The sequence below is a fragment of the Phoenix dactylifera genome, chromosome 16, assembly GCF_051530095.1.
Source record: "Phoenix dactylifera cultivar Ajwa chromosome 16, Ajwa_hap1_PhDact_Kaust_v1.1, whole genome shotgun sequence".
Lineage (NCBI taxonomy): Eukaryota > Viridiplantae > Streptophyta > Magnoliopsida > Arecales > Arecaceae > Phoenix > Phoenix dactylifera.
The window spans coordinates 20,334,238-20,546,390 of NC_143205.1; the positions used below are offsets into that span (position 1 = coordinate 20,334,238).

The following is a 212,153-nucleotide window of genomic DNA, read 5'->3' on the forward strand; positions in this document are numbered from 1 at the left end:
TGAGGGTCATCTGCACTTTTAGCATTAAAGTTATTGCTTCTTGTGGACCTTGCATATCACAAATTGACAAAAAAAAAAATAAAAATTTGTATAACTTTAGCTGTTTGATATCTCATTTCCTTTTCCCTTGATTGCGCGTGATAAGATCAGTGGTGGTCTGACTTTGGAATTATTGTAGGGAAAATGATATGGCCTATTGAATTCTACAAAACCTAAAGCGAGACCGAACTCGGCCGGCAATGGATCATCTGCCTATGTGGTAGCCCCTTTGTAGGTTGATCTTTCCATCATCCTTTTATGGATCCTTGCAAAGATCTGGTGATGATTGCGATCATTATATATGATTATGCATATCATGACCGTTGCGTATATGTCATTGTATTTCTATCAACGAATGTATTTAACTTGGAAGTATGTTAAGTGTGGAGATCATGAATACTGATACTGATTTGCACTATAAATGACCGCCACGTACATTTTATGATTAGATTTCCTGTTCATACTCAAAGACCACATGTATCAAATATTTCCTTAGTGTTAGGATATTCTCATCAAAATCAAAGACTGCACGTACTGCTAAAGTTTAGTTTGTGTATTGCAAATCATGCGTAGGAGATTGCTGGGATCATTGCAAACCTAGTTTTATAATAGCATCACATAGCATTAAAATAAATTTCATAATTCTGTATTTGAAATACTAATTCGACTTTTATTCTTACAGCAAGGAGATCGTAGAAAAGTAAATCGATGATTTAATTAGGTGTGCTTTTTAAGTGTGTTTGGTAGACAGAACAAGTAGGGGTTTATTCCATCAAATGTTCCAAAACACCACGAAATAGCCTTATTCGAATAAAGTCACTTATTCAGATAATTCTATTCCACGGAATAGGGGGAACTTATCTCTCTTAATTACAATTTTATGCCTGCCAACTCTTTAACCACACCAAAAAATGGGAGGACAAGTTTCCCTCTCTGATAAAATCCAAACAATCATGAAAAGAAGCTTGTTCCATGGAATAGACTACTCATCTACATTATTGAGGATAACCCTCCAAAAATTATCCCTTCTACCAAACACAGCCTCAGGGAAGAAAACTTCCAGGTCATAAATCTTTGGGGAGAGACATCATTTTTCGCAATGCTTGCTTACCTTTTCTATGTTTCAGATATTCTGTTTCCCTTATCAGAATACTCATAAACATCACAATCCTATGTGATCTAAAATCACATGTAGGCTTCAAACTATAAACTTAAAATGTTTAATTAACAGATCGATACTCCATTAGCCGTCACGAGTGTAGGAGTTTAAGAGTTGTAGAATAAATTGAATAAAAGAAGCGTGGTCAGAAGATGAAAGCCAGTAGCTATATACACAAAGCTCACTTGTCTGGCAATTTAGCTTTTGCAATTAACGATGAGGATTGAGATAATTCACTTCCAGGTACTGCACATCTTTTGCCTTGTTTCAAAGTCGAACAAGATCATATCTTGTGAAGGATACTAAAACCACACTTAGAAAAAAAATATATGAAAAAATGAGGAAGATAGAACTAATATGTCAAGTTCAAAACTAATATTAGCTGGTTTGAAGTTCTTTTTTTGCCCTCTTTTCTTGAGGATTGAAGAAGACAGGATAACAGCCTGCCCAATTTATTAAGAGAATCGAATGGTCTTGAAGGTGCAATTGCCAAACATGTCAGTTTGATACTCAAAAAGCACAGAAACAAATGATTGATAACATGGATATCTTCAGGATAAAGCAAAGTCAGATGGTATGAGCCCCCCAAATCTGGGGTTTCATTTGCATAAGATTTCATTGCACAACAGACTTGTCAAAGATTTTTTTTTGAAAAAAAAAACAGGAACACAAATATTGTATTGTGAGCTCCTAAGGCTAAAGAACAGTCCAATGAGAAAGATGAACTGGTTGGATCTTTAGGCATTGTCCTTGCGAGGAAGCTGTAGCAGGTGGTAGTTATGGGGAACCACTTTGATGAACATCTGAGATGTCTGAAAGTTGATGTCGAATTGGATGCCGCTTCAACCTCACAAGTCAAGATGTCTTTTTCTTCACTTCATTGGTTTCTATTCCGATGCCTCATCAACGGGATTCATCGACAATCGCCGAGTCTGCTGCTGCAGTATCATAGCCTGTGCATCTTCCACCACAGAAGGATCATCATCTGTGGCATACAGTATCTTATGAATTGCACCTACAATCTGCAAAAATTATAGTCAATAATACAAGTTAACAATAAGTCCAGCTTCTGCAAGTATGCAGAGAACCTTGTAAGCATCTTCTAAAGGACTTTTCGTCTTGTAAAATATTATGGACTGCTTCTTTATTCTAGTGATTATTGAAAATTGAGAAAGAAATGCATAGCACAAAACTTGGAGAGGATGTTGCTCCATACATGTGGACGCTCCATTCCAGGACTCAGGCACAAAATCTCGATCTCTCTCAATTTGGCGAAGTAGAAGTCCCTTTCCTTCTCGAGGCTATCAACCAAAAGCTTCAACTCAGCCATCTGCATCTGCTAAAGACTTGTTAGGCTCTACATGATCTTGGAAAAGTAAGGTTTTTGGCGTTGCTTTGAGGTTACCTGCTCATCATAAGCTTGTCTTCCTCTGGTGGAAGCAGGTTTTGTGATCTTGGGCGAAGCATTTCCAGCAACCGTGTCGTTCTTGGTCCGAGTGTTTTGAGAAGATTGGGATTGTGTTTTGGAAACAGTAGAAGAAGATTTGGTTGAAGCTTGTGCAAGTGCTGCTCTCCTGTTAGCTTCCCTTCCTCCTTTGCAAGCCTCTCTTCTCTCCAAGGGATTATAACTAAAAGGAAAAAAAGTTGAGCAAGCAAAGGCTTGAAAACATCAGCAACTAATAACAAGAGAAAGCTCACATGAACATAAATACAAACACACACACACAAAAAAAAGCACAAATGCACATGAACTGTGGAGATATTCCAATGATTAGAGTGATTTGACTATCTAATTGCAATTCTGTTGAAAAAAAACAAACCTATTCTACAGTAACATTAAAGAAAAAGAAGAAAGAGTCATGAAACTTCACTAGGATGCTGGATACTTCAGATCAGTAATGAGTAGTCATAAAAATATCTGAAAATTTAAGTATCATCAAGTATGACGAGATGTTCTTAATTTGACCTGACACATCAAAATGTGCTGCCAAATATTGAAATTTCCAGCTAAAGTGCTGTGCAGAGACATGCTCAACATCCCAAGTGTCCGAGAGTGCTTGGCACTCCAAAATTCAAAAAAAAAAAAATTGTGTCCACGTAACATGGCTTATTCAATGTGGAGAAATGAAGATAAGAAATGCCAGTCGTTTTTAACTCGGTGTGTCTTACAAGTTGGCCAACATATGCTTCTTGTAAACTTTAGTTTGCAATGCAAGAGAAAAGAGGTTGGAAGTATAAGACTATATTCTTCGGCAAGCAATCTCCAGCAGCCATTTGGTCGACAAAGATTTGAATTTATTGTGGCATTTTCTGTATGGAATATTAATTGGAGAGGATGTTCTTGTTGTGGATCTCCAAACATGAGATGAGCAAATAATGCACCATAACTTTTCATTAGAAAAGCTAAATATTTGGTCATTATAATAGGTTTAAAGAAATAAATTATTAACACTATAGCAGTTTATGCACCAAGCACATCTTGTAACCTACCAAGCATAAAAATAGACATGGGAATGAATAGACTGAAGAAAAAAGAAAACAGAGAATTGGGCAGGAATTACTTGTTGATAACGCCACCGTTAGTAGAATCACAATATCGCTTCATCCACTGCATGAATTCCAAATTATCAAGTGGCCGTCCTTTCACAAGCTTGTTCACTTCAATATGCTGGAAACAGGAACAATTTAAAAGCAAATGAGCACTGCTGTCTGTCCTTTCTATAACCCTCTCTTTTCATTTGTTTTTGCAGACCCCAACCATCAAATTATAAGCGAAATAAGTCTTCAAACTTTACAATGTTATGTGGCACGCTGTTACCATAATTAAATTAAGTGATATGCGTCGGCTGGCTATAAAAGCTCTACATTTACGGATTCCCGCATGTAATGGTCAAGCTTTTGAAGGTTCACAAGTATATATGTATATGGTAACTAAATTACATCCACATGAAATAAAACCAACCCATTGAGCGCTATCCATGCAAAGAAGACCCAAGAAGCAAAACTCTCGAAGAAATTCTCATTCGCTGGAGCCAATGTAAGCATTTACAGCAAATCATAATGCACATCAATAATTAACCATCCTTCATCTTTTCCATCCAGTTCCTCCAGTTTAATGTTTAAGCGTAAACACGCGTGTTGAGTGAGTTTAAATTATAAGGAAAACAAAAAATTATAAAGGAGAAGTGGAGGGAGAGACCTTGGTGATGTTGAGCTTGTTGAAGACGTCCTGGAGGACCTTGTAGTTCTGGATCATCTCATACTCGTTCCTGGCATCAAAGTTCACCTTGTGCATCGGCACCATCCCCTGGTGCACGGCGTCCATTAGTTGGCACTGCACCGCCCCCGGTGCCACCTTAAATCCATCAATCCAATAACAACCATTAACACAAATTCAGGACGATCTTTTTTTGACAAGAAAATGCCAATCCAATGAACATATTCCAACAGCTTTCATGACCGATAAATGAAGAAGAAGAAGAAGGAGAAGGAGGAGGAGGGAATTAATTTGGTCCAAAAACCTCTTCGACTTTGGCGAGGTTGAGTTGGAGAGTGGAATTGATCCACGAGACAATCTCGTTCCGCCCCACGAAGTAGGCCGAGTCCATCGTTCCGATGTTCGTCGCCATTTCCTTCTTCTTCTCTTTTCTTTTGTCGATGGGTAGGAGATGGGAGATCAAAAGTCCTAAAGGTATTCTAGTTTATAAAATGGAGGCTTTCTTCGCATTCTTGTGAAGGGACGGAGAAGGGGAAGGACAAAGGCGGGATTATATGATGAGTTGGCTTCGGTTTGAAAACGGGTGAGTACGTTGGACGGCAGTTGTGCAAAGGAACGGAGTCGTGGCCAAGCTTCTTTCCGAACTCTTCGAGTTTCAACCCTTGTTCTAAGCAACGATGGTGGTTTCTGGACGTGTATGACGGTCCATGAGTAACAGCTGTTTGTGTATGCATTCGTCATGGCTGCGAAAAATGGCACTTTGCGAAGCGTGGATATAGGAGCACGTGCTGTCACGCCTCTATTTTCACAGGGCACATGTGGTACCCAGTGCCTACGTGGGGGCCATATGAGGAGGGAATAGAGGCTCCCTTGCCAGATACTGTCCGATTTTGGGGCCCGCGCATGGGCGTGATACATGCGGCTTGTGATCCCCTGCCACACGAGTGCCAGCCATTGCATGGATGGCGTTGGCCACAGAAAAATAATAATCTTGGCGTATTTGGTTTGCGGACGAAATTGGGATGGATTGGAATGGTCATATTTGGTTCGTGGCTGGAGTTGGAATTGAAATTATAATAGAATTTAAATATTAAGAAATAGTAGAGATTGGATTTTGAAAGATTGAAGCATTCTTATTTCTTTCAAAAATCAGAATGAAAATAAAATTCCCCCCAACACTCATTTCCATTCTCATTCCAATGTCTAACACCTTCCAACCAAATATGTTATATGTTCCATGGCAACATGTTTTTGGATTGTCAACATTTTGTCATTCTGTTTACACATTCATTGAACTAGCATTTCAATTTTTAATTTTCTTGTATTATTTTTTTTTGAATATATTACAATTATTGTTTAAATATTAGGTAGTATTGTTCGAAAGAATCAATTACGATATCCTAGAATATATATATCCCAAGACTTGTATCTTTGTACGAACCTAAAGGCGAATACCTAGCAAACTACATAATAGACATGTTTACGCTTACCACTCTTTTGCCACAGTTTTAGCATTGTCGTCATATTGTTATCTGCTATCGAAACAGTTATATGATCATTTGTAACATAATAACAATGTGGCAACAATTCTATAATCCATATGGACAAAATTGAAACTTTTAATTCTGTAACAATTCATTGTGTGAATACAAAAACAACAAAAAAGAAAAAATATTGACAGGTTATAGTAACAACAATAGCAAGTGCTGGTCTTCGTGTAGCTATCAGGCAACTTTATCAAATCCATGCCCTTTCCGTACCAGATTCGATGTACAAAGCCATCAAGAATCAAGGGCATTTCTCTTAGCTTGATTAATTTTTAACCTAAATTATTCTAAGTTTATGATTTAGGCAATTTGGACAAATCCTTTGTTAAATAAGGTTTGGGTCCCAACTTTAGTGGGCTAGAGGTCAATTTTGAGATATGTTTCTAAAGACCAATCAGTTCTATTTCAGTTTCACCAAATCCAGCCTTATTCTTCTACATTATAGATCCGCCATTAGTATCTATATCAATCCACTGGCAGCTGGTGGCTCAAGTTTGATTCAGATCTAAGTCCTCTTCAACTTTGTTCCTTCCTTCCGATATCTAATGTTTGCTAAGGATCATCATTCACTTGTAGTCCAGAACCATACTCATTTGCAAAGCAACTAAAGTTAACAAAAAATTTTCTTCAGTATGTATTGTTGAATGACTATTCCGTGTTATTTATGAAAAGAAGCATCATTCATAAATCAAATGATTCTTTGTTATTTATCAGAACTTTCGATAAAAGGAATCTATATACGAAGATTGATCCAATTCTAGCCCAGGTCTGTGTTCTATATATGGAAGCAGGAAAAGAGAAAATTTATCTCCCCAAAGAGCCTGACATTCCTACAAATCTCACTCATCCTGACACCCTGAATCAAGGATGGTGTAGGTAACCATATTTGAGGCAAAAGATTTGAAGCGTACTGATTTGCATGCATAAGAAAAACATAATATTGAAATTATCATTTATCCTAAAAGCTTAAGCTGATAGGATATGAAATTTTTAATAATGGAGTTAAAGAATGCGGAGACAGAATTCGAACTCAAGACATCGGCTCTGATACTATGTTGAAATTACCACTTGTTCTAAAAACTTAAGTTAATAAAATGAGATAGATTTATTTATATATTTTATATTTTCTTACACATAACAAAGGTCGCTTAAATTAGTAAATATAATTTTGAAGAATAATAAAAAAGAATAAGATGATTGGTCTGTGTATGCCAACCGAGCATCTGAGCCCTAAATTATGTGGAAAACAACCTCTTAATCATCTTTATCCAGTTCAGCCCAAGAAGATTTGTCCGACTAAAACAAGCTGTCCTTTTTTTCTCAATACCATATGTCAGCTCGTGATTGTCGGGCCAGATTAATTTAAGCCACATGAGGAGCCAAAAAATTTTATCCAACTTTTCGGTCAAATTAACCCCAGCCTCTTGTTCTAGAACCGTATCCGAAGACACTTCACACAGCGAGTTGGCGACCCTTCTACCGGTTTCGAAACTCGGAAACAACGAAAAATGCCTTCCATTATGCCATACCCTTGGCGACCCGGTCCTTTACGAACCACTAAGAATAAGATGGATGATGAAACTTTTCATGAATCGCCTCTGCAAAGCACAAAAGCCCGGAATTTTATGCGACATAACGTACCGCATTTCATGCGCCGCCGAGGCATTGTTGATACGCCGAGGCATCAACACCTGCTCTCTGTCAATCAAGTGCAGCCACATTAACAACGCCAAGCCACGCATGCAGTCGATCGCATCAGTGGCTCGGTTATCATCTAAAATTAATAATAATTATTGTTTACATGAACCGGGAGAGGAGGGGAAGGGGAAGAGAGAGAGAGAGAGAGAGAGAGAGAGCATGACCAGGAATGAGTCAGATTCTTATGTACAAGGATGGACACCAAGTATACAGTCAGACTTCCAAACACCATTATTCACGAGCACCATGGTACACATCTTCCAAGGAACTCGAAATCCATTTGAACAAGGAGGAAGATGAGATGAGACATGAAATTCCAAGGCAGAAAGCCAGAAAGAGATGCAGACTGAGATGGCATATATGCAATGGCCTGCTGTTGTCGCCAGGAGCGAGCGAGCAGCGAGCTATAGAACTGATTCATCCCAGAAGGTCCAGTTGGTGGAGCTGCCGACTCGCGGCATGCTGTTAATCCTGGAATAGACGTCGACCTTGAAGTTGGCACCGCACATCACCCCCTCGCTGTCCACCCTTGGCATTGGCCTCAACTTGTTCATGGGATACTCGAAGCTCTTCAGACCTCCCTCGCTATGGAACATGCACCCTGCATCCAATATTATATTTTACTGTCATCTTCAATTTGAGGCCAACACGAATTAACAAATTCATGGAAACTCTCATAGTTTGCCTTTGATCGCCAAATCTCTTTTGTTTATTTTTATCTAGGCCACATTAATTACCAATTTAAATTCTCTTTAGATTACGTTTTAAGGTACTTTACCCTCTTTAATCCGAATAAAACTATGCGATCAAAGTAGTCTAATGAATGGTTCAACTTGGAATTACTCAGCAGTCTCAGCTAGACCCAAACTTATTCCTCCCATTCAAATAAACTGAACAAGACTATGCTGGAAACAAATAAGGCATAAATCCCAATCAAGCAATAGCATATTCGATATATATGGGGTAATGATTCAAGATTAGTTTGGCTTTAATTTCTTGATCTTCCTTTCCTGCGTATCGAAACATATATACTTCGAATAAACAATCTTATTAGATTAACTGGAGGACAAACACGGACACATGCAAAAGCTTAACAAAAGACTTAAAAAGAACATACCAGTAGGGAAAGCAGCGTATGATTTGCCGCAACCCGCTTTTATTATCCCCACATCATCGCAAATCACGACCGATCCATCCGCCGCTATCCCCCAGTACAGCGGTATCTTCCCATCCGGGCTCTGCACGCCGAATTCCAGACAATGAGATAAGAAGAATCGGAACCAAGTACCAACCAAGCACGAAGATAAGAAGAATTGGAATAAGCAAAGGATATATATATATTTGTACCAGAGCCGCGAAGACGGTGCCGGCCTCGTTATCATAAAGCACAAAGGCAAAAGAGCCACCGAAGTCCTTGAGGACCTGGTCGGCCGGGTAGGGCCCGCGGTCGCGCAGCGTCCGGTAGGCCTCGATTACCAGCAGCGCCTCGTTCGCGTTCTTGCTCAGCCCGTACTGCCTGATCAGAGAGCACAAGTTGTCGAGGCCCCCCACGAACATACAGTATATGTCATCAAGGCTACAGAACAGCCTGCATCGATCCCAAAGAAGAGAGTTTTGAGTTCTAAGATTAATTAGATATATAAGGTCATGATCTACTTGCGACACTTGATTTGTAGTTAGGATCAAAGTCGTGCATGCCTTTGCTTAGGGGAGTAGTGGGACTGGGAGGGGACGCAGGCGAGGGCGGCGCCGACGCTGAAGGTGGCGGAGAAGGAGTCGTCGGGGTGGAGGGTGTGGAACTCCCGGAGAATCTCCTCCGGGTTCTTGGGGGCACGCCGGCCGCCGCTGGGGCTGTTGAGCTCCTGGGGCGGATGAGCCAGCGAGTTGTGGAATGAGGCCAGCATCATCTCTTTTCCTTTCTCTCTGTTTCCAAAACTGAGAAAACGAAAAGTATGTAGAAGGAAAGGGAGTGGGGATTGGAATGGAGCTTTGAACGGGGAGGAGGCGGGTGTTTATATAGCTGCAACAGCACAAGTTTTCACATTTATTAACATGGATAAAAAAAAACTTGGAAAGGAGAATGGATAGAAGGATAAGGATACCCCAAAACTGGCTGTTGCTCCTGACGTCGAGATCTGAGCACCGTCATGGTATGGTTACCATAAACATTGCTAGTTGTTACTTTCAAGTGGCTTGGTAAGTTGTCACACCAGCCAAGTACATTATTCTCACCGATGGTGGAGTTTTCCCCCGAATGGTAAGTAGGCTGGCACGGCGCTGAGACCTTATCCGTTGACGGAGATCACGTCCCAGCCCGCTGGTTATTTAAAGGAGGAAATATTTCTGTGTGCGAGGTGCCACGTCAGACATCTGACAAGCTGGATCGGGTAAGGCCGTGAAACCTCTGTCATGGATGGGGCTGCTTTGTCTTCTACACGTCAGCATGTCGCGGGGGTTGGTGGGCGGGTGGTTTCCCTTCGGGCATCTTACCCTGTTCCGAGGATAACCATACGTGGTTGCCTTGTCGTCGTCGTCGTCGTCGTCTTGTTATCTTGGGTCTCCCCTCCCTGTTACCAAAAAGAGCAAGAAGCCATGAATTCTAATCTAAGTGATATATTTATATATTCCCAAAATCATCGAGAAACAGAAATTAAACTGAGGAGGTTCGAAACGGACGTGCTTCTTCTCCAACCTAATTGGGCCAAAAAGATAGAAATATTTCTCAGAATCTATCGATGGACATTCAAACTTCCTTCAAGCGTATGTGCCACTGTAATCTAGTTCAAGAACGATGCATATATAGTCTATCTTGATGAATCAACTTCATCCATCTCATTTTTCCTACTTAATTATCTATATATGTTCTTAGCAAATCGATTGCATCTCGATCAAATTTTTTAAGACCACAAAAGGTCTACTGATCAGATCTCTCAGTGCTTGACATGGAGGCTCAAAACTTTCTGAAACCTGTATATCTTTTACAATCACCAGGTGATATCTCCATTACTGTGTCATGGTCTGAACTCTGAAGATAGTTTTCGATGGAAACCAGGGATGGTAGGAGGCAGCGAAACCCGGAGATTAGAGTGAATATTTGGGGAGAAGGTGAAAGAGAAGAGAGGAATGGGGGAAAGAAACATGGATAGAGGAGTGTCCCACTAAAAACAAAATAAAAGAAAGAAATCACAGAAAATTATTTTTTACTCGATAGACTAGGTTAATCGGTTCGTGGTAGTTATTCTCCTCATCATTTCTTACTCAAAACACAAGCCCCGATGTAAAGGTCGCGTATTACTACATAATGATTTCCTCCACAATCGTAAGGAAAAAACTGGCTTTTGCATGATTTTTTTTTCCGAGGGGAAGTGGGGGCCAAGGCCTACCTTGCCAAACTAGTATCTCCAGCCGCGGCTTGAGTAAATACCAGGGCCCAGTCGTGTTAGAAGAGAAAAGGAGAGGGGAAAAAGAAATCTAAAACCGATCTTTCACGTGCCTGTGGTTTTTTTTTTTTTTTTGATACGATTATTTCAGGAGCGCAGTGCTACCGTGGTTGCTTCTCCATGCAGCGTGTGCACGATTAATATTGTACCAAAGAATATCGATGTTAATTTCAACTTTACCATAATATATTGAGATTAGAAGAGGCTAATTTTTTTTTTCCTTTTATACCCTAATCCATTCTATCCAGAGTATGGCTAATCCTCTTCTTTTCTTCTTTTTAATGTAAACGGAAAGTATAAATCACCCGGTAATTTATTGATACTTCCTTTTCTATTATGTATCCACTCTATTTAGGATCCAACTCTAACCGAAATTGAACCTCTAATCCCATACCTAAGTCGCAAGAAATGATAGCATCCGAGCATATAATCAGCATTTCACCATAATATTATATCAACAACATGTAATAGAGGAGCACATAAAATATTTTCTAAGCTAACAACCACAGAGAGATTATTTAAATTACCAATGAAGAAAGAGATTTAAATCAAGATGGGTGCATTTATTTGCAAAAATGGTCTAAAATGGATGACCTTTGTTCCAACATTCAATCCCAAGATTGAATTATAACATTGTAGAGATAATTGAAAGATAGGACCGTCTTGACCTAACCAGCATAACCAGTATTCCTCAATAAAAAACAGAAAAAGTAAATAATCGACCCCTCATTACAAACTTATCAGGAGGCGCATGGCAAATAAGTGCTATACCCCAACACCCTTAAATCGTGACTAAAATCGGAATCATTGAAATGAAATTTGAATATTAGATATAGAGCTAGAATTGGATTTTAAAAAATTCGGGTACTCCCATTAGCCCCCAAAAAAAAAAAAATTCTTAACCAAACGGCTCGAGCAATGTCAAGTCTTGAAAACCAAGGTTGTCCTTTAAAAGTTGATTAGGTTTGTTAAGAAAATTAAAACTGAGTCAATTGATGGATCTTCTCTCCTGCATCAATAAGCCAGAAGCAAAGTGTAGAGATCTCATACAACGACGAGCATTTTTAATCACAATACAATGTTTTGAGCATCGCACAGATTGTTGCAGTAAAAATATACCATGTTTGTATGATAGTAGTACTCAATGAACCAGACCATATATTGGGATCAGATCAAGGTCCCCTTATCAGATCCTCTTCCAACAGTTTATTAGCGTACATAGACCTTGCCATCCAGTTCAATGAATAACTGATGGATTGATATAAAATTACCAAGCATGACTAAAGTCACGTACCAACAGGATCCCTACTCAACAAGATTTGTATACAAAAGATCAGGCCACCCTCTACATCCTGATGCAAATCAAAGCCTGACATAAATCTTCCAGAACTCAAGAAAATATGACCACCTGTAAAATGGGAACGTTAAAAGCAATGATAGTGCAGGCGTATAGGCTCCTGCTCAACCCACTGCTGCTGCCCCATAATCGCCCATAGTAAATTTGTCCTCAGGGTAATATGAAGCAGTGACAATGTTCCCTGAAAATTTTCTTCCATGGAGAGCAACCTTTGCCCTAGTCGAGCCTGTGACATCCGTGTACTCCAAAAACACCTGAATATGTATAATCATGGACCACTTTCAGTCACATAGAGTAAATATTAGGCGTCCTTGTAAACAGAAATATGCATGATGGCATTGATATGGAAAATTTAGATAACATATTTCTGTTAAAAGCTGAATGTTCTGAAGCTCAAGCAAAAATTCTGGAGTAGAAAGTTTCTTTAAATTGCAGAATCTGATACTAAGAACAAAGTAAGAGCCAAAATTGAATACTAAAGAGTCATCATGCTTTTGATAATACTATGTGGTAAATAAAAATCTAAATTCTTATATGGATTGTGCCAAGGACTCATCGTCCACAGCATTACTAATGAATGCAAAATTGTCCTTAAAACATAGCAAGGAGTGGGTTGCCTCTTTAACTAAATAAAGGGCAGCCTAATGCACGAGGCTCCCGCAATTGCGGGATATGGGAAGAGTCAAATGTGCGCAGCCTTACCCTTGCATGCAGAAAGGCAATTTTCATATTTCAAACCTATAATCTCCATGTCACAATTGAGCAACCTTACCCTTGCATCGAGGCTCACCCTTGATTGTCTCAATAACTCCAAGTTTGAAGTATAATTTATTATAATACCTAGCTGACATTATAAACACATGAGAAGAGAGTAATGGAGCACCATAGTTCTAGAAATTTTAAATACGAGAAAACACTAAATAAAAAAGATTAATAAATTGAAAAACAAAAGCTTCTGAAACAAAGGATGTCATGTCCTAACAGTTTGGATTTCAGATGGCTATGAGGTGGAATCATCAATTCCTCCAGCAAACTCACTAGATACTCAGTACCAAAAAGCCATCAATTCCTCATTAACAAGGTTAACACTACATGCAGCAGGAGCAGAGCTAAACAGCCAGTTCCCGTGGCTGTCACTCAATTTATTGTAAGGAGGAATATTCTTACTATTGTTTGGATATTTTACAAAGGACATTCTTATCATCATTTAGCTTTGATGGAGATTGTTGTCTAATGTCCTAGAAGTTTTAGCAGCTCCAAGAAGCCAAACTGAGTGGGGCAAGATTTATGATCAGATCAAATAAAAAGGGTCAATGAAGCCTAGACCATCTAATATAAGAAAGAACAAGGGTGAGAAGTGAGAACTAGACACTTCTACATAACTCAGCACAATACAATTCCATCCTAGCACTAATGCCCCATTCAATTTTTTGCAAAGCTACACCATCTCAATTGCGTCTGTTAGCATAAACTGCCTCTGCATCTAACAAGCTTCAAAAAGAATTGAAAAATGCTGAAGGTCAGGACTCCATTCGCTGCGCTGATGGCAAAACCACACATGGACCCCACCTAACACCACCACCAACCCCCCTCTCTCTCCCCCAAAACCCAGTTGTATCCTACCAATCGACTAACTGCCACATAAGACAGGTGAATCGAACAGCGATTGGTATCAGTAATCAAAAATATTCTGTTAAGCTGTTGTGCTTACATGTCTAATGTAAATGGAATTATATAAAACCATAATGTCGTATGAGTTCCATGTATAGATATCATGTGTATCAACTTGATACCTAAAATCAAAAGGACAAAAAGTTCCCTGGTTATGTTTAGAACATTGTGAGCTGCACTGACCACAGCTTGTGAGCTCAGGATATGGAAAAGACAACTGGCACATTTAGAGCGGGGAATATTGAGCACCAATTGAATGTCAAGGGACCACCACACATAAAATAAGACAGTGAGAGAAATCAAGCTTACCTTTCCAACTCCAGGAATCAATTCCCCAGTTGAAGTTGGGCGTGGTATGATCACATTTACCAATGAACCTGAAAATTTCAACAAAGAAACAAAAAAGAGCCCATTCAAAAATGACATGTTTCAGGCACTAAAATTAATGACCCAGAACTTTTACACATCCATGTCAGCAAACTAAGTGAAATTTACACTCTGATTTCAACAGTAATAAAGTATTTATATGCATATAGTTCGACATGTGCTTACCAAATTTTCCACTTTCTTCTCTCATATCCTCTAATATTTCTGAATATTCCTCATCATCCCTCAGCTCATCGATGGACGCCACCTTACAACACCCATTTTGATGAAGATATAAAATGCATAATGACAAATTCTCTAAATATTTACTAATAACAGCTCAAGCAATATGCTGCAGACGACAAAATCAAGATTAAAAAAATAGCAATATTTATATCACATACATGTACTTGTTAAGTTCATTAAAATAAATCTGGATATTTATGCGTTAATAAGTTGCAGGTGATAACATCTATGTCAAGGTTCGCTGTCTGGATACCGGACCTCGTGCTGGTGCCATATTAGCACTGTGTTGGTACAGTATAGTATAGGATCTTTTCAGTATACCGAGTATTGGTACACCATCCATACTGATATAAGGTACCGAACTGGTACGGTACGGTATATCCTGTACCATCCGGTTCGGGTTGGTACGACGAACCATAATCCATGTAATTTCTTAGAATAATGACAGACTGATAGGGTTGCTTACTGCTCATTGTAACATCACTCTACTTATCTCACTTATAACCCTTTTCTAAATTGAGATAAAATGTGCATTTAAATCATATCCACCTAAAAAATAAGAAGAATAATTTGAAATTGACTTGATATGCCAAATCCACACTCCATTACTAGTTTTGATATTGCTCAAAATTGAACATGATTGACTATATCAGTAGAAAGCTGCATCTGTTGAGGATACCTCAGTCAAGCATAGAACTTTAGTTGGAAATGCTACAGGGGCAGCAAGTGCCAACCCTGCTCCAGGAAAAGGTGGGGCATTTCCAGCCTGTAGAGCCATTTTCTACATCCATCAATTGTTAATTAGTAGATGAAATACAAGAAAAGGAGAAGTAATGGATATATTTGACATTAGGTAATTTATATTACCTGCATAGCTATATGTTGTTGTGCCTGCTGTAAAATCAACTCCTGCTCTGGTTTAATTTGCCCAGTACTGCATATGCAAATGGCATGACATGTCATACTCAGAAGATATCATAGTCTCTAAATACATAAAAACAGGACACAAAAGCAAATTGAAAATGCACCACTACTCATTAAGCATGGAATGTAAACCTGGCAGAAGCACGGCGTACGGTTAGTGTCTTGTCACCCATTTTCAGACCATTAAGTGCAGCACAAGCCACATCTGTGACTGATGGATCCTGAAATGCCAAGTAGGCTCAGGCAACAATCAAGCTGGATAATGACAGGGAGAAGACAACCATTATCAGTCATTTAGATACATTATACCTGATAGGCACAAAAACCATAACCTTTTGAGTTTCCCGTGTCCTTATCTTTAACAAGGTCAAATCCACGCAGAGGTCTGTAACAATCATTATTCACCAACAATAACTATTATACTGGATGAAGATGAAACAGTATTACGACAAAATCTTGAATTGCACTCTCAGGTATCTTTGAGAATTGCAGAAGAGAGTTTTTCTACAAAAATTATAAAGTTCATGTTCAACATAATCAAAAGAAGGAAAGAAAGAAAGAAAGTTCGCTTTCAACTAAATCTGGATACATTTTAAAAAATTGAATAAAGAGCAAATACACAAAAATGAATTAGTCAGAGTAAATGTTTGTATTCAATATGCATACCCAAAGGACTCAAGTAGCTCCTTTATTTGTGCATCTGTGAAGTAGTAGGGGAGACCACCTACAAAGATACGGTCAGGTCCCTCAGCTCCACCAATTGTGCTGTCAACAAAAGACACAATAAGCTTAATATTAGGAAACTTGCTTGGAAACAGTAAAATTTTTGATTTGATTCTGTAATCACATGATATTTCCAGTACACGAGTACAAAGAAATATAACAAGTGATCCTACTTCTGATACTGAAACCATAATTATAATACCATAACCATCAAATCAATAGCATTGCAACTTTTCCAAAACTTATGATAGTGAAACATTGAACATAAAATGCCACAACTTTTGAGTTATGCTCACATACCCAAGAGTGAGACCGGCTGCAGCTAGGTTAAGATGAGGATTGGGGTGGCTAGGTCCGAGTGCTGCGGCCAATGAAGGATTATAGTCGGTAGGTCTTCGAACTCTCACTGAGACTCCCTATCAAGTTTTCAAGAGGCATCACATGAGATATCAACCATTGTGTTACAGTTGAAATTAATCAAAGCAAAGATTCACCGACATTATATGCTACAGGAGAGTTCTCATATTTATCCCCCCCCCCTCTTCAAGTTCAGAAAAGAGCGGACAAACAAGAGTCAGGAGGCAACGGTTACACGAGAAAAGTTAACTTGTACCAAGGATATGATCTTTAGACAACATAATAATGACTGGTTTCCATTTCAAATGACGATCACAAGTGATAAAGCTGATCTCATAAACCAGGACATGATATATTAGATACTAAAGTACAGCATGATAATTTTCATATATCTGCTAGAGATTTTGTACTTTGAAGCAGATGATTATCTTAAACCTCATTATAAGCCCAAATAATGTGCAGGACTAGCTAGCATACCATGTCAAAAGGAGGGAAAATGAGTATACCAATACACAGTCCATTCTAGGAGAGAAGACAACATTGGCAAGAAGACAGGTGATACCTCAAAAATGATACCATCTAATGCCATCGCATTACTTGCTTCTTCAACTGTTCGCATCTCAACAAAAGCAAATTTCTTTTCGTGATTTATGTAGACATTGACAACAGCATCACCTAAATAACCAAAAAGTATTAAACTTAACTTTCTTTTTATTTTAAGAAACAAAATAACAAAGAGAGCAAAGTCATGGAGTTTGAATAAAGATCAAAACTAATTAGAGATTAGCCCACCTTCAAAACAGTTAGATAAAGATAAAGAGAAATAATTAGGCCAGATCCATATAGTGGAAGTAAATACAAAACATCAGCACAATACGCAAGGTCCTGCCCCCCCCCCCCCCCCCCCCCCCCCCCCCAAAAAAAAAAACCACCCCAACTGCTGCAATCGAAAGAAGGAAGGGGAGAGGTGTTTGGGTAAAGAAGCCTCCCCTTGACCCCACTAATTTTTGTTTCCAGCCAGCCTCTGCTCAACTGGCTCAATCTCCCATCCACCTTGTGTACATGGCCACTCCTAAAATTGAGTTAAAGACACTTAGAGGATTTCCTTCAAAAATCCATTTCTGGTCCTACAACACCCAGCGCACCATCCTATGAGATTGCTTATCTATTCAAGCAACACTTTACAACCCACTTGAGAAGACACAAACATGGGAAATCCACATCTGGTGGTGTACATGCGTTAGGTAAAGGTTGCTTAGTTCAACTTTGAAAAGCACACATAGTTGTTAATGTAAAAGATAAATGTGTAACTAGTTTCCTTATGCAATTTCTTTGTTTTAACATGTCAATGCAGGTCGGAAAGCACAACTGCTCCTCAAGATAAGAGGAGAGTAATAGGAGTCTGTCTAATATTCACGGAATTAGATAGCACCATAGAGCAATGTAAACACATATTCAATGGAGCAGCAATCTTCCAACCTCACTCCATTACATATGGTTTTTCTCATTCTTCATGGCCAAGGCTAAGGACGTTTTTCTAGTCTCATGGACTCATACTGTCTACAAAGCCAAGAGCATCCTCTCACTCCCTATATAGTGAAACAGAATTTTCACCAAGAACAGAACTGTTATGCCAACTTTAAAAGATTGTCTCCCAAAGACTGAGGCCCTTGTCCCACTCTAATACCATAAATCACAAGCCAATGTTACCTAGACCCTTCTGTTTACACTGAAGTGCACACAGACAACACTTAGAACAATGTATGGGTGTGATACGTGCTTATAGGTCCGCAAGAAGTTTTCAAAGACTAGAAACATCCCACAATTAAAAAGTGTCATGCTGCAACTTGGGCTTGGCACAGCCTGTACCAGGTCCACTCAGCCCACTCATTGGACAGGACTACGGTTGGGTTCGGGCTCAAGAATCTCAACCCCACCCTCCTAAAAAAAATAAAAAAAAAACAAGCTAGATTGGGTTAGCATTGATCTTTAAACCCAACCCACATGAATTCAACAGAAACTAATAAATAAATTAATAAATAATTCATATATATATATATATATATATATATATATATATATATAGATAGATAAAGAGAGAGAGAGAGAGACCGCATTTTTTTCCATAAAAGTATGTCTTTAGTCATTCTAAATTATAAAATTGAGTAAGTACACCATAAAAATGGATTGATGGTTTAGGTCTTGATCCAACAAATACACATCCAACAAAAAAATACCAAAATTTTTCCTTATCTCAGAATTTCCATTCAACACAATCTAACCTGACTAACATGGGTCAACAAGACCCAACCTGACACTAACCCGAATTTAGCTTCTGATGGTGATGGATTGGGTTGGGTTAGATAAATCCTAACCTGGGGCCAATTGAGTTGGGTTAGGGTTGGGAGATATAGGGGTTGGGTTGGGTTAGGTTAGCCCTCAACATGGCCCAACCCACTCAGGTTGTAGCCCTACTTATCACGCTCATGCTCAAGCCCATGCCACTCATATTCTTGGTTCTGCCTGGCAACAAACCAATCACATATACAGCCTACAAGAAAAAAATTAAAATATGTTTTATGGGTTGCCAGAAAGATACATAGATTTGGTTGCTAAATAGGAGCAAAGATAAAGCGTCTGTAATGCATTCTTTTATTGAAAAGGTCCTTACAACCAAAGAAAGATGGAGTTTGAATCTAAGTCTAACAGAAATTACTTAAGGAGGAACACATAACAAAACTAAAATGGAGCGGTAAAATAAGCTACACGGAGGCTCATTGTGTTAAGGTTTAGCCTTGATCCTACCAAAATATATTGTGCAGGATAACTGAAATAAGTCAAGGGCTTTTTGGATAAAGCAGCAGTGAGCAATGCTTCAGAAAGGATTTTTGGCTATGCTTACCGAGAGTGTGATTACATGAAAAAACACCAGCAAACTCGAGCAAGTAAAATGCCACAAGAGTTTGCTCTTTCAACACATTCACAACTTTTATTCCATGTTTCTTTGTTCCCCTCCACTGATACACTTGTTGTACATGAACTTTTATCATCTCTTCTTACATATTCTTTGCGCAAAGCTTATACCAAATAATGCTACCTTTGTAGCTTCTTTACTTGTTATACTCACATGTACTGCCCATTGCATTTACAATAGCCAAAGCCAGAAAGGCAATTGTGCCTACAGACAACTCAAAAGAAGCTGACTCACTTATTCACTAAAGAAGATAATGACGAAATCAAAAAGGGAAAAAGAACTTGAAAATTCACCTGGACCAGCAGCATTTCCTCCTATAGCAGTCATGATGTTGCTAAAAAATGTAGCAATTGTCTGTTTTAAGAAGGCCAAGAAATACAGAGTTAGCACTTGCATTGAGATCAATAGGTAATAGAAAATGTTAGTATCAGGCCCCTTATCACTTATTTGCAAACACATTTTCCAATAGATAATGAAGCATAAAGATTTGATTATGAAACTTTAGAGCATACTGTTGCCCATTCCATTCATCTGCTGACTTCAATTTAAATATGGAACTACACCCACTCTGATTAGCAGGCTTAGAGAACTTCCAAGTCACAACTTGGTATCATTTTCTTCAAGGGAAGGAATCGGGGGATACAGTTCTGGGCAAGACCGTTTGGTTCTATTGGAAGGAAAGGAATGCCCTCAAGGAAGAAAGAGGAAAGTAGCATAGCAGAGAAAAGATGCTCCTAGAGTGCATGGCTCATCAGTAAATTGTTTGTTTTCAATAAACTCAACTTGCACATGTTGAAACAGATAGGAATGGATCAAAAAGAGGTAGATGACTCCTATTCAGGTTTTCAGTTATGGAGATTTCAACTCTTGATTTGGACTTAAAAAAGTAACAAATGAGTGCAGCTTGAGAACAGATATTGTTGTTGCTGACAGATAATGATATGCAAGAGCATTCGGGGCAAAATCATGATGAAATTTTAACTTAAATGTCTCCTAAGTTATAAATTAAATGAATAAATAAATAAAGGACTTGATATAAGAGTTGTATATGGTCCCTTAGGGTTCTAATGGGAAAAAAATTTATAGATAATAGCAAATACATGCACGGAAAATTAGCTTGATTATATTTTACTCCTTTAATAAAACCTTCTTTGAACTCTGTTTAAAAAAGTTACAAGTTAAAAATAAAAAAAAAAAAGATAAAGAGGCCGGAATTTGCTTCTAAAGGGTTTACTGCATATAAATAATAATAATGATACATGTATAAAGATATTTAAATTCCAAGGTTGGAAAAGTTATTACTCAAACATATGCAAGAGGAGCTGCAAAGCAATTATCATACATGCTGATGAAGTACCTAGAAAGCAATTAAAGGCAGAAAATCAAATATGTTTTAGCTATCTGCATGTGAACTATATCAACTTCTGAACGAGAAGGCAACTTAAACCAGAGATGCAATACACATAGGGTAGATAAGCACTTGTCATAGTTCAAATATTTAGTGGCAACGTGCAGGGTCTTCAAGATAAAGCAGAGGGCAAAGAAGTTAGGATTCCTAGAGGGGCTGCTAGTAGGATGGGACAATCCAAACTTTGTTGGCTCGATTCAAAACATTATAAAAAAATCTGGTGCAAGGGCTAGTCTATTAGCAGCCCTATATACAGAAGTTAGGAAGCAAAAATAATTCTATATATTTCCATTTAAGGACATCTTAAAAGGTCTTATTCCTGATCTGATAGTTTGTCCAAGAAGTATGGACAAGTCCGTTTAGACAGGCTTCGTAGATGAAGTGCCAACAGAATAGTATCCACAATAAAGCCTGCAAGTTTATGTTGAATAACAAGTTACTATAGAACATGAAAAAAAATTAGTAATCTATAATAGAAATATGGAATTTGCATAATTATATCTATAGTGTTTGGTTGTAGGTAATTAGGATTGTATTGATGCACTAATGGATAGATATCATGAAGTGACAAATAAGTCTACGATGGAGTTAGCAGAGACAGGCAACCTGCTTTAGCCATGTGTATTTGCCTTCCACACACAATGTATGATTACTCAAGATACAGGATATGATTCAGATTATACAATTAATCATGACACTGGTTGATAATTAAGAAAGTTCCGTAGATTCAAGGCTTATGCTTTATATTTTGCAGAAATTCATCTATAACTCTAGAAGTAAAAAAGAATATACAAGTAAAAGTAGCAGATGCTAAACTCAATCATCCAGTTCAGCAAAACACATAATGTAATCTCATCAACTGGATCAGAGACATGAGTAATATCTAAATATGTGGGCCAAGACGCTGATAAGATACTCTTGCCATTTTCGCATGATATTTTCGAGTTAGTGTTTTTGAGAAAAATATTTCCAATGCACTAACCAACAACTTCTGCTCAATGGATTAAAAATGAAGGTGCATGACATTTTGTACAAGATTAAGATAGAAGATAGGTAACCATGCAAAATAACTGTAACTAGAATACACCTGTTCATTTGCCATGGGAGGAAGGCCTCCAACATATACACGGCGTGCATGCCTTGTTGCCTGATTGTTGGAGGGAAGCAAAACTTTACTATTTGTGCATGCCATATAAAGTGGTCAATCAAAACAAATGCATCAAGACATACCTGTTGAGTCATTGCTGGAGCTGGCATCACTGACATTGATCCTAGCTATGAGAGAGAATACAGGATAGTCTGGTAAGTCAAGCATAATAAAAAATGATAGATTAACAAAAGGCATCTGAACACTGCAGAGAAATTTTCTGAAGTACCGGTAGGGTTGGAAGAGGAAACATGGTTGGGAGTATTCCTGTCAGCGGTTGAGGAATGCCAGGCAGCTGCCCTATACAAGTAACAGATAAGAAACAGTAAATATGAAAACAAGCAACAGCCAAGAGGTGTTGCTACCAGGACATGAGCAACACCGGTGAAACTATTGAACTCTTGTTTTAAGGTGGACGGTAGATGTTATGCCTTCCTGCTTGATATGACTTGCATAAATGGCAGCAAAATATAAATAAGAAACAAATCCATTACTGTTGTTGCTGAAGATACATCTGTAAGTCTACCAAAAGGCAATAGTTTCCGTTTGAAGGCGAACATGATCCAGCAAACCAGTGCACTGGTTCCTCGTTGAACATAGTATCTACACTTGTCACACCATTGGGTAGCACCATGGCACATGAAGCCCAACATTGCCTTCTTACCCAATCGAAAACACAATCACAAACAGAAAACCACACACAACAGCCAACAACACAACAATGATCTTCAGTTTCCATATGAAACCATTAAGTAAATAAAATCTTCGATAAGAGAAAATGGAAAAGGCATACTAGTTTACAGATGTGCATTTTCAGATAGTACATATGGTAAAATAACATTACTCTTATAAGGCAAAAAAAACTAGAAGCAACTACAAGAGTGCATCCTAACCTGTACCAGCAGCACCAGGCAGAAGAGGAGCGCCAGGAGGGGCCATGTCAAAACCACTTACGCGCTTGCTGCAAAAGAAAATGATACAGTAAGAAACAGCATAATGACATATGCCTCTTTATTTGATGCGTACATGTCACTTGTATAACCTCACCAATGAGCTTCAATAATGTTAATTAGGAATCCAATCTTAAGGCATGATGCAAGATGAGCCTCAAGCCATCCTTAAAAATGGATTGGATAAAATCTAATATGCAACATAACATTTCCAATGTCAGGATGAATATTAAAGATACCTAGAGGATTAGTGGACGAAACAAAAAGAGGTAGATGCTCAAATTTTTCAACAAAAAAAAAAAGGAACAAATGGCATTCGACACCATATGTAATATACCAAGAAAATTAGTAGCTCACAATTACTTAATTAAATTTGAAAGAACAGTTATCATTCAAACTCAGCCTGTCTCATAGAATATTAATGGGTGGGACAAAATCATATCCCTATCCCTCTAAAGCATCTTATTTCAAATAACACATGAAGTTTGATACAAAATTTCATAGGAAGATGTTTAAAAGGAAAAAGAGTAATTACTGTGCCAAAATAGCTCATCAACATATTGAATTTAGTGTAGTTTACTGTTGCTTTTAATTGACCAAAAGAAGCAGGAGACCATGAACCCCACCCATATATTAGCATGGAATATAATGCCAATGCACAACTCAGCAAGACTACGTAGTGTATTGTAAAACCTAACGCATCACACTATGAATATTCAACAAACTAGAGCCTTCATATGTAATATTGCTTGAAAGTTTACACAGGTCAATAGATGGAAAGATTTTCTGGTCAAACCTTGTATACAGAAAACAATGTATATGTAACTTGACTGTACACAATACAGAAGAAATGAAAACAAAGGATGGAATATGGAAGGGAAGCTTCCACATAGTATGATGCAGTATACAGTGCCCATATCTACAAAAAAGTGTTAAAATACAGTTTCTCAAGCTAATTGATGGCCTCAAGGCATTCAGAAAATATATTATGAATTATGAGTTAGCATCTGATAAACCTAACCAAGTTATTTTTAATATCTTAGTATGCAGGATGGTAGAGGAGGTTAAGGCTCAAAGAGAGAAGAAAAAACAAATTAAAAAAAGTTCCAACAAAGTAGATCAGCTACTAGGATCAAATTATAATTGGTTCTATAAAAAAGAATTGAAGATTTCTTTGCACCATTTCTCATTGCCATCATTTACACCAACTTCATGTCTCCTCATTTTTTAACACTTCAAAACATACTCTAGAACCCCAGCACACTGGAGTTGTATTTTACACATGCTTCACATGTTCAAACCATCTTCAGTGATTCTTGCTCATTATATCCTCCAGATTCGATGCTTAACCACTATGTTTAAAGTACTTTATAACTGCATAGCCTTTAATTTAACGGACTACACAACAGGTGCATAGCCCTCCTTGGATCACCATGCCGTATGAGCCACTTAAATGAGGCGGCAAACCAGCCCAACTAGCCTCCAGAATCTCCATTACTGGGAGAAGAACCCGTAACATCCACAAGCAAGCAAGCATCTTTTACCAAGTATATGCCGATGCACTACATTATTCCTGACATTACATCATTGAAAATAATATGATGTTTTGATTGTTAATAAATGAGTTAAAAATGTGACAAAATTAAGTCCTACACCATGCACATTATAGAAGTTTGGATGGTCAGACTTTTGATAAACAAGTTTGGAGTCAAATTCCAAGCTTTAGGTGTTGTCATACAGTACAGGCCAAGAAATTAATTCTGAATAAAAATGCAAGACTTAAAACATCTAAAAAATAAAGAAAATGCCATGTACCTTTTAGATGGAGAACGAGAGCATGATACATGTCTATTTCTCCTACTCCCATCTCGGTCATATTCTCGGTAGCTTACAAAAATGATAAAAAAAAAATGCAGCATAGTCACGTAATACTGTGGAGCAACAATGATGTAATCATGAATGCTTGCACTAAAGCAATGTATATAGGAAAACTATGTTTCATTTTCTTCTTCGACATATTTCACTTCTCTGAAGTGCAGAAGAAAGATTTGCCTTAAAATTTCAGCATATATTACAAATTTTCTATTAGTAGTAAGTTAATATGATCACGACGAAAACAAGAGGAAAACATCAAGTGAACTGTATCATACTTCAAAAGGTGTTAAACTGAATGCATGAAATTAAAAAATGAAATAGCAGAAGCATATAACAAGAGCAGTGTGATTCTAAATATTGGATGATAACTAGATAGTAAAATTGTGGCATGCATCATACTTCCACTAACTCTAGTCCAGCTTACCGGTCATTATCATGATTGCCATGGCAATCAGATTCATCTGATCTGTCCTTTCCCCCATCATCCTTTGTGTTCGTATTTCTGTGATGGTCTCGGCGATGATAATTCTGATCTCTTTCCCTACCATGATCCCGTTCTCTTTCCCCATATTGATTTCTTTCCCTGCCTCGATCCTGATCTCTTTTGTTATCACGATACCAATCTCCGTCTCTATCTCCATCTCTCACCCTCATCCTCGTCTTCCCTTGCATAAAATCACGAGAATTGTGCTGCAACCAGTAGTCAATCATTTCCCGGTGAGAAACTCAAATAACCAAAATTTATACATCAAGTCCATACAATGTGTATATGGCTGTTTAAATTGAATATGTTCTCTGTATAAAATATCCCGTGTATAGTAGTATTAGCTTGACCTAATAGTTGTTACATATATAATATTTTTGGACCACAAAAGGATGTCCAAGACAGGGTAAGCAACACATGTTTGACAACCAAATCTTGAAAGCATCAATTATGTCCAAGTGCACATGTCCATAACTGATCAAAGTTTTTGCTTGAGAAAGGAACTGAAATTCCCGTTAGGATCTTGCATAAATGTCTTCTTGGTTTTTTCCCTAAAAAAAGGAAAGAATGAAAAAGAAAGAAGAAAAGAAGAAGAAGAAGAAGCTATTAGACATTTGTTCAGTGTTTCTGTTTTCTAATTCTACCATTACGAAATGATGACTTTAGAGCAAGTTGAGAGGTGCATCACAATCAAGTGAACCTATGACCAAACTAAGCCTTGCCTAATTGGAATCAACACGGGCATGAAACTCAGATTGCTGGGTCAAGTTGGGGGTCCAAAATCTCAATTCAATGTTCATGCCAGCTACGACATGTATGGGTCTAGAAAAATTAGTTTAAAATACTAGTTTAGATCATAAGTTTCCAATCAATTCCGAACGTAACACTAAACTCATTCAGTCATTCCAAAAAAAGGTGGGTTTGGGGCCATCTCATACCAAACCATTATATGTCACAGTTTGGTCATGCTGAACCTGGACTACGTGTAATGATATTTTGGTAGCCAAAAAAAAAGAATATATGATGATATCTCTATTATATTCATATATAAATTTATACCCACCTGAACATATAACAGCTCATCAAGTATAGTACTATTAGCTATTAAAAGTGGAGAATATGGGATATTAAGTAGTTTAAGTTTATTACACAACCATCCAGGTCAAGCAATCAAAACATGATAATCGAATCAAATGTGTCTAGGGGCTCATGTCTGCTGATTTATTCTTCATGTTCGGTCTGTGATGCTAAAGTGGAAAGAAAAGCAAAAAGACACAACCTTAATTCTCTGAAAATTAGGGCTAGTGTTAAGATTTTTTGGGGGATTTTATGAAAAAACCTGACTTTTAATTTTTTAAAAAAAGAAAAAAAATAATTTAGTGGTTTTCTGCACCAAGAAAACATGATTAGGAAAGTGTATAATGATGCATGGAAAAGACACTAAAACCGTTAAATTATACATAAGGCAGAAAATTAGCTTCAAGAAGGTCCATGATCACGATAAAAACCGGCTTAAACGGCCTAGGTTTTCTGAACTAAACAGCCAATAACTTCCAAGATTCCACGAATGATTCTAAAAACCTGGATTTCTTGATCAAAGAAACCAATAAAACTACATGCATCCACGCCGTTTATGTTGCTAATAAACCTTATACAACTCATCTTGACCTAATAATTTATCAACATCTGACTGTTTCTTGATGTTCTTGTGATCAATTAACTTCAATATATCCATATCTATTGATAATTTGTTTAAAGATTACACGTCAAGATCAATCTCAGGGTTAAAGAAGCATTATAACAAAGAAAACATCTTCTAATGGAAGAGAGAGAGAGAGAGAGAGGAAGGGAGGGAGGGAGGGAGGAGGAGGAGTGATCGACCTGACGATGAGAGTCTCTCACCTCGAGGCCGCGATCGCCTCGTCCTCCTTCCCTTTTGGTACGAGAAGAGCGGCTGCGAATGCTGGAGCCCTCGCCGCTGCCTTCCCGGCGGCTGCCGGAGCCGGACATCTCTTCGTCTCCCCCCGAAAACCTAACCCTAAGCTCGTTCTTGCGAGCCGATAAGCCCTTCGTAGACGAGAAGTCGGTGGGCGGATCACCTAATCGGAGCTAAAAGGAAACGACCGAGCCCGAGGCAGTTGGATGACTACATATAACAGCCGGGAGTCATGAGTTGAACCGGACGGGTTAGCCCGGAAGACTCGGACGAGTTTCACGCGCTTCGTCGTCCGTGCCGAGCTCGATCTTGGGCTCTAGTGGCCACTACCCTTTTCTTCTCTCGGATTTCTTAAGAACAACTTGTCCTGACCCTCTAGCTTGAGTTTGAGCTGATTTTTGTAAGAAGTAACCTGATAACTTGATCAAATCCAACTACCAAAATCCTAGCACAGCATAGTATCAAAAATCCTAGCAGATTGATTAATAAGGTCAATGGATCAACATGATGCATGAACATATATTGTTTATCTAATCTTTACTGCCATTTCTTGAAAAGGAAATAATAATATAGATCAGAGAAGCAATATTTGTACTATCTATTAAATTACAATAGAGGGCCAGATGGTTTCTTCCAATTATCCCAGGAGATAGCCACCTATTAATGTTCTATCAGGCGAGATCACGATCAAACTAGCCGAGCCAGCCACAAGGTAATGCACATTATTGCATTCAAACAAGCCAAAAGCATCCACAACGGTCATATGCTTAATAAAGAAACTTGCATTCGTTGGGCTTCATTCATGCAGAAAGCGTAATATTGATACTAGTTTGATCTTGATTAAACCTTGCTATCCATTCTAACATGAGCATATAAACGCTTTAGGAGCTGGTGTTGCCTGGCTATGCAGTTCAAGAGAGGGGTAAATTGGGCATTTTAAGAAATTAAGTATAATGCGGCGGAGTTAAAAGCTTAACATATGAATATTTATTTTAACAAAAGAATAATAAGTAGATATGCAAGAAATAACTGCAAGCAACACAAGCAATGCAAACACACAAGATTTATAGTGGTTCGGTGCTAATCCTGCACCTACGTCCACTCTCCAAATTTTTTTAGGAATTTCACTATAATATTTTCGGAATTATAGTTCGATTATTTTACATGGGCACACAATCAACCCAGATGATTTTTTCAGGCAATCAACCAAAACCTACACCAATTGTTTTACTCGAGCTCACAATCAACTGTTGATTTTTCGAGACAATTAACCGAAACCTTCTCCGAGTTTATTCCAGGCTCAACACAATCTAATTCAAAATTTAGATGAACTTTTTCTCAAGTTTCAGTCCTTGAAACTTGTTACATAAAAGTATACAAAGAATTAAGTGCAGGCATAATAAAATACAGCTCCTAAACAATAAATATAAAAAAAAAATAAATGGACATCGACTCTATTGGTTGGCTTTGATTGATTTTGAATATACTTCACAAACTCTCAACCGTAGAAGATATGATTGTTCAGCTCACTATGAAAGCTCTTAAATGATTTTCTTTTTGAAGCCCTCTTTCTTTTTCTTTCTCTTTCTTGCTATGATGGATTTTTCTCTGTAGTGATTGAGCCCTCTTCTTTTTTGGTATTCCATATATTTATATCCTTTAGAAGAAGTTGTAACTCACTCCTAGCCGTTAGATATATAGAAGAGCCGTTGTGAGATGAAAAACAGTCGTTATGACACACAGAAAAACTAGTCGTTACTATGGTCAGGCGCAGAGGAGCCGTCTCGATATCTTCAAGGGTCGATTCATTATTTTCAGGGATCGACTCGAGCTTATTTCTGTTTTTGCTGCGCTCTGTCTTTCTTCTATATTTATTGTGGAGTCATCTCTCTTAGTTCAAGGGTCAACTCGTTTAGTAACAAGAGTCCATTTGTTGTTTTCAAGGATCGACTCTTCAATGGACTAAGTTTTATTGTTCTCTGTCTTTCTACTATGGTCGTTCAAGGGTCGATTCATTATTTTTTGTAGTCGACTCTTATTTGACTACAGTCGGTTCGTGATTGTCATAAGTTGACTCACCAATGCGATGTATTTTATAGCTCTCGGTCTTTCTTTATGGCCATTTCAGAGGTCGACTCACTTATCTCTGTGGTCGACTCTTGTTAGACTGGAGTCGGCTCGTGAACTTCTTGGGTCGACTCACCACTACGTCGAATTCTACAGTTTTCTATTTATCTAGACTGTTCTGGGGTCAACTCGCGCTTTGCTTAAGTCAGCTCGTGAAGGTATATCAGTCAGCGATAATGTGCTAGGGTCGACTCGTTACAAACTTGGAGTCGACTCTTGAGATAGCTCAGGATAAAATTTTTTATATCTGCATGTGAGCTTCCAAATATTATTTTCATGGCTCTTTTGGAGTTATGCTTCTTCATATGGAGCTTCAGATAAATGATCTTTATTTGAGTGTAACTGAATGCTTTCTGAAAATAAATCAATTAAACTCAAAGCAATAGATTGGTCATCTTTTTACTCAATTGTTTTGTATCATTAAAATCAGTCCTATAGAGTCAACAGCTAGCTTATGTATTATCAAAATTTGTAGATATGGAAAGATTTATCGGTGACCATTTAACCAAGATAAACCAAAGAGAGTCCATTAATTATCCAGTTAGTAATATATTTGATTCTGTAGTCATAAAGTTTAATTATCCAATTTATATCCGTATTTATATCTATACTTCGAATTCGATTTGTATCCATATTCCTTTAAAGCAAATATAAATATGAAGTTGTGCATCCGACTACCATCCATATTCGTATAGGTATTTGTCAAATAAAACAAATACAAATATAAATATGCTAGCATCAGATCTGATTTGATGGTGTAACACAACTTATTGTAGCGCTATGTTTCTGTTGGTAAAAGGGGAAATTTTAGAAATCGGTGCGGGACCAACATAGACCCATCACTAACTCATAATTTTGATAACGGAATAAAATTTGAAAATTGGGAAATATTCTGGAATCTTACCATCTGACCTTTTTGACCTCCAGTGCTGTTTGCAAGACATAGCTGCCTAAGGGATGTGTCTAAATATCTTCTAATGCTTCCTTACTAAAGTTCACAAGCTTTAGAAGCAGGACTACACCTTCTGATGATTCAAGACATCTCTGCACAACATAGCTGCCAGTTTTGAGCTGCGATAGTTCTGCGAGATGTTCTGCCACTACGGAGCAGATCACTTTGGTAAAATTTGAGTCTTCGAAGTTTCAACAAACTGGATAACATAGTTACTACAGAAAAAGACCAAATAGTCAATCAGCATAATTCATTAAATAATATATCTATATATTTTTGTTAAAGAAGCCGTTAAGGTACATGAGCAGCACCAATACGAGCGTTGTGCAAGTCTAAAGCGTCCTTTACCACCATATCTGCTCCATGAAGTTTTCCTAACTTCTCAATGCGTATAGCTTCAGGGTGGAAATTACTTGCTAGCTGAAGACAGTTATCTAAAGCTGCTTGGAATTAGACTACTGACATAACGCGCACGGCACTGTAATTGTTTTAAGTGGAAGAGAGGTGCTTCAAGGAATACACGACATCAACTGGTTAGGTGGCGAATTTTTTTAAGTTGGTGTTGGATGAGTTCGCTAGCTTTGGACACCATGACACCTACAATGCTAATGCTCGGACTCATCCTAACACGAACTTTGACGATGCGCAAGAATGAGAGCTGGGCCGCAGCCGGACCTGCCTGTCCAGTGATTCAATGGGGACATCATAATTGATGATGAAAACTATTGGATTGTACTTACTAATTGCAAGACATGCTGCAGCTACCTGCAACCTCGACCACTTCCATTCTGAAAGGTTTCCTAGAGAGCTAGAACAATATGAACAATGGTGAAGCGAAAAGCAGAACCGAAATCTAACATCTCAGCTCGACAGGCAATTTTGAGACCAAAGGGTTGAGCTGGTTGCCATGTCACAAAGTTGAGAAGTTTAAGAGAATTTCGTCTTACAACTGCCACATAATGTTTACCGTCGGTCCAACCAAAGTAAGCATCCTGCAAAGAAGTATGGGAGTTGCCTCTCAACAGCATTTCGCATTTCCGAAGCCGCTCGAACCCACCTGTTCCATTCCGATGATCGTTTCATTCAGATTGCTCCCAAACCCTGCTGTTCCCACCTCAAAGACTCCTTGCTCCTCCAGCTGGGTTAATCCATCTGTAAACAAAAATCCGTGGCTCTGCCAAGAGCAAGCACGTATCCGCGGTCTCACGCATCCGACCCCTGCAACATCACAGCACGTAGCTTCAAACTTTTTAGCAACCATCCATCGCAACAACATTAACAACAAAGACTCGCAAAACCCGGGGTGCTGCTTTTCTGGCTTCGGGTTCCTCCCCTCACGTGAAGGAGAAGATAAAGCGACCGATAAGACAGGTGAAATATTCACAAGCGCACAAAAATGCAGTACTACAGATACTACTCTCTCTCTCTCTCTCTCTCTCTCTCTCTATCTGACCGCTTCCACAACGAACTACTGTGTCTCAAAAGGCTGCTGCAACTGTTCCCGAAAGACACCGAGTATGTCCGGTAACGCGACGATGCCGACGAGGCTGTAGTCGTCGTCGACCACCCAGACGTAGCTGACACGGTGGGCCAGCGCCTGGATCATGACCGCCATCAGCGAGCTCCCCGGGTGGCACACGATCGCCTCCTCAGACCGCCGCCCCATCCTCGCCGAGTAGCTCCCTGCGGACCGAAGCCTCCGCGGCCGCCGCACCGTCGCCGCGCCGGACTCCTCGTCGGAGGAAGACGAGGACGAAGAAGCGGAGGAGGAGGATGAGAAGGGTGGCGAGAGGTCGGCCTCGAGGAGCTCGACCATCCCCGCCATGCCTTTGTCCCTCAGCCGGGCCTTGACGGCCCGGACGGCGGCCTCCGGCGGGGCGCCGGCGAAGTCGATCCAGGCCATGAGGTCAGCGGCGGAGAGAGCCGCCAGCGCGGCGGCAGCGCCCTCGTCGCAGTGGGCGAGTGTGGAGGGGGAGATCTCGCCTATGAGTTTGCCGTCGTCGGTGACGACGGCGACGGAGGTCTGGTCGGCGAGGGCGCGGCGGATGAGGGGAAGCGCGGCGAGGGCGGGGTCGTGGGGGCGGATGGCGAGTGCGGCCGGGCGGACGATGTCGAGGTCGGAGACGGAGAGTGCCGGTGCCGGGGAGAAGAGGGCGATCGAGTTGAGGAAGAAGCGCACGAAGTCCTCCTGTGTCAGCCAGCAGAAGTCCGCCGCTCCGCCGCCGCCGGGGAGCTTCTTCCTCCCGGCGCCGGAGCGGATGGGGACCGCCAGGTTCTGCGCCCCGTCCAAGATCACGTCTAGCGCTTCCAATACGCTGCCGATCCCAAAGAAAAGCTCGAATTAAATAACCAAAACAACAGCACGTACACAAATCAGCTGAATCGAAGCAGAAAATGGTTCAAAAGGCGAACAATTCCGAAAAAAGAGGGAAAACCAAACAATCCAGAACTATTAAAGAACTAATAAGTATTTACCAAAAAGAACTAATAAGTAACAAACTTGCCAAAAAGGAAACCTTTTTCAAGAAAAGAAGAAAATTTGGGGAAGAAACCAAGATCGGGGAGATGAAGAACGCAGAAAAGATCGGAGAGGGACACATCGCGTGGCGGGTTAGTTCGTACTTTACCTGGAATGCGGCTCGACGCGGCGGACGAGGGAGGAGTCCTTTGGGGGGAGGAGGGCAGAGAGAGGGGCGCCGAGGGCGACCGCGGGGGAAGAGATGTTCTCCTCGGAGCAGAGGTAGCAGAGGACATCCACCATGCAGACCTTGCCGGCGCACGCCTTCTTCTCCGGCGACGCCCGGTCAGCGACCCACACGCTGACAAAAGTCTCTCCGCCTCTCTTAAGGGCGAGGAGAGCCTCTCTGATGGTGTCGGACGGCGGCAGAGACTTCACCGCCGGCTTCCCGATGCAGAGGTCAGACACCTCATGAAACTGCAGAAGGCTCACTGCCATGCACTCGCAGCGAAACCCTAGAAAACTCTCGCCGGAACCCTACAAAAAGCTAGCCGAAGGACGAGAAGAAGGGCTTTTTTTTTAACTTTTGGGGGGGAAGGGAAGAAGATGAGGTCAAGAGGCAGAGGCAGAGACAGAGGGAAAGAGGGGGTATTTATAGAATTAGCAGGGGTTAACCGGGAGTGGCCGGTGGGAGGGGAACCAGCGAGGGGAGCGTGAGCGGGGAATGGAGACGTGGAAGGGAAATAGGAGGTGACTCGGCGGGCGAGGATAGGGAAGGGAAACGGTCGTGCTGGAAAGCCACTCTCCGTCCGCTGAAAGCCAAGAAACTCAGCTGGTTAGGCGGAAGAAACTAGCAGCTAACGCGCCTAACGATTTATTGCCAGGTGGACTTTGAGGTCGAGTTTGAGAGAGCGTAAACTTTGCCCCTCTCAAATTTTAGCGAGAAAATTTTAGTCATCAACACTTTAAAACTACCAATTAGGACATTAATTAGCTATATGCACAGTCCCATATCTGCCCCTCGATGTCATTAATGGATAGACATAAAAGACTAAAATAACTTTCTATCTATTAATAATTTATAAAAAATTAATAAAAAGAATCTTTACCGTATCCTCTTCCTTCTTTTCATCATCTTTTTCGTCCATTTTTTGAATCCCCTTCCTTCTCTTCATTATAATCCTATTTCCTCATACATTGCATCTAATTTTTGCCATTGACTGGTTATACTTAAGGATTGATGAGGACGGAGAAACCTTGTCCATCAAGAAGCTTGTTAAGTGCATTCCAATCATCTTTTGTGAATAGGACTGGATATTTCTCACAGAAATTTGAGGGTTCAAACTATATTTTTCTTTTTTCTTAAGAGTGTATTTATCAAATAAAAAAATATATAAAAATTTAATCATGTTGAAAGATGATGGCCATCTATACGACAATATACATGTTAGACTCCAGCTTGCTAACACTTCAGTCATTAACTCAGTACTAGTGTTGGACAATATATGTGTACACATACATACATACATATATACATAGATATGTATATATGAGACATAATATATATACATGCAGATGTATGTACATACATACATATATATTTGTGTAAGTAAAGCATGAACGAATTTGAACCATAATCTAATAAAAGTTTTCTAATAATTTATGTAGCTTGGTTTGTTCTCGACTTTGCATGTGCGCTTGTGTCTTTGCTTTCTCTCGACAGAACAAAATTTAATTCAAGAAGATATATATAATGAGTACAGGCATTTAGATACGTCTAGCGCTATGAATAAGAGATACCACCATTGACTACGGGGAGGGAGAGAGAGAGAGAGCAGAGGTGGATGTTTTTTTTTCTCTTTTTCAAAAGAAGGAAAAAGAGTTCAAGTTTATTGAGATTACTCGTGTTTAATGGAAGTGAGATTACTTTGAGGATATTATAATTCCATTTGTAGAAATAAACAAGATAAAAGTTTTTGGCAAAGGCAAGTCTGCAGACTGAGATATCATTAGCACCAAAGTTGTTTGTAAATGAAAATATCAAAAGAGTTAATGATTAAAGTCAGGTATTGTGCTTTATCTTTCTTTAGTGCTTTGGTTTCTTGTGAAAAGTAAAAATTGTCCTACTCGTGTTTGAATTCGTGTAGATAATCTCAACTATCTCCTTCCCTACTCATTCGCTAAATGTCACCAAGATTCTTATTTTCCATCCCATGATCGCAGCACAGTGTAAGGCTTGATTGCACTCCATTTAAATCCATGACCAGAACCATCACAAATGCCATTCTCTCCTCTAATACAATTCATGTAGATAATCTATAATGTTTTTTAGAAATTGTGCAAGAGTCTAAATAAATGTAAGCTAGGAATTAGTTTAATTTGTAGGGCAAAGTGCTTAGGCCTACATCGTAATTGCCCGCAGATTAATCTGTTGGTTGAATTGAAAGATTGTCCATAGAGTGCATATCTATTTTTTCATACATCTTTGTAGTATTTTCAAAAGTCAAATTTAGAGAGCGAGCAAAAGAAATCTTAAAGAAAATAACTATCAATATGAGCAAGCAATTAAGTTTCAATATTAAATTATTCAAGATACACATGAACTCCAAAACCTTCTAACTTCTAGCTGCCAATTGGCATAAACTATCTAGAACAAGAGAACATCCTACTACCAAGCAAGTACCCTCCATACCCATTGTTTCGTGCCAAGGTCTATCGGATAGATGGGTCCATGAAGAGTGCTGAATGCCGTTTAGATTAACTATCAACATCGTCCATGTCTGCACCACCCTCTACAATAGATGGGATAGGATGGATGGCTATTCTAGAAACAAGTAGATGAATATTAATAATGCATGCCTAAATATTGTCCTCACTCGAAAACAACCTAGGCTGGTAGATGTCGAGCATACTATGATCAATAAGAAGAGAGGTGAGTTCCTTTCCATGCCTCAAGGATGAGGATTTATAAACTATCGTACAAACTTAGAAATAGATTTCTTGCAAAGCATTAGAGATGCATCAAAATAGTTTCTCCAGTAACTTCCGCAACTTATCTAATACCTTATTGTAGTTATCGTTCGCATACCCACAATCATTACTCTGATAAAAGTAGCTATAACTCAAATAAGAATAGTCATCATCTAAGATCAGAAACACAATCATCATCATATTCATAATTATCATAAGGAAGGAAGGCAAAATAATCATAATATAAAATAATTGATACACTGAGACAAATATTTTGGAGCATCAAGAAATGATCTAGAGTAGGTACACCATCCGCTCTAGAGTCTTAATCCAAATCCTTGGACATATGAGTGTGATAGCCGAGCTTCATGACTGGATATGGTGTTATTGGTATTATTGAAAGTGAGAGAGCTCTTAAATAAGCCCTCTTTTCCAACAATAACTACCATTTTTTTGGATGGCTTCCTGCACTTGTAATTTCTCGTGTAGTTACCAAGTCGTTTCTCCTATACAGGTAACCATTCTTGTCCAAATAACTCTCTCTAGGTATAAGCTATCCATGTACAGTCTTATGTGTGAGTATTGACAAGTGACTAATTATAATCCTTCCAAGTATCATGACATGACTGATTAATTAAAGTTTGGTTGATGTAATATTATCAACCACTTCATTAATTATAGTTAATCAATGATTAATTATTTTTTGGATGTGAATAAACACCCAAGGTTAGACACGTTAGCTGCCATATTATGTGACAATAATGCATAGAATAATAGTTGTCATAGAGTCACGGGGTTGTTCTAATAGTTTTGGAACTTGCAAACCTTCCATTACATTATATGTTCATATGAATAACCGGAGGTTTCATCAGTCAAACTTGCTTGAATTTTGGAGTGGTTTTCATAAATTCATATCCTCCAGTTACTCTTATATGCTTCTCTTTTTCATTTTTCTTTATTATTTTTAGTCAAATATAGATGTTGACTCATAATTAACCTAAAATTAATATGTTAACTGACCAGTCGATCCTGAAACTTAAATTGATATAAAAAGAGTGAAGGATGTATATAAAACTCATTAATAGAAAACATACTCATTTTAAAATAATGTAAATAAAAAATATTTAAAATAGCAGATGTCGAAAAAATCTGCTTGATAACTCATACATGAAAAAAAAAATGAGGCATAGATCAAGAATTATGTGTCACGATAGTATAAATATAATTACCATAATGCAAAATTATTATTTTTCGGTAAAGTATAAACTTTTAAGGTAACCAATATGGTGATTTTTTTTTTCAAAATGTCCAATAATGTATAAAGGTTCAAAAAATAGCAGCACATGAATTACAATGTAAATTAATAGCATTATTGTCTATTTTGATTTCACCTTCAAATAATGGCTATTATAAAGTTAATATATTTTATTTTCATATAAATTTAACCACAGCTAAGCTTGCAAATAATTGTGACCGTCCTGCCGGAGGAGCTCCTTCTTGCGGGCAACGAGTGTCAAAGAAAAATGAAAAAAAAATGACGTGTCAGATTTGGATTAACATGTAGTCTTTTTTTGGGTCCACCCAGTTGTTGGGTGGTCCCCATTCTGCGATTCAAAAAATGGGTTAAACGATCGGGCCCACGGTTTCCCCATTCTATGGGTTCAAGGATCGGGCCCACGTTTCCAAGAATCCGGCTGCTGCTGTTTTTGTTCGCGTGGGCCAACCAACCGAGCATGAGGTAGAAAACGGCTTTCATATAGCTTTTACATGGTACAACCTGCTAAGCTAGAAACAATAAAATGATACAAAGGAGAAAAAATCTTAGTGGCAGTAGTCCAAAAAAACTCTCCGAAGTACCGAGCAACATAGAAGACGACCAAGTCTGTAACTTTGTTTGCCTCCCGATACAAGTGTGCTGCCTGAAAGGAGGCTAACCTCCTGATCAATTTGCAAGTCTCACGAATCAGTGGATGACCATCCCCATATCGATCACCTCTCCGTATCCAATCGATCGCCGTGGAGGAATCTCCCTCAAGGTATATCCTGTCTGCATCAAGTACCCTCCTCGCATAGTAGATACCCTCCCATGTTGTCTGAAGCTCTGCCTCAATGACAATCAAGCAAGAGAAGCACTGACCTTCTGCCCCAACCAAACTACCACGGTGGTTTTTGATCACAAATCCTACTCCTCCATATGCTCCATCCGCCGACATACTTAAACACAGAGCTTTAAGTTTGGCGGGGCGCAGAAAAGTCATCTCCGTCATATAAGCATCATACACAGAGTTTTTTTTCTTTTTCTTTTTTTTTATAAAAACAGTTTTTTCTTCTAATTTTTCTATATATTGCTATTACTTAGATTATTTTTTGCATTTTCTGAGTATTTATAATATTTGATGAATTGACGAACAGCGACTATGCCTCATGATTGATATGAACAGCCGCACTATTTACCAACTAAACTACACCTCCATGAAACTAAAGATAAATTAGGATTTTTGTCAAATAGTGTCCTGTCTGATTGTTGGTTAATTATTAGAACGCAATAAAATCCTGTGCTGCACCTATTTTTATCTAAAGGGTAATATGTTTAAGAGTCTCTGAATATTCTGAGTGAAGTGCGTCAAATAACATAAAATTATTTTAGTGAAATTATTAGAAAAATAAATAAACTTATAGATGCCTAACCTCCGTAGATGTCGAGAGTGCAGCTTAAACAACTGCACTAATAACAATATAAGAAATCTTCAGCTGAGCTAATTTCTCCTCCTTTTTTTAAAAAAATTCTTGATTTCAATGTTATTTCCCTGTAAAATTTGTCCATGAGGATTGTTGCTCTTGATATTATTTAGCTTTTTTTAAAAAATTACATGATTAGAAAGGATGCAGCATGATTGCAAACCTTGTTTATCAAGAGCAGAGCTATAATTAATGTATAACCCTTGATTACTCCCAAACCAGACTCATTAACATGATAGACCCATTAAACTCTAGCTCAAATCTTATCTTCGCAGAGAAAGAGAGAGAAAGAGGTTCCAATTGATCACCGATCAAAGGTTGGTTGGTAATTGAGTCTGTGATTCAAGAAATCAAGACTGCACTTTAGAGCCATATTTAGATGCCTTATTTTAAGACACCTTGCATTACTTAAAACTTCAATGAGAAACCAACAAGATAAGGTACAGATTAGATTAACCATTTATATCTGTATCATGCCTTATTAATAGCATGTTTCTGCACCCACTTAAACTTATAGCATCGACACTTCATATGAATTAGGTGGTAGACGCATCTCAATATGAACAAGTTGGAGCTGTGGGAGGAGAGTTTACTCTTTTTTTTTTTTTGTTTGGTAGTAACTAATCGGACGACAACCACAGTAGCTTGCAAAAGAACGGAATAACCTTGATATAAAAAAAGGGAATAGGATGACCACATGACAATGTGCAAGTGAAAATAAGGGAAAATTTCCTTAGATTTCCTGTAAGGGGGAAAGAACTACACTCAGTACGTAGTTTTCCTAGGACATTGCGACTAATGTTTTCAATGCCTTCATAACATTCGAGTTCAAGATCTTAACTCTATAAAAAGGCATGTCTGTGGTGATTTATCAACCATGGCTTTCCAATCTGCCTCGGAATTCCAACTCTGAAGTGGTTGGCAGACTGGCAGTTGTTATCCATCCGTCTCTCTCTCACCCACAAGAAATAGAAAAGTATTTGTAGTTACCCTAAAGTTAGATCCTCGTTTTCCCAATTTCTTTTGTTTCTCTATGAGCTGGTATGCAATCACATATCATGATACCAGAGGCTTGTTTGTTTTTTCTGTCAAAAAAAGACACTGATGTTTGATTGTTTGCAGGTAAGGCCAAGAGGGAGAAAGGTGGTCGAGACCCTGCGCAAATGATAGATTTTGATCCTTTTGAAAGAGCATTGTTGCCACCAAGATGGTAGCCTAATAGTATTGGGCATATTTTTTATTCTCATGATTTTAAGTTCGAATCACTGCGGTGTCGATTAAAAAGTAGCTTCGGCTACTGCTTAGATATGGGATCTAGAAATGCTTATTGGACCTCTAGTAGTTTTGGTGGTGCTAAGATTCGAACAGGAGCCAAGAGGGATAGCCGTGCCGGGCCCATGGGTGAAAAAGTATGAGTAAAATCGGTCGGGATGCCTAACGCACGGCCATTTTTGCCCGCATCAAACACTCTTCTGGTGGGGCAAGGGTCCAGTGGGAGCTGCTATGTAGGGATGGGCTTGTCCCTTCCTCCTCTCTTCCTTTTTTTAGTCTCGCAAAAAAAAAAAAAAAAAAAAAAAAAAGAGCGTTGTTGGATGAAAAGCAAGCGTGGTGAATCCCCAAGCATGAATGGATGTCCATCACTTGAAATATATGGAGGCTACTATTTGAGATGGTCCCAAGATAGAAAATGCCGTACTCCTCAAGAGGTAAATTACTTTTGGAGGCCAACTTCAATGCCCGAAAGTATCCACCAGATCGTCCTAGAGGGTGATTCAGCTACCGTTATTAGTTGGATCCGAGAGGGTCCTAGAGGTGACGACAGTGACCACCTATTGCTCCGTAACATTTGGGCTATGGCGAGGGATGGATGAACCTTTCAGGCCAAGCATATCTACCGTGAAGCCAATCGTGCTGCGGATTGGGTGGCTGCGTATGTAGCTCGCCATTCCGGAGACACCTTGTGGACTGGAGATGGGAAGCTGCCTTTGGCACTCCGAGGTATCCTATTTTTTGACTTTATTAGGTGTATCCGTACCCGTCAGGTATGATCCACCCGTATTAGCGAAAAAAAAGCATCCACCAGATCGTCCTTCGCTGAAAAAGAAGCTGCCCTCTATTTATTTATTTTTTTTTGATAAGATGGACATGATTGGTCATACACATTCCATACAAACACAACCAACAAAATTAGAAAATAAAATATTGCAGAGAACTGCGATAACTGACAATTCAGTCTGCAGTATCCCTCCAAGATGCTTCGCTAAATAAGAGGCAATTCGGGGTGCAATCTTGTTCCTACTTAAGAGACAATCCAGCTCACAATTCTATTTATCTCTCGGTAGATGAATAAGCTGGCTCTTGTTATAGAGAAGTGGCCCCTCCTCTTGTTGCATCGATCGATAGTCAGCACTACTGCTAGCTTGTCATTTTTTAGGTGACCCTCTATGTTTCTCCATTTGGTTGGAAAAAAAAAAAAAAGAAACTACTATTTGGCCGCTAGTTCTTGATAGGATTTTGTCCAACGGGACGGCTCCGAGCCTTGGATTGAGTCTGATTGGTAGCATGATTAGAACCCAGAGAAACTAAGCCTTTGAGGGGATGAGTGGGGAACTCTTGATCTTTACATGTGAGTGGAGATTAGGCTTGCAAGTAGATCGGATTGATCCGCTTTCGGTTTGGAACCGATTGAAAATTAAACTAGTTCAATCCATATCAAAGTTACTTAGATTAGTTTTGGATTCAAAAATATACTCCATTTCAATTATGGATTGATTTTGAATTGCAAAATTTTTAGGTGGAACCTAAACCAACCATATCTGATCCCAAACTAGTATGTTATATACTTTAGATTCCTCTTTCAATACAAAAAAAATCTTTTATTTTCATATTATTAGTCATAAAAATAATGAATCCTTATATAGAATATATTTTTGATAATGCATATGTTGTATGCTAGTATTTTAGTGTATAATGCATTATGATATAACTAGGTAATCAATTTATTTAGTTTATTATAGTTTGTGCTATGTTTTTTATTGATCCAAGTTTAATGGATCGTCAAAATTAATATTATGTTCAATATGAATCAACCCAAATAGAATTGGATTAGGTTTGAAATTAATTTTTTGATCTAATTCGGATATAGATAGGATTTGAGTTGTATCGATCCTCCCTCTAACCTGACATGCTTGCAGTCTTAATAGAGATCATTGCGAAAACCTTAATATGATTAAAAATAAAAAATAAAAAAGATATTATATTTTGATTTTGAAGAGAAAGTAAAAAAAAAAAATACAAAATCGATGAAGCAGAAGCTAGCAAATGATTTTTGCTGCAAGAGTCGCTTCGTCAAGCATACACGCGACTCAATCATTTGAGTCACCCTCCCTTTTATCGATGGGATTAATAATAGAAGCAAGACTTATAGATTCCTCTAAAATTTGAAAGAAATCTTTTTACAAAAATGGTTAAGGATCGCTATGCCAGAGGAATTTGAATATTGACATGAAACTCAAGTTGCTCCTTCTTTTTTTTTCCTTATTTTATCAATTTTCTTCTTATTTTAATCATCATAAATCATCTGGGACTCAAAAAGGTATGGGAGCCACAAAAAAGTACACTCAGCTTTCACCCAAACCAAAGAGATAGACCAAGTCACGGGTGGGGCCATCACGTGGGATGCACAGGCTGTCAAATGTGACTTCACCTTCGCCGTGCTGCGTTCTTTTTTGCGAAAGCCATCTCTCTCTCTCTCTCTCTCTCTCTCTCTCTCTCTCTCTCTATATATATATATATATATATATTTGATGTATATATAGAATTCCGAAAAATGTAAAAAGCTCAACAAAAATTCAAAAAAAACGAGTAACAGCGGATTGAAAAATAAAAATGGTTAAAAAAGCTTTCTAAGATATTTATAAGTTTACTTATTGAAAAATAGATGTAGGAGAGATAAAAGTAACAAAAAATAATAAAAACTAGCAATTATATATTGGCACTATTAATTTGTAATACACATTTTTTTTAAAAAAAAATTAGTCATGAATAATTCATGAATAAATCTTAATTTATGCATAACTTAAAAATCATTAAATAGTTCTAATCAATTCGTTTTAGGAGAATAATTCATAGAATTATTCAGTCAAGCTAAAAGATGAGAATAATTTAAGAATTTTTAAATAATTCAAAGAATATTGTAACTATGTGAGTAAATACTCCCTTTCCCTCCCCTCCTTTTTTTTTAATAAAAAAAATAGGAGAGATCATTTCCTATCTTCTATCTTATATCTGTCTCGCACCCACTGCCTTATCAAGGTCACAGTCACATTTCTTACGCAGACCAAGCTTTTCCTTGTGGAGGTTTTAACAATTGTACCCATTGGCTTGTGAGAGAATTACCTCTCATTGCTTATGAATCTTTGCACCGAAAAGAAACTATTTAGTTTACCATTTGCATCATTGTACTTTAAGGACCAAGCTCTTCCTTTTAAAGGATGCTCCAGTCGATGATATCTTTCTATTAAAGAGAAGGGCATCGACTAGTTGTGATAAATCCATTTAGCATGCTAATTTCAATGCCATGCTGCGCATCGGTCCGACAATTTCTTTACCCAATCTTGCAGAAGCCAAATGAGTTCTACATAGTTTTGTGTTCTTTTCCTTGATTCAATATTTTGTTGGATTTTGATTTTTTTTTTTTCTGAAAACGATTTTTAATAGTTTTCGATAAAATATATATATGTCAAAACACAAAAAGTATTAACTAGTATGAAAACTGGACCCACAAGCATCATCATATTGAATTCGAGATTCAAATTCAATCATTTCAAATGGTCTGGCTCAAATCATCAGATTGAAATACGTTATTAGTCCTGTACTGAATGGTAAATTTAATGACAGTATGCTATCATCAGTCCTAATGAAGAAATGGAGATCAATAGTTTGTTTGTGGGATGCTGCCTGCTGTCTGCAAGTTGGGCTGCTGGTAGACTAATAATGGGGCAAGATAGTCATCAGTTGGGACCTACCAACTTCCAGAATTTGGCTCTCTCTTAGAAAAACAGAAGATGAGAGAAAAAAAAAGGCTCAAATAAATGGAAACAAAATTAATTTAGCAGGACAAGTTAAGGATTCTTAGCATCGCAATCAACAAGTGCTCGAGTATCTCATGTCGTGTATTCAAACAGAAGAAAACAAACTTATGTACCTATCATGCATCTTTTCTCAATATCTTGTAATGATTTGACCGTTAACTTCCCTTTCAGCGGCCTAATTTTTGGAAATTTTGTCTTTTGACAGTCTGTCTGAAAAGAATGTCTTTGGATTCTCTCTCTCTCTCTAGAGATTTAATAATTTTCCTTGACTAAACTGTTTTCACACCGTGAAGAAAAATTCTTGAGGAGCATGATAAATGATCCATTAGAATGAAAAACACTATAGGAGTACGTATTTCGGATCTACGAGATCTATTTATCTTTGACTTGCAACCTAAATTCTGAAACATTTGTGCCTTGACATGTAGTTTGATATGAGGCTGAGATGAAGATACTATCAACAATCCGAATCAACTTTTCAGGATCACAAGGACGTTTAAGAGGTACCAACAGCAGATCCAGCCATGTCTACCTTACTTGGTTTTCAGTCAACCTTGGCTAGAGCTTTGTATCTCCATCACAAAGAAACCATCGACTGCCAAGGGATAATACCTGGTAGCCCCACTTAGCCCTATCATTCCCGTAAACTATAGTCAGGCTTTAATGCCTTCCTTTCAGAGATCAAATGCTATCACATTCTCTGATACTGAACTGACGAATTGACCATCTTGGAATAAGCAAGCATCCCTGAATATGACTCCATATGGAGCACAAATATACAGAGAGAGGAGGACAAACGCAAGTTGCCCTCCAAGACCTTCGTTGGACTTTTTCGGCCACAAGTACCAGCCCAAACCATTTCTTCTTTTCTCTACCTTTCCAAACATCATTACCATCCATTGAATTCTGCTGAATTTTATTTGGATGAGGCTTTATTCACAACTATCCACTGCCACAATGCTTTGCATCTGGTCCACCAGAGAGCAAGCTTCTAAAGTTCCTTTATTGTTGGAAATCTCAACATTCTTACCTCAATCACCTCAGTTGCTCGCCTTTTCCATGCTTATAGGTGTTCGGTGGCACCCCGACCAACTCTTTCGACTATATAATAATGCAAAGCTTTTAAGCACCGAGATGCCACTTTTTGAGCAGATTTGCATGCAACCTCATGCATGTTAACTCTAATCTTAAGGACAAACATGAGGCTGTTAAGTTCATAATGTGGAAGACCATCTGTAGGTGCCTGTTGCCTTTGTAGTAAAATTGCTTCTCCAGCATCGCTTTTGTATTGATGTTTTACTGATCAAATCTTAGGTGATGTTAACATGAGCGTTCTTATCTGTAAGAATAGGTGGGATGTCAATGTCCATGTAGAAGTTGCTTGTTCTACTATAAGAAATTTGATGAAAGATGACAAAAAAATGAAGTTATCGAGGTGTAGCACGGATAAAGAACGATTGCCAATTTTGAACTTAGACACAAAGTTTCCATGAATACAACAATTGCAAGCTTGAGTCTCAAGAGCCAAATATTTTTTTTCCAATTAACAAAACGTTACATCTTTTTTTCCTCTAAAACCTTACTTGAAACTCATAGGAAGTGTCCACCTATTCTGATTCACATATAAAGCAAAACAAGAGAACACAAGATCTGATGATGAATCGCAACTTGTAATAATATCACCTCTTTCATTTTTATGATTGTTTTGAAACATTAGTAGAGGTTCAGTAATATTAAGAATCAGCTCACCATACTGAGAAAAAGAAAAGGGAAAAAAAAAGTTATATATCGGGAGATATCTACATATATTTTCATGCAGATTCATTCATTTATCTATTTATCCATTTTGATTTGCGTCTGTAATGCTATAGACATGGAGTGCATAAGTTCCACAACTCTGGCAATCTGGAATGTTTGTAGGTATTAAAGATCATTAAATTTCGAATTTCTTTCCTTGTTCTCCTAGCTTTTGACGCTGACAAGGTGTACATGGAAGCAATTGATAAGTTTGGTGCTATGATGTTCAGAAGCAATGCTTATGCACCAGTATGACTCGATAATCCACTATATCTTATCTGGTACTCGTAGAGTTGCTGGACATAGGTCACTCCGTCAGTCAAGAATCAGGCCGTTGGACTATTGAGGACATGCTAATGTATTGAAGCTTAATCCTTCTATTTATACTTGCAACATATAAAAAAATAATGAAAACTTTTCTAGGAAACCATCTTACTGATTGTTGAAATTTTGGGTTTTACATATATGTGAATGACAACAACATCACCTCTTTCATTTTTATGATTGTTTTGAAACATTAGTACAGGTTCAGTAATATCAAGAATCACCTCACCATACTGAGAAAAAGAAAAGGAAAAAAAACGAAGAATATATCGAGAGCCATCTACATATATTTTCATGCAGATTCATTCATTCATCATCATTTATCTATTTATCCACTTTGGTTTGTGTCTGCAATGCTATAGACTTGGAGTGCATAAGTTTCATAACTATGGCAATATGGAACATTTATAGGTATTAAAGATCATTAAATTTCGAATTTCTTTCCTTATTTGCCTAGATTTTCTTTAATATTTTGTCTGTGTTCCAAGTCCCAGTTTAACGTATTCTAAAGTTGACCACCAAAAAATATAATCTTACTAACAAAAGCTCTGTTAGGAGAAAGAAAGAAGAGAGAGAGAGAAGGGAATTTGTATTTCTATCTGGTTACATTCGATGCATTTCAGGGATTATATATACTAGCGTACAGATTCTATAAAGAAGAGTAATACAAGCTGATACAGAATTATGCTAACGAAAAAAAAATATTATGACCTGATACGGTTTGTTATGTGATCCCTAATATCACTCTAACAAGATCATGCTAACAAAAAAAATAATACGAGTCAAAACAGAATCATGCTAATAAAGAAAAATATTATGGTCTCATACGGGTTGTTATGTGATCTCTAACTGAAGGTGGTAATGCAGGTGCCAGCTTGAGTTTGAAAACACCAATTGATCACTGCCACTGGTCTATTTCATCACTGCAACTGAAGGTGCCTGTTATACCAAACTCACAATCTGGAATCGCTGCATGAATTTGGATCACCATCTTCATAACTTGTCCCACTGGATACTGGAGGCACACGTGAGCTGCAGTCCACACCAAATATCAGCTCAATCCTTCAATCAGTCTGGTCATAGCAGACTTGTGCATTTCACCCTTCAGATTCACTACACCCCTACCATTATCTTCGAAGGACATGTAGAACTCATCCCTTCATCTGCTCAAAAGAAAGCATGACCACCTTCAGATGCCTGGCTAGCCTGCTCGATGGTGCTCATCACCCAAGACAGATGGAAATCATTCGGCGCAGCCCTTCCCATAACCATGATTTATCCAGTTCACTGGCAGAACCACTGGAATAGACCCACGGACATATGGTTCCTGTTTCCATAACCATAGTTCCTAAAAGAGCTGGCCTTCGAGGCTACATTTTCATTTAATAGCCTGTCAATGCAAGTGATGGAATCAGATCTCACAAAAAAAATGCAACTTAGTTGAAGTATCCATTTGTTATACAATTATTAACAAACTCTTATTAATGATCCATGGTGACTTCATCACTTTGGGTGCCCGGTAAAATCTGGAAGCAACTTCAGATAATCATGATATTGTCCATCCTTTGATAACACCTCAAATATCTGAGAAGCAGTTGATGCCTCAAAAGAAAAGCTTTTCTCCTTCATTTTTCTAATAATTTCCAATGCTTTTTCTATCTCATCTTTCTCCAGCAAACAACGAACCATGACATTGAGCATGACAGAATCTGCAGGACAACCAGATTTCTCCATGTGCAAGAGCAAATAATCAACCTCATCAAACAACCCTTCCTTTATTAGTCCTTTCACCATTATGGTATATGTAACAATAGTCGGCTTCAAATCTTTGGTAGGGATAGTATTGAAAAGATTTTTGGCTTCATTGATCTTACCACCATTAAACAATCCATCAATTAGGGTGTTGAAAGAGATAATGTCTAGGTTAACATCAGATGATAACGCATCTTGAAATAGCTTCATAGATTTATCAATACACTGGTTTCTGCAAAGCCCATCCAAGATTATGTTGTATGTGTAAAGGTCTGGACATACTCTAGCAGCAAGCATCTTGTCAAACAAATTTTCAGCATCAGCAACCCTACCAACACGGTACATTCCAGCTAATATGGTATTGTATACAATTGTTGTATGCTGCACTCCATTGCGAGGCATTGCATTAAAGAGATTCAGAGCCTTATCAATCCTCCACCTTTTGCAATATCCATCAATTAATATATTGTATGTTACAGCATTGGGCTTATGGCTTTTTGAAACCATTGAATCATAAATTCTCACTGCATCATTCATTTGCCCCACCATACAGTAACCGTCGATTAGTGTATTATAAGTAAAAACATCAGGCTCCATGCCCCCACTAATCATCTTTTCCAATAATCTATGTGCCTCTTGAACCTTTCCTTCTTTACAAATGAAATCAATCAATGCATTGAGTGTCATGATGTTAGGATGGATTCCTCGCTCTCTCATTTCGTTAAGCAACTGAAAAGCTTCTTTCCACTTCCCAAGTCTACCAAACCCACATATTATAGAGTTGTAAGTGATTACATTTGGGTGGATCCCTTGTGCCACCATCTCATCAAGAAGGCTTCCAGCATCCTCCACTCTTCCAAGGTGGCATAGTCCATCTAGTACAGTACTATAGGTAACAACATCAGGCTTCAAACCTTGTTGTTGCATCTTCTTGAATAGCTCCACAGCCTCATCCATTTTTTGATTCTTGACGAATCCATTAATCAAGGCAGAGTATGTATGACAATTAGGAGATAGACCTTTACCTGACATGGAGTCAAAGACTTTAATTGCATCTACAAGACGGCTCTCCTGACAATATCCTTGCACCAATATAGTATATGAGATTACGTTAGGTTTTTCACCTCTTTCATTCATCAAATCAAGCAGTTTATGAGCTTCTGCAGTCTTTTTATGCTTGCAAAGTGAATCCATCAGCATGCTATATGTCACCACATTTGGCGAAAGGCCTCGATCGACCATGTTCTTGAAAATATTGACTGCCTCTTTCCAGTGGCCTAAAGTCGAATGCCCATGAATAATGCTGTTGTAAGTGCGAACATCCGGGGCAACACCGGCATTAGTCATTTCATCGATCAGTTTGAGAGCCTTGCTTACAGCTCCCTCTTTGCAAAGGTTGTCGATAATTGTGTTATACGTAACCACATCAGGCTTGCAACAACTTCCCAAGGTGGCCATTTTCTGATGCAGCTCCAGTGCCAAGCCCATGCTCCCAGCACTGCACAGCCCCTTGATGAGAGCATTGTATGTGGAAACATCAGGTTGGCATCCCATCAGAGACATTCTATCGAACACCATGGCTGCTTCGCTTATCCTATTCTCGGAGCAGAGGCCATGGACAAGAGCTCTGAAGATTATGGCGTCGGGGAAATGGCCACGTTTCAGGAGGTCCCCGAATACGCCGAAGCCCAAATCCACCCAATTCATGCGACAACAGCATTTGATAAGGATTCCATAGGTGTGGACGCCGGGCGAGATTCCTTGCATTTGATTTAGTTTGTTATATAGAGAGAGAACAGTTGGGTAATGCTTCATTCGAAGGACGGCGTTGAGGACGGCGTTGATGACAGAGAAGGAGGGCTTCGGGCGAGCACTCGCTGCAGTGTCGAACAAATCGAGCGCGTCTTCGATCGTAAGAGCCTCGGATCGACATCGTTCGATCGCCAGGCTTTCCAACCGAGAGTTTCCACCCCGGATGTTATTATCGGGGGCGGTTTCACGAGAAGATGATGCACCTTTCCTTCGAAAGGTAGCAGCATCTCTCGCTGAAGATGAGACGGGTAAGGAGGCGAGCAATGGAGAAGTCCTCCGCATCCCAGCATCACGCAAATCTACCAGGTGTTTGTGTTTTTGTCCTCTCTATTTGAACTTTAGAGATCACAAAACTCCGCACGGATAACAGTCTCCACGAGGCCTAACAAGGTGGCTCCGGCTTCGTTTACGGTGAGCTAACCGCTGGCATCCGGCAAGGACTTATCAAGTATAGCCTGAGAATTGGCAGTCTGACCAAGGAGTTATTTGGGGTATAAGTCACCTTAGCTGCCTGCTAAGGCGTGCGGGGATCCGAACTCGGCCGCGGTTAAAAAGATCGGAAAAACTCCTCCAAGACTAGCGGGCGGTTCGAGGGAAAGAATCGGGGATTACAAGTGCGCATGGAAAGCAGAGAATGAAGGAGAGAAAGGAGTGTGATGGATTGGATACTGAAATCGGCTTCATGCAGCAGCAACTGTCATCTGGTAAAATATTCGTACCTTCCAGCGGCTATGTTTTTCTAATTTCCAATTCTTTCGTTCCTTGTTCATCAGGGCTTGCATTGTTAAAATCACTGGATGTTTCATTTAACTTAATAACCAGTATCCCCTAAGAGATCAGCTCGGCAACTTTGTTGTAATTAGGAGCAACACCACCGCTACAAACACAGGATGTAAGTAAAGGACTGCTGAAGTACAAACACTTGACAGTTTATTTCAGTATCAAAACCAGGATGTAAATAAAAGACTGCTAAATAACCCCAAAAAAAATAAAACACTTAAGCCTTACAAATACAAATACTTGACCGCGATATAAAATTTTTTTAGCGTATCAACCCATATCGGATATTAGCACCAAACCAACACGGTATTATATACTCTGTACCATCCAATTCACTCGGTATACCGCCTATATCAAATAACAGTATCAAACTGATACAATACATCCTGTACCATCTTGTTTGGATCGGTATGACATACCATAATTTACTTCGATATCCAAACTAGAATGTTAAAGGCTGATTATTTGCGATATACCATTTCATTTAATTATTTCTAGCAGGGAGGGAAAGAGGAACATGATCTGGAAAAAGAGCCACAAGAGTGTAACAGGAAATTTGCAAGAACGAGGTCCATCAGAAAGGGAATAGTTGAACAGGACCAATTCATTCACCATACCAATAGCATTATAGGGACAACTTCAAACACAGGAGACAGTCCAATTTGACTCCTATATCACTAGACACATTTTGTTTGATGTTAGATGCTAATTAATGCCAAACAAGCTGGGAGGTCATCAATCCAAAACAAGCGACTTCCCCACTCCCATCTAAATTAATGCCAGAAGAAACAACCACAAACATTTTTTTTTCATCTTATGCGTTTCCTTCTCCCGTCTCTCTCCCTCGTGCTGTGCTCGACATTAGCTACAGTCTCAGGTCGCCTACATGACATACTTTAATAACCTGAGATTTGCATATCGAGTTGTTAGTCATCCTCGGGAGGATCAAAATCTTTGACCTTCACATCAGCATCCTCTCCATACTGGATGCAGTTGTCGATGTATGACAAAACATATTGTATGCTGCACAAGTTAAGAAAAGGAAAAGATGAATAAGTGTAGTCTGAAATGCCCGTTTTAGCAGCAAAAAAAAAAAAAAAGGATGAATAAGTGGAACTATATAAATCTTCAACTGTGACAGTGGAATTACATGTTCATAGAAGCAATAGAAATGGCAGCTAATAGCATCACAATTGAAATTAAAAGGGATCAGAGATGGAATAAGATATGCCATATAAAAGGTTGGTGCTACTAGAGAAAAATTTATCTGCTTGGAGACAGATTCAGTATCGAATTTTGTACAGAGTCGAATAATACTTCAGTTAAATTTACACAGAGTCAAATAATATTTCAATTAGCCGGGCGATAACTATCATCATTGCTATAATATGTCCAGAGTGAGTATACTCTGAAAATTATACACGATCACTTTAAAAAGATCATTTCTCATAGCAATCCAGATCAAACAGAAAAAAAAATATATTATGTAGGATGTTAACAACACAACTAGCTGAAATAGCTTCTATGAAGCTACAGAAAATAACCTAATTTTCATAATATTATATAACTATAACTAAAACATTTTTCTTTAGCTTCTTAGGAAACTTTTAGCACTGCAAAATTAAGCCCATATGCTATCAATAGAAAATATATGAACACTCATCTAAATTTTACATTAATTTATGTTTTAACTACCTATACTCTATCAAAGTTTGGTTACTTTTTCAAGATCTGCATGATCAGCAAACCAATTCTCAATCTAAATGCACCATAACATATCTTGCCACTTAAGCTTTATCAGCACTGTCATTTTGTTTCCTCTACACGCAAGCATTTGAAGCATTAAAAATCGGAAAAGTGTAAATACATACTAATCTTAATCTTTTGAGTCACAAATCAAAAGATTTCATTAGCAATAGGTGTATACCTGCTCTCTTTTCTCAAGTCAAGGGGCACAAAATTCACCATACTGAAGTCATCAACCTACACAAAACCCAGACAAAAACACATAAACTATATAAGATTGGCATTGAAAAAATACACATATAAAGAACACAGTTTATGCTACAGGCTTGACTGCTTCCATTCTGAAAGAGCAGAAGTCAGTCATATGAAATAAATGATGAGGAGCATTTTGCAATCACCCAGATTAAGACAACTCATAGACACACTAGCAAAGATGAACTGCTTTCATTTAATAAAGAGACCAATTCAGTTTATCCAGCAAGATGAAAAAGAAATTATTGTACCCATTATGGAGAAGAATTCTATATTCTAAAAAAACAATTATAACAAGGTTTCTTGCAATATTACCAACAACAATTCCTCGACTGAGAACAAAAAGATGACGTAGATTTCTCTTCAATATTAGTACCATGAGGTGCTCCTATTGGTAAGCTACATGAAATTCCTTTGCCTTCAACCAGGTCGAGATCCATAGATTCTTATCCTACTGGCTATTTTTAATATCAAACTATGAATATATTGAAATTCAATGGTAGAAAGGCTGTTCCATGTGAAACTTACCATGTGGAGCACATCATGTTATAATCATCTGTTCCCCTTCCATCCATGAGTAATAAATATGTCCGAACAAGTTTGAATCCCAATTTCTAAAATAATTCAGAAGATATTATAACTGCAGGTTTCATACAACAATGATATCCACGATTTTACAGGAGGGAAATTTCTGGCTATAAGCTTTGATAGAACCTTGCTACTACCATAATTAAACAGAAGATATGAGGAATGCATTTTCAACTTGAGGGAGCAGTTGGACTAATTACCATATATATGGTAGTTTGATTGTAATATAGGAGCCATGACAGAAACCCTATGCTTTGCAAATGATTTGTCGAAGGTTGTGCAATATAATATTTGCAGATTATTATAAATTACAGTTCTAATTCGATTAAAAATTTGAGATACTTCATGACATAAGAAGAAAATAAAGAATAAGCACAATGAGAAGAACATATATGCAAATTCTTATATAAATTCTTTCAGTTCCTGTTCTTGAGCATACCAATCCTGCCAAAGCTTTATTCAGCTTTGCAAACTGAGGTGCCATATGCTGATTCAACTCTGACAGTAAAATCCGTGCCTCTGGATTGAGGTAACTAAAAATCGAAACAAAAAAATTAAGAGGTGCAACAAGCAATAGAAATAAGACAAAAGAACATGGAGATCGAACTCACTCCTCAAGATCCTTCTTGTTTGTTACTAGGTCCATTTTTGAAAGAATGTTGACATGGGGTAGTTCAAGCTGAACCATTGCAGAAAGAGATGCCATGCAACCACTTATATACTTTGTCACATCCGTCATGAACTGCAAACATGGAGAACTCCAAGTATTCAATAATGTTCAATGGTTCTGAGAAAGAAAATGTTAACTTTCAATCAAGATTACTTAACACAAACCTGTGAATCAAGCAAGTATACAACACAGACGTTGAAATTTTTACGTTTTAGATGGTCCACAAAGTTTCGCAGAACTGGAACATGTGTAAAAAGCTCGATTTGACCTGTACAACAATAAGGAAATAATGAATACCTCCTAAATGCATACTAATGTGTACTATTTCCTAAAACAGTATAACACATTTTACTGAACAAGGCGAAAAAGACTGTAAAATAGTTGAAAAGTCATAACACTAAAATGCCGGAAGTGATCACAACAAGTCAGTGAATAGCTATTTGAGAATATTTAGAAAGAAAAATGCACTAATTTGAAGCAAACATAGTATTCCTTGAATGAGTCGAATGAAACACAAACTTTGAACATACTTATAAAGTTTCTCAAGTTCAAAATAAAACTGTATCATTTAATATCATCTTGTTTCTCTATGGTATATTGGTATCCGTAATATATCTATATATATATATATATATATATATATATATATATATATATCCCTCTTTCTTTTTATTGGTAAGCAATATCTGAAAACTCACTTAAAAAGGTTTTGTATATGGAATGGACAGATAAAAACATTAGAACATTAGAAAACATTTACCTGGACAGTCAAAAACAAGATAATCATCATCCAAATAGTTCTCCAGTTCATCTGCCAGCCAGTCATCCAAATTCTCTTCAAGGTGCCTGTAAATGCTTTAAGGAAATTTAAACTGAAACATGAACTTGTCATTCTATGTTCAACATAACTGCATCACAACAGGACTGCAGAAGAGAAGATGATTCTGCAAAGCAATTAACTGAATTTATGAAGAATCTAGACTGCTGTTAAAAATTTTAAGTTTCCAAATGTGATTCTTTTCTTGTTTAATGTTTATATGGTTACAAACAGAGATGTTCTAGGAGGTCTTTGGTTGTTAAAAGGGAAATTATAAGATAGAGTGATGGAAGACAATCATGAACTTGAAGAACTCAATTCAATTTTTTTTATAAAAAAAAAAAACCAAGATTCAAGGGATTTTGTGAAAACTCACTTCCCAACAAAACAGTCGACTGTGTGAAATCATAACACTGGTATCCAGTAGTAGTTGAATCACAAAATATTATGATTTATGTACATTGAAATCATAACAGTGATATCCTTTTCATCAAATGGATGAAAAGGATTCATGTGCAGACCCAAGTAGTTTGGAATTAAGGCTTACTTGAATTCAATTGCATAGTATATTCAATTAAAATCTTGGCATGGCTTTCTTGAGCTAAATAATTTTTTGAGCTCTTAATCCCTTTACAATAAATAAACGCCTCATTTCATGCCAGGAATTGGTTGAAGACATCCACATTTCACAACCAAGAACCTCAAAAGAAAAAAAGAATAGCAGCAAGATGATTAACAAGGGCAAACACAAGTCATGCTAAAGGATACTCCATGCAATATATAAGTGCCCCATTTGGGCCTAAGCCGAGTTCCTCCATAACATCATCCAAAGATATAAGCTCTCTGATATCTGCCATGACACAACAGTGCAAAAAAAAAAAAACTGGTCACTCAAATCAAACAACCAAAGAAAAAGGTCACTAATTAGAAATCCGTAGGCAGCACGAGTACCCATAGCCACAGGATAGCCAAAACTCTCCGCAGCAGGATCCAGGTTCACTATATGCACAGTCCTCCGCATAGACTCGCAATGCTGATATAAGCTCGAGCAATAAGTAGACTAGACGGCAAGAAAACGTGCAAAAATTAGTACAAATCCCAACCATTCCCCAGGCGAGGGCATTTTTTGTTCTTCATTCCATTTATCAAAAAAAAAAAAATCCAACAGCTTGATTCAAGCATCAAGAAAAAGAAACCATCACCTTGCCACTGCCGGCGGGACCGATTACGAGCTGTGCGTAACCCATAGTGAATGATCCAATTCCTTTTCCCTTTCTCACTAATTCACAACCGAGTCGGTTAAATTAGAAGAATCGAAAGGATATAACAATTGCGACAGCCTAGGCAGAGAGAGCCATACCAGATGGTAAAGCAAACAAAATCGAACCTGTTCCTGAAACGATCGAAAGATTTTTTTTCAAGCCGGCGAAGTTATTGTGTTCAAGATCATGCTGTGAGGAACACCTCGTTAAGTACAACAACAACGAAACCCTACTGCTTCAAAGATGATGATGATAAGGGAGAAACATGGAGAAAGAGGGGAGGACAAAACTCACCAGTTAAAAGCTAAAAAGCCTCCCTCTCTCTTCACTGATTATATCTTTCTTTCCTCTTCTCGCCCTCCTCTCTTTTGATCGATCTCTCCGGTGGCTCCTAGGGCTCGAAGACGAGAGTCGGAAAAGAGGAAGCACCGGGGGGTTTGATACCGCGGAGCCGCCTCACCCGAACCGATGCTTCGGATCCTCTTAAGTTAGGTAAATATACTTTTTTTTTTCGTATTGGTTAACATGCTCCTCTTGTGAGGACCCGGTCCACTGACCGTCCCGCACTCAGTATTGGGCCTGTGGGCGGCCCGAAAAGGCCAGCTTAGCCCCGATGAATCGGGAGAGGAAGACTCCGACTGGGAGTCTCCCTCCTCCCCGTTATTGCGATCGGGAAAGGATGAAGCCCAAGCTTAATCAAACACTAAAAGCTTGGATTTACGCCTATATAGGATCCCCCATCCTCCCTTTTGAGATCCTTCAAAGAAAAAAGGGTTCTTTTGTTCTCGATCTCAAGCCGTCTTCCTGAGAGTTTTCCTCTGTATTCCGCCAGGAAAGGTCGCAGGCGAGCCTCGCCGGACTGAGGTACGAGTTTTCCATTCTCTCCTCTTTCTTCCTTTTTTTTTTGGGCTTTTGATTCTATTGTTTTGAGCCGGCAATCGCCGGAGTTCCTTCCGAAACAGAGCATCTCTGTTTCTATGATTCCCACCGGTTTTGGCCGCCGCCGGCCACTGGTTTGGCCGGGGCTGTGCCCGCTTGTGACTGCCGACGTGTGGGGTCCGGGCCGCCATGGCTGCCCCCCTCGGACTTGCGGGGGGAACGGGGGAAGGAAAGGAGAAGGGGAGGACGAGCCTCCCTGTTCGTGAACAGCGAGAGAGAGTTTCTCTCTCTTCTCCCCTCTCCTCAATCTCTCTCTTCTCTCTACTTCCTCTCTCCACATTCTCTCTCTTCTCTCCACTTTCTCTCTCTACTTCATCTCTCCACATTCTCTCTCTTCTCTCCACTTTATCTCTTCTCGCCGCTTCCTCTTTCTACTTTCTCTCTCCGGAAGATCCAAAGAATCCAGTATTGTGTCCTATCGACCTGATCTACGAATTCAAGTTAATCCTATAAAGGCCTTAGTTCTGCCCTGGTGTCCGGATTGCATGCTGAACCGATCATTCTGGCCCTTAAAATCTTTATTAACAAGAGACATTCTATCGAACACCATGGTTCCGCCCTGGTGCCCGGCATGAGAACACTTCAGGTTGGCATCCCATCAGAGACATTCTATCGAACACCATGGCTGCTTCGCTTACCCTCTTCTCGGAGCAGAGGCCATTGACAAGAGGGCTGAAGATTATGGCGTTGGGGACATGGCCACGTTTCACGAGGTCCCCGTACGTAACATTCTTCCCGTTAGTATGATTAGTATTGTGGCTCCAGTAGGTAATTTAGTCGTGCCCCAGCCATCCTCTTTTCCTTTATTCTTTTAGTTCTTGTTAAAATGCTTTGTTGACCTTCCATTTTATATAAACCAACAACCTTATAATTGGTGGTGACTATTATTATGAGTTAGGATCGATCAAATCTTTCATCATCCAATTCAAGAAAGGTAATGGCCTTCTAAGTTTCCTTCTGTTTAAAGTTTGTTCCTGTCACTTGCTTCATATAAATGCTATTGATCACTGATCTAAGTTGGAATATCCAGTCATGAGATGCTGCTTATGTATTGTATTCTTGCTAATTTAGAGCTCTTTCAGGGTCATTGTCGTACAAAAACTTGCATTGTCCTCAAGCCACTTTTAGCAGCTAACTTGGCCATTATTACCTTCATGCAGGATGGAAATTCAAAGAGAAAACTCGCTTTATGAATACCTAATACTTGAAGGAAAAAGGTTCTTGTTGTCCATGCTATGTATAACTTCACTGTCGCTCATCAAAATTTCCATAGCATCATTAGGAATGAAAGTCCTGCCACAGCCAGCAAGATATTGACTCCAAAGACATAAATAAGCAAAAAATGAACTAGGAATCAAATTAGCACTGGAAGATATTGTCTGAAGCAGATGAGTAATATTTTATTCTTTGACTGATCTTTGGTTTTGTGTGCTTATGAGAGAAAGGAGGTCAAATTTGCTGAAAGTGGTATGGGAAAGTGAATCCGACCGGGCTTTCATCTCGAAAAAGGATGGGATTCATTTCCCTTTAATTCCTTTTCCTTTAATAGGTAACATCAATAATCGAAGTTGGATGGCTTCGTACCTTCATAGGTTTTTGTAGGGCTGTAATATAGCGATCTTGATTCTGGAGTGTGCCAAAGTGGTTCATGGTTCTTAAACAACACAGCAAAAGAAAAGGCGCAGCTTGCCAAATTACATGATATCATTAACCTCTTCCTGTCAATAAATCTTGTGCCTGCATCAAAAGTCTACCCTGTGCTATTCTTTCAACGGTTGTATCCACCAAATCTATGGGGACATAGTTGCATCTCAGTGACCCCAACTGTTTTTCATGACCACCCTGACATCACTGTGTAAGGATGGATGAAGACTCCTTAAACCACATTCACCAACACGAAATGTCAAATCTGATGAGGCACAAACTTTAGCATTGCAAAATTGGCAAATATCACACGAGAAACATCACCGCTCCAGATCCTTGTGAGGTCCAGTAATACAAACCAAAAACAGACCCATTCGTTGTTGATGAAAAAATTATTTGCAACAATTACAAGCTTTTGTTCACTCAGATTTTCTAAGGGAGACTCGCGTCATTCGAATTTAAAATAAGAAGCCCGCTCAAATTAAGGTTTCAATTGATTGAACCTCATGTCTACAGAATTATTGGTCTGGAAGCTTGTCCTTCAGATACTTGAGAATAGCTTTTGTTCCTCGATCCAAAATAGTGCGCCTTATGCTGCAAAAGCAGTGAAATTTTTCAGAAAGGTAAATGTTGATTCAAGTACTTCATGCTTTGACATTTCTAATGGTTTGACCAGAGTTTTCTAGATTGAAACCTACAAAACATATGCAGCAACTCTGAAAAGCAAATACTAGTGCTCATAAAACCAGGTTGAATTTCATCAAATTGAGGGCCTGTTTGCGAACTCCATGCCTGATCCGGCAGGATCGGCAGGAGAAAGGCCATGCAGGGAAAGGAAGAGAGCGAATGGGAGAACGGGGATAGGTCTTTTTTTTTTTTTCCTTCCTGCAGGGATCAGGCCTGCGACTCCTGCATTCTCGGTCTCCCGCTCTACAGTTCCCTTCCTTTCCCAATGTGGATGTCTCTCCAGCCAATCCTGCCACATCTGGCAGGTACTTCCCAATGATGCCTTTAGTATCACAAGACCAGGCTCTTATTCACCTTCAGACCCCCTTTTTCTTTCTAGATGGAGCAATTCTTTTTCATGCATGCAACTGAGTCGAGAGCCAAAAATTGAATCAAATGCATGGGCAATATTGATCAGAATAAACAGCAAACCAGAAAAGGAGCATTTGCAATAATACCTCCTCAACGGATTCCCATCCAGCTTCAAGACTTGTAGGCTGGGTTCAAGCAAACCCTGTTCAATAAATCTCCATCTTAGAACTTCACAAATGTAATTTCTGAAACATAATCATCTATTAACTAACAAACTTGCAAAAAAATGCTTAAAAACAGAGAGGATGTAACATCTTCTGCGGATTACCATTATCTAATTTTTGTTGATTCAGTAGGAAAGGCACCAACAAGAGGGCAATAAAGAAGGGTCAAGAAATGCTTAGGGGCTTAAAGATATTGCGATTAGTCTTCAGTTGCTAATGTTAATGTTTTTGTGTTGTATTTTTTTGATACCAATATCATAATCATTTTCTTTTTGGTAGAAAGTAGCATTGTATACATTGCCAAGGCAATGCAGCGTTGATGATGGATGTGTCATTAGAGCAACATGCACATTATAATGGACTGATGCTACTACATAATCATGAAATGAACTACAAACATGATGAATCAGGCTACCTCTGTTTGAGCTACTTAGTATTTACAAAGTTTATTCAGGCTGAAAGACATGGCTTTCTATTTTGAGGTAATAAAACCAGTGATAGACATGACAACAATGATACAAGTTTGACTAAAAGTAAAGGTAAGAGATATAAGCTAAGCAATCAGACCAGCTCTGGTGGAAGTGCAGTAATGTTGTTGTCAGACAGGTCAAGCTCTGTAAGATAAGCCAACTCCTTGATTTCCTGTTTCCATTATCACAAACATGTCAGCCTTTAAACAGAACTGGATGCTGACATGTACTTAAAAGAAAAACATAAAACGAGACAGAATAGCATTAGCAGACATAATTTTATGTTAACACAGTCTTTATTTAAAATTAAGCTCAAATGAAATTCAAACTTTAAAATTAAGAAAAAAGTCAATGTACTAAGACATTGATTTCTTAAAGGTTCACCTAGTTCATCATTAGAAGATCCTGTGATTACCAAAAAAATGATTTAAGTGAAATATCTGAATTTGCTACTTAATAGAGTTTAGACCATGAGTTTTTGCATACTGCTAGGAGTCAAACAGTTGACTACCTGAGGAATTGATACAATAGAGTTCTGGCTTAAGTTGAGAATCCTTAGTCGCCGTAAGCACAGTAAGCCCGAAGGGAATTGGCCCAACTGCATTCGTCTGTGAAATAGAAGTCAGTATAACTTAACAAGCTTGCATATGAAAGGAGTTATTTCAAATATTCACTGGTTGCTTCTGACCTCAGGTACAGTTCCTGCAATTGTGACAAGCTTGAAAGAATAGAAGGTTCTGGCAATGAGGACGTATTGCAACTTAGATCAAGTATCTCAAGCTTGTTGAGGGCTTCAAGGCCAGTAGATGGAATCTGCAAGCATATACAGATGAGATAATAAATGCTTTACCATGAAACAATACAGGAGCACCGCATATGAGCCAGTTTTGCCCAGTGCATCAAAGCCTGCAATGACCATGGCTTATAAAGATCATGGCTCAAGTGAGAAATAAGTAGCTAGTCCATTATATTCTATGTTTATTTCATCTTTCCAAGAAGTTTTATGTAATTCTTTCAAAGGTTAAAGATTTTTTGATGCAGTATTTCTTCAAAAACCAGGTCAAAATTTAGCTCTAGGATAACCTGAAGCCAGACCAAGGCTCAAATTGAGGATCAATAGAACTCCTAAATAAAGGGTGAGACAACCATGAGTGGAATGCCATGGGAGAAGCCGACCTTTGCCTTGGTAATTGTCTTAATCTGATATGACAGTCATATTAAAACAATAATTTGAAACCAGTTTACCGATCTTGACATTTGTTCCTATTTTTTTCAAGACGTGTCTTTTTAAATATCCTCTCACCAAAAACTCAACAGTTGCACACCTCTCTCCCAGTATTTTGCCTCTGCCATATTTCAAGTACATGGGTCGGATCATCCATATAGACAAATATGTTATGAGGGTCATAATTAGTTCCACTGGCTGAGTACATTTGTAAATTCAATAATTAAACAATGCACATATTATCTCCATTATATTTTGAGAGAAATAATACTATAAAAGATTTTGGTAATTAGAGCTGATGACTACAAGCCAGGCCTTTAAAGTTGAGCAGTTTAGGACACTGTTCGAGCTCCTCTCTTGTTCGCCCTACTAGTAAAGCCATTAGTATTCAGCAGTATTTCTCTATGAAGACAGAAGTTTCTGAGAAAATAAGCAATGGCTTAACTATTTTGCGCATATAGTACAATGACAGAAAAAATGGGGCATTTCTGATTAAGCAAAAGATTGTCGAAATCCATCTCAAACAGGACCAGTATACATCTCTCTCGATACTTGCATCCTCACATGCAGCAACCAGCAGAGATCTTACATTTGAACAAGTCCCGGTGCTTGGGCTGCAAGGATTGGCACAGATCTACCGTGTCACATATGAACTAGTCTCAGCAGCCAACATGCGGAGACTACAACATATCTGGTGTGTCACATTTAAACTGAGATGTTTGGTGGCCTGTGAAGTGGAAGTCATAGGAGGCATTGGTACAAAAGGGGCATATTTATTTGCAAAGGATACAACTAGGAGACCAGGAGACATGAAAAAACTGCATGAAACTTGTGAGGAAGGATTTGCAGAAGTTTATGCTGACCAAGGATACAATCCTTGATAGAATCAAATGAAACAGATAAATCTGAAGCCATATCCTATTAGATGATACAAGGCTCACTGGGTATGGTTAGATAAAAGACCAGTCAAAAATCAAAATTCATAATCAACTTACCGGCGCCAAGGGATTATTGTCCAGCTTCAAACAGAAAAGATTGGGAAGAGAAGACAGTACTGCCCCTGGCCATTCTTTTATCTTGTTCCCGGACAAAACCAAAACCTGCATATGTTGGTTTGGAATTAATCAGAATATGAATCTTTATAAGACAAGGTAATACAATGATATGGCAATTAGACATCTGCAGTACTGTGGTTAAATGGAACCTTCACAAGAGGACATGGTGTTAAACCTTATTGCTGGTGAACTACCAGTATTCTGGATCATCCTAAAATGACTTCAGCAGTAAGCACACAAAGGCTATTACCATTTTATAGATGAGAAATCATAAAATTATCTTTGTTCAAGATTCAAGATAACTTAGTACATCTATAAAATAGAATTCTTAGAAGAAGCTATTTCAAACATCCAGGATTCAAGCAGGATTTGCAATAATAAACTTACTCCAATTTGAGGGGGAGCGCAAGAACATGTGTTGGCTTGGTTCAATAGCAATTAACTGTAACCCATGTTGATTCAAGTCATATAGTATTTGACTGTATGGTTCACTCTAAGGAGACATCGAAGTCACAGTTATGGAGATAGTGGGGACTGGGGCGTGGTTCTTGATAATGATTCAAAACAATCTTAAATAGGCCACAAAAATTATGGAAGGTCCACCAAGGAATATTCATAAGTAAATTCCTGCTACAATGTGCTACATGAGGAAATTCCCACAATGGAAAGCAATCTCTTGTTGGTTATATCCCATTATGCCCATCTAAAAGGTAAAGAAATCAAAAGCCCTACTCTGAGAGCACTAGGACTCTTCAAAACCTTAGAAAACATAACCAAGATATAATTTACTTGCGCCTGTTCAGTAGAATAACTGCTAATCCCAAGTACCAAATAAAGCTGAATCTAGTCACACCATGACCAGTGATGACAATAAAAAGCTGTTAAGACAAATATTTTAAGGACTGACTGAACCTAATGGCATACCCTGTAGGCTCTCAATTGTAGGACCTATTAGCCAGGACTACTCCAATTGTAGGACCTATTTTAGGAATAAAGTGTAATGTGCTATCATACCCAAGAAAAGAAGTGTGACATGTTTAAAAAATCCAGGTTGTCTGGTGAAGATAATGCAAATTCCTGCCCGATCATGAGTTTGATAAACAAAATAGAAAGAGAAGTACCAGGAAGTGGTATGCAAAAATAAAAGTCCACTATGATGATTCAGATATATTAAGTCAAGAATGTCAACTGGTAGAATGATATTATGTTCATAGGGTCCCAACTCCCAAGTATCCGTAAACTATGCACCCAAAGGAGTATTAGACTTATTGTACATTACCTGAATTGAGGAACAGGTTGATAGTTCATTTGGTAGCTCTTCAATTGAATTTCTAGAAAGATTAACTTTCACCACCTCATCTGTCTCCCAAACTGCAGGTGGTACACAGGTCAATCCTAGACCATTTAAATTTAACTCCTGAGAAAATAATATACAAAATGTAAGAGTCCAGAGAAAGGGTCAATTAAATAATCATTAATCTTTTCCTCATTGACCATTAAATCTTTAGTTCAACTCAAAAAATTCATTTCCGTAACAGGATAAATTACCAAAAAATCCATTTTTTTTCAATAATGGCTACCCTTTCTTTAATTTAACTGAATGGAAGCAGTGGAGTTCCTCAAGTTAGACAACTTATACATTGATAAATCAAGTATTATGACTGAGTTGAACAGCAAATTTGAATTGAAATAATCTAAGCAGAAACAACAAACAAAAATGAACACATTTAGAAGAACTACCTTCGAAGACAAAGAAACCCGAGTTGCCATAGCAATTTGATCATCTTTTGTGGGAGTGGTGGTAGATTCTGACAATGCATAAGAGATATTATGTTTACCATACAAGATTCATTTATTGGTAAAATTAAGAAAAAACATTTAGAAAAAATAGACTGGAATGAATGCTTACATATACAGTGAAGGAATCTGTGACAGTAACTATTAGAAAAGAATAAAGCTTCAGAAGTACAAGTTGCTGAAAGTGCAAGTTTATCACAATATATACGAAAATCAATATTACCTTCTTCATTGGAAGAGAGACGACTTCGCAGATACTTTAACAATGTTGGTGTAGGTCCACATACTAATGAGCTGGCAGAAAAATGACCTCAAATTTGAAACACTGAAACTTCAATTACAATTACTTGATCAAGTCGTAAAAGGAAATTTTAGGTTCACACCTTCGAAGACTTCTTAGGGGATTGCCAGTAAGCAAAAGCTTTCTTAGGGTTGTCATAGTACCTAAGACATAATGTATAAGTAAATTTAGAAAAGTTTCGCTTAACAAAATATATCTGATCAAACATAAGCAATTGACCAACTGGTAACGAAGCGACACATAATTGAGAAGGTTTCGCCAATTCATTCATCAGGCAAAAAGTGGACACACAAACACACTACTCATTATTATTTTAAACATGAAACAAAAATTTTCCCCTCTTTACATAATAAAGGAAAAATACATGCAAGACAGTAAGAGCATGAGAAGAAGGAAGGTATCAGCAAAAGCATAAAACAAATGCAGCTAGTGATCTTTGAAATGTTCTACAATTTAGTATATGATAAACTGTGGATTCCTGTGAAGAGATGGAAATAAACACGTGGCAATGGAGTAGAAACGAATTGTCATATGCTGGTGGTGATGCGAAAGTGGCAGACCAATGCTACTAACAGCATATAGTAAATCCTAAAATAACTGCAATTGGCTATTCAAATATGTAGATCTTAAGAAGTTCATGTGTTCCATCAGATTTCAGAATTAATATATAAATTTCTAATTGAAAGGAATAACTGTTGGTGAGCTATTTAGTTTCTCTTGCTTCTACCAGCCAGAGCATAAATAATCTCCAGATATCCCGGAAGCCATATAGTTTTCACGAGATTAAGATATAAATCCATTGATATTTCATGCTCTTTCTAGTGATATCAAACCTTCACTAGCAATAGATCTGAAGAGTGGAAGATTATATTATCTGATTCTTGTAGTACTTGTAGACATGCTACTGCCAATTACATATGACCAGCACAGCTTCATATATTGCTATTAGATTATATGATCTCCATTCTCTCAATCAGGTTTCTGGGTCAAATGCTGAAAGTTGCAGGACCCTGACAGTTATGGATGACAATCATCATTTTGGAGAACATGGATGACAGTCACCTCGAAAACCCAACTCAGGCATGTAAGCTTGACGAGTGATTAACTATTTCAGAAGGTGGATGAGAAACCAGCATATGTTCTAGGTTAAACATTTAAGACATGATGGATTCTGATCATATATTCAGAAAATCCAATATCATGCTAGAAAATGCTCTGAACACATAATATTTATTTTTAAGTTGTTCCACAAAAAGTCCTCTGCCTCAAGCAATTATAGAAGACATTGCATTCAGTAACAAAACATATGAAGACCAATTGCAGCTGGCATATGCTAACCTTACCAATCTCAGGAGGCAAGCCAGACAACGAGTTATTTGACAAATTCAGGACGGAGAGTTGCAGTTTGCAGGCTTCCACAGGATACTCCTTCAGCTATAAACAATATATCTATCAGCATTCAAATAAATAAAGTACTTACAAATTCTAAGAAAATTTGTGATGCCGTGTCCTATGGAAGAGAGGAAGATGAATACATAGAACTGTCCTAACATATTACAATCTCCTATGAAATTCCAAGCAAGTTTAATAAAATTGACGAGCAACTCAGTGTATCTTTTTGAATGATCAATACCGAGAGATACCTGTTTTGAAACATTTATAATAATAAATAAAACTTTGAACTCATATTAGCTACTTAGCACTTTTGTTCTTAAAAGCTGAAAATTAAAGGAAATGTTATCTAAGATTTTAAGCCAAACTAGGATAGGTAAGATGATGGTTGGTGATTGTGGTTTTGTGGGATTCACTATGCCTAATAATTGAAACACTCTTGAAACATTTGTTTGTTTGGCAATTGTAAGGAAATTCAGTTATTTGAGGGGGAAATCAACAACCAAAATAAAAGTCATCTATCAAAATAGACCATTTTCATGAGACTGAACAGTCAAAAGAGTTTCATTAAAAATGAAAAAATAAAGAAAAAGCTTTTTCAAAAAAAATGAGACAGGATAGATTTGATCAATAATTATTTAATCATTTTGTTTATTTATTGCTACATCGAACTAGCAGAAAATTAATCACAGGTTAATTAGTACAAATGAGCATATAAAAGAATTAAAAAAAGAAGAAAACCAATTACTGAGCATACCTGATTTGAGTGAAGATCTAAAGTTCCTAAACGAGAAAGTGAACCTATCTCTGCTGGCAGTGATGATAGTAAATTGGTCCTGAAACGTAAAACAATGAATAAGAATGAAATCAGAGCAGCCAGGAGTAAACTCTTGTAGCAAACAAGAATATACTGCATGATATAATCTTGAACTATTGAACCTACCCCATATAAAACTCAGCAAGTGAAGAGCAACCCATGATTGAAGGTGGAATGGATGAAATTTCTGGACTCAGAAAAAAATAGAGATACGCCACCAAGAAGTCCAGATGCGACAAGTTATAACATGAGATAATAAAAATGCAGTATTTCATGACTTTGTGCATCTAGTAGTATGGTAATAAATATGATAACAAATTGACTGATTTCACTCACTATTTTGATGGAAGTCCAGGCGGATCAGTTGTGAAAGAGCTCCTATGCTATCTGGAATGCTAGTGAGCAGGTTTCTTGCTGTAAGAAGACCAAAACAAAATATCTTTATCATATCAAATCGAATAACGTACAGCAAGGAATGGATTGGCAAATTGGATGACAATATTAAAAAAAATTATGAAACTATCAAGAATGTAAAAATTATGCATTGTTTACAGATTTACTATACCAGCATTGAGTTCTGTAAGCCTGGTCCATGACATGAGCATATTCTCGGAGAGCATTATAAGCTTGTTTCCCTGAGATCATAAAACATCAGATTGTTTAAATAGGAAGAGTTGATTAACATTCTGACATATAGATATCAAAGAATTTGGCAGTACCTCAACATCAAATTTAATCAACTTGGTACAACTGACAAGTTCATCTGGAAGTTTAGTTATGCAGTTGTTTGATGCCTAAGGAGCAACGATCAATTGTAATCAGACAACAGAAAACAGATAAAGTCTAAAAGATTTCTGGCAACTATGTAAAGCTACAATTGTAACCAGGCAATAAAGCTATACAGTTTCAACTAGTGAAACGAGTAGCTAAATGTATTTAGTACTTTGACAACCATAAGCTAGTAAAATTTCTAATGAATGCTGTCCCAATGAAATTAAAGGGAGAAGAAAAGGAACCTAGAAGCATAAAATCTGTCCACTGCGATGTTACCTTTAGTTCTGACAAATCTACGCACTTTCCGAGGCTGCATGGCAGTTCTTTAAGTAGGTTTTTTGAACAGTCAAGCCTGCAATTATTTTAGTAAACCTGAATTAATTTTGTGCCAGCAGCACGCCTACATAACTTAATGATCTATTGGATGTCCAAATAGAACAGCGGTGTTAGCATATATCTGATTTATTAATAAAAGAAGTCATTGAGAAAAGGCAAGGACATCTTGATGTTCATAAAGCCCAGCAGCTAAGCCATAACATGTTAAGACTTGGGTAGACGACGAATGAATTCCAGATAGAAAATTGAAAGGCCCCTAAGTCAATACAATTTAGGCTCTTTTAAGTCACTCGTTGCCTTGCCATTTTAGCGAATCACTCATCTCCTTTTTCAATTTTTGTTTTCATTAAAGTTCAATGATCATTGGTTATGGAATGGTGCATTATTTTATTTTAATGCCAGAATATGCATTATAATCTATTGAACAATTCTTCAAAACCAAATGCACAATGATTCTAGTGTCTAGTCATATAAACAAGGAAAGAAAGAAAAGACCTACTTAACCAATGAAGTTGCTGAGCCGATCTCTTCAGGGATATTTGTTATTGAGTTAAATGAAACATCCAGTGATTTTAACAAAGCAAGCCTGATGAACAAGGAACAGAACTGTAAGAAATTTGAAAATATAGCTACTGGGAGGTACGAATTTTTTACCAGATGACAGCTAATGCATGAAGTATTTGTCAAGTAGGCGGAAATACTTACTCTCCAATAGCTGCTGGAAGGCAGGATAATTTATTGTGACTGACATTTAGAACAGTCAACATAGATAAATTTCTCATGTCTTCTTTCAGTATTTCGAGATTGTTATGAGCCAAAATAAGCTTTTGTAACTCCACAGCCTGCAAAAGATTTATGTTTTAAGAAACTTTACATGTTTCTCAGACCCAAATGCCACATAACAATTGCAAGGAGGTGGAGAAGAATAGTACCTCCCACCATTTTTCGTCATCACCAACACCATCCAAATTTTGGTAAACTTCATTTGGCAACTCCCTAATGAAGACCAGAACCATAGAGAATGATGATGAGATGCTATCAGAATACACAGCAATGCCACTAATGGCCAATCACGATATAAAGTTTATGCCTAGCATCTTATATCACAAGTTTGTACGTAGGACAGTTCAGCTACGATACAAAGGGATTTAATGTGAAACCTGGAAAAAAGACAATACTTGCACATAAATCTGAGGAGTTGAAAATGTAGCATCTATCTACTAAAACATTGCCATTGCCTTCATGTAGCTTTTCCTCTACCCATCTTCTGTACCTGTGGCCCTGTTCTCAGCACCATCGAAAACACTAGCATCACCGTCACCATGCTTTGCCGCCGCCAAGAAAGCAAAAGTGAAAACTTCCATTTCTCTTTGGTTTTTTTCTCCGATGTAACCAAAATTACCTTTTATGAGCAACTAGATGTATTATCGGTGAAAAGATCTGAAACTTCTAGTTACTATTTCTTGTTTTAATTCACGCCTCCCACAACATTCTCTTGCTCGCCATGCTCAATTTATGAGATTGAACCCTCCATATTGCCTAACGCATCTATCCATAAAAAATTCAAACTTTACAACAAAATTATGCATCTGTTATTCTAATTCTTCCTGATTATATTAGATATCAACCACAACACCCTGAGAACAATATATAACTGTATTATTCATGACCGAACTAACATTTATTCCAAAACAATGACTTCATCCAGTAATCCATCGTTACCAACAGAAGTGCGTTTGTAGGAACGATTTCACCCAAGAAAACGGAAAAGATTCCCACAAAACCCGACCATAATCCAAAGAACAACAAGAACTTAACTAGAAGGCGCTGACCTGAGAGATCGGTTGGAGAGGTTGAGTGATCCCGACGATCTAGCCGATTTCAGTACCCGATCCATCACTCTCCCTCCTCTCCTTAATTCACTTCCTCAGCTTTCCATCAGATCGTGGGCATTTATTGATCCCTGATACTTTCCTTGGAACAGCCTATGAGTCTCAGGGGAGACTCCAAACCTCCCGGCGATCACGCCACCTGGCTATTCTCCGTCCGACTTCCGACCATTTTAACCGTGGCCGAGTGCGGATCCCGACACCCCAAGGGTAAGAATAAGCTTTCAGCTAAGGTTACCTATCCCAGCTAATTCCTTGGTGGAATAGCCAATTCTCGGGTTATCCTAGATAAGTCATGGGCCGAATACTAACGGTCAACTCACCGAATAGGGAGCCGAGCCCCACTTCGCAGGCCTGATGGAGACTGCTACCTGGCTTCGTCCTCCGATCTCTCGAGTCCAAATAGAGAGGAACAAAATCACAAACATCTGGTGGATTTGTGTTAATCTTTGGTTTGGGCGAAAGAGATTCTGGGATGCGGAGGTCTTCTTCATTGCTCGCCTCCTTATCCGTCTCTTCTCCCGCGAGAGATGCTGCTACCTTCCAAACTGACCTCAGTGTCATCCATCCGCCCTCTCCTAGAAGGAAAGCTGCATCATCTCCTCGTGAAACCGCCCCCGATAATAACATCCGGGGTGGAAACTCTCAGTTGGAAAGCCTGCTGATCGAACGATGTCGATCAGAGGCTCTTACGATCGAAGACGCGCTCGATTTGTTTGACACTGCAGCGGGTGCTAGCCCGAAACCCTCCATCTCTGTCATCAACGTCGTCCTCAATGCCATCCTTCGAAGGAAGCATTACCCAACTGTTCTCTCTCTATATAACAAGCTAAATCAAATGCAAGGAATCACGCCCACCATCCACACATATGGAGTCCTTATCAACTGTTGCTGTCGCATGAATTGGGTGGATTTGGGCTTTGGCGTCTTCGGGGAGCTCCTGAAACGTGGCCATGTCCCTAACGCCATAATCTTCAACACTCTTGTTAATGGCCTCTGCTCCGAGAAGAGGGTAAGCGAAGCAGCCATGATGTTTGATAGAATGTCTCTGATGGGATGCCAACCTGATGTTTTCTCATACAATGCTCTCATCAAGGGGCTCTGCAGTACTGGGAGCTTGGGCTTGGCACTGGAGCTGCATCAGAAAATGGCCACATTGGAAGGTCGTTGCAAGCCTGACATGGTTACGTATAACACAATCATCCACCACCTTTGCAAAGAGGGAGCTGTAGGCAAGGCTCTCGAACCACTCGGTGAAATGACTCATGCTGGTGTTGCCCCGGATGTTCGCAGTTACAACAGCATCATTCATGGGCATTCGACTTTAGGCCACTGGAAAGAGGCTGCCAATTTTTTCAAGGAAATGGTCGATCGAGGTCTTTCGCCGGATGTAGTGACATTCAACATGCTGATGGATTCACTTTGCAAGCATGGGAAGACTGCAGAAGCCCATAAGCTACTTGATTTTATGAATGAAATAGGGGAAAAGCCTAATGAATTGTCATGTACTATATTGGTGCAAGGATATTCTCGAGAGAGCCGTCTTATAGATGCAATGGAAGTCCTTGATTCCATGTTGGGTAAAGGTCTTTCTCCAAATTGTCATACTTACTCTGCTTTGATTGATGGATTCGTCAAGAATCGAAGAATGGATGAGGCTATGGAGCTATTCAAGCAGATGCAACAACAAGGAGTGAAGCCCAATGTTGTTACCTATAGTATTGTACTAAATGGACTATGCCACCTTGGAAGAGTGGAGGATGTCAGAGGCCTCCTTGATGAGATGGTGGATCATGGAATGCATCCAAATGTCATCACCTATAGCTCTATAATATGTGGGTTTTGTACATTGGGGAAGTGGAAAGAAGCTTTTCAGTTGCTTAATGAAATGATAGAGCGAGGAACTTATCCTAATGCTGTGACACTCAATGCATTTATTGATTTCATGTGTAAAGAAGGAAAGGTTCGAGAGGCACATGGATTATCGGAAAGGATGATTAGTGGAGGCATAGAGCCTAATGTTGTTACTTATAGTACAATAATGGATGGTTACTGTTTGGTAGGGCGAATGAATGATGCAGTGAGAGTTTATGATTTGATGGTTTCAAAAGGCCATAAGCCCAATGTTGTAACATACAATATATTGATTGATGGATATTGCAAAAGGTGGATGATTGATGAGGCTCTGAGCCTCTTTAATGCAATGCCTCATAAAGGAGTGCAGCATACAACCATTGTATGCAACACCATATTAGCTGGGATGTATCGAGTACGTAGAGTTGCTGATGCAGAAAAATTGTTTGAAAAGATGCTTGCAGCTGGGGTACGCCCAGACCTTTACACATATAACATAATCTTGGATGCACTTTGCAAAAACCAACGTATTGATGAAGCTATGAAGCTATTTCAAGATACATTGTCTTTCAATGTTAACCTTGACATTGTCTGTTTCAACACCTTAATTGATGGTTTGTTCAAAGCTGGTAAGGTTGAAGCAGCCAAAAATCTCTTCAATGCTATTCCTACCAAAGATTTGAAGCCTAATGTTGTTACATATAGCATAATGGTGAATGGCCTTATTATAGAAGGGCTGTTTGATGAGGCGGATGGCTTGCTTTTGCAAATGGACAAATCTGATTGCTCTCCAAATTCCATAATGTTCAATACCATTGTCCGGAGCTTGCTTCAGAAAGATGAGATAATGAAAGCTATAGATTTTCTTTATAAAATGGATGAGCGACGCTTTCCTCTCGAGTCATCCACTGCATCTCATATATTAGTTTTGTTCTCAGAGGATGGAAAATATCATGAATATCTGAAGTTGCTTCCAAATTTCTCTCAGCATTGTGTGAAGTGATAAGGTTATATTAAATCATGAACAGAGGTTTATGAATGCTTATATCTTAAGTGCACATTGCAATCAATTCATCAATTTTTTGTATGACATGTTTCTTTCCCTGTCATGATGAATTGAGAAGACTATCCACTAAATGGAGGCTTGACCTCCAAATGTCAGATCAAGCTCTCGTGAGAACTTGAATAGGAGTTTTTCAGGAACAAGTTTTCGATATCGGTGGGTCTGCTCTGGTGGTGGGGTTGATGAACCAATGAAGGTCATGGTGATGGAGATCGATGGCCACCTCAGGTAAGTACCTTCTACTTGCCTTAAATGACTTTGCGATGACTACAGATCATCAGTAGGGGTCCCTTATCTGTCTCAGAGGGTGGTTATGCATGCTTCTGAGCAGCAGAAAGGATGAGTTGTACTAAGAATATAATGCTAGAGTTCTTCTTGGTGAGATGCACAATTTCTGGATGATGCTATTAGTCATGGATTGCAACTCAGCAGTATATCTAATGTGGTGATGTTGATCCAGACTCACAGCAGACAGCGCAACCTCTGATATTTGGAACGAAATGGGCCAGTAGATGAGTACTATTACAAGAAGGAAATGTGCCAGTAGTTAAGTGACTAATTGGTTTTTGGCATGATTTATAGATTTTTAGTTTGTTGATTCAAATTCTGCTGCAAAGACTGCTTGGACTGCACTTTTTGTTTTTGTTCTTGTGCATTTTACCACTACTGCTTCAAAGGGTGGAAGAGAAGTTAGTCCAAGATAATACGGAATTTCTCATTGATGGCTCCAGCTATTTACTCCGCTATTCTATAAACTGTGAATCATGTGTCGGACTTTACTAATATTGTACTTGAAGTTCTTACTTGTAAATGACTAAGGATAATGCTTTTACTTCTTTTTCATTTTTGCCTTTTCAGAATTTAGCATGTGGAAGTATTAGATGGTGCTTATGCACATTGAGTCTGTAAATCAAAAGACAGGCTCCAATGCATTATCTTTCTTCCTGTTGTTTCCATGTAGCCATAGAAAGCCTTGAGTGCATAAGAAAACTTACTTGTTTGACATTATATGACTTTCACTGAATTGAAAACAATGCACCAATTTGTAACAGTCAGCTTTTATGAAGCAGGGTATGATGACTGAGACCTAGACTTTACCGCGGCATAAATTAGCAAGAGATAGCAATGCCCTGTATAAAAGTTACTCACTGTGATAGTGGTATGATGACTTAGACCTAGATCTTTACCATGACATAAACTAGCAAAAGATTAGCAATGCCCTGGATAAAAGTTACTCATTGTGATGGTACAGCACCACCCAAGGCCATCAAGATTTGACTTTGACAGTTCCCTAAACCAAAACTCGGGCAAAGGTGGAAGCAGATCTGTTATTAAAAATCATGTATTAGCATGTACTAGCTCTGTGGTCTATCTACTTCAGATGTAAGTCCATTCCTACTGTTGAACTAAACTTGGCATATGATGGCGCCATCTGTCACTGGCAGGCGAAATGTAGACAGAGTTTGGCTTATGCATGGCTCTAAAATCTCTTAAATTGAAGCTTATCACCATCTTCACATGACTTGAAGTTCATGACAAGCAAGTTAGCTTGGTGGAAAGTGGCTTCTCAGCACATTTAGCACTCATATAAGAAAGCATAGCCAATGTTAATGGTTATATTTACATTTCTGAAAGTGTGACTAGGCGGAGGTCTTCCTTGCACCCAAATGAGAAGTCAAAATCTATATGTAACCAAGGAATGATGGTCAAAGCATTTTTCAGGGAAGCTATTCAAATCTAACACTGCAATGCAGAGTAGTTATTCTGTATTTTGCTGTGCTTGCAATGTGGGGGAAGACACAGATAATTCTTGTGTATAAGAACAACTTTCATGTTCTGAAATAATTAATCTAATCTACACCAACCAGAAGCGATCTGGTCTCACGTTGAGCAATGAAGATAGCAATGCAGGCTTTTTCTCCTCTTTCTTTTATAGCTTTTAATGGTAGAGAAGAGTGGAGAGAGAAAAGAAGGGGAAAAGAACATGAATAAGCGACTGTACTTGGTCATTGCTGCGTAACCACGGAAATCATTCGGTCATATTGTTGTCACGTACTTCTGGGTTAACGAAGACACCATTTTTATAGAAATTTCAACCGTTAATGAAGACACCATCCTGATTCACTTGTTACTGCAGAGGTATACCACTAAAATGAATATGCTGAATGTGATCATGTTAATCAAGTTATGAATTTAATACAAAGAGTTGAATCAACTGCGACCATGTTGCTTTTTTTTCTTATATTTCTTTTTTTGCATCGTAATAGAAACATGAGAGTCTGGATGACCCAAGGTTACGAGAGATGATTTATTGCTTAGAATTTGATTCATGAAAGGGAAAAAAGAAGAAGCATCATAGCGAATTAATGTTCTAGCTCACTGTACTAGCATATTATTAGTGTATGCGAGTCAAAAATCTAAAGAAGTGTTAGTTTATATTAGCTAAGATAATAATATATACCATGGATGCCACTGCAAAGACTATAAAAGCTCAATCACCCTTTTGAGAAGGGTCCCACATCTTTGCATATCTACTGAGAGGGTTCCCTTCTTGGTTCAACCATCGGGTGCATCATTTCCACGTCTTTCATACAAGCGGCCAGACCTCAAACTTCTTTTATTACCACGGCGACGAAACCGTGTCCATGAAATGGGCTTGGCTTTCTCCTATCAATCTCTTCCTCTTTTACTACTCTTAACGATTGGATTTGAAGCAACAGCGATAAAGAGCGCAAAGAGTTGCAAGGTGTATATTCTATTATTATATCTCACTCCCCAACTTTTTATCTTTGTGATGTTACAGCAACAAACGACTCGAAAATTTCTTCTCTAATTTATATCAAAGATGTTCCTCTGAGGGGATTGTCACCAAAACAGTTCAACCTACATGATTCAATCTAGTAGATGATCATCTCCTCGTGGTTACTGCATTTGCTGGTCTCTAGTGTTATCTTGCAACATGCTCTACTTTATGATCTTCAGTATTTAGAAAAAAAAAATGAAAGACAGGAAGGAAGATTCACCCTATAACTTCATATCATTGAGTAGATAATAATAGATCCATGGAATTCTTGATTATATCCAAGATATCAGCTAAAAATTTTGCAGTTTGCATGGTTTAAATTCTACAGGTAGAAATGGACTTGAAAAGCCAAAGACTCCACACTTACCAAAGAGAAAGAACAGAAAAAGAAAAAAAAAAAAAATCTAAGCCACATGAAAACTCAAATATGTCTTTTAAAATATATCATGGTTATCTTCCTTGCTTCAAAACTTCTTTCGAAAGGGCACCAAGTGTAGTCACGGTACTACTGGAAAAGAAAAAAAGAAAACTTCACCACAAGGTGGTCGATTGGCCTCTATATGTTCAGCTCGGAAATTTGTACGTGTTGGGATGAAATCGCCTAAAAAAGACCGTTGAGAATGGCAAGTATGCCTATTACATTGGTGCCACTTGGATATATGCTAGCTTCCATATCTGGTATAAATTTTTTTTTTTTCTTCAAAGAACAAGGAAAAAGGAGTAATAGTTAACAACAAAATTTTAGAATCATGTGCCAAAGATTGAAACTATCTCAACCCAGGACTTCACCCAAAAAGGCTAGGCGGAAGGTATTATTTGAATTTTGTGGTCCTGTAATATCCAAAATTTATCCAGTAAATAACCGATGCGGGACTAAACGCATGCCTGCACGAGTCTTCACATACTTTCTCTATTTAAGCTTTGGCGTCCTCGTCAGGCTAAGGGTTCAAATCCTTTCAAATCTAATCACAAGCACCACAGTTGGCCCATGGTCAACCTTCATGAACCTGTGTTGTAGTGTTCTCTAATTCACATAGGTCATGAGCCGGGTTTGCTTTGATACCTTTTGTTACAATTTAGGACCTCACTCAAAAAAGCTAGCTGGAAGCTATTATTTGAATTTTTTTGGTCTTGTATAGGTATCCAAGATCTATCCAACGAACAATCGATGTAGGACTAAACACATATCTGTACGGTCCTCGTAGAAATCTCCTTGAGCAAAACAAATATATAATCTTTTGATTAGCGGCAGCAATGTTGAGATCGCAATGTCACATCTAAACCTCTCATGCAATTTTTTGGCAGGCCATATGGTCTAGCTAAAGGAAACTGGGCAGCTATACAGGGATTGGCGTCGCTTGGTAATAACACCACAACATCCTGCACTTGGAAGACTATTTGTAATAGAATCAGCTCCATGGCAAGTCCGTTTCATAGATGAAAGCTCTGATTTACTGTGATTCAAATTCGGACCCAGATTCAATGGAATTCTGCATCTTTGCACTCTTACCTTGATGCATTGTAGAGCCTTGGTTATGCATCAAGGAACTTCTGATTCATTGTCATTAATTCTACATCCAGAGAGAAGCCAAGTAACATAGAAATTGATCGATCGGCCATGCAATTAATTGGCTGTTAAGAGTCAAATGAGCCGATCTCCTTGCAGGGTTTGAGAGGTTGGGAGAATGTTGATGTTTTGATATAGGCAAAGATGAGATGACACTCATTTTGGTGGGCTAGCACGTAGCAGCACTTGGTATTACCATTTCGATTGTACCTAAATCATCCAGTCTATTTTTAGGTTTTAAAGACAATTAAAGATGACGGCATAAGGCGCTTTTATATTCCTTCATCTTAACGAAGTTTTTATTCAAGAAATTACTTCGTATCAAACATCAATACCAAATACTTGCTTATATGATGCAGGGAAAATGTATTATCCTGGTCAATATTAAATAATAAGATAATATATCCTAATCAATATTTTTAAAATTTTATTTTATTTTTAATTAAAATAAATATGGTTTTTATTAATGGTGTTAGAAGAATCGTTATATTAAGGGCATTTATGTAATAACAATGTTTTATGAGGGTACAGAAATAAATATAAATTTTAAGAGGGCATTCACGCAAATTTAAATTTTTAGAAAGGTATTTGATAGGGGGCAAAATGGATCGTCCTGCTCAGAACAAGGGACCACCCGGTTCCGGCCAAGCAGACCTTAGTGCCGACCAGGTCAGACCTCGGTCCCGCTGAGAGCCAGTCCTACTTTGGACCTCACCGAATGCCAAGCCGACCTCGGCCAGATCTCTCCACTACTATAACCTGCAGCAACCTTTTCTGGAGTCTACAACGACGACATGCCCTAGCCCGAGGTTAGGACGTCTTATAGTAACAATCAAGAGCCGAAGAGGCTCTGTCGACCATAGGTAATGGTGCCCCGACCCGAGCTCAGGGCATCCTACTGAGCAAACCTTAAAGTCAAGGAGACTAGGCTGAACTTAGAACTTGCCAAGCCGACCTCACCGAATATTTGTCGTAGCCCTCCGTGTCGGCCCAAATTTCATTCCCCTGCCAAGCGGACAAGGCCGACCTCGGCCCCATCGAAGGCCGAGCTGACCTCGATCCCCACCAAAGGCCGAGCTAATCTCGATCAGCACGTGCCGCGGCCATGCCCTGCGGCAAGCTCACCGCACCATGCTTTACTTGCTGGCCACTCCACAATATATCGACAGGGGTCATACCTTGCTGCCAAGGGCCATACCCTGCCACTTCTATCAACGCCATGACGTTCACAAAGACGGCCTACACCGTGTGCCTCAAGCAAGCTCTGGTTGCATGCCACCTGGCAAAACGCTATCTCCTTTCATGATGAAGACGGGTCATACCTCCGCAATCTAGACACTTCTGCAGGGACTATAAATAACCCACATCAAGTAACGCCTGTGGACCTTTGGCCAACAAAAACTTCAAGCTAACTTAAGCATCGGAGGACCCTCACCGGAATCACCGACGAAGCTTTGTGTAGGTACGCCAGCATACGGGAGGTGATGTCCTTTCTCCATCTCGACCGATAGCTCCCCGAACTCCTCCGGCGTGGTCATCCTCGGGTCAAATTTGAACCACAACAATATTTATACAAAAAATCTTATATAATTAGTACAACAATTCATGGCCCAATAAGTGTAGTGCTAGACTTGTAAATTGCAATGTTGATATATACGGTTGAGATGCATCCTAGGCTACCAGGAAGGCCAGCGGTTTGAAACTATACGTTTCAGGTATTACCCGAGTCTAGTAGTAGTATGTAAAAGATTGTGGTTTTTCTCTGCCACTGTGTAGTCATTTTTTTATGGATTCAGTTCGTTGTGCTCACCCGTGTGAGCAGGAGGTATAAAATAAATAAATAAATAAATAAAGAAGACTGTACTTCGTTTGCAGTATCTTGTCCCTATGCACGATGCCTTCCGTCCACGTGGCTTCGAAGAAACCTTCCTTCGTCAGTCGTGCCCCACTTCTCTCCTCTCCTCCAAAGCAACGAGCACGGAAAGAGGGAAAGGTGTGGAGTTTGGAAGATCGAAAGGTTAGGGTTTAGGGTGGAAGAGAAAGGAGAGATCGAGAGCGAGCGAGTGGGGAGAAATTAGGGTTTCCTCCACTGCTGGATGCTTTGTGCCGGAGATGTGCGTCGTTTCCATGCGGAAATCCTTCAAAGACTCCCTCAAAGTCCTCGAAGCTGACATCCAGCACGCCAATACACTGTAAGTGGAGTTCTCCAGCCCGATCTCCGGTTTCCACGCTCCATAACGGATCGTTTCCCCTTGTTCTTCTATTACAATTCGGAAAATCGGGGTTCTGCTCGATTTTGGCGGCTCTTTTGCGATCATTTCTACATTTTTGATGAATTTGGGGTTGAAACAGCTGTTCTTCACTCAAATTTGGTCTTTTTTGTTGCAATTGTGATGGATGCCTCTTTCTCCGTCTTATAATTTTTCTGGGAGTGATACTAATTACGTTTCTCTAATAGTTTGAAGAACTCTCGAAATCTTTTCAGCTAACCCGGCTCAAAAGTAGTAATTTTTATTCTCTCTGTGCTTTCATTTGTTTTGTCCTGTGTTAAATTTTGCTGGTCATTTGGAATTGTTTGGACTATTTTAAAGGATTTTCTAGTCCATGGTTATTGGTCTGAGAATATTTACTTTGGGCCATAATTATGATGATTGGATTTTTAAGCGTGTCCCAGACTGGTGTTTGACCATAAGAAAAAAATATTAAGTTATTCGGATTCCTCCTATAAAATGTTGTAACTCTGTTCTTTCATTTCACTTAGAAATTTTGATCTATAAAGCAGTAACTTGTTTTCTAGAAACAACGTAGTTGGTGTGGGCATATGTCCTGGTTGGTTCCTGGAGACATTTTAAATGGCTTAGTGATGATGATATTGGCAACTCAAATTTTTGTCAGTAATTGCTCTAGCATCGACCTTTGGATTGTGCAAGTGCTCATGGGATCGGATTAGAGAAAAAACTTTATATATATGATGACCATTCAACGTGCATTATCACACATAAGGCACACAGATCTTAGAGAAAAAAAAAGATTGTGCAATATAAAAGCAAGAGAATGAACATATTGGATTTCTATCCTTGCTCATGTTGTACAAAAATATTGGGAACATAGAAATGATTGAAGAGGAAGATAGAACAAAAAGGATCTTATTCATGTAGATTGAAAACACAAGAGAACAAAATGTTCTCATAAATGTGCTTTTTCCATCAATATATGCTGCAATGTAGGGACTACAGATGCACGTGCAACCAAAGAACTTAGTTTCTAATCGCTGAGGAAATACTTGTCATCTCACTTGGAGTTCTGGAACAGTTTTATGTCACAAGCAGAAAAAACCCAGTCTTTGAGATGCTTTATTCCATTGAGAATCCTCCAAAACTAGTAACTATTTTTACCAAAAAATAACATAGAGTTCCTTAAAGCAAGACAAACGAATGCTATTTAATTACCTAAATATTCTGATTTCTTTTGTTACATTGCTCTTAATGCTTGTAAAACTGTTAAGTTTAGCTCTTGTTTTCAAATTAGTGCATCAAAATGTGGCAAACAAAAAGGGTGCTTTGGTGTAGGTCATAAAAGCACAATGGAGAAGAACATTGATGAATATGGTATATAACTATATATCATTATTATGTAAGTTAAACTTCAAGGAAACTTACTGTTTAGCTAGTAGAATCATTCCTGAATTCATGGTTTTACATGCCCCATGATGGGTTTTTTTTAACATAATCCCAAGATTCCCTTCCCCCAGTTTTTTTTTAAAAAAAACTTTTTAGCATTTTTCACTTTTCAACTGCTGCTGCAAATGGAATAATTCTGCTGCACATAAGAATTTGCTTATGTGCGTGTGGGCTTTTCAACATACAGATCCTATACCCTTGGCTGCTGTCTCTCTTATGTTAATTTAAATAAGTTGACTTTTCATCAGTTGGTGTTGGACCATGAAAAGGGTGACAAAGTAAAAATCATGCTAGTTTTGCTTCTGGCTTCTGTTCTATTGCAATTTCTGATGCTTCATTGCAAGGTGCAGGGCTTCAGAATTCCAAAGGGAATATGACGGTGCCTGTATCCAAATGCGAGTGTCATATAGTCCAGCTGCACACTTATTTCTTTTCCTAGTGCAGTGGACAGATTGTAGCCTTGCAGGGGCTCTTGGTTTGCTGAGAATTCTAATATATAAGGTTGAGATTTTGTGATTTTCAATTTTGAATGCTGTATCATGTAGTTGTAGGCATCTTGCATGCTTCTTTCATGATAATGATTCCATTCTTCCTTAAGGAACTTCTCACTTTGTAGGTTTATGTAGATGGAACAACAACCATGTCAACCCATGAAAGGAAAGCAAGTATTAGGGAATTCTATGGTATATCGATTGGCTTGCAGTAAATGAAGTTCTCTCTGCAAATCAGAATTTTGTTTTGCTCTTGATTCTTATGTGGTTGTTCATGGGCAGCTGTGATTTTTCCCTCTTTGATGCAACTGCACAAAGGCATCACTGAGATGGAAGTTAAAAAACAAAAGGCTATCTGTATGGAGAGGTACAGGAGAAGAGATGAAGATGAAAGGAGGCAATTCTCAGAGATAGATATTGAAAGAGAGGAAGAATGTGGGATATGCATGGAGACAAACAGCAAGGTTGTGTTGCCCAACTGCAGCCATGCTATGTGCATGAAATGCTACCGTGAATGGTATAGTCCTTCCCATCTTGCTCCTCCCTCCCTTAAATTTCAGTACATTGCATAATTTCAGTTTTCTGGGGTATAATATATATCAAAATGCAGTTACCTCAATGAAGGGTAAGGCATTCCAATCGACTTACAATCAGATATTTGCAAACAGTACTCTACACATACATTGCACGTATAGGAGTATCTGACTGTATGTGAATGGAAACAAACTCAAACACACATGTACACATGCACTATGTAATCAATCTCTCTATAATTGATTCATTGTGTTATTGCCTCATAGTCCCTAACTTATGTATTAGATAGAGTCAGGCTGGATCACTATGATTTATTTACTGTCAGCGCTTGTAAGTGACTTCTGGTCTAGCTCCTCCTGTTTACAGGGTTTGCCTGTAAGTCACATGATAACAAATGGAAGACCAAATGTTACTTGAATGCTCATCTCTCATCCTTCTATTTAGCAAATTTGTGGTCCTCTGCTCTTCTGTACTCCCATTGTTTGTATGGATCAAGTAAAGAAGGCAGAAAAGTAGCAGATACCTTTAGTTACACATGCGCACACTGCTGATAAGCATCAACATCTCCTTCAGGGTCTTCTCCTAAGCAATTTGGTCCCTCCTATGTGGAATTTCTCCTTTCCTTTCTTCCTCTGTAGGAGAAAATCGTAGAACCATGGAAGTCACGACTAGACCTTCACGGGCCGGACAGCCTGCCCATCTTGCTCAAGTCCAAAGTGTTTTGGACGGGCCTCGGCCTATATTTTAAGCCCGGCAGGCCAGGCCAAGCTTGAAATACGAGTCCTCCTGTTAAACGGGCTGAACTTGGATTTTGGTCAGCCCTACCTGAGCCAGGTCCTCCCTCCTCCTCCTCCATCCTCCGTCTTTCTTCCTCCTCGTCCTCCTCCTTCTCCTTTGTCCTCCTCCTCCTCTTCACTTCCCCTTCACCTCCTCCTCCTTGCTCTCCCTTCTCTCCTCTTTCCTTCCACATTCCATGTTTTTTTAAATAAGAAATACTAAGAAAACCTGAGGCCCAGCTCGAAGTCTGAAGCCTGAGTAAGTACCAGGCTTGAGCCCGGGAAATATGCCTGAAGGCCAAGCCTTAATAATTTTAGTTATATTTTGGGCTGAGCGCAGCCTGGCCTGCCCGATAAACAGGTTTAGTCATGATTGATACTAGAATGCATCTGCCTCCTACCTCCTGCAGTCCCATGTCTCCAATATTAATGTGAATAGTTATATAATCAAAATCAGATTGTTTTTTATCTTATTAAACACTTGAAGCTACAAAATTTTATACCATTAGGTAGAATAGCATGACACAAGTAGCAGATGAAATCAATAATTAACATATAAACCTGTCGGGCATGCTAATTGTTTCTATCACTGAAAAAGGGGGAGGAAAGAAAAAGAAAAGCTTTCAACTCCCTGAGGAACAGCATTATCAGATAGAAGGGTTTGAACAATTGTGTGTAATAGTGGTAGTTGTGACCTTGGTAAACATTGTTGCCAATCAGGGCCCCATTCGTATATGATTTTATTGGTCATGCAATTGCTTTCTGATCCCCAACTTTTTAAACCAAGGATCAAGTGATTCTATTAGCTTTGTTAACCTACAAGTTTGCCTTTTTCTTTCATGCAATATTATTTTCTTCAAAAATTCTATTTGCTTATTTTTTGCCCTTCAACTGGAAGAAAGAGGAATGCTAAAAATAGACCATATGGCTTCGTGAAATTATGCGCGCTCTTCACTAGAGTTCTTCCCACCTATAATGTTGTACTAGATTAGAATCTAATGAATGGTGACTGCAGGCGTTCAAGATCGCAGTCATGCCCCTTCTGCCGTGATAGTCTCAAGAGAGTAAACTCAGGTGATTTATGGGTATTTACTGATAGCAAAGATATTGTTGACATGGCAACAGTGTCAAGAGAGAATCTGAGGCGCCTATTCATGTACGTAGATAAGTTGCCTCTGGTTATCCCAGATTCTGTTTTCGATGCCTATGATTCCCATGTGAAGTGACATATCTGGCAATCTTACGACTCGCTGTTATAAACCCTGCAATTCTTTCAGCTAGTGCTTGTTAGCTGATTGATTTATCCACAGGATAATATTAATTCCTGCTTCAAAGCTGCTGCTACTTTTTAAGCAGCTTTTGAGGGAAGAAGGATCTGTAAATTGTGTTCAGGCTGATGTAAGTATCTGTACAGTTTGTAAGTTTCCTCTGTTTATGACCCAACCTTATCATGCTAAACAGATAGATTAGCATATAAAATTGAGTCATGGATTCATGTATTATAGGTGCCCTGAATTGGAATTTTATCTTTATACTATCTGCTTACTGGGGATGACTGTTGAGAACGGTGGTTGAACAACAAGGTATTCAAGCCATACTACCAATGACTGGCTATCAGGGAGTTGTGTTGCATGCATGAAAGGGAGTGGTGAGGGGGTACGGTTTTTCAATTGAATGGTTATATCTTGTGGATTAGAGTGTAATGCAGAAATATCACACAAGAAAGTCACACAACCGTCAATGTAACATTCCATTTGAGAAAACTTACCTATCAGCCATTGCTTTGACATGGTGCAAGCTCTCAGTGAAAGGGCGAATGTGAAAGCTCTCAGTGAAAGCTCTCAGTGCAATATGTTTGTAACTCTAGCAGTCAGTGTTTTGCCACCCTTATGTATGTATCTGTCTGAGAGATGGACTATTGAGATGCACTCAAGACTTGGCTGAAATGACAGGTCCTGAGGAATATTCTTTGCCTTTGGTCGGATTCAATGGGAAACTCTAAATGTTATTGTTTTATTAACTCCAAAGTCCGGATTTTTCAAGCTCATGCACTTTAATATTTTTAAATAAGACAAACGTTTTGGATTATTATGTTGACGCCACCTGCTAAATTATGTTTGATCTCGACTTGCGAGAGCGATCGTAAAGTCAACGGTTGGCATGGCTGTCCAAATTTGCATGAGACTCGCGTTCATGGCTTCGCATGTGTTGTCGCAAAAGGCTGGCATTGTTTTATTTCATGAATGCTATATTATTATTAGATTTTTTCTCGAGTTCTTCTAAATTCAGTACTGTGTATAAATAAAGATCCATAATAAAATAATCTATAAATATATGTGCCAGGTTGCCAACAGGCATTGATGTCGTTCTTCAATCTACCCAATCAGAGTGACCACGGATATCGTTCTTTAATCTCCACTCTCTTATTTTCCCGCGAAATCCAACCCCTCTTCTTCCTGTCGTCGTAGTCTTTCTCTCGTTCTTTCGCACGGCGATTTGGTCTCGGAGAGAGAGAGAGAGAGAGAGAGAGGAGGAGGAGAGATAAGTGGAGGAGGGGAGAAGAGAGGCGACGGGGAGAAAGGTGTAATGGCGACGGACTTCTTCTGGTCGTCCACCGACGAGCCGCGCGCTTCCCGTAGGAAGCAAATCCTCGCGGAGTAGCCCCAGATCGGAGAGCTCTTCGGCCCCGATGCCTGGGCTTTCCTCAAGGTATAAAAGCCTCCTATTGCCTCTCTCTCTCTCTCTCTCTTTCCCCTCCCATTGCTGTTTTAGTCGCCAAGATCTCTTTTCTTGCATAAGGTTTTGGTGTGCTGGTTCGTATTGGATGGATTGCTTCTTGGTTTTCTTTGGTTAGGCCTTATATCGTGAGAAAGATTTGATCTTGGTGAACATTTTTTTGTGGAATTTTGATTGATCTGATCGTTGGTTCTCGTTACATTGGTCGGATTCTATTGTATCGTTTCTTGAAGATGGGTAGGATCGTCTTCTTTGATGTGATTACGTGCTAGAGTGTCGGTTTTGGATGGAGTTACATATTAAGTTTAGCAGGTGCTTATTGTGATGTGAAATGAAGGGGGTTTTTTTTTGCCCTATTCTTCCACCAATATGGATCAGAAATTCAGAATGTTGAGTTGTAGACATGGACACAGGTATGTATGGTAAAGGTTAAAAAAGGATTGAGGTGAGAGTTAGGATGATGGTGTGAGTTTAAGCATCTGTCTAACAGGGAATATTACTGAAGTATCAAAAGTTTAAGATAGCTTTAGTCAGGAGGTGATCATAGTTTAGGTTGAAGGCAATGGAGGTAGTGAGAAGGGATTTACGACAGGTTATTTCGAAGATAGTTCTGTCTTTGACAAGAACAGTGGTGAAAAAGATCGATCCTGGATAATTAAGGATTGTTAATTATATTTCTGTTTTATGTTGGGCTTTCATTCTAGGAAAATTCTTTTGAAAAAAAAAATAGTAGTCAGTTAGGAAGGAATATTTTTCCATTTGATTTCATTGAGGATTTGAACTTAGCTGGTTGTAGTGCATTGATTTTTCATCCATTCGTGTGCATGCAAGACCTAATGTTTAGATTTCTCTTTTCTTCCATTTTGTTTCTCTTAGGTTCGATGCCAGTGCGGTAATTCTTTTAGAAATTTTTGCCAAGTAATTTGACTTTTAAGTCTTTCACCTCTTTCATTTTGGTAGTGTTCAGGTTACCATTGCTTAAACTAATATTAGGTCCAATGCTTAAATACCTGCAAAGGGTCTGTCTTGTCACACCCCTGTTGGATATGTTTTTGCAAATCACGGTTTGTTTGATTCAGTTACAGTTTCATCCACAACTTTCCTTTATACATATCTGCAGGAGATCTTGTTTTAGGGGCTTTTGGAATCCCATGGTTCATTTCGATCACTATCTTTGTAGCTCTGTCTCATATATTTCATATACTGCAATGCCCAATCCAGAAAAGCGATATCTACAAAATGGGTAATATATTTATGTGATATGTGATGCTTGGGAGCACATTTCCATTTCTATGTCATCTATGTGCATCTGAGTTTAATAATTTTCAGATTGTGAGCAGTCCATTGATTGCATCTTGCGATGCTGTCCGATAGTGTCAATTGTGTAATCAATCAGTTACCATGCTATTTCTCATGACATCTGATTGTTTGACTTTACTAAATTTACTCCATTAGGAGATTCAATCTATTATTCCCTTATGACCTGATAGCGGATTATCAGGTAGGGTAGCAGTCCCATTTTTTTACATTTGTATATATCATTTCTCTTGCACCTGTCTTGTGATCATAAACGTCCCATTGCCAACCGTCAGTTTTTGGATGAATTTGAAAAAAAAGGATTAATTGCATTCTTCATTGCACTCTGTGAAAGCTAAAATATTATTTCATGCTCAAGTTTGTCTTGTTGCCCAGTTTTAATTCACCTTTCTTATCATCTGTTTGTGGCACAGATTACTGAAGATTTTAACAGGTGCATACTTCTCTGGCTCCTTCCTCGACGATAACCTCTTTCTAGTCATCCATGAGCTCAGCCACAGCCTTGCCTTCTCAACTCCAGCCTATAATCTCTGGCTAGGAATCTTTGCCAACCTCTCCATCAGCATCGCTTCCAAGGTGTTGATGGCATTGACATGGACATCCCCAGTGATGTAGAGGCCCATGCTTTCACCAACACTCTCACCAATTCCATATGGGTCATCTTCCAGCTCTACTTCTATGCTCTGACGCCACTCTTTCTCAAGTCCAAGCGCCTTTGTTTGTGGGAATTTATCAATTTGGCAATCCAGCTTAGCGCATGGATGCCTCCCCTGGTGTATATCTGGGGTTGGAGGTCTCTTACTTACCTTATACTCTCGAATTCGTGGGTGGCAGCATGCATCCAATTGCAGGGAACGCCATCTCTGAGCACCATGTTTTCAGTCCAGACCAAGAGACCTATTCATATTACGGACCCTTAAATCTGATGACATGGAGTGTGGGATACCACAATGAGCACCATGATTTCCTGAGGATACCAGGGAGCAGGCTTTCCAAGTTGAAGGAAATAGCACTGGAGTATTCCAAGAAACTCAAGTCTCAGATCATGGAGCCAGGTGATTTACATGTCTAATGGATCGAAGCATAGGACCCTTCAGTCGGATGAAAAGGAAGCCATTCAAGAACCACGGGGTGGTCGAGAAAGATGATTAGAATGCTGCATTGATTCTTGTTGAAAGTTGCTGTATCATTTTGTATGATATGATATGAATTAGGATGGTGGAGATTCTTTTAAGCTTGCGATCAGCAAGGAATCTACTGATGAATTTCTTTGACATGAATGCAAATTTTTGAGCAGGCCTCTTCCAGGCTTCATTTGAAGAAGTGTAATGATGTTCCTTTATTTCATCCGTTTTTATTTTCTATCAATTGAAACATGTGGAGCACATATTTTGTACCCCAAATAATGATATAAGGGTTACAACAATCCACATCTAAGCTGGTTAGATGTGGAAATCAGTGTATTATTACCATATGTTGTACCTGGTCAAGTATTATTCAACAGGTGCTGGTTAGCGAAATCAGTGTATGTAACACAAATGTGAACAGCCAAGATGTCAGTAGGATTCACAAAGACAGATTACTTTGAAAACAAGATCAACACAAAAATATCATTTAATATAAAGTTCCACGAAATCGGCGCCATGAACTGGTTGCTGAGCATTTCCACCGGCCCCTGCACATGATTGCTGCAAGCCACAAAAAGGGATGCATGCATTGTGGAAATCAAAGGGCATGGTTTATGAAAGCCTGTCTGCAAGCTTGCTGCAAAGGCTGTTGTCATGCCTCCACAGCATTACCAAAAATGTTTTAACTAATTGATAGCTTCTGCAAATTGCTGTACCAATTGTAAAACAAGGCATGATGCCCTGATCTTGGTGTATAACTGTAATAAAGATTCATACAACTAGTACTGTGTAAGAATATATGTTGGGAATAAACATTTGTACATACTGCGGCAATTCTAATGCCATTTACATTATTATTTTTCACCTACATGTTATACACGTACAATACAACAGCACCAGACCCTCTCTGAATATGAATGAAGGTTACCAGTAAATATAATAAAATTATAGTTTCCGAAAAGGAGGCACTCTGGTTACCTGTTAAACTGCATGACAAATGAAGGGGGGAAAATCAAATAAGAGATGCAGATAAGTTCAAGAAATTAATTGGGCAGGCAACTACATATTTCAAGCAAATTTACCCTCTCGTGGATTCTAACATTCCAAGAATCATTCTTCGTTGATAAATTAGGTTCGGCAGTGTATGGAGTGCGGTGAGCCTGGTTTCTCAGTAGAGGTAACCTTGCAGGTACAGTATCATCATCGCTATCGTAGTAACTTCCATGATCTGGCCCAAGAGCCCTAAGCACTATGGCCAGGAATATGGACAATGCCTAGAAATTGAAGCCAAAATACTTTCATGTTAGCGAAATTAACGCAAGCACTTCCAGTTTAGACCAACTTTGTACGAAAAGATATTAAAAGCTACGAACTTCACATAAGTAGGTGGTGATGATTTGGAATGGCCAGTCATTACGTCTTATAGATGGCATTCCATTTTCATTTCAGGATTATTTTTTTTTTAAAAAAAAAAGAATAGGTAGACAAAGCAGGATAATAATTACTATCATCTTCAGAAAAAGAGAAGTAGCAACGAGCTACTGATGCTTCAGCTATGCAAGTCTTCATACAGTGGCATTTATATGCTGTAATATAATTAGGTTTGTCATGTGGAGATGCATCTATCTAAATGAAATACTTGCCTGAGCAGCTACAACCAACAATCCTATCCATTTGCACATCTCAAAATTTGATCTCACAAAATCCTTAAGCTCACCAAATTTCCCTGTTGGATCCGCTGGGAAGTCCTGATGCAGGATCAAAGCAGATCGAAACAAGAACAAAAAAAAAAAAGAGCATAGGACATACTTAAAGGGGAAAGAATGCTAAAAGTAAAACAGTCAAGGAGATTCATACCTCTTCCCAGTTTCTGTTAAGAAATATATCCGCAGTAATTGCCACCTCCAGCATAACAAGCAAAAACACAAACACCATGTACTATAGACCCATATAAGGTAATCAAAAAACAGCTCTTCTGTTAAAATAAAATCGTACTTGAGGAAATGAAAACAACAATTACAATGAAATTTTCACAACATATGGTTCCAAGTAAACTGAAATAATGCTATTTCTAGGTTCAAGAAATTGGGGAGATAAGAGGATCGTATTTCTGCTTGGCTTGGAATTATGCTCATGTTCCATATGCTAGGCATTATGCACATGTTATGTGAGAGCAGCGCATGTTATACTAGTAGCTGTCACCTGTATCCAGGGGACAGGAAATTGTATAGGGTATGTTCATAGGGGTAGATGCGGACATGATGAAATTCTGTTTCCTAACAACATTGATGAAGTGCTTTATTGAAAGCTTACCTGGCCTCAAATTAAGTGCATTAAGAGATTTCCTTCTCTGTTTCTACACGGAAACCAGCTGTGCTGTGGGATGGGAACTATTTTTCCTATCAATTACTCATTCTGATTCCACCTTTTCAATCCTTCCCAGTTACAGTTATCATAATTCAGTATGCCTTTTACGTATGTAGAGAATGGAAATAATTCAATAGGACTTCCATTAAAAAGCAAGCAATAGAACTAGGTATAAATGTGGGGACAATTAAAGGAGATCTCATCTGGTAAGGACAGGATGAAAAATAAACTACTGCTTCATAAATGGGGAAAGACCACGAAAATTTTTGGTGCCAGCAACAGTGTAATAAAAATATCAAAAGCCTCTACTATATCTGAGAAGGACCAATATTATGCTACATAAATGCATAGCACATGGGAATAGGTTTCAAAGTGGAAAGAAGATTAGAGACAAAGTTGAAAGGTCTCCAAATATGTTAACAATGTTACTTGTTCAAACATCTTCATGATGGAAGAGGAAATCCAGAATGAGATTTTTCAGATAAAAAGTGGGAAAAGGCTATAAAGCAGTCGCAAGGGCCTTCCTAAAACTCTGGAAGATGGGAATATATTAACAGGAAAAAGTGTGCATGCAGCCGAAGTAGATAAGAGTTATACCTATGTTATTGACTTTAATAGTCAAAAGTAAAAGCCACAGAACATCTTTGATTAGTCACCCTTCTTGTGTAGTTTGCGCCTTCCCATCAATTGGCATGGATTAACTGTATGAAATTTTAATAAATTCAGACTCTTTCCACTAATTTTTTTTTCAATTACCTTAGCAATTGGAGACTGGGGAATTGAGGAGTATCCTTGCATATGGAGCTGGTATGCTCCAATCAGGCATGTGCATGGATTAAATTACCGAATTCCATATTGAGCCTTTGTATGGATTATTGGTGTGATGTTTAGGATAAGGATGTTGACCTTAACACTAGTGGTAGTAGCCCTGTGAGAAATCCAAGACCAGCTGTAAATGCAGGAGCAGTGAGGGACAACTATCAGGAGGTCTAATTTAAGAATTTCAAATGTATTGAATTAACAGCTCGAATGAAGTGGAGGATGAAATGACAATGATGCCAGCAATGAACCGATTTCAAGAAGACAAAAAGAACCTACCATAATAACAGGAAAGAAAGAACAAAAAAGACTAAATTAAACTCTTGCAAAGGATACACATGAAAGGCAATGGCCACTGGCAGTTTCAGCAGCAATATGACCCGAGCAAGTTATCAAGCATAAGAAGATTCCTAGGCCAAGAAATGTGTAAATGAACCTGCAAGTCAAAATTAACTAATAAAAACAATTGCATCGGAACAGAATTTATCTCATCATCAAATATAAAAGGACTAATATATTTTCTAATCATAAACAAATCATTCTCTAAAATTTTCATGTTAGTGATCTGAAGGATGTAGAGTTTTATAAGAATATTGTTTTTATTTATTGTTTGAAAAGAAAAACGCTGAGAAACACCACCTTTTCAGGCATAAAATTTGATGAACCAGGATGAACATGTCTGCACTTCAAACAAAAGATAACATCCAGACATCATCCTCACATACAGCAAAGGAAACCGATGTATTCAGAAATGCAGTACTAGTGTTATCAAAACACCTAATAAGAATCTGATGATTTACATATATTAAAATTCGAAAAGAAGCTATATATGCTATTGAATATCCATTAAAAGCAAATCAAAACTAATCAACAGAATGCCATCGTGCTTTCATGAACAGTTGTCATGCGAAAGGAGATATGATATGATCTCAAGTTTTAGAACATCACTGAAATACAATGATATAAGACGGTTGAACTCGACTACTAATATCACAAAAGTAGCATCATTATTAAACCAAGTCTAGTCAAGAAAACGTCAATAAGGTTACTAAAAAACAGCACTTCCTCTCTTCTAATTAGGTTAAACCAAGGATAAATTACAACTCCAAACCGGAGGAAATCAAAGATCACAGCAAGGATAAACTACCCAGACTTCCAAGTAATTAAATAGGAAAATAAATGAAACAATAATTACTCCAAAGCAAAAAGGATTCATCTCCCCCATCCAACTCTACATACCATATCCAGCCCAAACAAGCATCCCATGAAGTATAATCAACTAAAAAATGATAAATACACAGAAAAATTAACGCCAAAATAGCCCCTTACAATCATAAAGGGCAAAAAAAAAAAAAAAACTCGGATTGCTTGAAGGAATTAAAAGATGAAATTTTTCGGCAAATAAGAAACAAAGGAAGGGAGGCGAGGTCACACAAACCATGGAGGAGCGGAACTGGCACCGGAGCCATCAATTTGCTTGGACCAAACCCGCATCATCCAGAGGGAGTAAAGAATCATTCCCATCCCCGCCATCCCAATCACCGAATTCACCAGCTTCAGCGCCGACTGCAGGCAACTCCTCAACATCCTTCCAATCCAATCTACCCCGTATAAGCTCTCCCCGACTCGAAGCAATCGCAGCAAAAGTGGACACCGCCCAGATCGCAAAAATCCGATTTTTAACACAAAAAAATGGCCCTTTTTTGGGCGGATTTTCCTCGGATTTTTGAGGAAAGAGGAGAGGGGTTGGAGAGACAGCAATCAGTTATCCGATCATTAAATGATGAGCGAGTTTTCTACGCGATATTTGCGAGGTTTTGGTCTGATTTGAGGCCAAAAATGGGAACTTCACTGGGAAAGAAGTTGGGAATTTTGGGGGTATGGCATGGACTCTACGCTGGCGGCCAGAGATCTCTAATTTCTTTTGGACTCGCGACGACCGCTCGCGGATTTGGGGGGTTGTCCGGGTGCCCGTTGGGTCGGTCCGGACTTTGAGATTGCTGCGGGATATTGGGAACCGTCACCTTACGACACGAATCTCAAAACTTTTCGTGCATGGAAGAGATAAGTGCACCCTGACGTGCGTGGAACCCAACTTGTACCTAATGACTTGGAAACTGGGGTTAGTGGGTAGGTGACACTGGTTTGTAACAAATTAAAAAAAAAGGGTGAGCAAGTACTTCCTCCTTTCCTCACCTCACGTGAAAGCCCTCCTCGACCTGGAAAACTTGGTCCGGATGTTGGAGAAATGACGTGTGCCTCCCCATCAAAGGTATACCATCAGTTTCTCAAGTTTGTGTGCCACCTATATTGCAATATATTGCAAGTGATGATTTAACTCTTTTCTTCCTACTTACACTGTTTCTTCTCTAAAAAAAAAATTGGTTGGATCATCAGATTGGATAGCCTACTATTTTGAAAATACTTTTTACAAGTGCACTCCAGAACCTGTTATCTTTTATTGTATTCGTATCCGTAATGTAAATACATCTATTTTAGTAAAAAAAAAAAAAATTGGAGATCATATAAAGCATAATGCTATTAATCTAGTTGAGGTAGCAGCACAGTAATGTCTTAGAGCAGTTGCGTGTAATTGTATTGGTTGACATGTCAAGGCTAATCGGGACTCTATAGGTTCTCAAATTGTGTTAGATATCGACCTAGGGCTGGACAAATATTTTATGCCTCGAGATAGCTTTGCACAAGGTTTGAGGCATTAAATTATTAAAAGGATATATATATATTGCTTAAGCAAGCAGCTAAATGTGGGAAGCTAGAAAAATAATGTTCTACTTTGGTAAAAATCGAATCTTTTGATGTGGGAGAAAAGACTATCAAGTAGTAACACTTCTAGTAAGGTATCTAAAAAGATGAAACGCCCCCATGCCTTTTCTTTTGCTCCCTCCCTTATTCCCTCCTTTGCCGACAAAGTTCTAATGGTGGTGTTACTATCCAATTCTCATAGTTGCTTTCATAGAAAAAGCAAATTTGAAACTTTACGAAAAACATTGCCCAACATTTATGGGATTAGTGCAGCAACCTAAGCTCTTGAAGATGGAACAACAGACAAGTTTTCTCGTATTTCCATTGACACATGTAATTGTGATCGAGCCATATATATTTTTCACGACTTTATTATAGAAATAATTAACCATTTAACTCTGTTTTTAACGAGGATCATGGATTTTTATTTTGATGCAGCGAGAAGGGTGAGGAGAAATTGATCGACAGGATTAAGTTTCGAAGATAAGCACACGAGTTGAAGCAAACTGTATTGAAGACTTTTTATTTGGTAAAAGTTCTTTACAAATAGTTTTATTAATATGTCAAATATTAAATCTAGTACAAAATTATACTCGAAATAGGATTCGATAATAAGAAAATATGTTAGAATTATTCTGCTATAAATATAAAAATCTAACTAAAATTCTATATTGTTTCTAATAAAAAAATTTATAAGAAGTCCGGCAAGAAGTCTCTAAATCCTGTTTGCTTGTATGGTTGCTCGCGAATTGAAAATAAAATCAAATATTTACTTATTAAAGTTTTTTGCTTGTGAATCCATTGGCTCCTATAAAACTTGGGATGGTTCAGTCGGTAATAGTATCTGTTGGCCGCACCATGCGCTACATCACATTTTCCTCAAATACATTGATATATAATATAGTCTATGACTTCAAAACAATAACTCATGACCCTCGGATGTCATTTGGCATCATTTTTATTTTCCTCTATTTTTATAAGCAGAAAGATTGATTTTTATTTTTTTTAATTTTAAAAATATAGATATATTTGGTCTAATTAATTATTTTTAAAAATAAATATGGTGATAATGGTGGAGGCAGCAGTAGTAATAGCGGAGATAGTAGAGGTGGCAGTATGGTAAAGGTGGTGACTATGGCAATAGTGATATGACTGAGGCAATGGTAATGGTGATGACAATGGCAGCGATGATGGTAGTAGAAATGGTGCCAATAATATGATAGAGGCAACAATGATCATATCGATAGCGATGGAGGCACTAGGTATGTACTAGAGGCAATAATTATAATATGATAGTATAGTGACTGTGGTAATAATGGTGATAGCGGAGACGACGACGAAAGTAGTGAAGGCAATGTTGATAGTGATAGTGAAAATATAGGTTTATTATTTTTAAAAATATTAAAAGAAAAAATTTTCTTAGTTTCATTTTTTAGAAATAATAAAACTCTTTTTTCAAAAATAAAATAAATACATATATAGTATTAAATATATTTTTACCTTGACTTTTATAATTTCTTTTTAAAAAATAGTAAATGGGAAATAAAAACAATGTAAAATAGGTCCTCGATTATATTCTTGTGGATGCTTTTCTTTTTGGTAGGGCTTATGGGTGCTTTTCATGGATCTGTTTCGATAATCCCATAGGATAGGATTAAATTTTTTGCTGGATTGATGGATTAAATAGGCCAGTTAAATATGGCCCATGTGAACTTAATACCGTCCAATTTGAATTTTGTTGGACGACGAATCTTTTGTTCTTCATGCAGGTCAACAAGTTCATAGGCTGGGATTTTGATGAGCTCTTAAAAGATATGGGCTAGATAGGCCAATAAACTGATTCCTTTAGGATATTGGAATATTCAATCATGCTCTTACTATTAATACATTGCTATCCTCTTCATGCAGTCCAATAAATCTGAGGGGATGGTCACCTAATGATGCTCTCCAAGTCCATTTCCTCTCGACGAACAAAGAAAGCAGAGTGGGAGATGAGAATTATGGTAGATGCGAACCAAAATCTTCACCACTCACAATTGATTGAAGAATGTTAAAATGCCCTTGGTGCGGATCTTGGCAAAGAATTTCATGGAAATGGTAGCAGCGCTGTCGGCCATGAAGCTCGATAAGCCTTACGATAGCACATTCATCTGCAAAACTATCCTCGGGTCTTTGTTTCCTTTATTGAATTGCTAAAATGTTTTGCTAGAAAGATTAGATCTTTAAGGGTTCTCGAAAAACGATTTGTTAATTTCTTGGTTTTCTTTACTAAAATCGTCTGTTGAGTATGTTTTGAGTTTCCATACTTTAGAAAGATAAAAATAGATCTTTTTTCTCAAAATGGGGTCGAATTTTCTCTCTCCTATCTGTTTAATAGGTATATAATCTACATACATAGATAGATGCATATATGTATACATACATACATATACATACACATATATATCTATATACATATACATACATACATACATACATACATACATATATATATATACATACATACATACACACATACACATATATATATCTATATATATATATATATATATATATATATATATATATATATATATACATATACATACATACATACATACATATATATATAATATGTGTGTGCACGCGCTAAAATAACTTTTGGGTGCTCTATGAGAAATCAATTAACAATGATAGACATCAACTTAGCTACAAGCAACATTAGGTAAACAACCACTTCATTCCAGTATAGTAATACAAACAGCCATAAATACGAGCATGGTCATAAAAGAAACACATGCGTTTCTCCAAGGCACTGCTCTGCTTTTTGTACCCATATGTCAATACAAAACAAGGATCGGATCTAAATCTTCCACAACAAATTTTATGCAGCATTCTCTTTAAAGCACACCTATCTTCTTTTCTTTTGCTGATATGAAGATTAGAACGCAAGTTTTCTGCTTTCAGTTCTAGCCTAATTGACACTAAATTCGGTATCGAATTGAAAATGGGTATTTTTTGTCTGGTTATGTCTTAGAGGATTTCTGAATTAAATAGCCTGAGTAATGCTCATTTCTAAAATCTAAGCTAAATAGTTTGCGAGTTTCACACTCCACATGGAATGACAATTTATTTTATACAATAATCCCTACCAAGTAAGAAGCAACATGACGTAACTTTCACAACAACCTTGCAAATATTTTTTTTCTTAAAGCAATCAACAGATAATGTAGTATTTCTTCTAACTGCACCATTACCAGCCATCAATCCGGATCTTGTGCGGCTGAAATGCCACAGCTGCACTGCATTGCCGGGCCAGCTGAATGGACCCAAACGATCCTTGCAGCCCAAGTACCAAAGTTTCTCTTCAGCATGGCCTTCTGTGCTGATTCACGAAAAAGGGATACCATGTTAACATATAACAATGTGCATTGAATGATCTGCAAGCATTCAAAAAAGATAGTAAATGACGTGCCTGCCTGCTTACATCCACTTCTTCTTCTTTTTTTTTTTTTTTTATAGACCGGCCTCTCATACTAGATGAGCATGAGTACACCCTTGAACAATCTGAAATGAGTATATGATGCAGATCGACCTCAATACTTTTTCAGAGAAAACTACCTGAATGGTGCGCAGCAAAGAATGCAACCCAATCAATAACCTTGTTCGTCTCCCAAAAATGCGCGTGGGTTGGAAGATGCTTGCGGTAAGAAAATATAAATATATAAATAAATCTATCTCATCCTATTAGCTTAAGTTTTTAGGATAAGTGGTGATTTCAACATGGTATCAGAGCAGAGGTCCTGAGTTCGAATCTTGTCGTCTCCACACTCTTTAACCTCATTATTAAAAAAAAAATTCACATGTTGGGCTCGCCCATTAAAAAAGAAAAGTCCGGCCCATATATGAGGGGGAGTGTAAGAATATATAAATAAATCTATCTCATCATATCAGCTTAAGCTTTTAGGATTTGTGGTGATTTCAACATGGTATCAGAGCAGAAATCCTGAGTTCGAACCCAGTCTCCGCACTCTTTAACCCCATTATTAAAAAAAAATTTCACATGTTGGGCTCGCCCAGTAAAAAAGAAAAGTCCGGCCCACATATGAGAGGGAGTGTAAGAAAATATAAATATATAAATAAATTTATCTCATCCTATCAGCTTAAGCTTTTAGGATAAGTGGTGATTTCAACACTTACATCTACTTCATTGACTCCACAAATACTGAAGAGGCACCTATTTTCTTCCATTCGATGTGCGATAGCCCAGTTTCTTTGGGCTAATGGGCCGATCTGAAGAGGCCGGGCCCGTTGGCGCTTAAGCGGCCCTGTTGCACGCGGGAGGAGGAGGAGAAGACTCCCTTCCTCAGTATCTCCGGATTTCGGAGTCCTAGGGCGAGCCAACTTCATCCAAAACCCTAGAATCCTATTATTTAAAGTTCCCCTCCTCCTCCTCCGTGGAGGACCATCCCGATAACTCGAGAAATAGCCGACGATCCCAAGCTCCTTCTCCGAGCCTCTTCTGCAGGAAAAGCCGCCAGGGTACGTCGCCGGACCGAGGTAAGTGTTCTACGTCTTCTTCTCTTTTCTAGCCACCGTTCTCCTTGATTTGCACCGGCGAATCGCCTGGATTTCATCCAAAACAGGGGTTCTCTGTTTCAACCCTTTTCTTCCGTGTTCACCGTTGCCGGCCGCCGGAATAGGCCGAGCTTTGCCGCCTCTGAGGACCTCTGAGATCATGTGGCCGTCGGCAAGAGAAATGGGCCATGATCTAGGCTGAGATTGATGTGGATTGGCCTTGATCTTCCTCTCCTATTTTCTATGTCGGCTGACCACCGTCGCCGGCGATGTTGCGGCGGAGGGTTCGCCCTGGGCCGCCGGCGCTGGGTCCGGGCCACCTTGGCCGCGGTCGGGAAGAAGAGAGAGATCTCTCCCCTATTAGAAGAAGAGAGTTTCTCTCTCTTCTCTCTCTTTTCCTCTTTCATCTCTCTCCGTCTTTCTCTTTCTCTCCAGGGATTTTAGTTCAAAGACCCGGCTTGTGGTGGAGGCCCTGAATAATACAATTCTACATAATGACAATTGCCCTATTATCTGTCTAAGAGTTTGACATACTGCATTTTCACTTTTGATTTTGCAGTTATTTCATCAAGCTATTTTTAGACAAGAAGTATGCCTTGCCATACCCAGTGCTCGATGCTGTTGTTGCACATTTTCTGAGGTTCCTTAAGGATGAAAGAATCATGCCTGTGATATGGCACCAATCACTTCTTGCATTTGTCCAAAGGTTATCAATATGAACTTGTGCATTGAGTTAACTGTATCAGTAGAATTGGTTTCATATTGTAGTTTCCCTTTCTTGAATTTATAGTCAATTATTTGGTGATGGTTTTTGTTATTAAATTTAATGCCTTGCATCTTCTGTTATAACTGTAGTTAATTAATCTTACTACAATAGTTACATGTCCTTTTTTGGTCCCAAGAAATGTTAATTTTAATAATCTTAAGGGACAAGATGGCCAGTACGGCCTAGTGCATACCTAATTGGTGAAGTAAACAAAATATTAAAGATGTGACCAACCAAAATCATGCAAGAGGAGTTCCTTTGCAGACTGTTAGGGCATATTCGTGGTCTTCTGTTCGCTTGTGTTGCTGCTTAAACAGCACAAATGATTCCATAAGCTAGTCCTTTCTTGTACCAAGTCAATATGCCAAGTCTAATTCCATTCATCTCCTTTCACTTAAAAAAGTGTCTATCCTTTTCTCTTTGGCAACTTTTAGGTCTTGGCATAGATTCAGTTCTAACCCAAAGGGCCAAATTGGACATGTAAGATCTCAGATTTAGGTCTTTGAGGGAAGCTAAACTTATCATGAAATCCTTATCCTGTTTCACACTATTAGGCAATCCTAATTGGTATTAATTGCATTAGCCTGCTAATAGTATAAGTCAATTTTTATCTTGTTGACACATTGTCTAACAATAATAAAAGAAAGATTCTTTTTTTTTTTAATGCATTGCTTTCACATTTAAACTCCTAGTGTTATTTGCTCTTTCAAAATTATTTTAGGATGAGATCTGATTTAATGTGAAATAGTACCCTTGTTAGTGTAGTATTAATAGAAAAGAAATTATTTTATGGCTGCTTGAGCTTTCTGTTTTAGAGTGATTATGGTCTGTATTGGTATAACCTGTTAATATTTATAAATCTTTTTACTAGTATATTCATTTATGCTTAAAATTTATCTTTTACAGGTATAAGAATGAACTGGAGAAGAAGGACAAGGATAATTTTGTTCGTCTAGTTCAATACCAGAAACATCATTTGGTATGATGCCAATACTTGGTTTCGATTGTTTAATTGTCTTGAATTGCTTTTGTAGGGCATACTGTAAGTAGCTGATGGTATGATTTTTATCTCTGCATAGGTTACTCCCGAAATCCATAGAGAGCTTAAAAATAGCCGAAATCGTGGTGAAAAGGAGGACGATATCATGTCAATATATATCCTTTTATGAAATTTTTAAAACAAAATCTCACCAGCACTCAAGTTTAAACAGATTGCTGTAGATTGTTTGATGTTTCCCATGTAGTTTCTGAATCTACCTTATTGAATTTATTTATTTTTGTCTCTATGTTTTGGTTCCTGGTTAAAGATTATTTTTCCTAACTAAATAAATATGATTCCTTATTGATAATGTAATTTTACCGGTTCTGATGCAGCAGGTTTTGACTTGTTATTTCTAAATTCACGGGCCTTCTGGCCCGCCCAGCCCGTCCGGCCCGGCTCGAAATTTTTCGGGCTTGGGCATTGAAAAAGGGCCCATTGGTCGGGCCTGGGCAGGAAAAGCGGCCCGACTAAAAAAATCGGGCCGGGCCTGGAAACGTTAAAAGTGGCCCGGCTCGGCCCGGCCCGGCTATAAATCCTGTTATAAATTATAATATATTAAATTTTTTTAACAAAAACCCTAACCTTTTGGGCGTTTCCCTTCCCTTCCCTTCCCTTCCCCTCCCCTCCCTCGCTGAGAGCCGCCGCCGCCCCCCCCCCCCCCCCACTCCCTCGCGCCCCCTCCCTCGCTGAGAGCCGCCGCCGCCCTCCCTCGCTGAGAGCCGCCGCCGCACCCCCCCTCCCTCGCTGAGAGCCGCCGCCGCCCCCCCTCCCTCGCTGAGAGCCGCCGCCGCCCCCGCCCCCCCTTTTCCCTCGCTGAGAGCCTGATAGCCGCCTCCTCTCGGTGTCGTCGCCTCTTCAACGACCGGCCGGCGGCTCTTCGCGTCCTTCTCCCCCGGACGGCAACCTCCGCGGCTCCGGTCACCGACTCACAGTCACCGGTAAGAGTTTTCTCCTCCTCCTCCTCCTCTTCGAGCTCGATCCCGGTAGATTTTGCCCAAGCCCGGAGAGAGAAAGAGAGAGAGAGAGGTGGTGGGGCAGCGAGAGAGCTCGGAACAGTGGGAGAGTGGGGAGTGGGGACAGTGGTTTTGTTTTGGGTGGAGACGGGAGACAGAGAAAGAGAGGAGGGATCTTTCATCCCTTCTCTTTTTTGGTTTTGGTCTTGGTTTTCCTTCCCTCACATTGCTCCAGTAACCCAGTTCCAGCTGGGCCATCAGGAAGAAAGATCGGGGGATTGGAGATGGACTTCTTGGAGGGTGGAGATTCTCTAACATTTTTTTGAGAAATCAGGATATCTTCTAACATTTTTTTGATAAAATATTATACAAGAGTACCATATAGGGTTTTGTTTATCGAGGGTTTAATGACCTCTCTTCTTTCCATCTGTGAAAGTCGGAATGGCGGGCAAGAAGAGAAAGGAACAGCGGCAAACCCTAAAGCACCGGGAGGCTCTCGATGCTGACGACTCCGTTGTCTCGAAGAAGCGCGCTCGCCCTTCAAAAGAACACCAACACCAGTGCCAAGACAAGGTTCGCAATCCCCTGCATCCTCTCTTTCCTCCTCTTTGTCGATATGTTTCTCTCTAACATCTCCCTTCTTCTTCTTCTGAAGTTGATCTCTTCGGATCTTAGCTCCAAGATCCTGAAAGAAGCCCTCCAACAGCAGAAGGAAATCCTTCAAGAAGACGAGGAGCGGAACCCCACTCCCTTCTCCGCTGTCTCAGTCGGCCCCTCCCCCGCATTCGACAGCGACTCGGAAGACGTTGATGGCTTTGATGGGTTCTCTGAGACCCAGAGTCAGTATGATGTCGGCGAGGTGAGTTGGATTTCTCCCTCTTTTCTCCCGTTATTAGCACAAGATTTGGATAAAGCTGAGGTTTTTCCCCTCTTTCTAGGTTGAAATTGATGAGGAGGATGAGAAGGTTTTGGCGGCATTCATGCCCGGTAGTGCTGGTTCCCAGCCAACCCTGGCAGATCTCATCATTCAAAAGATCAAAGAAAAGGATTCTGCGGTCACTGGTCTGTTCACTCTTCCAATTTTGGGATATTCTTTTAAAGCTGTGATGTTTTGAATTAATGAATCTTGTCAAAACCAAAACTTGGTGTGCCGTTTGAAAAAACTGGAAACTTGTGTGCCAATTTTACTTTACTTCTTCTTTCCCATGGCAAGCGTGGCTTGTAAAAGAAATTATTCTGGAATTTCTTTTAAAAGTGGCACTGTCTGCCTCCTGTGTAACTTATGGGAATTACTTCTTAGGAACTTTTGGTTTCTTTGTAGGAACTTTGAGAAATTGTTATTTAAAATTTTCATCTAGAAGAACCATTTTTAAATTGTTGCTGGTGCAAAACTTCCTGTAAGGGCTTGCTTACTCTGATAGCTATTCCTTGTTCATGCCATTTATTCTTCTATGCAGCTTAGGAGGACACAACAAAACCATCTTTTGTTGTTTATAAAGACTTTAGCTATTCCTTATTCATGCCATCTATTCTTCTAAAGACTTCAAATTACTATAATATTCAATTTTGCATTATGTTGGTTCGAAACCAGAAAGTTGCAAGAAGCACATTGGAAACTGTGACCTGCTATTTCTGACCAACAATTTGTAATGTCTGCTAAAGCAATAACCACGGTTCTATCATAGGCCCCTAAAACCTGTGAAATTATCCTGTAAATGCTTGTAAGATTTTTAACAATCTTGTTATCATCCTCCTTTTTATTTTTTCTTGTGCTTGTTATTAACTTGGTTAAATCACTTTTACCATTGAAACAACAATGGTAACAATTAGGTGGAAAACATCATTTATTTGAGTTGATCATAGTATTCTTGCATCGTCAGTCACTTGAATTGCTGTATACCTTTTGATGGATTAAAGGCCATAATGTGTTTTGTTTTTTATTATTCTCGATATCTTAAGTGGTTAAACTTGTTTTTATTGCCTTCTTTTCGGTCACAGAAGCACGGCCGCTCCCTAATTTGGACAGTGGTATCATAGACCTATATAGGGGGTATGTTGGCTGCCTTTGTTTTTATTATCAGTTCTTATATCATATGTCATGATACTCATATGGGTTTATGATATTCCATGTATTGCAGGGTTGGCAAGCTATTAAGCAGGTATACAAGTGGGAAAATTCCTAAGGCATTCAAACACATTCCAGCGCTAGAACTTTGGGAGGATATATTATATCTAACAGAGCCAGAAAATTGGTCCCCAAATGCAATGTATCAAGCAACAAGAATATTTGCTTCAAACTTGACTTTGAAGAAAGTCCAGCGTTTCTACAATCTTGTTCTACTCCCACGTGTAAGGGAGGACATCAAAAAGAACAAAAGACTTCATTTTGCTCTATATCAGTCGCTGAAAAAGGCCCTCTATAAGCCAGCTGCCTTTTTCAAGGGAATTCTATTGCCATTATGCCAGGTATGCAATCTTAGGTTTCACTGTTCTTTTACTTTATGGCATTATCTCAATCATTGTTCTTTATCATCTTTTCTATTTCATTTCCTTCTAGTGTTTTTAGCCTTTTTTTATGTGTTTCTTTTAGAATCTATGATTGTTCCAATCCTAGCAACTTGGCAGGACACTAGCTTCAGAATGCAAGACAAATTTCTTTAAAAAAATCCGGTGCTGTTTTTCTCATAAACTAAGAATTTTGTTTTTAAATTTGCAGTCAGGGACATGCACTCTTCGAGAAGCAGTTATAATTGGAAGCATAATTCAAAAAATTTCTATTCCTCCTCTTCATTCTAGGTAAGGTGCCTATTTGAATAAGGTGTTATCCCCCATCGTTTTAAGTTTGCAATATGCTAGGCAATCTTTGTTGATAGAATTTCTAAAATCTAAATACTGGTTGAGATATCTTATTATAACTATGTGGACCCACAGTGCAGCTTTGATGAATCTGGCAAAGATGGAGTATTGTGGCACAACTAGGTAACTTGATTCTGGCTTAATTTTTTCCCTCCTCCAGATCAATTCTGGTTACGTTTAGGAAAGTTTAGCTACCATCGTTATAAATTTAACATATTGGGGCTCAGTAATCAGATTATGATTTCCAAGTTTATGTTTCATTTTGCTAAACATGATGAATATATGACAGTCTCAAGGTTGTTTAACTCTTGAATTATAGGTGAAAAAGTGTTACTTACGCCTGCTAATAAAACATGAAAAGTTGAAAATTGATATTTGTAACTCTGAAAACAATAAATTTCAGCAATATATTATCAGCCATTTCTATCAGGATGAAATTGGTAACTAGAGTTTATCAAGGCATCTGAACATACCATTTTGTGGAATGCTATTGTGAGGCTAGATGAGTAGGCTGCATCAGTTGTCATTTCTCTTTAATATCTTGATTATAGAAAAAAGAGATGTAATTATAGAATAAAGAGCACTGAAGATATCTTGTAGAAAGAGATTTTAAATGCATGGAGACTTGTTATTTTGTAATAATATATCAAACTACTGCCATCTGTGGTCATGACAGTCTATGCTTCTGTGATGACATCTTTTTGCTTTGGTTCTCTTCTGAATGTTAATCAACATAATTTTTCAAAGTTTAATTAATTGATTCACCCCAATGGGGAAGCTATTGGAAATTAAACTGAGGCAGTTATATATGGTTGATGGTCAATGCCAATACAAAGGCTTGCTCATCATTTGCAAAGGGCCATTGCAAGGGCCAGTGGTTCCCTTTATTGATTTATATTCATCTTTGAAGATGCGCTTCAGAACTAGCGGTATATGATTAAGCAGACTATTTAGCTTTCTGTTTGTAGTCCTTAAGCCAAGAAGGCAAGAACTCTAGCTAAGTGATTCTCTCTAGAAAAGAATAAAAAAGCTGTAATGACATCTATAGTGTAGTCAAATTGAAGCACACAACAAACATTACATATGATGACCTTAAGAGACATCTATATTTAGTTTTGAGTTTGCTGTGTATCATCCTTTGGCTGCTTGTAAATTGTAATACAATTCTACATAATGACAATTGCCCTATTATCTGTCGTAGAGTTTGACATACTGCATTTTCACTTTTGATTTTGCAGTTATTTCATCAAGCTATTTTTAGACAAGAAGTATGCCTTGCCATACCGAGTGCTCGATGCTGTTGTTGCACATTTTCTGAGGTTCCTTGAGGATGAAAGAATCATGCCTGTGATATGGCACCAATCACTTCTTGCATTTGTCCAAAGGTTATCAATATGAACTTGTGCATTGAGTTAACTGTATCAGTAGAATTGGTTTCATATTGTAGTTTCGCTTTGTTGAATTTATAGTCAATTATTTGGTGATGGTTTTTGTTATTAAATTTAATGCCTTGCATCTTCTGTTATAACTGTAGTTAATTAATCTTACTACGATAGTTACATGTCCTTTTTTGGTCCCAAGAAATGTTAATTTTAATAATCTTGAGGGACAAGATGGCCAGTACGGCTTAGTGCATACCTAATTGGTGAAGTAAACAAAATATTAAAGATGCGATCAACCAAAACCATGCAAGAGGAGTTCCTTTGCAGACTGTTAGGGCATATTCGTGATCTTCTGTTCGCTTGTGTTGCTGCTTAAACTACATAAATGCTTCCATAAGCTAGTCCTTTCTTGTACCAAGTCAATGTGCGAAGACTAATTCCATTCATCTCCTTTCACTTAAAAAAGTGTCTATCCTTTTCTCTTTGGCAGCTTTTAGGTCTTGGCATAGATTCAGTTCTAACCCAAAGGGCCAAATTGGACATGTAAGATCTCAGATTTAGGTCTTTGAGGGAAGCTAAAATTATCATGAAATCCTTATCCTGTTTCACATTATTAGGCAATCCTAATTGGTATTAATTGCTTTAGCCTGCTAATAGTATAAGTCAATTTTTATCTTGTTGACACGTTGTCTAACAATAATAAAAGAAAGATTCTTTTTTTTAATGCATTGCTTCACATTTAAACTCCTAGTTTTAATTGCTCTTTCAAAATTATTTTAGAATGGGATCTGATTTAATATGAAATAGTACCTATGTTAGTGTAGTATTAATAGAAAAGAAATTATTTTATGGCTGCTTGAGCTTTCTGTTTTAGAGTAATCATGGTCTGTATTGGTATAACCTGTTAATATTTATAAATCTTTCTACCAGTAGATTCATTTATGCTTAAAATTTATCTTTAACAGGTATAAGAATGAACTGGAGAAGAAGGACAAGGATAATTTTGTTCGCCTAGTTCAATACCAGAAACATCATTTGGTATGATTGCAATACTTGGTTTCAATTGTTTAATTGTCTTGAATTGCTTTTGTAGGGCATACCGTAAGTAGCTGATGGTATGATTTTTGTCTCTGCATAGGTTACTCCCGAAATCCATAGAGAGCTTAAAAATAGCCGAAATCGTGGCGAAAAGGAAGATGATGTCATGTCAATATATATCCTTTTCTGAAAATTTTAAAACAAAATCTAACCAGCACTCAAGTTTAAACAGATTGCTGTAGATTGTATTGATGTTTCCCATGTAGTTTCTGAATTTACTTTATTGAATTTATTTAGTGTTGTCTCTACGTTTTGGTTTTTGGTTAAGATTATTTTTCCTAAATAAATAAATATGATTCCTTATTGATAATGTAATTTTACTGGTTCTGATGCAACAGGTTTTGACTTGTTATTTCTGATGACCCCCCCCCCCCCCCCCCCAAAAACAGAAAAAAAAGAAATTGAAAACATTTGAGAGAATGAAAAATAGGAAAATATTGGGAAGGAGATCAACCTGGCAGCCAATGAAACAGTTGTTGCATGCTGTTTAATATCTGATTTATCTATATACAGAATTTGTCTTATGATGTGCTGTACTTTCCTTGCTTTTGACTATGTAAAATTTCTAGAAGATTTTATCCGTTTTTCTTTGACATGTGTGAATATTGGCTGGCATCCAAAATTTCTTTTTGCTATTTGAATCCAGAATTAATTGTAATTTTTCTTTGAATTGTTTTATTATGTTTCCTTGACATGCCTTACCTTCTATTTCCATTATCAATAAACCAATTGAAGAAGATAGATGGGATTTCCCAGAAGTTCCTATGGAGGAGGATTAAATGGTTAGGTCTGCTCTTGGCTATCAGCTGAACATTTTGTCATTTGCTGCTTTTATTTTTTTTTTTGAAGCAATTCATGCTTGGCATTCATTAATACTCTTTATTCTTTCGTTGTTCAATGCAGCAGATGGTTCGCGTGTCCAATATTTTGAGCTCATTTGGGCTGCTGCAGTGTAGAATTCAACAGATGGTTAATTTACTGCTGAAATACTGCAAACAGATATTGTTCGATATCATGCGTTTACTGGGCCGTTGATGGTGCTTCTGTTTGCAGAGTTGCAAGAAACAGAAATATGCAAGTTAAAGCAAGTTTTCATTGGATCAGTGCTGTGACTAACCATGCTTTTTTTTGTTACCGTAATGATGTTCATTTTGTTTCCCTCTGGCATCTTAAATTAATTCTTGTTTTTATTTTTTTTATAATGAAGGGCTTATTGAGGGTGAAATTGCTGAGGGAGTTTACCTGGACCTTCAATTTTGGTGTCCATTCATTTGTGGGATTAGGAATGCCACATGTACTTATAAAGCCAATGCTATACTTAACTTCCATTATGCTTGGTTTTTGTAGTTTGGATTTTCTACTAGGTAACTCCAGCCCATTTGCATTCTTTACTTGTCAAGACTGCAAGAGTCTCCAACCTCGCGTCAGATACTATACTTCGATCCCTGGGTGGGAAATCGTGCAGTACCGTTCCAAAATTTGCCGACGAGACTGATGGTCACAATGTGTGATGGATTGTGAGCTGAATCTTGCTTGCGAATTGCATGCCCCAGATTTGTTGGAGAATTGGTTTTCTTAATAATTTGGAACAAGTTTGTGTTGGCCTATTTTTTCTATCTCATTAACTCAGAAAATTGTCATCATTATCATTGTCATTAGTATTTTTGCAAACACATTTTACCATAGTTTTGTGTTTGTTGAATACAGAATATGCTTTGCAGCGAAGCCATAAGATTTTGCATGTTCCGGTTTAATGTATGATAGTTAATTGCGTTCCCATTGCATTTCTTCGTATTTAGTCTACGGACAATTTCCATGGCGTTGATAAGAGGTCATTGACTTTTTGGGGAAGCTCTCCCTGATTTCAGTGACTCAAAACTAAAGTGGACTTTAGTAAGAGTAGGGCTTGATCGAAGTGTTGTGAGCCGCAGCTATAATAGCAAACATGTCCAAGTCAATCTTAAGTACAACCAAACTCGAACTCTCTCCATACGTGATGTAGATGGTGTGTTGATGAAGGGGTGGGGGGCCAGGTTGGGTGTAATAGAACTGATGCATCGAAGAATCTTTGCTTAGCCAACGAGCGATGCTAAATGTGAAGGAAGAAGGTGATGTCTATGGTGACTTCTGCGGGAAGAACATTGAGGAATTAGGTTGTTGGTGTCCAAACTAATATGCAATACTAGAGCTCGAGAATGGGATCTGAGGTCAATGATGCCTACGTGATTGGCAATGCATCTCGCTGTTGAGACGTGGGACCCGACCCGTGCTAATGGTATGCACTGTGGCTCTGATCCATCCTCTGCTGTGCCTCGCGAGTTGAGATAAGTGGAAAGCAACATGCATCGGAAATTAGAACCAGCAAGGCAGGGATGAAATGAGGCTTTTTATGGTCTACGAATGCAGTCGGACAGCAAAAAAATTCAGATGGCTGCTGGTTATGAGCCGGCAACTGTTCAAAAACCCGAGAAAGCTATCATCTCACGTGGATCCATACTGGAACAAAACGAGAAATGTGACAAGCGAAGTCAAGCTATAGAAGAAAGCTTCTTCCGGTTCAGCAACAGGGGCAAGTCCAGACTCGTCAACAAGCAATACCAGGCCAAAGAGAGAAAGCCGAAAGAACCTTTCTAAGAGGGGCGGCGAAGGAATACACGAAGGCAGGTTTCAGAGCTCGATAAAGCAGACGAAGACTTCCAACGCATATAGGTAACTAACAGGGGGCTGTGGCGTGTTCAAACTTGGCTATCATCATGCTTTTTAAGAGAAGTAACAAATCAGCAAACTTGGCTCAGAATATGCATAGGTTCCTCATCTGCTTATGAATGAACATAATAATGCAGGAAATCTCCTCACACGGGAGCCAAAATGGTTGCTCCTAAACTCGTTACACATGCCAGTATTTGTTGACAAAAATTATAAAAGTGCCGTGCAACCTACTAGACTTGTGAGCTGTATAATACCATAATACTAGGAATGTATAAGTACCAGTTGGAAAAATTTAACTGCATTGGTATAATGCAAGAAACATAGTTCAATAGATGGTTCACAATGGCCGTCAGCATACTCCTTTGTCCACTTACATTCTGGCATTCCATAATCGGCCACTGATGTAAGCTTCAGTTAGACAAGTTGTGAAAGCCCCAACTGAACAATAAAACAAGCCACTTGGGGATGCAGGCATGTTGCAGGTTGCTGGAAGATGGCACCCATATTACAAGCTTCCTGTAACTGGTATGAGACATTGGCTGAGAAAATATACTGGAATTTCTATGCTGATGTGCAAGGTAAATCATCAGTTGTTGGAGTAGGTTTCACATTTGATGCTGCAAGTCTAGGTTTGCTCGCAGTGGGTGGCTTTGGTGGCCTGTTTGGCTGAACTTGGTCGACCTTCTCAGGTGGAGTATCAAACTGCAAGATGATGAACAACTGAACAAAATTAGCAACATCTTTAAGGAAGATCAAAATAAAACTATAACAACGTAATCCAAAATCTATCATTTCCTGAAACATTATAAAAATACTTAATATTTTAATTTTTGCCCCATAAAATAATGGTCTAATAACATTCTAGCTTGAAGCAGCATAATCTAGGATATGTCCTGGACAAGCAAGAAAGCCAGTATATTAGCACAAGAGTTACAAGCTCAACCTGGTTTTTGTCAATACTTTTTCTTTCCATATTGGAATACTATCAAGAACTTTATCGATATGAATACAGGAACTAGCATATCCTGGAAGGGGGGAAAGAAGAAACATAGCCTATATAGAGTTTTATCACTTTTAGAACGTATAAACAAACTTCGAAACTTGCAGACAAATCCTTTCCACTGTAGTGGAGCTATACAAATCATTTCTCACTGCTGATCATGGAGTCATGGAGCCACCGACCTAAATATTAAATCAAAAGCCCTTATCAGCCAAGACTAGTTCTGATCATCTGTGCATGCAGCTTTATTATTGTCATCATGACAATCCATGAAAAGCATATCAGTTTTGCTATAATCATCTTTGAAAGCCTCACAAACATGATGCAACCACAGATTCATAAAGCACAGTCACCCTTGTTGATACTTATCTATCTGTTTATTTTGCATACAACTTAAATAAAGCTCTCACAAGCAAGAAGCAGGAACAAGAGCGGGTGGGGAAAAGTTGTTTAGGGGAATGATTATTTTTTTGTTTTTCTGTTTATGGTTCAAAGTGTCACAGGGAATAGGAGTAGGAGCGAGTGGTTTTGTCATGGTAATTTAACAAACCCTGCTTCTATGATCTGCACGATACATCAATCAGCATGCTGTCTCCTAGCCTGATGACCTTACCTGAGAAACACTGGTTACTTGGGCCCCTTGATTAGGGATCACTATTCAGCAGCAGAGTGAGAGAGAGACCCACCCATGCATAAATTACCCAGGTCCGGAATTTTGGGGATGAACCACCTAAGGACCACACCCAGAATCTCTGATTGCTAGCCAGAAGGGCAGACCTTTGGGGCAAACCCCAGTTCACCATCATCACATTTGAAAAGTTAACAACAATACCATCTGCTTCCAGACCACCATTTGCATAAAATGCATTATGCCCCTCGGAATTCATATAGCATTCTTTTTTTGCTAAACCAATTCATATAGCATTCTTCAATCATTCAAACACACCCACCATTTACCATCTGCATTTAGAAGGGATTTTGCCTCATCAGTGATATGCCTTTGTCAAGAACAATGTTCTCCTTACAATCTTCTTAGGTTGCCACACCTACCTAAAAGAGGGAAGAAAACTCCAAAATTTTGTCCCTCCAACAGCACTGGAGAAATTTATCAATCTTATTCCAGATTTACCATGAACATTTAAAACACATGTACAAGACCATGAACACTAAAACACATATACAAGACCATGAACACTAAAGCACATATACAACCTTAACATAAATAAAACCAAGATCATGCGGGCAAACACACACTCACACTGCATTGTAACCTCGCTCATCCTGTTTGCTTAAGCCATTGAACTTCTAAGTTCCTTTTTTGTCTCATCTTGTATGATAGTTGGATTCATATATGACTTCAAATTTGCCTTGATATCGTGAGATCATGAATGTTAGCCTATTTGGGCGGGTTATCATTTACAAGTATCAACAGGGATTGTTTCAACTCAACCTAGAGAAAAGAAAGAAAGAAAGAAAAGAAGGCTCAGGAAGCATATTAATATCAATTTCAAAATACTCAAAAATCTTTTCACTGATCGTCATAACCAGAAATCACATCTAACATATAAGAACAAAGTTTGCCATGAAACTTTGTCATAAAAGAGAATGTTAAATACTGAGTTTCACATATACTAACCTTGAAACCACAGCCAGAAACACAGGCATGGAAGCAGTCCTGCATGCATGCACAAGACAAGCTATTATACGGGATAAAAAGGACTAATAGGTGTCAAAATGACCTTCAAACTCCATAATATGATCATGCAAAACGAACATGCTGGTCATGCTCAGAACAGAGTTCAATTTGTTCAATTACAAAGTTCTACAGATACTTTCCTCACCTTAAATATGAATGAAAACAAAACACCCATTTCTTTTGTATAAAAAGCTGTGAAGGGCATCCTAGTTTTATCAGAATATCTAACATGCAAATCTTCTGAAACTAGGTTTTTCTAATATTGTACATTTCTGAAGAGATTCTGTGAGATTCCACCATCTAAAAGTAAATAAAGTCACCTTGATTAGGTCACTGACGTATGTATCATATCGCTTGACACCAAAAATTAAGTTTCCTTTTTGATTACCAAAAGAGTTTAGCTATTATAGAGGCCAAATTGAGGCCCTTTTGAACTAAAATAGCTTCCATCAAAACATCAATTCAATTCTCAAGGAGTGAGGTAAACCATACTATCATGTTAAGCAATGTCATCATGAATAGTATAAAATCCAGTATGCAAAGGGAGAGAGGGAGGCTCACCAAAGAATAATTGTCATGTCCCGGAGATCTATCAATATAGGCACTCCACTGGTGGTCCTTGAAAACTGGATCCTTATAGCATATCTCATTGCACTCTCCTATACCTGAATATGTGATAAGCGACCATAATAGGTCCCAAGAAATAGAAGATAGAAAAAAAATTAGAAAGATAAGAATATGTTTGGTCTAAGGTTAATCGATTGCAAATGGCATTTCTCCGTCGAATAAAAAACTAAATATTATTACTTGTTTTTGGTCATAACCTACATGGTTCACCGTATCGGTGCATACCGTCCTACACTGAGCATACCATATTGTCCCGGTGGTCCAACCCAAGACTTGGTACGAGAGGCATACCAAATCTCGATACGTCGAACAGACTCTCATATCAAGCATACCAACACTGTACCAGCATGGTAGTAGCATGATGGCAAACCTTGACTTAGACCAATTTGAAATATATGATAAGTAAATAAGAAGAAAATCCAAATACAAAGCTCTCTAGCTTTGAGGGTTAAATGTTAGTTCATGGGAATCAGTTAATAGAAGATGCTGACTTTGAGTAATAAAGTGAGAGGAAATTTACCCAACACATTGACGTTTTGATATTTAACCAAGACCTTTGACTAAATCTCCCAAAATTGCTAACGTCATTTAATTGGCTGGGTTTATGAATGTTGTGAAGTGTATGGATAGCATATTCCCTGTTAGGGACACTTTGTCCATAGACTCCTTATAGATTCATTTTGTTTTCCCTTATCAACCTGTCAAAGTTCATTATGACTTCTGTGATAAATAATGGATGATGAATTATGCTATGGTGAGATAAATTGTTTCCAAATGGTAGTCTCACGAAGGCTGTTCTTAACTCAGCCAACGTATCTACGGGTTTACTAGGCAAAATCAGTTGAAAGACATAAATCTCTTGTTCATTGAGTTAGCAAACTTTTCATTTAGCAGTAATGCCTCCGGTCCAAGATATGATAGGTAGGAAAGTCGCTGCCCATAAACAAAGTTAGGACAACAAATTTCCAGTGAAATGCGACATTTCCTTCTTCTTCTCTATAATATTTTTAACATGAAAGAAGTCTTTTCAGAAAATGTAATCTTGACTAGTTTCTGACTCGGAAATGATTTATCTCGCAACCTGTTGCGATCTCAATGGGAAGTGGGAGGACAGGAGAGTGGATGTGAGAGTTCAGATCTTTTATCCAATAATCTTGGTGAATGGCACTCGGTTCACACAGGGCACTTGATAAGATCCAGACCCTCCCATCCACCATCCCATGATCATAGTAGGTTGTGAAGTAAACCTGTTCGAACACTCAACATATTTATTCATGGATATGAATACATTCCAATTTTAAATATGGTATAATTAAAGCATTATCATTTTTTCTAAAAATTGAAGTACAGACACTTCAAGACAACTTAACACTTCCTGTCCACACCAGAGAAAATGAAGTTAGCCATAAATTGTCAGCAAAAGAGAATGAGAACTAAAATTGGCTGGCATTTTACACATAAACAAGAAACACTTGAGAGAAGGAAAGACAAATATATCCTACAGTTTGCTTTCTCGTAACAAGCAAAATACCTAAACCTACATGCACATGTAAGGGAAGACCGCATACACGCGGTGTGCGCCACACTCTGCACCTCATAATTTTGAATCACACATGAATCTGATAGCATGTGCAGCCAGCCTTCACCTGCATGCACAAATATATCCAGCAGCTCTCTATTTTGCGCTACCAAATTTGAAGATCTTCACTCAAGGCAAAGCCATCTCTTTATCTGCTATATAAGACATTACTAATGTCTATAAATCTAGAAAACCTTATTAAACCTGGTTTTTCAAGAATGAGTTCCATATGCAATAATGTGAATGAGAAATTTAAAAAAATCTTGTTGCCCCTAATACCAACATAAAGTAACAAAATTATTTAACATACAATCAATTACTGAGAACAAGATTATGAGAATGCAAAAGGGGGACTCTTACATTCTTCCCAGGTCTCACCATCTGCATCGCACCCCTTCTTGCAGAAAACTCTCCCTGCATAAGCAAGTCAAAGGTAATTTCAGAAAAAAAATAAATACACATAATCTTCTAAACAAGAATTGATTTTGTAAACAAAACCACACTTTTAGTTCCGTCTAATATACAGCAAAACCAACCAAATGGTGTTGCATAACAATAACCTCGGGATGAAATGAGTCACTCTAAATCTAGATCCCATTTCCTTCTTCTGCCTTCAATTAAGCTCGGGCATGCCTTTCAAATTTGCCCTTTCTTGCTCTAAATTTCACACCTTCGTAAAATTATCTCGATTCCAAGAGCTAGAAAGAGCGCAAACTATTCTCCCTGAGGATTTTTCCTATTCCGAGTCAATGTCGATATCCAATTTCTTCTTTAAATTCTTGCGATTTCGTTTACGAATTTCAAAAGTTGGTCGAAAGGTTTTTCTTTTAGCCAAGAAAAGCCTCCGTTTCTTTGATTAACCCAACAAGAATTTGATCAAAAGAAGAACAGGAGGAGAGAGAGGACAAGGACGAACATGGAATTTGGACGAGATTGGCGTATTTCTTTGTGCAGCAGCTCCCACAAGGCGGAGTCCATTCCTTCGGAAACATCCAGCCGTCGCCGTCTTTGTCACGTCCCGGATCCGAGCATGATTTTTTTGTGCCGTAGATCCGGTTCATGACACGGCCGTGCTATTGTAGGTTGCTGTCAACAATAACACGAAGCCCATGATAACAATTTTATTTCATAAAATAAGACCAAATCTGATCAAATCTATTTACTAATCACAAAGAAGCAAGTACAAAGCATCTAAATCAAACACTTGAGTTTGCAATATTACAATCCAAACTTATTAACATAGATACTTCTAAGAATCTCTGTAACTATGCTTCAACTCCAATTTTTATTTACTCTTTCCCGCTCCTAATCGCCTTAATTATCTGAAATAATAAAAAAAACAGCAGGAGGGATATGAGCTTGCGGCTCAGTAAGTAACCATGTACTATCTTATTAGATCAAGCATAATCTTTCTCAAGCCAATGCATCATTTGAAGAATATAACAGTTATAGCAAAATAAAACATTTCAGAGATGATATATTCAAATCGGGTCATAAAGCAATGTATGCTCCAACCATGCAAGTTCATAAACATGATAATGCAAGTCATATAAAAATGCTGCCATTCATCCATACTTTATAAATTCTGCTCTCAGACGGACGTGCTGCTATGGTCACTATAATCCCGTGACAGGGCTCATATTCGTAGTCGACGAGTTTTATAACTCATTCATATTCGTTACCAACTTTAACCCATTGGTAGAGGGCCACATTCGTTGGATGCTAGCTCCAAGGGGGGTCGACTGACCTCTATTTTTAGAGGTGGGCATAGCTATCTGAGAGTTCATAAATCATTATTCTTTTTCATAAATCATACTTTCATACATAGGTTGAAAAATGACAAATGGCATCGTAATGTATAAAATTCATGATCATGCCATAAATCTCATTTTCATGCAATTTATCATAACCATAATTCATCGTAATGTATAAAATTCATGATCATGCCACAAATCTCATTTTCATGCAATTTATCATAACCATAATTCATCGTAATATATAAAATTCATGATCATGCCACAAATATCATTTTCATGCAATTTATCGTAACCATAATTTATACTCAAATATTCATGAAGGATGCAATTTAATCAAACTTATGAATCACATGCAATCATATGCTTGATCATACTTTTAAGAAAATACATCATAACAAATATATTTTTCATTATTTTATTCTTATAATTAAATAGTGAGTTTTTTAAATTAATAAGATTAGTGCCAGGGTTACTTACCTCGGTTCGCTTGCAAATCCTAGATCCCGACGACAACTTCACCGCACCTATCAACATTATAGAGAACAGATTATTTGCCACTCGTTCATCATTTTTCATTTTAATTAATTAATTTATTTATCTATTTATTTTTATTATTTTATTATATTCATTTATTATCTTTTCTTTTTTTCTTCTTTTTCTTTTCTTTTTCTTCTCTTCTCCCTTCTCTTCGTTCCGAACCTTCTTCTTCTTCTCTTTTTTTTTTCTTTCTTTCTTCTCCTCATTTCCTCTTCTCCTCCCGCTAACCCAAGGACGATCCCCCCGTTGGTTCGCGCGGGAGGGGCCGACTGATGCTGGCGGCGCCCGCAAGACGCCCGCAGCCGAGGTGAGTCCGGTGGCTCCCACGACACCCACGGGACGCCCGCGGTCGCTCCCCGCGATGCCGGCGAAGCTCACAGCCAGGCTGCCCGTAGTGGGGGCCAGCGGCACCGGCGACGCTCACAGCCGCACACGGGTGAGTCCCCACTCTTTCTTCATCTTTTTTTTTTCTTCTTTTTCATCTGTCTCCCTTCTTCTCTTCACCGAAGGGAAGAGGCGAGAGCCGCCCCTCTGTCCCACCGGAGAGAGAAAATGGGACGAGACTCCGGCCGACTGCAGCCCCGGTCGAGGGCCGGCGGCGGCTGTGGCCGAGAGCCGTGAAGTCCTTCCTCTGTTTCATCTCAGAAATAGGGAAGAGGGAAAAGAGAAATTGTTGGCCTCCGGCCCCACGACAGCTGCGGCCGAAGCCCGGCGACGCCGACGACCACAGGTACTCCTCTCCCTCTTTCTCTCTCTCCTCTGTTTCTTCTTCTTCTTCCCCTCTATTTCTTCTTTTCTTTTCTTTTTGTCTGCAATCCCAAGTAGATCGGGAGGAGAGAAGGCAGGGACGAGGTCGGGAGGCTTACCTAGTTCCAGGAAGAAGCTGCGACCACCCACTCCGGCGGCATAGGTAAGGGCTCTGAAAACCCTAGCCGAGGAGGAAGGAGGGAGAAAAGAAGAGTGGAAGAGTTGGAAATGATCGGGATGGTGAGCGATCCGGGTTCTTTCTTCCTTTCCTCTTTTTTTTTATAGGCGCTATTCGAAATGGCTGAGGCTTGTTCACCGCCGTGATGCTCGCGGCGGTTGAGCGGGATCGGAGGCCATTCAAGAGGCCGCGATGTCCCCGCTCCTATCTCGCCTCCGTTACTCTGAGAAAGAAGACTATTGTGATCCTCTGTTTTAGTCTTTTCTTCGACCATAGGCTGAAGCCGGTTTGAGCTGCCGGCTTTGGCCCAATCGGCCCAAAATCCACTTTTGGGCTGGATATTACATTCTCCCATCCTTAATAAAAATTTCGTCCTCGAAATTTAAGGAATCTTGATCTTCCAAATTGAGGGATGCTCAGCTCATTATGTAACATAATTTAAGATCTCGTTCTTCTCGATCAAAATCAGTGTGATAGATAACTTTGGATCAACTGTCAAATACTTGCAAGATTAGCACTGGATAAGTGACTAACTTAAAATCTATGTTTGATGTAGGTTCACTCCAGATCGGATTGGGATCGATTCACAACAAGATCGATTAATTATATTTGGGGTAGAACCTGAAATAAAATGGAGTCGATACACTTATTATGGTAGGGTGTTGTTCCCTCAAAAGATAATGACCAACCTTAGAGTCAAGTCTTTATATGGCTAGGTATGTGATTCACCAATTGAACAGGTAATGATGGTCATTAGACAGCAACGGTCTATCTCGAAATTGATTGGCATCAAATCCCAAGAGCAAGTCCAAGAAGACAAGGTATTGATACCATAATTTAATATGTCATGAAGCTTAATTTATAACTCATAACGATGGAACAAATAACACATGGTTTATTTGGATACTTAAAATTTAGATCATATGCAATCAATGATTAACTCACCCTAGTCATGAAATGCTCAAGATTTTCCTTAGCATACCAACATTAGAAAATCTATCAGAGTGATAACGTAGCCATATCATGATTATCCTGAGAATCAACAGTATTCGCCTTCTCTTATTAACAAAAGTATTCTTTATTAAAAAAATCTAATCTTCAACATAACATGTTACCAAATACAGTCAATATTTCTTTTTCTTTTTTTTTATCAGTTTAAAATGACTCAGTCTATCATACTTTCACTGCGCAACTCTGATCAATATTCTCCAAAATTTCTTAAGAATCCTAGATCATCATCATTCTTATATATATATATATATATATATATATATATATATATATAAAATATCCAATCAGAATTTTTTTTTATCCTTACTTTTCAAGTATACTAGATCATGATTAACCCTCGAGATAATTGCCATATTTGTACCATTTTATGATCAAGTAATCACATTCTAAATCCAATTCGAGCTAAGCCAACTCTAGATTCCCTTGAAAATTCCATTCTACAATTTGATTTTGATTTTTCTTTTAAGAATATTATTTGTGTGCTCTGTTGAAAAATTCTAGATTGACTTACTCATTAGCATATAACCATCCCGAATCTTTTCTTTTTTTTGGTTAAACTCATTTAGGCCTCTCATGACATCACCTTAGCATTTCACCAATGGTGATACAAAATCCAAAATCAACTCATAGCCTTGACTTATAATATATATATATATATATATATATATATATATATATATATTCGTCTCACCAAAATCTAATAATATGGTTCAAGAATTTAGCTCTATGATTTTACATTGAGATCAAATTTTATGCAGCATTCTCTTTAAAGCACACCGATCTTCTTTTTCTTTTGCTGATATGAAGATTAGAACACAAGTTTTCTGCTTTCAGTTCTAGCCTAATTGACACTCAATTCGATATCGAATTGAAAATGGGACTTTTTTGTCTGGTTGTCATAGAGGATTTCTGAATTAAATAGCCTGAGTAATGCTTATTTCTAAAATCTAAGCTAAATAGTTTGCGAGTTTGACACTCCACATGGAATGACAATTTATTTTATACAATAATCCCTACCAAGTAAGAAGTAACATGACGTAACTTTAACAACAACCTTGCAAATATATTTTTTCTTAAAGCAATCAACAGATAATCTAGTATTTCTTCTAACTGCACCATTTCCAGCCATCAATCCGGATCTTGTGGGGCTGAAATGCACTGCATTGCCGGGCCAGCTGAATGGATCCAAACGATCCTTGCAGCCCAAGTACCAAAGTTTCTCTTCAGCATGGCCTTCTGTGCTGATTCACGAAAAAGGGATGGCATGTTAAAATATAACAATGTGCATGGAATGATCTGCAAGCATTCAAAAAAGTTAGTGAATGCCGTGCCTACCTGCTTACATCCACTTTTTTTTTTTTTATAGACCGGCGCCTCATACTAGACGAGCATGAGTACAACCTGAACAATCTGAAATGAGTATATGACGCAGATCAGGCGGGACGACCTCAATAATTTTCCAAAGAAAACCTCTTGAATGGTGCGCACACCGCAGTAAAGAATGCAACCCAATCGGCAGCTTTGTTCATCTCCCAAAAATGCACGTGGCTGGGAGGATGCTTGCATCCACTTCATTGACTCCACAAATACTAAAGAGGCACCTATTTTCTTCCATTCGATGTGCGATAGCCCAGTTTCTTTGGGCTAATGGGCCGATAGGCCGGGCCCGTTGGCGCTTAAGCGGGCCTTGTTGCACGCGGGAGGAGAAGGAGAAGACTCCCTTCCTCAATATCTCCGGATTCTGGAGTCCTATGGCGAGCCAACTTCATCCAAAACCCTAGAATCCTATTATTTAAAGTTCCCCTCCTCCTCCTCCCCTCCTCCTCCATTGAGGACCATCCCGATAACTCGAGAAATAGCCGACGATCCCAAGCTCCTTCTCCAAGCCTCTTCTGCAGGAAAAGCCGCCAGGGTACGTCGCCGGACCGAGGTAAGTGTTCTACGTCTTCTTCTCTTTTCTAGCCACCGTTCTCCTTGATTTGCACCGGCGAATCGTCGGGATTTCATCCAAAACAGGGGTTCTTTGTTTCAACCCTTTTCTTCCGTGTTCACCGTTGCCGGCCGCCGGAATAGGCCGAGCTTTGCCGCCTCTGAGGACCTCTGAGTTCATGTGGCCGTGGGTCAGAGAAATCGGCCATGATCTAGGCTGAGATTGATGTGGATTGGCCTTGATCTTCCTCTCCTATTTTCTATGTCGGCTGACCACCGTCGCCGGTGATGTTGCGGCGGAGGGTTCGTCCTTGGCCGCCGTCGCTGGGTCCGGGCCGCCTTGGCCGCAGCACCCCTGATCCGGGAAGAAGAGAGAGATCTCTACCCTATTAGAAGAAGAGAGTTTCTTTCTCTTCTTTCTGTCTCCTCTCTCTCTTCTCTCTCTTTTCCTCTTTCATCTCTCTCCGTCTTTCTCTTTAGGGATTTTAGTTCAAAGACCCGTCTTGTGGTGGAGGCCCTGAATAATAAAAACTAAGGAAGGTCGCGGAAGAAGAAGATGCAACTCGAAAGATAATAAAATACCTAAATAACTTGGATCCAAATTTAAATCTTAAAGTTTCATATAGAACCAAATATAGTTAATCTAAAACCAAATTAGAGGTGATCAAAACCCGGACCGGGCCGGGCTCGGGCCGGGCTCTACAGCAGAAATTAGGTCCGATGGCTATGCCCAAACCCGGCCCGGCCCGACTGTCGGGCTTAAATTTTTGTCCAGGCCCGACCCAACCTTATAAATCTGGTCCCAGGCCCGACCCGACCGGCCCGACCCGACAGGCCCGACTCGATAGGCTCGACACGACAGGCCCGACCCGACAGGCCCGATTTTTTTTTTTTGTTGTTTGGAATCTAGAAATGGGCAAAAATAACAATCCTCATGCTCATTATCCGCCACAATCCTCATGCTCATTATCCGCCACAAGAATAGGTGAACTTTCGCTTGCCATTGACATAAGCCTATCAAAAAATTATACAACTAATTATACAAAAAATTCAGTTCATAAGAATTATCATAATACAAATAAAGCACCATCCAACCGGAAAAAAAAAATCAGGGGAGAAGAAACTGAGAGGAGAAAATTCAGAGAATCTCCACCCTCCAAGAAGTCCATCTCCAATCCCCCGATCTTTCTTCCTGATGGCCCAGCTGGAACTGGGTTACTGGAGCAATGTGAGGGAAGGAAAACCAAGACCAAAACCAAAAAAGAGAAGGGATGAAAGATCCCTCCTCTCTTTCTCAGTCTCCCGTCTCCACCCAAAACAAAACCACTGTCCCCACTCCCCACTCTCCCACTGTTCCGAGCTCTCTCGCTGCCCCACCACCTCTCTCTCTCTCTCTTTCTCTCTCCGGGCTTGGGCAAAATCTACCGGGATCGAGCTCGAAGAGGAGGAGGAGGAGGAGAAAACTCTTACCGGTGACTGTGAGTCGGTGACCGGAGCCGCGGAGGTTGCCGTCCGGGGGAGAAGGACGCGAAGAGCCGCCGGCCGGTCGTTGAAGAGGCGACGACACCGAGAGGAGGCGGCTATCAGGCTCTCAGCGAGGGAAAAGGAGGGGCGTGGGCGGCGGCGGCGGCGGCTCTCAGCGAGGGAGGGGGGCCGGCGGCGGCGGCTCTCAGCGAGGGAGGGGGGCGGCGGCGGCTCTCAGCGAGGGAGGGGGGGTGCGGCGGCGGCTCTCAGCGAGGGAGGGCGGCGGCGGCTCTGAGCGAGGGAGGGGAAGGGAAGGGAAGGGAAAGGCCCAAAGGTCAGGGTTTTTGTTAAAATTTTTTAATATATTATAATTTATAACAGGATTTTTATAGCCGGGCCGGGCCGAACCGGGCCATTTTTAACGTTTCCAGACCCGGCCCGATTTTTTTGATCGGGCCGCTTTTCCTGCCCAGGCCCAACCAATGGGCCCTTTTTCAATGCCCAAGCCCGAAAAATTTCGGGCCGGGCCGGCCGGGCTGGGCGGGCCAGAAGGCCCGTGAATTTAGAAATAACAAGTCAAAACCTGCTGCATCAGAACCGGTAAAATTACATTATCAATAAAATAATCATATTTATTTAGTTAGGAAAAATAATCTTTAACCAGGAACCAAAACATAGAGACAAAAATAAATAAATTCAATAAGGTAGATTCAGAAACTACATGGGAAACATCAATACAATCTACAGCAATCTGTTTAAACTTGAGTGCTGGTGAGATTTTGTTTTAAAAATTTCATAAAAGGATATATATTGACATGATATCGTCCTCCTTTTCACCACGATTTCGGCTATTTTTAAGCTCTCTATGGATTTCGGGAGTAACCTATGCAGAGATAAAAATCATACCATCAGCTACTTACAGTATGCCCTACAAAAGCAATTCAAGACAATTAAACAATCGAAACCAAGTATTGGCATCATACCAAATGATGTTTCTGGTATTGAACTAGACGAACAAAATTATCCTTGTCCTTCTTATCCAGTTCATTCTTATAACTGTTAAAGATAAATTTTAAGCATAAATGAATATACTAGTAAAAAGATTTATAAGTATTAACAGGTTATACCAATACAGACCATAATCACTCTAAAACAGAAAGCTCAAGCAGCCATAAAATAATTTCTTTTCTATTAATACTACACTAACAAGGGTACTATTTCACATTAAATCAGATCTCATCCTAAAATAATTTTGAAAGAGCAAATAAAACTAGGAGTTTAAATGTGAAAGCAATGCATTAAAAAAAAAAAGAATCTTTCTTTTATTATTGTTAGACAATGTGTCAACAAGATAAAAATTGACTTATACTATTAGCAGGCTAAAGCAATTAATACCAATTAGGATTGCCTAATAGTGTGAAACAGGATAAGGATTTCATGATAAGTTTAGCTTCCCTCAAAGACCTAAATCTGAGATCTTACATGTCCAATTTGGCCCTTTGGGTTAGAACTGAATCTATGCCAAGACCTAAAAGTTGCCAAAGAGAAAAGGATAGACACTTTTTTAAGTGAAAGGAGATGAATGGAATTAGACTTGGCACATTGACTTGGTACAAGAAAGGACTAGCTTATGGAATCATTTGTGCTGTTTAAGCAGCAACACAAGCGAACAGAAGACCACGAATATGCCCTAACAGTCTGCAAAGGAACTCCTCTTGCATGATTTTGGTTGGTCACATCTTTAGTATTTTGTTTACTTCACCAATTAGGTATGCACTAGGCTGTACTGGCCATCTTGTCCCTTAAGATTATTAAAATTAACATTTCTTGGGACCAAAAAAGGACATGTAACTATCGTATTAAGATTAATTAACTACAGTTATAACAGAAGATGCAAGGCATTAAATTTAATAACAAAAACCATCACCAAATAATTGACTATAAATTCAAGAAAGGGAAACTACAATATGAAACCAATTCTACTGATACAGTTAACTCAATGCACAAGTTCATATTGATAACCTTTGGACAAATGCAAGAAGTGATTGGTGTCATTTCACAGGCATGATTCTTTCATCCTTAAGGAACCTCAGAAAATGTGCAACAACAGCATCGAGCACTCGGTATGGCAAGGCATACTTCTTGTCTAAAAATAGCTTGATGAAATAACTGCAAAATCAAAAGTGAAAATGCAGTATGTCAAACTCTACGACAGATAATAGGGCAATTGTCATTATGTAGAATTGTATTACAATTTACAAGCAGCCAAAGGATGATACACAGAAAACTCAAAACTAAATATAGATGTCTCTTAAGGTCATCATATGTAATGTTTGCTGTGTGCTTCAATTTGACTACACTATAGATGTCATTACAGCTCTTTTATTCTTTTCTAGAGAGGATCACTTAGCTAGAGTTCTTGCCTTCTTGGCTTAAGGCCTACAAACAGAAAGCTAAATAGTCTGCTTAATCATATACTGCTAGTTCTGAAGCGTGTCTTCAAAGATGAATATAAATCAATAAAGGGAACCACTGGCCCTTCCAATGGCCCTTTGCAAATGACGAGCAAGCCTTTGTATTGGCATTGACCATCAACCGTATATAACTGCCTCAGTTTAATTTCCAATAGCTTCCCCACTGGGGTGAATCAATTAATTAAACTTTGAAAAATTATGTTGATTAACATTCAGAAGAGAACCTAAGCAAAAAGATGTCATCACAGAAGCATAGACTGTCATGACCACAGATGGCAGTAGTTTGATATATTATTACAAAATAACAAGTCTCCATGCATTTAAAATCTCTTTCTACAGGATATCTTCAGTGCTCTTCATTCTATAATTACATCTCTTTTTTCTATAATCAAGATATTAAAGAGAAATGACAAGTGATGCAGCTTACACATCTAGCCTCACAATAACATTCCACAAAAAGGTATGTTCAGATGCCTTGATAAACTCTAGTTACCAATTTCCATCCTGATAGAAATGGCTGAAAATATATTGCTGAAATTTATTGTTTTCAGAGTTACAAATATCAATTTTCAACTTTTCATGTTTTATTAGCAGGCGTAAGTAACACTTTTTCACCTATAATTCAAGAGTTAAACAACATTAAGACTGTCATATATTCATCATGTTTAGCAAAATGAAACATAAACTTGGATATCATAATCTGATTACTGAGCCCCAATATGTTAAATTTACAACGATGGTAGCTAAACTTTCCCAAACGTAACCAGAATTGATCTGGATGAGGGAAAAAATTAAGCCAGAATCAAGTTACCTAGTTGTGCCACAATACTCCATCTTTGCCAGATTCATCAAAGCTGCACTGTGGGTCCACATAGTTATAATAAGATATCTCAACCAGTTTTTAGATTTTAGAAATTCTATCAACAAAGATTGCCTAGCATATTGCAAACTTAAAACGATGGGGGATAACACCTTATTCAAATAGGCACCTTACCTAGAATGAAGAGGAGGAATAGAAACTTTTTGAATTATGCTTCCAATTATAACTACTTCTCGAAGAGTGCATGTCCCTGACTGCAAATTGGAAAACAAAATTCTTAGTTTATGAGAAAAACAGCACCGGATTTTTTTAAAGAAATTTGTCTTGCATTCCGAAGCTAGTGTCCTGCCAAGTTGCTAGGATTGGAACAATCATAGATTCTAAAAGAAACACATAAAAAAAGGCTAAAAACACTAGAAGGAAATGAAATATAAAAGATGATAAAGAACAATGATTGAGATAATGCCATAACGTAAAAGAACTGTGAAACCTAAGATTGCATACCTGGCATAATGGCAATAGAATTCTCTTGAAAAAGGCAGCTGGCTTATAGAGGGCCTTTTTCAGCGACTGATATAGAGCAAAATGAAGTCTTTTGTTCTTTTTGATGTCCTCCCTTACACGTGGGAGTAGAACAAGATTGTAGAAACGCTGGACTTTCTTCAAAGTCAAGTTTGAAGCAAATATTCTTGTTGCTTGATACATTGCATTTGGGGACCAATTTTCTGGCTCTGTTAGATATAATATATCCTCCCAAAGTTCTAGCGCTGGAATGTGTTTGAATGCCTTAGGAATTTTCCCACTTGTATACCTGCTTAATAGCTTGCCAACCCTGCAATACATGGAATATCATAAACCCATATGAATATCATGACATATGATATAAGAACTGATAATAAAAACAAAGGCAGCCAACATACCCCCTATATAGGTCTATGATACCACTGTCCAAATTAGGGAGGGGTCGTGCTTCTATGCCCGAAAAGAAGGCAATAAAAACAAGTTTAACCACTTAAGATATCGAGAATAATAAAAAACAAAATACATTATGGCCTTTAATCCATCAAAAGGTATACAGCAATTCAAGTGATTGACGATGCAAGAATACTATGATCAACTCAAATAAATGATGTTTTCCCTAATTGTTCCCATTGTTGTTTCAATGGTAAATGTGATTTAACCAAGTTAATAACAAGCACAAGAAAAAATAAAAAGGAGGATGATAACAAGATTGTTAAAAATCTTACAAGCATTTACAGGATAATTTCACAGGTTTTAGGGGCCTATGATAGAACCGTGGTTATTGCTTTAGCAGACATTACAAATTGTTGGTCAGAAATAGCAGGTCACAGTTTCCAATGTGCTTCTTGCAACTTTCTGATTTCGAACCAACATAATGCAAAATTGAATATTATAGTAATTTGAAGTCTTTAGAAGAATAGATGGCATGAATAAGGAATAGCTAAAGTCTTTATAAACAACAAAAGATGGTTTTGTTGTGTCCTCCTAAGCTGCATAGAAGAATAAATGGCATGAACAAGGAATAGCTATCAGAGTAAGCAAGCCCTTACAGGAAGTTTTGCACCAGCAACAATTTAAAAAGGGTTCTTCTAGATGAAAATTTTAAATAACAATTTCTCAAAGTTCCTACAAAGAAACCAAAAGTTCCTAAGAAGTAATTCACATAAGTTACACAGGAGGCAGACAGTGCCACTTTTAAAAGAAATTCCAGAATAATTTCTTTGACAAGCCACGCTTGCCATGGGAAAGAAGAAGTAAAGTAAAATTGGCACACAAGTTTCCAGTTTTTTCAAACGGCACACCAAGTTTTGGTTTTGACAAGATTCATTAATTCAAAACATCACAGCTTTAAAAGAATATCCTAAAATTGGAAGAGTGAACAGACCAGTGACCGCAGAATCCTTTTCTTTGATCTTCTGAATGATGAGATCTGCCAGGGTTGGCTGGGAACCAGCACTACCGGGCATGAATGCCGCCAAAACCTTCTCATCCTCCTCATCAATTTCAACCTAGAAAGAGGGGAAAAACCTCAGCTTTATTCAAATCTTGTGCTGATAACGGGAGAAAAGAGGGAGAAATCCAACTCACCTCGCCGACATCATACTGACTCTGGGTCTCAGAGAACCCATCAAAGCCATCAACGTCTTCCGAGTCGCTGTCGAATGCGGGGGAGGGGCCGACTGAGACAGCGGAGAAGGGAGTGGGGTTCCGCTCCTCGTCTTCTTGAATGATTTCCTTCTGCTGTTGGAGGGCTTCTTTCCGGATCTTGGAGCTAAGATCCGAAGAGATCAACTGCAGAAGAAGGGAGATGTTAGAGAGAAACATATCGACAAAGAGGAGGAAAGAGAGGACGCAGGGGATTGCGAACCTTGTCTTGGCACTGGTGTTGGTGTTCTTTTGAAGGGCGAGCGCGCTTCTTCAAGACAACGGAGTCGTCAGCATCGAGAGCCTCCCGGTGCTTTAGGGTTTGCCGCTGTTCCTTTCTCTTCTTGCCCGCCATTCCGACTTTCACAGATGGAAAGAAGAGAGGTCATTAAACCCTCGATAAACAAAACCCTATATGGTACTCTTGTATAATATTTTATCAAAAAAATGTTAGAAGATATCCTGATTTCTGAATAATCTCATTCCTACAGAAAAATGAGCAGTTTAACTATATATTTGTCTCCAGGGATTTTAGTTTAAAGAACTGTTCATTTTTCTGTAGGAATGAGATTATTCAAAAATCAGGATATCTTCTAACATTTTTTTGATAAAATATTATACAAGAGTACCATATAGGGTTTTGTTTATCGAGGGTTTAATGACCTCTCTTCTTTCCATCTGTGAAAGTCGGAATGGCGGGCAAGAAGAGAAAGGAACAGCGGCAAACCCTAAAGCACCGGGAGGCTCTCGATGCTGACGACTCCGTTGTCTCGAAGAAGCGCGCTCGCCCTTCAAAAGAACACCAATACCAGTGCCAAGACAAGGTTCACAATCCCCTGCGTCCTCTCTTTCCTCCTCTTTGTCGATATGTTTCTCTCTAACATCTCCCTTCTTCTGCAGTTGATCTCTTCGGATCTTAGCTCCAAGATCCTGAAAGAAGCCCTCCAACAGCAGAAGGAAATCCTTCAAGAAGACGAGGAGCGGAACCCCACTCCCTTCTCCGCTGTCTCAGTCGGCCCCTCCCCCGCATTCGACAGCGACTCGGAAGACGTTGATGGCTTTGATGGGTTCTCTGAGACCCAGAGTCAGTATGATGTCGGCGAAGTGAGTTGGATTTCTCCCTCTTTTCTCCTGTTATCAGCACAAGATTTGGATAAAGCTGAGGTTTTTCCCCTCTTTCTAGGTTGAAATTGATGAGGAGGATGAGAATGTTTTGGCGGCATTCATGCCCGGTAGTGCTGGTTCCCAGCCAACCCTGGCAGATCTCATCATTCAGAAGATCAAAGAAAAGGATTCTGCGGTCACTAGTCTGTTCACTCTTCCAATTTTGGGATATTCTTTTAAAGCTGTGATGTTTTGAATTAATGAATCTTGTCAAAACCAAAACTTGGTGTGCCGTTTGAAAAAACTGAAAACTTGTGTGCCAATTTTACTTTACTTCTTCTTTCCCATGGCAAGCGTGGCTTGTCAAAGAAATTATTCTGGAATTTCTTTTAAAAGTGGCATTGTCTGCCTCCTGTGTAACTTATGGGAATTACTTCTTAGGAACTTTTGGTTTCTTTGTAGAAACTTTGAGAAATTGTTATTTAAAATTTTCATCTAGAAGAACCATTTTTAAATTGTTGCTGGTGCAAAACTTCCTGTAAGGGCTTGCTTACTCTGATAGCTATTCCTTGTTCATGCCATTTATTCTTCTATGCAGCTCAGGAGGACACAACAAAACCATCTTTTGTTGTTTATAAAGACTTTAGCTATTCCTTATTCATGCCATCTATTCTTCTAAAGACTTCAAATTACTATAATATTCAATTTTGCATTATGTTGGTTCGAAACCAGAAAGTTGCAAGAAGCACATTGGAAACTGTGACCTGCTATTTCTGACCAACAATTTGTAATGTCTGCTAAAGCAATAACCACGGTTCTATCATAGGCCCCTAAAACCTGTGAAATTATCCTGTAAATGCTTGTAAGATTTTTAACAATCTTGTTATCATCCACCTTTTTATTTTTTCTTGTGCTTGTTATTAACTTGGTTAAATCACATTTACCATTGAAACAACAATGGTAACAATTAGGTGGAAAACATCATTTATTTGAGTTGATCATAGTATTCTTGCATCGTCAGTCACTTGAATTGTTGTATACCTTTTGATGGATTAAAGGCCATAATGTATTTTGTTTTTTATTATTCTCGATATCTTGAGTGGTTAAACTTGTTTTTATTGCCTTGTTTTCGGTCACAGAAGCACGGCCCCTCCCTAATTTGGACAGTGGCATCATAGACCTATAAAGGGGGTATGTTGGCTGCCTTTGTTTTTATTATCAGTTCTTATATCATATGTCATGATACTCATATGGGTTTATGATATTCCATGTATTGCAGGGTTGGCAAGCTATTAAGCAGGTATACAAGTGGGAAAATTCCTAAGGCATTCAAACACATTCCAGCGCTAGAACTTTGGGAGGATATATTATATCTAACAGAGCCAGAAAATTGGTCCCCAAATGCAATGTATCAAGCAACAAGAATATTTGCTTCAAACTTGACTTTGAAGAAAGTCCAGCGTTTCTACAATCTTGTTCTACTCCCACGTGTAAGGGAGGACATCAAAAAGAACAAAAGACTTCATTTTGCTCTATATCAGTCGCTGAAAAAGGCCCTCTATAAGCCAGCTGCCTTTTTCAAGGGAATTCTATTGCCATTATGCCAGGTATGCAATCTTAGGTTTCACAGTCCTTTTACTTTATGGCATTATCTCAATTATTGTTCTTTATCATCTTTTCTATTTCATTTCCTTCTAGTGTTTTTAACCTTTTTTTATGTGTTTCTTTTAGAATCTATGATTGTTCCAATCCTAGCAACTTGGCAGGACACTAGCTTCGGAATGCAAGACAAATTTTTTTAAAAAAATCCGGTGCTGTTTTTCTCATAAACTAAGAATTTTGTTTTCCAATTTGCAGTCAGGGACATGCACTCTTCGAGAAGCAGTTATAATTGGAAGCATAATTCAAAAAGTTTCTATTCCTCCTCTTCATTCTAGGTAAGGTGCCTATTTGAATAAGGTGTTATCCCCCATCGTTTTAAGTTTGCAATATGCTAGGCAATCTTTGTTGATAGAATTTCTAAAATCTAAAAACTGGTTGAGATATCTTATTATAACTATGTGGACCCACAGTGCAGCTTTGATGAATCTGGCAAAGATGGAGTATTGTGGCACAACTAGGTAACTTGATTCTGGCTTAATTTTTTCCCTCCTCCATACCAATTCTGGTTACGTTTAGGAAAGTTTAGCTACCATCGTTATAAATTTAACATATTGGGGCTCAGTAATCAGATTATGATTTCCAAGTTTATGTTTCATTTTGCTAAACATGATGAATATATGACAGTCTCAAGGTTGTTTAACTCTTGAATTATAAGTGAAAAAGTGTTACTTACGCCTGCTAATAAAACATGAAAAGTTGAAAATTGATATTTGTAACTCTGAAAACAATAAATTTCAGCAATATATTTTCAGCCATTTCTATCAGGATGAAATTGGTAACTAGAGTTTATCAAGGCATCTGAACATACCATTTTGTGGAATGCTATTGTGAGGCTAGATGAGTAGGCTACATCAATTGTCATTTCTCTTTAATATCTTGATTATAGAAAAAAGAGATGTAATTATAGAATAAAGAGCACTGAAGATATCCTGTAGAAAGAGATTTTAAATGCATGGAGACTTGTTATTTTGTAATAATATATCAAACTACTGCCATCTGTGGTCATGACAGTCTATGCTTCTGTGATGACATCTTTTTGCTTAGGTTCTCTTCTGAATGTTAATCAACATAATTTTTCAAAGTTTAATTAATTGATTCACCCCAATGGGGAAGCTATTGGAAATTAAACTGAGGCAGTTATATATGGTTGATGGTCAATGCCAATACAAAGGCTTGCTCGTCATTTGCAAAGGGCCATTGCAAGGGCCAGTGGTTCCCTTTATTGATTTATATTCATCTTTGAAGACGCGCTTCAGAACTAGCAGTATATGATTAAGCAGACTATTTAGCTTTCTGTTTGTAGTCCTTAAGCCAAGAAGGCAAGAACTCTAGCTAAGTGATTCTCTCTAGAAAAGAATAAAAAAGCTGTAATGACATCTATAGTGTAGTCAAATTGAAGCACACAGCAAACATTACATATGATGACCTTAAGAGACATCTATATTTAGTTTTGAGTTTGCTGTGTATCATCCTTTGGCTGCTTGTAAATTGTAATACAATTCTACATAATGACAATTGCCCTATTATCTGTCATAGAGTTTGACATACTGCATTTTCACTTTTGATTTTGTAGTTATTTCATCAAACTATTTTTAGACAAGAAGTATGCCTTGCCATACCGAGTGCTCGATGCTGTTGTTGCACATTTTCTGAGGTTCCTTGAGGATGAAAGAATCATGCCTGTGATATGGCACCAATCACTTCTTGCATTTGTCCAAAGGTTATCAATATGAACTTGTGCATTGAGTTAACTGTATCAGTAGAATTGGTTTCATATTGTAGTTTCGCTTTGTTGAATTTATAGTCAATTATTTGGTGATGGTTTTTGTTATTAAATTTAATGCCTTGCATCTTCTGTTATAACTGTAGTTAATTAATCTTACTACGATAGTTACATGTCCTTTTTTGGTCCCAAGAAATGTTAATTTTAATAATCTTGAGGGACAAGATGGCCAGTACGGCTTAGTGCATACCTAATTGGTGAAGTAAACAAAATATTAAAGATGCGATCAACCAAAACCATGCAAGAGGAGTTCCTTTGCAGACTGTTAGGGCATATTGATCGTGATCTTCTGTTCGCTTGTGTTGCTGCTTAAACAGCATAAATGATTCCATAAGCTAGTCCTTTCTTGTGCCAAGTCAATGTGCGAAGACTAATTCCATTCATCTCCTTTCACTTAAAAAAGTGTCTATCCTTTTCTCTTTGGCAGCTTTTAGGTCTTGGCATAGATTCAGTTCTAACCCAAAGGGCCAAATTGGACATGTAAGATCTCAGATTTAGGTCTTTGAGGGAAGCTAAAATTATCATGAAATCCTTATCCTGTTTCACACTATTAGGCAATCCAAATTGGTATTAATTGCTTTAGCCTGCTAATAGTGTAAGTCAATTTTTATCTTGTTGACACATTGTCTAACAATAATAAAAGAAAGATTCTTTTTTTTAATGCATTGCTTCACATTTAAACTCCTAGTTTTAATTGCTCTTTCAAAATTATTTTAGAATGGGATCTGATTTAATATGAAATAGTACCTATGTTAGTGTAGTATTAATAGAAAAGAAATTATTTTATGGCTGCTTGAGCTTTCTGTTTTAGAGTAATCATGGTCTGTATTGGTATAACCTGTTAATATTTATAAATCTTTCTACCAGTAGATTCATTTATGCTTAAAATTTATCTTTAACAGGCATAAGAATGAACTGGAGAAGAAGGACAAGGATAATTTTGTTCGCCTAGTTCAATACCAGAAACATCATTTGGTATGATTGCAATACTTGGTTTCAATTGCTTAATTGTCTTGAATTGCTTTTGTAGGGCATACCGTAAGTAGCTGATGGTATGATTTTTGTCTCTGCATAGGTTACTCCCGAAATCCATAGAGAGCTTAAAAATAGCCGAAATCGTGGCGAAAAGGAGGATGATGTCATGTCAATATATACCCTTTTCTGAAATTTTTAAAACAAAATCTAACCAGCACTCAAGTTTAAACAGATTGCTGTAGATTGTATTGATGTTTCCCATGTAGTTTCTGAATTTACTTTATTGAATTTATTTAGTTTTGTCTCTACGTTTTGGTTTTTGGTTAAGATTATTTTTCCTAAATAAATAAATATGGTTCCTTATTGATAATGTAATTTTACTGGTTCTGATGCAACAGGTTTTGACTTGTTATTTCTGAATTCATCCACCTCCCCTCCCCCCCCCCCAGGTTTTGACTTGTTATTTCTGAATTCATCCACCTCCCCTCTCCCCCCCCCCCAACAAAAACAAAAAAAAAAGAAATTGAAAACATTTGAGAGAATGAAAAACAGAAAAAATTGGTAACGAGATCAACCCGGCAGCCAATGAAACAGTTGTTGCATGCTGTTTAATATCTGATTTATCTATATACAAAATTTGTCTTATGATGTGCTGTACTTTCCTTGCTTTTGACTATGTAAAATTTCTAGAAGATTTTATCCGTTTTGCTTTGACATGTGTGAATATTGGCTGGCATCCAAAATTTCTTTTTGCTATTTGAATCCAGAATTAATTGTAATTTTTCTTTGAATTGTTTTATTATGTTTCCTTGACATGCCTTACCTTCTATTTCCATTATCAATAAACCAATTGAAGAAGATAGATGGGATTTCCCAGAAGTTCCTATGGAGGAGGATTAAATGGTTAGGTCTGCTCTTGGCTATCAGCTGAACATTTTGTCATTTGCTGCTTTTTTTTTTTTGAAGCAATTCATGCTTGGCATTCATTAATACTCTTTATTCTTTCGTTGTTCAATGCAGCAGATGGTTCGCGTGTCCAATATTTTGAGCTCATTTGGGCTGCTGCAGTGTAGAATTCAACAGATGGTTAATTTACTGCTGAAATACTGCAAACAGATATTGTTCGATATCATGCGTTTACTGGGCCGTTGATGGTGCTTCTGTTTGCAGAGTTGCAAGAAACAGAAATATGCAAGTTAAAGCAAGTTTTCATTGGATCAGTGCTGTGACTAACCATGCTTTTTTTTGTTACCGTAATGATGTTCATTTTGTTTCCCTCTGGCATCTTAAATTAATTCTTGTTTTTATTTTTTTTATAATGAAGGGCTTATTGAGGGTGAAATTGCTGAGGGAGTTTACCTGGACCTTCAATTTTGGTGTCCATTCATTTGTGGGATTAGGAATGCCACATGTACTTATAAAGCCAATGCTATACTTAACTTCCATTATGCTTGGTTTTTGTAGTTTGGATTTTCTACTAGGTAACTCCAGCCCATTTGCATTCTTTACTTGTCAAGACTGCAAGAGTCTCCAACCTCGCGTCAGATACTATACTTCGATCCCTGGGTGGGAAATCGTGCAGTACCGTTCCAAAATTTGCCGACGAGACTGATGGTCACAATGTGTGATGGATTGTGAGCTGAATCTTGCTTGCGAATTGCATGCCCCAGATTTGTTGGAGAATTGGTTTTCTTAATAATTTGGAACAAGTTTGTGTTGGCCTATTTTTTCTATCTCATTAACTCAGAAAATTGTCATCATTATCATTGTCATTAGTATTTTTGCAAACACATTTTACCATAGTTTTGTGTTTGTTGAATACAGAATATGCTTTGCAGCGAAGCCATAAGATTTTGCATGTTCCGGTTTAATGTATGATAGTTAATTGCGTTCCCATTGCATTTCTTCGTATTTAGTCTACGGACAATTTCCATGGCGTTGATAAGAGGTCATTGACTTTTTGGGGAAGCTCTCCCTGATTTCAGTGACTCAAAACTAAAGTGGACTTTAGTAAGAGTAGGGCTTGATCGAAGTGTTGTGAGCCGCAGCTATAATAGCAAACATGTCCAAGTCAATCTTAAGTACAACCAAACTCGAACTCTCTCCATACGTGATGTAGATGGTGTGTTGATGAAGGGGTGGGGGGCCAGGTTGGGTGTAATAGAACTGATGCATCGAAGAATCTTTGCTTAGCCAACGAGCGATGCTAAATGTGAAGGAAGAAGGTGATGTCTATGGTGACTTCTGCGGGAAGAACATTGAGGAATTAGGTTGTTGGTGTCCAAACTAATATGCAATACTAGAGCTCGAGAATGGGATCTGAGGTCAATGATGCCTACGTGATTGGCAATGCATCTCGCTGTTGAGACGTGGGACCCGACCCGTGCTAATGGTATGCACTGTGGCTCTGATCCATCCTCTGCTGTGCCTCGCGAGTTGAGATAAGTGGAAAGCAACATGCATCGGAAATTAGAACCAGCAAGGCAGGGATGAAATGAGGCTTTTTATGGTCTACGAATGCAGTCGGACAGCAAAAAAATTCAGATGGCTGCTGGTTATGAGCATGATGACAACTCAAAATATCTGCCAAAGCTATTTCTTTCTATCATCATGCTTTTTAAAAGAAGTAACAAATCAGCAAACTTGGCTCAGAATATGCATAGGTTCCTCATCTGCTTATGAATGAACATAATAATGCAGGAAATCTCCTCACACGGGAGCCAAAATGGTTGCTCCTAAACTCGTTACACATGCCAGTATTTGTTGACAAAAATTATAAAAGTGCCGTGCAACCTACTAGACTTGTGAGCTGTATAATACCATAATACTAGGAATGTATAAGTACCAGTTGGAAAAATTTAACTGCATTGGTATAATGCAAGAAACATAGTTCAATAGATGGTTCACAATGGCCGTCAGCATACTCCTTTGTCCACTTACATTCTGGCATTCCATAATCGGCCACTGATGTAAGCTTCAGTTAGACAAGTTGTGAAAGCCCCAACTGAACAATAAAACAAGCCATTTGGGGATGCAGGCATGTTGCAGGTTGCTGGAAGATGGCACCCATATTACAAGCTTCCTGTAACTGGTATAAGACATTGGCTGAGAAAATATACTGGAATTTCTATGCTGATGTGCAAGGTAAATCATCAGTTGTTGGAGTAGGTTTCACATTTGATACTGCAAGTCTAGGTTTGCTCGCAGTGGGTGGCTTTGGTGGCCTGTTTGGCTGAACTTGGTCGACCTTCTCAGGTGGACTATCAAACTGCAAGATGATGAACAACTGAACAAAATTAGCCACATCTTTAAGGAAGATCAAAATAAAACTATAACAACGTAATCCAAAATCTATCATTTCCTGAAACATTATAAAAAAACTTAATATTTTAATTTTTGCCCCATAAAATAATGGTCTAATAACATTCTAGCTTGAAGCAGCATAATCTAGGATATGTCCTGGACAAAGCAAGAAAGCCAGTATGTTAGCACAAGAGTTACAAGCTCAACCTGGTTTTTGTCAATACTTTTTCTTTCCATATTGGAATACTATCAAGAACTTTATCGATATGAATACAGGAACTAGCATATCCTGGAAGGGGGAAAAGAAGAAACATAGCCTATATAGAGTTTTATCACTTTTAGAACGTATAAACAAACTTCGAAACTTGCAGACAAATCCTTTCCACTGTAGTGGAGCTATACAAATCATTTCTCACTGCTGATCATGGAGTCATGGAGCCACCGACCTAAATATTAAATCAAAAGCCCTTATCAGCCAAGACTAGTTCTGATCATCTGTGCATGCAGCTTTATTATTGTCATCATGACAATCCATGAAAAGCATATCGGTTTTGCTATAATCATCTTTGAAAGCCTCACAAACATGATGCAACCACAGATTCATAAAGCACAGTCACCCTTGTTGATACTTATCTATCTGTTTATTTTGCATACAACTTAAATAAAGCTCTCACAAGCAAGAAGCAGGAACAAGAGCGGGTGGGGAAAAGTTGTTTAGGGGAATGATTATTTTTTTGTTTTTCTGTTTATGGTTCAAAGTGTCACAGGGAATAGGAGTAGGAGCGAGTGGTTTTGTCATGGTAATTTAACAAACCCTGCTTCTATGATCTGCACGATACATCAATCAGCATGCTGTCTCCTAGCCTGATGACCTTACCTGAGAAACACTGGTTACTTGGGCCCCTTGATTAGGGATCACTATTCAGCAGCAGAGTGAGAGAGAGACCCACCCATGCATAAATTACCCAGGTCCGGAATTTTGGGGATGAACCACCTAAGGACCACACCCAGAATCTCTGATTGCTAGCCAGAAGGGCAGACCTTTGGGGCAAACCCCAGTTCACCATCATCACATTTGAAAAGTTAACAACAATACCATCTGCTTCCAGACCACCATTTGCATAAAATGCATTATGCCCCTCGGAATTCATATAGCATTCTTTTTTTGCTAAACCAATTCATATAGCATTCTTCAATCATTCAAACACACCCACCATTTACCATCTGCATTTAGAAGGGATTTTGCCTCATCAGTGATATGCCTTTGTCAAGAACAATGTTCTCCTTACAATCTTCTTAGGTTGCCACACCTACCTAAAAGAGGGAAGAAAACTTCAAAATTTTGTCCCTCCAACAGCACTGGAGAAATTTATCAATCTTATTCCAGATTTACCATGAACATTTAAAACACATATACAAGACCATGAACACTAAAACACATATACAAGACCATGAACACTAAAGCACATATACAACCTTAACATAAATAAAACCAAGATCATGCGGGCAAACACACACTCACACTGCACTGTAACCTCGCTCATCCTGTTTGCTTAAGCCATTGAACTTCTAAGTTCCTTTTTTGTCTCATCTTGTATGATAGTTGGATTCATATATGACTTCAAATTTGCCTTGATATCGTGAGATCATGAATGTTAGCCTATTTGGGCGGGTTATCATTTACAAGTATCAACAGGGATTGTTTTCAACTCAACCTAGAGAAAAGAAAGAAAGAAAGAAAAGAAGGCTCAGGAAGCATATTAATATCAATTTCAAAATACTCAAAAATCTTTTCACTGATCGTCATAACCAGAAATCACATCTAACATATAAGAACAAAGTTTGCCATGAAACTTTGTCATAAAAGAGAATGTTTAATACTGAGTTTCACATATACTAACCTTGAAACCACAGCCAGAAACACAGGCATGGAAGCAGTCCTGCATGCATGCACAAGACAAGCTATTATACGGGATAAAAAGGACTAATAGGTGTCAAAATGACCTTCAAACTCCATAATATGATCATGCAAAACGAACATGCTGGTCATGCTCAGAACAGAGTTCAATTTGTTCAATTACAAAGTTCTACAGATACTTTCCTCACCTTAAATATGAATGAAAACAAAACACCCATTTCTTTTGTATAAAAAGCTGTGAAGGGCATCCTAGTTTTATCAGAATATCTAACATGCAAATCTTCTGAAACTAGGTTTTTCTAATATTGTACATTTCTGAAGAGATTCTGTGAGATTCCACCATCTAAAAGTAAATAAAGTCACCTTGATTAGGTCACTGATGTATGTATCATATCGCTTGACACCAAAAATTAAGTTTCCTTTTTGATTACCAAAAGAGTTTAGCTATTATAGAGGCCAAATTGAGGCCCTTTTGAACTAAAATAGCTTCCATCAAAACATCAATTCAATTCTCAAGGAGTGAGGTAAACCATACTATCATGTTAAGCAATGTCATCATGAATAGTATAAAATCCAGTATGCAAAGGGAGAGAGGGAGGCTCACCAAAGAATAATTGTCATGTCCCGGAGATCTATCAATATAGGCACTCCACTGGTGGTCCTTGAAAACTGGATCCTTATAGCATATCTCATTGCACTCTCCTATACCTGAATATGTGATAAGCGACCATAATAGGTCCCAAGAAATAGAAGATAGAAAAAAAAAATAGAAAGATAAGAATATGTTTGGTCTAAGGTTAATCGATTGCAAATGGCATTTCTCTGTTGAATAAAAAACTAAATATTATTACTTGTTTTTGGTCATAACCTACATGGTTCACCGTATCGGTGCATACCGTCCTACACTGAGCATACCATATTGTCCCGGTACCAACCCAAGACTTGGTACGAGAGGCATACCAAATCTCGATACGTCGAACAGACTCTCATACCAAGCATACCAACCATGGAATGCCGTACCGGCCCGTACCGGCCGGTACGGGCCGGTACGTACCGGTCCGGCCGTGGACCGGTACCGGAACGGATAAAAAACCGGTATTTCCCGGTTTTTTATCCGAACCAGCCGGTTCGGAGCCCGTACCGGCCGGTACCGGCCTCGTACCGGTGCGAACCGGCCGGTTCGCACCGGTACAATTTTTTTTTTTTTAGAACCACAGCGCCGCGCGCTGTGGTTTTTGAAACCACCGCGTACCGGCCGGTACGGGACCGGTACCAGCCGGTACGTACCTGACCGGACCGGTACCGTACCGGTCCGGCCGGCCACCGGTACGCCGACCGGTACTGGTACGGCGGACCTTGATACCAACACTGTACCAGCATGGTAGTAGCATGATGGCAAACCTTGACTTAGACCAATTTGAAATATATGATAAGTAAATAAGAAGAAAATCCAAATACAAAGCTCTCTAGCTTAGAGGGTTAAATGTTAGTTCATGGGAATCAGTTAATAGAAGATGCTGACTTTGAGTAATAAAGTGAGAGGAAATTTACCCAACACATTGACGTTTTGATATTTAACCAAGACCTTTGACTAAATCTCCCAAAATTGCTAACGTCATTTAATTGGCTGGGTTTATGAATGTTGTGAAGTGTATGGATAGCATATTCCCTGTTAGGGACACTTTGTCCATAGACTCCTTATAGATTCATTTTGTTTTCCCTTATCAACCTGTCAAAGTTCATTATGACTTCTGTGATAAATAATGGATGATGAATTATGCTATGGTGAGATAAATTGTTTCCAAATGGTAGTCTCACGAAGGCTGTTCTTAACTCAGCCAACGTATCTACGGGTTTACTAGGCAAAATCAGTTGAAAGACATAAATCTCTTGTTCATTGAGTTAGCAAACTTTTCATTTAGCAGTAATGCCTCCGGTCCAAGATATGATAGGTAGGAAAGTCGCTGCCCATAAACAAAGTTAGGACAACAAATTTCCAGTGAAATGCGACATTTCCTTCTTCTTCTCTATAATATTTTTAACATGAAAGAAGTCTTTTCAGAAAATGTAATCTTGACTAGTTTCTGACTCGGAAATGATTTATCTCGCAACCTGTTGCGATCTCAATGGGAAGTGGGAGGACAGGAGAGTGGATGTGAGAGGTCAGATCTTTTATCCAATAATCTTGGTGAATGGCACTCGGTTCACACAGGGCACTTGATAAGATCCAGACCCTCCCATCCACCATCCCATGATCATAGTAGGTTGTGAAGTAAACCTGTTCGAACACTCAACATATTTATTCATGGATATGAATACATTCCAATTTTAAATATGGTATAATTAAAGCATTATCATTTTTTCTGAAAATTGAAGTACAGACACTTCAAGACAACTTAACACTTCCTGTCCACACCAGAGAAAATGAAGTTAGCCATAAATTGTCAACAAAAGAGAATGAGAACTAAAATTGGCTGGCATTTTACACATAAACAAGAAACACTTGAGAGAAGGAAAGACAAATATATCCTACAGTTTGCTTTCTCGTAACAAGCAAAATACCTAAACCTACATGCACATGTAAGGGAAGACCGCATACACGCGGTGTGCGCCACACTCTGCACCTCATAATTTTGAATCACACATGAATCTGATAGCATGTGCAGCCAGCCTTCACCTGCATGCACAAATATATCCAGCAGCTCTCTATTTTGCGCTACCAAATTTGAAGATCTTCACTCAAGGCAAAGCCATCTCTTTATCTGCTATATAAGACATTACTAATGTCTATAAATCTAGAAAACCTTTTTAAACCTGGTTTTTCAAGAATGAGTTCCATATGCAATAATGTGAATGAGAAATTTAAAAAAATCTTGTTGCCCGTAATACCAACATAAAGTAACAAAATTATTTAACATACAATCAATTACTGAGAACAAGATTATGAGAATGCAAAAGGGCGACTCTTACATTCTTCCCAGGTCTCACCATCTGTATCGCACCCCTTCTTGCAGAAAACTCTCCCTGCATAAGCAAGTCAAAGGTAATTTCAGAAAAAAATAAATACACATAATCTTCTAAACAAGAATTGATTTTGTAAACAAAACCACACTTTTAGTTCCGTCTAATATACAGCAAAACCAACCAAATGGTGTTGCATAACAATAACCTCGGGATGAAATGAGTCACTCTAAATCTAGATCCCATTTCCTTCTTCTGCCTTCAATTAAGCTCGGGCATGCCTTTCAAATTTGCCCTTTCTTGCTCTAAATTTCACACCTTCGTAAAATTATCTCGATTCCAAGAGCTAGAAAGAGCGCAAACTATTCTCCCTAAGGATTTTTCCTATTCCGAGTCAATGTCGATATCCAATTTCTTCTTTAAATTCTTGCGATTTCGTTTACGAATTTCAAAAGTTGGTCGAAAGGTTTTTCTTTTAGCCAAGAAAAGCCTCCGTTTCTTTGATTAACCCAACAAGAATTTGATCAAAAGAAGAACAAGAGGAGAGAGAGGACAAGGACGAACATGGAATTTGGACGAGATTAGCGTATTTCTTTGTGCAGTAGCTCCCACAAGGCGGAGTCCATTCCTTCGGAAACATCCAGCTGTCGCCGTCTTTGTCACGTCCTGGATCCGAGCATGATTTTTTTGTGCCGTAGATCCGGTTCATGACACGGCCGTGCTATTGTAGGTTGCTGTCAACAATAACACGAAGCCCATGATAACAATTTTATTTCATAAAATAAGACCAAATCTGATCAAATCTATTTACTAATCACAAAGAAGCAAGTACAAAGCATCTAAATCAAATACTTGAGTTTGTAATATTACAACCCAAACTTATTAACATAGATACTTCTAAGAATCTCTGTAACTATGCTTCAACTCCAATTTTTATTTACTCTTTCCCGCTCCTAATCGCCTTAATTATCTGAAATAATAAAAAAAACAGCAGGAGGGATATGAGCTTGCGGCTCAGTAAGTAACCATGTACTATCTTATTAGATCAAGCATAATCTTTCTCATGCCAATGCATCATTTGAAGAATATAACAGTTATAGCAAAATAAAGCATTTCAGAGATGATATATTTAAATCGGGTCATAAAGCAATGTATGCTCCAACCATGCAAGTTCATAAACATGATAATGCAAGTCATATAAAAATGCTGCCATTCATCCATACTTTATAAATTCTGCTCTCAGACGGACGTGCTGCTATGGTCACTATAATCCCGTGACAGGGCTCGTATTCGTAGTCGACGAGTTTTATAACTCATTCATATTCGTTACCAACTTTAACCCATTGGTAGAGGGCCACATTCGTTGGATGCTAGCTCCAAGGGGGGTCGACTGACCTCTATTTTTAGAGGTGGGCATAGCTATCTGAGAGTTCATAAATCATTATTCTTTTTTATAAATCATACTTTTATACATAGGTTGAAAAATGACAAATGGCATCGTAATGTATAAAATTCATGATCATGCCATAAATCTCATTTTCATGCAATTTATCATAACCATAATTCATCGTAATGTATAAAATTCATGATCATGCCACAAATCTCATTTTCATGCAATTTATCATAACCATAATTCATCGTAATATATAAAATTCATGATCATGCCACAAATATCATTTTCATGCAATTTATCGTAACCATAATTTATACTCAAATATTCATGAAGGATGCAATTTAATCAAACTTATGAATCACATGCAATCATATGCTTGATCATACTTTTAAGAAAATACATCATAACAAATATATTTTTCATTATTTTATTCTTACAATTAAATAGTGAGTTTTTTAAATTAATAAGATTAGTGCCAGGGTTACTTACCTCGGTTCGCTTGCAAATCCTAGATCCCGACGACAACTTCACCGCACCTATCAACATTATAGAGAACAGATTATTTGCCACTCGTTCATCATTTTTCATTTTAATTAATTAATTTATTTATCTATTTATTTTTATTATTTTATTATATTCATTTATTATCTTTTCTTTTTTTTCTTCTTTTTCTTTTCTTTTTCTTCTCTTCTCCCTTCTCTTCGTTCCGAACCTTCTTCTTCTTCTTCTCTTTTTTTTCTTTCTTTCTTCTCCTCATTTCCTCTTCTCCTCCCGCTAACCCAAGGACGATCCCCCCGTTGGTTCGCGCGGGAGGGGCCGACTGATGCTGGCGGCACCCGCAAGACGCCCGCAGCCGAGGTGAGTCCGGTGGCTCCCACGACACCCACGGGACGCCCGCGGTCGCTCCCCGCGATGCCGGCGAAGCTCACAGCCAGGCTGCCCGTAGGGGGGGCCAGCGGCACCGGCGACGCTCACAGCCGCACACGGGTGAGTCCCCACTCTTTCTTCATCTTTTTTTTTCTTCTTTTTCATCCGTCTCCCTTCTTCTCTTCACCGAAGGGAAGAGGCGAGAGCCGCCCCTCTGTCTCACCGGAGAGAGAAAATGGGACGAGACTCCGGCCGACTGCAGCCCCGGTCGAGGGCCGGCGGCGGCTGTGGCCGAGAGCCGTGAAGTCCTTCCTCTGTTTCATCTCAGAAGTAGGGAAGAGGGAAAAGAGAAATTGTTGGCCTCCGGCCCCACAACAGCTGCGGCCGAAGCCCGGCGACGCCGACGACCACAGGTACTCCTCTCCCTCTTTCTCTCTCTCCTCTGTTTCTTCTTCTTCTTCCCCTCTATTTCTTCTTTTCTTTTCTTTTTGTCTGCAATCCCAAGTAGATCGGGAGGAGAGAAGGCAGGGACGAGGTCGGGAGGCTTACCTAGTTCCAGGAAGAAGCTGCGACCACCCACTCCGGCGGCATAGGTAAGGGCTCTGAAAACCCTAGCCGAGGAGGAAGGAGGGAGAAAAGAAGAGTGGAAGAGTTGGAAATGATCGGGATGGTGAGCGATCCGGGTTCTTTCTTCCTAGAGGTGATCACGTGCCTTCTGGCCCGCCCAGCCCGTCCGGCCCGGCCCGAAATTTTTCGGACTTGGGCATTGAAAAGGGCCCATTGGTCGAGCCTGGGCAGGAAAAGCGTCCCGACCAAAAAAATTGGGCCGGGCCTGGAAACGTTAAAATGGCCCGGTTCGGCCCGGCCCGGCTATAAAATCCTGTTATAAATTATAATATATTAAAATTTTTTAACAAAAACCCTAACCTTTGGGCCTTTCTTTTCCCTTCCCTTCCCTTCCCCTCCCTCGCTGAGAGCCGCCGCCGCACCCGCCCTCCCTCGCTGAGAGCCGCCGCCGCCGGCCCCCCTCCCTCGCTGAGAGCCGCCGCCGCCGCCGCCCCCGCCCCCCCGTTTCCCTCGCTGAGAGCCTGATAGCCGCCTCCTCTCGGTGTCGTCGCCTCTTCAACGACCGGCCGGCGGCTCTTCGCGTCCTTCTCCCCCGGACGGCAACCTCCGCGGCTCCGGTCACCGACTCACAGTCACCGGTAAGAGTTTTCTCCTCCTCCTCCTCCTCTTCGAGCTCGATCCCGGTAGATTTTGCCCAAGCCCGGAGAGAGAAAGAGAGAGAGAGAGGTGGTGGGGCAGCGAGAGAGCTCGGAACAGTGGGAGAGTGGGGAGTGGGGACGGTGGTTTTGTTTTGGGTGGAGACGGGAGACAGAGAAAGAGAGGAGGGATCTTTCATCCCTTCTCTTTTTTGGTTTTGGTCTTGGTTTTCCTTCCCTCACATTGCTCCAGTAACCCAGTTCCAGCTGGGCCATCAGGAAGAAAGATCGGGGGATTAGAGATGGACTTCTTGGAGGGTGGAGATTCTCTAACATTTTTTTGAGAAATCAGGATATCTTCTAACATTTTTTTGATAAAATATTATACAAGAGTACCATATAGGGTTTTGTTTATCGAGGGTTTAATGACCTCTCTTCTTTCCATATGTGAAAGTCGGAATGGCAGGCAAGAAGAGAAAGGAACAGCGGCAAACCCTAAAGCACCGGGAGGCTCTCGATGCTGACGACTCCGTTGTCTCGAAGAAGCGCGCTCGCCCTTCAAAAGAACACCAACACCAGTGCCAAGACAAGGTTCGCAATCCCCTGCGTCCTCTCTTTCCTCCTCTTTGTCGATATGTTTCTCTCTAACATCTCCCTTCTTCTGCAGTTGATCTCTTCGGATCTTAGCTCCAAGATCCTGAAAGAAGCCCTCCAACAACAGAAGGAAATCCTTCAAGAAGACGAGGAGCGGAACCCCACTCCCTTCTCCGCTGTCTCAGTCGGCCCCTCCCCCGCATTCGACAGCGACTCGAAAGACGTTGATGGCTTTGATGGGTTCTCTGAGACCCAGAGTCAGTATGATGTCGGCGAGGTGAGTTGGATTTCTCCCTCTTTTCTCCCGTTATCAGCACAAGATTTGGATAAAGCTGAGGTTTTTCCCCTCTTTCTAGGTTGAAATTGATGAGGAGGATGAGAAGGTTTTGGCGGCATTCATGCCCGGTAGTGCTGGTTCCCAGCCAACCCTGGCAGATCTTATCATTCAAAAGATCAAAGAAAACGATTCTGCGGTCACTGGTCTGTTCACTCTTCCAATTTTGGGATATTCTTTTAAAGCTGTGATGTTTTGAATTAATGAATCTTGTCAAAACCAAAACTTGGTATGCCGTTTGAAAAAACTGGAAACTTGTGTGCCAATTTTACTTTACTTCTTCTTTCCCATGGCAAGCGTGGCTTGTCAAAGAAATTATTCTGGAATTTCTTTTAAAAGTGGCACTGTCTGCCTCCTGTGTAACTTATGGGAATTACTTCTTAGGAACTTTTGGTTTCTTTGTAGGAACTTTGAGAAATTGTTATTTAAAATTTTCATCTAGAAGAACCATTTTTAAATTGTTGCTGGTGCAAAACTTCCTGTAAGGGCTTGCTTACTCTGATAGCTATTCCTTGTTCATGCCATTTATTCTTCTATGCAGCTCAGGAGGACACAACAAAACCATCTTTTGTTGTTTATAAAGACTTTAGCTATTCCTTATTCATGCCATCTATTCTTCTAAAGACTTCAAATTACTATAATATTCAATTTTGCATTATGTTGGTTCGAAACCAGAAAGTTGCAAGAAGCACATTGGAAACTGTGACCTGCTATTTCTGACCAACAATTTGTAATGTCTGCTAAAGCAATAACCACGGTTCTATCATAGGCCCCTAAAACCTGTGAAATTATCCTGTAAATGCTTGTAAGATTTTTAACAATCTTGTTATCATCCTCCTTTTTATTTTTTCTTGTGCTTGTTATTAACTTGGTTAAATCACATTTACCATTGAAACAACAATGGTAACAATTAGGTGGAAAACATCATTTATTTGAGTTGATCATAGTATTCTTGCATCGTCAGTCACTTGAATTGCTGTATACCTTTTGATGGATTAAAGGCCATAATGTATTTTGTTTTTTATTATTCTCGATATCTTAAGTGGTTAAACTTGTTTTTATTGCCTTCTTTTCGGTCACAGAAGCACGGCCCCTCCCTAATTTGGACAGTGGTATTATAGACCTATATAGGTGGTATGTTGGCTGCCTTTGTTTTTATTATCAGTTCTTATATCATATGTCATGATACTCATATGGGTTTATGATATTCCATGTATTGCAGGGTTGGCAAGCTCTTAAGCAGGTATACAAGTGGGAAAATTCCTAAGGCATTCAAACACATTCCAGCGCTAGAACTTTGGGAGGATATATTATATCTAACAGAGCCAGAAAATTGGTCCCCAAATGCAATGTATCAAGCAACAAGAATATTTGCTTCAAACTTGACTTTGAAGAAAGTCCAGCGTTTCTACAATCTTGTTCTACTCCCACGTGTAAGGGAGGACATCAAAAAGAACAAAAGACTTCATTTTGCTCTATATCAGTCGCTGAAAAAGGCCCTCTATAAGCCAGCTGCCTTTTTCAAGGGAATTCTATTGCCATTATGCCAGGTATGCAATCTTAGGTTTCACAGTTCTTTTACTTTATGGCATTATCTCAATCATTGTTCTTTATCATCTTTTCTATTTCATTTCCTTCTAGTGTTTTTAGCCTTTTTTTATGTGTTTCTTTTAGAATCTATGATTGTTCCAATCCTAGCAACTTGGCAGGACACTAGCTTCGGAATGCAAGACAAATTTCTTTAAAAAAATCCGGTGCTGTTTTTCTCATAAACTAAGAATTTTGTTTTCCAATTTGCAGTCAGGGACATGCACTCTTCGAGAAGCAGTTATAATTGGAAGCATAATTCAAAAAGTTTCTATTCCTCCTCTTCATTCTAGGTAAGGTGCCTATTTGAATAAGGTGTTATCCCCCATCGTTTTAAGTTTGCAATATGCTAGGCAATCTTTGTTGATAGAATTTCTAAAATCTAAAAACTGGTTGAGATATCTTATTATAACTATGTGGACCCACAGTGCAGCTTTGATGAATCTGGCAAAGATGGAGTATTGTGGCACAACTAGGTAACTTGATTCTGGCTTAATTTTTTCCCTCCATATCAATTCTGGTTACGTTTAGGAAAGTTTAGCTACTATCGTTATAAATTTAACATATTGGGGCTCAGTAATCAGATTATGATTTCCAAGTTTATGTTTCATTTTGCTAAACATGATGAATATATGACAGTCTCAAGGTTGTTTAACTCTTGAATTATAAGTGAAAAAGTGTTACTTACGCCTGCTAATAAAACATGAAAAGTTGAAAATTGATATTTGTAACTCTGAAAACAATAAATTTCAGCAATATATTTTCAGCCATTTCTATCAGGATGAAATTGGTAACTAGAGTTTATCAAGGCATCTGAACATACCATTTTGTGGAATGCTATTGTGAGGCTAGATGAGTAGGCTGCATCAGTTGTCATTTCTCTTTAATATCTTGATTATAGAAAAAAGAGATGTAATTATAGAATAAATAGCACTGAAGATATCCTGTAGAAAGAGATTTTAAATGCATGGAGACTTGTTATTTTGTAATAATATATCAAACTACTGCCATCTGTGGTCATGACAGTCTATGCTTCTGTGATGACATCTTTTTGCTTTGGTTCTCTTCTGAATGTTAATCAACATAATTTTTCAAAGTTTAATTAATTGATTCACCCCAATGGGGAAGCTATTGGATATTAAACTGAGGCAGTTATATATGGTTGATGGTCAATGCCAATACAAAGGCTTGCTCGTCATCTGCAAAGGGCCATTGCAAGGGCCAGTGGTTCCCTTTATTGATTTATATTCATCTTTGAAGACGCGCTTCAGAACTAGCGGTATATGATTAAGCAGACTATTTAGCTTTCTGTTTGTAGTCCTTAAGCCAAGAAGGCAAGAACTCTAGCTAAGTGATTCTCTCTAGAAAAGAATAAAAAAGCTGTAATGACATCTATAGTGTAGTCAAATTGAAGCACACAACAAACATTACATATGATGACCTTAAGAGACATCTATATTTAGTTTTGAGTTTGCTGTGTATCATCCTTTGGCTGCTTGTAAATTGTAATACAATTCTACATAATGACAATTGCCCTATTATCTGTCGTAGAGTTTGACATACTGCATTTTCACTTTTGATTTTGTAGTTATTTCATCAAGCTATTTTTAGACAAGAAGTATGCCTTGCCATACCGAGTGCTCGATGCTGTTGTTGCACATTTTCTGAGGTTCCTTGAGGATGAAAGAATCATGCCTGTGATATGGCACCAATCACTTCTTGCATTTGTCCAAAGGTTATCAATATGAACTTGTGCATTGAGTTAACTGTATCAGTAGAATTGGTTTCATATTGTAGTTTCGCTTTGTTGAATTTATAGTCAATTATTTGGTGATGGTTTTTGTTATTAGATTTAATGCCTTGCATCTTCTGTTATAACTGTAGTTAATTAATCTTACTACGTTAGTTACATGTCCTTTTTTGGTCCCAAGAAATGTTAATTTTAATAATCTTGAGGGACAAGATGGCCAGTACGGCTTAGTGCATACCTAATTGGTGAAGTAAACAAAATATTAAAGATGCGATCAACCAAAACCATGCAAAAGGAGTTCCTTTGCAGACTGTTAGGGCATATTCGTGATCTTCTGTTCGCTTGTGTTGCTGCTTAAACAGCATAAATGATTCCATAAGCTAGTCCTTTCTTGTACCAAGTCAATGTGCGAAGACTAATTCCATTCATCTCCTTTCACTTAAAAAAGTGTCTATCCTTTTCTCTTTGGCAGCTTTTAGGTCTTGGCATAGATTCAGTTCTAACCCAAAGGGCCAAATTGGACATGTAAGATCTCAGATTTAGGTCTTTGAGGGAAGCTAGAATTATCATGAAATCCTTATCCTGTTTCACATTATTAGGCAATCCTAATTGGTATTAATTGCTTTAGCCTGCTAATAGTATAAGTCAATTTTTATCTTGTTGACACGTTGTCTAACAATAATAAAAGAAAGATTCTTTTTTTTAATGCATTGCTTCACATTTAAACTCCTAGTTTTAATTGCTCTCTCAAAATTATTTTAGAATGGGATCTGATTTAATATGAAATAGTACCTATGTTAGTGTAGTATTAATAGAAAAGAAATTATTTTATGGCTGCTTGAGCTTTCTGTTTTAGAGTAATCATGGTCTGTATTGGTATAACCTGTTAATATTTATAAATCTTTCTACCAGTAGATTCATTTATGCTTAAAATTTATCTTTAACAGGTATAAGAATGAACTGGAGAAGAAGGACAAGGATAATTTTGTTCGCCTAGTTCAATACCAGAAACATCATTTGGTATGATTGCAATACTTGGTTTCAATTGTTTAATTGTCTTGAATTGCTTTTGTAGGGCATACCGTAAGTAGCTGATGGTATGATTTTTGTCTCTGCATAGGTTACTCCCGAAATCCATAGAGAGCTTAAAAATAGCCGAAATCGTGGCGAAAAGGAGGATGATGTCATGTCCATATATATCCTTTTCTGAAAATTTTAAAACAAAATCTAACCAGCACTCAAGTTTAAACAGATTGCTGTAGATTGTATTGATGTTTCCCATGTAGTTTCTGAATTTACTTTATTGAATTTATTTAGTGTTGTCTCTACGTTTTGGTTTTTGGTTAAGATTATTTTTCCTAAATAAATAAATATGATTCCTTATTGATAATGTAATTTTACTGGTTCTGATGCAACAGGTTTTGACTTGTTATTTCTGAATTCATCCACCCCCCCCCCCCCCCCCCCCCAAAAACAAAAACAAAAAAAAAAAGAAATTGAAAACATTTGAGAGAATGAAAAACAGAAAAAATTGGTAACGAGATCAACCCAGCAGCCAATGAAACAGTTGTTGCATGCTGTTTAATATCTGATTTATCTATATACAAAATTTGTCTTATGACGTGCTGTACTTTCCTTGCTTTTGACTATGTAAAATTTCTAGAAGATTTTATCCGTTTTGCTTTGACATGTGTGAATATTGGCTGGCATCCAAAATTTCTTTTTGCTATTTGAATCCAGAATTAATTGTAATTTTTCTTTGAATTGTTTTATTATGTTTCCTTGACATGCCTTACCTTCTATTTCCATTATCAATAAACCAATTGAAGAAGATAGATGGGATTTCCCAGAAGTTCCTATGGAGGAGGATTAAATGGTTAGGTCTGCTCTTGGCTATCAGCTGAACATTTTGTCATTTGCTGCTTTTTTTTTTTTGAAGCAATTCATGCTTGGCATTCATTAATACTCTTTATTCTTTCGTTGTTCAATGCAGCAGATGGTTCGCGTGTCCAATATTTTGAGCTCATTTGGGCTGCTGCAGTGTAGAATTCAACAGATGGTTAATTTACTGCTGAAATACTGCAAACAGATATTGTTCGATATCATGCGTTTACTGGGCCGTTGATGGTGCTTCTGTTTGCAGAGTTGCAAGAAACAGAAATATGCAAGTTAAAGCAAGTTTTCATTGGATCAGTGCTGTGACTAACCATGCTTTTTTTTGTTACCGTAATGATGTTCATTTTGTTTCCCTCTGGCATCTTAAATTAATTCTTGTTTTTATTTTTTTTATAATGAAGGGCTTATTGAGGGTGAAATTGCTGAGGGAGTTTACCTGGACCTTCAATTTTGGTGTCCATTCATTTGTGGGATTAGGAATGCCACATGTACTTATAAAGCCAATGCTATACTTAACTTCCATTATGCTTGGTTTTTGTAGTTTGGATTTTCTACTAGGTAACTCCAGCCCATTTGCATTCTTTACTTGTCAAGACTGCAAGAGTCTCCAACCTCGCGTCAGATACTATACTTCGATCCCTGGGTGGGAAATCGTGCAGTACCGTTCCAAAATTTGCCGACGAGACTGATGGTCACAATGTGTGATGGATTGTGAGCTGAATCTTGCTTGCGAATTGCATGCCCCAGATTTGTTGGAGAATTGGTTTTCTTAATAATTTGGAACAAGTTTGTGTTGGCCTATTTTTTCTATCTCATTAACTCAGAAAATTGTCATCATTATCATTGTCATTAGTATTTTTGCAAACACATTTTACCATAGTTTTGTGTTTGTTGAATACAGAATATGCTTTGCAGCGAAGCCATAAGATTTTGCATGTTCCGGTTTAATGTATGATAGTTAATTGCGTTCCCATTGCATTTCTTCGTATTTAGTCTACGGACAATTTCCATGGCGTTGATAAGAGGTCATTGACTTTTTGGGGAAGCTCTCCCTGATTTCAGTGACTCAAAACTAAAGTGGACTTTAGTAAGAGTAGGGCTTGATCGAAGTGTTGTGAGCCGCAGCTATAATAGCAAACATGTCCAAGTCAATCTTAAGTACAACCAAACTCGAACTCTCTCCATACGTGATGTAGATGGTGTGTTGATGAAGGGGTGGGGGGCCAGGTTGGGTGTAATAGAACTGATGCATCGAAGAATCTTTGCTTAGCCAACGAGCGATGCTAAATGTGAAGGAAGAAGGTGATGTCTATGGTGACTTCTGCGGGAAGAACATTGAGGAATTAGGTTGTTGGTGTCCAAACTAATATGCAATACTAGAGCTCGAGAATGGGATCTGAGGTCAATGATGCCTACGTGATTGGCAATGCATCTCGCTGTTGAGACGTGGGACCCGACCCGTGCTAATGGTATGCACTGTGGCTCTGATCCATCCTCTGCTGTGCCTCGCGAGTTGAGATAAGTGGAAAGCAACATGCATCGGAAATTAGAACCAGCAAGGCAGGGATGAAATGAGGCTTTTTATGGTCTACGAATGCAGTCGGACAGCAAAAAAATTCAGATGGCTGCTGGTTATGAGCATGATGACAACTCAAAATATCTGCCAAAGCTATTTCTTTCTATCATCATGCTTTTTAAAAGAAGTAACAAATCAGCAAACTTGGCTCAGAATATGCATAGGTTCCTCATCTGCTTATGAATGAACATAATAATGCAGGAAATCTCCTCACACGGGAGCCAAAATGGTTGCTCCTAAACTCGTTACACATGCCAGTATTTGTTGACAAAAATTATAAAAGTGCCGTGCAACCTACTAGACTTGTGAGCTGTATAATACCATAATACTAGGAATGTATAAGTACCAGTTGGAAAAATTTAACTGCATTGGTATAATGCAAGAAACATAGTTCAATAGATGGTTCACAATGGCCGTCAGCATACTCCTTTGTCCACTTACATTCTGGCATTCCATAATCGGCCACTGATGTAAGCTTCAGTTAGACAAGTTGTGAAAGCCCCAACTGAACAATAAAACAAGCCACTTGGGGATGCAGGCATGTTGCAGGTTGCTGGAAGATGGCACCCATATTACAAGCTTCCTGTAACTGGTATGAGACATTGGCTGAGAAAATATACTGGAATTTCTATGCTGATGTGCAAGGTAAATCATCAGTTGTTGGAGTAGGTTTCACATTTGATACTGCAAGTCTAGGTTTGCTCGCAGTGGGTGGCTTTGGTGGCCTGTTTGGCTGAACTTGGTCGACCTTCTCAGGTGGACTATCAAACTGCAAGATGATGAACAACTGAACAAAATTAGCCACATCTTTAAGGAAGATCAAAATAAAACTATAACAACGTAATCCAAAATCTATCATTTCCTGAAACATTATAAAAAAACTTAATATTTTAATTTTTGCCCCATAAAATAATGGTCTAATAACATTCTAGCTTGAAGCAGCATAATCTAGGATATGTCCTGGACAAAGCAAGAAAGCCAGTATGTTAGCACAAGAGTTACAAGCTCAACCTGGTTTTTGTCAATACTTTTTCTTTCCATATTGGAATACTATCAAGAACTTTATCGATATGAATACAGGAACTAGCATATCCTGGAAGGGGGAAAAGAAGAAACATAGCCTATATAGAGTTTTATCACTTTTAGAACGTATAAACAAACTTCGAAACTTGCAGACAAATCCTTTCCACTGTAGTGGAGCTATACAAATCATTTCTCACTGCTGATCATGGAGTCATGGAGCCACCGACCTAAATATTAAATCAAAAGCCCTTATCAGCCAAGACTAGTTCTGATCATCTGTGCATGCAGCTTTATTATTGTCATCATGACAATCCATGAAAAGCATATCGGTTTTGCTATAATCATCTTTGAAAGCCTCACAAACATGATGCAACCACAGATTCATAAAGCACAGTCACCCTTGTTGATACTTATCTATCTGTTTATTTTGCATACAACTTAAATAAAGCTCTCACAAGCAAGAAGCAGGAACAAGAGCGGGTGGGGAAAAGTTGTTTAGGGGAATGATTATTTTTTTGTTTTTCTGTTTATGGTTCAAAGTGTCACAGGGAATAGGAGTAGGAGCGAGTGGTTTTGTCATGGTAATTTAACAAACCCTGCTTCTATGATCTGCACGTTACATCAATCAGCATGCTGTCTCCTAGCCTGATGACCTTACCTGAGAAACACTGGTTACTTGGGCCCCTTGATTAGGGATCACTATTCAGCAGCAGAGTGAGAGAGAGACCCACCCATGCATAAATTACCCAGGTCCGGAATTTTGGGGATGAACCACCTAAGGACCACACCCAGAATCTCTGATTGCTAGCCAGAAGGGCAGACCTTTGGGGCAAACCCCAGTTCACCATCATCACATTTGAAAAGTTAACAACAATACCATCTGCTTCCAGACCACCATTTGCATAAAATGCATTATGCCCCTCGGAATTCATATAGCATTCTTCAATCATTCAAACACACCCACCATTTACCATCTGCATTTAGAAGGGATTTTGCCTCATCAGTGATATGCCTTTGTCAAGAACAATGTTCTCCTTACAATCTTCTTAGGTTGCCACACCTACCTAAAAGAGGGAAGAAAACTCCAAAATTTTGTCCCTCCAACAGCACTGGAGAAATTTATCAATCTTATTCCAGATTTACCATGAACATTTAAAACACATATACAAGACCATGAACACTAAAACACATATACAAGACCATGAACACTAAAGCACATATACAACCTTAACATAAATAAAACCAAGATCATGCGGGCAAACACACACTCACACTGCACTGTAACCTCGCTCATCCTGTTTGCTTAAGCCATTGAACTTCTAAGTTCCTTTTTTGTCTCATCTTGTATGATAGTTGGATTCATATATGACTTCAAATTTGCCTTGATATCGTGAGATCATGAATGTTAGCCTATTTGGGCGGGTTATCATTTACAAGTATCAACAGGGATTGTTTTCAACTCAACCTAGAGAAAAGAAAGAAAGAAAGAAAAGAAGGCTCAGGAAGCATATTAATATCAATTTCAAAATACTCAAAAATCTTTTCACTGATCGTCATAACCAGAAATCACATCTAACATATAAGAACAAAGTTTGCCATGAAACTTTGTCATAAAAGAGAATGTTTAATACTGAGTTTCACATATACTAACCTTGAAACCACAGCCAGAAACACAGGCATGGAAGCAGTCCTGCATGCATGCACAAGACAAGCTATTATACGGGATAAAAAGGACTAATAGGTGTCAAAATGACCTTCAAACTCCATAATATGATCATGCAAAACGAACATGCTGGTCATGCTCAGAACAGAGTTCAATTTGTTCAATTACAAAGTTCTACAGATACTTTCCTCACCTTAAATATGAATGAAAACAAAACACCCATTTCTTTTGTATAAAAAGCTGTGAAGGGCATCCTAGTTTTATCAGAATATCTAACATGCAAATCTTCTGAAACTAGGTTTTTCTAATATTGTACATTTCTGAAGAGATTCTGTGAGATTCCACCATCTAAAAGTAAATAAAGTCACCTTGATTAGGTCACTGATGTATGTATCATATCGCTTGACACCAAAAATTAAGTTTCCTTTTTGATTACCAAAAGAGTTTAGCTATTATAGAGGCCAAATTGAGGCCCTTTTGAACTAAAATAGCTTCCATCAAAACATCAATTCAATTCTCAAGGAGTGAGGTAAACCATACTATCATGTTAAGCAATGTCATCATGAATAGTATAAAATCCAGTATGCAAAGGGAGAGAGGGAGGCTCACCAAAGAATAATTGTCATGTCCCGGAGATCTATCAATATAGGCACTCCACTGGTGGTCCTTGAAAACTGGATCCTTATAGCATATCTCATTGCACTCTCCTATACCTGAATATGTGATAAGCGACCATAATAGGTCCCAAGAAATAGAAGATAGAAAAAAAAAATAGAAAGATAAGAATATGTTTGGTCTAAGGTTAATCGATTGCAAATGGCATTTCTCTGTTAAATAAAAAACTAAATATTATTACTTGTTTTTGGTCATAACCTACATGGTTCACCGTATCGGTGCATACCGTCCTACACTGAGCATACCATATTGTCCCGGTACCAACCCAAGACTTGGTACGAGAGGCATACCAAATCTCGATACGTCGAACAGACTCTCATACCAAGCATACCAACCATGGAATGCCGTACCGGCCCGTACCGGCCGGTACGGGCCGGTACGTACCGGTCCGGCCGTGGACCGGTACCGGAACGGATAAAAAACCGGTATTTCCCGGTTTTTTATCCGAACCGGCCGGTTCGGAGCCCGTACCGGCCGGTTCGGAGCCCGTACCGGTGCGAACCGGCCGGTTCGCACCGGTACAATTTTTTTTTTTTAGAACCACAGCGCCGCGCGCTGTGGTTTTTGAAACCACCGCGTACCGGCCGGTACGGGACCGGTACCAGCCGGTACGTACCTGACCGGACCGGTACCGTACCGGTCCGGCCGGCCACCGGTACGCCGACCGGTACTGGTACGGCGGACCTTGATACCAACACTGTACCAGCATGGTAGTAGCATGATAGCAAACCTTGACTTAGACCAATTTGAAATATATGATAAGTAAATAAGAAGAAAATCCAAATACAAAGCTCTCTAGCTTAGAGGGTTAAATGTTAGTTCATGGGAATCAGTTAATAGAAGATGCTGACTTTGAGTAATAAAGTGAGAGGAAATTTACCCAACACATTGACGTTTTGATATTTAACCAAGACCTTTGACTAAATCTCCCAAAATTGCTAACGTCATTTAATTGGCTGGGTTTATGAATGTTGTGAAGTGTATGGATAGCATATTCCCTGTTAGGGACACTTTGTCCATAGACTCCTTATAGATTCATTTTGTTTTCCCTTATCAACCTGTCAAAGTTCATTATGACTTCTGTGATAAATAATGGATGATGAATTATGCTATGGTGAGATAAATTGTTTACAAATGGTAGTCTCACGAAGGCTGTTCTTAACTCAGCCAACGTATCTACGGGTTTACTAGGCAAAATCAGTTGAAAGACATAAATCTCTTGTTCATTGAGTTAGCAAACTTTTCATTTAGCAGTAATGCCTCCGGTCCAAGATATGATAGGTAGGAAAGTCGCTGCCCATAAACAAAGTTAGGACAACAAATTTCCAGTGAAATGCGACATTTCCTTCTTCTTCTCTATAATATTTTTAACATGAAAGAAGTCTTTTCAGAAAATGTAATCTTGACTAGTTTCTGACTCGGAAATGATTTATCTCGCAACCTGTTGCGATCTCAATGGGAAGTGGGAGGACAGGAGAGTGGATGTGAGAGGTCAGATCTTTTATCCAATAATCTTGGTGAATGGCACTCGGTTCACACAGGGCACTTGATAAGATCCAGACCCTCCCATCCACCATCCCATGATCATAGTAGGTTGTGAAGTAAACCTGTTCGAACACTCAACATATTTATTCATGGATATGAATACATTCCAATTTTAAATATGGTATAATTAAAGCATTATCATTTTTTCTGAAAATTGAAGTACAGACACTTCAAGACAACTTAACACTTCCTGTCCACACCAGAGAAAATGAAGTTAGCCATAAATTGTCAACAAAAGAGAATGAGAACTAAAATTGGCTGGCATTTTACACATAAACAAGAAACACTTGAGAGAAGGAAAGACAAATATATCCTACAGTTTGCTTTCTCGTAACAAGCAAAATACCTAAACCTACATGCACATGTAAGGGAAGACCGCATACACGCGGTGTGCGCCACACTCTGCACCTCATAATTTTGAATCACACATGAATCTGATAGCATGTGCAGCCAGCCTTCACCTGCATGCACAAATATATCCAGCAGCTCTCTATTTTGCGCTACCAAATTTGAAGATCTTCACTCAAGGCAAAGCCATCTCTTTATCTGCTATATAAGACATTACTAATGTCTATAAATCTAGAAAACCTTTTTAAACCTGGTTTTTCAAGAATGAGTTCCATATGCAATAATGTGAATGAGAAATTTAAAAAAATCTTGTTGCCCGTAATACCAACATAAAGTAACAAAATTATTTAACATACAATCAATTACTGAGAACAAGATTATGAGAATGCAAAAGGGCGACTCTTACATTCTTCCCAGGTCTCACCATCTGTATCGCACCCCTTCTTGCAGAAAACTCTCCCTGCATAAGCAAGTCAAAGGTAATTTCAGAAAAAAATAAATACACATAATCTTCTAAACAAGAATTGATTTTGTAAACAAAACCACACTTTTAGTTCCGTCTAATATACAGCAAAACCAACCAAATGGTGTTGCATAACAATAACCTCGGGATGAAATGAGTCACTCTAAATCTAGATCCCATTTCCTTCTTCTGCCTTCAATTAAGCTCGGGCATGCCTTTCAAATTTGCCCTTTCTTGCTCTAAATTTCACACCTTCGTAAAATTATCTCGATTCCAAGAGCTAGAAAGAGCGCAAACTATTCTCCCTGAGGATTTTTTCTATTCCGAGTCAATGTCGATATCCAATTTCTTCTTTAAATTCTTGCGATTTCGTTTACGAATTTCAAAAGTTGGTCGAAAGGTTTTTCTTTTAGCCAAGAAAAGCCTCCGTTTCTTTGACTAACCCAACAAGAATTTGATCAAAAGAAGAACAGGAGGAGAGAGAGGACAAAGACGAACATGGAATTTGGACGAGATTGGCGTATTTCTTTGTGCAGCAGCTCCCACAAGGCGGAGTCCATTCCTTCGGAAACATCCAGCCGTCGCCGTCTTTGTCACGTCCCGGATCCGAGCATGATTTTTTTGTGCCGTATATCCGGTTCATGACACGGCCGTGCTATTGTAGGTTGCTGTCAACAATAACACGAAGCCCCTGATAATAATTTTATTTCATAAAATAAGACCAAATCTGATCAAATCTATTTACTAATCACAAAGAAGCAAGTACAAAGCATCTAAATCAAATACTTGAGTTTGCAATATTACAACCCAAACTTATTAACATAGATACTTCTAAGAATCTCTGTAACTATACTTCAACTCCAATTTTTATTTACTCTTTCCCGCTCCTAATCGCCTTAATTATCTGAAATAATAAAAAAAACAGCAGGAGGGATATGAGCTTGCGGCTCAGTAAGTAACCATGTACTATCTTATTAGATCAAGCATAATCTTTCTCATGCCAATGCATCATTTGAAGAATATAACAGTTATAGCAAAATAAAGCATTTCAGAGATGATATATTCAAATCGGGTCATAAAGCAATGTATGCTCAAACCATGCAAGTTCATAAACATGATAATGCAAGTCATATAAAAATGCTGCCATTCATCCATACTTTATAAATTCTGCTCTCAGACGGACGTGCTGCTATGGTCACTATAATCCCGTGACAGGGCTCGTATTCGTAGTCGACGAGTTTTATAACTTCGTAGTCGAGTTTTATAACTCATTCATATTCGTTACCAACTTTAACCCATTGGTAGAGAGCCACATTCGTTGGATGGTAGCTCCAAGGGGGGTTCAACTGACCTCTATTTTTAGAGGTGGGCATAGCTATCTGAGAGTTCATAAATCATTATTCTTTTTCATAAATCATACTTTCATACATAGGTTGAAAAATGACATGGCATCGTAATGTATAAAATTCATGATCATGCCATAAATCTCATTTTCATGCAATTTATCATAACCATAATTCATCGTAATGTATAAAATTCATGATCATGCCACAAATCTCATTTTCATGCAATTTATCATAACCATAATTCATCGTAATATATAAAATTCATGATCATGCCACAAATCTCATTTTCATGCAATTTATCGTAACCATAATTTATACTCAAATATTCATGAAGGATGCAATTTAATCAAACTTATGAATCACATGCAATCATATGCTTGATCATACTTTTAAGAAAATACATCATAACAAATATATTTTTCATTATTTTATTCTTACAATTAAATAGTGAGTTTTTTAAATTAATAAGATTAGTGCCAGGGTTACTTACCTCGGTTCACTTGCAAATCCTAGATCGCGACGACAACTTCACCGCACCTATCAACATTATAGAGAACAGATTATTTGCCACTCGTTCATCATTTTTCATTTTAATTAATTAATTTATTTATCTATTTATTTTTATTATTTTATTATATTCATTTATTATCTTTTCTTTTTTTTCTTTTTTTTCTTTTCTTTTTCTTCTCTTCTCCCTTCTCTTCGTTCGGAACCTTCTTCTTCTTCTTCTCTTTTTTTTTTTCTTTCTTTCTTCTCCTCATTTCCTCTTCTCCTCCCGCTAACCCAAGGACGATCCCCCCGTTGGTTCGCGCGGGAGGGGCCGACTGATGCTGGCGGCGCCCGCAAGACGCCCGCAGCCGACGTGAGTCCGGTGGCTCCCACGACACCCACGGGACGCCCGCGGTCGCTCCCCGCGATGCCGGCGAAGCTCACAGCCAGGCTGCCCGTAGTGGGGGCCAGCGGCACCGGCGACGCTCACAGCCGCACACGGGTGAGTCCCCACTCTTTCTTCATCTTTTTTTTCTTCTTCTTTTTCATCCGTCTCCCTTCTTCTCTTCACCGAAGGGAAGAGGCGAGAGCCGCCCCTCTGTCCCACCGGAGAGAGAAAATGGGACGAGACTCCGGCCGACTGCAGCCCCGGTCGAGGGCCGGCGGCGGCTGTGGCCGAGAGCCGTGAAGTCCTTCCTCTGTTTCATCTCAGAAATAGGGAAGAGGGAAAAGAGAAATTGTTGGCCTCCGGCCCCACGGCAGCTGCGGCCGAAGCCCGGCGACGCCGACGACCACAGGTACTCCTCTCCCTCTTTCTCTCTCTCCTCTGTTTCTTCTTCTTCTTCCCCTCTATTTCTTCTTTTCTTTTCTTTTTGTCTGCAATCCCAAGTAGATCGGGAGGAGAGAAGGCAGGGACGAGGTCGGGAGGCTTACCTAGTTCCAGGAAGAAGCTGCGACCACCCACTCCGGCGGCATAGGTAAGGGCTCTGAAAACCCTAGCCGAGGAGGAAGGAGGGAGAAAAGAAGAGTGGAAGAGTTGGAAATGATCGGGATGGTGAGCGATCCGGGTTCTTTCTTCCTTTCCTCTTTTTTTTTATAGGCGCTATTCGAAATGGCTGAGGCTTGTTCACCGCCGTGATGCTCGCGGCGGTTGAGCGGGATCGGAGGCCATTCAAGAGGCCGCGATGTCCCCGCTCCTATCTCGCCTCCGTTACTCTTGAGAAAGAAGACTATTGTGATCCTCTGTTTTAGTCTTTTCTTCGACCATGGGCTGAAGCCGGTTTGACCCGCCGGCTTTGGCCCAATCGGCCCAAAATCCACTTTTGGGCTGGATATTACATTCTCCCATCCTTAATAAAAAATTTTGCCCTCGAAATTTAAGGAATCTTGATCTTCCAAATTGAGGGATGCTCAGCTCATTATGTAACATAATTTAAGATCTCGTTCTTCTCGATCAAAATCAGTGTGATAGATAACTTTGGATCAACTGTCAAATACTTGCAAGATTAGCACTGGATAAGTGACTAACTTAAAATCTATGTTTGATGTAGGTTCACTCCAGATCGGATTGGGATCGATTCACAACAAGATCGATTAATTATATTTGGGGTAGAACTTGAAATAAAATGGAGTCGATACACTTATTATGGTTGGGTGATGTTCCCTCAAAAGATAATGACCAACCTTAGAGTCAAGTCTTTATATGGCTAGGTATGTGATTCACGCCAGACATGGGCATGGGCACGAGCGGCAACCAGGGGCACCAGCCCGTGCGTGCGCACTTGGGCACACACGCACAAGGAAGCACAGCAAGCGCAAAGACCGACCAAGACTGCATTCGGCCGAGCGCGACCAAGCCAGACAAGCCCAAGGACAGCGCACGGGTCGAGCCCGACCAAAGACACAACAAGGTAACCGAGCCCGCATGCATTGGACTCGGATCAGCTAGCGCGCGCACGCCCGAGAGCGAAACAAGGAAAGCCACGGTCAGCCCGACCAAGAGCGCGCCTAAGGACAAGTGGCAACCATCCGCGCGCAAGGCCAAACAAGGAAAGCCGCGGTTAGCTCGACCGAGAGCGCGCCCAAGGACAAGTGGCAATCATCCGCGCGCAAGGCCAAACAAAGAAAACCATAAGCAGATTGCGCCCGGCCAAAGCCAACCAACAGGGACACATGGCAAGCGTCCCAGCATCAGCGCCGAGCCAAACATGGAAAACGCACGCGCAGAATCAAAGGAGGAGCCTGCGGGCTCTTCCATAGGGATTCGGCAGGAGAAGACACCAGCAGCCAGGATGTAACAGGCCAAAGGATGGACGCGCAAAGGTCAGCCACGCCAGCAATCCGTGGGAGCCAAGGCAACAGCGGCGCATCCCTGCAAATCAGGAAGCACAGCCCAACCAACCAAAACAACAGCCAAATCAGGCTCCGCCCGGACACATGGCAGCATCCACACAAGACTTGCGCCCGAGCCGACCATGCAGCCAATCCCGAGCGCCCACCTCAATGCAGCACATGGCCAAGAGAGAGCCAAGTATAGTCAGCCCTTGCGGCCGAATTAGAAGTCCTTTGTCATTTGAATTTAGTCCAAAATAAGCCAAGGCAATCGGCCTATAAGAGGAGCCATTAGGGCCCTTAGGCAATCATCTTCTAGTATTTGAATTTCCAGCATAGAGTCAAGGGTTGTACCCCTTTGTTTGTCGGCCGAAAGGCTTGGGCTAAGGAGGAGAACATCACTCCCCTTAGATTGTTTAGGCGTCGCAAGGTTCCTTCCGGATCTTGCCATGAGTCCTATGTAATCGTTGCTTGATTGGAATAGAGTCATTTGCTTGCAATTCAGCCCCGCATACATTGATTCTTTCCCTTTGCCGAGCGCCCATAGAGGTAGAGCATAGGCAAGGTTCCATCGGCAGCAAGAAGGAAGAAGGATACCCACATCAAGTCGGTCCCAACACACGGCAAATCCTCAACCTTGGCGCGGGGTTTGGGACCGCAAAGCTCCGCGGGCCAACACTCGAATACGAGCTCTGTCACGGAATTATAGTGACCATAGCAGCACGTCCGTCTGAGAGTAGAATTTATAAAGTATGGATGAATGGCAGCATTTTTATATGACTTGCATTATCATGTTTATGAACTTGCATGGATGGAGCATACATTGCTTTATGACCCGATTTGAATATATCATCTCTGAAATGCTTTATTTTGCTATAACTGTTATATTCTTCAAATGATGCATTGGCATGAGAAAGATTATGCTTGATCTAATAAGATAGTACATGGTTACTTACTGAGCCGCAAGCTCATATCCCTCCTGCTGTTTTTTTTTATTATTTCAGATAATTAAGGCGATTAGGAGCGGGAAAGAGTAAATAAAAATTGGAGTTGAAGCATAGTTACAGAGATTCTTAGAAGTATCTATATTAATAAGTTTGGGTTGTAATATTGCAAACTCAAGTATTTGATTTAGATGCTTTGTACTTGCTTCTTTGTGATTAATAAATAGATTTGATCAGATTTGGTCTTATTTTATGAAATAAAATTGTTATCATGGGCTTCGTGTTATTGTTGACAGCAACCTACAATAGCACGGCCGTGTCATGAACCGGATCTACGGCACAAAAAAATCATGCTCGGATCCGGGATGTGACATTTAATGGTATCAGAGCGGACCTGGCCCATAACCTATGTGGACTAGGGAACACTGCAGCACGGATCCATTGGAGCTGACCACGGGCCAATCGTGGTGTTTATGATTAGATTAAAATAGATTTGAACCCTTAGTCTGACGAGGACGTCAGGGCTTGAACAGGGGGAGTATGTGAGGACCCGTGCGGGCGTGTGTTTAGTCCCACATCGGTTATTCGCTGGGTAGATCTTGGGTACTTATACAGGATCAAGGAACCCAAATAATAACTTCCGGCTAGCCATTTTGGGTGAGATCCTGGGTTGAAACAATGAAAGCACCTCTAGGATTCAGAATGGGATGGGTCACATGAGACGCGTTTTGGGTGGAAAACAAAATCGGGGAGGGATGACAGACGCTTGCGTGAAGCTCCAGAACCGAACAATATCTGGCAGGGGAGCCCCGTGTTCCTCCCTCATGTGGCCCCCATGTGGGCACTGGGTGCCTCACGTGCCCCGCGCAGGCGGGGCGTGACATTTGGTATCAGAGCCGAGGACGGCTCTTGTCCGATGGTGGGAAGGGTGTGAGGCCCAATAGTCCCACATCGGAAAGACTCGTTCTAGAGCCTGAGCATATGAGGCGGGTGTCTCCTAATCCTGCAGACGCGTTTTGGGAGGAAAACAAAACCGGGGAGGGGTGAAGGACGCTTGCGTGAAGCCCTAGAACCGGATAATATCTGGCGGGGGAGCCCCGTGTTCCCCCCTCATGTGGCCCCTACGTGGGCACTGGGTGCCTCACGTGCCCTGCGCAGGCGGGGGCATGACAGTCTTCTTCGCCGCCGCCCCCGCCGCCGCCACCGTCTAGCCGTTTATTGGTCCAGATTCTCTAGCCCTGGTCTCTTCCTCCTCTTGTTTCTATGGGGGAACAAAGAAGAACTAGTAAGAGAGACAAGAAGCGGGGAATAATTTCAGTGTAGAGAGAAGAAGCGAGGAATAATTTCAGTGTGTGGATCTTAAGTTCGGTAGAGTCCTTCTCAGGACAAATGAAAAATATTTACAGATCCCTAATCGAGTTACTTATTTTTCCATCTTTAACCTCAACTAATCTCTGCAATTTTTTTCACTTTAGGGAGGCTGCAAACCTGAAAATTAAGCCTAAGTACTATGGACCTCAGCCCAAATTAGATGGGTTAACTGGGCCGGCAAACAAACAATTAAAGAGGCGCTGAAGCCACCCAATTAGCCACCTGATTACCTTCTCTATAGTAGCTTTTAAAGCCTAAACGATTTCTTGAGTTGCCGTGATCAGAGGGATAAATTGAACAATGAGGAAGTCTCTTCCCCTTAGCATAAATTAGATGACCAAAATGATCTCTGATTATAAAACTAGCTTCCGTCGTCAAGTCATTAGTAGAAAAATTCATCTTCAAAGTTCAAAGACACCAATAGGAGAGGATAACTAATTACGAAGATACCAAAATCCTCTCCAAAATTCAGAAAAAAATTATAGAAAATTCGAGTATGCCGCATTATGAATTGCAAATTAATTGGACTTTTCTTCCCTAATCCCACTGCAGAAGAAAAAACCTTTTCTAGAATTCTACCAAACTTTTTAATTTATTTTATTTAATCAAAAGTTTCACTTATTCAAAACCTTTTTGATTAGCAATATATATATATATATATATATATATATATATATATATATATATAAAATAAAAATTCGATGTAAAGATTCGACCAGTGCCTTTAAGTCTATATTTAATCGTTAATAGGTTCTTAAAGGCAAAACATTGCTCTGGAGTGGGCAATTAATTAGTGGGAAGAAATTAAGAAAGTAGTCGAGGCACGTGCTTTTCACGTGAGAATAGGCCTTTTTCATAAATCCTAGACTTTAGCAATACCGAAACGGATAAACCGGCCCACTTGGACCTTCGTGGAGGCCCGGTTCAAAACTGCGCCCATCGGCCGCTTTTTCACGTGAACGTCATGTGCTCATTCCAATAACGGGAGCCCTTTCCGCCACCCTCCTCTTTCCCCCCAAACCCTACTTTTCCTCTCCCGGCGTACCGCCTGTCCGAAACCCATAAAAGAAGAAGCTTTTTCTCCCGGATTTTTCTTAGTTTACTTTCTATTTGGGGAGGCTTTCGGGTGGCGGAGATGGCGAAGAAGAAGGAGAAGAAGGTTAACGTCTCAGGGAAGCCGAAGCACTCCCTGGACGTAAACGCAGCAATGGAGGGGATACCAAGGCCGTTCGGACGGCCGCCACGGTGCGGAGGATTAAGATGTACAACACCCGGCCCAAGCGGGACCGGAAGGGAAAGATCTTGAAGCACGAGCTCCAGTCCAAGGAGCTCCCCAGCACCCGCATCGAGCCCGACCGCCGATGGTTCGGTAAGTGCTCCTCGACCGCTCTTCAATCCTTCAACGCTTCTGTTGTTCTTTTTTTTTTTTTTTTGCCTGTTTTCTCTTTCAATCTTCTTAAAATTTTATGTAAAGAAGGGTCGAAACATCTTTCGTTAATCTGTTCCAATATAGGTTGATGTCGAGGGTTTTTTGTTATCATGCATTCTATTATCAAAACTTGTCTGACAAGCATTTTAGAAAGTTTTTGATGTTAAGGAAAAGAAATTCCGGACAAATTCCATCCGATGACATGCAATTTGATTATCAAGTTCGGAACTTTATGCAAATATTTCAGAGAAATGAGGTTTTTAGATGCAGCGAGTGAACTTCAGTTCTAATTCTTCAAAATTGGCTCGCAATCTTGCCAACAATTTGGAGGGTTTCATTATGTCTTGACTTAAGATCTACCAGTGCTGACTAAGTTTGTTTGCAGGCATTTTTTTCTTTGTTAGTATATACTTGTTTATCTATTTATTTAGTTTGTTTGGTGTCGAGGATGACGTAGGATAGCTTTTCATTGACATCTCATGATTAATTATAAGAAACATTCATGTTATATGTGATCGCTGTTTTGAATTTCAGGTAACACACGGGTTGTGAATCAGAAAGTACTTGAATTTTTCCGTTAGGAGCTTCAAAACCGATTTTCTAATAACTATAATGTCATACTAAAGGAGAGGAAATTACCGCTGTCCCTTTTAAATGACCATCAAAAGGTAAGAATTTATTTATAGTGCCTTTTTATGCACACACTTAAACTTTGACATAAACCACAACCTTATCTGTCTAATTTGGTTGATATTCTGCTTATATTTATGATCAATTTATCTGAAAGAAGAAATGTTCCCACTGCATATTGGTTTTTACCTATTTCAGTGATGAATATTTTGATGGTAGCTCTTAAAAGTTACTGTTTCACTTATGCCACAACTTATTAAATTTGCTTTTCAATCATTCATTATTCTATTAATCTGAATTGGTACATTTACAACTACATAGTGGTGCAAAATTAGGATTAGCTGAGAAGGGGAGTTATAGAATGAATATTAAGGCTATATCTGAATTGAAGCAAAGGTACTCTCTAAATTAATTTGTGTCAGTAGCTCATCTAGTTCAAACATGAAGAACCACGTCACTCACTTACATACTCTAAATCACGTGCTAATTCTGAAGTATAAGGAACTCCTGGTTTTCTCCTTTATGTTCATGAAAATACCTAGGGAAGCACAATTTAGTCTAAATTATTGATATGATGTCATTCATTTACTTGAACCGTCTATGCAGCAATCAAAGGCGCATCTGCTTGATACAGAGCCTTTTCAAGATGCATTTGGACCAAAGAGAAGAAGAAAACGCCCAAAGCTTTTAGCATGTGATTATGAATCTTTGGTTAAAAAGGCAGATGGATCTCAAGGTACTGAGTAATTTGTTAGCGTTCTGTGAAATCATATTTCTGTAAAATATGACTTTTCAGGCAATTTGTTGTTTGTTGATATGCTGCAAAATCATATTTCTGCAAAATCATATTTCTGTGATTATGAATCTTTGGTTAAAAAGGCAGATGGATCTCAAGGTACTGAGTAATTTGTTTGCCTTCTGCGAAATCATATTTCTGTAAAATATGACTTTTCAGGCAATTTGTTGTTTCTTTAAGGATATGCTGCAAAATCAACATTTTCTCATATTACTTCTTGTTGATTCCCTAGTTTTGGTTCTCATATGTCACCTCATAGTAAAGACTAGACCAAAACCTTTTAATTTTTGTATAATATCGAGTTCATTTAATTTTTTGCAGATGCCTTCGAACAGAAGTCTGCTGCCAGGCAATCCAGGGAGGAGGATGAAGAAGATGGCTTACGAGACTTGGTCAGGCACACAATGTTTGAAAAGGGGCAGAGCAAGCGTATCTGGGGTGAGCTCTACAAAGTTGTTGATTCCTCAGATGTAGTTGTCCAGGTTTGTTTCTGCTAATTTGTATTGTAATGCATATATGTGCTAGTAAAACTTGAGAGACTATCCAAGATTTGTGGCAGCATCTTGTGGGAGGCTGGAGTTATATTGAAGTGGTGCATGCAGTTTTAATGGTAGCTTCTGGGATATGATATATATTTAGGCAGCACTTAGGGTGATCGAGACACATCTAAGTACCGTTTCAATTGCTGGCTTAGCTTTCTATAATTTAATCTTGAATGGGCTTTTGTATATGATATATTAACTGGGGGTCCAGATGATGCCATCACAAATGGCTCAACATATTTTTGTGTTTGACATAAATTATCTTATTTGTTTGCTTAGTTGCACCATTCACCTTGATTACAGGTATTAGATGCTAGGGATCCACAAGGAACTAGGTGCTACCATTTAGAGAAACACTTGAAGGAGCACTGCAAGCACAAGCACATGATTCTTTTGCTGAACAAGGTTTGTTATCTCAACAAGTATGTGTTTGCAATATTATGTTGGCCGTTAAATTTTTTGTCAGTCTTTACTTAAAAATCATTTTTAAAAGCTGACTAATGGTCTGATTGGTTTATTTTCCTACCTATAAAGTGTGATTTAGTTCCTGCATGGGCAACAAAAGGATGGCTGCGGCTGCTATCAAAAGAATATCCTACACTAGCATTCCATGCTAGCATTAACAAATCTTTTGGCAAGGTTTAATATTTCATTTCTTTTGCTTGCGGCTCATTCTTTGGCTTTTATTCTGTCATTCTTGAATTACTTTTTACATGCCACAGGGTTCTCTTCTGTCAGTGCTAAGACAGTTTGCCCGTTTGAAGAGCGACAAGCAGGCCATATCAGTGGGATTTGTTGGATATCCTAATGTTGGGAAGTCATCAGTTATTAATACTTTACGCACAAAAAATGTAATCTTCGCTGTCACTTTGAATACCAAATGATAGTGCATTTTCCATTTTCAGTTCACTAGTTTTAAGCTCTTTCCATTATGCTGTATGGTCCATTTTTTTAGTACAGGAACGTAGTCTTTTTTGAGTGCAGAAAAGAAGTTATTTCACTAAATAACCGAGTCAAAGCTTTTGCTTTCCTGTACATAAGCAAATAGGCTTCCTTTTTAGCTTTCTTGGCCAGCATTAGGATTTCACTGAACGCATTAAACATCCAGTTATACAATGCATGAAGCTTATAATTTCTATTTGACCACTTTGTAAAATGATTTCCAGCTTCTTTTTTTTTCTTCAAATCTTTAAGCATTAGTGCTTAGAGGAGGAAACTCTTGCCCCTTCAATGATAGCATAATACACCAAATCACTGCCTTAATTGTTGCATTCACATCTCCTATCATCTTAAGTTGAAGTGTACTAATACTGAATTGCAGTTAAAAGTTGTAATACGCATTATGAAGTTGTTTGATGTTTGGTACAACTTTTTTAAGGATATTGTGGACTTAGATTCTCTACCACTCTTATTTTAATCAATTTTAAATCAACCTGCTGGTACTGATAAATCATGTGAAAGCTGAATAACATATGTGTTTCTGTATTTTCTTGCTTATATGACAATTATGAAAATGTTCTTATGTTTTCTCAAGTTGTTAAATGTTGTTTATCTGATTTGGATGAATTTTCGCTTTTTGTTTTCTGAAGGTCTGCAAAGTGGCTCCCATTCCTGGAGAGACTAAAGTTTGGCAGTATATTACTCTTACCAAGAGGATCTTTCTAATTGATTGTCCTGGAGTTGTATATCAAAACAAAGATTCCGAAACTGATATAGTCCTTAAGGGTGTGGTATGTATATCTTATTTGCCTTAATAACTATGAATATATGTTATTGCATATTATATATGATATTTATTCTTTGGTCAGCTATTGTAGTGTTACTTTATCATGATTAGCACTGTCTTCTTTTAAAGCGGTTTATTTGTTAGAAGTTGAAATAGTTAATTATCCTACTACTTCGATTATTATGCTTTGATGCAAAAGATGGTACAGAATTTGATCAATGAGGTGCCCCAGTCTACAATTCAATTGCTTTTTATAATTTGGATTAATGTCAGCAACTAAATATTGCTGATTATATTAGTATCAAACTAACAACTTAGGAAGCCTGCAGCTTTGGTTAGTACCTACATGCCAATGGTATGTGAATATTTAGTAGTCAGCATTAATATCACATGCATGTGTCAAACTCTAGCCTCTTCATTCTGATTATCTCAGTGATCAGAATTTGATGTGCACGACAGTTCTCCTTGTTTTGCTTTTAATTTTTTTTTTTAATTTTTATTTAGAATCTTGACCACAGAAAAAGTCCATTGGTCCATGTTATGGTGATATGTGCACCTGCAGAAGGTAAGTGAAAGCACATTACTACCAAATGATAGGACAACTATTGGTGAATAGGATCTCCTCACCAGATCCAACTGGTAGCCTTTGCAATTCCTTCATCAGGATAAACAATTGGATAGCCTTGTAATCATATCATTATACATCTTTTAATTCTCTCTACCCTTTTGTTTACATTATGCCAAACAATACAAGATTCAGGAGGTGGAGTAGGTATTTACACGTTATAAGCTATCATCAGATGCCCAATATATCATTCATAGTGTAGATATAGTACTGGAGTGTGCTAGGATATCGATTCAGAGCATCCAAAAAGCATATGTCATTATATTTGCTAATCTCAGTCCAAAATAAGCCAAATGCAGATTGGAGGCTAATTTGGGATTCTTTATCAGGTGCGCATTACAAACTTGGAAGATGCATCTGAACATATAGGAGAAGTCCTGAGGCGTGTAAAGAAGGAGCATCTGCAAAGAGCCTATAAGATTGAAGACTGGTACATCTATTTCTTTTTCCTCTTTATATTTTTTGTTAATTTCAGTTATACATTTATGGCATGGTTTATTTATTTTACCAATATTGTGCTGTTGTTACTTTTCCACCATGAGTTTGTCTGTCTTTTCAGAATTAACTCATGGCATTAGTATTATAATTTAGCTTTGCCTGTTAAGCATCTTATCTGAGTGGCGATTGCTCAACCCTAGAGGTTCATCAGGTGATAGCAATGGATTGCAAGAATAAGGCCGGTATGTGACTGGAAACAGTATGGAGTTTTACTTCTGGTAGAACTTCTGATTTAAAAGTTGTGAGACATTCTCAATGTAATCATAGACAGCTAACATATCAGTATAAGAAGTGTTCTTATTTCCTGGATCCATGCTTTGTGTAGATTCAAAATAGAAGGCTATGCCAAACTTCATACCATATAGTTTTTGTCTTTTATGGTTTTGAGGCATATTATTGCATTAAACCATGACAACCAAGCTTGTATCCCATCTTGTTGGCAACTGCCTTACATGCCCTTTTTTCTTATTAATCTATCAACTTGCTGAATGAACCTGTTTACACTTTGTTTTTCCCTTTTTTTTTTTGGGGGGGGGGGGGGGAGCATGGGGTGGTTGGATATATTGTGTTTGTTGGTCAGGACTGACTGCTTATACTCTTTTTCCAGGGTTGATGCGAATGACTTTCTTGTCCAGCTGTGCAGATCAACAGGAAAACTTCTAAAGGTATGACCTAGTTTTTTTTTTTTTTTTGATAATCATCAATATACAGATATATTATATAAGTCTTGATGGAACACCTCTACCTTCACCAATTTCATTTATCCTATATCTATGTGCATTTACTGCTGTGTATCATGCCATGCTTGTTCTTGACCACTGCACTATTGAATGAGGACAGTAATTCTGCTTTTTCCTCCCAATCACGCATGAAAATTGCCCATAGTGCTCTAGCCTTCGACCGTTTCCCAACACTCTGATCCAAATTCAAGCTCCTGTTGTCATTTGGGCATCTTCAGATACAATTGCATTTATGCGAACTCCAGCTAACTTGGTTCTTTTAACATTTTGTCCATGGTTAGCGCAACTCCTGTGCCAACACTCACTCCTTTTGCCTTCCTAGACTTATCATGTCATCTCCACATTCTCATCTTTTGTGGACTTGGCTTCTTTGGTAGGGCTCTCTTATTCTGCCGTATTCTAATCTTACGAAATTGTGTCTATTTGCAAAATTATAGAATTTGTTCTTAGGTCTCAAAGCATGCGTTGGTTAGATAACACCCCAGAAGCACTGATTTCATTATTCTATCTTGTGGACATCAATTTTGAAATATCTTGTTTTGATTTCCATTTTCCTATCTTTTCAGTTGACTGTGTTTTTTTATACTGTTGGCATGTGAAACCTGAGGTGGGACTTCATTTGTAGAGAGAGATTGCAGTTTCTAGCGCTGCTATAGATCCATGGTTGAGATCATATTGAATAATTAAGCCCTTGAAACTCGCTAAGTTATCATCTGCTTAGATCCATTACCATGTGCAATTTCCCATCTTTCACCAACAGCTGCTGTTGCCATGAGCAAGTTATTTATACTACGAGCTATGCTGGCCATGGCCTGGAGAACATAGGCAATCAAGCTCTTTCATGTTTGTAAGTGGCAACATCTCTAAATGATCAAGAAATAAAATTCTAATTAAGCAAAATGCATTTGGTTTTTAAAATTAAAATTCAAAAAACAATCTGCATGAACAGAAATAACGACTTGTACCCATCTCTTCCATTCGATTTTCAACATAAATCAACTTCCCCCTTCCATGCAAATACGAGCTGTAGTTTCGCCCTTTCTCAGAATTTTTTTTATTTTTTAACACAGCTATAAGCTATTAGCTACTGCTAATTTTATAGGTTGTCATCGGCAAGACCTGGTTGAATCTCCCATTCCTTAAGATGACAAATTTCACTTTAGACCTTTTGCATTTCAATGAATGAATTGTAGCAGGTGACGGGTGCTGAAGAGCTAAAACCTTTTCTGGATTATTTTCAGGGAGGCGAGCCTGATCTAATGACTGCAGCAAAGATGATCCTCCATGATTGGCAAAGAGGTAAAATACCATTCTTCGTGCCCCCACCACAACAGCAGGAGGGTGATCCATCAGAAAAATCTGATTCGCTTGATGGAAGCGGAGAACCGGCAATTAGCACAGATCGGACAGCAGCTGCTAAGAAAGCCATTGCTGGCATTATATCATCCCAGCAGCTAATGCATGTTCCTGCTCGCAAGGACTTCGGCGGTGTCGTTGAAACAGAGACCGAAAAGATGGAGCACCCTCAAGAAGATGACAGCCCAACGGAAGTCTAATCAAGCCCCCCTGCAGCTCCTCCATTCATTCTAGTGGGTTTTGGAGAATCATGGGAAGGAACATAGGCCTTCTGTTCCTTGTTCTTATTCTCTGGCTGTTTCCATGCAGGCTTGTTGGTTTTGGAACATTTGAAAGCATGTGGAAGGGGGGAAGGTTTTGCCGTTTCTGAATACTTGAACCAGTTCAGATTTTTTGGTACGTGGAGTCTAATGACCCACCAGAGAGGAAGAGTCTAGATTTTTTGCTTGTATCCTATTCATTTTTGCCTTGATGATTAATAAGATATTAACGGCAAAATCATGATGATTTAGTTATTGCTCCACATTGGGTTACTCCTTTTTTTTTTAATATATTTTTTGTTTAATTGTAGCAAACGACCGAACGTGCCACTTGTAGTATTTTTTTTTGAAAATTATGCTGGTGAATGAATCAAACAAATACTAACCGTCCTGATTGGAATCAGTGGCGAGATTATCTGTTATTACCACCATTAGCTTGTCCCGTACAACTTTCCTTGGCACATTTTGTAGGCCTATATCTTTAGGCGACATTTATTCTTTACCGGATTTTTTTCATCAATATTCTTCTAAAAATTTAAATTTGCATGAATATTTTTTAAAATTTATATTTATATTTATATTTTTTAAAATACTATTTTTTAACAAATGTTCTTCTTCTAAGCCATTAATAAAAATATATATTTATTTAATTAAAAATAAAATAAAATATTAAAATTATTTTTTTATGTTTTATAAATATATATTTTTATATCTATTAAGAATATTTTAGTTATTTTAATTTAAAATCATTAATTTTTTAACGGTGTGGGCACATATGTAAAAACAAGGATAAAAAAAATAAAATAGTAAAAATAAGTGTTTTGTAAATATTAATTTTGAAATAATATTTATGTAAAATTTGTTATTTAGAAAGGTTTTTTTTTAAAAAACTTTTCTTGGTTTTTTTTATATATAGTATTGTTTCTTTTAAGATTCCGTCATTGATTCGTTTCCACGAAGCAGTGGAGTGGGCGCCTGAATATTCTCGAGGGGAAAGAGGTGGAATCCGACTCACCTTCACGGCAGTCTAATCAGCGCTCTCCGCTTTTCTTGTACGCTCTATGTCACGCTTTCCTGATTGGACGGTAGGGATTAATTGAATCGAAGATGAGGTGCGGTGTATGTTTTGCATCGGATAGATCCGGACGGCTGCCACGTTATTCATTTCAGAAAAGGGTGGCTCCCGCTTATTTTGGAAGAGGATGTCTGTGTCGCTGTTTTAATTTACCGTATCTCATTTCATTAGCCATCTCAAGCACCAGCCAAGAGCCGAAGAACTCCCTATTCCCTCTTCAGATGAGAGAGAGAGAGAGAGAGAGAGAGAGAGAGAGAGAGAGCGTTGGAGCCCTAGGGGACGAGAGAGGATGGGGATCCTGGGATGGAGGGCGCTTTCGCTGCTGGCTTTGCTCGCCTCCATCCTCGTTCTTTACATTAAAACCCCTTCCGAGGTTCTTTTTCTCTCTTCTCTCTTCCTATAAACAAGAAGAAGAAATTAAAGAAAATCGAACAAAGGGTTGTTTCTTCGAACCAAGTTTTTTGTAAAATCTGGCATGATCGATGTGTATTTTCTTGGAGAATGATTATTTTTTATCATTTCTTTGTTTCATTTCAAGTTTTTTTTTTAAAAAAAATTCAAGAAGATCGGACAAACGGTTGTTTCTTGGAACCAAGATTTCTTTAAAATTCGGCATGATCGATGTGTATTTTCGTGAAGGATGATTATTTTTTTTTTATCATTGATTTGTTTTTTTTCAATTTTTTTTTTTTGGATCTTTCATATGTGACAATATCGCCGGTTTAAGTTTGAATGGACTTCGATGAGAAAGAACAGGGAAAGACTGATGATCGGATTACAAGAAGATAATAACCCTACAACTGTTTCTTTTTACCAGCAATCGGAGATTAATAGCGATTGCAGCCTTCTCCCCTACGATCACTATTGGATATCCAGCAAACGCATCGTTACACCACAAGGTGTCATCACGGGTGCAGGTATCTCTTGAAAGACAAGAAAATTGATGAAATCAAAGATTACGAATTGAATCGGTTAATTGCCACCCTGATGTGCTGCGATATTCTCCATTCTCTTTGCAATTTTTATGTTACTGGATTATGAAATTACTAGTAAATAAACTCTTTTAGTACAGAAAACCAAGTAGAATTGTGTAATCATAGAGCTAATCTTTATTCTTGGCTTTTCATTGACCTACTGATGATCAGTTGAGGTGAAAGGAGGAATAATTGTTTCGGTGGTCCAAGGAGATTACCTGCAAAGCTCATTCTCCAGGGCACGTGTGGTGGATTATGGAGATGCTGTTATTATGCCTGGTTTGATTGATGTGTAAGCTATCATGGATTTCCTTTCTTTCAATCATCTTTATTTTCTAATTTGTATTGGATGGCGCACCCTTACCCTCCAGTAAATAGTGCTGAGATAAAGATCTTGTTATGCTAAATTGGTTCATGGTTATCTGTCAGATTCCCCCTTTCATGAAAGGTTCTACATATTATTCTAAAGTAGCTTCAAAAAAATGCATCGGTGATCACACACAGATCGTTATTCTGGGATATATAGAGAATCATAATTGTCATAAGTTTTAGAGATGTTCAATCATCCATAGTAATTATGTTGCTTTATGTACAAGACTCACCTTCTTTTCCTGATTCTGAATAATGTTACTATGAGTGTCTCTAGGCCCTCAGTGACTTATTGTATACTGGTATAACTTTAAATCCTCTTAACATCATGGAATCTTTTGAGTCTTATTTACAATTAGTTGCTTCTAAGACTTGCAGTATCGCTCAGTTCATATTTTTTCATCAGTTTTCATATTGTTACGTGCAATTTTAGTATTTACTACATATTATATGATGGTTTATGCCTGTGTCATGTGTTATTACTATATTCGAGGTACTGATATTCCTCAGTGTATATAGTCTCTAGATTTATGACCTGTGTGGCAACCTTAACAGAAGCAAAAAATTACACCAACATTGATGTCAAGCTACAAACTTTGAAGGCTTAATTTTGTTAACCATGTAGTTTAACTTTGTTAGGGCGAAGGCCTTTTAGACAGTTGAAATTACAAGTGTTAAAAAAGGATTTGGGATAGAAAGTTATTTAGTAGAATAGGTGACTTGAAAGTTTGTGATGATGGATCTACAAGAGTTAGTGTCAAGAGTTTAAATATCAATTGTCCAACATTTTATATATCAAAGGACGGAGTGCTATATATGACTTATATTATTAATTTTCCTAGAATACATATGTTTTGAATTTAAGCTTTTTATACAACTTCTGCACTGATATGTTTCCATTTTTCAGCCATGCACACCTTGATGAGCCTGGAAGGGTTGAATGGGAAGGATTTTATTCAGGGACTAAAGCGGCTGCTGCTGGTATACTTGGAAATTTTCTCTTTACTTTAACATTTAATAATTAATATTCATATGATCATTATGCATGGTTCTTGTATTCATTATCTCCCTGTCAAATACTAGTTAGTATGGACACTGGGAACAGAGGTGGTATCAGCTATAAAATTATTTGAACCTAAAAAGCTGAAATTAGAGAGACAACTGAAAGTACATATGAATGTGTTTGGTGCCTGCAAACATACTACTGCAATGACTAAGACATGAAATATTACATGACAACATATAGAAATGACAATTAAGCTATATAATATAAAAAGTCAAAGCAAGACAATTTTGGATTTGAGATTTGGATTTTAAGATTGGCGGTACTTGAAATTTTCTGATATTTTGATACAAAACCAAGTACCAGTCACTGGTGCAACATAGGCTAGGTGTCTTTGGCTTTTTGAGTTTTTATAAACAAGTTTTCCTTCTTGAATTTCTGGAAATTGTTTATGATACATCATTAAACTTCAACGCATTCACTGATTTTCCCCAAAAATGAGAGATCTTCTGTACCTATTTGCAAACACTAAGCTTTTTAGCTGATCTAGTGAAGCTCATTTAACTACTATAAGAGGGTGTCCTGGTGCATGAGTCTCATCCCTCTATGGGATTTGGAGAGGGTCAATTTTTACCCTTATATGTGGAGAGACTGCTTCTGTGTTTTGAACCCGTGACACCTATTTCACAGTAGAGCAACATTCCTATTGTGCCAAGGCCCAACCTCTCATTTAAGTACTACACATACCTCAAAATATAGTATACATGCACAACCAATTCATTCCTCATATCCTAGGTATATTCAGTAGGAAAATGCTGAGAGTACCTCATCCTTCAATCAAGCACTGTCAACGAGTATGGTCAATCATATTATATCATGTAGCTGTTCTCCAAATCATGTTCATGTTCAAATTTTTGTTGTAGTAAGGCCAATATCATGGCTTGACATTTTTGCATCTATATGCAAATTATAGTCACTCAAAACGATCAATATCTTTATATCATTATATATTTACATATTATATTTGCAATTTCATTTACCAAAGAAAAGGGGATCTATTGCTTCACCATGTTCTTGAAAATGCTTAGGTTGATATGTCTTCATCTTTCGTACTTTTTATGGATTCTTCTATTATCATTTGCAAAATCCAGACATTTTTGCTGTGTAAGTTTGTGTTCAATCAAACACATGTCCCAGCATATCTTATGTTGTTACTTGCTTCCAAGAGGACCATTCACCTAATTACTTTCATTAGGTATATAACTTAATTCTATTTCTTGAAACTGAAACGTTTGAATTTTGTTACAATTTCAGATTTCTAATCATAATGACCAGTTCGTTTCTTTCCACACCTTCATTTCTAACTAAGAGTGTGCCAATACTCCTATTTCAGGTGGCATAACAACATTGATTGACATGCCACTCAACAGCTTTCCTTCTACAGTATCTGAGGAAACACTTAGACTCAAGGTTCAGTTACAAGCTTGTTGTTCATCTGAATATTCATTTATATATTTCTGGCAGCCCACAGTTTTATCATGCTAACTCATTTGATTTGATGTACTAGGTTGAGGCAGCAGAGAAGAAAATTTATGTTGATGTTGGTAATGTCTCAAAATACTGTTCTATATAAATTAGGAAAGTTTCCAATTCAAACCACAATGCCCTATCAAATATCCCTGTAAATTGTCTTGATTTTTTTATTTTTTATTTTTGATTCATTGGTGCTAAACATGCTGCCATTTTCTAATCTCTTCATTTTTCATGATATCATATATTTATGTTGAATTGTCATCTCTTATCAACTATTGCTAGGTGATTTCAACATTCTTCTTGCCATTTTCATCTTTAACAGTGCTAATATGGCTATGTTTTTTTGTACTCAGGTTTCTGGGGAGGTTTGGTTCCAGAAAATGCCTTTAATACAAGTGCATTGCAGGGTCTTCTAAATGCAGGTGCACTGGGTCTGAAGGTATTAAATAAATTACCATTTTATTGATTTAGAATTATGATATCTAGCATGATGCAACTTTTATCTAAGCAGGCTGTATAGATGCCCAACTATCATATGAATTATTATTTCCACAATGTATTTGAATTGGTTGAGCGCAGAGGAGTTAAAGAAGTTAAAGGGGTCGAAAAGGTCTTTAATCTTGCAATCCCATGACTTGGTATACTGCAAATCACTTCTTAGGGCCTGTTAGGCAAAACCCCAGGGGATCCAGTGGGATAGGTGGAGAGTGTGTGTGTGTGTGTTTGGAGGGTGGGGGGGGGGGGACAGAAGGGAGGGAGTGGGAGAGGGAGATGGAGAGCATGGGGGGTCATATGCCCGATCCTTGCAGGATTGGAAGAAAAAGACCAAAAGATTTTGCCAAACAGGCCCTCAGATGTTTTGCATCATTCAGAAATTATAAGATTGCAGGAGCGGCTTCCTTAACAGGTTCTACTTGTCAACACCTCTGCTTAGCTAATTTGAAGCTTTACACATGCATAAACCTAAACTAGGTTGAGAATCTTCAGAAAGGCTATTCTGTCACGGTACTTGGATACTTCTGCGGTATACCATGCTTCAATATCTAGGAACTTTATAAACTTGCAGAATCATAGATAGAAGATACATGGTTTGTTCGATTCAATAGGCAAAAAATCATATGAAATGTCTAAGTTATTTAGAATGTCCAATAAAGAACACTAGTTATTCTTAATTAAAAAATTATATAGTTGAGAATTTCCAGTTATCAATATTTTGACTGAACTCAGATTTTATGTGAAAAAAAGAACAGACAATTGACTCAAGATCTGACCTCATGACTTTCAACCATGTCCCTCTTGTTGAAAATAATTGTATCTATACAACAAACAAACTTATTCTTTTATTGACTTTGCACTGTCTCATTTCTAATTATTCTAAGGGTGTGGGAACTCTTTTATGCTTCTAGAGTAAATGTGGATGACATCACTAGATTCCACACTATGGGCATGCAATAATTGTTATATTTTTAAATGCATGAATTCTATAAAATCACAAATACTAGATATGATGATCCTTCACAGAAATAGTTAACTTAGCAAAATACATTCATGAGCTGAAATTTGGTAGCAGAACTATTGCAGCTTTGGTAGCAAGAATGGTGGATAAAAATGGTTGTTTATGAGTATATGAAATTTTGCATATTAGACTGGAGATCTGACTCCCTTTTTTTTTTTATGGAGTCTTTTATGTGTCCTTCAGGAATAAATGATTTTCCAATGACAAATTCAACCCATATCAAGGTGTGTTCACAGTCCTTTTCTTCTTCTAGTTCCTGAAGAAGTTTTTCATCTCATCCATTGCCTTGTTTCTCATGGAATTTCAAGTAGCATTAACATGCTCAAAATTTGAAGTTTGAATGACATGTATTTTGCTTCCTTATTATTTTACAATGTCTTAGTTAGATTGCATTAGTGTACATGAATGCTTGCATATTCTCTCAAAATTGTCTTTGTACTCTAAAAATTAGAAGTTTGCATAAAAGTATGTGTATTATACATGTTTTGTTAGTCAACCAAGTCTCATTATTTTCTTAAATGTACAGCTGAATTTTTGTTTTTCAAATTGGTTGAGTCTTGATAATTAAGTTGTCAAGGAGTTGGATCAGAAACATGCCCCTAGTCATTCATTAGTTCAATTACATAGTAATAAACACACACCTGACATATGATTCCTAAAAAATTCAGCTCTAGGCCCTCCATGATGCCCGACTACTCATTCTGATCAATTAGTGAATCGATGTTTGCTATTTGTGCATTCCTGTAAAAGAAGGTTTGCATGAATAAATCAGTAATTCAATTATTTCCTTTGCAATTGATAAGTTTAATATTTTATCCATATGATGAGTTGCAAAAGGAAATAATATCTACGTCGGTGCTGTTATTGTTGGAAAAATGGATTACTTTAGCAAAAACTAGTTTATTGATCAATGATATAATGTTAAATCGGTTAATCTGGATCTATAAACCTCTTCTTATAGGCAAAGCCAGATCTACAAACTGGTGAGAGAAGAATTTTAGTAAGATTTTCATAATTTTGATATAGTGACTACACCAAGGTACGCCTTCTCGGTACCGAGCCTTGTACCATTGCCATTTTATCACTGTGTCGGTACGGCAGGGGGCCGGTTCGGCTTGCTGAGTGTCGATACATCTCCGTACCATATACTAGTACCAAACTGGTACAGTACGGTATGCCCCATACTATCCGCATTGGTACAGTACATCGATTATAATTTTTAAAGCTGTTGGATACAACATATTCTTCACTTTCTTTTTATTTTCTTCGCTTTGTGCTCTCCACTTTTCATCCTTTGTCAAAATCCCATCCTTTTAATTTTCCTTTCATATGTTTAATTATGACTACTTTGAAAATGGAGGCTGCACTTATCACCATCACTTCATTCGAATATCTTTGGTATTTTGAAAAGGTTGCACCTATCATATTTCTTTTTATATCATCAGTTTTCCCAGGTGTCACCAAGGACCCCTGTTCCTTGGTCATGTTTAGAATGTCAATTCTTTTAGTCTAAAGCTGTGCCTAATTGCCTATAAACTGAAAAGAAATAATATTTTTTAAACTTTTTCCATCAAAGCATTCATTTTTCTTTTCCATTCCAAATGTGGTGTGGATGCTTTATTCGGTGCACTTTTTGATATTTTGACTAATTTTCATAGGAGGGGTTGTATGTATTGGCAAAGTACAGCAGGCCGTTGCTTATCCATGCAGAGATTGTTTTGGATTCTGAAACCAAGGTAGAAATGAATGATGGTGGTTCAGATGCTCGGTCCTATGCAACATACCTTAAGACCAGGCCACCATCATGGTAAGCTGTCTCTCATGATCTTGTTGAACTAAATGATATGCTTGGTCTGTCCTGGTTATTTTGAAAATTTGAAACACTTTTTTCGAAGTTCATGTTAGTGTTGGTGTCCTACCAGGTCATGCTAATGAATTCGCATGATTCTTTTCAAAGCATCAGCCAATTTTGAGCCGAAGTTTTTCTGCTCAACCCCAAGAGTAGACCTGCCTCATCTATTGTCATTTTAAGTAGCTCTCAGGCTGGCCTTCAGCAAGGTCAAGATTGCAGTCTTGCAAAGTTGATGGAAAGGTCAAGTAATTTTAAATAGAGACCATCAAAATCACTAATTAAGATTTGTAGAATTAGCAAATGAAGATTCATAAAGCTAAATATTAGTTGTTGGAACATTGTGATTATTATGTAACATAATTCAGTTTTCTTCGTTTAAAAAAAAAATAGTTTTCCAAGTATGAAATGCATCATAAAGGAAGTGATATGGGACCTTCAGATTGCTATGTAGGATTTTCAATATCTACGCATGCACAGAGGGGTAAGTGTTGAATTAACAATTTAAATCCATTAATATCAGAAAGAGGATCCACAGAATTCACCAACTATACGAACAGTTTAAACCGGTGTAGTTTGCATAACCAATTCGATTTGCTTTCATCAATCATCATCACCATTCGTTGTTTTTTCAAGATTCTAGAAGATATTGGTTTTAGTCTTATGATAAAACTTGAGTTTATGTCTTTGATAAGTAATCATTAAATTTGAAGATGTTAACTTGGTTCTTAAACTTGCATCACGAGCTAATAATGATATTTGTTTTCTGTGTTTTCATTTTTTAAAAATTAATTTTTTAAACTGAATTTCGAAGTCATGGTTCGAATAAGATTCCCACATAACATCCAACCTTCAAGATTGACTTCAATGCAATTATGGTTTTTGTGTAATTTAGCTAGGTAAATTCATATCTTGACACTAGACAAATGGTCTAGATAAGCAGTCGGAAGCCAAAATTCTATACTTCAGGTCTTACACAAACAATGCATAAAGATATTATGTGCTTTTGCTATATAGACTGCCTTGAGATGGGAGGGAATTTATGGATTCACAAGCTGGTTTGGCATGAGAGATACTATATATATTCTTAAAAAAAATGTAAAGCTCAGAATGGCAGTTCTCCTTGCTCAAAAGGATCGATAACCAACACAAGCAGCAAGCCTGGTCAGATCAGCTATGGTTAATCCTGCTCTTAGTTCATTCATACTTGAGGTCATATCACCATAGAGGCTCCATCACACTGTCTTGGAGTAATCTTACTGCCATGATCATCTAGAACATACTTTGGGAATGTCACTTTATATTTATAAAAAATTAACAAAAGAATTCCTTCTACAAGAAATGCCATCATTTTGTAAGTCCATCAGTCTATGCATTAGGGATGCTGGTTTAACGACAATCCAATTGGATGTTTCAGATGAAGAAAAGTATCTCATGCAATGCTATAATGAGCTGTGATAATATTTCTTTTTTTTTCTTGGTAGAAATAATATTTTCTTCATTGCACAGACCATGAAAACTATGATCTGATTTGGGCCCGGAATGTCGGTTTCATAAGCTTTCAAGTTGGTGATAATTGAAATTATCTTTTCACTATGACCTTCAACAGGATATTTCAATGCGAAAACATTGTCTTAATATGTTTGAGAGAGTCTAAAACTCAGAGAAGGTCTAACTGAAATTCAAAGAAGCAAATCTAGACCTTGAATTCGGGATTTTATGGTTGCTTTTGTTTTTTTTTTCTCTTTCATTCATGTTGTCTGATACCATATGCCATATGACAACTATACTGTTCTATTCTTGCTGTTTATCTATATAGAGAAGACCACAAGTGAAAGCTCTAAAATCTTATTAATAGTATGTAGAGAATAAACCATATGATTATGATTTTTGTTCGCCCTTCTCTGATGAGACTAGGGCTCAAATTTTGCCAAGTCACATTAGATTTAATTTAGGATACAAATCCAAGCTGCTTTCGTTGTAAGATTGTAGCTATATCAAGTAAAGTCCACCGAACCGGTACCAGGACCTATATCGATCGGCGGCCGGTTTAGTACGGTACCAATTCGGGACCATACTGACCCATAGTACTCACTAGCGTGCCGGTTCAGAAGCAGCACACCATTTTTTTAATATTTTTTAAGTTTGAATTAATGGTAATCGTTTTTTTAAAATTTTTCAATAATTTTAAGTATAATTTGATATTTTTTTGATGTCTCTATGTTGTTTCTTCTCCTCCTCCTCCTCCTCCTCTTTCTTCTCCTTCTCGTCCTCCTCCTCCCACCACTACTACTTCTTCTCTTTTTTTTTTTTTTTAAAGTTTGAATTGAAAGTAGTCAATTCTTTTTCAATTTTTTCAATGATTTTAAGTATAATTTAATGTTTCTTGATGTTTTTTGATGCTTATATGATATTTCATCTTCTTCTTCATCTGCATCTCCTTCTCCTTCTTCCTCTTCTCCTTCTTCTTCTTCTTCTTCTGCTTCCTCCTCCTCCTCCTCTTCCCCTTGCTCTTCTTCTTCTTCTTCTTCTTCCTCTTCCTCGTATTCCTCTTCCTCTTCGTTGTCGTCGTCCTCCTCTTCTTCTTCTTCTTCCTCTTCCTCCTCTTCCTCTTCCTCTTCTTCCTCTCCTCCTCCTCCTCCGCCTCCTCCTTTTCCTCTTCCTCTTCCTCCTCCTCCTTCTTCCTCTCTTCTTCTTCCTCTTCCTCTTCGTCTTCCTCTTCTTCGTCTTCTTCCTCTTCTTCTTCTTCCTCTTCTTCCTCTTCCTCCTCCTCTTCCTCCTTTTCCTCCTCCCTCCTCCTCCTCCTCCTACTACTACTACTTCTTCTCCTTCTCCTTCTCCTTCTTCTCTTCTTCTCCTTCTTCTTCTCCTTAAACTTCTTCTCCTTCTGCTTCCTCCTCCTCCTTCTCCTCCTCCTTCTTATTCTTCTTCTCCTCCTCCTCCTCCTCTTCTTCTTCCTCTTCTTCTTCTTCTCCTTTTCCTCCTCCTCCTACTACTACTTCTTCTCCTTCTCCTTCTCCCTCTCCCTCTTCTTTTTCTTCTCCTCCTCCTCCTCCTCTTCTCCTTCTTCTCCTTCTTCTACTTCTCCTTCTCCTTTTTCTCCTCCTCCTCCTTCTTCTCCCTCTCCTTCTTGTCTTTCTCCTCATCCTTCTCCTTCTTCTCCTTCTTCTCCTTTTTCTCCTCCTCCTCCTCCTCCGCCTTCTTCTTCTCCTCCTCCTCTTTCTCCTCCTTAACCTTCTTCTTCTGCCCCTCCTCCTCCTTCTTCTTCTTCTTCTTCTACTTCTCCTTCTTGCTCTTTCTTCTCCTCCTCCTCCTCCTCCTCCTCCTCCTTCTACTCCTCCTTCTTCTCCTGCTTCTCCTCCTCCTCCTCCTCCTTCTACTCCTCCTTCTTCTCCTGCTTCTCCTCCTTCTCCTTCTTCTTCTTCCTCTTCTCATTCTTCTTACTTCCTCCTCCTCCTCCTCCTTCTCCTTCTTCTCCTCCTCCTCCTCCTCCTCCTCCTCCTTCTTCTCCTCCTTCTCCTCCTCCTTCTCCTCTTCCTCCTCTTCTCCTTCTTCTACTTTTCCTTCTTCTCCACCTCCTTCTTCTCCTTCTTCTTCTTCTCCTTCTACTTCTCCTCCTCCTCCTTCTGTTTCTTCTTCTTCGTCTTCTTCTTCTTCTTGTTCCTCTTCTTCTTCTTCTATAATGATTATAAGTATAATTTGATGTTTTTTGATGTTTATATGATGTTTCTTCTTCTTCCTCCTCTCCTCCTCCTCCTCTTCTTTTGTTTCTTCTTCTTCATCTTCCTCTTCTTCTTCCTCTTCTTCCTCCACCTCTTCTTCTTCTTCTTCGTCGTCGTCCTCCTCCTCCTACTCTTCTTCTTCTGCTGCTGCTCCTCCTCTGAACCGGTCTTCATAGCCGAACCTGTTTGGCGGCTTATCAGATAGGTTCGGAAGCTTATCAAGAGACTCACCTAAACCCTTCCTCCTCTTCCTCTTCGTCCTCTTCTTCTAATTCTTTTTCTTCTGCTTCTCCTTCTCCTTCTCCTCCTCCTCCTCCTTCCTCTTATTCGTCTTCCTCCTCCTCCTCCTCTTCTTCTTTTTCTTCTTCTTCCTCTCCTTCTCCTCCTCCTCCTCCTCCTCCTTCTCCTGCTCCTCCTGCTCCTCCTTCCTCTCCTCCTCCAAGGCTCTTCCTTCTTCTCTTCCTCTTCCTTCTTCTCCTGCTCCTTCTCCTCCTTATCTTCCTTCTTCTCCTCCTTCTCCTCCTTCATCTCCTTCTTCTACTTCTTCTCTTTCTTCTACTTCGCCTTCTTTCCCTCCTCCTCCTTATCCTTCTTCTTCTCCTTATCCTTCTTCTACTTCTTCTTCTTCTTCTTCTTCTTCTTCTTCTTCTTCTTCTTCTTCACTTCCTCCTCCTCCTTCTCCTTCTCCTCCTCCTCCTCCTCCTCTTCCTTCTTCTTCTCCTCCTCCTCCTCCTCCTCTGCCTACTTCTCCTTCTGCGGCTGCTCCGAACCAGTTCGGCGGCTCATCAAGAGACTCACCTAAACCCTATTGTTAATAATCTTGTAATTTTGCTTTGACAAGTATTTCTATCCATCATTATTCTTTTTTCGCAATGAGGAAGCCTCTTTTGCTCAAATATAGAAACATCGGTACAAGGATTTGGATTTGTATATTTGTTTCTTACTTTGCTCACTTCCAGTACACAAAGTGGCAAACAACTTAATCATTTTTTTCTTTTTTTTTTAACCTGTAATGTTCTGATTAGGGAGGAAGCAGCCATCAGAGAGTTGCAAGAGGCAATGCAAGATACAAAGTTCGGTGGTCGTGCAGAAGGAGCTCATGTTCATATTGTCCATTTGTCAGATGCAGAAGCTTCACTAGATCTGATCAAGGTAGTGCTCATATCTTATTTGTTTAGAAAAGTCATGTGTCTTTGAATTACTGCATGAAGCATGTCCTAAAATCACAAACACAGTCAATATTATGTAGCTCGACACTATCACACTGTATGCTTTCCTTATCAACTAGATGAATTGTATGCTCATGATCCATTTAATTCTTCTTTCGCCGATGATGGCAAGGGGCATATAACCTTACTCAGCAATCCAATCTTATATGTGTATGGTCAACTTTATGGGGTGGCAGCTAGTTGCCTGCCAGTATTCGGTATGCTATCATGACGCTAGCATAGAACAGCATGGCACAACATGGGACAACATGGCACAGTACCTACAGTGCTAGTGCTGGGTCAGCATACCACTAGCACAAGATACTTCTATCCTTAATTATATATCCATTTCCTGTTCAACTCCCAAATGGAATTCTGGCTTCACTTTGGAATCACTTTCCACATATAATTGTTTATTCTTGATATAGCAACAGAGAACTTTAACAAGTCAGCAAAAGCAAATTGTTCTCCATATTTTCAGAAATTAAAATGCTATTCATATATTTTATCTAGTGAGGCCTGTTTTATATACTATAATTTGGCTTTACACAGTTAATTTGCTACTTTTTTTTTTTTGCTTGCAGGATGCCAAAAGAAGTGGTGCTAGTGTAAGTGTAGAAACTTGCCCCCATTACCTGGCATTTGCAGCTGAAGAAATTACTGATGGGGATACACGCTTTAAGTGTGCTCCACCTATACGTGATGCAGCCAATAGGCAAAAACTATGGGAGGCTCTGATGGTACTGAAATATTGCTAATGAAATTTATTTGCTAAATGAAGTCCTCTGTAACATGTTTTAGAATTGTATTTCAGGAGCAACATATAGATATGTTAAGTTCTGATCATTCACCATCAATACCAGATCTCAAACTCTTTGATGAAGGTGACTTTCTAAAAGCATGGGGTGGGATCTCATCTTTGCAGGTCTGTGCTCATTTCTTTTATTAGATGTCAGTCATCTTATGATGTAAATATTTAACTTTTATTTTTCATCCATTCACTTATTTTTAATTGTTTATGCTTGGTGTAACTATCATGCAGTAGATTTTATACCAAGTTTATTCAGTTATTCCTTCCGTTGTGTAGTCATCTCATCTCTACTAATTCAAGTGACAAACAAGAGTTGCTTAAAATAAAGATCCATGAAATCTCTCTGTTGGGAACTCTCTATCCCTGGCTTTTTTTTAAAAGGCACAATGGCAATGCCATTTATTGTCTCTTGGAGACATAGTTGGATAACAGAATTTTCTTTAAAACAAGTTGGAAAACTTTAATAAACAAAAATTATGATTTGCATGCAATTTTCTTTTGTTTATATTTTTTGAAGAATTCCATACCATAGTTGTCATGCTTGTGAATGGCAGCTTATCATTAAGGTTTTTCTCAACAGTGACAATGATATGTATTTTTTGAGATTCTTTAAAGAGGTTAGCAAGGCTGATGTGAATGACTGCAGTTTGTTCTTCCTGTGGCGTGGTCTTATGGACAAAAATACGGGATTACCTTCAGTCAGTTGGTTACCTGGTGGAGCGAGAGGCCAGCAAAGCTTTCAGGTCAAAACCATAAGGTAGTGCATTAATCATTAGTATTATTTTTCAAATATTTGGTGACTTTTACTGATTCCAAATTGAAAAACAAATGGTGTTAAAGAGCAACATGATACCTTTGAACTATATGAATGCCACTCATGCAGCTAAGAAATTTTCATCTGAATTTTTTTTTCTGAGATGATGACGTGTTAAAACATTGACGTGTACACAAGCCTTGGTGTTGAAAACTTGCTGATTAAAGAGGCATCCACGCTCTAACAATGACAGATTCTCCCATCATTTCTTTGTGGTGTATCCTTAACAGATTTTTATGTAATATATTGTAAGGCCCCTTTATATTAATATGCCATAAGGTATAGTGGCATGCTGAGTTTAATTATTAAATTGTTTTGAGTCTTCTTGTACAATCACACAATATGGTGATAATACAGGCTATTTTGGAACTAATCAACATCCATACTCCATGTGATACTTTAGGCTAAGCTTTTCTCGTTGTGTTTTACCATAATGATTCCATTGAAAAGAATATGGAAATGGCATGTATGAAAGGTCGAATTGATATGACCAACTACATCTGTAACAAGAGAGCCATATGCATAATATATTGGTGTAATCTTATGCTAACAAAAGCATTTGTATGCTTTAGGGGGCCCTTGTTGGAGGAAACCATGCAGATTTGGTTGTATGGGAGCCTGAAGCGGAGTTTGAACTCGATGAGAACCATAAAACATACCATAAGCATCCGGTATGTTTCCTCATAGCCTGAAGTATATTAAATTTTTGAAATTCATGTTCTACTTATCATACTTCCATGCACAGTGATCAGTTCTGGCTTACCAAATTATGCAGTTAGAATTTAACATCTATCTTTCTCTTCAAATTCATGCAGACTATTTCACCCTACATGGGCAAGAGACTATCTGGAAAGGTCTTGGCAACTTTTGTGAGAGGGAACCTTGTATACAGTACAGGAAAGCATGCTCCAGCAGCTTGTGGTGTTCCAATACTTGCAAAGTAGACGATGGTGATAAGTCACAGCCAACATCTCAAAAGTATAAACAGTTACTAATTTTTCCATTCAGAGGGAAGAGAGGAAGGGGAGTGGGAGTTAAAAGAGGTGAGTTCTCACGTTGGCTTATAAGGTCATGTTGTCTTATTTCTTACGATCCTTTCCAGACAGGGATGGATATCAACTATTTTCACTTTCATCGCCCGCTTATCCATTGTGAGCGAGTCTCTCCGGACTGTCTAGTCTCCTCTAATTTCCATACATTCTTCCTGTGGGAAGCAACTGTCCATACATTCTGCTTTTTCAAGAGTAAAAACCTACACACTGGAGATTCAACTCCAGCGTGGTTTTGGTAAGCACGTATGGCAGGAGTCTTGTCTTGTGTATCATTGAGCTAATGCTGCATTAATTATAAAATAATGAATTATCTGGCCACGCTCCTTTGGAGTTTCTCCTTTCTACTTTCCTTCATGGAAATCCAGCTTATATGTGGGATTGCCAAAAGTATGAAAAACCACCAAGCATTAATTCTTGCATTATCAAAAGGGCAGCATGATCAGATTTCTTGGCAACTGGTAAATTTTGTTGACGGATTATTGTCATTCTGTACTCTGGATCTAGTTCCCGGCATCAGTCCTGCTCAATGAGTACTTGAAAACAACTTTCATTTTTTGGGGAATTCATCAAATTACATAGGTGTCCATTGTCCTTAATATTGATGCAATAAAAGAAGCACATGTATGAAAAATTACAGCATCAGAAAAATTGTATTGCATGTGTAACGATTTTATGTCATGAATTGACCCTCAACTCTTATCTAAAAAGCAGCATGGTTTGTAAGTTTAGCCTGATTGGAAGTAATAGAGCAATACATGGACATGAACTGGAAATATTTGGTAAAGTGAAATGCAGCAACACAAAACATAAGCTGGGAATAGTGGAATACACAAGAAATAATTGAAAAGACAGTCTCTTTGAGTATGTTCAGTGATTTGCTCGTGTATTCAGTGGGACGGTAATAGTTGGCTTTTATTTTTAATTTACCCTAGCCTTCTGTCATGATCGCAACTACAGAGCATCTGTAGGAATGCAAAAGTAAACCATGGGTGCTCTAGTCATTTTCTTATAAATAGTTTTATCAAATCATTTTTCTTTTTTTAATACTGACTCTCATTAACTTTTTTCTCCATCCGTTTTGCTAGAAATGTAATGCTATATGACTTCCGCCCATGACAGGAGCTTGCCAACCAGCTAGCTGGTCGACATTCTGTTAACGGCTAAACCATTAATTTCCTGTTATATCTCTGTATTCTTTTTGCCTTTTCAATCTCCTTTTATCTTTTTTCTCCCCTTAAGACTTTCTTTGACATGGAATAGTGTTGTGCCAACCTTTTCTAGTCCTTCCTTTTCCTATATTCTTTCTTCTCCTAATATTCTATGCCTTTTATATTAGGGAAGTAGATAATAATATATAATGATAACATTGGCAGATGTAATAATGCTTGTAGGGAATGAAAGCAGAAAATGCAATATTAATGTTTAAAGCGCTAAAGAAATGGACGGCAAACATGATAGAGGCAATGACTATGACACAATAACAGAAATATAGTAGTTTTAAAAGCTCAATGCTAATGATCATTCAGATTACGTATTGTCAATCTTTGATTAGTTTTGGCTTGAGAGATTTTTAGCCATTTTGGTTATCAAGAGTGTGGCTCTCCTAAATGAAAAGCCCAAATGAGTGAATACAAGAATAGATTGCAATCTTTAGCTCAAAGAGTTTGTACATTTGAGGGCTCCAACAAAAGAGACCAAGATTTGTCGTACCAGTCAGTATCGCACCATACGGGACATACTATATCATACCGATATCAAATCGGTATGCAGTCTCGTACTGTATAGACACTTGGTATGTTTTGTCTTCTTGTACTGTACCGTATACCGATGTTGTAATAGGATAGGCTGGCACAGGATCTAGTACTAAGACAACGAATCTTGCAAGAAACTCTCCCACCATCCACTAGAAATAGATTTGAGGTTTATGACAACTACAAGTATGTTTTGATGTGAGAACATAAATTGTGCTCAAAGCAACCCAAGATTGCTGCAATAATTAAATAAATAATGTGTGTCTCTGTTCTCAATAGAAGCAAACATAAAGAAACTATTTGACTTTCAGCAACAAGGGAGCACAAGATCCATAGAGTAATGAACAAGTTAATCAGTGAATGTCTAATGGGCATCCAATTCTAACCTCAATTTGCAGGATGAATAGAAGGCCAGAAGCAGTGAATTAAGCAGAAACCATTATGGAAAGCAGTCTCAGGAACATTATGACAACAGTGTGAAGGCAAAAGTTCTGCCTATCTTTGTACTGTTTAGGATCTTGTCAGCTCACCTGATGACACCTAGATGTCAGCTATATGATAATCAAAATTGGCAAAAGGATGCTATAGATCACAATGTAACAACATGATAAGAAGGTAAATGCCATCTTGCCTTAGCGGTTAATTTAATGGCTATCATTCTACCATAAAGGATACTTGCATGCAGGAATCTTCACCTCTAATTGACAAGTATTAGGGCACCTTTTAGATCCTACAAAAGAACCAAATAGGTTATTAAAGGTGACCATTGCTCAACTCTTACCACAAAGGAGTGGTACAAGAATGATAGTGAACCAAAGGAGATAAGAGGTCTTTCTCTTGAACCTTAAATCTTTTTTTTTTTTTTTTTGTGGGTAAAAAGAACCTGGAATCAAATGATTGTGCTGTTCATAAGTGGCAGTATTCTGTTTCTGTGCTTGCCTGTCTCTTTAGCCCATCAGTGCGGAGCAGAAACTTACAGTTTGCACAAATCAGCAAAGAGAAGCCAATAGAGCAGAAAGGGAATGTGCTCACATTGAATTCCATACTATTAAGGAAAAGAAAATGAAAAAGGGGGAAAAAGGAAATAGCTACACCAAGACATGAGAAGGCTATGGTTCCAGAAGAATCCGAAGACCCTATTTTTTCATAACTGATTAATCAGGCATGGAGCGATCTGGCACTTCACAGTTCAACAAGGAAAACAGAAATGAAAAATAATAGAATAGAGTGGTTTGCCTTGTTCATGGCCTCACATACCGGCAGGAAGCCAATCAACATGCCAGTTGGGTGACAAAATATGGAGCTTTTAACCGAATAACTGTGGTCTGGTCCTCAAACTTCCCTCGACCTCTTCCCAACATTGCTGTGGAAGATGAAAGCCATTTGTATTAGAGTGATACTAAGGCCTCCTTTCCTTCATCAAAAATATACAAATAAATACATATATCAAACAAATACATAAAAAACCAGGTGGTAGATAGTTATACAAATGAAATTGAACTTCTAACTGGAAGCTTAACTTTATGGAGAGAATTTTAGACATTTCATCATGATTGACTCTAGCAGACCTCGTTTCATGGTGCATTCGTGCTCTTGTAACTATCATGGAGCCTTGTTCTTCATATTTTATGTTCAACTAGATTTTTTTCCTTCTTCCCCACCTCTTTTTTTTTTTTTTTTTTTCTGGTGATCAACTCTGGTAGACTGTAACATGGATCCTGCATTACTGGATCCTGGCTAGTTGAATATCACTGGTTTCATGTTTCTAAGAGATGGCAGCTTCCATTGCATGCACGTGAAAGATAGGGAAAAAAAAAAGAGAGGGGACGGGGGATAGCTTCTAAGTAATAGCCCATTCCAAAGAATGTAACAAGATTTTTTTAAAAAAAACATAGATGTCTATTTATAATCTATTGCAATATATCATAACTTGCAGAGCTCTGAATAATGTTATGGTGAAACCTCTATTAGTGCAGCAATGAATCTTTTTGCATTAAAAGAAAGAATATGAAGATTGATAAGTACAGCCTTTCTAAAGTAGATTTCTCTTTCTATTTCAAGCATCATTCTAGGAAGGGTAGGAAACAGAGAAAGTGGGATAGGTATGAGTAAATGCATCTTGAAGAGCGCAGCGAGTATCTATCTGTTCTTTAGAGGTTCAACACCATTTCTTGAAACAACCTAGATTTTAAATCTATTTACAATTACTCATAATTTAAGCATGTAGCAAACGTCCATGATGATATGGTTCTAGTGCACAAAGAGTTCAAAGGTACAGACCAAGATGTAACTTTCTTATGATCATCACATACTTGGAGAGCTTCCGAGTATATCCCATCTCAAACTGCATACACATTTATTGCAATCATGTCTCTAGTGACCATGCCTAAGAAGAAAGCAGAAAAAAAAGCCTGTTCATCATACAAGCAAAATATATTTCTATGTTCACAACCAAGAAAGAGTCTTCAAACAAATACTTTATTTAATAATAGTTAATAATTAAAAAAATTGACTTCCTGACAGCTCTGGAGTTGGTGAACTGGGGAATCTAATAAGTGGATTTTTTTTCTACCTGTATTATTGGGCACTCAAGTAAAACACAGATTCACAGAACATGCCAATGAGAATGGTGTCTGCGAAACCCCCAGCCAGATCTTTTTCCTTGGTCCCTTGGTTAGGAATTTGAATTATCAGTATCAGTGCTACCTGTTAAAGAAAAGCCTTCTTTAGAAATCAAGAGAGCTCAAAATGAGGGCAAAAATGTTACAATGTGAAATAGCATTACAAGGACAAGCAATTATAGTGATCAATGGAAGATGTGAATTATAAACAAGTATACAATTCATTGACTGATGGATGCTATTAAGACCAAGAATAATTAAGTAAAAATTGAATAAGAAAATCACTTTAAATTTTCACAAAGATATAAGAAACTAAGCAGGGGTTAAAAGAAGCAGAAACTAAAACTGATTGAGAGCAATTAAGCTCCCCCATCTGACAGTCTTACTCCACCAATAAGTAAAGCCAGACCGACCAATATGCTCCCAATCCTTGTCCTCCATATGTGTCCTTTTTCGGCTCCTGAATGACTGTATTATTGGATTTGTGAAATGAAGGTACCAACATATCCTTCCTCATGCTAATAGCATACTTAAGATTAGCGCTAACTTATTCCTATAAAAGAAAGAAGAAGTTTTATGCAAACTCCAGAGATTCATGTTACACAAGACAGCTTTTGCATTACAGTGTCAGGATAAGCACACAGAAACATATAAATTATATCAGCATTTATATTGTAATCTGAGGTGTGAATAAATACATATAAACTATGTAGCAATATCCCTCATATCACATCCACATAAAGTGCCTAACGGGCTCATAGATGCTATAGTCATGCACAAAATAAATGTGTCGTTGTTGTGTTTCTTGCTTCAATGCAACCAAAACTCGTTGAATCAGCTGGTTGGAGCCAAAGCCTCTTCCTCACTCCCCCTCCCCCACTCACTATGAAGAGAAAGCAGGTAAAATGGGAAGGGTGGAACCCTTTGGCTCCATTCTGACGGTACCAAGGGATGCTAGCTGGTGCTGATCAGTATTGCTTGATATAGAGTGGCACCCCTCAGTTCAGACTGGTTCACCAGGAGCAGGATACCGAGTGTCGGTCCTTCATTAGTCCCAGTTTGGTAATAGATTGGATCATGCTGGCACCCAAAATATTGATTATTAGTGTTTTATTACCAATAAAAATTCATAAATGATGTTAAATGTGCATGTTTTATGTTTACAAAGCTCCATTTCTTTGCTAACACATATTTAGACTAGTGGTGTACCAAAGACCATTTCCATCTTAAATATCAAATCTCTGATTGCATATCTATCTTCTACTCTTCCATATATAAATACAGCATCTCCTCCGATAAGAGTTAATACAGTGATCTAATATCTCCCCTTTGAATTGCTCTCAATCTTATTGCCTTATCTTATTTACGGTGGATATATCTTAAATCATTAATTATTTCTTATCCTGAAACTAACATAATAACTAGTAGAGCCTGTCATATCCTTTTTCTCTTTTCTTGGATACAGGCGGTATGGAGGATACCATACATAGGGCACTAGTACAAGGTCAGCCCTGACAAATGGTACTATTTGTTGTGGCGACACCAACAGTCTAACATGTGTTGATACAGGAATACAGCTCATTGTATTGGAATGAACTAAGACTTAAAACATTCATCACAATTCTATCCATTCCATCACTATCTCATTTCCATTTCTAAGAAAATTCTAGCCATATAAAATTATACATCAGTTATCAGTATAATCAATTCCATGAGTTTTTATTTCTTTCCATTTGAACTCTTGTGAGCATGGAGACCTTTAATATCCTTCCCATCATCATTCCCACTATCTTTGTTTCCCTTTTTGGTCTAACAAGATAATTTTTGGATTATTATTTCTAAAACTGAATAATATATGATGAGTCATTCAATAAAAAGGATGAAAATCATATTATTCATCTTAAGATCCATGCTTATCTGAAACTTATGAGATAAAATTTAGAATTCCGGTGCTTACAGGATAGGCAGGAAAGTAATTCTTTATCTTTTAGTGAAGATAAAAAGGAAGATGAAATGAAAAAGATAAGGAGGACAGCAGTTGAAAAAAATAAAGAAGATGAGGAAAAGATAGCAGAGAATAAAAGAAAAGGAAATACAAGGAAAGAAACAATTTATCCATTTTGCTGAGTTTAAACAAATTGTGACATTATTTGTGCCTCGTTAAATAGATTGCCAAAACTTTTGGTCAAGTTGCGAGAAAATAGACCAAAAGTCCTATCATTATATGATACTATTTCTTACCATATTTGGTTGTTTGGCAAGGATAACTTGACAACATCACAATTCTACTACATTTGTATATCTTTACATGTAACCAAAGTTTCACAGTATGGTATTTTTTGTTAACAATGTAATTTTTGCTTCTCCACTTATGGCTATTATTTTACACAATAACATTATTAGCATCATCTTCTTAAATTGTTCTTCCTTTGATTATTTATGAAAATAAGTCCTAACTTTTGACTAATTAGCTAACTTGGTTTGGAAAAGACTTTGTTTGCAGTGAATATGCTAAAGCTAAAATTTGGCATTTCTAAGCAATTACAATCGGAAAACGGGATACTTCATTTATTCATATAATGTCATCTTTACATTTAAAATAATACGAGTAATGACTGTCTCATTAAGTGTACAAAACCTTAGAATGTAGAATTTATTTACTACCATAATGGCTATGCTTGCTCCCTATCTTGGGTACAAGTAAATAGAATTTCTAATAAATAGTGTATTATGTTAAAGTTTATCGATATAAGTGCAGGTTATTGTGCTTGCATTGGTTCCAAGCACATGCCAAAGCTTCTAGAAACTAAAATGGGCACATGACAGCCCATATCGGTCTGTACCAGTTTGGATCAGATTGGCACACTCCAGCAAGCATGGTCGTTAGAATCTTCCTTTTCATTATCCAGATCTTAGGATCCGGATCCAAATGGCCTAAAATGATCCAGCTATCTATTCTTTGGATTAGGATCAATTAAGAAGATAAAATCTCGATATAGTCCCTTAGATTATAAGATCTGTCTAGATTATGTTACTTCGATACTAAATCAGGTATGGAGTATGCTCCATTTTCCATAGTTTATTTGATTATATGACTCCTAAATTACTTATTACGAATAAGCCTTGAATACTAAATTAGCAAGCTTGTTACTGGAGTTCATGAAAATTTTGTATTCATGCAATGATGCAATCATATATTAAAATCTTACCCTTGTTTCTTTTCTAAGGCATTCTATTAATTGAATTGATAGGTGGTATATAACTATCATGAATAACCAGCCACGATGTTTGTTTGATAGATTGAAATATTCATTATGAATTGTATACTCCCTTAGATTATAAGATCTATCTTGAATATACTATTTAGATATTAAATCAGGTATACTCCATTTTCCATAATTCATTTTGTCATATGACTTTTTAATTACTTATTACTAATAGGACTTGAATATTAAAATTGGTAAGCTTGTTATTGGAGTTTATGGAGTTCAAAATAAGAGGCAAATTTTTGCTTTCTTACAACCAATATATTAAAATCATATCCTTGTTTCTTACATAAGACATTCTAATTAATGTAATAATTGAATTGATAGGTGGTATATAAATATTGTGAATAGCTAGATACAATGTTTGTTTTGTTAGACATGCTATATAGGTTTAGGCTGGTGGAGGCTAGAGTTCTCCTATTAATGGCATTTTATTCTTTATTCATCTACTCTATTTTACTGATATTTTTTTTTATTTTGATATTTCTTATATTTTTTTAAAATTTTACTCCGCCCCTATTTTTGTGCGGTCGAAGGAGATGGGGACCTGAAAGCCATCTCTCTCCCTCTTTCGGTCTCCCTCTCCCTCCCTCCCTCTCTTTTCCTCTCTTTCCTTCTCCCTCTCTCCCTCCCTCACCAGATTTCTCGAGCTAAGGAGTGAAACCGTGCTGGTCCACCCCTGATACAATTCGATACTCCCGAGATGGTTCAAAATGGTACCGCCTTCTATACTAAAGTTATTTTGGGTATGTATATGCCACATTTGTCACAATTTAAGTGCAACATAAAGCCCAAATTATTACTTGCATAAGTGTACCAACTCAATTAAGATCCATGCTTAATTTTGGAACCTCTCTTAAAATATTTGTGCACATGTCTCAATCGTCGTCAATTCATTTGTTCAACTTGTTAGGTTTGTTCTTTGCCTCCATCAAGCATTATGGTTCTGCTTGCTTGCCCACTTGCTCATTTAAACCATCACAATTTGATTAGCATGTTTAGCCACTTATTTGCCTAGCTAGTTTCTATCACTATCCTACTTACCAGGGTCGGCGGAATCGGTATTGATTGCCCGATGGCACGAGTCGGTACGGACCCGCGTCTTGCCGTGTTGGGCCTGTACCAATATATTAGAAGAGGCGAGAGAGAAGGAGAACAAGAGAGAAAAAGAGAGAGAAAAGAGGGAGGCCGGTGGAGAGCTAGTGGAGGGCCGGAGAGCCGCCGCACGAAGCAGGCGGAGGCCAGAGAGCCGCCGCATGGAGGAGGCAGAGGCCGGAGAGCCGCTGGAAAGCCGTGGAAGAAAGGCTCCACTCCGGTCCCCTGTTTTGAATGAATCAAGGGACCGAAGTGAGCCCCTCTTCCACGTCTTCCTCCTCCGTGCGGCGGCATTCCGGCCCGCCTCCGCCTGCCGGCCTCGACCTTCCTCCCTCCCTCCTTTGCTCTCTCTCTCTCTCTTTCCTTCATCTTCTCCCCCTCCGGCGCCGGTCTCGTTTTCGTCGCTGGAACCGTTCCGGTCCGTGGCCGGCAAGGCTCAGGATGCCCTAAACAGGGCAGTTTGGGATGGTTCCGCCAACCTTGCTACTCGCTAATCAATTTGTCTTGTGCTTTGACTACAATGCACCTACCAATGAGGGAAATGAATGTTTGAAGCCTCGCAATCCCTTCTCAAGTATAGAAATTAGAAAGGGTTATTTTTATCCCCTTTCTTTTCTTGCTAGATCTAATCCGGTTCATAGCTCGAGCCTTCAATACTAGATATAGACCCAGCCTAAGCAAATCTCAGAATTTACTTTCAATTCGAGGCTAGATTGACAAATAATGCACCTAGCTAGTTAAGCTAGGTTCCCGCATTTTTCAAAAGGAAAAAAAATTCCTGAGAACATTCATCCCCTTCATACATTCACATGTGAAATTTTAACTTCAAATGTAAAATAAATTAATCATAGTATTATCCAGTAAATCTTCAAATAAATATTTTAACTTTCTCTTTTTTCTAACTTTCTCTTTTTTTGCATCACTAGTTAGCTGCTCAATCTTCCAAAATCTTGAGAAATAGTAGGATGATGGCTGCATGGGTATTTTAATTCCGCATCAAGATACTACTATATGTAGCATCCGCCAACTAAACGACAACTGTATTTGCTAGCAATTATTGTCAGCCATATCCACACATCTTCTATCAAAATGTTTCTCCAAATGCCACATATGACCCATAATAGTAAGTGGCCAAGAAGTCCATGATGAAAGAGAGTATGACCCATAACAGTAAGTGGCTAAGAAGGTCATGATGAAAGAGAGCATTGGTAGTACATAACTGAGGGAAGTTAAGATTTTGGAAGAATCTTCAGTGCAATGTTTACAGATCAAATTTAAGGGGTCAAGTGGATCCTCACCTCCAATAAGCTAACTCGTGAAAACACATCAGACCATCTAGCTTCCAGAAGAAGATTAGGCAAGCAGCTAGTTCACAGAACAGTTAAGAACAAAACGAGAAGAGAAACATGAAACCTGGAAGCTAGAGAGGGAATTAGTTGCTAACTGCATCCCATATTTGGGTTGTCGGAGAAGACCTTTTAAGTGTGACTATATATCAAGTACAAAAAGATAAAGATATAAATTTCACATTCCCTAAATGAATGTATGTATGTATGTATGTATGTATAACACCATCCAAACACCTCCCAGAGGAACCAGAACAGAGATGCATGTCTCTAAATTTTGCATAAATGATCATTTGCTCAGATCAGAACTGGAAGAGGTTGTCACACAGATGGTAGCAACTTGAATAAATAATACATGTAAAGGAAGGAAATCAGAACATTATACAAGTGCATGGCAAAGTAAGACTATGAAGCAACATAAGCATTAAATTAAAGTTTAAACATTACATTAAGATAACAAGGTCTCTCCTGCATGTCATTTTCCCACAGTAAGATAAATGCATATAATGTGATAATAACATGACCATAGTTTGGAGAGTTTCCTTTAACACCTATTTACTAAAACTATAAGCAAAAGCACACCACATATGCACTTTGCAGACTACAGGATTAAGACCTTACATGCGATAGGAAGACACCTGAAACCAGTAACTACATTGCTGGTCCTTCTACAAATACTTTCTATCATCCACGAAATGGACTTCAAGACGCGCACATCCACTTGCTCTATTATACATAAGCCAGAAGTATAAGAGAAAGCAGATAAATAAATCTTCAGAATTAGTGAGCCTAAAACTCATCAGGAAGAAAATCACGAAAGATCGCAAAAAAGGCGAGGAAAAAAATGCTAATCAGAATATTTAAGGATGAGAAATGCATACCTATGCAGAAGCATCCTGTGTTTGAGATGGTCCAGCAACAGTTTCTGGAGACCTGCAATCAATAAAGGTTTTGTTGGATATTAACTTTTCAATCCAGTCTGTGATTCATAAGAAACAATAGAATGACAAATATCTGCTAGTCTTTAAACCAGATAGAAATTGTGGAAATCTTAAGTTGTGTTTCAGCTGCTGATGATTCCTAGAAAGAGAATGTGAAAGAGGAGGAGATGTTTGATTTGGATATGAAAGTACGAAGACTGATATATACAACATCACAGCTCCATGAAGCCCTGAAACATAAAACTACTGGAAGTACCAAATTAAACCCTAACCAATTTACCAGTCTTGCAGGGTTATTAACTCCATTAATGATCTATAGAAAAACGAAGCAACTATGAAGAAGCAAAATTCAAAAGTGACTGAGGATTCACGTAATCCAATATATCAAAATACTGCTCAAAATAGCATCTGCAATGTTACACCTGCAACATTATATGATGAACATGACTATAGAACTATATCAATAAAAGTAAAGCAATTACATCGGCGATATCAACTCCATTTTTCCCCCTAAAGGAAAAGGTTGCAAAGCATTGGTGACGGGAGGTAAAGAAGGAGCAGCGGTCAACGGTAAGTATTATATGATTTAGCAGAACAAAGCATGGCCAGTATAGCAAGCTTTAAGTGAGATGTTAAACCATCATCATCATAAGAAAACCTGTGTTCTTCTATATTGTATTTAGGAAAAAAATTGCAATAACTTGAGCAATCAATCCATAATAGTACAGGGGAGAAGTATTGCGAGCTGCTTACCTAGCTTCTCCTCCAGGGTATAAAACAGGAGTCATAAAGATGGATGGCTCATACAGAGGGCTAAATAGTTCTTTCTGAGTGAAAGGATGGAGCATGCCATTTTCCAAATCAAACATCCCCGCTTCCTCAAACTTGCACATCGCATGATTATTGTAGTGAAGGTCTGTAAAATAGATGAAATTTTTCTTGCATCCAGGAAATTCCTCCTCCAAGATCGGCACAGCCTGATCGGGGGTCAAAAGCAACGCCATCTTCCCCAAATCCTTGGTCTCTACCCACGTTCCCGTCTCATTATCCAGCTTAAAAACTTCAATTTTGAACGTCCTGCAGATCTGTTCCCCATACTCCATCAAAGCAATGCACCGGAGCCGAGCGACAAATAGAAGGTCTCCATCGACTTCCACTAGATAATTCGGGTAGCCACTGCGCCCACCGGTGGAAACACAGATACTAGTTCTCGGGACTGGGCTCGCGAGGTCGCAGACCACGACGGCGGGATCGGCGGGGGCAGCGTAAAAGCGGCCGTTGTAGTGGATGAGATCGGAGTAGATGCCATAAGGATCATTGATGACGGTCCATCTGGCATCGCCAGGGCGGCAAAACGTGAGCTTGCCGGTCGCACCATTTATCGCCATGATGATGCAGCCAGTGGGATCAACGACGGGGTCGGCAGAGAGGACGGCCTTTAAGAGGGAGCGGCCGCGGAGGCACTGGGCAGCGTAAAGCCTTTCCATTCCGAGGGAAGGCGGGACAGGAAGGGGGATCTGGGTGTGGGCGAAAGGGTGGACGAGGTGCATGTGGAGCTGGCGGTCGACGGTGATGAACCAGCCGCGGGAGGCGCCGCAGATCCAGCGGTGGAAGAGCTCGGGGACGTAGAGACGGAGGGGGCGGCGGTTGGCGAGGGGGAGGAAGACGAGGTGGCCGTCCAAGGCGTGGTGGGGCTGGTTGAAGGGGAGCATCCAGGGGCGCTCGAGGGGGGGCCGGGCGGCGCGGCGGGCGGCGGCCCAGGGCTTGCAGACGATGGTGAAGCGGAGGTAGTCGGAGAGGAGGGGGAGGCGGGAGGCGATCTGGGAAAGGAGCTCCTTCGGGAGCTCCGACCAGTCGGGGGTGAAGGCGTCCATGGCGGCGGCGATGGAAGCGAGGGGGGGGGAGGGTGGGGAAGGGAACGTTTAAAGGGCGGTGGTGTGGGAATGGCGTGACACGGGGGGGCAGGCGTCGCGGTAGGGCATCACAAGTGGCGGGCGGAGGGGAGGGGAGTCATGGAACGGCGTGGGGGAGCGGTGGGCTTCTTTTCGAAGAGTAACGGCCATGGGAGGAAGAAGACACAGGCTCAGAGTGACAGATGGAGTCGTGCGCGGATACCCGGGTCTGGTGTGGCCCCAGGTGCGACTTCACGGTCGATGCGTGATTTAAATTCAAGTTTCCTATTTTATATAGTAATATGAAATTATTTTTGGATCTGTGTGAAGAAAAAAAAACATTCCATGGTTAATAAATAAAACATCAAATATTTATGTATATATTTATCCCACTATATTTAAAATATTGTATGATACTCCAAATTTTGTATTTTCATATAATAACCTAGGAATCATTTCAAGGTCACCATATAAAAATGGGTAGTGAAATTTATGGGTAAGACCTAAGTTTTACTTTTAGTGACCTAAGAACAACTCCAAGAACAGTCTAAGTCACTATATAAATTGTGAAAATAATATTACAAATAAATTCTAGAAAGAATAATTTTTTTGTTGCCATTTTACGACGCAATAACCATTTTCTAAGGTCATTACCTGAATTATTGGAAGTGAAAATTATAGTAAGTTCTGAATATCATTTGCTTAGCGAGCCAAGGATTTGAAATATTAAAAATAAAAAGTTTAATCATAGTATAATTAATGGACCATAGAAAGACTAGTTGTCATGTTTCATTTTCTGCATTCATAATATTGTTCCATGGACTTTGAATGGACTGTAGAAAGACTCATCATAATTTAACAAACCACGGGCCAAGCTTGAAACTATCTCGACTTGTCCAAATTTGTATTCAAACTCGACTTGTTTGGGTACAATATCAAATTCAATTTTTGTTTGAAGAAATCCATAGTTAAATCATGCTCAAAACTCTTCAGTATTTTAAGAAGCTGGAGATGTTTGGGCTGCTTTACTTTTCTTTTAGATTTTTTAAATAAAGTTTCTAGCTTAGCATGTTTCTAAATCAAACAAACTTAATTAAATCTATTATTAAGCCAAGCATCCTAAGATATTAGTACTATCACACACACACACACACATATGTACATACATGTATATCTACCAAAATAAAAGCTCTACCCATGCCGAGTTCTTCATTTGCCATGAACCCTCATATTAATAATAATATTGATAATACTTTCTTATTTAATACGGTGTTTTATCAAAATATAGTAACATGATTGATAAAAAGCTTATCAGCCTACTAAATTGTGTTAAATAAAGAACTCCTTATTAGTACTACTAAATTAATATAAAAATTAATGATATTATTAATAATCATATTTACTTAATATATATTGGTATTAATAAAAAAATATTTTTTATTAGTGCTATACCTGCTCCTATCGTATGTATGTGATTAAATTATACTATTGTTTCATTATTTCTATTTTATAATCATGATATTGCTTAAAAGTGGAAGTGCAACCGCCAATGATCCCGCTGTATTGTATTTAAATATTTTTTATATGCAATATTTTTTTATTTCTTATTATACATAGGTCGAACTGTGATCTTATTATTTTACAATATCAAGATACATACATATAATAGTATAATTTTGTATATTAATAGTATATCATAATAATATCAAAAATTTATATTTTTTCTCAAAAAAAAATATAGACTCTATGACTATTCTACCATATATGGTAGATAGATAGAAAACCATAGTAGATAAAATTGGGAGGGGAGACAGTAGTTGCCAGCTGATATCAACCATCCATCACACGCTTGTGCTATAGCATTCGTGCAGAATGTCCGCACATTATGATTTGTGCGTGTATATCCCCATGCATCGATGACGGCGCTGCAACCCACTCGGCCCCTCCGACAAAATCCAGTCATCTGGCTGGCATCTTCTGTAGCTGTTCCCTCCAAAACGAACCGGATAAGATTCCGCGCTTCCCCTCGGCATTCTTCCCGACCTCCATAAAAAATCGCAGAGAGTCTCCGACTTTTCGGATCCGTTTCGTCGTTCCCTCTAAATAATGTTCGATTGCTTCATACCCGTCAAAAAACTGTCAATTCTCTTTTTCCCTTCCGATTTCACTATCTCCGCTACTCACAACTCTAGGGTTTCAGTTCTCGCATCAATTAGAGCTTCCAATCTCCCTGGTAATAAGATCGGCTCAAGTTCCATCGGCACCGGAATTAGGGTTTCCAACGCCTCCCAGGAGAAAGCCGAGAGCTTTGGGCTCTCAAATGACTTCCAGAAGCCGAGAAATGAAGCTAGGGTTTCGGAGGTTCTACGCGAGGAGCTCCGGAAGGAGACGGAGAAAACCCTGGAGTGGAGCTTGATATGCTCACAAGTCTCTGCCTTTGTCTGTACGAGCGCTGGTAAAGCTCTGTGCCGGAGCGGGAGTCTTCCGATTGGTCGAGATCGTGAAGAGAGCCTGAAGCTCTTGGATCAGACGGCGGCGGCCGTGCTCCTTCCCCAGCCGTTGGATTTTTCTGGTATCGATGATGTGTCGGAGATTGTGAGGTCGGCAGTTGATGGACAGCTGCTCACCATTGGGGAGCTCTGTGCTGTGGAGCGGAGTCTCCGGTCTGCAAGAAGGGTGTTTGAACAGTTGGAGCAAATTTGGGCCGCCGGAGAGTCTCCTGATAGGTGACTAGCTCTACCTAATTCCTTTCCTCAAATAATTATTTTTTGAATCAAAACTGCAACTTAGTTTTTTTTTCACTAAACTTATATTTGACATGTAAGAAAATTTGCATCTTTTCTCTAAATCAATGCAAAGATCTTACTTAAAGGCTCGTTGATGTTATTTCTCGACGAATTTAAAGGCTTCACCTTTGAAAATTTCCAGTGGCAGCAATTTTTAACATTTTCTGCAGTGAAAGGCATCATTTTAACAATGCATGTTATATGCACACAATTTCTTTTTTGGTGTTACATTTATTAATCAGTATATCTGATTAGACTATGTGCGACATTTAGTTAGATTTTGGATGCTCTTAGATTTTCAGCTCAAACCCATTTTTCTGTTTTATTTATGTTCCTGATTTACAAGCAGCAGTTACATAATACTATCATTTGTTTATTCCTGAACAGGTTCTCTCCTCTTCTTGATATACTGCAAGATTGTGATTTCCTTACAGAAATAGCAAACAAGATCAGATTTTGTATTGACTGTACTCTCTCTATAGTTCTTGATCGGGCTAGTACGAAGTTGGAATCTCTTAGGTTGGAAAGGAAGCAGAACATGGAGAGACTAGAGTCTCTGTTAAGGAAAATATCTATGGAGGTTTTCCAGGTTGGCGGCATTGACAGACCTCTGATTACCAAGCGCAGGTCAAGAATGTGTATTGGTATTAGGGCTTCTCACAAGTCTCTACTTCCGGAAGGTATTGTTCTAAGTTCCAGTAGCTCTGGAGCAACATATTTTATGGAGCCAAGAGATGCCGTTGTGCTGAACAACATGGAAGTTAGGCTTTTGAATGATGAGAAAGATGAGGAGCTTGCTATTTTGAGCTACCTATCTTCAGAAATTGCACGCTCAGAAACAAAGTTCAGGCTTTTGATGGAGAAGATTCTGGAGTTGGATCTTGCTTCTGCTAGGGGTGCTTATGCCCTGTGGATGAATGGTGTGCACCCACTTTTCAGCGAAGGCCATCAAATTATCAACTCAAATATATCTGCGAACTCTCTGTCAATAGATATTCAAGGCATTCAGCATCCTTTGCTCCTTCAACCTTCACTTAGAAGTTTGTCATCTACTTCAATACCAGAAGCTGGGAGCTCAGAAATGTTGAGTAGGAGAGATAGGGCGATGGAGTCTGAAGATTTGCCCAAAGCTGAAACACCAGTACCCATTGACATCAGGATTGGATATACCACAAAGGTGCTTGTGATCTCTGGACCGAACACTGGAGGTAAAACTGCGACTATGAAAACTTTGGGTTTGGCAGCGCTAATGTCTAAGGCTGGTATGTTTTTGCCAGCTAGAGGCAGGCCAAGGCTTCCATGGTTTGATCAGATTCTTGCTGATATTGGTGATCACCAGGTAGTTTCTCTGCCTTTTTTTAAAGAGAAGATATATGCGTCTTTAGGTGATCAAATTTGGATTTATTTCTGAAAACCGTATTTTCTGGATTGAAGACACTGGAGCATAATCTCTCAACCTTTAGTGGGCATATATCACGCATCTGCAAGATAATAGAAGTTGTTTCAAAAGATTCACTTGTTCTCATTGATGAGATTGGTAGTGGTACCGACCCTTCAGAAGGTGTGGCTCTTTCCACCAGCATTTTGCAGCACCTTGCTGGTCGTGTTAATCTAGCCGTTGTGACTACCCATTATGCGGACTTAAGCCGTCTGAAGGATCACAATTCTCAATTTGAAAATGCTGCTATGGAGTTTTGTGTGGAAAGCTTGCAGCCTACATATCGCATATTGTGGGGAAGTACTGGTAATTCCAATGCTTTGAGTATTGCTAAGTCAATTGGCTTTGATCAGAAGGTGCTGGATCGTGCACAAGAATGGGTTGAGAAGCTAGTGCCTGACAAACAAAAGGAACGGCAGGGTTTGCTTTATCAGTCATTGTTGGAAGAAAGGAACCTGTTAGAGGCTCAATCAAAGGAAGCTGCATCCGTTCTTTCAGAAGCTAAGAAGTTACATCTTGAGGTATTTTCTTGTCATTTGCTAAGACAATAATTGATTAAACTCATGAATGATCATTTGGTAATGAAGCCATGTGGTAGTTAACCTATGTACGTCTCCAATGCTAGAGCAGGTTCCATCCCTTCTAATTGGTAAGTTTCCCAAAAGGTGGGTCATTGCTTCATTCCATCTGTTTTATATTTATTATCAGTGGATCTTCAATGTGCACAAGAGGTATCTTCATAAACATGATCATATCTATTCAATGGATGCGTTCACTTTCTCAGGTTTATTATGTCAACAAGATCAATTTGTTAGCTGGATGATCACCTTTGTCAAATTTAGCTATTTTAATTTTAGCTTATTCACCTTTTGTTTCTTTCAACTGTTAATTTTCTTACTCCCCCTCTTTTCTTTTTTCTTTCTTGCTCTCTTCTTATACCTTTTCTCATCAATAGATTGGGTGGGTTATGTTAAATCTTCTCCTTTAGCCTGTTGCTTTCAGCAGGAGGAGAGCTAATCACAAGAGTGAAACATGAGTTATGTGGATGAGCACAAAGAAATTATTAGAAAGAGGTCGCCTTGGGCCTACAAAAAATGCTGTCTCCTAATAAAACTTCGACTCTATATGAAGAATTTTTTACATGTAGTATTCCCAACACTAAAACTAATCGATCTTAAAGAAAATTCCTGCTGCATCACTATTGAGCTCTGACATCTGGTAAAATCTCACTGTAAGGAAACTGTAGTATTGTACCGATAAAGAACATATTCAGACAAACTCAACAAGGTGTTGGCAGCTATATTTCTTTAAGTTTGTCTTTACAATGCATGAAGTTCAAGTGTCACTTGGCTCAATTCTTGCATTCTAAGGGGATAGGAGTTTCCATATAAGGACTTTTTTGGATAATCCTCCCCAATCCGTGGGATTGGAAACAGGATTTCCAGTATATCAGGCCCGGCCTGGCCCACATCAACTAGAACTCCTCCAGCCCATTTATGGAGGGAGGGTAAAATAGACCTCTGCAAGTCCTGTTTTTCCCCTTCTCCCCCTGCCGACCCCTCCCCCTCTCCCTATCCCTCTCTATGATACCCCCCTCCTGTGTGCCTATGTCTTCTGTGCTAGAGGGCCATGGAGAGGCCCTATTCCTTCCCAACTTCTAAATACAAGACACCATTAGAACATTGTTATGAATAAGGACTAAAGAGCGACACCATGCATGCTTTGAATCTCATTCTTTTTTCTTTCCAGATGTTCGGTTCAAATTTTGCTGCTGTCTTGGTGTTGCTTTCAGTTGCAAAGTATCAACAAGATGCAATGCAATAAGCACAGATTTGCATCTTTCTCTAATATGCTGTAACTCTGAATCTTGATATTGCTTTCTTGGATCGTATAGATTCGCTCTGAGGCTGAAGATCTTGATAAGCATGTGGCTGCTCTGAAGGCAAAAGAATCCCAACGGGTACAACAGGAACTAAAGACTGTGAAGTCTCAAATGGATTCCATAATCAAGAACTTTGAAACTCAACTAAAAAATGCAAGTCCTTATCAGTTTAAATCAATGATGAGGGAAGCGGAGGCGGCTATTGCCTCCATTGTTGCAGCTCACCATCCAGGTGATGATGCTCTATTTGGAAAAACAGACAGTCACAGTTCATATATACCACAAATTGGAGATAAAGTATATGTTAAAGGGTTAGGAAATAAGTTGGCCACTGTTATTGAAGCACCAGCAGAAGATGACATTACTATGGTGCAGTATGGAAAAATAAAGGTACGTGTGAAGAAAACAGACGTGAAGTTGGTTGAAGGTAGCATGGATGATACAGAATATTCTGCTTCGCACTTAAAAGTGCAGGTGTGTGTGAAAAACTGTCCTTCAATTATTTCTGGTTTATCCTTTTAGCTTTGCGAGATACCTTCCTTTTAATATAGTTAATCATTTTAAGATAGACATTTTTGAAGAAAGATGAATCTTCAAAATGTTGTGCTTTAGTTATGTGAATGAGTTCCCCCCAACCTCCCTGTATCTTCCCTCCTGAATCCAGAGGATTGCTTTGATATAAATATAATGACCAAAAGTCGTTGTTGTGTCTCTTGTACATGGTTCCTTCCACATCAGCCAATTCAAGATAATCAGCTGGTCCATTATAATCCCTCCAAACAATTTTTTAATCTTTTAGCACCAGAAAATTCCTTTAATTGATGAGACCATGTCCCTAACTTCCCAGGCAGCTTCTGTTTTATGTTTAATCCACTCAACTGCTATTTTAGACGCTTCTACAGAGAAATTTATCAGTGTTCATGTACATTTCCTTGCATATGTACTCATGCTCGTCAGATTCACAATAACAATTGCTTCATATATGCAGACACAGTTGTTCTCTATACCTCAGGGACCTATATCAATGCCATCATTCTTATATGCTAAGTTGGAAGTTAAATGCATTGCCACGCTGGTATCCTCATTTAGCTTGCATGCAAATGCACGCATAGATGTGATACGAGTATGCACAGAATTTGGACCATATTACTTCATATAGGGATTATAATTTGCCTACCTTTCCATTTGTTAATTTTATTTCTCTACCCTTTGCCATCTAGCTGGACCTTTATATCTGTTCATGCTCTTGCATATGTTTCAGATTTGAATTTGGTCTATTTGGTGACAATGTCAGGACTATTTTATAGGGCTACTAGTATGAGGCATGTTAACAGTCATCGTGCTGCCATTGACACTTCGTCATTCAAATCGTGTCTTTTCTAATGTTTTCCATATCCATAACGTTCTTTTACTACTGTATGTCATCATGTTAGTGAAACTGTTTTTTTTTTTGTGTGCATGAAGCTTGTTCAGAAAATTGGAAATACATAATAAAGAGCATTTGATGCCTATGTACTTGGATATGGTGCTCGCATGTAACAAGAGAACTAGAATAGAGTATTTTCTTCATTAAACTCTTCCCTTCCCTTCCAAAATTCACTGGTTTATGTCCAACGTTATATGTGCTATATATCCCCTAGTTATGTCCAAGTATAATAGGTTTTGTAATTGGGTACGTACGGTCCATGCATTTATGTGCAACAATTTATTTGCATTTCCAGTTAGGTTCAACCATGATCTATTTTGTCCAATTAATATGTATTTTTTAAGAAAATAATGATCATTATTTGAAATATTTATCCTTATGTTCTTATATCATGCGTCTGATTCGGCACATAAGTATATGTTTCTCCTTTGTATTAGTCAAAAGCCCCTGAATGTTCTCCTACTTATAGTAGGAGGTATCTTGCTTGCGCTGTTTTCTCAGAAATAAGTATTTATTAATTAGCGACTGGCAAAGTTTAGAGACATTCTATTAACTTTATTGGCATGCGAGCTGCTACAGGATCAGGGACGATATTACAAGGAACCTTCTGTGGGGGCAAACAAGGATGAGGTTTCTTTTGGGCCAGCCGTGAGGACATCAAAGAATACAGTTGATTTGCGAGGCATGCGAGTTGAAGAAGCATCCCATCATCTTCACATGGCCATTTCTGGATGCAGGTCTTGTGGGGTTCTCTTTGTTGTTCATGGGGTGGGCACCGGTGCTGTTAAGAAATGTGCTGTTGACATACTCAGAAATCATCCTCGTGTTGCCAAATTTGAAGAAGAAGGCCCAATGAACTATGGATGTACTATTGCTTATATAAAATAAAATGCTTTCTATTAGCTGAAATATTTTTGCTTTTATGATCATGCATGTCTTGGTAAAACTATGTTAAACTCCATGACTTTCAAACGAATTGGTTTTGGGTCTGCTTCCAGAGTAATACACCGAAAACGATAGAAACATTTCAAAGGTACATTTTCTGAATAGCACCACATTGATGACATTTGCACTAATATGATTGTATGTAATAAACACCAGTGCTGATTATCAGAAGTTTTTCGGTAAATATCCAGCTATCTGAAAAAAATGTGAGATCTACAAAAAAAATGTGGAGGTGTTGGTCCATGATCTCTACTATATTTTTCCTTTAAGCTACTTTCATGATCTACAAACCCTAGATCATAGATCTAAAGAGTCTCCTGTTGTGTGATGAGTTACCAGAATTTGCCCTTCATTTGCTTTAGCTGTTTGCAAGCTGAAAGCAGGAACCAAAATTACAGGTCTGATATAGGCAGCCGTTTTCCTTGCCTATTCCTTCCAGGTTTTCTTGCAACATTGTTTCATTGTATGATTCTGAAGCCTATCAATTGCGTCAAGATACCAATTACTTTAATATCTCGACGAAGCTTTCTGAACGATGTTGCCTTCCGGGACTTCACAGCAGTGATGCCAGAAATTTAGCTGAACAGCTTCAAGTCCCTTGCAGAAAGGGTGAAATGTCCTTTGCTATGTCTGGATCAAATAAGAGGAGAGTAGAGATATTAAATTGGCAAGATACCTCTATACCAAAGGACAGCCTGCTGAAAATGATCCTCCACGGTGTAACAGGGCCTGTTACGTTGTTTTCAGACCCAATTTTTGTGAGCACTAGTTGGTAGGGTGGCCAAATTCTATTAGGGTTCACCGACAGTACTGCAGGACAGAAGCCTCCTGATATGACCAGGAAACTATCGTAGGCTAAGATAGTTTTCTTATTTTTTGCATGCCAATGAAATTTTGCCATGACTTGATGCCCACGAGTTTGGTGGGCCTCATCAGTTTGGCTCCCTGTATGAGAGATTATATGATGAGCAGGAAATTTGGGTGCATCCCCTAGCGGACAAGCAATTAGTTGGATGAGTGATGGAAAAGAGCTGGTCATGGTCTCGAATTAGATGGTGCATTATCTCTTACCTTGCATACCGCTAACATGTTGGATCTTAGTGGTCGCACCTCTCCTCTTCTGAAACAAGATTTTAGTTTGAGCTTTGAATAATTGAGCCGACATCGAATCTGACCATTTTATTAAATAGATAATCCAAATCAGTCTATAGTAGACTAAATCAAGTTAAACAGGTTAAAGATTGCCACCCTTCCTTTCTCTTGCCATTCAAAAGATAGGGATCAAACAGGCAAACTAAGTTCGAGAAACACTTACCGAAAAGGTTGGCTTTTTTCAACCTTCTGTTTCCCTCCTTCCCATCTAATTTTGTCCCTACCAAAATTGTCCACCATCAAATGCACCCATTCGCGAATCAAAATATGAGCTCGCCGATGTCAAGAAAGTCTCAGGTTTCACATGGCCGCTCTCCGCTGGTGTCCACCAAGGATGAGGTACGTGTCCAAACTAAATTATATGAATGACGATTCCGTTAGGCGTGACAAGTAGCTTTTTTTTATATATATTCTTACAAAAATAAATCATTGCCCACACAATTTGGGAAGAGAGAACACGGTAGGAAGTCATTGCCAAAAATCCTAGACAGTCTTTTGTTTTCTAATTTTGTTGGCTGCATTCATATTCGTTGGATGTGAGCTGTCGTTGTATAAAATAAATAAATTAAAAAAAAAGAAAAAGAAAGAAGAAGAAAGAGAGAGAGCGCACGATAGTGACGTTGCAGCCATATGAATACCAGCCAGCTTTCCACACCAACCAAACCAAAGAAACATGGTACTTCCTTTTATACCATGCACACTGGCCCGGGCTGAGAGTGCCCATCTTAGATAACAGGTAGCCTTCTATTGTCAGATGTGCTAAGCTAATATAAGGAATATAAAGGAGAACACCTTAGAACACCTAGAAAAGAAAGGGCTATGACTGTGATCTCACTTGAAATAGATATGAACACGTCTACGTCAATTGCATGAGAAAACACACGTAGTCTATAAGTTAATACATTGTGGTTTTGCCAAAGGCAGCATGGAGCATTTAGGTGCTTGCCTGAGAGTTTCGATGAAATTTATTTGTATCTTAGCTCTATTGTTGCATTACCAATTATGCAAGTGATTTAGATATCGGCCAACCAACTATCCATTCTAAATCATGTGGTTGATCAGATTCATACCAAGGTATGGTAGTTATGACATGCATTAAACTGTTCGATTCAATTGCGAATAGCAAATTCTGGAAGAAATGAAACACTTTCAAGAGTCATGAAACAGAATTTCCTAAA

The 212,153-nt window shown here is 38.6% G+C and overlaps 18 protein-coding genes, 1 long non-coding RNA gene and 4 pseudogenes across 94 annotated transcripts; 10 read left to right on the forward strand and 13 right to left on the reverse strand.

Annotated features, from left to right (window-relative positions):
- Positions 1-1,118: 1,118 nt before the first annotated feature.
- On the reverse strand, positions 1,119-5,184 carry LOC113461554 (microtubule-associated protein RP/EB family member 1C-like; annotated as a pseudogene). The gene is made up of 6 exons (XR_016398768.1): positions 4,720-5,184; positions 4,398-4,553; positions 3,760-3,866; positions 2,604-2,826; positions 2,415-2,534; positions 1,119-2,220 (listed from the first exon to the last, which is right to left on the reverse strand). The product of XR_016398768.1 is annotated as a microtubule-associated protein RP/EB family member 1C-like (transcript).
- Positions 5,185-7,820: 2,636 nt separating this feature from the next.
- LOC103716200 (stem-specific protein TSJT1-like) lies at positions 7,821-9,675 on the reverse strand. Its single transcript, XM_008804114.6, has 4 exons — positions 9,359-9,675; positions 9,008-9,248; positions 8,778-8,898; positions 7,821-8,261 (listed from the first exon to the last, which is right to left on the reverse strand). Exons 1-4 carry the CDS (start codon positions 9,565-9,567, stop codon positions 8,065-8,067), a joined length of 768 nt encoding a protein of 255 aa, XP_008802336.1. The 5' UTR covers positions 9,568-9,675; the 3' UTR covers positions 7,821-8,064.
- Positions 9,676-12,202: 2,527 nt separating this feature from the next.
- Positions 12,203-27,720, reverse strand: LOC103716180 (splicing factor U2af large subunit B). 9 transcript variants are annotated; one of them, XM_039115142.2, is made up of 19 exons: positions 27,485-27,720; positions 25,523-25,788; positions 25,039-25,110; positions 23,167-23,234; positions 22,503-22,573; positions 22,357-22,401; positions 22,214-22,273; positions 20,012-20,072; positions 17,307-17,419; positions 16,688-16,803; positions 16,331-16,429; positions 15,974-16,049; positions 15,797-15,885; positions 15,608-15,674; positions 15,420-15,521; positions 14,681-14,762; positions 14,438-14,505; positions 13,230-13,301; positions 12,203-12,711 (listed from the first exon to the last, which is right to left on the reverse strand). In XM_039115142.2, exons 1-19 carry the CDS (start codon positions 27,590-27,592, stop codon positions 12,562-12,564), a joined length of 1,785 nt encoding a protein of 594 aa, XP_038971070.1. In that variant the 5' UTR covers positions 27,593-27,720; the 3' UTR covers positions 12,203-12,561. The 9 variants fall into 9 exon arrangements, with proteins under 9 accessions (XP_038971070.1, XP_038971069.1, XP_088568266.1 ...); XM_039115141.2 differs by having other exon boundaries at positions 27,464-27,720; XM_088712140.1 differs by lacking the exon at positions 25,039-25,110.
- Positions 27,721-31,340: 3,620 nt separating this feature from the next.
- On the reverse strand, positions 31,341-33,683 carry LOC103716189 (CBS domain-containing protein CBSX5-like). The gene is made up of 2 exons (XM_039115146.3): positions 33,225-33,683; positions 31,341-32,912 (listed from the first exon to the last, which is right to left on the reverse strand). Exons 1-2 carry the CDS (start codon positions 33,551-33,553, stop codon positions 32,066-32,068), a joined length of 1,176 nt encoding a protein of 391 aa, XP_038971074.2. The 5' UTR covers positions 33,554-33,683; the 3' UTR covers positions 31,341-32,065.
- Positions 33,684-46,552: 12,869 nt separating this feature from the next.
- LOC113463324 (uncharacterized) lies at positions 46,553-50,139 on the reverse strand. The gene has a single exon (XM_026808142.4). It carries the CDS (start codon positions 49,822-49,824, stop codon positions 47,482-47,484), a length of 2,343 nt encoding a protein of 780 aa, XP_026663943.3. The 5' UTR covers positions 49,825-50,139; the 3' UTR covers positions 46,553-47,481.
- A 769-nt stretch (positions 50,140-50,908) lies between these two features.
- Positions 50,909-56,915, reverse strand: LOC103716190 (P-loop containing nucleoside triphosphate hydrolases superfamily protein). 4 transcript variants are annotated; one of them, XM_039115151.3, is made up of 11 exons: positions 55,952-56,915; positions 55,756-55,788; positions 55,598-55,674; positions 55,347-55,455; positions 55,164-55,245; positions 54,339-54,424; positions 53,743-53,846; positions 53,520-53,650; positions 53,348-53,441; positions 52,250-52,305; positions 50,909-51,345 (listed from the first exon to the last, which is right to left on the reverse strand). In XM_039115151.3, exons 3-11 carry the CDS (start codon positions 55,640-55,642, stop codon positions 51,249-51,251), a joined length of 804 nt encoding a protein of 267 aa, XP_038971079.2. In that variant the 5' UTR covers positions 55,643-55,674; positions 55,756-55,788; positions 55,952-56,915; the 3' UTR covers positions 50,909-51,248. The 4 variants fall into 4 exon arrangements, with proteins under 4 accessions (XP_038971079.2, XP_038971080.2, XP_038971078.2 ...); XM_039115152.3 differs by having other exon boundaries at positions 55,783-55,846; positions 55,952-56,913; XM_039115150.3 differs by having other exon boundaries at positions 55,756-55,846; positions 55,952-56,124.
- Positions 56,394-58,011, forward strand: LOC120104261 (uncharacterized). Its single transcript, XR_005506715.3, has 2 exons — positions 56,394-56,521; positions 57,757-58,011. It is a non-coding gene; the product is annotated as an uncharacterized LOC120104261 (long non-coding RNA).
- Positions 58,012-58,497: 486 nt separating this feature from the next.
- On the reverse strand, positions 58,498-69,747 carry LOC103716191 (Leucine-rich repeat (LRR) family protein). 3 transcript variants are annotated; one of them, XM_008804102.5, is made up of 21 exons: positions 69,502-69,747; positions 68,602-68,665; positions 68,375-68,511; positions 68,169-68,255; positions 67,610-67,685; positions 67,279-67,353; positions 67,125-67,194; positions 66,896-66,973; positions 66,686-66,746; positions 66,500-66,578; positions 65,694-65,784; positions 64,433-64,493; positions 64,273-64,343; positions 63,993-64,060; positions 63,532-63,669; positions 62,193-62,297; positions 60,661-60,785; positions 60,484-60,580; positions 60,070-60,144; positions 59,425-59,480; positions 58,498-58,834 (listed from the first exon to the last, which is right to left on the reverse strand). In XM_008804102.5, exons 1-21 carry the CDS (start codon positions 69,564-69,566, stop codon positions 58,759-58,761), a joined length of 1,755 nt encoding a protein of 584 aa, XP_008802324.2. In that variant the 5' UTR covers positions 69,567-69,747; the 3' UTR covers positions 58,498-58,758. The 3 variants fall into 3 exon arrangements, with proteins under 3 accessions (XP_008802324.2, XP_038971077.2, XP_088568833.2); XM_039115149.3 differs by lacking the exon at positions 69,502-69,747 and adding an exon at positions 68,848-69,012; XM_088712707.2 differs by lacking the exons at positions 58,498-58,834; positions 59,425-59,480; positions 60,070-60,144; positions 60,484-60,580; positions 60,661-60,785 and adding an exon at positions 61,664-61,924 and having other exon boundaries at positions 69,502-69,717.
- Positions 69,748-69,926: 179 nt separating this feature from the next.
- Positions 69,927-73,429, forward strand: LOC103716192 (uncharacterized). 2 transcript variants are annotated; one of them, XM_089927948.1, is made up of 2 exons: positions 69,927-70,570; positions 70,655-73,429. In XM_089927948.1, exons 1-2 carry the CDS (start codon positions 70,034-70,036, stop codon positions 72,413-72,415), a joined length of 2,298 nt encoding a protein of 765 aa, XP_089784074.1. In that variant the 5' UTR covers positions 69,927-70,033; the 3' UTR covers positions 72,416-73,429. The 2 variants fall into 2 exon arrangements, with proteins under 2 accessions (XP_089784074.1, XP_089784075.1); XM_089927949.1 differs by having other exon boundaries at positions 69,989-70,570; positions 70,666-73,410.
- Positions 73,430-78,778: 5,349 nt separating this feature from the next.
- On the forward strand, positions 78,779-83,863 carry LOC103716193 (E3 ubiquitin-protein ligase AIRP2-like). The gene is made up of 5 exons (XM_039115153.3): positions 78,779-79,037; positions 80,876-81,026; positions 81,142-81,208; positions 81,299-81,533; positions 83,342-83,863. Exons 1-5 carry the CDS (start codon positions 78,958-78,960, stop codon positions 83,550-83,552), a joined length of 744 nt encoding a protein of 247 aa, XP_038971081.1. The 5' UTR covers positions 78,779-78,957; the 3' UTR covers positions 83,553-83,863.
- Positions 83,864-84,867: 1,004 nt separating this feature from the next.
- Positions 84,868-87,782, forward strand: LOC103716213 (sphingolipid delta(4)-desaturase DES1-like; annotated as a pseudogene). The gene is made up of 2 exons (XR_016398659.1): positions 84,868-85,035; positions 86,793-87,782. The product of XR_016398659.1 is annotated as a sphingolipid delta(4)-desaturase DES1-like (transcript).
- A 443-nt stretch (positions 87,783-88,225) lies between these two features.
- Positions 88,226-92,626, reverse strand: LOC103716194 (tetraspanin-19-like). 2 transcript variants are annotated; one of them, XM_008804106.6, is made up of 6 exons: positions 92,131-92,626; positions 91,029-91,128; positions 89,364-89,444; positions 89,150-89,254; positions 88,589-88,780; positions 88,226-88,492 (listed from the first exon to the last, which is right to left on the reverse strand). In XM_008804106.6, exons 1-6 carry the CDS (start codon positions 92,277-92,279, stop codon positions 88,481-88,483), a joined length of 639 nt encoding a protein of 212 aa, XP_008802328.2. In that variant the 5' UTR covers positions 92,280-92,626; the 3' UTR covers positions 88,226-88,480. The 2 variants fall into 2 exon arrangements, with proteins under 2 accessions (XP_008802328.2, XP_089783872.1); XM_089927746.1 differs by lacking the exon at positions 88,226-88,492 and having other exon boundaries at positions 88,509-88,780; positions 92,131-92,614.
- Positions 92,627-100,329: 7,703 nt separating this feature from the next.
- LOC103700545 (bystin) lies at positions 100,330-107,440 on the forward strand. Of its 5 annotated transcripts, XR_016398693.1 has the most exons (14): positions 100,330-100,758; positions 101,210-101,346; positions 101,429-101,632; positions 101,712-101,835; positions 102,772-102,823; positions 102,912-103,239; positions 103,490-103,569; positions 103,705-103,752; positions 104,868-105,014; positions 105,977-106,049; positions 106,150-106,225; positions 106,812-106,891; positions 107,016-107,193; positions 107,317-107,440. XR_016398693.1 is itself a non-coding variant. In XM_089927809.1 (13 exons), the coding sequence occupies exons 2-12, from the start codon at positions 101,215-101,217 to the stop codon at positions 106,886-106,888; spliced, it is 1,341 nt and encodes a 446-aa protein (XP_089783935.1). In that variant the 5' UTR covers positions 100,330-100,758; positions 101,210-101,214; the 3' UTR covers positions 106,889-106,896; positions 107,013-107,440. The 5 variants fall into 5 exon arrangements, 4 of the variants coding, with proteins under 4 accessions (XP_089783935.1, XP_089783934.1, XP_089783932.1 ...); XM_089927809.1 differs by having other exon boundaries at positions 106,812-106,896; positions 107,013-107,440; XM_089927808.1 differs by having other exon boundaries at positions 106,812-106,896; positions 107,016-107,440.
- Positions 107,441-108,947: 1,507 nt separating this feature from the next.
- On the reverse strand, positions 108,948-121,764 carry LOC103699407 (uncharacterized). Of its 10 annotated transcripts, none has more exons than XR_016398703.1 (9): positions 116,881-118,194; positions 115,955-116,001; positions 114,968-115,042; positions 114,637-114,806; positions 114,081-114,134; positions 112,076-112,179; positions 111,455-111,493; positions 111,077-111,268; positions 108,948-109,520 (listed from the first exon to the last, which is right to left on the reverse strand). XR_016398703.1 is itself a non-coding variant. In XM_089927832.1 (9 exons), the coding sequence occupies exons 4-8, from the start codon at positions 114,779-114,781 to the stop codon at positions 111,108-111,110; spliced, it is 420 nt and encodes a 139-aa protein (XP_089783958.1). In that variant the 5' UTR covers positions 114,782-114,806; positions 114,968-115,042; positions 115,955-116,001; positions 116,881-118,196; the 3' UTR covers positions 108,948-109,520; positions 111,077-111,107. The 10 variants fall into 10 exon arrangements, 8 of the variants coding, with proteins under 8 accessions (XP_089783958.1, XP_089783954.1, XP_089783952.1 ...); XM_089927832.1 differs by having other exon boundaries at positions 111,077-111,185; positions 116,881-118,196; XR_016398702.1 differs by having other exon boundaries at positions 109,383-109,520; positions 110,432-111,185; positions 116,881-118,195.
- Positions 121,765-121,996: 232 nt separating this feature from the next.
- On the reverse strand, positions 121,997-127,236 carry LOC149751161 (bystin-like). Its single transcript, XM_089927810.1, has 10 exons — positions 127,027-127,236; positions 126,747-126,950; positions 126,544-126,667; positions 125,558-125,609; positions 125,142-125,469; positions 124,812-124,891; positions 124,629-124,676; positions 123,366-123,512; positions 122,327-122,399; positions 121,997-122,226 (listed from the first exon to the last, which is right to left on the reverse strand). Exons 1-8 carry the CDS (start codon positions 127,156-127,158, stop codon positions 123,395-123,397), a joined length of 1,086 nt encoding a protein of 361 aa, XP_089783936.1. The 5' UTR covers positions 127,159-127,236; the 3' UTR covers positions 121,997-122,226; positions 122,327-122,399; positions 123,366-123,394.
- A 177-nt stretch (positions 127,237-127,413) lies between these two features.
- On the forward strand, positions 127,414-133,775 carry LOC120104262 (bystin-like; annotated as a pseudogene). Its single transcript, XR_016398694.1, has 12 exons — positions 127,414-127,627; positions 127,704-127,907; positions 127,987-128,110; positions 129,047-129,098; positions 129,187-129,514; positions 129,765-129,844; positions 129,980-130,027; positions 131,143-131,289; positions 132,255-132,327; positions 132,428-132,503; positions 133,151-133,230; positions 133,348-133,775. The product of XR_016398694.1 is annotated as a bystin-like (transcript).
- A 1,247-nt stretch (positions 133,776-135,022) lies between these two features.
- LOC103699358 (uncharacterized) lies at positions 135,023-143,572 on the reverse strand. Of its 10 annotated transcripts, none has more exons than XR_016398696.1 (10): positions 143,319-143,572; positions 142,392-142,438; positions 141,383-141,479; positions 141,074-141,243; positions 140,519-140,572; positions 140,121-140,225; positions 138,153-138,256; positions 137,532-137,570; positions 136,508-137,345; positions 135,457-135,595 (listed from the first exon to the last, which is right to left on the reverse strand). XR_016398696.1 is itself a non-coding variant. In XM_089927812.1 (9 exons), exons 4-9 carry the CDS (start codon positions 141,216-141,218, stop codon positions 135,455-135,457), a joined length of 588 nt encoding a protein of 195 aa, XP_089783938.1. In that variant the 5' UTR covers positions 141,219-141,243; positions 141,405-141,479; positions 142,392-142,438; positions 143,319-143,572; the 3' UTR covers positions 135,023-135,454. The 10 variants fall into 10 exon arrangements, 6 of the variants coding, with proteins under 6 accessions (XP_089783938.1, XP_089783937.1, XP_089783939.1 ...); XR_016398697.1 differs by having other exon boundaries at positions 135,465-135,595; positions 137,153-137,345; XM_089927812.1 differs by lacking the exon at positions 136,508-137,345 and having other exon boundaries at positions 135,023-135,595; positions 141,405-141,479.
- A 126-nt stretch (positions 143,573-143,698) lies between these two features.
- Positions 143,699-150,657, forward strand: LOC149751162 (bystin-like). 10 transcript variants are annotated; one of them, XR_016398691.1, is made up of 14 exons: positions 143,699-143,974; positions 144,426-144,562; positions 144,639-144,842; positions 144,922-145,045; positions 145,982-146,033; positions 146,122-146,449; positions 146,700-146,779; positions 146,915-146,962; positions 148,075-148,221; positions 149,184-149,256; positions 149,357-149,432; positions 150,033-150,117; positions 150,233-150,410; positions 150,534-150,657. XR_016398691.1 is itself a non-coding variant. In XM_089927802.1 (13 exons), the coding sequence occupies exons 2-12, from the start codon at positions 144,431-144,433 to the stop codon at positions 150,107-150,109; spliced, it is 1,341 nt and encodes a 446-aa protein (XP_089783928.1). In that variant the 5' UTR covers positions 143,699-143,974; positions 144,426-144,430; the 3' UTR covers positions 150,110-150,117; positions 150,230-150,657. The 10 variants fall into 10 exon arrangements, 7 of the variants coding, with proteins under 7 accessions (XP_089783928.1, XP_089783927.1, XP_089783925.1 ...); XR_016398690.1 differs by having other exon boundaries at positions 150,033-150,112; positions 150,230-150,410; XR_016398692.1 differs by having other exon boundaries at positions 143,744-143,974; positions 145,982-146,030; positions 150,033-150,112.
- A 1,247-nt stretch (positions 150,658-151,904) lies between these two features.
- LOC149751163 (uncharacterized) lies at positions 151,905-161,181 on the reverse strand. Of its 11 annotated transcripts, none has more exons than XR_016398700.1 (9): positions 160,194-161,171; positions 159,262-159,308; positions 157,924-158,116; positions 157,369-157,422; positions 156,971-157,075; positions 155,004-155,107; positions 154,383-154,421; positions 154,004-154,196; positions 151,905-152,477 (listed from the first exon to the last, which is right to left on the reverse strand). XR_016398700.1 is itself a non-coding variant. In XM_089927819.1 (9 exons), exons 4-9 carry the CDS (start codon positions 158,066-158,068, stop codon positions 152,337-152,339), a joined length of 588 nt encoding a protein of 195 aa, XP_089783945.1. In that variant the 5' UTR covers positions 158,069-158,116; positions 158,255-158,329; positions 159,262-159,308; positions 160,194-161,177; the 3' UTR covers positions 151,905-152,336. The 11 variants fall into 11 exon arrangements, 9 of the variants coding, with proteins under 9 accessions (XP_089783945.1, XP_089783947.1, XP_089783944.1 ...); XM_089927819.1 differs by lacking the exon at positions 154,004-154,196 and adding an exon at positions 158,255-158,329 and having other exon boundaries at positions 160,194-161,177; XM_089927821.1 differs by lacking the exon at positions 154,004-154,196 and adding an exon at positions 158,233-158,329 and having other exon boundaries at positions 157,924-158,093; positions 160,194-161,177.
- A 3,413-nt stretch (positions 161,182-164,594) lies between these two features.
- Positions 164,595-172,823, forward strand: LOC103699201 (nuclear/nucleolar GTPase 2-like; annotated as a pseudogene). The gene is made up of 11 exons (XR_015974134.2): positions 164,595-165,275; positions 165,870-166,003; positions 166,572-166,701; positions 167,083-167,243; positions 167,607-167,708; positions 167,838-167,942; positions 168,026-168,154; positions 168,893-169,033; positions 169,984-170,084; positions 170,760-170,817; positions 172,134-172,823. The product of XR_015974134.2 is annotated as a nuclear/nucleolar GTPase 2-like (transcript).
- A 697-nt stretch (positions 172,824-173,520) lies between these two features.
- ALN (allantoinase) lies at positions 173,521-188,752 on the forward strand. 4 transcript variants are annotated; one of them, XM_088712779.2, is made up of 15 exons: positions 173,524-173,956; positions 174,311-174,500; positions 174,729-174,849; positions 175,834-175,907; positions 177,323-177,399; positions 177,497-177,533; positions 177,816-177,901; positions 179,143-179,202; positions 180,637-180,785; positions 185,575-185,701; positions 186,342-186,497; positions 186,572-186,682; positions 187,215-187,325; positions 187,955-188,053; positions 188,198-188,752. In XM_088712779.2, exons 1-15 carry the CDS (start codon positions 173,873-173,875, stop codon positions 188,324-188,326), a joined length of 1,611 nt encoding a protein of 536 aa, XP_088568905.2. In that variant the 5' UTR covers positions 173,524-173,872; the 3' UTR covers positions 188,327-188,752. The 4 variants fall into 4 exon arrangements, with proteins under 4 accessions (XP_088568906.2, XP_088568905.2, XP_088568907.2 ...); XM_039115229.3 differs by having other exon boundaries at positions 173,540-173,956; positions 174,401-174,500; XM_088712780.2 differs by lacking the exon at positions 179,143-179,202 and having other exon boundaries at positions 173,521-173,956.
- Positions 188,439-201,613, reverse strand: LOC103721860 (F-box protein At2g26160-like). Of its 13 annotated transcripts, none has more exons than XR_015974143.2 (6): positions 200,208-201,613; positions 199,395-199,446; positions 199,135-199,239; positions 192,758-192,891; positions 192,498-192,571; positions 188,439-191,548 (listed from the first exon to the last, which is right to left on the reverse strand). XR_015974143.2 is itself a non-coding variant. In XM_008812223.6 (3 exons), the coding sequence occupies exons 1-2, from the start codon at positions 201,326-201,328 to the stop codon at positions 199,395-199,397; spliced, it is 1,173 nt and encodes a 390-aa protein (XP_008810445.3). In that variant the 5' UTR covers positions 201,329-201,613; the 3' UTR covers positions 193,150-199,239. The 13 variants fall into 13 exon arrangements, 1 of the variants encoding a protein (XP_008810445.3); XR_015974142.2 differs by having other exon boundaries at positions 188,439-190,715; positions 190,817-190,915; positions 191,443-192,891; XR_015974141.2 differs by having other exon boundaries at positions 188,439-190,715; positions 190,817-190,915; positions 191,280-192,891.
- A 1,494-nt stretch (positions 201,614-203,107) lies between these two features.
- On the forward strand, positions 203,108-209,787 carry LOC148699797 (DNA mismatch repair protein MutS, type 2). The gene is made up of 5 exons (XM_088712778.2): positions 203,108-204,072; positions 204,520-205,471; positions 205,567-206,091; positions 207,465-207,926; positions 209,458-209,787. Exons 1-5 carry the CDS (start codon positions 203,453-203,455, stop codon positions 209,764-209,766), a joined length of 2,868 nt encoding a protein of 955 aa, XP_088568904.2. The 5' UTR covers positions 203,108-203,452; the 3' UTR covers positions 209,767-209,787.
- The last annotated feature ends 2,366 nt before the right edge of the window (positions 209,788-212,153 follow it).

Bases quoted from the DNA above. Each gene is read 5' to 3' on its own strand.
- LOC103716200 (XM_008804114.6), bottom strand. From the start codon at position 9,567: ATGATGCTGGCCTCATTCCACAACTCGCTGGCTCATCCGCCCCAGGAG. The intron at 8,899-9,007 runs GTACAAATATAT...TTCGGCGTGCAG, and splicing joins GCACCGTCTTCGCGGCTCTG to AGCCCGGATGGGAAGATACC. The intron at 8,262-8,777 runs GTATGTTCTTTT...TATTGGATGCAG, and splicing joins ATACGCTGCTTTCCCTACTG to GGTGCATGTTCCATAGCGAG.
- LOC103716180 (XM_039115141.2), bottom strand. From the start codon at position 27,592: ATGTCCGGCTCCGGCAGCCGCCGGGAAGGCAGCGGCGAGGGCTCCAGC. The intron at 22,274-22,356 runs GTATGTCTTGAT...TCCAACAATCAG, and splicing joins CTCCAGCAATGACTCAACAG to GCAACAAGGCATGCACGCCG. The intron at 15,522-15,607 runs GTAATATAAATT...TGATGGATGTAG, and splicing joins AACAACATATAGCTATGCAG to AAAATGGCTCTACAGGCTGG.
- LOC103716189 (XM_039115146.3), bottom strand. From the start codon at position 33,553: ATGGCAGTGAGCCTTCTGCAGTTTCATGAGGTGTCTGACCTCTGCATC. The intron at 32,913-33,224 runs GTAAAGTACGAA...TGGGATCGGCAG, and splicing joins CGCGTCGAGCCGCATTCCAG to CGTATTGGAAGCGCTAGACG.
- LOC113463324 (XM_026808142.4), bottom strand. From the start codon at position 49,824: ATGCGGAGGACTTCTCCATTGCTCGCCTCCTTACCCGTCTCATCTTCA.
- LOC103716190 (XM_039115151.3), bottom strand. From the start codon at position 55,642: ATGGGTTACGCACAGCTCGTAATCGGTCCCGCCGGCAGTGGCAAG. The intron at 53,847-54,338 runs GTAAATGTTTTC...ATTGTTGTACAG, and splicing joins TCTTGTTTTTGACTGTCCAG to GTCAAATCGAGCTTTTTACA. The intron at 52,306-53,347 runs GTATGCTCAAGA...GGTTTTGTGTAG, and splicing joins ATAAAGCTTTGGCAGGATTG to GTTGATGACTTCAGTATGGT.
- LOC103716191 (XM_008804102.5), bottom strand. From the start codon at position 69,566: ATGGATCGGGTACTGAAATCGGCTAGATCGTCGGGATCACTCAACCTC. The intron at 67,354-67,609 runs GTAACATCGCAG...GTTGCTCCTTAG, and splicing joins TAGATTTGTCAGAACTAAAG to GCATCAAACAACTGCATAAC. The intron at 62,298-63,531 runs GTAATGTACAAT...CAACATATGCAG, and splicing joins CAACCTGTTCCTCAATTCAG to GTTTTGGTTTTGTCCGGGAA.
- LOC103716192 (XM_089927948.1), top strand. From the start codon at position 70,034: ATGCGGAGGTCTTCTTCATTGCTCGCCTCCTTATCCGTCTCTTCTCCC. The intron at 70,571-70,654 runs GTAAGCGAAGCA...GCTCTCATCAAG, and splicing joins GCCTCTGCTCCGAGAAGAGG to GGGCTCTGCAGTACTGGGAG.
- LOC103716193 (XM_039115153.3), top strand. From the start codon at position 78,958: ATGTGCGTCGTTTCCATGCGGAAATCCTTCAAAGACTCCCTCAAAGTC. The intron at 79,038-80,875 runs GTAAGTGGAGTT...TGCAAGGTGCAG, and splicing joins ATCCAGCACGCCAATACACT to GGCTTCAGAATTCCAAAGGG. The intron at 81,209-81,298 runs GTATATCGATTG...GTTCATGGGCAG, and splicing joins AAGTATTAGGGAATTCTATG to CTGTGATTTTTCCCTCTTTG.
- LOC103716194 (XM_089927746.1), bottom strand. From the start codon at position 92,279: ATGTTGAGGAGTTGCCTGCAGTCGGCGCTGAAGCTGGTGAATTCGGTG. The intron at 91,129-92,130 runs GTTTGTGTGACC...TTTGACTTGCAG, and splicing joins GCCAGTTCCGCTCCTCCATG to GTTCATTTACACATTTCTTG. The intron at 89,445-91,028 runs GTATCCTTTGCA...ATGGGTCTATAG, and splicing joins GTGGCCATTGCCTTTCATGT to TACATGGTGTTTGTGTTTTT.
- LOC103700545 (XM_089927809.1), top strand. From the start codon at position 101,215: ATGGCGGGCAAGAAGAGAAAGGAACAGCGGCAAACCCTAAAGCACCGG. The intron at 101,347-101,428 runs GTTCGCAATCCC...CTTCTTCTGAAG, and splicing joins AACACCAGTGCCAAGACAAG to TTGATCTCTTCGGATCTTAG. The intron at 105,015-105,976 runs GTTATCAATATG...TATCTTTAACAG, and splicing joins CTTCTTGCATTTGTCCAAAG to GTATAAGAATGAACTGGAGA.
- LOC103699407 (XM_089927830.1), bottom strand. From the start codon at position 114,781: ATGAACCGGATCTACGGCACAAAAAAATCATGCTCGGATCCGGGACGT. The intron at 112,180-114,080 runs GTAAGAGTCCCC...TCACATATTCAG, and splicing joins TGGTGAGACCTGGGAAGAAT to GTATAGGAGAGTGCAATGAG. The intron at 111,494-112,075 runs GTGAGCCTCCCT...GCATGCATGCAG, and splicing joins GACATGACAATTATTCTTTG to GACTGCTTCCATGCCTGTGT.
- LOC149751161 (XM_089927810.1), bottom strand. From the start codon at position 127,158: ATGGCGGGCAAGAAGAGAAAGGAACAGCGGCAAACCCTAAAGCACCGG. The intron at 126,951-127,026 runs GTTCGCAATCCC...CTTCTTCTGCAG, and splicing joins AACACCAGTGCCAAGACAAG to TTGATCTCTTCGGATCTTAG. The intron at 123,513-124,628 runs GTAACTTGATTC...TTGATTTTGCAG, and splicing joins GAGTATTGTGGCACAACTAG to TTATTTCATCAAGCTATTTT.
- LOC103699358 (XM_089927813.1), bottom strand. From the start codon at position 141,218: ATGAACCGGATCTACGGCACAAAAAAATCATGCTCGGATCCAGGACGT. The intron at 140,226-140,518 runs GTAAGAGTCGCC...TTGTGCATGCAG, and splicing joins TGGTGAGACCTGGGAAGAAT to GTGAAGGCTGGCTGCACATG. The intron at 138,257-140,120 runs GTAGGTTTAGGT...TCACATATTCAG, and splicing joins GTCTTCCCTTACATGTGCAT to GTATAGGAGAGTGCAATGAG.
- LOC149751162 (XM_089927802.1), top strand. From the start codon at position 144,431: ATGGCAGGCAAGAAGAGAAAGGAACAGCGGCAAACCCTAAAGCACCGG. The intron at 146,780-146,914 runs GTAAGGTGCCTA...GTGGACCCACAG, and splicing joins ATTCCTCCTCTTCATTCTAG to TGCAGCTTTGATGAATCTGG. The intron at 149,433-150,032 runs ATATCCTTTTCT...GACATGCCTTAC, and splicing joins GGATGATGTCATGTCCATAT to CTTCTATTTCCATTATCAAT.
- LOC149751163 (XM_089927822.1), bottom strand. From the start codon at position 158,068: ATGAACCGGATATACGGCACAAAAAAATCATGCTCGGATCCGGGACGT. The intron at 155,108-156,970 runs GTAGGTTTAGGT...TCACATATTCAG, and splicing joins GTCTTCCCTTACATGTGCAT to GTATAGGAGAGTGCAATGAG. The intron at 152,478-154,382 runs GTTAGTATATGT...ATCATCTTGCAG, and splicing joins TTTCTGGCTGTGGTTTCAAG to TTTGATAGTCCACCTGAGAA.
- ALN (XM_088712779.2), top strand. From the start codon at position 173,873: ATGGGGATCCTGGGATGGAGGGCGCTTTCGCTGCTGGCTTTGCTCGCC. The intron at 180,786-185,574 runs GTAAGCTGTCTC...TGTTCTGATTAG, and splicing joins AAGACCAGGCCACCATCATG to GGAGGAAGCAGCCATCAGAG. The intron at 187,326-187,954 runs GTAGTGCATTAA...TGTATGCTTTAG, and splicing joins TTTCAGGTCAAAACCATAAG to GGGGCCCTTGTTGGAGGAAA.
- LOC103721860 (XM_008812223.6), bottom strand. From the start codon at position 201,328: ATGGACGCCTTCACCCCCGACTGGTCGGAGCTCCCGAAGGAGCTCCTT. The intron at 199,447-200,207 runs GTAAGCAGCTCG...TATTGATTGCAG, and splicing joins TACCCTGGAGGAGAAGCTAG to GTCTCCAGAAACTGTTGCTG.
- LOC148699797 (XM_088712778.2), top strand. From the start codon at position 203,453: ATGTTCGATTGCTTCATACCCGTCAAAAAACTGTCAATTCTCTTTTTC. The intron at 204,073-204,519 runs GTGACTAGCTCT...ATTCCTGAACAG, and splicing joins GCCGGAGAGTCTCCTGATAG to GTTCTCTCCTCTTCTTGATA. The intron at 205,472-205,566 runs GTAGTTTCTCTG...TCTGGATTGAAG, and splicing joins CTGATATTGGTGATCACCAG to ACACTGGAGCATAATCTCTC.